This window comes from Myodes glareolus, chromosome 8 (genome assembly GCF_982192425.1).
Source record: "Myodes glareolus chromosome 8, mMyoGla1.1, whole genome shotgun sequence".
NCBI classification, from domain to species: domain Eukaryota; kingdom Metazoa; phylum Chordata; class Mammalia; order Rodentia; family Cricetidae; genus Myodes; species Myodes glareolus.
In genome coordinates, this window is record NC_142033.1 from 66,980,654 (window position 1) to 67,269,011 (window position 288,358).

The 288,358-nt window shown below is 44.2% G+C and overlaps 2 protein-coding genes, 2 long non-coding RNA genes and 2 pseudogenes across 11 annotated transcripts; 4 read left to right on the top strand and 2 right to left on the bottom strand.

Annotated features, from left to right (window-relative positions):
• Positions 1-2,534: 2,534 nt before the first annotated feature.
• On the top strand, positions 2,535-231,979 carry Clnk (cytokine dependent hematopoietic cell linker). 6 transcript variants are annotated; one of them, XM_085691946.2, is made up of 19 exons: positions 2,535-2,809; positions 79,043-79,095; positions 142,822-142,893; positions 152,533-152,561; positions 162,450-162,487; positions 166,891-167,035; positions 168,606-168,715; positions 172,286-172,340; positions 183,195-183,220; positions 183,431-183,450; positions 185,123-185,233; positions 194,182-194,209; positions 199,366-199,384; positions 201,319-201,400; positions 205,054-205,094; positions 212,558-212,691; positions 216,530-216,607; positions 221,303-221,458; positions 230,790-231,979. In XM_085691946.2, exons 1-19 carry the CDS (start codon positions 2,807-2,809, stop codon positions 230,958-230,960), a joined length of 1,371 nt encoding a protein of 456 aa, XP_085548072.2. In that variant the 5' UTR covers positions 2,535-2,806; the 3' UTR covers positions 230,961-231,979. The 6 variants fall into 6 exon arrangements, with proteins under 6 accessions (XP_085548072.2, XP_085548073.2, XP_048270909.3 ...); XM_048414952.3 differs by lacking the exon at positions 2,535-2,809 and adding an exon at positions 64,268-64,467; XM_048414951.3 differs by lacking the exon at positions 2,535-2,809 and adding an exon at positions 64,477-64,632.
• Positions 30,873-40,574, bottom strand: LOC125387549 (uncharacterized). Its single transcript, XR_007227898.3, has 2 exons — positions 40,192-40,574; positions 30,873-32,711 (listed from the first exon to the last, which is right to left on the bottom strand). It is a non-coding gene; the product is annotated as an uncharacterized LOC125387549 (long non-coding RNA).
• Positions 231,980-234,132: 2,153 nt separating the features above from the next.
• Positions 234,133-235,761, top strand: LOC125387388 (vesicle transport through interaction with t-SNAREs homolog 1B pseudogene; annotated as a pseudogene).
• A 2,083-nt stretch (positions 235,762-237,844) lies between these two features.
• Positions 237,845-237,942, top strand: LOC125387659 (U6 spliceosomal RNA; annotated as a pseudogene).
• Positions 237,943-246,875: 8,933 nt separating this feature from the next.
• Positions 246,876-266,571, top strand: Znf518b (zinc finger protein 518B). Of its 3 annotated transcripts, XM_085691948.2 has the most exons (3): positions 250,511-250,625; positions 252,502-252,803; positions 260,294-266,571. In XM_085691948.2, the coding sequence occupies exon 3, from the start codon at positions 260,455-260,457 to the stop codon at positions 263,743-263,745; it is 3,291 nt and encodes a 1,096-aa protein (XP_085548074.2). In that variant the 5' UTR covers positions 250,511-250,625; positions 252,502-252,803; positions 260,294-260,454; the 3' UTR covers positions 263,746-266,571. The 3 variants fall into 3 exon arrangements, with proteins under 3 accessions (XP_085548076.2, XP_085548074.2, XP_085548075.2); XM_085691950.2 differs by lacking the exons at positions 250,511-250,625; positions 252,502-252,803 and adding an exon at positions 246,876-247,011; XM_085691949.2 differs by lacking the exon at positions 252,502-252,803 and having other exon boundaries at positions 250,518-250,625.
• LOC146893877 (uncharacterized) lies at positions 247,846-250,454 on the bottom strand. Its single transcript, XR_015002744.2, has 2 exons — positions 249,899-250,454; positions 247,846-248,420 (listed from the first exon to the last, which is right to left on the bottom strand). It is a non-coding gene; the product is annotated as an uncharacterized LOC146893877 (long non-coding RNA).
• Positions 266,572-288,358: the final 21,787 nt, after the last annotated feature.

Here is a 288,358-nt window from a genome sequence, read left to right on the forward strand (position 1 = left end):
ACATCACATACACACACGCACACATCACACATATACACACACATCACATACACACACGTACGTGTACACACACACACACACACAAACCCTGATGTGTGAAATGCTACAGAACTGTAAAGAAATGGAGAGAAAACAAACACTACCAGGGAGAAGGTCATTTTAAGATGTTTTCAATTTACCATACCCAAAACATGATTTTATGACATGAAAATGATGGATCTTATTTTTAATTTTTCTCTGTTCTTGAGATTCTTACACATGCATACAATGAAACATGATCATTTATATCTCCCATTCCCTGCCCCCTTAGCTTCCTGTACATCCCCGCAACAGGTCCCCCTCCCAACTTTATGTCAGTATGAGAGAGAGTTTGGGCAAGATGAGTTCATTTGCATACTGTCTTCACATTATAATCATATAATTGCCTTTCTCCTGAAGCCACAAAGAGCCATTGAAAGTTTAAAATTAGAATTTATTTAATTGGTTTCTGCTTCTTTCTTCAGCTTTTCTTCCTGCTTGGCCCCACACTCTTGCATTTATCAGTGCCTTGCTTCCTCCCAAACCACACACACACACTCAACTCTCTGGAGCAAGTGCGGATGGTGGAGTCACTAAGGTATGACACCCAGGGAACCAGAGGTCATCTTACATCATAATCACCATCATCATCACCATGGAAACCACTCTAGTTCTTGAACACTTAGAGAAGGTTTTGGTGGGGGAAGGGGTAGCATAGTAGGTGTGTTTTACCAGTCCTTTGCGTAAAGCTTCACACCTAATGTATGAATTAGGAATGGTTCTATTTCACAGACAAACAGTGGAGCCCTCCAAGAATCCTGACAATCAAACAAGGTTGCCCAGTTGGATAACGCCTGTTTCTTCTGAAGACTGAAACAGAATCTCAGGACCAGAAGCTGAAGCTGGATGGAGCCAAACTGCATCAACTTACAGATGGTCTGATAGTAAGCCGACTGTGAGGTTCTAAAGAGCTAGATTCTTCCTTTCTGGCTCAATTCCCAATATCCCGACTGTAAGAGAAGGGAAACAGCAGGGGTGCTGCATGTGTTGAGTCCACATTAAAAAAAAAAAAAAAGCTGAAGTCTGATGCCAGCAGGGCAGAGCAGCAGCAGCAGCTCCCCTTTCTCGGAAAGAAACAAATAGCGAGACACATGCGGGCTGCTTTCTCTCAGACTTCTGTTTGGGCTGCTCATTGGAAGGTGAAATCAGCATTTGAGTTTTTCATTCCAGTTAATCCTCCCTGTCAAGACCCTGACAGATGTGCACAGCGCGTCTCCTAAGTGATTCTAAATAAAGTCAGGCCGGGGAAACCAACCATCAGATCCCCCTTTGTCTTGATCTTTTAAATACCCAGCCGCCCGCCTCTCTACACTCCTTTCTCACGGCATCCGCCAGGCTTGACATGAGAAGGCCTATCCGTTGGCACCTTCACGGACGTCCCAAGATGCTCAACCACTGCCTGTTGACATTTCAGGAACTATTCTCGTATTTCAAATAGAGTTTTTGACCTATAACTAATATGTAATGTGTGTTTAATATACACAAGTTGATGACTTTGTAGACCACACTACCAAGGTAACAGACTGGCATCACCTCTGAAAACTACTTTGTGCCTTTTATTTTTTGTTGAAGTTTTTAATGAGAGTATATAACATGTAAGTTGCCCTCGAACCTTTAGGTTCCTAACACCAAGTCGTCGTCTGGACATGACAGGCTGAGGGTAGAAATCTAGGCTACATTGACTTTGTATAACTAAAATCATATTTTTTTTTCTGCTTGCCAAAGTCATTCATTCGTCAGTCTAGAGAGCACCTCATCTTCACTAGAAAGGTAAACTTTTACCTTCTCCTTAAGGGATAGCGTGTGTCTTGCATCTCCTAATAGCCTCTATTATCTCTGCTCTTCCAGAACTTCTGTCCTGTCATTAGCTCATCCCCAGGCTTCTGTCCATTGAGAGCATGGGTAGAAATGTGCTCTGAAATCATTGTCTGGTTAGATAGCCTATTCCAGCACTGTGAATTGATGGACCTGGGGGCTCTCCTCGTTGTCAGAAGCCTCCAATAGATCATGGTGCTCATTCCTACTGAGCCAGCTCACGCTCAGATCTCTTTGTAAAGTGGCGCTCCAGGCAACCCTCGCCAATCAATACAGAATAGGATGTGAACTTCTTTTCATCCAAAGGCTCCATGAGAACAGCAAGAAGGCAAGCCATATCCTGGGAGAAGATTGTTTGCAACGTCTACAACAAAAGATCAGCATCAGACTATACACAGAACGCCCAGAAAGGAAGAAAATGAATGGGATAGCTGCTACCTTTGTTCTAGAAAGACCCAAAGAGGGGAGGCAGCCTATGTGTCCTGAGCTCAGGGACATAAAGAACAGGTACCGTTGGAATGTATACCTGTTTGATGTCAACACAACTGTGGGTGGGGCTGATGGCCCCTCCTGGGTTCTACCCTCCTGCTTTGTCCTTGAGCCACCAGAGCACCTGCTTCTAATAACTTCACGTCCCTGTGAGCAAGCCAGGGCTCCCACCTGCTGTGGCTTCTCCTTGGCCTCTGGGTTCATAAAATAGTCAAGGTCCTTACAAGTCCTGGAATGACCCAAGAGAGCCACAGAGGGATGATCCCCTGAACAAAACTCACTGATTCAGATGCCTGACATTCTGATAAGACAATCTTCTGGTTGTTTCTCACATCAGCTAGGATCTGGACCATAACATAGAAGACGTCTGGTGAACACAGCTGTGACCATTTAGCTGATTCTTTACTAAAGGGCTGTGACTTTGATGGTAAGTCCATTAAATTCTTGTTTGAACCTCAACAAGTAGGAAAGTGATGAATGTCAATAGACGGTATTCTCCAAGGAAAGAAGAAGTTTGGGTGGGGTGACATTAAAATTTTCTGTCTTGAACATACAATAACACTGATGTTGCCATCAGGCTTCAAGAAGTGATGGTGCTCTTCGCATCAGAGTCGGGAGGCTGAAAGACTGATCATAGATTTAATCTCATAGATGCCACAGAGTTCTTAGGGTTTAATGTCAGGCAAACCAGGTACAGGCTTTGCAAATTTTGGAACTGGAGGCCAGTTTCCTAATCTCTCTGGCTTTTGGTAAACTTTGTTACAGAACCAAGTGAAGGACACATTTTTCATGTGACTGTGTGTGGAAAAAATGAGATAATGACTCTAAAACCCAGCTGACTGCAAACATGCAGGAAATGTGCCTTCTTTGTAAGCATGCATGAATAATAAAGAACAAGATATATTTTCTAAAGGGGCAGTGGGTCACCTGATAACTTTGAAAATTCAGTTAAAGCAGTAAATACTAGCAATATACTTCCAGACTCAACACTTTGGGTGAACAACGCATGCACAAGGTAGACATGGAGGAATATCCCTTGCAGAGAGGGAGATCTCTGCAGAGTCTCTCCAGATAGCTAGCCTTTATCTCAGCAGCTATAAATGGTAGAACCATCCTTCAATAGCACAGCATGCACAGGGTGAATCAGCTATCAACTATGGCCAGAAAGAGAAAGCAGACATCGTGGTTGGCAGAGCAAAGTAGTGAACTTTGACAAGTATATAGATTCACGTTGGGCCATGAAGCAGTACAAGCAGCAATCTTAGAAAACACGGGGCTGTCATTAAATGCTTGTGTCAGGCACTGTGAAGCATTCACTTGCTTAACCTGGGAAAAAAGAACCCAAATATTCTAATCCTCATAATACGCATCAGGGAACAGAGGTCCGGAGAGCTTTGCTGCTTTACCAAGCACAGTATAGCTAGCACAGCATGGAATTTGAGCTTCACAAAGGGTCTTTTTCTTAAGACTAACTCAAACCAGGGTGATGCAGCAGGACCTGAGTGTCTGAAAGGAGAGTGGAGAAGACAATGTGGGCTACTGTCAGGGATGTCCAAGGTGAGCTGCGGCAGATGCAGGGCTGTTTGGAAGCAGGACTGTTACCATGGGGAAGATAGGAGGTGATGTTAGCAGATGCCCCTCAGAGGTAGGCAGCTGTGTAATCAGGAAGCTGTGCCTGAAATCTAGGAGGATAATGGAGCTTACCACTGCCACAGCACAATCACAGTCATAACTGCAGTAGAGACGGCTAGTGTCATTTCTCTCCTAACTGAAAGCATGTGCTGTTCTCCCTAATCTTGAATGATGGTCTCTGAAATCTCTTGGAAGGGTTTGCTTTTCCAGAGTGCAGTGCTGCGGGGTTTATTGTTCCATACTCTCCCAACAAAAGGGAGTGGCATAAATAATTACCATTTTCCTTCCCAGAATGATACTGGAAAATATATGTATTAACAGATATAATTGTCTGACACTTGGAGGAAGTGATGTTGTAAAAATAGGAACTCATGAAAAGGGAGGGAGAGGAAAAACACCTGCCTCCCTCTGCTTCCTGAGGCTCTTAATTTGAAGATAAGAGGGTTTTGGCCCTCAGCTGCCTGCTCTATTCACAAATGTATTTATAAATGTGCAAGACACCATTTCTAGGTTCCAGGTTGTTAATTCATCACTTCTCACCACTTCCTAATCTGCCTTCTACAACAAGTCTTCCTTTGACTGACAGTGGAACTTCAGAGTCACAAGAACTCTTGGGGCACCTGGCCCACTCAAACTCAACTTCTTCGTCATCGCATTTCAAACAAAACCCACACAGAGACCATGGGGGAAGAGCCTCCTCACCACGGTGGCACTTTTCCAAGTAGTCAGACCATTGCTCCTCTACCCGCAAACCAATCTCCTCCTCACCACAGGCCCCCGTGCATGCTCTGTGTACCACGCATGCCTTATTATATCCATGACTGCTGTCATTGCTCTGCTAGATACAGCATCATGGACAGACGGTTCCATTATCTAGAAATTATGCGACTGGTCATTAAATGGCACTGTTACTAAAAATAAAACACAGAGACTTGCAGATACGTTATATTTAAAAACCAAAGGGAACAAATGCTCAAAACTCATTATTCAGGACTGTTTTCACCAAGTTGCACCAAGTTTCATTTTTCTGGAATAGAATTGCATCATAATGGTGCTGACTGCACTTGTCATGCACCTCATGACTCTGCATGTAGACAGTCAGCATTGACAGTTTGAACTCAGCCATGCTGGGGACATTTCTACCATGGAAACTGGTAAATCCAACATACCAGGGTTGATGCTTCTCCCTGTCAGAATCCTTGTTCACCCAGAGCCACTCCATCTCACTCCCTTCCTTGTGGGTATCCTCTCAGATCCTACTCTAGGGTAGACTCGCATGTGATGTGACTTCATAGGCTTGAATTCCTTTAAATGGCTTCTCCTATAATTAATCATTAACAGTAAATGTCACTTATTAAATATGTGAGTCTCTAGTCAACGAAAGCAGAATTCTTCTTGGATTTCTCACTGCAGGCTCCTCAGTTTTTCTCAATAAATAATGGTATAGTTAATAACACACTTAAGTTATCAAAAAATTTTAACTTGAGTGGGAAACCTTAGTCCCATTTAAGAGAGAATGATAATATGCTCCTAACGGATACAGGACAGTTTTTAGAAAGACTCTGACTTTGTTGGCAAAGACACTGTTAAGCACTTTTAGAATTTTTATTGGTGTTTCTCCACTGCACACATGGACTTCACAATGACAATTCTTTCAGGTACATCATGCACTTTGACCATGTTCACTTCCCAGTGCTCTCTGTCTTCACTATTCCTCCACCTCCACATTCCTCTAGACTGTATCATGCCTGCTTTAATGTCATATGTATATACAAATAGATATGATTTTATGTATCTATGTACAGTCTAGAATCCACAAATGGAAGGAAACTTATATTTGTCTTTATAACCATAGCTTATTTTAATAATATAAAATGATCACCAGTTTCTTATATTTTCCAACAAATGTTGTAATTTCACTTTTCCTTATGTCTGGAGAGCATTCCTTTATGTATATACGTCCCATTATCTTTATCCAGTCATCTGTTGAAGACAACTACGCTGATTCCACAACTTAGCTGTTTTGGTAAAGCCAAGATGTGCAAGTATCTCTGTGTTGTGTTGACTGAGAGATAGCCTCAGGAGTGAGCTAGTGGGTCATATGAAAGTTTTATTTTTACATTTTTGGGGGAAAATTCATTCATACTTGTTTCCATATTGGTTGGAACAATTTATGTTCCCACCAGCAGTGCAGGTCTCTTTTTCCATTGTCTCACCAGCTGTGTGAGGCTGAAAGAGATGCTGAACCCAAGGCACAGAGACTGTAGCTAAAAATCAATAGGTAAGATAAGAGTAATGGGCACACAGGTAGTTGCTTAGAGGCCTGAGAATAAGGGATAGTGAACCATCTCAGGAGGAAGACCTTGTAAGTGTGTAGTCTAAGGAAAGCACTGTCTGATGGTCTTTTTTTTTCAGGTTTTTGTGATGAGATGTAAGTTACTTTCCTAACTAACCTGAGTAAAATGTATGTACATACAGATGCTCTGTGTATACAAGTGCGCATTGACAGAGATGCTGTGCTTCATATTTAGACACTATATGGGATAGAAACAGAAGACATGTCACAAAACCTTGTAAATGACAAGTAAAACATAAAAGAATTGTAAACTAACATTATATGAAACATGTATGACGTCTTAATGACCTGTATTTCTAGCTCATGAAGCATTTGAAACGTTGGTAGGTAGGTTAGTTGGTTGTTTGTTTTCTTTTTTCAAATCTTAAGGCACTTAGAGGCGAACAAATAGTTATTTCTGTGGTGGTTCTATTCCTAATTCTAGACAATAGAATGCACATCACTTGCAGCCCAAAAGCACTTTTGAAATCAAGAAAAAAGGAAAGTCAAACATGTGCTCAAATGCATGGCTAAGAATACGCTGCATGGTTGGTACCAAACGCTATCAGAGAGATAGGATGGGTTCTGGCGCTCTCCAGCACAGCAGGGTGGATATCATTCACAATGACCTATAGGATGGTTCATAAAAAACTAATAAGAGCCAGAAGAATTCATACATAGCCATGATAAGGAGAGGGCACATCAATCATCCTGATTTGATCAGTGTACATCACAGCCATGCACTGAAATGTCACACTGAACCTCATAAGTGTGTACATACCGCAAGTTAATCAAAACTACTTTCATACATTTGAGACAGGAATATCTTTGTTGAATCATTATATATCACATTCATTTAATGAATTATTACCTTATCCCATAAATGTGTACAATTTAGATAATAATTAATGAATTATATATAGCTATAAAAAATTAAAAATCAGTCATTTCAAGGTCATTATACTCAACTAACAAGAGCTGATACAATCTGAAGTGATTGAGAAGCCAGGCTGGGGAGGAGGCATATTTTGAAACACTTTGGTATGAAGAATGATTTTTAGATTGATCTGGAAGGTGGAGAAAATGGAAAAGTCCTCCAATGATTTCTGGGTAAAGAACCTAAGTGGTAGTGAAGACCCTTAGTGAAGCAGAAACAATTGCAGGGTGTCCAAGGGCAGAAGACTGTAGGCGGTGCAGTGACGTCAGGCAGCCTCAGATGGGGAATGTGCAGATCCCTCACACCGCAGGTGAGCTCCTGAAATGGGGAGAAGAACCACTAGCCCCACCAGGTGGTTTCTACCCTTAGGCTGTGCTACCCAACTTCCTGTTGGTTTGTTTGAACAAACCTAGGGGTTTGAGTCATATCAACATTTTCCTGTATTTCCAGTCTCTTTCTCTTGAAAATAGTAAATGCCAGTTAAATATAACAGCCTCAGACTACATATGCTTACTGGTCTATGGGAAGTTTTCCAGCACACATTTTTCATTTCTTCCTGACTTAACTCTTCCCTGTTTGTAAGAACTATACACTAAACATTGAATGTAATAAAATCAAGTGAATGTTATGGGGAAACAGGCAATGTAGACATTGCAACTATATAATATAGTATAATATAAAAATGCTATATCTATAATATATTATGGTAATTATAAATAAACTATCACTTTTCCAAAACAAGAAATAGCATGGCAATGCAGTTCAAAGGCTTAAGCAATATCGCAAGCAAATCATGACACTAGGCAAGCAAAACCGCATATGACCCCAGAGCCAGTACAGTGTAAGAAACTACTGTCAAGAGGGACACAGAAAGGCACATTCAGAATAAGGGGCAGTTGTCATCATTTAGCACTGATCTCAATATCTGAGTATAAACGTAAGATATGAACAGCAATCAGGTAGTCCTGGGAAACCAACAGAAATCACAAAGTACGACATGCGTGTGGTCTAAAGTTCATGGAAGAAAACATGCTTCCCACAGTAATTGGTTGCTGGATCTTATGACCAAAATGTGCATCCTTTTAGAATGCAACAAGGAGAAAGCGGCATCACCTGTCCATGTGTGCAGTACTGAGTCATAAAAGAACAAAGTGTGGACCAGTAATCACACTGGAGATGAAAACCCATCATTTCCTGCACATTGACACAGATCAAATCTGAGTATCATTTTAAAAATGAATTGGCCTGGGTTTCTTCTCAGCAGTGGGGCCAACATACTTTTTTTTTGCTCCCCCTAACTGAACAGTAGAACAACATGAAGACGCTGTGGCATGTGTGCATCTTGTAAATATAGCTAAGTTTAGGAGAGTCAAGAGAAGTTGGTGGAGGCACTGGACTGGGGCTCCTCCATGTCAGCTCCGTGGTCATTAAGGCTTTCTCAGTTCTAGGCTGTGCACTACTACCTTGTGAGTTATCAGTAGGAGCCCTGGATTGTATCACTAGTTGCCAGCATCCCTGCTTATGGTTGGACAATGAGACTTGTTATAGACATTGTCAGAGATTCACAGGGAAGCAAAATCTCCTTAGCTGTTTGTTTAACATCTACCCATATAAATGTCTAGTCTAGTAGCCTTCAAAATTGACCACCCACCAGAATCTTTTTAGAGATATTATTTTAAAAACAGATTCTGGGACCCAGCCCCAGCTCTTCCGACTCACCAGAATTGGGGTGGGGACCATGAATTTGATTGAGTTATCAGGCGTAATGTTGGTGACAGTGATTCTGCCATCACACGTTGACAGCCCTCTCCAGCTCATCCCTGCTGCCTTCTGTTCACAGCCTGAACTTTTCATTTTACCATTTCTCTAGTGACAGACAACTTGGCCCTCTCCATTTCTCTGTTTTCAGTCTGCATTACTTGACTATTCTAAAACACGTTAGGGGAAGGCTTTCCTAGGTCTATACCCTGGGTAGCATTTCGCATTCTTGGACTCCATGCATGCTTTATTTAGTAAGGCCAGCCTGACCACTCTGGAACTAACCTAGCTATGCCTGCACCAGTTGCCCACAAATAGCATATCCCCCTCAAAAAAAAAAAAAGTAGAAGCTGCAAATGAGGAAATTAATTCAGTTGACATTTCCTCCACCCCTTTCCACAAACACAGTGAGTAAGTGCAGAGTCAGGGTGCAAGTCCCTCCTTCCTTGTTATTTATGAAATGATCTTTCAGTAGCTTTGAGTCTGAACACAGAATTTTCCAGTGTCAAACTGACCTTTACAGACACCCTACCTGTAAAGCATTTGCTTACCCCACCAGGTTTTCATGCTCCTGAGCTGGAAAAACAATTATATTGCCAAGAATTTTGCCAGTGCAAACTGAGTAAAGGCATTTTCTCTCTAGGAATTATCCACATAGGTGGTTGACCGTCCTAAGTCTAATGCCGTTGTTCTATGGTCTGAAAATCAACTGTGCCCCTCTTTCCTTATTCATACTGTGAAAGCCTACGGTTTCTGCCATGGACTCTACAGAGAAGGGTAGCCATAACAGTTCTATGCATGAAGAAATAGCTGTGAACTTGATCTTGGGCTCCAAAGATAGCTACTGCTTGTTTGTCCAACGGCTAGTATGTGACCTACGGTGCTTTACACTCAATCCTTTCCTAGAATGTTTGAATGTCCTGACTTCTGTATCAGTTACTTGTTGTTGTTGTTGTTGTTGTTACAAAATATCTTACCAAAGCATCTTCAGGAAGGAAAGGTTATTTTGCCTCAGTGTTTGAGGGTACAGACCATCATAATGGGGAATGTGTGGCAACAGGAGCAGCCCTCGCTCTGAGGGCAAGCAAGGATAGACTGGTTTTATGGAGCCAAAGTCAAGAGACTGAAGCATGAATGCTGGTGCTCAACTTGAATTATTCCCTGTTTTTTTTTTCTTTTTTACTTAATCTGGGACCCTGTTCCATGAAACGGTGTCACCTACATTTAGTGTGGATTCTCACTCTTCAATAAAACTCTCTAAAGTGAGGCCATCACAGACTCACTCAGACATGTGTCTTCTGGGGGATTCTGTCAGATCCCTGTTTGGCAACACCAAGCATGCATTGTTATACCCCCATGAAAATCAAGGCTCATAGTGAGGGAGTCTAAGCCACATGGTTTAAAGAATGAAGGTAAAATTTTGTGCACATATTCTCAGCCCACCTTATTGTTGAACATCTCTGGGCTTCAGCTTTTACCTTTACATTGCTAGAAGATTGGAAGGGGTTGTATTGAACCTGTGGAGGTCATGAGTTTACAACCAAATTCTTAGTTGCATCATGTTAGGGTTCAGTTGTGTCTTCTGGAAATTCCCAAGATAGAGCCCTAACTCCAGCACTTCCAATGTGACCTTACTTGCAAATAAAGTTACCCTAGACATAGTCAAGATTAAGACATAAGGAAGTAGAGTGAGCATCAAATCCCATTAGAATTCATTTGTTTGTTTGTTTGTTTGTTTGTTGAGTAGGGTTTTTCTGTCTAGCTCTAGAGTTTGCTTTACAGACCAAACTCAGAGATCCTGCTGTCTCCTGAGTGCTGGGATTAAACATGTGTGCCACCACATCCAGCTAATCCCACGGGTGCAGAATTACTGACAGGAAATTTGAACCTAACACACAAATGGGAAAAGAGCAAGAAGATGAAAGGGGAACTCTGGAGAGGTGTAGTGGAATCCAAAGAATGACAAGGATGTCAAGAAACCTGCAGAAACAAGAAACTAAAACAGATTTCTCCTCAAGATGTTCCTCAGAAACCTAGTCTGCTCTTCTCTCCATCTGGACTTCTGCTCTCCCGAACTGGGACCTGTTAAATTTATGTTGTTCAATCGACTTGTTTTGTTGTACTTCAGGCTTAGAGTCCTAGATTTGTTGTGCTTCATCACTACAGCCCTAGGAAACTAAAGCACACCCTAATACATGCATATGATCCCACCTGTAAGCCCCTTCTTTGGAATCTTAGTTCCCTGGGCTGCACCTATTCTTGGCTTGGAGGATTTCCAAGCAAAGCTCTTGCTTCATCCTAAGAATCTTATTCCCAAATCCCCATCTGATTTATATATCTTCACACAATATTGAGCATGTCTCGGTGAGATGCCCTGCTCCGCACACAACATATGGCAAGGGACAAAACAGATACAGCCTCTGCAGTGGGCCTTCTGTCGAATAATGGAGACAGAAAGCAAGCTACACATGTGAGCATCAAGTCAAGTAATGTATATGTTATTGTAGAGGTGAGCTAACACAATAGGGAATAAGGAAGAAAGAGAACTCAGAGAGGAAGGCTATGAAATAAGGACAGTAGAGGCAAGAAGACAACACTTGAATAAAGACTTGAAGGATGCGCTAATGGAGTTTTCCAAATAGAAACGAGGCAGGATATTCCAAGGACATATACTAGTGAATGTAAAGATCAAAGTCATGTCCAAGGAGCAGCAAGAAGAACCAGTGGAACAGAGTGAGAGACAAAGAGCTACATGATCTATAGAACAATTTGTACTTCTACGTGTATTCATAGTGTTTTCTATAATAATATTATATACTATGCAAACCTCTGTACGGCTTCCATCTTGACCAAAAAAAAAATCCTAAGAACAATACCTTTCAACTCCATGTTTTCTGTTCTGAGATATCTCACAACGCAGCTTATACCATCAACAAGGAAGTTTTCCTTGCTCAGAGGACTAACTAAATCCTGAGGGGGAACTTCATCCAGACACAGTAGCCAAAGCACACTAACCTACCTCCTCCTCCTCTCCTCCTGATCCAAAGGAGATCCTCAGTCTATTGCAGAAAGTGCCAGAATTCAGTATTTATTACCTTGATCTAATCAGAAGAGATATAGGGATACAGGGTCTAGTAATTTCCAAACAAGCTACTTCAGCATACATCCAACACTTACTGGATACCAGAAAGCAGTATGTTGGTGGCAACCATGACTACTATTAAGTAGCACTATTGCTGTTTGAGGTCACAATAGGAATAGCTTCTACATCAAATATTGAATGAAGCAGAAGGAAATCCCCACCCCACCCCCCAAAAAAGACTTGCTATAATGAATAAGAGCTAGCACTTAAGCCTGACATAGCAGCTCTCACTTTTAATTTCAGCACTTGGGAGACAGAGGTTGGCTGACCTCTGAATTCAAGGCCAGCCTGGTCTATGGAGTGAGTTCCAGAACAGACAGGGCTACACAGTGAAACCCTGTCTCAATATAATAAATAAACAGATAAACAAATAAATAAATGAACAAAAGAGATAGCATTTCTTCAGTCTACCTACATTCCAAATAGATTTCTGAAATATACTGTTGTTTTTCTTAACATATATCAGTACTAAGACAAGAGCCAATTTGCATCTGTAGGTCAAAAGAAGAGAGATCTGAGGAACTAGTAAGCTTTCCAGAGTTTTCACAACCATTAGCTGGAAAAGAGAGAGATCAATCTGTATGCATTGACTCCCTGAATGTCCTAGGAGCTCTCTGCTGGCATGTGATCAGAACCTCAATATGTGTAGTTTGTTCGTTGGGAATGGAGTGCATTCTTCTGCATAGTAAATGGAAGTCATCAAAAGACAGAACAGCGACATGTTGAACTTTGCAGGAAAATGGATGGAGCTAGAAAACATCATTTTGAGTGAGGTAACCCAGACACAGAAAGACAATTATCACATGTACTCACTCAAGTGGTTTTTAAACATAAAGCACAAAAAAAAAACCCAGCCTACAAATCACGATCCCAGAGAACTTAGACAACAATGAGGACACTAAGAGAGACATACATAGATCTAATCTACATGGGAATCAGAAAAAGACAAGATCTTCTGAGTAAACTGGGAGCATGGGGACCTTGGAGGAGGGTTGAAGGGGAGGGGAGAGGTAGGGAGGGGAGCAGAGAAAAATGTAGAGCTCAATAAAAAATCAATAAAAAAAGACACAGAACAATGGGCCACTGACTTTACAAGTTGAGGAAGAATACAGATGAACCAACACGCAGGAATAATTAAATTACCATAAACCTGAGCTAATAGGGGACAGAAGAGAAGGACAGAGCCATGTTGGAGCCTGCGAGTTCATGATCATAAGCTTAAATTTTATGCTGTGAGTATTCAAAATCTAATCTTATTAAATACATGCTTTTACAGATCCTTTACACAGACTTAGCAAACTGCCCCCCTTTTCCTAGTCTATAGCCACCTTGTCTTTTGTAACCTGGCTCCACAAAGCTATTTACCTTCTGTGGCATGTATATTCTAGTCATGTCTATGGCAAAAAGTACAGTAGAATTTGCAACCATAATAGTCATCTATAACATTAGTTGGTTGGTTGGTTGATTGGTTGGTTGGTTGGTTGGTTGGTTGGTTGGTTGGTTGGTTGGTTGGTTGGTTGGTGTGTGGTTTGGTTGCTTTATTAGTTGAGTAGTTAGTTGGTTGACTGGTTGATTGGTTAGCTGACTGGTTAGTTTGTTGGCTGATCAGTTGGTGGGCTGGCTTGTTGGTGGGTTGATAGATTGGCTAGATGGTTGTTTGATTTGGCGGTTGATTTACTGATTGGTATATCTAGTTGGTTGTTCAACGGGTTGGTTAGCTGGTTGGTTAGCTAGTTGGTTGGTTGGCTGATTGGCGATTTGGTTGGTTGGTAGATTGAATAGCTAATTGGTTGACTGGTTGGTTGGTTGGTGGGTTGGATGGTTGACTGGCTGGCTAGCTGGGTAGCTGCCTGGTTGGTTGGCTGACTGGCAGGCAGGTTTAACTGGCTGGCTGGCTGGGTAGGTGGTTGACTGGATGATTATTTGACTGGCTGACTGGGTGATGGCTTGGTAGATTGACTAGCTTATTATTTGGTTGACTGGTTCATTGTTTAGGGGGTTTTCTCACTGCACAGTGTAGCTGGTTGATGAAATATATAAATGAATCCCTTTGATCTTTCTAACTCAAAGGCCATGTCATGCTGCCTCTTGATTCCACTGGTCTTGGTGTTTATTGTAATATCGTGAATAATTTCTATTTGAAGGAAAGAATAAATGAACAAATGAATTATTAGATTCACTAATGAGTAGTATATAAATGACTCACCTAATTGACCTCATGAACAAATAAATAAAATAACAAATTTCTTAATAGTCTATCCTATTCATTTATTCCATTTAGGAAAAACCAATTTTGCCTGCGTTTACTATACTAGTTCTATATTTCATTCCATTAGAAAAAATCTCATACGTTACGTTTATCTGTAAGGAAAGAATACTAATTTTTTCATTTTCCAATTTCATTTTTTATTCAGCTAAGTGGAAAGTCCCCTGTAGTTGTAACAGGCAAGACAGAGCACTCAGTGAGTTCTTCCACAGTATCCCCCAATGGTGATTCCTCACAAAGTCATAACACAATGTCATCACCGTGATGTGGACATAGAATCAAGACAAATAACCCTGCCATCATTACAGGATCCATTACAGTTGTCTTTTACTGGTCACACTCACTCCTTTCCAGTTCCCCTCTCCCTTTCCCATGGAAATAACTTGTCTCATATTCTCTACAGTTTTCTATTTGAGATTGTTTCATTAATGGAATCATAGAAAGGAAACTTTAAATTTTACTTTTTACTGTATACAATTATCTAAAAACTCAACTGTGCTATGTATGTATCAATAATTTATTCTTTTCATTGCTGAGTAACATTTGACAATATGAATACAATTTATTTATACTTTCAACTCAACAGGGGATATGTAAATCACTTCCTGTTTGAGGCTACTGTGAGCCAAATGTATGTAGGTCTTTGTAAGAACACTAGTGTTGCTACTGGCCATTAGAGTCATTTTGCAGAGTACCTGTTCTGTTTATATGCCCCTGAGCAATGTGTGCTTAATCCAGCTTCCCTATATCCTTGTCAGCATTTGGTGTTGTCACTAAGGTTTGTCTGTTTGTGTTGTTCAGTTCTTCATTTTCTTTTTACTTGTGATTTTCTGTACCTGATCACATTTTCATGATGTAGAAGAGAGAAAGTGTCCCAGGACAGAAGTGGCCAGTCTGGTAGCTGTGCAGTGATGACTCATTAGAATACGCACTGATCTCTCACGTGCCCTCCACATGCTACCATGCTGTCAGTTCATCCTCTGTGAAATGTCTCTTCACGGGATCATCCGTTTCTAAATGGATGTTTTTTTCCCATTGACTTTAGAGAGATCTTTACATCTAGACACTAGTTCTTTAGATATGTGCTATGTAGATGTTTCCTCCAAGTGTGTAGCTTGCTTCCCATTCCCTTAACTATACCATTCATAATTTTTTTAAAAAAAATCTTAATTTTTACCAAGTCCAACTGTCCCACTTTATTTTTGAATGTGATTTGGGTGTCACATTTTTTTTTCTTTTTTTTTATTAAATTATAAAAGTTTCCATTTCAGCCCCTCCTCCCAACACCCTCCCACTCCTCCCACTCCCTCTCCTCCTCCCTCTCCATCCCCTAGAGCAGTCAGGGTTTCCTGCCCTGTGGGAAGTTCAAGTTCCTCCCCCCTCTCTCCAGGTCCAGGGAGGGTGAGAGTCCAAACAGACTGGAGCGCCAAAATCCAGTATATGCAGAGGAAGCAAGTCCCAGTGTCATTGTCAATGGCTTTTCAAAAAGGCTCCCGGCCAGCCACATTCAGAGAATCTGGTTGGATCACGTCCTCGTTCAGTCCCAGTCCAACAGGCCTTGGTGAACTCTCATTATATCAGTCCCCTTGTATCAGTGGGTGCTCGCATCCCTCGCAGTCCTGATTACTTTTTTTATTTTCTTCATCCTTCTGCTCCTCATTTGGACCGTGGAGTGCTCAGTTCGGTGTTCCAATATGGGTCTCCATCTGTATCGCCATCCAACGTCGGATAAAGGTTTCCTCTGCCCTTGCCTTCTTTGCTCACGTTCTCTTTCCTTCTACCTCTCATTTGGACCTAGAGAGCTAGGTCCAGTGTTCCAACGTGGTTCTCCGCCTCCATCTCCATCCATCGCCAGATGAGGGTTCTATGGTGACATGCAAAATATTCATCAGTATGGTTGTGGGCCAAGGCCGGTTCAGGCACCCTCTCCTCTGTCCAGAGAACCATCTGGGGATCTCTCCTTGGACCGGGGATCCCCTTTATAATCAAGTCTCTTGTAAACCCTAAAATGATTCCCTTAGTTGAGGTATATACTTGCCTGATCCCATATCCATCCTTCCTCCCTCCCCCCCATCCCAGTCCCCTGATCTTTCCCCAATCCTCCCCTACTCCCTTCTCTCTAACCCTCTCCCTTTCCGACAACCCTCCCACCCCCCCATGCACCCGAGGTTACCTGGGACTCTTGTCTATTTCCTACCTCCTGGCAGATAGCTAAATAATCTTCATCAGGTTCATCTTCTTATTTAGCTTCTCTAGGATCACGAATAATCGGCTCAAAGACCTTTAATTATGGTTAGAATCCACTTATGAGTGAATACATACCGTGTTCCTCTTTTTGGGTCTAGCTTACCTCACTCAGTAAAGCGTTTTCTATTTCCATCCATTTACATGCAAAATTCAAGATGTCATTGTTTTTTACCGCTGAGTAAAACTCTAATGTGTATATGTTCCACACCTTTTTTAACCATTCTTCTATTGAGGGGCACCTAGGCTGTTTCCAGGTTCTGGCTATTACAAATAGTGCTGCTATGAACATAGTAGAACAAATGCTTTTGTAGTATGTTAGGGAATCTCTAGGGTATATTCCCAAGAGTGGAATTGCTGGGTCCTGGGGGAGGTTGACTCCCAGTTTCCTGAGAAACCGCCACACTGATTTCCACAGTGGCTGCACAAGTTTGCATTCCCACCAACAATGGATGAGTGTTCCCCTCACCCCACATCCTCTCCAGCATAGGCTATCATTGGTGTTTTTGAGTTTGGCTATTCTGACAGGTGTAAGATGATATCTCAAAGTGGTTTTGATTTGCATTTCCCTGATTGCTAAGGAGGTTGAGCATGACCTTAAGTGCTTTTTAGCCATTCGAAGTTCATCTGTTGTGAATTCTCTGTTAAGTTCAGTACCCCATTTTTTAATTGGGTTAATTAGAGTTTTAGTGCCTAGTTTCTTGAGTTCTTTGTATATTTTGGAGATCAGACCTTTATCTGTTGAAAGGTTTGTGAAGATCTTTTCCCAGTCAGAAGGTAGCCTTTTTGTCTTACTGACAGTGTCCTTTGCTTTACAGAAGCTTCTCAGTTTCAGTAGGTCCCATTTATTTATTGTTTCTCTTATTGTCTGCGCTCCTGGGGTTCTGCTTAGGAAGTGGTCTCCTGTGCCTATATCTTGTAGACTACTTCCCACTTTCTCTTCTATCAGGTTCAAAGTGGTCGGATTAATGTTGATGTCTTTTATCCATTTGGACCTGAGTTTTGTGCATGGTGATAGATATGGATCTATTTTCATTCTTCTACAGGTTGACATCCAGTTATGCCAGCACCATTTGTTAAAGATGCTATCTTTCTTTCATTGTATAGCTTTAGCTCCCTTGTCAAAAATCAGGTGTTCATAAGTTTGTGGGTTAATACCCAGATCTTCTATTCGATTCCATAGGTCGACTTCTCTGTTGTTATGCCAATACCAAGCTGTTTTCAATACTGTTGCTCTGTAATAGAGTTTGAAGTCAGGGATGGTAATGCCTCCAGAGGTTCCTTTATTGTATAAGATTGTTTTGGCTATCCTGGGTTTTTTGTTTTGCCATATAAACTTGATTATTGTTCTCTCAAGGTCTGTGAAGAAGTTTGATGGGATTTTGATGGGGATTGCATTGAATCTATAGATTGCTTTTGGTAGAATTGCCATTTTTACTATGTTGATTCTCCCAATCCAAGAGCAGGGAAGGTCTTTCCATTTTCTGGTATCCTCCTCAATTTCTTTCTTCAAAGACTTAAAGTTCTTGTCAAATAGGTCTTTCACTTCCTTGGTTAGAGTTACCCCAAGATATTTTATGCTATTTGTGGCTATCATGAAAGGTGATGTTTCTCTGATTTCCCTCTCTGCTTCTTTATCCTTTGTGTATAGGAGGGCTACCGATTTTTTGGAGTTGATCTTGTATCCTGCCACATTACTAAAGGTGTTTATCAACTGTAGGAGTTTTTTGGTAGAGTTTTTGGGGTCGCTGATGTACACTATCATATCGTCTGCAAATAACGAAAGTTTAACTTCATCTTTTCCAATTCGAATCCCCTTGATCCCCTTATGTTGTCTTATTGCTTTTGCTAGAACTTCAAGCACTATATTGAAGAGGAATGGTGAGAGTGGACAGCCTTGTCGTGTTCCTGATTTTAGTGGAAAGGCTTTGAATTTCTCTCCATTCAATTTGATGTTAGCTGACGGCTTGCTGTATATTGCTTTTATTATATTTAGGTATGATCCTTGCATCCCTAGTCTCTCCAACACCTTTATCATAAATGGGTGTTGAATTTTGTCAAATGCTTTTTCAGCATCCAATGCAATGATCATATGGTTTTTATCTTTCAGTTTATTTATGTGATGGATTACATTGATAGATTTGCGTATGTTGAACCAGCCCTGCATCTCTGGGATGAAGCCCACTTGATCATAATGGATAATTTTTCTAATGTATTCTTGGATTCGGTTTGCCAGTATTTTATTGAGTATTTTTGCGTCAATGTTCATGAGTGATATTCATCTGTAATTCTCTTTTCTGGTTGTGTCTTTGTGTGGTTTTGGTATCAGGGTAACTGTAGCTTCATAAAAAGAGTTTGGCAGTGATTCTTCTGTTTCTATATTGTGAAATACATTAAGGAGTATAGGTATTAGCTCTTCCTGGAAGTTCCGGTAGAATTCTGCATTGAAACCATCTGGTCCTGGGCTTTTTTTGGTAGGGAGATTTTTAATAACAGCTTCTAATTCTTCACGACTGACAGGTCTATTTAGATTGTTCACCTGTTCTTGGTTCAACTTTGGTATATGGTACTTATCTAAAAAAAATGTCCATTTCTTTTACATTTTCCAACTTTGTGGCATATAAATTTTCGTAGTAAGATCTAATGATTCTCTGAATTTCCTCTGTGTCTGTGGTTATGTCCCCCTTTTCATTTCTGATCTTATTAATTTGCATGTTCTCTCTCTGCCGTTTGATTAATTTGGATAGGGGTTTGTCGATCTTGTTGATTTTCTCCAAGAACCAGCTTTTTGATTCATTGATTCTTTGGATTGTTTTCTGTGTTTCTATTTTGTTGATTTCAGCCCTCAGTTTGATTATTTCCAGTCTTCTACTCCTCCTGGGTGAATCAGCTTCTTTTTTTTCGAGAGCTTTCAAGTGTGCTGTTAAGTCTCCAATGTGTGCTTTCTCCGTTTTCTTTAATTGGGCACTTAGTGCTATGAACTTTCCTCTTAGCACTGCTTTCATAGTGTCCCATAGGTTTGAGTATGTTGTGTCTTTATTTTCATTAAATTCAAGGAAGACTTTAATTTCTTTCTTTATTTCTTCCTTGACCCAGGGGTGATTCAGTAGTTGACTGTTCAACTTCCATGAATTTGTTGGCTTCCTGGGGGTAGCACTGTTCTTGAATTCTAACTTTAATCCATGGTGGTCTGACAAGACACAGGTGGTTACTAATATTTTTTTGTATCTGTGGAATTTTGCTTTGTTACCCAGTATGTGGTCAATTTTCGAGAAGGTTCCATGAGCTGCAGAGAAGAAGGTATATTCTTTCCTATTTGGGTGGAATGTTCTATAGATGTCTGTTAAGTCCATTTGATTCAATACCTCCAATAATTCTCTTAATTCTCTGTTAGGTTTCTGTCTGATTGACCTGTCCATTGGTGAGAGAGGAGTGTTGAAGTCTCCTACTATTAGTGTGTGTGGTTTGATGACTGCCTTGAGTTCTAGAAGTGTTTCTTTTACATAAGTAGGAGGCTTTATATTAGGGGCGTAGATATTCAGGATTGAGTCTTCCTCTTGATGAATTGTTCCTGTTATGAGTATAAAATGTCCATCTCCATCTCTTCTGATTGATTTTAATTTGAAGTCAATTTTGTTGGAGATTAGAATGGCCACACCTGCTTGTTTCTTAGGTCCGTTTGCTTGAAAAACCTTTTCCCAACCCTTTACTCTGAGTAAATGTTTGTCTTTGTGGTTGAGGTGTGTTTCTTGTAAACAGCAGAATGTTGGATCCTGTTTTCGTATCCAGTCTCTTAGTCTGTGCCTTTTTATAGGTGAATTGAGTCCATTAATATTAAGTGATATTAATGACCAGTGGTTGTTGACTCCGGTTATTATTATTTTTTGTTTGTTTGATTAATAGAGTTTGTATGTGTCCCTTCTTTGAGTTAAGCTCATGAAGGGTCGCTAGATGTCTGAGTTATTGTAAGCAGTGCTGGCAATGTTGGACTCCTTGGGTTGCGATTTTCCTTCTATTACTTTCTGTAAGGCTGGGTTTGTGGCTGCGAATTGTTTAAATTTGTTCTTATCCTGGAATATTTTGTTTTCTCCATTGATAGTGAATGATAGCTTGGCTGGGTATATTAGTCTGGGCTTGCATCCATGGTCTCTTAGTTTCTGCAGTACCTCTATCCAGGACCTTCTGGCTTTCATGGTTTCCATAGAGAAGTCCGGTGTAAGTCTGATAGGTTTACCTTTATAAGTTACTTGCCCTTTTTCCTTTGCAGCTCTTAATATTCTTTCTTTAATCTGTATGTTTTGTGTTTTGATTATTATATGGCGAGGGGATTTTTTTTTTTGATCAAGCCTATTCAGTGTTCTGTATGCTTCTTGAACCTTCATAGGAATATCATTCTTTAGATTGGGAAAGTTTTCTTCTATAATTTTGTTGAATATATTTTCTGGTCCTTTGATCTGCAGTTCTTCTCCTTCTTCAATCCCTATTATTCTTAGATTTGGTTTTTTTATTGTGTCCCAGATTTCTTGAATGTTTTGTGATGAGAATTTGTTGAATTTGCTGTTTTCTTTGATCAGAGCATTTATTTTCTCTATGGTATCTTCAGACTCTGAGATTCGTTCTTCCATCTCTTGTATCCTATTGGTTATGCTTGATTCTGTGGTCTCTGTTCGTTTACCTAGATTTTCCATATCCAGCCGGCCCTCGTGTTGTGTTTTCCTCACTGCCTCCATTTCAGTTTTCAATTCTTGAACTGTTTCCATTACCTGTTTGATTGTTTTTTCTTGGTTTCCCAGTATATCATTCATGGATTTACTCATTTCTTCGATGTTTTTTTTTTATATTTTTCATCCATTTCTTTACTCATTTCTTCAATCTTTTTGTTATACTTCTCATCCAGTTCTTTAAGGGAGTTATTCATATCCTGTTTAAGGGACTCTATTGCTTTCATAATGGCATTTTTTCCCGCTTCTTCTGAATTAAGAGGTTCAAGTCCTTCTATTGTAGGGTCATTGGGTTCTGGTGTTTTCATGTTGTTTTTTTAGATTGTTGGAGGAGTTCTTGCCTTGGCGTCTGCCCATCTCTTCCTTCAAATGCTCTCTACTGGATCTTCTAGTACCAGGTCAGGTTCCCTTGTTGGGCAGGGAATTCACTGACAGAAGGCCTACCTTTCCTCAGGCAATCTATTGAAACACAGGCACTCCCTACTACCGGGTTGCACTCACAACCCAGGCCCAGTGAGCAAGGGAGTTGCTCTGGGGAGATCTTGTGGCCCCAGTGGGAAGGGGGAAAGAGAGGAAGGTGTACCTGGATAAAGGCTGGGACGGGATGCAGGAGAGCTCCACAGGGAGGAGTCGCCTCTGCCTGGTGACCAGATTGTCGAGGGGGACAGGGAAAGACTGCATTCCTCCTAGCAGAAGCCCTCTGGCCAGGAGAAAACTCACCCCTCCTCCAATGGAAGTCTGCTAGAAGTTCACTCTCTCTTGCTGGCCAGGAATGTGATTGAGCTGAGACAGGGCTTGCCTGTCTTCAGGCAGGCTCTCAAAGCACCGGAACTGCCCCTGCTGGACTGAGCCCACAGTCCAGGCCCAGCGAGCAAGGGAGCAGCTCTGGGGAGATCTTGTGTCTCCAGAGGGGAGGGGAGGAAGAGAGGAAGGTGTACCTGGATAAAGGCTGGGACGGGATGCAGGAGAGCTCCACAGGGAGGAGTCGCCTCTGCCTGGTGACCAGATTGTCGAGGGGGGCGGGGAAAGGCTGAATTCCTCCTAGCAGAAGCCCTCTGGCCAGGAGAAAACTCACCCCTCCTCCAGTGGAAGTCTGCTAGAAGTTCACTCTCTCTTGCTGGCCAGGAATGTGATTGAGCTGAGACAGGGCTTGCCTGTCCTCAGGCAGGCTCTCAAAGCACCGGAGCTGCCCCTGCTGGACTGAGCCCACAGTCCAGGCCCAGCGTGCAAGGGAGCAGCTCTGGGGAGATCTTGTGTCTCCAGAGGGGAGGGGCTGGGTGTCACATTTATAAATTCTTATCATAACCTTTTATCTAAAAGATTTGTTCAACTTTTTTTCTAAAAAAAAGTTTTAGTTTAATGAGTTTTTAATCTAAGAATAAAATCTATTTCAGTTAAAATTTTTCATAAAATGGGGGAATTTGGTAAAAGTTCAATGTTTCTATCTAGGATTCTTTTGCCTCATCTCTGTGACCAAAACAGAGGAGCAGGTCTATGTGCACCTGTTTCTCTGTTCCAGTACTTGGTTTTGTCCCATGAGTCTAGGTATCTATCCTTCTCCCAACACAGTCTCAACTACTGTCTTACTGTCTTATGGTTAAGAAATCTGATTCCTACATTTTACTCTTTTTCTTTCTAAAATCACTATATTACAGTTTTGTTTGCCTTTCCATGCACAGGTATATCTATACCTTCAAATTTTAGTAGGATACTATTAAACCTATATGTGAGATTAGAGAGCACCAAGTTCTTGAATAGTTTGAGTCAGCTCATCCGTGAGCAGCTTGTATCCCCATTTATTTTAACGATAATAATGCTGTTAGACCTGTACATGAGATTACAGTACCTTGAGTTCTTGAATATGCTGACTCATCTCCTCTATGAACAGCTTGTCTACCCATTTACTTAATTCTTCTTTGATGCTTATATAAGTCCTATGCATGTTTTCTTAGATATACAGAAAAAATGTGTCTTTTTGTTTTATAATACTTTTGGGTTACATTTTATTTTTGCTCTGTTATCAACATGTTCAGTGCTAATGCATATAATGGAATTTTTAATGTATATCTTCTATGATCAGACCTTGGCAAACTTGTTCTGAGAAGATGTTCTGTAATTTGCTTAAATTGCTTTATTAAAAGTTATATATGCATATGTACAGATAATTTTATTTCTCCCTTCTCTGTGTGACTTTATTTTCATTTGCTGCCTCATTAAATTGGCTAGAACTTCCAACACTGTGTTTAATAGCATGGGTAGGCTCAGATACTCTCACTTTCTTCTTTCTTATTTTTGTTTCATAAATATTTTTCATACAATAAATTTTGATCATATTCTTTACTCTCCCGTGACTCCGCTCAGATCATTCCTACCTCCCATCAAACAACTTTACTCTTGTTTTCTGTCTTTGCATCTGCTGATGTCTCTCTCTGTCTCTCTCTGTCTCTGTCTCTCTCTCTCTCACACACACACACACACACACACACACACTTTCCAGTTGTGGGTTTCTGTGTTATTTTCCATCTACAACAATAAAGATGCTTCTCTGAAGGACTGATCAATGTTCTGCTAATGTATAGGTATAGTGATGTGTCATTAGGAGTCATTCTGTTGCTATAGTCCCTTAGCAGAACAAAAGTAGTAACTTTTCCCCTAGGCCTATGGTCTAACTAATCTCAGGTTCTTGGCCATTTTAGCAGTGTCGTGTATGGGTTCTATCCCATAGAGTGAGTCATCTCATCTCATCCAGTCAAAGGGTGGTTAGTTAGTCTCAAAACATTTGTGCCACAATTTCACCAGTATATTTTATAGGCAAGTTACTGTTGCATGTTGAAGAGTTTGTAGTTAGATGACATTGATCACTACCCTTCTCCTCTAGTCGTGTGTAAAGTATCAGCTAGCACCATGAATGTTAGTCGGTAGGGGTGACACTTCTAGTGGAGGACCAGCTTGATTTCTCCATGCCTCTCTTTGTTTTTGATCCGAGGGGAGGGCATGAAAGCTTTCATAATCAAGAATCGCAATAGCTGTTAGATTTTGTTTGTGTGTTGAGAAAGATCCTTCCTGCTTCCACTATTCAAGAAGTTTTTATCATAAGTACGTGTTGAACTTTGTCAAATGTGCAGTCTATATAAATTGATTTCATCACATGATCTTTCTTTTTCAGCGTGCTACTGGGGTTCAGTACATAGACTAAGTTTCTGTTGAACCGCCTTGCATCCCTGCAATAAATCCTAGTAGAACGTGGGAATAAAAGTTATTTTTATATATTGCTGGAGTGTTTTGAGACGGTTGTGATATGAATTTCTGCATGTGTGCTGCAGGGTGATCTCAGCTGGTAACTCTCTGGCAGTGCAGGTCTGATGATCAGAGTTCATACAGCCAAACATGGAAGTTAGTATCTGTAAATGCAGTGCTTCTACAGTGGGATAGGAGGTGGAGATGACAGAACCCCTGGAAACTCGCAGGTGACAGAGCAAAATACAAGAGACACTCTCTTAAACAAAGTACAAGGTAAGGACTACACCTGAGGTTTCCCTCTCACTGACACACATGTGCTGAGCCTCATGCATGCCAGAACTCTCACACATCACACACACCCACACACACACACACCCACACACACACACACACACACACACACAAAGTTTAAAAAATTGCACGTGTATTCCCAAAGGCTTTCCCCATTTTGTTTTTTGTTTTTCTGGGTTTTTGATTTTGTTTCGTCTTTTGTTTTTCATTTTGTTTTTTTTATTTATTTATTTATTTGCTTTTAGTGGTTTTTCATGCTGTTTTGGGCACCAGGGAAGTCCTTGCATCATAAAGTGGACTGCAGAGCTTTCCTTCCGTTTCTGTTTCCTGGAACAGATTGTGTAGATTTAGTGTTAATATTTTACAGCTTGATGGAGTTTGCAAGTGAAACCATCTGCACCTAGAGACTTGTGTTTTAAAATAACAGTTCAACAAATCTGAGTTCCTCCATGCTTATAGATGTGGCCAGATTATTTCATGGTGGACAAACATCGTGCCTTGTCCTTTTGAAGAGAAAGTTGCATTGCCAAGGTTACCCCATCTACATCAACACTGCATGCAATGGGCTCTTGTTCCCCTGGAGCCAAGGGCTGTTTCCCTCTCATTATAGCCAATAGTCATTTGCACAGTTTTCTTTCTTCCTTTCACTTGCTTAGGTTTTCTACAGTAATTCTTACATTCTGATGCTCTTTTAAATTGTTAAGTCTCATTCTTTTTATTAGCTATATTAATAATACAAAATATGACTTTGTCATGACAATCTCATGCCCTAGTATACGGTGCTTTGATGGCATTCAACTTCACTCCCTACACTTGTCCCCCCTTCTCTCTGGGTCTCCTTCCTGGTCCCTACCACTTCAGTTCCACAACTGAGAGGAAATAGAACAAAGGCCTTTTGGAATTTGGCTTATTTTACATGATGATCCCCAGTTCCATCCATGTTCCTAGAAATGACATGACTCTGTGTGTGTGTGTGTGTGTGTGTGTGTGTGTGTGTGTGTGTGTTCATGCATGCATGCTATTTCCTTTCCAGTTTATCTGATGACAACCACCCAGATTGATTCCTTGCCTCAGTTATTGTTCATAGTGTGTCATAACATATCTGTGTAGGAACTTCAGCTATATGTAATTCCTTTTGGTATTGCTGGATCATGCTATATTGCCTTTCCTAGTTTTTGAAGAAACTCTATATTGATTTCAATTATTTATTTTTTTTAAGATTATAAACTGATTGGCCCTTAGCTCTGGCTACTTATTAGCTCTTATATAACACATATTACCCCATTATCCTTATCTACGCTAGCCACATGGCTCAGTACGTTTCTCAGTGTGACAGCTCACATGCTGCCTCTTCGGTGGTCTGCACAGGATTGTTGGAGGAAGCTTCCTGTTTCCCAGAATTCTCCTGTTCTCGTTGCATCACCTCTACTTCCTGTCTGGTTGACCCGCCTATACTTCCTGCCTGGCCAATCAGTGATTTATTAAAATACATGATTGACAGAATACAGACAATTCTCCCGCACCATTTCCCTCTCTTAAAAAAAAAAAAAAAAAAAGGAAAATACCCATAGTCCATTTGTTGGGAATATGGGTGTGGGTGTAGTATTTCAGGCTACTTCCTGCTGGTTGGGGGCGCTGATGATCTTATGGGGACCTAAAGAAAATTTAGAGTTATAATCAAGTCCTGACTGGAGTATCCTGTGAGTCTTGATCATCTCCGGCAGCAGTCTTGAACCTGTTCTGGATGAAGAACTCTGTCATCTGGGCCATCTGTTCCTATCGGAGATTTCTCAGGTGGTCTTCCTTTATCGAACCTGATTTTTCTTAACTCAGAATGAATCCACAACCTCTCATTTTCTGTGGAAACAAAAGCAAAATCTCTTCTCCAAAGTAACATACCTTTTGACTTCAGTTTTGAAGCCAAGGTATTTCCAAAATACCTATCTTGGGTTAGTTCAGCAGCATTTATAAACAAAAGTCTTTTAGCAGCTGTTGCTCCTTCCTCAGCATTCAAACAATTCAAAGAGAGCATAATAGCACACAGTATTAAGATTCTCTCTCTATTTTCCATCTTTATTTGGCTTTACTTTAACCTCTATTTCTTTTATTTTTACTTTTACTTTTTGAGACAGGTTCTCTGTATATCTTTGTCCTGGAATAATTCTGTAGACCAGGCTGTCCTTGAACTCACAGAGTCCCACTGTCTCTGCCTCCCCAGTGCTGGGATTAAAGGCATGTGCTACCATACATTGAACTCACAGAGATCTGTCTGTCTCTTTGGGATTAAAGGTGTGTGCAACCACACCTTGAAGTCACAGAGGTCAGTCTACTTCTGCCTCCCAGGCATTGGGATTAAAGGTGTGTACCACCACACCCAACTACTCTCTTTCTTTCTTTTTAACTTTAAGAACTTTAACTTTTAGCCTGCTGATTTCAATTATATTTCCACCATAAATGTAAAAGGGTTTCTGTTTCTCTCAAATCCTTACCAGTGCTATATATACATATATATTATGCACATTGATGTTGTACCTGCTTGTATGTCTGTGTGAGGGTGTCAGATCTTGTAGTTACAGACATGTAACTCCATGTGGGTGCTGGGAACTAAACCTGGGTCCTCTGAAAGATCAATTAGTGCTCTAAACCATTGAGCCATCTCTCCAGCCTCCTATTAATAATTTTCTTAATGACAGCTACTCTGACTAGAGTGTATTAGAGTACCACTGTAGCTTGACCACAGTTGTTAGAAAACTTTACATGAACTTTTGGTACTACTAATTTATTCTTTTGAAACTGCCTTTTTGCTTCATTTATCTATTCTTTGAATTACTGTTTTTAACTTTTACTCTTTTGAGTGTTTATTTAACTTGGATGTTAATGGCCTGGTGGATGAACATCTAGCCACGATCATCTCCCTTCCTGGAAGATATGCATCCACTCTAATGGGTATTTTTTTTTGTTCCTTTGTTATTTGAATGGTTTTCAATTTGATGTTATTCCTGACTTACTGAAGTCATGGTCTGAAAGTCACTCCCTATGCCCATCGTTTAAGGTTCTTTTCCTATGTTTATTCCAGGACTTTCAGTATTTGAAATCCTGTTCAATTGTTTTTGTTTCATTTTGTTTTGTCTACTTTCTCTGTGATCTTCAAACAAAATTATTTCTGCTACTAAGTTCGTGGATCTTCACTGTGCTCCTTCCTTCTGTTCTGGAGCTCTCTGGCCTGGGGTGCTTGGGCAGTTTTGTTTTTAATTACCTTTACTTCATTTGATTCTTATTTAATCTTAGTTTTCTTTGCTGCTATTTCAACTTTACTTGTTAAGACTTCTTTAGTCTCCAGCCCAATCTGAATATCTCATTGAAGCTTTGTTGTAGTAGATCTTTAAATCTCTTGTGAGTCACATAACAACAGCACTAATGCCTCTTTCATCTTCATGCCATCTAGGGTTGGCATCTCTAGGTTATTTTTCTCATCCAGAGCTGTGTGGTTCCTGGTATGATGAATGATGTGAGAAAATTAAGAGTTGAATATTTGGACTGAGGACATAGGACATCTCCAGTCAGCACCCGCAAGAGATTTGACTTAGTTGGTTTTGATAATGTTATGGTTACTAAAGCAATATGAAGAATCATATCTTTCTATTGATACTCCAGGTATCCTAAGTTGACAATGTAAGTATAAAAAGAGGAAGAAGCAGGAGAAGGATGAAAAGAATGAAGAAAGGGATGCAGGGAAGGAAGAAGAGAAACAAGGAAGGGAATTCCTCTATTGGAAACAGGATTTTCAGAGTGTTGGAATGACCTGGTATCCAGAGTGCACTAGATCTATGAAAATTATGCTGGCTAGATTGAACCCAGGACACTCTTTCTTCCATATGATGAGGAAGGAGTGGAAGCCACAGGTCTGTATCTAAACACACACACCAGAAGCCAATTAGTAAATGTCATAGGCCTCTAACAGTGATTCCTAAACAGCAATAGCTTCTGAGTCAGTAGATTTAGAAAGGGACTCATAGTCTTTTATGGCCAATGCTTCCTTACATTACAGCTCCACAGCCCATATCTTAAGTAGCATGGTTCTGTACAATCACCCCTGCTAACATGTAAAAGGTGCTAACAATCTGTTGATCTCTGCTGGAAGCTATCTCGATCACATCATTTTTTTTTCTTTTAAAAATGTCATGTACTTCATTTCTGATGCTAAAACTGAATAGATGTTGATTTGAGGCAAGGAAAACATTTAAGATGTATAAATGCCTTGAAATCAGAATATATGACCAAAGACATAAAAAACATAACCCCTCCACTCTTATCAACATTTTTCAGTGCTCTCTAAATACCTTGATGACAATTACAAAGTCTGATACTGAAACATCTGATTTGACCATTTGTCAAAAGACAGAAAATTGAAATCAGGACTTTGGCAATTAGGGTTCATTTTACATTGAATTCTGAAATATTTTACTCATCTCGAAAATATGAAAAATAAATTTATGTATATAAATAAACATATAAACATTAAGTAAAATACTATAGACCATATGATGTAAAGACCAGAAGGATTTTATACAGCAAATGCTATTTGGATCAAAAGTCAAAATAATAATTCTCTTTATATTCATTTAAATATGTTTAAACAGTCAAACAACATGTGCCTAAAACATTCTAAAGCATTTGATTTTTAGTAACACATTAACTGACCATGTATGTAAAAATAAAGAATTTTGTAGGAAAGAAAGTTTAGAAAATCCAGGCAGTGATCAACTGCTATAGAGATTTGCATTGGCATGGATCTTGGTTTTATTAATACAAATTTAAAGTCAATCTTCTTAAATGTATATTTCTGCTCTTGATTAAGGTATTGTGGTTGTGTAGTTCATTTAAAAATGTAATGTATAATAAAGAAATACATGTTAATAAATAGTCATCTATAATAGTCAAACTTGTAGTAATGATATATATTTCAGTTAGATGGGTATTCTTCAAATCTTTCAGAGAACTACAGAATATGGCATAAAAATGTTTTAAGAACTTAGAACTTTTCATGACAGTGAGACACATCTGCTCCGGGCAGCACCAAGCTACTTCAAGAAGAATATGGGTGTCGAAGAGGCTCCTCATGGAGTTTGTTAGCCATTTGGGTAAGAAACTGCTCTTGCCTGGACTGCTTGACTGGACACGCAGGACCCACAGAGAAATGACTGCTAAACTTGCCTACAGGTGAGACAGTCCTTGGGGTTCCTGCTTCATGAAAGGACAGACAGAGTCTTCCAGACATTCTGCAGGATGCAAAAGAAAGTGACTGATTTCCTGCTTTATGGAAAAGACTACTGGATACTATATGCCTGAAAATGGATGCCTGTCACAATGGTTCAGAAGAACTTTGGGTGACTGTCCAGGCAGCAAGTTGTCTCTGTCAATTCTAAAGTTTTTGAAGGTGCTTACAATGCACTTTCTATTTACTTAGATAATATTATATCCTTCTGGAGTCTTTGATAGAGTTGAAGAATTTATAGTTATAGTTATAGTTTCCTTAGTTATGATAAAGATAAAGTAGATAAAACATTGTAACTGTAATCCTTGTATGATGGATGATTTTTTATAAACAATTTTACTATGTTAAAGTTAAAAGTTTCCTTTTCATTTAAACAGAAAAGGGTAGGTGATGTGGGATTTCCCACTGTATGCTGTGAATACCATTGGTTTATAAAGAAATTATTTTGGGCCTGTGCAGGGAATAGAGGTAGGCGGGGGAAAATAAGCTGAATGCTGGGAGAAAAGAGCAGAGTCAGAGAGACGCCATGGAGCCGCTGGAGACAGATATGCCAAAACTTTGCTGGTAGGCCACGACATCATGGTGATGCACAGATTAAAGGAGAAGGGTTAAATTAAGATGTAAGAGTTAGCCAATAAGAAGCTAGAGCTAATGGGTCAAGCAGTGATTTAATTAATACAGTTTTTGTGTGATTATTTTGGTTCTGGGAGCCGGGAGGAATAAGCGGCTCCTTACTACAGTCAGCAAATTTCTTTTTGAAGAAGTTTGCAGAACAGAAAATTCTAGATATAACCACAAACCAAATCCTCTCTCCCCCCTTCCACACACACTCTTTAACCTCATCCTGGGAACTAGTTTTCTTTCTGACTTAACTCTTTTCAGTAACAAAACATTTCACACAATTACTCAGTAGCACAGACATTTTGCTTTAAGTATACATAACAATGTTTAAAATGAAATTCTGATATTGACTTCAAGTCCTAGGCGTCCCACCCCAATTGGGTAGAAAGTGTATGGTACAGAGTCAGGAAAAGACTCAACTGGTTGGTTCTTTCCTCTCTGAGAGCTTTTTCACTCCCCTGCCCCACAGAGTGTCTGGGATTCTCTACATTGGCAGCACAAGCAGAATGAAAGAAAGGAGATCAATCAGCAAGCTTTCATTTAACTGTGGGTTAATCGTATCAACTTGACAAGATCTAGAATCATCTAGGTGACAGCCCTTTGGGCAAATTTGTCAGAGAGTTGCTCATTGAGGTGGGAAGAACCATCCTAACTCTGAGTGACACTATTCTTTTGACTCGGGTCCTTAGTAAACAGGAAAACGTCAACTGAACACTAGCGTTCATCTCTCTGCTTCTCCACTGAGGACACAGTGTGGTCAGCTTCCGCAAGTTCGTGCCACCAGGGCTTTCCCACCGCAATGGACTCTACCTTTGTAATGTGAGCCAATAAGAAGCCCTTTTGTGGGTTTCCCCGTCATTATCTTGACCCCTTTGCTCATATAATCTCCCCTCCCTCTCTTCAACTGGACTCCGGGAACTTGGCCCAGTGCTTAGCTGTGGATCTCTGCATCTGCTTCCATCAGTTACTGCATGAAGGGACTATGGTGACAATTAGGGTGGTCATCGATCTGATTACAGGAGAAGGCCAGGTCAGGCACCCTCTCCACGATTGCTAGCTGGGGTTATCCTTGTGGATTCTTGGGAGTTTCCCTAAGACCTGAGCTAGTGGGAGCTCACTGACTCTGACAGAATTAGGCCCTCTGAAGGTGGATTACAGTTGTGTGGCTTGGGAAGTCTGTAGACCCACTGGCAGTTGGACCACAATTTATCCCTAGTGCATGAACTGGCTTTTTAGGAGCCTATTTCCTAAGGAGGAATACCTTGCTCAGCCTCAATCCAGTGGGGAGGGGCTTGATCCTAACTCGATATGCCAGACATTGGTGATATCCCATGGGAGGCCTTACCCTTTCTGAGGAGTGTATGGGGGAGTGGAGAGGGGTAAAAGGGGGGCAGGAGAAGGAGGGGAGGGAGGGAGAACTGTGGTTGGCATATAAAATGAAAAAACAAACTTTTAAATAAAAAAATTTAAAAAGAAACGCTTTCTTCTTTAAATTGCATTTGTCAGGCATTTTGTCCCATCAGTGAGAAAAGTGAGATGAACAAAGTAGACTCTGTGTGAGTTGGTGACTTGGCTCCTCAGTTGCATTAATAACCAGACAAAAAAGTTCATCCCATGGAAAAGTCAGCATCTAAGACATGAGTGTTGAAAGAAGGGCTTGATTCAGTGAACATAAAATAAAGAAGAATCATTGCAAACAGGTTGAAGAGTTGCAGATACAGGGATTAGTAATGAGGGAGAGCTGGAGGCTGACGAAGGGGAGAACACTCTTGTGCTTTCTGGCAGTACATAGAGAGGTTAAGGGTATTTTCTCATTCCTCTCATGATCTGGTGTCTCTGAGTTGATGACTAGATGCCTCCAGATGCACTGGGGAAAAAGAGAAAGAGAGACGGGGTAAGTCTAGGTCAACATAACTCTGTATAATTGTTCCAGAGAGAGCATATCTCAAATGGTTACCATGTCTACATGCAGCGGTGAGAAAAATTATGACTTAGCTGTTAAGGCAGCAGAGGAAATTAACATGATATGAAGACAGGGATACTAAACTTTCTCATCTGTGCTAGTCACCCCAGATGTCCTCGGCCTAAATGGGGAGTTACTGTTTTCATCTAAAGCAACCTTTGAGTCTTGAAAAGTAATTCCAGTGGCTTTTAGCATTACCCACAAAGCAGTTACCTACTACACTAATAGGAAACTAAAAACCATGATTTGGTGAAGCTAGATGTTTTATTGGGTCTTTCTTTGATAACACCATGGCTGAAAAATTCTTTGTGAAGGGGCTGTGATTCTGCTTTTGATAGACATCTGACACACAACTCTATTCTAGAGTCTTACCGGGGGCATTCTTGGGAGAAGGATTCCCTTGGATACAGTTATAAGAAGACCCATAAAGTACCTAAAAGAAGCTAATCTTCAGAGACCCACTGAACCTGGCCCCATTATCTAAGGCATTTCTCTACTGCTCTGATGTAGGTGATGCCCTCAGTCTTCCAACTCCACATCCTCCTCTTGTTTGAGGCCTTTCCTCCCCCTCTCCTTTCCTGAATCCTTACCCTCTTGGTGCCATCTTGGAACAGAGCTAAGATTATTCCACTACAGCTTCTCTTTAGAACTTGCTTGGACCAAAAAGAAAAAGAAACAAACAAAAATTCCTCCTCACACATCCTTGACCAGAGAAACTCTAGAAGTACAAGAAACTCCCACCCAGTCCCAACTCCCCTCTGTTTCATCCATTTTCTGCTTGGTCACCTTGTCCTTTACTCTTTAATTAGTCAAAGAAGATTCAGATTCCAGAAAAAGAGGCCCCCACCACCACCCAGTCACTGACCTGCTTCTCACTACAGAGAACATCATAAATTCCTCTGGGTGGCCCTGCTATAGACTCTCAATCATCACTAGACTAGGGAGGAGAAGCAGACACCTTCTCGCCTAAGTCTTTGTGAGTGAAAGGGTCTCACAGTTCAACACTATATTTTCCAAAGAATACATATTCAAAATTTCTCTCTGCTCTCCACTGGTCCTTTTGATAGCTCACGTGTGGGTGAGACATCTAACCAGCTTTTGATCATCTTCTTTGAACTTCTTGGTATGGTCTATCTAGCACCTCCTTTGAAATGTGATATTCATTGTCTCCTAAAGCCTTGGCAAGTAGTTCTATATTCACATCCTGTTAAATATGCAAATGAATCTCTCCCAGAATCCTCAAGAGCAATGCTAAAATCGCTTCCCACTTCAAACCTTCTTTTCACCTTAGAGATCACAGGACTAGTTCAGGAATGTTCCTTGTAAATACTTCAGAAGAATGTTGGCATTAAAGGGACCTTAGAAAGCATCCGTTTCAATTTCTTCCCTTTGTGAAGAGGATGATCTAGATCCCAGAAAGTTTGATAAAGTCAAGTGCCCCAGTTCTCAGTGAAAGAGCTGGAAGACAAGAAATGGACTGTTCTGCCTCGCTGCCCCAACCACCACTCAGTGTCTTAGGAAAGAGACAGTTTCTGTACCAGGAATTTTGCAAAAAGCAGGGGAGAATAAAATATCCCTCATTTCTTTTAAAGGTGGAACAAAACTTATCTCTAAAAACAAAAACACTTAGTGAAGAAAGTATGAGCCGTATGCTTTCCCAAGATGCTTGGTGCCAGAATTCTCAGAGACACTTTGTTTTATGGACTCATATATGGTATTTTTTAATATTTCAAAATTACTTGGCAGTTATTTCTTGGAAGAGAATGTTCCATGACTCAGTAGCATTAGTTGGAAGGTCGTCCACGAGATTAAAGACTCAAGTGAGATAGCATGTGTTTTTGCTAAGAGAGATGGATTGTTCTGGGGCTCCTGTTAGCTACCACACCCCGCACTGCACAGAGGGAAGAGTTATGAGTTATGCTCCTGGGACCCATAACATCAGAGAGGATATGCAAGAAAGAGCAACGATACTAGTCCAAAGTCTCAGACTTGGGTTTGATTATCAACTCCATTTTGGCAGAGAGAAAAGTTTGTGGCCCAGGATTCCGAATCTGTATTGATCTACAGGTTTCCCTCTTTTCTGAGGGGCAATTCTAATTCTAAGAGTGGAGTCACTCATGAAACTAATTTAGGCCCTTTGGCTATGAATATTACTTATTTTTTACACAAGGTCACGACCTTAGTCCTAAAAGAACTCATTCAAATAGCAGTGAGCATCAGATTTAAGACATCAAATAGTCTCTCCTACCTTTCAGTTCTAAATTGTTCTCTTAGTGAATTTTTCACTGGGCTTTTCCAAAGCAGGTAATATGTGAAGTGGACCCAAGAACATGTAAGAAGTTGATAAGACAGAACCCTATCTTAAGGAGCAAATGTCAAGGGACATCATAATTAATACATCTATGGAAGTAGTTCTGGTGATAGTAAACTAGTTCCTTAAGTATCCGTGAGGCACAGGGCAGTTAGGGAAGAAGGAAAGTCCTGTCTTGGTTGCTGAAGTGGCCAAGTTCCATCATGAGCACCATGCTTTTTCCTCCAGAACCCTCGCCTCCAAAACCACAGTCTCCTCAGATGTGAAGAAGGCCCAGAAGATGTTGTGAGGATTAAATCCACTGATACTTTAATGTTAGGTCTGTCGCACTCCATGCAGCGAGGCCCTGGCTCTCATGAGCAGAGAGGACAGTGGTGGGATACGTGCTTGCAAATATGAGCCCCAAAGGTGCTCAAGCTTCTTTAGATCACTGGCCTCATCCCCCTCTCGTTTCAGTTATGATGCGCCTTATCTTCTCCTTCCTCTCGGGAGCCAGCTGGTCTCCCAGCTCTATCTGCCTGCCATAATCCTTGTCCATCCCAGCCACGCAGCAGATTTCTACACACAACACACAGACTGACCACGTCTCACTCCTCCACTCAGAGCTGTGTCGGCACCCTGAGCCCAGGGCTGGCATCAGGACCCCCAGGGAAAGTGCCTGTGGTAGTGCCCTTTTGCAGATTACCTTAGACTATTAATTATTATTGTTGGTGGTGTTTGTACCATTGTTGTTATTTTATTTCTTGTGGTCCTGGGAACTTAACTCTGAGCTTTGTTCTCGCTGAGTGAGCAGTCTTTCACTTAGCTACAACCCCAGCCAGTGAGACCTGACTAATATAGCCTTGCTTCAGAAGTCTTTCAGTCTGGATAATGAATCATCATATGGGCTATCGACAATCCTCCATAACAAACAGCCCTCAGCCAGAGACTTGAGATGATAACCATTTCCTAGCCTTAGGGATTTGAGGTCTGGATGGTAGTTCTTGTGGTTTGGTCCCGAACTGACTGGTTGGATGTCTAGATTTCCGATGTAACTGGACTGCCGATAGCTGGTCTGGAATGGCCTCACTCGCCTGCGGTTGGCATATGGGGTGACAGAGCTCCCTGGCCCTGTGTCTTTCATTCCCCTGTAGCCTGATGTTGTTTACTCGCTGAGGTACCTGGCAGGTCTGTGAGGCCTCTTCAGGTCTGGAATTGAAACTGGTAATAGCATCACTTTGGCAACATTTTCTGGCCAAACCAGGACACAAGGCAGTCCAGATTCAAAGAGTGGGGGAAGAATTCATTATTTAATAGGAAAATGTGTGAAATCCCATTTTAACGGCGTGGATACAGAGAGGTGGGAAAAATACAGTCATGTTTGCTATCCATCTTCCCGGGACCCAAAAATAGGAGTTTCACAAACTGATGAACACAAACTTGAAATTATCTGGAAAATTAAAAGATGACCTAAGCTTCCTGAAACTGTATCCTCACCCATGAGACGGGGGAGAGACATCACACCAACCTCATGTACTTGGTGATAGAAGGGTGTGTGCAAAGGCCTGGGCTTCCAGAGAACACTGAGTGGTTCCGTTGGACAAGGAGTGGCACATCAGGGGGAGCCCGTGCAGGGGACAGCACTCAGTGCTGAGATCTAAGGGAGCCACGGACACTCAACCTTCCAGAGCATCAGCTCGTGACAGCTGGAAAGACAAATGCAACTTTTGCCTCCAGAAGCTTTCATAAGAGCTGCACTGGAAAATAAGGCAAATAGCTAATTTAATGTTCTCACTTCTAGATACTATCACATGTGCTTTGTACTTACAGGATTACACAGTTCATGAGCAATAACACTGACTTCAGACCCCACACCTACTCTCATACTTGCACATTCATGTGGCCCTCCCTCAGTTCAAACAGTATGTTTTATTTTGCACAATGGGAAAATGAAAGGCAGGATAACAGTCTCTTAAAGTATATATGCTTACATACTAGCTCCTCAAGCCTATAAATATTCTTATAAGAAAAAGACAAAAGAAGATCTGACCCTAAGACAGGAAGCCTCTGTTACTCCTATAAAAGATGGGAGACAAATAGATTTAAAGGTGCTAAAAAGCTGGCTATAAAGTAGAAAAATTACTCTGGGTTTTCTGAGAGGATCAAGTGCAATCACAAGAGTCATTACATGTAAAATAGGGAGGGCAAAAAGATTGTAGATTCTGACCAGATGAAAGTTCACACCTCTAATCCCAACATTCAAAAGATTAAAGCAGAGGGATTGTAGCAAGTTCAAGACCAGCCTGAATTATAGAGTGAGCTCTAGGCCAGCTTGCACAACACAATAATGTCTTCTCTATCAATATATAAATAAATTTTCTACTGCTATATTTGAAGATGAAGAAACCAAGAACCTTGGCAGAAAGCAGTCTGTAGATGTCTGAGAGGGAAATAAAATCTATTGTTCCCATGAGCAAGGGAGCACAGCCCAGCCTACATCTGGCTTTAGCCTAGCAGGAACCGTTTCAGGTTTCTGATTCAGAACAGTAATATTTTCTTAAGAACTGTTTGTCACTAAATCTTTGGCAATTTCTTATTGCAGTGAATAGAAAATAATATAGTGCCTAAGTGACTAGTGTCTCCCAACATCCCTCCGTCTGAGAAGGAGCAAGGAAGGCGTTCCCACAGCATACTCTGTACTCTGTTCACTTGGTCCACTTACTACAGAAGGAATTCATCATCCACCACCCTACAGCTCCCGTCCTTCCGCACATTACCGGAAGATCCTCAGGAATGGTTTACATATGATTTTATGTAAATGTTATCACGGAGTTCCAAACACACTCTTCATACTGTCTTCCGTCCCTTTCCTGACACCTATTCCAGAGTCTGCCCCGCCTCCTTGGTCCCATGCAGGCAGCTGCCTTCTATCCCTCCTTATATTGGACTGAACCTCCCCAGCTCTCTGCACATGGGCGCTGCAGTGACACACTGACCCCACTAAGACTCCTGGTCCTTGACACACCCAAAGTAACTATTGTCCTCCTAAGCCTCATGCACACCAGAGCTCAGCTCCCCCGCATAAGCTTCCCATTCCCCATGGACTCGTGTCTAAGAGCCAAGCCTAACAGTGATCAGAATCTATAGTTAGGGCTCTGCTGCTTCCGTCTTGCCCCTGGGAACACTACTACAGAACACCCACAAGAAGCGTCCAACCCCAATTCCTCTAGAAGTGTTTACCAATTCCCTCCATCCTCCATGGACTCAGGGGTTCTCAAAACCAAAAGGACCTATTTAAGTGTGAGCTTTAAGACAGGAAGAGATAAAGCAAGTGAGGAGTGGGTCAATTTTGTCTTTTGTAACCTGGAAACTCACTGAGTATTGAATAGCTTACTAGACACTGTCTATGGTTGCTGTTTATTTCTCTAAGTTCAGAGATATGTCATGGGGTAGTTGACTCTCTTCCGACTCTACATGCAAAAGGCAGCCCATTAGGACATTCAGGGACATGGAAGGCTCCACCCTGCTGATGTGCAAACTCTGTGAGGACTAGTTGCCCCAGGCACAGGTGTCATGTTCTAAAACTATTATGCTGTCTGTCCCCGCAGCTCCACCCTTCCCAGTCTGGAGGGACACACATGGGCCTCCTCCAGCATATGGCTCATCATTGGAGGGAGGGCCTGAAGGCAGCACCATTCCCAGGGGCTTGGGGTTGGCAGCTGGCATCCGTCAGCAAGACAACATTCATTTCTAAAGCAGCATAAGAAAAATTAAACTTGGAATTCCATCATTTCATATAAAAAACAAGAATGAAAATAAAAGTGGTTCCAAGTTATTTTATTCTGAATTATTTTTAATGCCAATGACAACAAAAGAGCTTTTCCACATGAGTCATTTTACAAAACAGAAAACATGACTTCCTGAAATGGCATTTTAGAGAGTCTAAAGGAAACCAGAATTTGATGTGAGGAAAAAAAAATGGAACAAAGCTAGCACTGTTCACTAGGATGGGGAGATCTCTAACTTCCATCTTTTCTTCCCTCCTTCATTCTCTTCTTCTTTCCTTCCTTCTCTCCTTCCCTCCCTCCCTCCCTCCCTCCCTCCCTCCTTCCTTCTTTTCTTCCTTCCCCTTCCCTTTCCCTCTTCAGACCTCTCATCTCCCCTCTTCTCACAGTCTAGAATTTTCTCCTGCCTCTGTTCTCTAGCCCCTCCTTCTCTTTCTTAAGTCTCCTCCCATCTGCTCATCTCTTACTATTCTCCCCTGGCCACCCTATTTTCTGTAAGACCCCAGAGACCGCACCCTGTTGCACACTCTCAAAGAACATGTACCCAAAATGTGCACTTCCTGAAATGTGATGACTTGTCTGTGTTTCTACGCCACATGCTTAGGGTTGAGCAGCATAGACCCACAGGGCCCTGCCGTAAAGGAGCTCCCAGACTCCTCTCTGCCCATCTCGATGTTATACCAGAGAACAGAGTCACAGCAAACACAGCCTCTGGGTGAGAAGCATGAAGACGCAAGGCAGGCAAATCCTGCTCGGACACTGATGCAGCACCCGAATGAGTGTCCCTACTACAAAATAACCATACAGTTCGTCCCTGTCCCCTACCAGTGCCACCACTGACCATTTATTAGCTGCTCAATAAACAGTTACCGACTGTGGTGGTTAGTACTGATTATCAACACATCGTCACCCAGGAGACGAACATCTCAACACTTCTGTGAGAGACTTTCTAAACTGGTTAAAACTCAAGTGGGAAAACAACCGAAAAGTAGCAACACCAACACCATGCCACGGGCCATGTTTAGTACTTGAGTGAAAAGGAAAAAGCAGGAATTTGAAAGTTGAAAGACACCAGCCTCCAACTCTCCATGCTTCCCAACTGTGAACGGGATACGACCGCCCACCTCACACTGCTGCAGCCGGGACTCCTCTTCCATGATGGGCTGCCCCTCAGACCACGAGTCAAAGAAAAGTCTCCTTCTCTAAATTGTTTCTGCCAGTCATTTTGTCAGGGCAATAAGACAAGTAACTAGTACACTGCGCCACTCAATGGACCAAGACAATAGTTCATTTCTGGCACGTGGCTTACCTCCTCCAGTAAACTCTTTCCCAGGACAGGTTTAAAGTCGGATCTACGATGTCTGAAAGGCAGACATTCGGCTATTCTCACTACTGTTCCTGCCAGGCATTCGACAGCTTTCACCTTGGTCTGGATCCAAAGGTGACTCAGCATCTCTCACCCTCAGGTTCCACTCTGCCCTGTTGAATGACGGTCGATGCCCATCTCCTTGAAGAAATTCTCCCTTGGCTGCATGGGCTCTGCAAAGCCCCTCCATCCCACCAGACAGTCCTTTCTCACCGACTTCCTGGGCACTGGCCCTCTGGGCTTGATTCTCCACTCTTCTGCCCACTGACTGCCATGTCAAGTGAGAAAATACCACTCAACTGCCATCCAGATGGGGCTCATTTGTTTACTTATTTAACAAGTGCTTCTAAGTTCCAGCAACTATTTTGGATGCTTTATAAATAGTAATTCAGTTAGGGCTGCTGACTCACCCAGCTGGAGTGTCAAACCCAGCTGCAGCATCATTCCAGACACCTGCCCAGGAAATGGTGGTGTGAAATGCTGGTGTCCAGCTGCCCTGGCCACCTGGCAGTCTCTTCCAGAACCCCTTCCCTGAGGTGTAGCCATGGCTGTCAACACAGCTGAACTCTTAAAGCCAGAATACTATCTTCCAGAACCACTGTCTAGTCTAGAGACCCATTCTATCCATCCCATGTGGGTGGACCCTCCTTGGACCACCTGTCAACCTCCTTACCTGACCATATTCATTGTTACAACATGGCCCAGTCAACCTGTCTACTGTTGTTTCTCCCAATCCATCACAGTTTCTCTGTTCCTATGTCTATACTGTCTTTCTGTCCCTTAGCACATGAACAATGGTGAGGGCCGGCAGCTTGTCTCCTCCCTGGTTCCATGTCTTCACATATAAATCCTGTCCTTCAAATATCTCCTGAAAGGTGACATGGAAAATTAAAGCCACACCCTGTTTCTCTGGGTCAAAGTCAGTGGCTTCAAGGTCAGTCACTAAATTGTTCCCCGGGAGGCTAAGAAAATAGGTTGACCTGTCAGGCCCTACCCTGTGATGCTTGTGTCTCCACACCTATGTACTGTAGGCATTCCTGAAGACTTCCTTTAGGAACACTGAGACAGAAACTCAGGGATGGCAGAAAATTGATCACAGGGTGAGAGATTGTGTAGGGGGTGGTTGTCAAAGATAAAGATTTCTCCGTCATTCCGGATAGATTGGTTCCTTCACTTCTGCTGTGACAAAATGCCCTGTCAGTACAGTTTAAGGTAGAAAAGGCTCATGTTTACTACAGTTCCAGAAGGTTAGAGTCTGTCATGGCAAGGAAGGTATGGTGGCAGGAGCCTGAGAGCAACTTGCATTGAATCAAACACGAAGTGGAATGAGACCATGAAACATCAAAATCCCACCCCAAGTGGCATACTTCCTCCAGCAAAGTCCACCACCTAATGTGTCCATCACCTTCCCAAAGAGCAGGTTTGGACCAAGTTTTCAAACCTATGAGCCTATAGAGGACGTTTCACAGTTAAGACACAATACCATTCAAGTAGAATGTCAAAAGTAAGAGCCTACCTTGCCCTTCTTCCTCAGTCTACCATGAACGTCTGAGAACTAGCTCTTAGACTGTCATGCGTGTTACATCACCAAGAGAGCTCATTCAGAATACAAAGCTCTGCACTTAAGAGGTAGGTTCTAATCTTTGGTGTGGGTGGGGCCGTGGGGGATTGTTTCTAAAAGTATTTCAACTTGATATGGAAAAAATCTGTCAAACTCACACACAAGGAGGTTCACTGCCCTACCATCTCATTCTTTGGTTTCTGAAAATAGCCCTTGGACTGCACAGATTGTGTCTCCTTTCTCTTCTTATTGGCCAACCACCCGGGAGATGGTGTAAGCATCTAAAAGTGTGAGCAATGAATAGTCTTTGGGATTTTGAACCTACTGGGTGGATTCGCTTCGTTTTTCTATTTCTCAGTTCCCCCGTTTGTATAATGTAATGATGCCAAGTTGTATCACAGAGGTATCTGAAGGACAGATCAAATGAAACCCTTCTCCTGCTGGCCACATCAGGGATAGCCAATGTTGACTATGAGCAAGCACAAGGAGTTGATTGTGAACACCCTCCTGTAAGTCAGCTTCATCCCCTCAACCCCTTGTGTGCAACTCTGTGCTTTCATTTAGGAAACAAACTGTCCTTTTATTTTTCTCTCTCCCCTCGTAACAATTCCTTGAGAGCAGAGACCATGCTGTGCTTATCCTCCCAGCATCCAGCACTGGTCACAATAACTACAAGAAGATCAGAGAAGGTTTGCAATGACTGCTGGTATATTCCATTCACATCCTAGTACAGAGGGACCAGTGAATCACCGGAAGCCATTCAGCCCTCTGACTCAGGAGGGAGATAAGGAGCGGGGAGGGAGTTTAAGTATCTTGATTTATGTGCCCAAGCAATGAATGAAATCATGCTTGAAATAGTATCTGTAGCAAAATTTTAAGCATCTCTGTGTTTGAAAAAAAAAAAAAGAGGTAAAAGAAGATTGACAGCTAAATGAAATGAAAATACCATCCACTCAGGCAGAGGTGCTGAATGGCAAGTGCTCCATGAACAACATATTTATGGTGGAAATGGAAGAATTGGGAGTTTAGAACAATTTTGAGTAGGCAAATGTTGGAGAGAGGATTAAAAGCTTTCACAGGTGCAGAAGGTGATCAGCATCCCAGAGAGGAGGAATCATCCCTATCTGGTGAATTGTTCCAAAGAATAAAAGAGTTGAGTAAATTTATCCCCCAAGACAAAGCTTGCTATAATGATACACACATCATTATATGGATTCTACCATGACACTTGAGTATGACAGTTTGACATAGTTTGCACAGACCATGAAAGACAGGAATTGCAAGCAATTTCCCCCTTGGTCTTTACCAGCTCTCCAAGTAATCTGAAGCTGTAAACTCTGTTAAGAGCCACCTCCCTGGAATAAAGGACAAATCACATGGCTTGAAGTCAGGAGGTGTCAGCTCCAGCTGGAGCCCCCTGTTTGCTCTGCATACTAACAGATCACGTCTCTGCAGCTGGAGCTTGCTTATATGTAAAATTAAGAATAATGCCTATATCACAAGTCAGGTTTTGAGATTGAATGAGGTCATGAGTGTCAAGTTTTGGGGAAGCATGAAGCACTGTGAATCTGTAATGGGATCCTACCTCAGCCCTGAATGCAAAACAATGGTAGTCTCAGGGACTCTGTAAATTCAAGCTGGATGCTTACCTGGCCTTGGAGTGTGACCTAGATTTCAGTTAGGCTTCATCACTCCAGCTATTTTTTTTTTAGCTTCAGTGATGTTGGCTTCCTACAAAAGCTATCAACCCCATAGTGTTTGCTGCATATTACGATGGCAGGTGCATTATATAGACCATGTAATAACCATTTCAATTATCACTCACATTTTCTTTCTATCTCATTTCACATTAAATCCTGTAATGAGTCTTCCTTCCTTCTGCCAAACTTGTTTCTTCTCTGATCTCTACTAAAATGAAATTGTTGATGTTATTCCTTTGTGGTCACTTTAAGAACTAACCACGCCCACCCCAGCCACTTCGGACCTCCCTCGCCACCATCTTCTCTCTCTCTCTCTCTCTCTCTCTCTCTCTCTCTCTCCCTCTCTCTCTCTCTCTCTCGTGTGTTTGTCTCGTGTCGTGTGTACGTGTGTCTTTGTTCTCTCTATGTTTTTCTTATGTATCTCTGTTTTTCTCTTCATTAAGCAATAAATGTCTCCCTCTTTTTTAAATAATACTATGTCCTGTGAGCCTTTTATCCACCGTAACCACCCACCTGACTCCCCCGGCCGCATGGCGCTGCCACCCTGGAGATCTTGCAGGGACCCACAGCCATCCTTGTCGGACTAGAAGCTGCTTTGCGAGCCGCCCGGGACATCCCATCATCATAATATTTTTAAAAGAACAATAGTTGATACCATGAGGGCACTAAGGTCCTCCAGACAAAGGGAATCAAAAAGGAAGAGAGGATTTAAGGAACTGGTTCATTAAAAGGCTGGAAGTCAAAGGCCCCTGAGCTGTGCAGTCAGCCTAATAGGAAGAGCCCAAGGCACAGCTCCTGTCTGAATCCAAGGTCCTAAGTACCACCGGAGCTCATGGTAAAGGACGTCGGCAACTCAGAGACCAGAGAAGAGCTAATATGTCAATCCATCTCATCTCAGCCTGAAGGCTGAGACACACTGATATCCCAATTCAAGCAAGCAAGCAAAGCAAAAGCATTTCCTCCTACTCAGTCTTTCTGTTCTATTCGTGTGTGGAAATGATTGGATAAGCCCAATCAGCCAGACAATAAGTATAAATCTCACTAAGGAATGCCTTCACAGACACACAAGAATAGCTTTTGACCAAGTATCTGGGAACCCCATAATAGACCAAGATGACACATTAAACAGCAGTAAGGGTCCACAAGGGCCTGTCCCTCCGCATTTAAGTGCAATGGTGCTCCTCAATTTTCCCTTGAAGGATGTGGTTAAAGAGAGTAAATATCTGAGAACGATGATGGTTTGGGAGCTCTGTCAAGGGACAGAAGGCACAGGTGGATCTGAATACGAAAGAAGGAAAGCTAAGAATGCCAGGAACAAAATTAGCTTCCCAGACTTTCTGAGGTTTGACCAAATCTGTCTCTCACGCATGGCACATTTTATTTTTCCATTATCCATCTGATGCCTTACTTACATATTCACGTACCAGGCGGCATTGACTGAAGGGACTATACTGGGTACAGGGACCAAGGATCAACTCAAGGATGGACCTTATCCACAAGTACCCCTATAAACTTGTCCAGCTTCATAAACACCTTTGGTGCAATATATGCATGACATCCTATATTAGATGCTGCTAATTTGGAAGTTGTGTTGTTACCTGCTTCCAGACCACCACCATCAATGACTCTAAAATCACCACCATATCCCTGCACTGTGTAGCCACATAGACAGAAACTCGTGACTCATCCCCAGAGTTATCATGTCATTGTTGCATTGATAAGGATCAGAGCCAAGACCTAAAATCTGCCTCTCTCAGTTTGTAGCCCTAATCCAGCACAATAATGAAACCCATCTCACAGATACATACTGTATTAACTACACTTATATTCCTGTGGCCAGATAGAGGATAGGAGTGACTAAAGGAGGAAGAGTATATGTTGGTTCAAGGCATCAGGGAATATCAGTCCATCATGGTGGAGAAGGCATGTCAGAGATTACAGTGGTGGGGATGTACATTAGACTTCTACATATCTTGGTAGCTCAGGAAGCAGTGAGCTAGGATCAGAATTAGAAGCCAAGATTACTTTCAAGGCATGACCATAAAGACCCACTACCTTTTATTTGGTATGTATCTTAATAAAAATATAACCGTGTCACTTTCCTCCTTCCTCTTCCACTCCAAGCCTCCCCATGTGCCCCCCAACCTATTCCCATGGTCCCCTTCCTCCCTCTCAAATCAATGGCCTCCTTTCCTTTGATTATCATTGTTACCTATAAAGAGAGAAATACACAGATGTATAAATACAACCAGCTGAGTCTTATTGTTTCTGTGTATAGGGTTTCGGGGCTGATCTCCCTGTATTAGATAAGCAGCTAAGGGGCTCATCCCTGAGAGAGGCTAGTTCCCCTTCTCCCAGTAGTCGTTAGTTGCATATAGTTCTTTGTCTAGGGATAGGGCCCTGTGAGATTCTCTCCCTTCCACCTTAGCAGGTACATTATCCATGGAATATTATTATTCTTTGGATCATCTTCAGACAGCTGTTTCTGTAAGACATAGCCTCATAGCCAAACTTCCTGGTTCTGTGGGTCTTACAATCTTTCTCTCTCCTGTCCTGTGATATCCCATAAGCCTTATGTGCAGGAGTTGTATAAAATATGTATTCTTTGGGGGTGGGCTTCCCAAGATCTGTTGACCTCTACCCTGTGTACAATTGTGGTTTTATACAATGGTTTCTATTTGCTGTAATGAAAAACTTCTCTGACGAGGAGTGAGAGCTTCATGTATAGTTTTAGAATGTAGTTAAGACCTACATTGATCTAGCAAAGTGTTGATAATAGGTTCTCTTCTAAGGTCCAAGGCCTCACTAACCCTTGGATTTGGTCCAGGTTTCTAGTACTAGGCATCATTTCCCTCCTGTTGAGCAGGCTAAGTTTAAATAGGCCACTGCTGGTTAACTAATACTGAGATATGAGTAGCACTACTGAACCTTTAGGGCTATCTTACCATGCTGGTTAGGGCTGGGAGACTGGCTCTGCAGTTAAGAGCACTTGCATCTCCTGCAGGTCCCTGACATAACACTGGCATGGTAGCTCACAATCATACATAATTCCAGTTCCAAGAAGTCTGATACCTTCTTCTGACTGCCGCAAAGACTTATCTCTCAATTTCTGCTACACACATCCAGACGGCTCCACACCCTCCCCAATCAGTGCCACCAGCTAGCAAACAGGTGTTGCCAACATGAGCTGCTGGGAGACATTTTCGATCTAAACCATAGCACACACTCAATTCCTGTCTCCGGGATCTAGTCTGATGATCGCAAGGATATTTATTTGTAATACATTTAAATCATATCGCATGCTATGACTCTTGTATAATTAGTTTCATTTAATTACCACAACTCACGAAAAAAAGGAAACAAGAAACACTATTTCAAACTGAGAAAAACAAATTGAGAAAGAGTCTGTGGTTTGTTCAATGTTCCCAAGACAGTAAAAAGTCAGGGTGAGTTGTAAAGTCATTTCTGTCTAACTCACTAGTTCATTCTCTAGCTACCACATTTAGCTAGTTTTGCAAAAGAAAACGATGCAGAGAGAGAACAAAGTAAAAGACAAAGTTTCCTCTCCATACTCAGTGTCACCCCCCTGCCAACCACTTAAAGCATGTGCTCAGATATAAGAAGCCATTCTTGTGGGGCCCTTGAACGTAGGAGCCGATGATTTCAGGAAAGACGATGGAAGTCAGTTTCGGATTCTCACTCCTCTTCCACTCCATGCCGTAATTGTATTTTCATTGTGCTTTACCTGTAAGTACCATCAATGGCTGCTTTTGCTCACCAACAGAAATGAGGGAATAAACAGCATTTCTTAGACACCTGAAGAGCCCTGAGGCCCTCCTAAGTAGGTCATCCATGCAGAGCCTTACATCATCACAGTTGTCAAGGAGCCCGCGTCTGCTTGAGGACCAGCGATCCTGGATTCTGCCACAATTCTTCATTGGTAATTCTGGGGTGGAAGCAGACACGGGGCCAGCGTCCAGGTTTCTCATGGAAGCTATGGGGTCACTCATGGCAGTTCCAGCGAATGAACTCCCCTTGAAGTATTTCCCTCTACCGTGATTTTGGCTCACATGTGTCGGGAAACATTGATTCTGTGAGGGCAGAAAATGCATCAGAGGTTGAGGGATGGAAAGTGGGTTTTCTAGCCCCAACTAGAGATTTTTCTGTTGTTAGAGGCAAATAAAATGTTAGTTATTATTCATACATCACATCCTTCTTCCCCAGTCCACCCTATGCTAGGACATTGATTCTTAGGTTATCACTAGAAGGCGTTGTCCTACATTCAAAGCCCTGAACTTGACATGTTGATTGTCATCACCATTCTCAGGTATCCAGGAATGTGTAGTTTCAACAGGTGACCCAGTTAGCCTGGAACTGTCAGTCAGTGTGGCTTACAGGTAGGTTAAGACCATTAAGCCTGGATTTACCAGAAAATAGAGTCTAAAACAGTATGGCTGAGTATTTGATTAGCAATGAGCTCCTAGGAAGGCCAGACCGAGGAAAAACTGGGACGCTATAAAAAGATGACTCTGAGCTGTCTGTTTTGCATCTGACCTGAGTAATTGCTCCACTTCACAATCTCGTGGTGTCATCTCCCTAGGTCTTGATAAAACGCTGTGTCCCGAAGAGTCCTCCTAGAGGCTGAAAGGACAACAGCTCAAATCTCTCAATGTCAAATATATAGAACGCAACTCTCCCAGAATTAATTTTCTCATGTTGCTTACACATGTGGTGTGGGAGAATTGTCTGTATTCTGTCAATCATGTGTTTTAATAAAATGCTGATTGGCCAGGCAGGCAGTATAGGCGGGAAAGCCAGACAGGAAGTAGAGGTGGAGCAATGAGAACAGGAGAATTCTGGGAAGCAGGAAGCTTCCTCTGCCACTCCTGCGCAGATCACCGAAGAGGCAACATGTGAGCTGACAGCTGGAAAAGGTACCAAGCTGTATGGCTAACATAGATCAGAATAATGGGTTAAGATAAGTCATAAGAACTAGTAAGTAACCTGACCTAATCCTGTGTGTGATTTTCTTTGGTTCTTGCCGACTGTGGGGTACCGGGCAGGACAGAAACCCCAACAAGCCGGGCCCGTCATGCTACACACAAGGACTCTAAAGGGGTCCTGTGCTGCGTCAGACCTCAGTACTAGTTGGGTACTCAGTGGCGGTTGCTCAATGATCCAGCTGTGGACACTGTACTGTGAAGTAGGAATGGAGCAGGTGCAGCACAAAGACCATGCAGACTATGGCTGAAGTCAGAGCTATGTCTGTAGAGAGGGCCAAGACCAAACAACGCAAAGATAATTGGGCTCATGTTTTCTACAGACTCCAGAGTGACCAGCTCTCTTGGTCCATCTACTGTCCTCTTTTTCCAGTTTGATTCGTGATGGTTGATCTTCATGATTCCTTGACTGACTATAGAATCATGTAGGAGACACACAGATCTCTAGAAATACTTCTACAGAAGCATCTTTGAAGAGGTTTAACTAAAGAAAGAAGACCCACCCTGAACATGGGTGGAACTATCCCATAGGCTAGGGAAGGAGGTTGAATAAGCAAGAAGGAAGAAATTCTACTGAGCGCTGGCATTCCTTTCTTTCTGCTTCCTAAACTGCCCAAACATAAACAATTTCCCACCACAGCAGCTCCAAGTATCTCATGCTATTATGCTTCCCCCGCCATCATGCTATCGTGGTTTTCCCCAATTGAGAGCCGAGATACATCACTCATTCCTTACATTGATTTTTATTGGGTATTTGATCACAATGAAAGAAAAACCATTCATCTGCTTCACCTCTACTTTATATAAAATGGACTGGAGAATCTCATGACTGGAAAGTTGACCTGACTAGGCTGAGAATGTGGAGAGGAGAAGACTTCATTCGACTTCTCAACCCTAGCCTCAGTCACCAGAAGTCCCAAAGACACTTTGAGGCTAAGATTGGCTTGTAGAGAAATAGGCCCAAGGCAGGGCATTGAGTTCAGTCTGGGGAGTGATGTAGAGTAAATGAGGATCTGACTCTGCTATGACTGATTGCAAGGACACCCCAGGCCCTATCTGGGTTTATGGCTCAAGGACCCATATATCCAAACTCCTTTTGGAAAGAAACAGATAACACCTACTCTGAGATGTGGGGGTGACCTGCTGTCAACAGGTCAACAGCCCTCCCACCAGTGAAGGGGCTCTGATCCTAACCTCTGTCCAAAGGTGCTGTCTAAGGTTTAAGTCTAGAACTGAATGACTATGTTTAATCTCAAATGATGAGAAAAATATGAAATAGAATTTGGGAATCTATATGAATAAGCAAAAGTAAAAATCCATGTGCCTATTCTTTTTATTGCTGCTATCCTGCCTATCCCAACCTGTCATGAGTTGAATCGTAGGGTTCAGGCACACCAGTCTAGGACGGGGGCCTAGAAAGACTACACCTCTCCTCCACTGAGAGCAAACCTGAGGATGATGGTGAATATGCCAAGAAAATCAGGCAGGCTTTTGGTTGAGACTCTAGACTATCTCACTGTATTCTTCTGAGTGCTATCTAAACACATGATAGGTGCAAGCCATGGAAAGTCTGAGTACCACAGTTTCAAGAGGGTTCCACCTCAATCTTCCCGCTCCACAACACATGACCATGATCTATCTGTATTCCTCAGAAGCCTAAGATGATTAATTTAAAAGCGCATTTGAAGTAACAGTTGTTCCATGAGGATTAAAATGTGGGATGGAACTGGAGAGTTAGTCGTCGACATCAAAGCTCTTTCACTATAGGAATATCAAACTGCTATCTCAGAGTGGCAAGCCTACAGGTCTGTGTTAGTTTGTTGTGTCCCTGTGGATAGGTACCACAGATCACGTGGTTTTCATGAAGCGAAATGTATTCTAGAAGTAGGGGTCCAAAACGAAGATGTTGTCAAGGCCATGGGACTCCCAAGGTATCCAGAAAGGGTATTTTTTGGCCCCATCCATCATTCAGTAGATATTTGTGACAGCTTATCCCCAATCTCTGCCTCCATCTTCACAGCTTTATTCGACTCACATAGACTTGTCCGTCCTCACTTTATAAACCAAATTGCCTAAAAACCACTTAACTCCCCTCATCTCCTCTTTAATGATAGTTACAAAGACTTATTTTTGTAAGACCACATTTAATGTACTCGGCCTTAGGACTTGAGCACATCTCTTTGGAAGACACAATTCAATGCTTAACAGGCTCCAAAGCCAAACTGCCACCAGCAGATCCAGCCTTTAATTACACTCAACTTCTGTCACTCCCCCTTTGCTCCCATCAGCACCATCAGAATCTTTATCAAGCTGTTTTTACACATTCTCATCCCTATTGCTCCCATTGTTAGAATGTGCTAGACGTGAGCACAGCCAAATAAAACAGCAGTCTTGCAAGCCCCACATCCCACCTCCCCATTCTCCAGAATTGCTGATACTTTCCAGGTGAAATTCTGTTACCCATTTCCAACAGTCCCCAGCCGTGATTAGAGGAAATGCACCATCCATATTGAGCAATCTCTCAGGACAAGGGTTGTGCCTTCATCTGAGACCTAGCATCAGCCATATGACAGCTTAATAGTCAAACTATTTGGCAGAAATCGGAAAGTCTATTTAACTCTTTCTTCTTCTTTTTTCCATCTGCTAATTTGCATGGCTGGCTGGGAAAGTGAGCCGAACAGATTGTGAACAGCAGAGAGAGTCTCAGCCTGGCGGAACATTTCTTCTGTGCTAACTTGCCCTGAGCACCAGAGATGCACCCAGGGCTAATCTATAGGGCAGATTTGTGGAAAGACAATACCCCATATCCATGGAGCCCTTCATTCAAGAACATTTCCAGTTCTTTCCTTAAAGTGCCTACAATTCTTTCCACACTTTAATTCAAAAAACAAACAAACAAACAAACAACAACAGCAACAACAAAAACCCTTTCCTTGGAACCTATTTCCCTTTGTGTGCTATTTGATCTGTAATTTTTTTTTAATTATTTTTTATTTTTTATCGAGCATTAAAGTATTGGGTTTCATTGCATTTTCAAACATTTTGTTTGGTGAATCATAAATCATCTTCCTCTCCTTTTCTGCCCCTATTCATTCTCCTCCCCACTCTTATTCTTGTACCCCAGGAGGCTCCTTTCCAGCTTCGGGTCACATGAGCTCAATTGCAACTACCACCACCCCCAAGACAACCTTTCCCTCCCATGATACCCATTCTAGTCTTATGACCTATATTCACCCTAAGACACAAACACATACACATATTTCTCCCCTAGGCATGGGGACATGGCTTGGTCATAAAAATGCCTTCTATCATAAAGACCTGAGTTCAGAACCTAAGGAAGAGCCATGCATGTCAGCATGCATCTGTAACCCCAGCGCTGCGTAAGGGAGGAAGCTCAGCAGCTCCCTGGCAGTATAGTAGAACAGAGGAGCTCTAGGTTGACTAGGAGACTGTCTCAAATAATAAGATGAACAACCACCCAGAAAGAAGAAAGACAAGCAACACTGACTTCTGCCATCTACACACGTATATGACCTTGTATATACAACACACACAGAGACACACACAGACAGACACTGATCCAAACATGGACACATGGAGAGAGAGAATCCACATATGAGAGAAAAGATTCAGTATTTTCTTTCTGAGTCTGTATTACTTTGCAGATCCATCCATTCTCCTACAGATTTCAGAATTTAATTTCTCTTTATAGCTGAATAAAATCCCTTTGTGTATATATATCACATTATCATCATCTACTCATCTGTTGATGGACATCTAGACTAATTACAATTCCTGGCTGTTATGCATAGTGGAGCAATAAACATAGATGTGCAAATACATAATAGAATGTAACGTTCTTTGGGTATACACCCAGGAATGGCATAGGTAAGTCATATGGTCGTTCTCTTTTAATTTTTCACTGGAATTTCTTAGTGCGTTGTTATACTATATCTAACCCTTTATTGAGAATTTTACATATGTATACAAAATGCTTTGATAAAAACTACCTCCATTCCTTCTTCAGTTTTTTCCTATTCGCTATACCACTTTTCCTTCCAAAGCTCATATTCTTTCTCTTCTCTTTAAACCCGCTAGGTCCATTTATTGCTGCCCATATGTGCATTGGTATGGGACCATATACTGGAGCATGAGTTTTCTTTCTGGGTTACATCCCTGAAGAAAGCTGGCTTACCCCCTCCTGGCAACCATTCATTACCAACTGCTTCTTAACTGTGGGCAGAGCTTCATAAACCACCCGACACTACCACTGCCTTTCATGCTGGGATTTTGACTGGTTTGGTCTTATGTAGGTTGTGTGCTTGCAGTCACAGCAGCTCTGAGTTCATATGAGCAATGACGCTGTCATGTCCATCAAATAATGTTCTCTATAGATATCCACTACCCCTGATTTTTATGATCTCTTCCCCTCCTCTTCCATGATGACCCCTGAACCTTGGAGGGAAGGAATACAATACAGATGGCCCATTTACAGATAAGCACATCACAGTCTCCTATTATCTAAATGTTGACCAGCTGTGGATCTCTGTATTGATCACCATTCATTGTAAAAAGAAGTTTCTCTGATGAGGGTTGAGAGACTCACTGATTTATACATATAAAGGTAAGAATTTGGGGGAATGGTTTAATATTATGCGAGTTTAGCTGAACAACACTATTGGGTTCTCCCCTAGGACCTAATATTTATTTAGTCACAGGTTTTTGGCCCAGTTAACAGTGCCAGGCATGAGTAGAGCAGTTTTAAATCTAATAAGAAAGTGATCAGTCACTTCTATAACATCTGTGCCACTATTGGACCAGTAGCCTTATCTTATCAGACTAGTCATTACTACAGCTCACAGGACTCAAAAATGTGTAAGATTGTTGAATACCATATATCTATAATCCTTAGGTATTATTAAAGCTAATCAATAGGGATAAAGTTCCTGGTCAGTATCAGCTTGATTTCTACATGTCTTGACTCAAGCATGTAGTCCTCAGCCATAGGGTCTTACCATTAAGTTCAAGAGGGTAACCAAAAATAATGTCAATACCTGGGGGGGGGGTGGTTATGGGATCTTACTGATCAATGACAACTCTACAGTATTACCCATGCCTGGCACTGGGATTGTATTAAGATTGATTCATTTCTGTCCCGCGTTACCGTCTCGCCAGCAAGAACTACGCGGCACACTTAGGATCCTTCTGCAGAAAAGCTTTAATGTGTCTTGACAGAGAGAGCATAAGCTTACAAAGTGGAGACCCAGAATGAGGGAACCCATCCCTTATATAGGAAACAGTCCTCGCTTCGGACGTGTCACTCTTGGATTGGTCCGCTGCCCATCAACCCAGATGACGCCTCGGGAGTAGGCAGGGTCGCAGCAGTGGAAAGTTACCAAGCACATGCGCATTATAGTCCCACTGTCTCTGCTTCCCCAATGCTGGGATTAAAGGCGTGTGCTACAACACCTTGAACTCACAGAGATCTGCCTGTCTCTGCCTCCCAGGCATTGGGACCAAAGGCGTGTACTACCACACCTTGAGGTCACAGAGGTCAATCTGCCTCTGCCTCCCAGGCATTGGGACTAAAGGCGTGTACCACCACACCTTGAGATCACAGAGGTCAATCTCTACCTCTGTCCCTTGAAGCAATGGAGAATATGGTTGCGGCCCTCCACACATTTCATTTTTGAGTGCCTGCTTTTATGCATGAGCACCGCATGGGTCCAGGTGCCCATAGATGTCAAATGCATCAGATTCTCTGGAACTGGAGTTACAGACAGGTGTAAATCAATGTGCAGATGCTGGGTACTGAACCCATGTACTCTGCAAAAGCGGCAAATATTCTTAAGTGCTAAGCCATCTCTTCAACCCCAGACACCAGGCTTTTTATTTGAAACATCCACACTGATTTTATAATGGCTGTACCGATGTGTACACAAGGTCATTCGCTAAGGTGCCACTTTCCTGCTGTTTCTTAATGGACTCCAGTCTTGCAGAGGGCTCTCCTTATGTGGGATCCTCGTAAAGAACTGGAGGCTGAGCATCAGGTCTCAGGCCATCTGCTGACTAGCACTCAGCTCTGAGGCTTCGCTTTGTAGCATCTTCACTCCCTCTGTTCAAAGATGGAAACACGAGGTTAAAAATCCGAGTCCATTCTTGCTCAGTGCCCCGCCAGCTCAAGGGCCCAAATAAAATTCTTTAATGAGTGCCTTTGAGTCTCGAAAATGATATTAAGGGTGGGGGGTGTGCTGTAGCCTACAATGCAAATGAAGCAAAGCACACGGTGCAGGCGAGAGCTTAGAACGTGTGGCTGCTCTGCACACACCAGCTATCAATGCTCCCGACAGCCTTAAAGACAGGAAAGTACCTGGGCTTTCCTTCTGCTTTATACAGGAAGAGAAAAAAGAGAGGGAGGAGGAGGAGTGCTGTCCCTCTATCACACCACAGGTCCAGGTCCATCCTGGGTATCCAATGCAGCCTCCTTCCTCTCCTCCTTTCTCTATTCTGAGCCTGTCTCCATCCCACCCACAGCCTGTTCCCCACCAGTGCTAACCCTGAGAGCCTACCATGGGATTCCTCAGCAACATTCTGTGCTAGTTTTCTTTCCCTTAATCCAACTCTTCCTTCAAGACCTGAACACAGTCAATGTGAGGACAGATGGCGTGGGGCCCTTTGCCCTGCCAATTTAGCAATCTTGGCAAGAGCCGGGTCCCTGTGTGCAGAGGGAGTGATTTTTGCCTGCATAGTTTAAAAATACTACAGTGTTTTTAACCTCAGGGAAAACTGTTTGGCAAACAACCCACAGCAGAATTTTTTTTTTCTTCTTGGGGATGATGTCACATCCCTAGCCAGATTTGTCTAAACAAGGCTCTGCTCCAGAAAGACAGTTAGCTCCGGTGCCTTACCGTGTAGCATTAAGAGACACTGCTGTGCCCAGAAGAGACTTGGGTTGAGATGCCTGGATCGGGCCTCGGTCTCAGCTCTTCTCCAGTTCACCGTGAGGTTGTTCGCTCAACCTCACTAGCCCTCTGTATTCTCATGAATGAAAATCAGCAGGCTTCAACTCTGATCGGTTCGGTTCAGCTGCTCGGTGGTGTGTTGTAAGGGCATCTGACATGGGTCAGGAAAGACAGTCACCAACCAGGACTTTATCATCGACTGCGCACACACGCAAAGATTGGGGACCTCGCCCGATGTTCCCTTTGCTTAGCAATCTCTGTCTTCTGGAGTAATCCCTGCTTGGGTCCGTTTTGGAACCCAGATCTCACTCAATTCACCTGCCACCTCTGCGCAGATTCAAACTCAAGTCCCCTTAGCTAAATGTCCTGACCAACATCTTGCTTCACCCTGTTTTACTCTTTCGTTATACTGTGATGTATATTTTCTATATTATGATACTACATATGTATATGATATAAATTTTGTGTATTTTGTGTGCCACTGGCATTTCACAAGGTTCAACCATGGCCTGTCCCCATGCTGTGTAACAGGACCAAAGTACCTGTATCTTTCAGCCCTCACTCCAGACTTGGAGTTAAATGACTCTGTCACTCAGGTTGTGAGAACGTGGAACTTTTGAGTGTACTTCCTCAAATTCGTAGCAGAGATAAAGTGCCCATCTAGAGACTATATATATATATATATATATATATATATATATATATATATATATATAATCTATGTGAAGTGCCTAGAACAATTATCGACTCAACTGAAGTCTAGACACTAACCAATAAAGCCCTTCTGGAGAAGCTTGCTGTAAGCTCAGCCATGAACTTGTGAACACAGTGTGAGACAAAGGTTTTAGAGAAGTTTTCTGCCATGCTGGCTTATCCTCTCTACCCCTGGCAGCTTCAAAGGACTTCAATATTGGCGCAAGACAACCACTCTAGAAAGCATGTCTGAATTGTTTTGTGTATAAACTGCCCCTCATGGGGCCTGCAAGCTCCTGCCCTAAGCTCTTATGTTCTCTGTATGGATTCTTCTTGCTGTAGGATGCCTGGCCGTGGCAACTGAGCCAGCAACCAGGAACACCTGAAGCTGTGTGGGGACATACAGTATCCCCAAGACACGAAGCACATTTAAATTTGAGCTTTTCTCCTAGTAACTACTTAACAGTCATAAAAAGTATCCAGTGGCATCCCAGAGCCAGCCGAAGTTGAGCATGTCTGAATTCCAGCAGAGGGCAACACTTAAACTGAACTCAACCCCAAATGTCCAGTTTGGAAGACACTACTGTGTTATGAAAGAGAGTATTAGCTAATTGGGGTGGGCTGGGAGTTTACAACGTGCATCCCAGGAACACAGGATAGACGATAAGAGGCAAGTACAATCAGAGAGAGTTGAGCCCCTCTCTGACTTGCGCCCAGTGTCCAATTGCCTGAGGCGCCAGTAATGAGCAGATGCTAAGCTGTAATAAATCAGGAAAGCTCGTACTAATTAACCCAGGTTCCACACAGGACTTCTCGTATAATTTGTTTTAAAATATGTGGATTTCGATTCACTGCGGGAGACAGCACTCTCCAAAAAAAAAGCGAGCCTGTCAAATAAGCACAACCCTCTCCCCTGGTGGTGTAGAGGATTGTCTTGTGTTTGCGGGGTGTGAGTGTGTGTGAGTTGCACCACGCAAGTGCAGCCCTTGACAGCGGCCGGAGACCAGCTGTCTGACAGGAGCCTGGACATGGCAGGCAGCGCCAGCTGCAAGCAGGAAACTGAAAGCCAAGAGGTGTCAGGGTGTTTACTCAGAACTCTCTGCTTCGTTTAACACTTGAACTCATTTTATTCCCCCCCCCCCCAAAAAAAGAAAGAAAAGAAAGAAAGAAAGAAAGAACATTGGAAAACAAAACTAAGAGTAAGCTCCATCAGGAAGAAAGTGGAAGGTTAGGCAGGGCTCTGCATTTCTCTCTCCCTAGCACAGCACCCTGTTGTAGATAGAGGAACAGAATGTAGAATCAAGCTTGCATCTGCCCAGAGTACTTACACATGGGAAATCTGTTTCTAGAGATGCAGGGACCAGAGAAACATTCTGCAATCTATATAAGTTTGAGACTTATTTCCCCTTCTTATAATTCTGCAGAAATTTAAAAGATTAAAAACAATTTTTAAATATATATTGAAATGTCAGTTTTAATGGACACTGAACTCACAATAACAATTGAAGGGGAAAGTGGAAAGCTGGCCTCTTTGGATGGATTCTAGGTGGTTGACACACACACACGTCTAGCTACCTTTGAAGGTGAGCTTACAGTTCCATGCATTATGGTGCTAAATTCATAGCATCACACTCTGCCTTAAGAGATGAGACAGACAAGAGGTAGTTAAACTTAGTACTTGCCTGAGTTCATTCAGTGGGTGAGGCTGTGTAGAATTTGAACCAGCCAGTAACTGTGACTCCAAAGCTACCCAGCCTTTCACTTCAACATCCCAACCAGCTAAAAAGGAGCCTATTCTCTCCCAGTTTCTGGAATAACACTTCTGTTTCTTAAAGGGTGTTGTGCTTTGCCTGAATTATCTAGAAAGAAGTGAAAATGTAACCAACTCCCTAGCTCAAGCGATGGCACAGTCACCCTCCTCCATCCCACGTGAAGCTCTGCTGGACCACACATCCTCAGATGCAGAGAGGGCCAATTGTTTGTTCATCAGTTAGATGAACGGTAGTCCCCATCTTTTCATGATTTCAAGAGACCCAGGGACAAACCAAAGAAACAGATGTTCAGCGTAAGCCAGGCACAGTTCTGGAATCCACAGTCACCAGTTCAGCCATCACAGGCATGCCTCCAACCGCCTGCTGTCGTCCAGGCATTTGCTGCTGTTTTTAATTTTCTCATACATTCTATCCCGACCACAACTTCCTCTTCCTCCACTCCTCCCACTTCTGTCCCCCACCTGTCCTCTCCCCCAAATCCACTCCTCCTCCTTTTCCTTCTAGAAAGAGCCTTGTTATGAGGGTTTGTCCCGGGCTTCTGAAGGAAAGCAAAAGGATTATACTCCTGTCAAAGCCAAGCACCCCTCAGCGATACAGCGGAATATTCAGCATCTGCATATCCAAACCCAGCCTCTAGTGAGTTTTCTTTAAACCCCCTTTGGTGACTTATAATTTGTGGGCCTAACAGACCACGCAGGTGGGGAGGAGCATGGGGATCAAGAGACAAGAATTCATATGACAATTAGCACAAAATTAATCAACTGACAGCAAACTGAAGGGATTTGGGAGGAGTATCAAGATGTGCAGTATGAGGGACAGCAGCAAAGAGAAAATGTAAGCTGCAGCCCTCAGCCAAGTGAGTGTCACCTGGTTCTAGCTATGCCCATGCCACCGTCTCCCTGTTCCTTCTGTACTGCAGCAGTTTGCTGTTTTGTGGGCTCCTCAGGCGAGCTTGGTTATCCGCCTGGCATCCAGGTATCCAACCCTTGGGCATCTAATGTTTTTCCTCACACCATCCCTATTTCTCTGCCTTTCTTTCCTCTTTTCTCTCTCCCTTCCTCCTCTCCTTCCTTCCATCCTTCATTCCCCTTGTTCCCCTCATCGAGTCTAGCAAATTCTCCCTCTTCATGGAGACCTCAGCATTCCTCATCGCCTCCCCAAAGGAAGTAATGAACCCAAAGTATGGGATACCTAGCCTGTTACACATGTGAGAACTTCTGCCATCCTGTCCCAGAAAAGCCACCATGCTCAGTACTTCTTTTTCTTTAATTTAAAATAGAAAACAATCCTTTTTCATTATACATAACAACCCAAGTTCCCACTCCCTCCCCTCCTTCCATTTCCTTCACATACCCCCCCTCCACTCCACCCCAATTCAATCTTCCTAGAGGGTAAGGCACATTGCTCTGGGGAAGGTCCAAGGCTCTCCCTACTATATAAAGGCTGAGCAAGATATCATTCAAAGAGAATTGGTTCCCAAAAAGCCAGTACATGCAGTAGGGAGAAATCCTGGTGCTACTGCCAGTGGTCCCCCAGTCTGCCCCAGCCATGCAACTGTCAACCACATTCAGAGGGACTAGTTTGGTCCTATGCTGGAGTTGGTGAGCATCCATTAGCTCAGATAGACTGTTTCAGTGGGTGTACTCAACATGGTCTTTACCCCTTTGTTCATATTCTCACACCTCTCACTCTTCAACTGGTTTTTGGGAGTTGGGTTCAATGCTCCGATATGGGTCTCTGCCTCTGTTTCCTTCAGTTGCTACATAAAGTTTCTATGGTGATATTTAAGATATCCATCAGTCTGACTACAGGGCAAGTCAAGATTGGGCCCCCTTTCCTCTATTGCTTAAGGTCTTAACTGGGATCATCCTTGTGGATTCCTGGGAATTTCTCTAGAGCCAGGTTTCTTGCTAACCCTACAATGGCTCCCTCAACCAAGTTATCTCTTTCCTTGCTCTTCTCTCTGTCCTTCCTGGCTATCCCATCCCTCAAGTTCTCCTCAACCCTCCACTTTTCCCCTCCTTTTCCCCTTCTACCCTCCTGTTTCTCCCCACCTTCACACACGTAATTCTGTCAGGTGATCTTGTCTGTTTCTACTCTCCAGGTAGATCTATATATGTTTTTATTAGGGTTCACCTTATTACTTAACTTCTCTAGGATCGTGAATTATAGGCTCAATATCCTTTGTTTATAGCTAGTATCCACTTATGAGTCAGTACATGCCATATTCAACTTTTTGGACTGGGTTACCTCACTCAGGATAGTGTATTCTAATTCCATCTATTTGCAGGCAAAATTGAAAATGTCATTGTTTTTTACCACTGAGAAATACTCTAATGTGCAAATGTGCCACATTTTTTTTTCATCCATTCTTCAGCTGAGGGCCATCTAGGTTGTTTCCAGGTTCTGGTTATGACAAATAATGCTGCTATGAACATAGCTGGACAAAAGCCTTTGTGGTATGATTGAGCATCTTTGGGGAATATGACCAAGAGTGGTATTGCTGGATTCTGAGGTAGGTTGATTCCCAATTTGCTGAGAAACTGCCATACTGATTTCCAAAGTGGTTGTACAAGTTTGCATTCCCATCAGCAATGGATAAGTGCTCCCCTTATTCCATGTCCTCTCCAACATAAGCTATCATTAGTGTTTTTGATCTTAGCCATTTTGACAGATGTAAGATGGTATCTCGGAATTGTTTCGATTTGAATTTCCCTGATGGCTAAGGATGTTGGACATTTCCTTAACTATCTTTTCATCATTTGAGATTCTTGTGTTGAGAATTCTTTGTTTGGTTCTGTACTCCATATTTCAACTTGGTTGTTTAGAATTTTGATGGCTAATTTCTTCAGTTCTTTATATATTTTAGAGATCAGTTCTTTGTCGGATGTGGGGTTGGCAAAGATCTTTTTTCATTTAGTAAGCTGCCTTTTTGTCTTATTGACTGTGTCCTTTGCTTTACAGAAGCTTCTCAGTTTCAGGAGGTCCCATTTATTTATTGTTGTTCTCAGTGTTTGTGCTACTGAGGTTATACTTAGGAAGTGGTCTCCTAAACCCATGAATTGAAGACTACTTCTCACTTTCTTTTCTATCAGGTTCAGTGTGGTTAGATTTTTATTGAGGTCTTTGATCCATTTAGACTTGAGTTTTGTGCATGGGGATAGATACAGATCTATTTTCATTCTTCTACATGTTGATATCCAGTTATGCCAGCACAATTTGTTGAAGATACTTTCTTTTTTCCATTGTATAATTTTAGCTTCTTTATCAAAAATCAGGTGTGCCTAGGTGTGTGGATTAATATCTGGGTCTTTAATTCGATTCCATTGGCCAACCTCTCTGTTTTTATGCCAATACCAAGCTGTTTTCATTATTGTAGATTTGTAATAAAGTTTGATGTCAGGATGGTGGTGCCTCTGGAAGTTCCTTTATTGTACAGGATTGTTTTTGGCTATCCTGGGTTTTTTGTTTTTTCATATGAAGCTAATTATTGTTCTTGCAATGTCTGTGAAAAATTGTGTTGGGATTTTTATGGGGATTGCATTGAATCTATAGATTGCTTTTGGTATGGTTGCCATTTTTACTCTGTTGATCCAACCTATCCAAGAGCATGGGAGATCTTTCCATTTTCTGGTATATTCTTCAATTTCTTTTTTCAAAGATCTAAAGATTTTGTCACATAGGTTTTTCACTTCTTTGGTTAGTATTACCCCAAGCTCTTTCATGCTATTTGTGGCTATTGTGAAAGGTAATATTTCCCTCTCAGCTTCATTATCATTTGTATATAGGAGGGCTACTGATTTTTTTGAGTTGATCTTGTATCCTGCCACATCACTGAAGGTATTTATCAACTGTAGGAGTTCTCCAGTAGCGTTTTGGGGAACACTTATATATACTACCATATCATCTGCAAATAATGAAAGTTTGACTTCTTCTTTTACAATTTGAATCCCCTTGATCTCCTTATGTTGTCTTATTGCTATAGCCAAAACTTCAAGAACTCTGTTAAAGAGAAATGGAGAGAGTGGACAGCCTTGTCTTGTTCCTGATTTTAGTGGGATCACTTTGAGTTTCTCTCCATTTAATTTGATGTTGGCTGCCGGCTTGCTGTATATTGACTGCTTTTATTATATTTAGGTAAGTCCCCTCCGTATTGGAGCAAGCTGTGTTTCAGGGTTCCAGTGAGGTTGCAGGAGGATTAGCACTTCTTATTCAATGCTCTCTGCCCTACTGTCCCCATGAAGCAGCAATAATTTTTCTTTTTTCCTCTGGGTCTCTACACCTAGCCCAAGCTGGCCCAACTCGTTGTGCTGATTGCAATCAGCAATTCTATGTTTGTAAAATTTGTTCATGAAAATTATCTATGAAGGATAAAGAGCAGGTATATCTTTAACCCAATTGTGTATCAGCATCTCCTAGTGTGCTTGGTTAATAATAGTTTTCTGGGTTTTTTGAGGGTTTCATGTAACCAAGTATAGCTCAAACTCACATTGTAAAAATGATCTTGAACTTCTGATCCTGCTTCCTATCCAACCCCCAAAGTACTGCACATGTACCCTTGATAATAAATATTTAGTAGATAATGGATGAACTATTTTTCTATTTAAATAAAAAGGCAATGAACATTACATATAGCCACTTTCTCACTCTTTCAAATGATCTTTAATTCTTCCTTAGTAGAACATGGTGCTTTTATATTGGACTTGGCTTCTCAACATCCTAAGAACTAAATATGAACATGAGCTTTTTCATTATAACTTACTTTTCTACATCTGTGTCTTGAGAAAACGTTTCTCTACTCATTCTGGATGAAACACCAGGAGTCTTGCCTTGACAATGAGACCTAAACAAACAGAATGAGAACACAGACTTAAGAAAAACGTGTGTGTGTGTGTGTGTGTGTGTGTGTGTGTGTGTGTGTGTGTGTGGTCTCCTCTCTCTTGTACCCAAAGAGCCTCAAACCTTAGGACAATATGCCTTGAAGGGCCTGCAGAGTGATAAGGGGCAGTGTAGAGAACTGAGGGGTTGGGCTGATTTCCTTCACTTTAACAAATGCATGAATGTGATCATCTTTGGTCATCCGGGTACTCAACAACCATCCGTTCAGAAGACACAAGTAGTCCCTCTTATGGTTGAAACATCCTTTCAAATTTCATATGTAGCAGTCCTGAACCCCAAAATACCAAAATATGACCTATATGGAGAGAAGGTTGTCACAGACACACATTTCAAATGAGGTCATAGTGTAAGTCCTGAACCAGATTGACTGGTTCCTTCAAGAAGGGGAAATTTGAATAGATGTGGAGAGGATTGATGGGGAAGCTCAACCAACCAGCAGAGGATGCTGTGTGAAAAGAAAGATCCATCTACAAGCTTAGAAGATGCCAGATACACATTTCCCCCTCCACAGGCCCAGGAAGAAACCAAGGATGCTGGCACCTTGATCTTGAGATTCCAACTTCTGGAACTGGGAGACAATACATCTCTGTTACTATTTACACCACTACTCTACATGGGACTCAGGTTTGGGCAAACCCTAGCAGACCAAACTAACCAACTGACCTGACCCAAATGACAGTGAACCCATGAAACAGACCTTGTTTTAAGCCCCGGGTGTAATAAAGGCTCATTGATAAAGTGAATGAATTGTTTGTATCCCTTTAGGCTTGAGTTTTCACAATTGCAAAAAGATGAAATAAATATTATTCTCCTCGTGTGGTTATTGAGTAGACTGATAGCTAACCCTGCTTAGCGCAATTCTTGGCTTATAATTAACATTCCATGGGTGCTTATTTTAGGGCTTCCTTCATTAAGTTAAAACCAGAGTTATCCCTTCCAAAAATAAATAAAAATAAACTTTTTTGGATTTACTTTAAATAATTTAGGAATTTAATATAAAATTTAACATCAATAAAATCAATATAAATAACAGTAAATTTTCAAGGACCACCACAATGGCCACTCAACAAGGTCAGCTTTAATGGACTAAGGTTAAGGCAGAAAGAAATGAAAGCACATTGAGTATCTAATATGCGCTCCAAATGTGCTACATGACTTTGCATTCTGTTGCTCGTCTTTACAACAATTCTGAAAACGTAGTTATGAGAATTACCTATGAAATAAATGGCAAGGGGATGGAGGTCCTGTGGCCAAAAACAAGCACAGCAAGAATAGGAGCCAACCATTTCTCTTCTGAGTCTCAGTTGTTTCAGAAGAATCCGTCACGGGTTCCATGAGTACGGGGGGACTTTGGGCGTCATTGCAACACTCAGTCACAAGACAGTTCACGTCCACTAGGCAAAGCTCGCTTTTATGCTCCAAGTTGCTCAGCGATCTGCTGCCACGTGTTCTGATTCTTATGAAGGGCTGCACAAAGAATCTGTATGACTTAAGGTCAACTTTGAGTGGTGGGACCTCAGCCTCCACACCTTCAAGGCTAGCACCACAACTCATAAAGAGGAAGTCTGGCCTGCTGCGAGGCCAGACTGCCCAGCTCTGTGGCTTCATTTCTCAGGAAACCAAAACTAACAGGTACGTAAAGAGAAGTCTCTGCTGAAGGACTCCTCTGAGCAGATGGAAAATTTTCAACCCCTGGCTTACATGCTACCCTGAGTTCTCCAGGATGCAGCCGAGGACTCCCCTTCCAGGATCCAGCCATCTCAACGCTGAGTTCTTAACTGAACACAGACTGAGCAGGTAAACTCAACAGGACAGCCTTGTCTTAGCGTGTGTCTCATGGTACATTTGTCACAGTGGTTGTTAGAAAGAGCTTTGCACAGTTAGAGAAAAGGTTTTCCTGGCATGAATCTGGACCTTCCATATCCCAGCAAATGAGCCAAATGGAACCAGCTCCTTCAGCTCTGCTCCTTCATTCTACTAGGAAAGGATTTCAGATGTCTTCCCATTAATGCATGGAAAACGAAGGGTTTTTCAGTCTATCCTGGAGCTCGTACCCCTGCCCCAAGCCTATGTTGCTAAGGTCAGGAGACAGGGTCTGTTGCAGTTTTTATAGCCTCCATTAGAGCAACCCATACAAAGACAGCCTCAGAATAGGGAGTCATTCAAAGGAGAAGTCAACTCCTTCAGCCCTGAGGATAGATAGATAGATAGATAGATAGATAGATAGATAGATAGATAGATTGATAGATTGATAGATTGATAGATATAGATATATAGATAGATAGATAGATAGATAGATAGATAGATAGATAGATAGATAGATTTCTGAGTTAATACAGTTTTCTTTTAGCTTTGTTGTGAAAGATGTAGGCTTTAGGATAAGGCAGACACCCTCCTTTCCCAAGACAGAGGAGCCTGAGTTAGATAAAGCAGGGATGTAATGCTTACTCTCCAATGGCGCCTAGAGTCATCTCCTCCAGGTTTTACTCAGAAGGTAGTGACAGCAAACTCCAGTGGGGGAGGGGGGAATAAGAGTTGTCATCAAAGGGCAAACATAGGTTTAAGAAGATAAATAGGAGTAGAATTTATTGATGCTTACTTTATGGTTTTTATGAAGGTCACTTAGCCAATCCTTGTTTTCTAAATTTTAGCTCCAGCCCCCTTTCCCTCTGTAACAGCACCCTTTGATTTCCGGGGCTCAGACAAACTACAGGGAATAGTCATTTCTAGAGCCAGGAAGACAAGGGTGGCTCTGACTAATTGGAGGCACAGCGCAGAAAGTTTTAGAAATCCTCCCAGAGGCCTCGCATAAAATGCACCCTAGAGAGGCAAGAAAGGGAAAGGCATTGATTTAACACAGGCTCCAGCGAGCCATGCTTCCTGGGCTCACTCATTTAACTCCCCCGCCCAGTCTTGAGCCTTAGGGATCTTGTTCCCCCTGCTCACAGATGGAAGCTTGTGTGGTCCAAGGAGCATGGTCAAGGCTGTTCACACAGCAAGGAATTCAGTAAACAGAATTCAAACCTAAGCTGATTTTCACCCGAGCGGCTTTTGTGGGAAGTGAGCAGTGTCCGCTTGTAGCTTTGTTGACTGTGCCCTTGAATTTATAGCTAGAGTCTTTTCTGAGCTCAGGCGTCTTCACGGTGGTGCGTCTGTGCCCACCCCACCCCCACCACACAAGGTGCCCTCTCAGATGACTCCGTGAACAAGGCCACTGTAAAGCCAAGGGCTATTATTTTCAGTTCCATCTGGTCTAAAGACAGTGGCCATAAACCCATTTCTGGTCTGCTTTCATTGAGTCCAGTGTTACCTAGGACACACTGTAGGATTTGATGCTGACTGAGTCAGGGCCTAACTCCGCCATTCAGCCACTCTGCCACGTAGACTGGGTATGCTCTTTTATCGCTGATCCTCAAATCCTGAATTCTTAAAGAGTCTCTCTTCTCTCTCATGCGTGTAAACATGAGCATATGTGTGTAAGCAGCTCATAGCATTGTGTGGAGGTTAGAAGACAAACTTGAGTATATTGGTCCTCATCTTCCAACATCGGTTGAGGTGGTGTCTTGGTTGTTTGTTGCTGCTATGCATTGCTAACTGTCCCCGAAGTTTTAGAAGATTCTCTAGTCTCTGATATCATCACCTTACTGTCACTTCTCCAGGCTTAATATGAGTTCTGGGGATTTGAACAAAGGCCCAAATGTTTCCATGGCAATCCATTTTAGCCACTGAGCCATCTCTCCAGCCTAATTTTTCATTTTTATAATGGGGAGACATCAACAAAGACCCAGACTGAAAATTATTTGGTCTTGACAATATTTGTATTAAGTATTGTACATTCTTGACACTTTGTACATAGTCATAATTTTTAGTACATATTCAGCAAACATTTCCTTTTTTCTCTTTCACTTCATTTCCTGATCTCAAATCAGACCCAAATTCATTCATAAACATTCCACAACTACCACAGAATGTATTAACATGTATCAATGTATAAATATTTTATTTTAATATCTCATTAGAGAATAATACTATTTCAAAATTCCATAGCCTGGTATGGAGTCTTTGAGTACATGTGTTCTCATTTAGTGTTCTTAATGCATTATGAAATATGAATGCTGAATATTACAACAGCAAAAAAAATGGAACTGAAATTTCAAGAAGTTTATTTTGGTGAACAACAGGGTCAAAATGGAAAGAGAAAGGGCTTTGAGAGTCCCCCCAAACTAGGCATGACTCTAAGATGTGCTTATATGACTCTGGTCTTCACTTATCTGCTTTTGGTGGTTTGTCATTTTGTCACTGGGAGATTGCTATGAGGTTGAGAGCAAACAGCCATGGTGTCTGGCAAAGAAGAGAATAGATGCCCAGCAAGCGCATTAATGGCAGCCACACTGTGTCATGCCCACTTGTTTCAATAAAGAAAACATCAAGGGTCTGACATGTTCTTTGTACTGTCAATTTTATATATGAGTCAGAGATGATAACCCAAGTGCACCCAGGTTCCAGGTCCCTGTCTTATACCTAGTACTGAGGCCCCGCTGACTGCATCCAAGGACATAGTCAGCCATAACTTAAACATTTGTTTTAGCTTTTTAATTAGAAACTAACAGCAAAATATAGTCTCATATACTTATGCAGTAAAAAGCAACACTGTGGTTCATGAATACAATGTGGACAGGTTGGGGAGGTAGCTTAGTTTGTGTTTGCCACACAAGTGTGAAAAAACAGATCTCCAGCACCCATGTAAGAGCTGGTGACAAGCCAGATGTGGCAGGGCACACGGGAAGTCCCAGTACTGGAAAGGCAGAGACAGGAGTATCCCCAGGGCTTGTTGGCTACTACCTACCTGAATCTATGAGCTGCTGAGTTAGGGAGAGACCTTATCTCAAAAAAAAGAAAGTGAAGAGTAATTGAGGAAGATATATAAAATTAGCTTCTGACATCCACATACACATACTCAGAGAAAGAATATTTACTATAAAACAATAATAATTAAAACCACCTCTAGTCCTTGCTCTTGTGGCAATAGGAGTTGTTGGCGACTGTGAAGCACACAGGACATTGTATACCATATTCATGGTCCTATGTATACATGTCTAAGAAAAAAATCATTCTCTCCCCATCTGTTGAGATGGTGGGCCCTTATTATTACTTTCTGTCAAACTAAACAATGGTTTTTGGATTCCCAGTTATAGGGCCCACCCAAGAGGATGTTCAGCAGGTAAATTTGCTTGAAATCAAACCTGAAGACCTGAGCTTGATCCCTGGTGCCTACAAGGTGAAATCAGAGAACTGTCAACATGGGCAGGCATATATACATATGCTAACACACATACATAATAATATTTTTTTAATTGTAAAGAACCCTCAGATGTAGGCCAATAATATTTGCGAAGTATACATTTTAAATGTTCCTGGTAGTGATCATCAGAATTTTGCTTTCCAAATTCCTGAACACAAGAAGTGGTTTTCCACTGTGTTTGGGTGCCCTGTGAGCTGAGTTCAGCATAAAGGTGAAATTTCAATGCCATTTGTTTGTGATTGGTGTATGTTCTTTGATGGATTTACTTTCATATGGAGTTACGGCTAACTCCTGGTCCATGGCCATCTCTGAGAGTGTAAACCACCATGGACACCTTAGTGGCGGGCATCTTTCCATCAGCCCTGGGAGTCAGAGACTCACTTCCCCCAGTTCTAGGACATTCGGTACTGACAGAGCTCAAGCACTCTCACCACTCTGGCACTTTGACTTAAATGACCACCTGTGATGCTCGCATATGCCAAGTTGTTGTTTCCGATTGGTAGAGTGTTTATTCTCAGAAGTCATCCTTATAGGAAACCATGTTACTGCTCAGAAGTCACTAGGTGGGCACAGCATCAAAACTGCCATTGTAAGAGAGGGGTTCTGAGCCATTGATGGAATGATGCCCTGACAGGCACTGGGAGCCATCTGTCCCACAACCATTAGCAGATGCTTGGAGACCACGGGTGGTAAAGGTCCTGCTCACACATAAACAGGGCCTGGATCTCCTGATGAACCCATCTCTGAGCACTCCCCACAGAGCATCTCCCCATTCCCTCCTCCAGCCCATCCTCCATTTCTGTCTCCAGTTCCTACTCCACTACCCACCCACCTTTGGGAAAAGCAATGCCTGGATTTCAATCCAGACTCTGATTTCTCAGGAGTGAGATTTTAGGCTTGTTACTTAACCTCTCAAGACCTAAAATTTATACAATGGATTTGTTGAGTCTACCTTTTGGTTTTGTGGTGAGAATCAAAACATAATATTTAAAAATTCATTTCTGATGTTTAGCAATTATTAACACGGAGAGAATGATAATGGGTATTACTATTAGCTGATTTATTTTATATCTATATCCGTGCTTCTCAACCTTTGGGTCAAGATCCCTTTGGTGGGTCAAAAGACCCTTTCACAGGGCTTACCTAAAACAATCAGAAAACACAGATATTTACATTAAAATCCATAACAGTAGTAAAATTACAGTTATGCTGCAGCAATGAAAATAATTTTATGATTGGCAGTCACCACAAGATGAGGAACTGTATTAAGGAGCCACAGCATTAGGAAGGTTGAGAACCACTGCTCTGGACAATCCTTTATTTCTCTTGTTCAGAATTTTGACATAAAGAAGTTCTATAGATTTCAGTGGAGCCCAAGCCTCTGCAGGACACTATTTTAAGGTGATTTCTATAAAAAGCTAATCTCATCACATTCAGATTTATTTTTATCATTCATCTGTCAAAGACGTGGTGGTGTCTGAAAATTCCTCAGAGGTACTGACCCTCTTGAAAATTTTTAGACTGGGTGTACAGCATATGATTTCCTTTAGAATGTTTTCCATGCCTACTTCAAGGAACATCAAAATCCTTGCTTCACTAACTCAAAGAAGTGAGTCAATAATTATCGCTCACTACCCTTCCACAAAGACTACTCAAAGGGCTGGGGAGGTAGCTCAGTAGGCAAGGATACTTGCTGCTAAGGCATAAGAGCCTGAATTTGCATCCCTGCGTAAAAAAAGAAAACGGCTGAACATGGGTCTGAACCCTCACACTGTGGAGTTAGAGAGAGAAGAATCACTGGGGCTTGCGGGCTGACAGCATAGCTCCAGGTTCAGTGAAGACTCTGTCTCCAGGGGATGAAAGGGAGTAAGATAGAGCAAGATATTCAGTCTCTTCCTCTGGCATTTGCATACATACAAGCACATATTCCAGAGAAGGGCAAGATGGGGATTACTCTAACTTCCAGGCTTTTACTTGGTTTTCAGAATAACCCTGCTAGCAAAAAAGGGCAAGCGCTTGTGTCATTTTTCATGTTAGGGAAACTGAGACCCAAGATGTACAATGTGGCATCCCTGGGCTCAGAGATCTCCCTACATCTTGTTAGTTGGGTGAACCTGAATGAAAGAAGGGGCAGAAAAATAAGTTAATCATGCTCCAAGAAGTTGAATTCCAAAACTGGGTTTCAAATGTGCTTCAAGTCACAGATGAAGGGCTGAGCTCACCCGCACCCACACTGTGCAGTTTGTATACAAGGCAGATATGGTTCCAGAGGGCTCTCACTGAAAAGGAAAATGACAGAATCGCTCGGTGTTGCGAAATCTGGGTCACTTGGATTGCTGCCTACAATGGAATCTTACTTAAATAGAATGTCTTATACACATTTCTGGTATGCAGCAAATGGCACCGTTATTGTCATCTGTTATTATCATAAGCTGCATTATTCCTAGTCCATTACTGATTAGAGTCCCCGCACTTCTGTGCTGCTTTAGATTTTAAGCTTTATGCAAACGTCGTTCAGCTATTTCTTGTGAAGCAATGACGCAGAAGAACAACTAACAGACAGCAGGTGCTTAATAAATGACTTTGAAAAATGGCAGGCTGCTCCCCTTTGATGGTTAGCTATCACTGAGCGAGACAGCTTCTTCCCAAGACCTGCCTGAAAATTAGAGAGTATGAACAGCAATCTTTGTATCCTAGCTTCTCTTCTTGTCCAAAAACTATGCCTTTAGAATCACCAAATGAACTGATTAATTGATTAGTTAGTAGAAGAATAAGTCACAGATGGAAACATTCCCAGTTAATGGAGATCTAGCCGTTTCACCTCCAGTTGGTAGGGTTCTAGCATTGTTTATGAGAGTCAAATGAAAATGGAGAGAGATAGGATAAATCTTCAAAAATAGGTAACCGTTTCATTAAGATGGAGGTAGACTTATCAAGTATACTATGCAATAATCTATGAAAAAAATGAAAATGATAGGCATATGTCTGATAGTTGATTGATTGATTGATAATAGAGATAGATGGAAGAGATGGGCGACAAATACACAGATGATAGATAGCAAATATATAAGACAGACAGATGATAGAAAGTTATTGATAGATGATAGATAGATAGATAGATAGATAGATGATAAAGAAAGAGATTGATTGATAGATGATTCATAGGTATATAGACAGACAATATATAAAAACAGATGATAGATACATAGATAAGTAGATAGACAAATAGATAACTAAGGATAAATGTATAGCTCAATAAAAACATTAGTCTTTACCAGTAAACCTGCTACACACACAACACACACATTCATACACCCATACACACAACGCTCACACACAAAACACACGCAATACGTATACACGCATACACACACACACTCACCACAGAACATATCCTAAACAAGTAACAGAGGGTAGTTCTTATGTTTAAAAAAAAGATAATAGGTCAATATATGATAGACAGACAGACAGACAGGTAGATGAGAGAGATGGTGGTAGATAGATAGATGTATTGTATGCTTGCTACAGCTCGGTTCTCCTGAACAATAAAATAACTTAAATAACATAATAAAACAGAAGAATTATGAGAATAGGGTAGAAAGAAAAACTTGAAAAGAAGGAATGACAGAAAAAGAATCATAATGCAGATTAAGAGAATGAGGAGAAAACAAAGGGGCATGCCTACTGTACAATAAAGCAGAAGTGACCACTGCCATAGAGATCTTTCTACTGAATCAAACCACATAAAAGAAAATGGAAACGGCTTTGGAAATGAAGATACCCCAAGAGTGATAAATTCCAAACCAATTGTAGATCACGTCTGTGTGTTAGAGGCCTTCTCAAAACCTTTTTAAAAGAACAAATAGATGCCCTTCCACGCTTCCTTGAGATGCTTGGGGAAGTGACTTGTTATCAAGACAGCTGCAAAGTCATTTTACAAAATATTCTCGAGTTTAATAGCTGAAAAACTAGAAAAAAGAGAATTCTCTTAGATTTCTCAAAACAATCCATAATAATAATCCATTTGACTCTTAATACCGCCACTCATTGGAAATTCAATCAAATGAAACATTATATTTAATTAATTTTAGCTGATTGCCCTGGCCAGGGTTAGAATTAGAAACCCAATCAGCAATCATTCTCCTCTAAATATGAGCATCTCTAAATTGTGACTTCTTAATTTTTGATATGAAAATAGAAGAAAATTACACAGAATTCTGAATTGTGGGCAAATTAATTTCTCAGTGTCTGCATCTGAGAAATCCCAGTTTCGATATATTTACTTGAAAGTGCATGTATGGGTCTCTCCTTCTCCCTACTTCTTTTCTCTCTCTCCCTGCTCACTCAGTCACTCTCTCCTCTCTTCCTTCAAATATGCATGTACTGTTTCTCCCTCAGCTCCATCATCCTGACTGTGGAGAGGTGCCAGACGGCTCTCGTAGGTGCTTTTCACAGACCTTAGGCTTCAGCCTTGACCCAGTTTGTGATACACAGCTTCCCAGCTGATGCTCACATTGTCTCAGCAACTTGAGGTTTGCTGTTGGCTCTTTCCTGTATCTGATCAGGTACATTGTCATTAAAATGATGTTTCTTAAACTTTCAAAGAAGCAGAGGTTCGTATTTTTATAAGCTTTATCTTCTGGGAATAAATGAGAAATATTTGAAAGCAAAAAAAAATTTATGTACTGTAAAGCATGTTTTCCCTTCATGAAATATTAATTTTTACCAGGGAAAGTATAGGAGAACTGTCTGTGATAAAATGCATCTCTCTAGCTGCTTGGCAGCACGGGCACATTCCCAGAGGACAGCAAGAGTTCTCAAGGATGGCAAGGAAATGAAATTTTTGTTGGGCTACATATTTTCAGTTGTTTAAACTGCTCAGGATACCATAAGGGTATTAATTATTTCTGGATTAAGACCCACATCAAAACCCCATCTATTTATACACAAAATCTTTGCTTTCTAACCCATTCTCTGAGACATCAGGAAGGCTTCAAGTTCAGAAGCAGACATTCCCGTGTTAATACCCAGTTCTATAGCATAGCCTGGAAATCTTACTCATGCTTTTAGTATAGAACCAGATTTATAGCCATCAAATTCCTTGTGTTTCTAAAATGGCTTTCAGCCCATAAACTGACTGTGTAATGAGATAATGAGATACAATCACAGGGACCATCATATCCCAAACTGTAAGGTTAGCTGGCCTAACTGGTCATAGAGCCAGGCTTCCCTTCGCTCTCAAAAGTGAGTCCTCTGAACCTCTCTTTGCCATGACCTTGATCCTGCCTTGAGGACAAGGAAGTGACGGACCCCTTTCCTTAAATCCCTTCCTTTTTCTCACATAATCTTACTTCCATTTTTATGCATGCATATGTATAATATATTATATACATATATACGTATATATAATGCACTGGTTAGCTTTTCCGGGTGACTGGAGTCATCTGGAAAGTGGGAAACTCAGCTGAGGCAATGTCTCCATCAAATTGGCTTCTAGGCATGTCTATAGGGCATTTTCTTGATTGGCAATTGATGTGAGAGGGCCTGAACCTCTAGACAGGTGGTCCTGCGTGGTACATAAAAAGCGAGCTGAGCAAGCCATGTAGATCATGCCTCCTCCAGGGTCTCTGCTTCATTCAATTCCTACCTCCGGGTCCCTGCCTTGAGTTCTTGCCTTGACTTCTCTCAGTGATAAACCATAACCTGTAAACCAATAAACCTTTTTCTCCCCAAGTTTGTTTTGAGCCAGGCTTTCTCACATCAACAGGAAGGCAAAGTAGGGCAATATATTATTTTGTTCAACGCTATTGCTTTTGCTCAGAAGTACATGGGCTATTTGGAGTCGTCCGTGCTTTTGTATAAATTTCAGCATTGTTTTACCATTTCTCTGAATATAATTGGAACAATGGTAGAGATTTCAGGGAATCTGTGGATCATATTTGGGAATATTTTCACAATATTAATTTTTCTGACCTATGAGTACGGGTACTTTTAGTGTCTTCAGTTTCCTTCTTCAGTGTTTTGAAATCTTTATTAAAAGGCCTTTCACTTTTTTGGTTAGGTTTATTTCTAAGTAATTTTTAAGTAATTATAAATGGCACTGTTTTCCTTGTTCCTTCCTCAAACATGTTTGCACTGGTATATAGGAAATCTACTAGATTTTTATGCTGGCTTGTAACTTGTTTATCAGTTCTCAGAATTTTCTGGTGGAGTCTTTAGGGTGTCATAAGAACAGGAGGTAAATAAAAAAAATTAAAAAGTAAAAAAAAATAAAAAATAAAATCAAATAAATAACAAATAAATAATAAAAAACAGGAGGATGTAACTGTCAGAATTCCACTTCTTCCTATTTTGATTTTTGTTTTTGTTTGTTTGCCTATCTTATTGCTGTGCTAAAATTTCCAGTTCTGTGTGAGTAAGAGCGGAAAGAGCAGACACTTTGTTCTAACTCCTCGCTATAGATATCAGAAACACGTACTGGAGGAGAGGAAGCTAAAGGTACTCTACTACTGAAAGTGTGAAAATGAAACCATGGATTTGTAATCCAAAGCAAAGGGTGATCTGATTCTGGCTCCTCTGTACAGGCTTTAGACTTTCAGACATGTCCCACCGACCAGTCCCCGGGGCCATGTGTGGCTATGAATGTGTCCCAAGCAAAATCACAACTTAAGACATTTTGTGTGGCTTTGTTTTCTGTTCTTTTCTTTTTATTAGTTCTTTGAAAGATTCATACACTGTATTTTGATCATATTCCCTCTCCATATTTCTTCTAAATCTACTCCCCTTCACTACCCACTCAACTTGGTGTCCTCATTTTAAAAAAAAAACCCATCTACCCTAATTTGTGCTGCTCATATACCCCTGGGTGTGCGGCCATCCACTCAAGTGTGGTCAGCCTTCTTATTAGGATATCTGAGGTGGTCTACAGTCATGTCATCTGAGCATCCAGCGCTCAACTAAAGTATCTGGGGCATTTAGACTACAGTTATACATAGACTACCGCACAGAACAACCCAAGTGTACTTTTCAGGGCAGCTTACATTTTATAGTACAGGTAGATCCAAAGGGCTGGCAAAGGACCTGTGATTATGGAGCCAGTGTCTATGTGCATGGGTATATACTCCACATTTCTGGAGACTCAAACCTGGAAGCAATATAAGGAATTTAATTCGTCTTCAGGTTCAAGTGCTTGGTGTTTAGCACAGCTGTTAGTTTTTAGCTTTGCCCCCATTCTACCTTGTTCTTGTTTATTTTATGTGAGTCCTCTTGTTTTTTTTTTTATTGTTTGTCTTGCTGTTGTCTTCACTTGAATCAGTGCTCAGCGTAAAGCCAACGACAGTAGCAACTCTGGTGTCTTGATGCTAGACCCAGTGTGAGCTGCAAGAGAACACATTTGTGTGCTTCACTTCTATCACAGATGTCTCCCATCATCTTCACAAACACCCAAGCAGTCACTGGTGTACTGCCCCATGATACAGAAAAGTAAAGACTATATCCAAGCCAAGAGCCTCCCAAAAGTATAGCCAAAGTGTCAGGATCAAATGAGTTTCAAAGACCAGGTATGCGCATGCCCTGAAAAAACCAATTAACACATATGAATGTCAGTTTGTCTTTGTATCGACTAAAGATGATTATACAGACTTAGTGGTCACTGTGACATAGGATGTGAATAGCATCACAGTTTGTTCAGTTTTCTTTGCAAAACTACATGTCTTTTCTACTCTGTTTTATCTTCGTAAAACTGGCAGACGTGCGATTCTAACTGAATTACCACATCCTTTACGAAAAGGAAATCAGATAAGAGTATTGTGTTCTCAGAAGATCTCAGGACAATCTGGGTGGAGCTGAGAGCTGTGGCCATGTAGTGAGTACTTGTTCTCCCTACCAAGGCCCTGCAGCTTGGCTGTCTTGTGCTCCGCTGACTTGTTCAGACCCGAAATTTTACTTTTTTACAGAGCCAAATGAGTTTGGCTCATATAAAAATAAACACTTTAAAACACTCTTTGTACAATATACAGCTCACATCTCTCAAAAATCACTAATAGAACAACGTGAAATTTCCCTAATATTTAAAAATGAGACAGATCAAACAAATTACAGAGGTTTACATGTAAGCAACAAAGATTCCCTTCAGCCTCCCTGCTGTCCCCTGTGATAGCTATTTCATAGAGACCGCTGCAATTTAGTTCTACAAGAATCTCCACTGGAGAAGACAATAAAATGCAAGAAATATAATAACATACCTCTAACATTTTAAAGCCGTTGTTGTCATCAAGTTTGGATGGATTATAGTTTTTAAGGGAACTGCTTTGTGGCATCTTTGAGCTAAAAAGAGACTTGTTTGGCCCAATTGCTTCCTCCAGATGAAGAAAATGAGACCAAGTCAGCTCTAGCGCTTCATGCAGAGCGACACCGCAGAGGGCAGAAGCAGGGCCGGTCAACTTCCCACCGTACTGATGTGAGGGGTCTTGAAAAGAGCTGGCCTATGCCTCAGAGCTGTGAACCCCAGACCTGGCAAAGAGCCAGGCCTGCAGGGAGGCCTCTGCGGAGAGCTTGATTCCACTTCAGTACCACTAGTTATACATGAAGGAACAAAGCGATTGTATAAGAAAGTTCTTATGCTTCAGGGTAGACTATTTTTCCTATCTTACTGTAATCACATAATTTACATTCATTAGGTATTATTATCTTAAAATTGATATGAATACGCCTACATACTGAACTATGACATGATGGATCCGTTGTTGTAGCTTGCTAGCCTTATTCCATCAATACTGGAACATCCATACTCCATTGTATTTTGTACCTTATAAGACAACGTCCTGTACATTAGTTTAACATCTAACTCCATAGTGTAAACCAACAACATTGATGCCACCATTTCCAAGTGGTAAGAGACTAAGTTCTCCAACCAAGGGCATCTAGATGGTCACAGCTCCTTCTATTTCCTCGGCCTGGGACTTATAAATTGTTGGTGTCTCACTGATAGGGTTTTAATCTTCTCCACCACCATGCAGGAGATGACTGCTAGAGGAGACTGTGAACAAGACACAGCGCCTTGTTCAAAGAGCCATAAGAGAACAGAAGCTTAACAACAGCCCTTTTCCCTGCAGTCAGTGGCAGACCCGAGGCCTCAGAAGACAGGCGTGTCATGAAGCAATACACAGGGTGTCAGAGAACCTGAGCTCAGCTCAGGTTCCTCTGTAACTTTTCTTCAACGGTTACTCCAAGATCGCATAGGTCAAATATGAATCCCACTTTGGAGATGAGCTGTCCTTGCCATTCATAAAGAGTGATCTCCTCAAGTCCTCCATGCAGTGTCAAAATGAGCTCTGTGGTGGTCCACCGATCCATAGAAAACCCCTATGGCATGTCATTAAGTCCAAGGCCTGTGTACCTTGGCCTGAAGAATGCATTTTTATCTCTGAGCCTGGAAGAACCAGACTTCTTTGGCAAAACCGGCTCTAGCTCCAGCTTCACCTACCATGTGAAGAGCCATCTCCTTCCTTATGAGACAGTTGGCACCTGTTGTGCTCTGTCTTGGGTGTGTCTATGTTTACAATGCACTTTTAAGCACCGTCTGCATACAAAGATGAAGAAACTTCCCCAGCTTTAAAAGCCTCTTTCAGGCACGGATTGGACACTGGATATAGTATTTACACAAAGCCTTCAGTTCATGGTGGTTGGATACGAGGAATGTGAACAGATGGGTAGACACGCAGAAGAGTCAACTGACATATATGAGACTTGTTATGTGCAATATGATGACACATTTGGAACCAGAATTTCTGAAGTGGGCCCCTACTGCGATAGGTGTGCATGAGCACATAATTCAACCTCTGTGAGCTTCATTTCCAAGCTGTGAAATCCAGCTTCTGCCCTGTCCCACTTATCTGGAGCCCTGGTGGTCTGATGGGAGTGAGTCTTCACAACAGGACCTCACTCCTGGGATCTTCCTGACACTAGCCAGTGGGTGACAACGGCAGATGGTCCACGATAGGAGGATCTCAGGATGGCCATTTCCATCCTACCTTCCGCAGCTCCCTTGTGAAGCTGCCTCAGTTGAAGCCCTCAGTCAGTCTCCCACTCAGTCTCTGAACCCAGTCACCTCCCCTCCCTTCAGTCTTCCAGGTACAAATGACAGCACCCCCTTTCTAGCACTCCCAGGCACCCCAAGATATTTCGTGTCCTACCTGCCCACAACTTCCAAAAGATCACAATTCACTATTCTCAAATTATCTAATATGAGAACTCTGCTTCTGGATGGACCTCCAGGAAGTACGGTGAAATGTCCGCTATAATTCTCAGAGTCTTCGAACACATTAAACATGGTCCCTGATGTAAAGCGCTTACTGTATGCGCAGGCTCTCTGCTGCTAATGTATATGGTAAATGGAACTAATGACCCCTCCTCTGAGAGTGAACACTGGACTCAAATAAAATGTGGCGGCTGATGTAAAGCGGTATACAAATGAAACTTCCAGTAAATACTTTATGGAAAAGTCGCAGGGAAACGAAAAGCATCTTTTTTCCAGTCTGCTTCGGCAAGCCCGTGGACTCCTCGGAGCAGAGCCAATGGAACCTGCGCGGACGCTTCCTAGGTGCCCAGGGGAAGCGGACAATTGCACGCCAGGGAAAACCAGACTCCGTGCCTGTTTGCTCAGCTCCTCAGGGCAGATGGGATGAATGCTGACAGAAGGAGGACAGCCTGTCGGGGGAGGGGGACGTCCCCTCCCCCACCCTGTGCCAGAAATAAACCAGTGTTTGACCTACATTGATTTGCTTTTTATTGCTTCCTCTAGACCAGCACCTGCAGCTAATCCTACTAAGACTCAGGGGTAGCATGCTCAACAGAACTAAATGTGATGCGTAAGGTCCAGTAAAGAGCTTGTTTTTGTCTCCGCAGGCTGAGCTGAAGACCCCTCTCATTTGCCAGATGCCGAGGACAATGAATAACCAGTAAGTACCAGACAGCGCTTTGAACTCCAGCTCCTGTTTCTAGAGCCGTGGTTCTCAGTCTTTCTCGTCTTGCGACCCTTTAACACAGTTCCTCATGCTGTGGTGACCCCCACACACACACACCGTAAAATTATTTCATTCCTCATTCCTCACTATAATTTTGCTACTGTTATGAATCATCATGTAAATATCTGATAAGCAGGATATCTGATATGCAACCCCAGAAGGGTCTGGAACGGCAGACTGAGAACTGCTGTCCTAGAGGAAGCAGGAACCACAAGATGAACAACGCCTCAATAGTGCCGCCACGCCCCGGTGGAAAGGGGGTTTCCTGAGAGACGGGTTGCTGTGTGCTTCGGTGTCCAGCAGCAGAATTTTTGTGCACAGGCCACTTGTTCTGGCCCAGCATGGGTGTGCAGCTAGAACAGGACTGAGAAGTCCAGGACTGAGACACCGGACACTCGCGCAGAAATACCAAGAGTCGCGTGCAGCCACTGCGTGGAGGTACAAAGAAAAGCCCAGTGCCTCCCACGGGATAAAACCTTGAGCCCAGCTTTCTCTGTGCACAAAGTCAGAATATGTGATGTGATTAGGATAACCAAATGTGTATAGAAAAACTCAATCATGGATCATGCCTGTGAATATAGGAAAAAAACAACAGGAGTAGTTATGGAATATATATAATGCAAAAATCACACTTTCCATGAGAGAAATTTGATGTGCTCTGCTATTTGATTTGGGCCGTCAGTTGGGTTGAACTAAGAGCTGCGAAGGCATTAGTGAAGCCTGCCTTTGGCCATGTCTCTGATGCAGCCTCTAGAGACAGCTAGACCCTGAGGGCTCTGGCTTAACAAATCCATCAGTCCCTGGATGGATCCATAAATTAGGAGGTGGGGGCTAGTCAGAGGAAGTGGGTCCCTGCAGGAGTGTCTCTGGGAGCTATGTCTGCACTGGCCTTTTCCTACATTTCCTCCCTCTGTTTCCAAACTGCCGTGGTGTGGAGTCTGATGCCTCATCCACTCTCATGGTCTGGCATAAGTGAAGAAATGAGGAGAGTGAATTTTTCCTCTCTTTAATGGTTTCCATCACATTCGTTGCCACGGCCACGTGGAAAGTGATGAATACAGGCGCAAACTCCGACGTCTGCTTACTTAGGTATTTATTGACCTTATCTATTCCTTGACTTGGTTACACGTTGCTCTGGTGCAGACGGAGAAGCAGGGTGGTGGCACCAGAGAGAATGCGCTAAAGTTGGCTATGTGTCCGTCAAGTCCTTGCTCGTCACTTCAGAGCTGTGTGATCTTAACTGTGTGGATGGCCTCCGCAAGCAGGGTATGACTTAGAAGGGGAAGAACAGTTTGGTTTTTAGTGGCTCTGAGTGCCTAGAGGAGCCCTTGGGTGGCACACAGAAACAGGAAACGGTTCTATTTGGCAAATGGGGCCTGGGTTAGAGTGGGAACAGCTCTAAACCAAGGGAAAAGCTCTTGCAACTTGAGCACCCACAGACTTCCATGGAGAGCAGCAGCGGGCAGCCTAACCTCTGGTCCACAGGATGGGAAAACCGTCTCTCGATCCTGGGCTCTTATTCTCACTGCAGAGGAATGAGCAAGGACTCTGTTTCTCTCCATTTCTTTTGCCTTAGGGCTTTTTAACCTTCCTTCCTTCCTACCTTCCTTTCTTTCTCTATATCTTACTTTCCTGTTGTCTCCCTGACTGACTGGTGACTGGCTTCTGGCCCTGGTCTCAGCCCAATCTTTCTCCCTTGTTGTTCTCTCTCTCTCTCTCTCTCTCTCTCTCTCTCTCTCTCTCTCTCTCTCTCCCCCCTCGATTTCTCCTCCTACTTATTCTCTCTGCCGGCACCTCCTATCCCTCTCCTGTCAAGCTACTGGTTGTTCAGCTTTTTATTTGACCAATCAGGTCAGACAAGGTAAAACAGCAACATGTTTTTACACAGTTAAATACCATCCTTACATGGTTAAACAAATGCAACATAAACAAATGTAACACATCTTTACATAGTTAAATATTCCATAACAGAGAGGAGAGTTCGTCCCTCTCAAGTGGGATTTGGGCAGTCTGGTTTTGATGGGATGCCTATCATCTTGGCAATGACTTTTTTTTCTTTTTCTTTTCTTTTTTTCTTTTTTGAGACAAGGTTTCCCTATGTAACCTTGGCTGTCCTGAAACTCTCTCTCTGTAGACCAGGGAGGGCTAGAACTCACAGAAACCCACCTGCCTCTGCCTCCCAAGTGCTGGGCAATGGCTTTTTAAAATACTTTCTAAAGTGCATCTTAATGATTTCTGCTTTAAGTACCCTGGATATGAAGCTGACTATCGCCCCATGGGAGGATATGGTCACCACATTACATGCACTGTTTTTTTTCCTCTGGAGATGAGTGGACCTGGAACCACTCACTTTCCCATTCGCCTGTCCTACACCTCAGTAGTAGGAACCTGCTTTGCCAAGTTCCCAGAACCCAAAGGATATGTGTCTTCACCCATACAAACTTGTCTTTTGTCTGTTGTCTTCAGGACACTCAGATCAGCTAATCCATATAGAATTGCTGTAGGCCAGTGCTGAGACAGAAAGAGAACACTAAAAAAACAGTACGCGCGCACTCACGCGCACGCGCACACACACACACACACACACACACACACACACACACACACACACACGAGAAATATATACCCAAAATGAAATCTCATCTGTCTGGGCTCTGTGCTGTTCTCACCACCCGGGGTTTCCTAACTAGTGTTTCCTGGTGGGTCGGTACTCTGTCATTCCAACCACAGACTGTGTCAGCACTGTCATCACCCTGGAACCTAGAAGAAATATGGAATCCCAGGCCCCAGGCCAAGCATCCTGAATGGGAATCTGAGCTTTTCCAGACTCCAGAAAGGCTGTGCTAGTCCACAGTTCCCAGCCCCGTTTCCTTCTGGCACCCTGGAGAAGTGATCGTAGCTGTCACCAAAGTATAACCAGAGGAAGCAGCCACACCCTGTTCTGTGTCCCACACAGAGGACTGTGCTGTTCTGGTCTGTGGCTCCCCAGCCTCCACCCTGGGGGAAGCCCCTTCCTTAATCATTAACCTAGTTGACTCCAGATGGCAGATTCTAAACCCGAGGGACATTAGAATCACGAGACAAACTCCAGAAAATAATCTCCACGTCCTTTCTTCCAGCCAAAGAAACCAGGTGACCCATGTGTGTTTAGATTCATGATTCCTCACCTGAAATTTACCAATCTGTAACTGAAATTCTAAATGACCTTTGTGGCTGGGACCTGACTCCTGACGCTGTGTTGGGTTGCTACAAGGCAATGCCTCAGCTGGGTGACTCCTAAGCAGCAGAAACGATGCTGTACACAGTTCCGCACCCTGGAAAGCCCAGTCACGGTGCAGGCAAGGTTGATCTCCAGTAAGGAGCTGCTTTCTGTCTCATAGCAGCATCTCTTTGCGGTGTTCTTACACGGGAGGAAGGACAGGAAGAGTGTTCTGGGGTCTCTTGGGGAGGCACAAATGCTCCTTGGGAACTCTGCCACTGTGACTTGAGCGCTTCCGTAAAGTCCCATCCTTTATCACCATCACCTTGACGGTTAGGTTTTTAACCTATGGATTTGTAGGAACACAACAGTTAAATCACTATAGGATTTCTCATTGACACTTTGATAGTGAATGAATAAATGAATGAATGAATGAATGAATGAATACAAACAAATAGGTGGAAGAAAAATTAGACACTATTCACACACACAGGTAACTATGCTTATCGTCCTGCGTACTTCGCAGGCATGCACACTCACACATTTCACACAGGTGCAGAGAGATGCTACACAGGTGTCTGTCACATCTTTCTATATAATTCCATGAGTCTATTAGAAGCATTCGCTCACCGTGCTTTATCCCAGACACTGAGGTAGGCACATCACTTACGAAGATCAAGAAGGTTAGCGCTCATCTTCCAAGAGCATTCTCCTAGTGTTAAATAAATCATTGTGGCATTATCTAGAGAATGATGGGAAAAAAATTCTGCAAGAACTCAGAAAGTCCAGACGGCATGATTTTAAGGGGCTCCTGCAGTGATGGCTTCCTGATGGCTTCCCTGGAAATCCGTCCTATTACATGAAGCCTCGTTCCCTGCAGCACAGCAGTGCTTTCAGAGAGGAATACATGGGCCTGCTTCCTGCGCTGTAATAAATACAGCAGAGCTGGGAAAAGGAGACTCGTGGTTTGGTTTCTAGTGTCCCTTCATCCTGCGGATAGGCCTCAGAACCCTGATGCTGTGACTCCCCGTGTCTTGGAAGAGACAAAGTCACTTGAGTGCTTGCTTCTAGGCCTTTCCAACGAGCCACAGCCTGGCTGGGCCCCTCTGAAGACACAAGCAGAGGGCATGATCATGTGTCCCAGACTTGGGCATGCTGGAAGTACAAGCATCCCCAGTGCACACAGTGAAAGACACCAAAAGATACAAAAATAAATTGGGTTTGTTTGTTACTAAAATTCTTCCTAGTGTTGAAGGAAATTTAAGAAAAATATCCAAAATAAGAAATGGAAAATCGCCAATTATCCTTCCACCCAGACTCAACCACGACTCCGCTGCTGATTTCTGAAGTCAATTTTATAAATCTGTGTGGACGGTTTTTAAATGTTGGTATACTTTTAAAACCCGGCATTATTTCCAGCAACCTGCTCAAAACATTCTATTTTTATTCCTAGCATTGTGCCATATGATTAAACTTTCTTCCAAATCATGCTGGTGCAATACTGCTACTCAAATCAGGCTGTGGATTCCTCCTTCACATTTGCGAAGTCAGGGGACTTGGAAATACTGGCAGACATTTTGTAGCTAATTTTTCAGCATAGTCCATCCTGCATACCCCACCTTGTGACTCTATCCATGTTACTTACTGCAGAATAACCAGGTAGTAGTCCAGGTATCAGTGAGCACATTTAGAGAACACAGCACATGGACCATATGGGTTTTTCACTCACAACATTCTGAGTCCCAAGCCCCAGGGGCCTTGGTAACGAATGGTGGGCCCATCTTCTCAGCGGGTTATTTATCTAGCCCTTGGTGTTGCTGTTGCGTAGGTAAGTGCTACCTACAGAGCATTACCAGGCAGCTTTATTACCAGGATTCAGTTTGGCTCTGGGAGTATCAGGATGGGCTGGTGGATTGTGGCCGGCTGTCAGTTTTCTGTGTCTGCCATATGTAGCACTATTCCTCTCTGCAGTCTGCGGTTCCATGGGAACACAGGCGTGAGTCATTTGATAGCTTCATGCTTCTTTCTTTACATGAGGGAATGTATCTTTAACGTTTGCTTGTTTTAGAAAGTTTTTATGGCAAATTAACAAAGCAATAAAATAGAAATTCTAAAGAGAAAGAAGAAAGGAGCCTGAGGCATAAAATAGGAGTGTCACACGTGGCACTCAGCCACATCTCTGAGAGACACAATCAAAGTTCAGTTCAAATATTCTCAGGGTAAGGAGCTCACTACCTTCTAAGATGGCTCGGGCGGAAGCGTCCTGAAAATCCCTACCCGTTGATATTGACTTAGGCAACCCCGTGTGTGTGTAAATTAGTCATAGACCCCTAGGAATTTTGCTAAGCTAAATGACACCCCCTGGATAGTTCTCTCACTTAGTTAGGTACCTAACCATGAGAGTGAAAAGCCAAAGAGAATCCAAAGATCACTGGTCACCCCTGCAAGCCAGGAATTCTCGTCATCATTCTTTCCGGGATCCATGTCACACACTCTGGATGCTCAGCAATCAAATACCCTTCCCGTGTTACCACCCAAGAGTCCCGTTAGGGTAGTGCTGTTTCCAAAATCAGAGTCTACTGTTAAGGCCACATATATTGGACTCTAAACCCCATATGTGGTAGTTTGAATGAGAATGGTCCCCAAGGGCTTATATATGGGAATAGTTGGCCCTAATTGGTGGAACTGTTTAGCCCTGTTTGAGGACGCTTGTCAGTCAGTGGGGGGGGGGGGGGGACTTTAAGTGTCAAAAGCACATGCTATTTTCCATTAGTGATCTCTGCCCCATGCTTGTGGGTGAGATGTGAGCTCTCAGCCACTGCTCCAGCACCATGTTTGCCTACTTGCCGCCATGCTCCCCACCATGGTAGTCATGGACTCTACCCAATGGAATTGTGAGCCTCAAATTAAACTCTTTCTTTTGCAAGTTTCCTGGGTCATAGTGTTTTGTCAAGGCAATTTAAAAGCAACTAAGTCTCCATAATCATGTACCATATTAAACTGTTTCCAATGATTGCCTACAATGATTAAGAACAAACTCTTCATGTATTTCTCATCAGAGTTATATCACCAAACTGAATGACAGTTTTGCTTGTTAGAGAAAGACGTTCTCTGAAAAACCTTGTGTGATAAAATTCACCCAACCCCAAGTGGAGATGCTTATAAACTCTTCTCACAGAGGCTCATCACAATGTCTGACACCCAGGGAATGCTCGGTAACTATTTCCCTCTTCTGTGGGAATGATAAAGCGAAACCCCATGTAAACTCCAGATCATTATTTTCCTTCATCACACGTGTGAACGACCACTGTGTTCGGCCTCAGAGAGCAGCTTCATTTTGATTTGCAGGAATTAATAAGTGTAAACCCTACTGAATCTAGGGGAAATGAGGAGGAGGGATTTTGGCACCCTGAGATCAGAGTCCAACACCCAGCTGAGCAGTCAGGATGGCTGCCCTCCTAGTTTCCCAGAAGTAATTAGGAACCAACTCTGGGGCCAACTAGACCCATCCTGATGCCGAGGACGCTGCCTCTCTAGGAGTCAGTGGTGTGGTTCACTGGTAATTAAAAAGCCCCAAGCTGTGCACGGAGCACAGCTGAGATCCACAGAGAAAGTTTTCCAGAGGTTGCAGACAGGCCCAGAGATGCCACTGCAGGAGCAGCAGGCCTGATCAGTCATGAGAAAATGAAGATGGTCCATGATGGGGAAATGAAGCTTTCAAGGAAGCCTTTCTCTCCTCTAACAGCAAATGCACCGTGTGGGGGAGGAATAGGCAGACCTATCTTGCTTGCTTCTACTGGGGAACTCGCAGCTGTCTCGAGGGATTGCCCAGAAGTTTTGACTTTTCTAGGTTATGGCTTTTTAAAGTGTCACATGGAATAAAAGAACATTACAGCATGTTTTAATATTTAGGTTTACTGTGCTGGCCAGAGATGAGAGTCCTATACCTAGCTGAGCAGTCAGGATGGCTGCCCACTCCCCACTCCTCCAACTCACTAGAAGTAATTAGGAGACAACTCTCAGACCAGACTTTTCTTTAGTCTTTATTTTTATTTGGCAATTTTTTTCTCTCTTATTTATTACGTTCTGACTGCAATTACCCTTCCCTCCTTTTCTCCCAGTCCCTCCCATTTTCTCCACTCTCCCTCAATCCCACTCCTCCTCCATTTCCCTTAAAAAAAAAAAAAAGAAGTGAAGAAGAATAGACCTCAGCTCTCCCAAGGATATCCACCAAACACAGCACAGCAAGCTACAATAAGACTAGGCATAAACCCTCATGTCAAGCCTGGATGAGGCAACCCTGTAGGAGGAAAAGGATTCCAAGTGCAGGCAAAAGAGTCAGAGACAGTCCCACACTCCTTGTTGGGAGTCCCACGGAATATCAGGCTAACTTTTCATTGATTTGACACATGCAGAAAGGAACGACTTAAGAAATGAAGGATTTGGTTTTACTAGTTTCAGAAGATTCTGTTCCGGATGGAGTGGATGACTGCTTTAATCCTGAGCCAAAGCAGACTACTGAGGCATCAGGAGAGAGTAGCAGGGGCTGTGCAGTCTCACAGAGAGAGAATGGCTGTTACCAGGCTTCTTTGTTTTCCTATTTGAATTATCACCAGTATCCAGTCCATGGGATGGTGCTATTCATGTCCAGAGTGGGTCCCTCACTTCAAGTTGTTCTTTAATAATCATCCAGGAATTTCTCAGTGAAACAAAATAAAAATGAGCAATCAGTTATTACCACATATATTTTGAAATACAAAAATGTGTACATGAACAAAAAAAAACACTATTAAGACCATCAAAAGTGGTGAATATCACTGGGTCATTTTTTCAGAGTTTCTTTTTTGCTTTGTGAGCTGCCTGATGTGGGTATTGGAAACCAAATGTGGATCCTCTAGCAACAGTGTTCTCAACCTTCCTGATGTTGTGACCTTCAACACAGCTCCTCATGTTGTGGTGACCCCAACCGTAAAGTTATAGTTATAGAGTTATAGTCTCTACTGTTGTGAATTGTGGTGCAAATATTTTTGGAGAGACGAAGAGGTCATGACTCACATGTTGGGAACCACGGCTCTAGAAGATTAGCAAGGGCTCTTAACCTCTGAGCCACCTCCCCGGCCTTTCTAGTTCAACTATTTTTCAGTGTGGCTGGAGTCATGTTTTAAACTAAACAGTCTTCTGTGGTTTAGACATCCCATCGCTGACAGTCAATGTTAATTATCAACTTGACAAGACCTGGAGTCATCCAGGAGGCAAGCCTCCAGACACACCTGTGAGGGAGTGTTTGTCACGGGGCAAGCCTGTGCTGGATTTATGCTGCTTAGGATGACTGAGGTGAGAAGACCCACTTAAAAGTGGGCAGCACCATTCCTGAGACTTGGACTTGGATCCTGGACTTTGTTTAAAACAGAGAAAAGGGCTAAGCAGAGGTATTTGTCACACTTGTTCCCTGGCTGCGGATGCCGTGTGAGCACCTGCTCAGGCTCCTGCTGCTACTTTGGCACCCCACCATGATGTTCTGAACCCTTGAGCTGTGAGCTGAAACAAGCCCTTTCTCCCTTAAGTCGCTTTTGTCAGGTATTTCATCACAACCACAAAAGAAGAAATTAGGGCACTGTATTTAATATGCTTCTTTTACCAGAAAGTAAGAAAACTCATGATTAAATCTGACAAACTTAATAGAACCAGGCCAAAATATTAAGATAATATATGTTATTACTAGAAATAAGTGGGAAAACAACTGCCTTTGGGAATCTTATAGGGTAGGCCAGTGTTTGGGGAACTAGATCACACAGGGGTCATACTGAGTGCGTAGTATTTAACAAAGAGATATGTTGTAAACTTGGATTTATGTCAAGGTCTTCTTTATAAAGACTAGCAATCAGTCATTGGAATAGCTACATCTTGTCTATGCCCAGCTCTTCCCTGCAGTAAGATGTAGGAAAGCTAACTCCAGGGGAAAAGTAGTGTTCAAGTGAGATGTGGTAAAAGAGTTACGCTTCGTATGGGTAGGATGAGAAACCAGTGTCAACAGGATATCCCAGAAAGTGCACTGGTTGGAAAGGAGATGTTCTCACAGACTAAATAGCAAGCCACTGAGATGGAGCATCTTGGTTCTGCATTCTTGCTTTTCATCCTTCTCCATTCGTTTTTAAAGGATGATTTTTTTTTTCCTCAAAATTTACAAGTATGCAAGGAATTCTGCCAGGCTAATCCATGAAGGTAGATATTAAAGTTAAGCATTTGCTTAGTTGTGGAGCAACTAAATACTTCTGTGATTAAGAGTTGAAACTCTAGAACAATTTGGTAGTGGTGTTATCTGTGCTGCTCACTAGCAGTGACATTGTAGACATTTATTTGGGCTCCTTAGTGCTGTTTTTACTACTAAGTAAAAGTGATAGCAATGGTGACTATCTCAAAGCATTATCAAAAATATCAAACGGCAAGCCGGGTGGCGCACGCCTTTAATCCCAGCACTCGGGAGGCAGAGGCAGGCGGATCTCTGTGAGTTCGAGGCCAGCCTGGTCTACAAGAGCTAGTTCCAGGACAGGCTCCAAAGCCACAAAGAAACCCTGTCTCGAAAAACCAAAAAAAAAAAAAAAACCAAACAAACAAAAAAAAATGAAAAAAATATCAAACGGCTTAACATGTACAGTGTGCTTAGCACTGTGACCAGCACAGTTACATCCCATAGATGAAACCAATGATGCTTTCCAAACATCACAACTATTTCTACCCACTTGCTTTTTTCCTATAACTGGTATGATCATGTGATACTTTAATAACAGAATGTGACCGAAGAAACCCAGCACCAGGCTTAGGGTTTTCATTTAAATATCCATACAGTTCTACTTTCTACCTAGAAAGTCGGCAACCACTATGCCATGAGATCTCAAGCCGCTCAGAGAAACCCTGGGGAGATTATGAAGCATGAGCACTAGACATCAGGCATGAGGGTCAGCAGGCCAGCATTTGGCCTGCTCTAGCCTTGAGATTGTCATCAATCAGTCATCATCAGTAGACCAGCACCAAAGAGCCCAAGAGGAACCCAACCGGTTGTAACCAAAAGAGATGAAAATAAATCCCTTTGAGCTACTCCTTCAGTGTAGTATGTTAGACAGATCTCAATGCCTGGAACAGATAATGTGTTTATGTTAGCCATTACAATTATCGCTTGTGAAAGGCCTATGCTGTTAGATATTAAAAAATCAATTTTGAGTTTATATAACTTGATGGAGGAGCATTTATTCTAGATGAGAATGGCAATAAATGAACAAATACTAACAGACAAAACCATAAGCAAAGAAGTCCACTTGATATGTTCAGAGTGCCAGGAGAACAGAGGATCACATGGTTATCCTGTTGACTGACTCTTGCAAGAGCTCTCCAGGGGAGATATAAATAAATATCTATTTGTCCCAGATAGTGACACCAGGATGTCACTCTGAACTCACCTTAGCTTCCTGGTCCTTGTGATCACCACTAAAGGAATTCAGACAAGATGAAGACTGGGATGGACGAGAAACAAGTTCACTTCAGAGCAAAGAGAAGCCCTCTCAAGGAGTGAGCATGGGCAATGGCCAAAGGGTTTAGTGCAGAGCAGAGCTCACCCTCAAGGAGTGAGAATGGACATTGGTCAAAGAGATTGTGGGGCAGAACACATCCTCAAAGAGTGAGAGTAGAGAGTGACCAGAGAAACCATGGAGCTCACCAACATTTTAAGTAGGCTTTTATAGTATCTTTGACATCTCTAGAATCTCTGGTTTTCCTGAGAAGCTTTGTCCTGTCCAGCTGACTAACAGGCCCATTTGTGCCAACTCTCAAGTGGGGTGACAGAAGTATGTCTTTACTCTTTACTAGAAAGTTTCCAACTACATAATGATCTTATGACCAGGTAGTTCAGAATGCCATGTCCGCCAGCTCCAGAAATCTCCAGTCTTCTAACTAGTCATGGTATTTCAGTTCCTTGTCTTATTAGTTGATTGTAGGGGAGGAAATCACCCCCAATGACCTTTGATATTTAACCTACAAATATCTAACTATGCCCCAGCCATAAGGCACCAACAGGTCAAAGAAATGATTCCATCCAAGCTCAAATTGGTGAGCAAATGATCTTCTTGAGATTGCTTGTAGATAATTGTATTCCCAGAAATCCCACCCAAGCATGAACAATGACTCAAAGGCTTGGTCCTTAAAACAATGACTCCATTACTTGGTTCATGGTCTATCACCACACAAGACTATGTCTAGCCAAAAGTCATGACTGAATGGTGGATTGAGTGTTGGTTGAGGTTCTGTGGGATCTCTGCCAGCTCTGTTCCCATAGACTTAGCTATTACCATATAGTCTACTATTTCATTGTCATGATAGCAGGTCTAGGTACTGTGCTTCATGATGGCTGGTAGCTATGTTACAAGTGGAAGAAGTGGCTTCCCTGCAACAGGAATGAAACTTGAAGTCATTGTCTGCACTAGATGGGTCATCTTTAAAAGAGGTGCCATCTGAGTTGAGCCCATTAGCAAGTACAAAGGGAGAAGAAAGTAGGGATGTGTTCATTAGCAATGAGAGTAGCTGGGAAATATCAAGGTTGAATGGAAAGAGGAACATTAAATTGATTGGTATTTTGACTTTTGTTACTTAAAAACTGATTCTGAGTAGTTGGGGAGATAATTGCTTGACTATTTCTGGTGGATGGTGGAATTTACTTTCCTGTGTCTTTCTATTGATGGGTGCAGGGAGAAGTGGGGGAGAGGACCACAGAGCAAAATGAGAATAAAGGCCTGAACTGGGACAATGGATTTTAAAAGGCTCCATTGAAGAACTGGCTTTTGATGGCCTGCAACACTTTCTTTGTGACCTGCTGCAATTACAGGCATTTGTGCTACCATTGTCGATGTCATTGTTTGCTTGAACAAAAATTCTTTGCCTGTTGAAATTTCTATTTCCAGCCCAACTTGTATACAATTTCAAAGGGTTTTACCCACCAAGATGCAAAAATGCATGAAGAAGAAACATGAAGTGATTCTCTGTCCCCTTTCACAAGGTCTCGTTTTCTTCCTTTTTATTTTGTTTTCAAAAATTTTAAGTAGTAATCAGCTATAAAAGACTACTTATTGTTGATGAAAAAAACCACAGCTCCCACCTCAAGAGGAATATGAGATAGTTTGTTCTGAAGCTAAATGTGTGTGACTGTGGCCTAGGAACATAGACTTAGTCCTCCTCAAATGCAATATTCCAACATGATAGCAGTTTTCTGGAGTTTTTATAGTAACAGAACAAAGAAAGTTGTAAATCAAGGCAATTTTAAAATACCTTGGTGGAAACATTAGGCAGCAGTTACAACAAGTACCAGGACCTCAGCAGCAGACCTAGGATGCTATCTCATAGCACTGTTTGGCCTATTCTTTAGTAGAAAATAGGGCTTTGTGATGTTAATCACTCCAGAGGTTTTTATCTGTTTATCAGAATGTTAGGTGTGCTGAGGAGGTAGGCAAAGAATAGCCCCTTGCAGAGTAGAATCAACCCCAGAGAAATTGTAATTAGCCTATGAGAACAGCAGCATTCGAGACTCTGCACAGGCCTGGAATTCTTTATCAGTCAATCAGCCTCACAGCAACTTCTCTCCAGGAATTCTCGCTCACATTATCAAATATGCACACTCTAAAAAATATTGGAACAATTCAAAGATGTATGCCTGCTCTTGGTTTTAAAACACCACCCTTGTTTCGGATGTTTCCATGCCTCCTGTTCTATTTCCTTGTTATGGGAGCTAATTTTTGTTCTTGAGGCTTGATAAGGGTGTAGTATACATGAACATGCACACATGTGTACACACACATGTGTATTTTTCTGTTTTTTTCCGTACTTGTTTATTAATTTTGCTTTCTGTTTCTCTGTGTGTGTGCATATGTGTGCGAGTGCATGTATTTGACAGAAAGAGACAGAGAGTTGAGAGACAGACAGACGCGCACACGTGCACACACACACACAGAGAGAGAGAGAGAAAGAGAGAGAGAGAGAGAGAGAGAGAGAGAGAGATTTCCTCAGATCTTCCATACTCCATAATAAATATATTCTGTTTAGTTTTTATTGACAATTTATCACAATCTTGAGTCACCTGGAAGAGGGAACCTCAACAGGGAGACACCCAGATCATACTGACCTGTGGCCATTTTGTTTGTTGATTAATTTGCAAAGGCCCAGGCCACCAAGAGCAGGGCCACCACCCCCACCATACTCCCACCCCCATAACCCTACCTCACCATCCCACCTCACCACCACCCTACTAACCTACCAGCCAAACTCCACCACCCCCTCCAGCAAGCCATGGTTTCTGCCTCCATTCTTACTTAAATTCTTGCCCGGACTTCCCTCAAGGACGAATTGGGACCTGGCAGTTGTAAGACAAATCTTTCCTTCCCTGAGTTAGTGTTGGTCAGTGTTTAATCACAGCAACAGAGAAGCAAACTAGAACAAAACGATACACAGCCATTTCAACCCTTTCATTCTAATTACACACTTTATATGTCTCCACTGCCTTATATCTGATTCTTTCTTACATACTGCTTACTAAAGCTCTTATACTACTGGTCTCAACAGTCAAGGATGTTAAGTACTGTTAGGAATATTTCTTAGATGAGCCTCCCCGCTAATGCAAATAATTCCAATTAGACCAAATTAGACCAGATAAAAGATGCCCATGTTTGATGCAATGCTCCTGGGTGGCACCGGGAAAGCATGGGGCGGGGGAGAGGTGGGGAGACACTACGTGAAACCCGGAGATCATGTGTTCATTCTCTGGGGAGCAGTTTAAGTGGCCTGTGGGAGTGGTCTTGACCTTCCCTGGGGAAGGGTTACCATTTGGCAGACTTTCTTGACCCTCCCTGGGGAGGGGGTCACCATTTGGCAGACTTTCTTGAAGATGGAGTTTGGACTAAGGCAACTCCCAGGAGAGGAGGCTTGAAATGAAGCCTTCCACCCAACATTCCAAAGATGGGTGCCAGGGGCTGGGATGAGGCCCCCCGACTATAAGATTCCAGACTCTTTACATAAAGGGGTGTTAGGGAGCTGGGGTGATGCTTTCGACCAAACATGTACCTAAATAGCAACATAATCTTTGGTAATCCTTTTTTTATATCTCAAACTAACTACAAACATTATTTCTTTTCAACATGAAAATCACAATCTGCAATTGTCCTTATTGATGTCTATGGAAAAAATAATAAAAATCAAAATAAGACTTTTTGTTTGTTTGTTTGTTTGTTTGTTTTACATACTGACTGCAGTTTCCTCCCTTCTCCCAGACCCTTCCTCCACCTCCCCCTTGCCTCCCCACCCTGATCCACTTCTCTTCCTTTTCTATTCAGAAGAGGGCAGGTCTCCCATGGCATATCAAGTCGCAGTAAGACAAAGCGCCTTGCCTTGTGTACTGGTTTTATACAGTAAAGGTGGGCAAGGCAATCCAGCATAACGAGCAGGTTCCCAAAAGCCAGGAAAGAGTGAGAGACAATCCCTGCTCCCACTGTTAGGAGTCCCACGAGACCAAGCTACACAACTGTCACATATATGCAGAGGGCCTACATCAGTTCCGCACAGGCTCCCTGGTTGCCTGTTCAGTCTCTGTGAGCCCCTATGAGCCCAGGTTGGTTGATTCTGTGAGTTTTCTTGTGATGTCTTTGACCCCTCCAGCTTCTAGAATCCTTGCTTTGTGATCTAGTATATGGAGTATTTTAGAGAAGGTTCCATGAGGAGCTAAGAAGCAGGTATATTCTTTTGTTTGGGGGTGAAATGTTATGTAGACTTCTGTTAGGTCCATTTGAGTTATACCGTCTGTTAGTTCCATTTCTCTGTTCAGCTTCTGTCTGGACAACCTGTCCATTGGTGAGAGTGGTGTCTCCTTCTATCAATGTGTGGTGTCAGCTCAATGTAAGCTTCAGGAATGTTTCTTTTACAGATGTGGGTGCCCTTGCATATAGATCACAAATGTTCAGAATTGAGACATCACTTTGGTAGATTTTTCTTTTGATGAATATGAAATATCCTTCTCTATCTCTTTGGATAATTTTGGTTTGAAGTCTATTTTGTTAGATATAAAGAGAGTTGCACCCATTTACTTGTTATATCTGTTTGGTTGGAAAATCTTTTTCTAACCCTTTAGTCTACGGTAATGTCTATCTTTGATGTTGAGGTATGTTTTTTCTATTCAACAAAAGGATAGATTCTGTTTTCGCAACAATTCTGTTAGCTTGTGTCTTTTTATTGGCAAATTGAGTCCATTATTACTGAGAGATATTAATGACTAATTATTGCTAATTCCTGTTATTTTGGTGGTGGTGGTGGCAGTGTGTATGTGTGTATATATGTGTGTGTCCTTTCTTTGAGTTTTGTTGGTATGAGATTATCTATTACCTTTGTTTTTGGGGTGTCTTTAACTTTCTGGGATTGGAGTTTTCCTTCTAGTACCTTCCGTAGGACTGAATTTGTGGCCAGATATTGTTTAATTTTGATTTTGTCACGAAATATCTTTTTTCTCCATCTGCAGTATTTGACAGTTTTGCAGGATATAGAAATCTGGGCTGGCATCGATGATCTCTTAGATTCTGCAAGAGGTTTGTCCAAACCCTTCTGGATTGTAGGACCTCTGTTGAGAAGTCAGCTGTGAGTCTAATAGGCCCGCCTTGATATATTAGTTAGCCTTTTTCCTTGTCACTTTTAATATTTTTTCTTTATTCTGTATGTTTAGTGTTTTGATTATTACGTCATGAGGGAATTTCTTTTCGGATCTGTTGGTGTTTTATAAGTTTCTTGTACCTTTGTAGGCATGTCCCTTGTCTCTGGTCCAGCAGAAAGTTGCTGCCTAAGTTTAAGTTTGGGGCTGAAGTTCTGGCTAGGTATATGCGTGGCCTCTGATCTAGTCAGGGGTCCTATGGGGTTCAGATGCTAGCCTGGCTTCTGGTGCAATAGGAGGCTTCTGCCTGGTTTTCAGGGAGTTGGTCTGGCCTCTGAGGTTCAGGATTCTGTTCTGGTCTCTGGGGATTGGGATTCTGCCTTGGCCTTTGATGGGGTGAAAGGCTTCTGATAAAAGTATCGACTGGGATATTATCACGAGGAAAGGAGGAGCAGTTGGAGTTATGCTGTGTGAGAGCAGGCAGGGTGGGGGGCAGAATTACCAGAGGTTCAGGATGCTGACCTGGCCTCTGGGGAATGGAAGACTTCCTCCAGAGGTGTGGGACAGGATCCTTTAAACAACTTTAAATGATAGTTTTGGGGAAACATAGCCTCAGGATGACACTGTTTCTCTCAGAACTATTATTATTATTCCATGTATTCTGGCTGCTGATGAAAAATTCATTGTTGTAGTTGGTTATGTTTTCACTCTTTACTCTTGGGGGGGCCACCAATTAGTACATTCTTACTTAGGAACGCCCGGCCTTACTTAGGTTCTTACTTAGAACGGCCCGGCTTGTTTCTAGCCAGCTTTTAATAACTTAAATTATCCTGTTTACCTTTTGCTTCTGGGCTTTTATCTTTTTCTATTCTATATACCTCTCTTTACTTCTTACTCTGTATCTGGTTGTATGGCGGGGGGCAGGGGGTCCCATGTCCTCTCTTTCTCCTCTTCTCACTCCTCACCCCTCTTCTTTCCTTCTTTTTATTCTCTCTGCATGCCAACCCACCTGTCCTTTCTCCTGCCTTGCTATTGGTCATCCAGCTCTTTATTAGACTCATCAGATGTTTTAGGCAGGCAAAGTAACACAGCTTTACAAAGCTAAACAAATGCAACATAAAAGAAGGCAACATATCTTTGCATCATTAAACAAATATCCCACAGCATAAATGAATGTAATGCATATTAAGTCCACAACATGTTTTTAAGTAAGGTGATTCTTTTCCAACTCATTACTGATGAGATCTTCCCTGTGCGTTTGTTTTTTTTTAGCTCTATCACCAATGAACAGAGATGTGCACTGTTTGTCATTGACCTAGACTTTTATGCATAGGACATCTTGACTTCCTACTCTGAAGACTTTATCTTATTCCCTCTATTCATCTTGCCTCTCTCTCATCTCCTTCCAGAGCTCTAGTTAAATATTCAGTAACCTTTAACAATTAGCTTTCATATTGTTAATCATGAGATTCTCAAGAGAAAACCCGGTACCACAATTCCTAGTCAAATTTGAAGCAAGATTTAATTAAATACTGGCCAGGTAAAAGGACTCCAGCCAGGTATACCCCTGGGTTTCCAGAGAATGGCCATGAGTAACATTTTGAAGTGTCTTAAAAAGGCAAAACCCATAATAATCCACAGTGTTCTCCATTAGGCCCAATCAGGGTCATGCATACATCCTAGCATATTTCTTTTCCATGTACCTACCTCTCACACATAATTAAGCACATCTGGTACAGATGGGTCAGGCAAACTTGTTTAGGGGAATGAAAACATGTGGTTTGTTATTTCCCAAGAACTACAACTCCCAGCATTCCAGGAAGTTGTCTTGTCCTTGGACAAGTGAGTCTTACAGATTAACTTTGGCTTTTACAATAAGTCAGCTTTAGCTGTTTCTTAGAAATGCTTCATCATATCGGCCTGCAGTCCTACTGGGGTGATAGGAGGACACAGTGGGGAGGGGTTCTCAGAAGACGATTTTATTTGCTTTGCTCAAATTCTAAAGAAACTATAACAAGACTTCCTTACACAGCTCAAGTTTGTGATTTTCGGATAATCCAGGCAAGGGATCTGTGTGATTATAAATTTCTGGTGGAGAAATTTCTCTTTAACACTTGTATTTGAGAATGTAGAAGGCAAGCTTGTATATAGCCACACTTGAATGAGAAAAGCACTTTCAACTCTAGCCTTCCAAGAGTGCGCAGTCAGTTGTCAATCTATCAGACACTCCCATTTTTCATGAAGGTGAAGCCCCGATGGATGATATTTTCTATACCTTCTTTCCACACCCCTACACTACCCCATCAGATTGATGATCTGAGCTTTGTTTTAAGTTTTCATATTGTTTCATGGCTTGAAGTGAAGGGCCACCCACCCTCTACTAGCAAAGCTAAGGAGAAAGATGTTGCTATGCTTTACTTTCTGGGCTCTCTCTTTGATCTCACTTGCATTGGCATAGTGATCTCACTTTGACTAGCTCTTAATTGAAGCAGTTATTATTTAAAAGTAACTATTAATTGAAAAGTAGACCACTTCCACTGGCATAGTGATCTCACTTGTATTGGCATTTTGATCTTATTTTGACTAGTTGTTAATTGAAGAACTAGTTACTTAGTTGTTGTAATGTCCCACCCACCATTCAGTGCCAAATAAACACACAGAGGCTTATATTAATTATAAACTGTTTGATCTATTGCTTAGGCTTATTACAAACTAGCCCTTGCAACTTAAATTCACCCATAATTCTTGTCTAGGTTTAACCACATGACTTTGTACCGTTTCGCCGTAAGGCATTCTCGTCTTGCTTTCTCTGCATATGACTGGTGATTGATTTTCTGCCTTTCTTCTTCCCAGAATTCTCCTAGTCTGATCAACCCACCTCTACTTCCTGCCTGTCTACTTGTCAATTTTATTAAACCAATACGAGTGACAAATCTTTACAGTGTGCAAGAGCATTATCCCATAGCAAGTTATTAATTGAAAAGTAGGTTTTATTAAAAAAAACTATTTTCTATCACAGTTTCAGTCATGGTATCTATTTTAATATGAGCAAGAAATGAAGTGAAGACTATTAAAATTCAACTTTTAAAAAATTATTGCAATAAAATTTAAGGTTAAGTAGAAGAAAAGATGAACCATGCTCAGGTTCATTACTAGTGTTCTTAATTTTGCAAAATGAAAAGCAATACATAAATGCATCACTCAGTGGGATATATCAAGGTTTAGGAGTCTGTAGTGTGTGTCAGACCCCGGCTGTTCCTATAGGAATAGTTATCCTGGTAGATTTAACCTTCCCACATAAAGGATGCAGAGATGTCCCATACATAAAGGAGGAAGATAAAATTAAGTGCTTTAGCGTGGCACCTAAATACAACACAGCAAATTCCTTCATTCTCAGAAAAGCACGTCTCTCAGCTTTAGGTTGCTGAAGTTCCTAAAGTAAAGAAGAATCAGGAGGTCTCTTAGACATCATGAGAAAAATTTATCAGTTCCAATTTTGAGGGGGAATAAAAGTGGATAATGGGGAAGTCACTGACCCAGAGTCAGGAAACTGAGCCCATACTGGCTCTAGACACTCAGATAAGACCTTTAGTCTTGTCTCTCTCATCTAAAAACTATACAAAATGACTTTCAGTCGTTTCAGCAACCTTCTTGGGAATGATCTATTTTAAGCAGAAGAAGCTAGAAGACTTGAACAGGAAAATAGATGACTATAGCCACTATGGAAACAGATGATGAGAAAAGAGATTAAACTTTTGAGCCAATTGGCCCCATGACACCAATCTTCCACTACCATCTGCTAGATCAGAGGAACTTGTAACCAGTATCCTGTACCTCTTAGATAATTTTTTTTTCTTAAACTAAAGTATCTCCATCATCTGATGGCATTTGAGGCTCAGATAAACTGACCGCTTTCTTGGTCTATAGAGTAAAAATAAAAATATATGTCTCACAAGACTGGGATCCACTGGTGGCACTTCAGATAAGTCATGAAAAAGGGCCAGAAAGAGCTGGTATCTCCTCAACTGATCCTTTGTAAGCCAAGATAAGTAGACAAGAGCATCAACAAAATGTCCGTGTACCTTTCCCATTAAACCCAAGTGCAAGTGAGGTGAGCAGTGAGAGGCCATTCCTCTCCAGGTCCCAGGCCAGGCAGGAGGTGAGTCCTCCAGCACCTGATGCTGTCCAGAGAGAGGTCAGCGTGGGGACGATGAGCCTGGAATGCCCAGGTGTGGTGGGATGACTGCAATGTAGAATTCGGGAACCTGGATTTTGGCTAAGGAGCTAATGGTTTCTGCCTTTTGAGAATCAGAGGAAGAGCACTTCTGATAAGTATGTCTTCATATTCTTAGACCTTGGTCGCCTAGAATCCTGTCACCTAGGTCAGCTGGAGGGAGACATGAAGTGGGTTTTTTAGTTATCCTGCCCACTATGAAGGGATTATAATGACTCCATCTTGGAATTACCAGGAGAGGTGGGGAATGTCTCATGTCCTCAGTTAGGACACAAGAAGATGCGCAGTCTAGACTGCTTCTCTCTCTGAACTGCTAATACACAGTATACATCTTTTTCTTGGGTTGACCTTTTATGGCTTTTTCTATAAATCCCACCAGAGAAATTTTTTCTTTGTACTTTTGATTTCAGTATTTCTGCAATTTACAGTTGGTTTAATTTTTTAAAGTTTCTTTTTTAAATTTAATTTTTAAAGAACTTTACACATGAGTACAGTATTTACATCATTTCCATCTTATACTCTCTTGATTACAACTCCTTCCATGCCCCCCAACACACTCGCAACTTCGTGACCTCTTCTCCTTTCATTATTATTGTTACACACACACACTTTCCGTACATCTCCATCTCATACTCTTTTGACTCTAACTCCTCTCATGTGCCCCAACTCCCTCTCAGCTTAACTCTTCTCCTTTATTACTGCTACACACACACACACACACACACACACACACACACACACACACACACATAAATATAACCTATTGGGTCCATTTAGTGTTGCTCCTATGTGTATGTGTTCAGAGCTGACCACTTAGGATGAGATAATCTATCTGGGGTCTCGTCCCTAGAGAGAACTGGTTCTAGCTCCCAGAGTAGCCATCATTTGCCTGCAGCTCTTCAAAGGGGAGAGGCCTTGTGAGGTTTTTCCCACCCATGCTGGCCTGTCATCTCCATCAGAGAGCCTAACCATATGACCATAAATAATTGCCACTCCAGTTCCAAAAGGCCAAGTCCCAAATGTTCTTTTCTTCACTGTGTCTAAGGATGGAAAGCAAAAGAAAATAAACAACCACTGCCAACAGCTCAGACTCCAAAAGGGACTGATGTCCAGCTGTTTCTCAGCCCTGAGAGACTTCAGATTCATAATCCACCAGCATGGAAGGCCCAGGAAAAGTAAGCTGAACAGAGAAAGGAATGGGAGACGCTTAAGATCTCCCAACAGACTGGAGAGTCTGAGACTGCAGTTGTGAAGTGCCCACTTTTCACCAGAAACACAAGGGAAGAAAAAGAACAGCTCTCCAGATGGACAATACACTTTGGAGGTAACTTATGGGTCAGCTTGGAATGAGCTGGGTCTCCCTGTGTATCACACCCAACCTGGATCCACAAGCTGATGAAAGAAGGCAGCCTTTGCCTCTGAGGATCTCAGTCTCTGAAAGGCACACGCCCAATATTGCCACCTCAGGAGCTCTCATGGTGACATGTACCATGTTAAAGAGAACGAGAAGAGAATGGGACAAACTTACCCAAAGACGGGCAGTCTTCAGGTCATAACTCCTCAGTGTGGTCTTGGCAAGAGTTCACAAGGTTGTTTCATATTATCCAAACTGAAGCCTTCAAAATAATTCTAGGTGAACTCCATGGCTTCTGCTTAAAGTCAGCCCTAGCAGGTAGAAACGTAGAAGAGCTGGAAGCCATTGCTTGCTCTCCTGATGCTCAGCTTCATTTATCCATGAGCGAGTTCAAAGTTTCAATCCAAAGAGTACAGGTGACACCCATCACTCTGTGTGCCTTGCAAGAGGTAGTCTGGGGAATCGTGCTCTAGGAGGAGAAGGGCACAGCTCGGTGGCCCACTTCCGTCTTCTCCACTTCCATCTTTCTTGGGCCAATTTTGCAGTCATAAACGTTTGTTCTTGGCATAATGGATTTGCTTGGACATATCTGCTCCAAGCTGATAGGGTGTCCTAGAAAAGCTTCCGTCGGCCGTCGGGTCGCTTCACTTTGCACTTCAAGTCTTAGGCCTATTTCCTGAGCTGACAAGTCAGTGCCACGGAGTGTCCTTTCAAATATCAAAGCTCCCTGGGTTTAAAAATAAACCTTAACTTAGCAAGGTGCAAAGGCTTAAGACTGTTTGGGTTGTGTTTTGCCTAAAAGAATCTTTCAAATTGCCAGGGATGGAATTTAAAAACTGAAACTATCAAAGCCACTCTCTGTAGAAACAGCTATAATGTATAATGTGTGAGAAGGCATTATGTGTACTTAGAAATATACAAATGTATACGTATACAAATGGACGTGACATCGTTTAAATGCTCACTACATACCCAGCATCTGTACTGAGCCAAAGTTTATCCTGAGGACTGACTGAGGGCTACATGTGGTATTATCTCCAAAGCAGAAGATTAGGCAGGCAAGGATGTAAACTCAAGTCTGTCTCAGTTAAGCGTGTGTGTCATTGTTACTTTGCTATGAAAATTTATACAGTTCTCACCCTGAGAAAGGAGAGGAATGGATATTTCAAGAGACATAGAGCATCTTAGAACAATGGGGTTAAAAGTCTTCCTGGAAGCACATTTGCTCTCCTTCAGAGATTAGGTGAACTCTATTACAGGCTAGCATGGGACACTGACATGAGATGCCTCACTCTGTCAATCACCCACTCCTTTGTCTCCCGTCCACCTCACTAGCTGCTCGGGGCTAAGCACGCTGTGACAGAGGGCAGTAAGCGTCACTCCACATGAGTCGTGCACCCGCCCTCAGCTGGAGCAGAAACCCAGAGAGGCGGCAAGCAGAGAGAGATTCTAGAGAAAGCATTTCTGCCATGTAGCCTACACTCCTCAATGGCTTCTTTCAGCCCATAGATGTTCTTAAGGATTCCATTCAGGCCTCACAAGAGGAGCAAAGGGTGTGTGAAAATACACTGGGGAAGAGTGATAGAGAACTGGCTGTCCATAAGGATCCTCTGATCCTTGGAATATGGCTGGGATTGGCACTGGCTACTTACTTAGTATGTTTTATAAGAGGCTGTGGCTGTCTCTAAGAGCTGTAGGACGACTCAGTGAATCTTCTCGTGGCCAGTTCTCTTGGGAGAAGAACTGAGAGATGATTTAATGGAGCTTGGCATGTAGCTCTGTCACAGACTCCATATTTAGCACGTATGCGGTCATGTATTCCATTCCTAGGATCTAGGAATGAAGAAGTGAGAGCAGGAGAAGGGAGAGAAAAAAGAATTGGAGAAAGACTCTCCTCTCCTCAATATTTTGGCAAGCCATATTGGAGCCAGTAAGAAAAAGGAAATGAGATGTTAAATTATTTTTGTATCAATTGTAATACTTTAAAATACTGCACCAAAGCTGTAGCCATCTTGAGTACTTAGAGTTTTAAGAGCTTGTGACTGTCAACCTGTCAGACTCTAGAGTCATTTGAGAAATGGGCACGTGGGGAAGATATCTTGCTTGGGTTCATTGAGATGGGAAGAAAATCCAAGCACTATGGGTAGGATCATTCCCCAGCCGGGACCCTGCACTGCCTCAGCAGAGAAAGGCAACTGAGCTTCAGCCGACATTCATTATTCTCTGCTTCCTGACTGTGGAAGTGTTGTGACCAGCTGCTGTAGACTCTTGGAGCCTTAAATTCCCTGCTAGGTGGGACTGTAAATGTTGATCTGTGGGCTAAAAATAAACCTTTGCTTCTGCAAGTCACTTTGGTCAGGACAACAGGAAAAGAACCTAAGAGTGGCCCTTAACTGCTGCTAAAAAGGTAAATCACCACCTTTGTCCTCACTTGGGTCTCTTTCCTGAGTCTTTCCTACACTCAGGCTGCCCTTGCTTCCTGCTGGTAGAGAGAGCTCCCCCAAATGACCATGTCTCATGCTGTTGGAGTTTTCTCTGTAAAACAGAAAAACGAAAAGGCACCAAACTGGTTAGTCACGAGGTCTGGATGAGTTAACATGTGGGCTATTGAGAAGGCAGTCACGCACTCAGGAAATGAAGAAACAGGTTGTTATAACAGCGCATGAGTACGCAAGGAATTACCTTCTGAGGCTCAGAGTGACTTCTTTGGTTCCTACCTCCATCACCATAGCAATGACTATGATCCCACAAGCCCAGATTCCACTTGGAGACTCACCAGGAACATGGGATGGAAGCTTCATGCTATCCGAGCAACAACTACAGTCACATAATGGACACAGTCATTCCTTGTGACCATGTTCTGTGCTACCCGATGTCGCTGTTTCTCCTTGGACCATAGTGACCACCCCTCCCTCCTCAGCTACACATCCTCTTTGCCCCCTGTCCCCAGTCAGTCTCCATCCTGTGTGAGGTATGTGGCACTGCCCTAGCCAGGCTTCCTTCCTGCTGTAAAACCAACCCACCAAGGCTCACAACAGAGAAAGAGAAATGGGACTTCCATGGAACAGGACTTAGGGGACCACAGTTATAAACCATGTAAAAACAAGTCCAGGTGTGAGACCCTTCTCATGGGATGAAACCTGGAAACTTCATGCTATTTTTTTTTCTGGAACATTTGAACATTCCCTGGGGACATGGATTTTATACTTGTGTTGTTACTTTAGAATGTCATGAACTGATTTCAATATTTGTTGGGGGCATATAAGTAAGAGGAACGGAGGCCAGGTCTGCCTGTTCTCATATGTGCAAGGCAATGAGCTCTCTTCCTAGTGTGTTCTGCTGTCTCCCTCCTGAGCCAAATGTGCAGGAATCAGGCAATTATGAGATATTAGCAACAGCAGAGGAGGACCTCTACCCCCACTGGCTAGTCATGATTGGCTAGTTTCTTGTTCTTCACTGTAGGAACCGTTAGGACAAGGGCTATGTTTGTCTTGGTCTCTACTATATCCCATATATACAGCACAGGCCCTGAGGCATGATGACATATGCTGATCAATAAACTGCTAGTGTAATTGATTGACGAATAAGAGGAACCTGAAGGTAGGCGCTCACGACTGTAGAGTCACATGAGTTCCTCTGCCTGTAGTCACACCACGGTAAGAACATAAGAAGAGGTACTTGCAACTTTCAGAAATGTGTATTCTCCTTGTGACAGGAGTTGAAACAGTCACAAAAAAAAAAGACAAAATCAAGGATCGCCTAACAACTACAGTCCAAAATATGTGCATTGAAAAGCTAGATTGTGCAAGTGTAAGCATAATGTGTGCATATCTTTGTGTGTATGTGTACCTGTGTGTTTCTGCATACCTGCTTGTGAATGTCTCAGTGTGTGTGTGTGTGTGTGTGTGGCTTGTTTCATACTAAATATTTATCTGTCCTCCATCAATAAGAATTTACCAGACACCTCCTAACAATGGCAGCATACAGTTCTGTAGCACAGAACATTTTAGTTTTTAAAATTTTTATTTGTTTTTATTTTATTTCATTTTACATTCCAGCCACAGTTCTCCCTCTCACCTTTCCTCCTACCCCCTTCACCACCCCCTAGGCCCACTTCTCATCCACTTCTCCTAGCAGGTAAGGGCTCCTGTGGGGAGTCAACAAATCCTGGCACATTAAATTGGGGCAGTACCAAGCCCCCCTCCCCTGCATTAAGGCTGGACATGGCATTTCACCATAGGGAATGTCTCCAACAAGAAAGCTCATGCACCAGAGATAGAACCTGGTCCTACTGTCAGGGGCTCTTCAGATAGTCCAAGTTTCACCACTGTCTCCCACATATGGAGGGCCTCGTTGGCTCCCACGGATGCTCCACAGCTGTCGATCTAGAGTTCCTGAGTTTCCACGAGCTTGCTTAAACTGTCTCTGAAGATTCTCCATCACGATCTTAACCTCCCTTGCTCATATATTACCTCCTCCCACTCGCATAGAACACTTCAACTGCCCTTTCTTGTCTGCTGTTTGCTGGATCTTCCTCGGGGAACAACATAGCCATTCCCATGTTTGCTGTAAGATAACTGAGAGGTGAAGATGTTGAGCGACTTTCTGATCTACCCACGTCTTAAACGACAGTGCAGTCCCGTGAGGTGGAGAGGATGCTGTTTTGTTTTTATAGTTCTGTCTTGTTTCATTTATTCAGCTTTCTGTCAGAGAGTTGGGGAATGCCAATGCCTGAGATCTTGTGCCTTTGCAAGCATACACAGGCCTTGTGGGTAGTACACTCAGAACTCACAGGAGCATAGCAGGGCAACCTGGTTTTTCCCCTGATGCCTGTCTAGTGTTTCATCCAGATCCTTGTTTTTTTGCTTCTTGCCTCTGCTCTTAGGGTCCTATTTGTAATGTCCTCTCCTTTTCAAGTTGTCTGTCTTTAAGATACAAATTAAAAGATGGTCCAGAAAAAAAGAAAAACTGCATCTCTTGTCTTGGCAATCCTAGACCCTCCTCTCTGTGCCTGCTGACTCTCCGCCACTCAATGGGGATCTCGCTGAGGGCAAATGCAATGCTTTGACAATCTCTGCATGTGACAGAAAACTTCTAAACTCTCTGTCAGGCACATGACAGCAGAAAACTGATCTAGCATCAGAACGCACTTGTCAGTGAAAGCCCCAAATGATTGCTGTTTAGATGCCATGCTTCTTATTTAGTTTGTTCCTTGAGCTTTTTTCCAGACTTAGAGCTCACAAATTCTGCGCTTTGTGTGTGAGTGGCCACAGTTGCGTTGTTGAGAATGCTAAGCACTGAATTTGAATGGATGAGCTGCAGCCATTCATTCATTCCTTCTCTCAACTCATTCACTCAGATGAAGAGGGGTCAGTCAGAAAGCTGTCCACAAGTAACATTGCCAGAGGTTGGAGGAAAGCCCTTCCACTCCAGGGTAGAAGTGGGGCACATTGCACATCACCCTGTCCCCTGCAGAGAGACCTACTGCCCTGTTTGAACTATTTCCCAAGGACAGTGGGAACCTGCTAAGTGAAGGGTACCTGCAGCATACTCTGCCTCAAGAAAACTGCTTATGTCCTGTGTTCTTACGACAGAGCCAGCTTACCATAACCAACCACAGGAACCTCAAACCTGCCTCGATTTCCACAGTTTTCACCCAAGCATCATAGCCTTTCTATTGTCACAATGACCCTGTCCAGACAGACTAGCAGCTCCTGCTACATGCATCCAAATACCTCTATGGGTGATAACTTTTCCTTCTTGGTGGGGGGGGGAGGTCTGAATCACCCTCAAAAACACTATCCCATCTAATCCAAATGTTTTTCCAACTCCTATTTGACATATGCAGATAGAACCCTAGTAAGTGAAAATACCTTAAGTCAAAACACATTAAATCACTAACCTACCCAACATCACAGTATCTGAGATCAGCACACCCGCAGGTATGCCCAACCTGTTGACATTGGCATGCCACATTATCACATACAGATTTCATACTGTAGAAGTATGTGACTGGGTTACAAAATAAATCACAATGAACTCTCATTGTATTTTCAGGAAGTTTATGATTTTTGCACTGGGCTGTGTGCAGAGCCGTCCTTGGGTACGTGCTGCCCCTGGACAGGCTGGTATAACCGCTAGAGTTTCAGTTGATTTCCCCTCATGATCGTGTCGAAGAGATGCTTTTCACTGCCACCTCTCAACAGGAAATGGGATTGCAGATTCCCATTGCATACTGCCAACCCAGGAAAAAAATCCTAATTCAAGAATTGAAGTACGACATCTATCGGAGAGATATCTCTTTCATACCAACATCAAGCCAAAAAGTTGTAAACCTAACCATCATGAAGTTTGGAAATATCTGTAGCTTCAAGATACCCGAGGCAAAAATCGTACCAGTGCTTCTAAACTTTGATGATTTTTTTCCTATGAAAAAGAGCCCTCCTAAGCAGCTGCCCCTGCCCCTCCCTGTTCCTTCCCTTTCTGCTGCAACTTGAGTGCAAACTCCCAGGCGGGGACCCATGCTGGCTCCCAGCAGCTGCCTTTCATCTGCCTCCACCTAGGCTTCTGGCTGCTGTTTCTAGTTCTTGCTGCCAGGGCAGTTCTTGAGCAGGGAGGAAGAAGCCTTTGGTGTTTAAGAGAAGGCAGGGATGCGAAGGTGGGAGAGCTTGGAATGAAAGAAACAGCTCTGTGCAGTCTTGGGTCTGGGGACATGAACTGATAACTGATGGGTGTGACTCCATGTTTGGGAAGGGAGGGGAAGTGAATGCAACCTGTGCCTCTCTGCCTTAACAGCAGCTGGCAACAGAGGAAGAATTATCACGCGAGAAACGTGTAGGTGCATGTATAAACGTGAGCATATGTGAAGACGTGTGTGTGAAATTGAGTGAGCAAGAGAAAAGCCTTTAAATCCTCGTCAGATATCTCGGCTGAGCCCCCTGCCCAGGGCAGCAAGCCTGTGTCATCTCCTTGGATTTCCAGGCATCAGAAGGATGCTCACTGCCTTGGAAGCTACCTGCCTCATAGGTCTTTGTCTGGGCACCTTTCTCCTCACAAACCCTTTGCCTCTATATTGTGGTTGCCGGTTTTATTTTTATGGGTTTTTACTGTGTGCGTATCTCAGTGTCTTATGTGCTGCTTTTCCTTGAGATTTTGTTTTGTTTTGTTTTGTCCTAGTCTGGTTTGTTTATCTTTATTCTATCTTATTGTCTTTCATCACCAACACTCTCACAATCATCATCAGCATTTTGTTGTTTTTTTTTTGTCATTTATTATTATTTTAAACACCTACTGTATTCTAGCGACAGAAGAAAAGAAAGGGTATGGATTTGGGTGGGTGGGGAAGTGGAGAGGAGCTGGGAGGAGCTGGGGAGAGGACACCAGAATCAGAACAGACCGTATGAAACCAAGCTGTATTTTCAACAGAAACTAAAAAAGAACTTACACCGCAGTGGCGTCCCCAGGAACTAAAGAAAAACAGTCCACCAATCAGCCGGGCAAGGCACTTAGTTAAAAAGAGTTCAGACTTTATCTCTGAGCAGATCTGGAGCTAAGTCCAAGCGGCTACTTCGTGTGAGGCAGAGAAGAAGGAGCTCAGCCCAGACTTCAGGGCCTCCTGTCCTGCATGGTAATTGTTTCTCCCCTATAGAACCTTTCTGTGATGAAGAAAATGTTCACCAAGTTCAAAGTGTCTCTATAGGACACATGGCCATGAAAACTTCAAGTAAAATTGGTAAGGGACACCGAATTATAATCTTTAAAATGATTGTCTGTGAGTAGCCACCAGGGCCTGTGACTATTTTGGTTAGTGACATCTGAGGCACAGTCCATTCATGTTCTTTATCCTTCATGTGGTTTTGTGAGCTACGTAATAATCAAGGTCTTTTCTTGGGTTTTTTTTTTTCGTCTATTTTTTTTATGAAAAATAGATTCTTCTCTCATGCAGTATATCCCAACCACAGTTTCCCCTCTCTCTACTCCTCTCAGCTTCCTCCCACTTCCCATCTCCCCCAAATTCAACACTCCACCCCCCCCCCCTGACGCATAACACTTCAGAAAAGAACAGGCCTCCGAAAGACAACAGCCAAACACAACAAGACAAGACTCAATAAGACAAAGCAAAAGCCTTCATATCAAGGCTGGACAAGTCAACCCAATAAGAGGAAAGGAGTCCTAAGAGCAGGCAAAAGAGTCAGACACACCCACTTCCACTATAAGGAGCCCTGCAAAAACATTCAGCTAACAGTCATATACACAGAGAACCTGATGAAGATCCATGGAGGCCCCATTCTTGCCACTTGTCTCTGTGAGCCTTACTTAGTTGATTCAGTGGGCCATGTTCTCCTGGTGCCCTCCATCACCTCTGACTCTATAATCTTTCTTCCTCCTCCTTTTGGGGTTCCCTGATCTTTGAGGGGAGGGATCCAAGGGACCTCCACTTTTGACTCTTGTTGTTGGTCTTTGTACCCACTCCAACCTGTTTCCAGAGGAAGCCCTTCTGATGACAAGACACTGGCCTTTGAGTGTGGCAGAGTATAATTAGGAATCATTTTCTTGTTTTCTTATTCTATTGGTGAGGAAACACAGGCTCCAAAGAGATTTCCCTAGAATGTACTCCTTGCCTTTGGCTGGATCCTAAGCTGGGAAGTCAGGGCAAGCTCTTTCCCAGCCCATTTAATAGGTCTGACTCCAACCCTACGGCTGGTGGGCCACCTCCAGCTGAGACTGTTCACACAATGACCAAAGTCACCAAAGATGACTTGTTTGTGGTGTCAGTGGAAAGCATACTGTGCCAACCATTTTCCATCACTAGCAGGAAGGAGCTGGCTCGGCGAGACATTCACAGGACGGTGGCAGCTCCAGGCAGCTCACTAGGCAACGCATGAAGAGAAGAGAAATCTGATGTTAGGGTCTCATTTGTGTTGGCCATAAATGACTCCATTCACCTGATCAGAAATATTTTGTTTGTTTTTATTTATTGGTAATTTCATACATTCAAGTCTATCCCCAATTTCTTTCCTCCAATTCATCCCCTGTTCCTCAAACCACTTTTCCCTTTTGATTTCAAGTATTTTTGTTGTTTTGTTTTGCTTAAACATAAAGTTCACTTAGTGCTGCCTATATGAGCATGAGAGTAGGGACATCTACTGGACCGTGGGTAACTTCTCAGGGGCTACATTCTTGAAGAAAACTGACTTTGTCAGTAGGTGTCAGTTACCAATGGCTCCTCAGCTAGGGGCAGGACTTCCTGATCACCTCCCCATTCATGCTAGGATTTTGTCTGATATTATTTGATCTTGTTTGGGTCTGGTGCATGCAATCACCGTCTGTCAGTTCATCTGTGCAACTGTCTCTGTTGTGTCTGCCAGCTTTGCTGTCTCTGGCTCTAATAATCTTTCGGGCCCCTCTTCCCTGATGATCCCTGAACCATGGGAAGATGGGGGTGGGATACGGTTGTCCCGCCTAGAGCTGAGTACTCTGCAGTCTCATAGGTTAACCAGCTGTGGGTGTCTACTCAATTGCAATTAGAAGCCTCTCTGATGAGGGTTGAGAGATGAACTGTCCTTTTAACACAGTAGTTCAGGATCTTCAAGGCTACAGCATCAGGCAAGGATGAGAGATGTAGCCCTTAGTGTGCTTACATAACTTGCAGGAAACCCCAGATTTGATCCCCGGCCCCGCTTAAACCTCTAATGCCAGCATTTAAGATGTGGAAGCAGAAGGATCAGAAGTTCAAGGTCGTCCTCACTACATAGTGAGTGTGAGGCCAGCTTAAGTTATATGACACCCCTTTTCACCATGAAAAAAACATCAATTTAAAGCAGATAAGGGTAGCCATACTTTCCGTGATAAGAGGAAGGGCACCTGCTACAGGCTACATTGTGTCCCCTAAACTCACAATGGTGAAGTTCAAACTTACAGCACCAAGAATCTGTCCGTGTTCAGAGAGACAAGTAGAGACAGGACCTTCCCAGAGAGTGGTAATTTGAAATTAGTGTTTTGGTAGTCCTTAACCCAGGTGTCTACATTAAGAGAGGTGGCTCAGGCAGAGCTATACCGTGGGAGGCCAGGTGAAGACTCAGAGAGAGGTAGGTCAGCCATCTCTAAACTCACCTTGAACCTGACCTCCAAAATTAAGAGACAGTCCGTTCCTGCTAAAGGTTCTCTGCGTGGCATCCCAAACAAATGAATACAGCCTTTATTTGACAAATCTGCCCAGGTAATTCTAACACGAGGCATGCACAAAGACCCTCCGCTCCACTTTACAGAGGAACAGCCGCAGCAGCCGTCCCAGTGCCAAGGTCAGCGGTAACTGTAATAACAATAAATGCAGACAGCCCCGCTGTTTACAGCCAACACAGCCCTTGCACGTGCCTTCTCAGGTTAGCGTTGTGAGGCACGGTTATTGTTCTCTTTCAAAGACGAGCAACTGAAAACTCAGCAAGTGAAATGGGCTGATGGAGTAGACAAAAACAGTCATTAATAATGCCAGGCCACAAGCACCAGAGCCTTACTCACGCTGCACAAACCCCAGCCATCTTATCTGCTTTCACCTGCGCTGACCTCTGTCCCAGTTTTCCCAAAAGAGCTCAAGTTCACACTGATTCCCCTACAGGAATTTCTAAATAATGCCCCCACTTTCATTCCCCCAAATCATTTGGATTTATCCAAACTATGACCCGGTCTCCCTCCCTATTAACCACATTTAGTTGTAAAGGTTCTCTGCAGGTGTTTTCAGATTTACAGCAGGGCACGACAGCTGTGAATACGGTAAGGAAATATCCCTGCGCAGTCGCGTTCTCACAGGCAGGCTGGAGGGTGCAAACACAGCCTCAACGACAAGCTGCCTTGCAGGGAACAAGGCACAGTCAGGGCTCAGTTCAGGAGACCAGTGCCTTACCTAGGCCCTGCCACTGGCTTAGAGCGAGAGCTTAAGGTAAATGGGGAAAGTAAGCTAGGTAATCCCGAGATCACGCCAGCTTTAGTTCTCTTGCTAATTCAATAAGTGCTCGATATATTTATTTAAAGGATTGCATAAGAGAACAGCCAGGAAAGAGCAATGATCGGCATGCCCCAAGAACTTGAAGTCTTTTAGAGACAGGGGATATGTGTACTCCGGTGTGTTACCCCTCAAACATCCAGACTACGTACATAATTTGTTATGGTCATAAACAGACTCTGTAAACATCAGTTCCTTATCACATATAATACCATATACCACCTGCACATACAGGTTTAGTGTTTCATTTGCATACAGCGTGTTGTGGGTCCAGCAGTCCTCTAGGGGTAGATCATTTCTTCATGGTCGTGCAGAGATTTAACCCTGTGTCTTCAGCGCCACTAACCAGAACGGGTGTCTAAGCCTGGGAAAGAAAGCCAGTGGGGTAGGATATACTCCCTTCCATTCACATCCACTGTGTGGAACTAGTTTCATAGTCCTGCCCAACTTCAGAGAGGCTAGAAAATGCGGGCGAGCATATGGATCTTACCAGCAATGGATGTCTCTTCCAAAAGTGTGTGTTGTGATAGATGGCTATTAGAAAGAACATTTGCTTGAGAATGAGAAAGAGAGAGTCCAGGGAATGCTTTAAAGGTACTCGTGTGCCGTCTTCATTGCCTCTTGAGCAGCCCCTCTGGCCTGCCCTTGGTGGGCCCTGAGAGATCTTGATCTGTAACACCTGCCTGGATGGAGCCACTTTGTCTCTACTGCTCTGCCCAAAGTCGGACGCCATCTAAGCCATAAGAGGCTGCGAGTGTTAACACTAGGGAGTTCTATTTGTTTGATGATATGCCATTCTGAAAAACAGTTGAGTTGCCGATGGACTCCTGGGCTGAAGCCTTGATGTGGAGGACAAAGAGGCTAAGTGTACTGTGCAGTGCCTCTTTCTGATGATGCCCTTGTCACGAAATCCAGTTTTGCTCCAGTGTTTCCATGCAAGGCTGCAGTTGCCTGCCACACACCCAGAGCCCAGACATACTCCAACGACATGGTGAGTGAACTACCTCCAGGATTAACACACCCTAGTCCTTCTGTCGTGGCCGTCTTCCCCTACCCTGGTGCCCAGTGCCCCAAGTGCCCCACAGGGAAAGGGTTGACATTTGGGAATTTTCCACCTGTGTCATTTTTCTAAGATTACCATAGCAAATAACCACAAACCGAGTGGCTTAAAATAACAGAAAATTGATCTCTTGTGGTTTGGGGAATCAAAAGTCCAAAGCCAGAGTCCTCTACAACTGTGCCACCCCACTCTGTCACTGTCTTCTTAACTACTTTTCTATTGCTGTAATAAGACACCATAAACAGTGCAACTTGCAGAAGTCAGATTGTTTGGGGTCTACAGTGTCAGAGGGTGACAGCCCACCACCATCGTGGCAGGGAGCATGACAGAGGCAGGCAGGAAACCAGAGCCGTGACTGAGAGCTCGCATCTTGGGACGCAGCCCCAAGGAAGAGATAACCGGGAATGGCATGGGCTTTGGAAGCCTCAGATTCTGCCCCCAGTGGCACAGCTCTTCCAAGGTCCTTCTCAAACAATTCTACCAATTGGAGAACAAGTAGACAAACATCTGAGCCTATGGGGACCCTTCTCACACAACACGGTGTTCTCCTCTCCTCGTGTGTCTGGCGCATCGTCGCTGCTTAGAAAGACATGAGTCACGTTGGGTTAAAGGCCAGTGTGAAACCAACTGGTGTTGCTGTTACGTTGGCAAAGATCCTATTTCCAAATGAGGTTGCGTCCATAGGTCAGAGGGGTTCAGTGTATCCTTCCTGAGGACACGGTTCAACCTATGACAACAGAGTTTCCCAGAGCAAAATACTCCCACCCACCTCTGGGTTCTCATGAGTCAGGCACCATACTCCAAGATGGCAGCATCTGTCTCAGTGTAGAATACAGTTTGCACACCTCTCCTCCTCACTCTGAGACCTTGGAGGGACAATGTCTGATGTGCCTTTTGCCTCTCTCTAGTAGCGTCAGTAGATGCCCGTAGCCACAGTCAAAAGGAAAAAAATATACTATCTTCGAGTTCAGAGCACAGCCCATGACATGGCGACATGCCACTACCCACATTCAGAGTGGGTCCTCACTTCTGTTAGCATCATGTCAGTCCCTCATCAGCAACTTGATCTGACAATTCCTGGGCCTGTCATCCCAGATGTTCTAGACTCTGCTGAATCAACAGTTCAAACTGATTAGCACACACTCCCTCCTGTTCCCCAGCAGAGGAGCTATGTGAGAGGGTGAGGGACAAGGCTTTCTTCTCTCCAGACTGCAACGTCCCCTGTTAACACCCAGTCAGTCCTTTTGAAGAGGATGTGCTCAGATCCTTCTTCATCTCAGATGACTTTCACTGGTCTGAACCTGAAGGGAAGAGCCCAGTTGTTCTCCCTGGGGTCTGCACAGGAAGAAAGCACAAATGCCCCAGAGACAGCACAGTGACAGGTATTCCGCAGAAGCAGAACTTGGCTTTGGGACCGGGACATACAGAAGCGCCTTTTGCAAGTAGGCAAGTAGAAAGAACTAGAGTAATTAACATCACAACTTTCAGAAAGCCGCCGCAGCCAAATGTGGACTCTGGGCTGCAGGGTTATTTTCTCCTGAGATCGAGAGTGGAGAGGTAGAGAGCATGGAGCTTGAGATGCCAGGGAACTGACAGGCAATGCAGTAAATAGAGCTAATTAACGTCAGCTTCGTTCCCCCGGATGACAATGAGCTGAGTGAACACAGCAGGCTGGCCAGGAAGCAGTGGGGTCTCCTGGCCTGCCCACTGACCCAGTGCTAACACGTGGGACATCTCCCAAAGTGACCACTGAGAGTTTCATTTTATATCTGAAGCTTCCCGTGGACCACTTTTGGGGGGGCGGTAAAAATTCAGTTATCGTCTGTTAACTTTGCAATGTCCCCTCTCTTCCCGGGAGCCTTTTATTAACAATCCTGGTGGCCTCTGTTCTTCTCTGAGCTGTGACACCTTGAGAAACTAACAATAGCCAAGAAGACAAGTGGCATGTGAGGCTTAATGGCAGAGTTCAGGATGAGTCCATCAGTCGGGACCCTGCTTGGATGACCTTAGACAACTCTGGGTCTCACTGTCCTTCTCTGTAAAATGATAGTTCTGATTTTGACTTCGCTGGTAGTCATAGCTGTTAATGGGAGTTCTTCTGCTCATGGTCTAGATGAAAGGCAAAGATATCATGGTGAACAGGTGTCAGGTGAGTTGACAGGTCAGAAGATAGTTGGGGGGACCTGTCATTTGGATTCGCTTGGCCTCCAGAGATCCTGTGCTGGAAGCTTGATTTCCAGTATACAGATATTTGGAGGCAATGGGTCTTTAACAAGAAGACCTAGTGAAAAGTGATTCAAACATGGATCACCACCTTTGGAGAGATTAGTGTTGATCTCTCAGAGTGGATCAAGTTTCACGCAAGCATACCAGTCCACAATGGACAGTTTCCTTCCATTCTCTATTGTGTGTATGAGCTCTCTCTCTCTGTCTCTGTCTCTCTCTTCTATCCATGTCTCATGTGATGGCACCATCCACCATGCTATGACAGACAGACAGGAGACCCTCATCAGACAGTGGAATACTGCTTATATTTTTCCCAGACATTGCAGTCATTGGCCAAATAAATATCTTTTTCTTCATAAATTGCTTAGCCTCAAATACTCTTATATACAAATAAAGCAGACTAAGATAAGAGAAAAAAATGTCTAAACTTGTGAAGAATTAGACTCCTGAGTTTTTTATGCTGCAAAATGGATAAAAGAAGGTATCTCTTATGATATTTGAGGATCCTTGGAAGATGGAGATTCAAAGTATGAGTCTCGTTTTGGGTATTTTAATTTTCATGTGCTCATCAGACATCCAGTTAGAGACAGCAAGTGACCATTCTGTGCAAATCTTCCCAAGACTTCAATCACTGTTTAATATTGTAACTCAGCCCCTGAATCAGGTCATTCATAGATGGGTAGGCAGGTTGACAGACAAACAAATAGACAAATAGATCCTTCTATTCAGAACAAGAAGTTAGGAATTCAAACCAAAAGTCAGACCTCAGAAGATGACCATTTGGGTCCTTGCTTCATTGTCCATGGCTTCTGGTGGACAATTTCTAAAACGTTCTTTCCCATTAGAGCACACTGAACAATGTAATTCCTGCCTCACAGCAGGGCTTTGAGGATAACGGGAAACAACACTATGGTTCCGTCTTTCCATCCGTCTCTTGTCTCTCCTTTTCTGTCCTATGTTTGGTGATGGAACTGAATCAGTCATTAGTAAAAAACATCCAACCAAATACCACTAAAATTGTCACAGAATGTTAAAACTTTTTTTTGTTTTATACTTGACTTCTATGCTGGTTTGAATAGGAATGGCCCCCAATGGCTAATATAGTTGAATGTTTAATCCCTAGTTGGTGGAATGTTCGAGTAGGATTAGAGGTGTGACCTTCCTGGAGGAAATGTGTTGCTGGGGATGAACTTTGAGGTTTCAAAAGTTCACCTTAGGCCCAGATTCATTCATTTATTCATTCTCTCTCTCTCTCTCTCTCTCTCTCTCTCTCTCTCTCTCTCTCAATATATATATATCCCTATCTATTTATCTATCTATCTCTCACCTCTCTCTTCTGCTCTAGTGCCTGCCTGCATGCCTCCATGCTCCCCACTATGATGATAATGAACTAAGCCTCGGACACTGTAAGCATGGCCCCAATTAGATGTTCTATTTTATAAGAGTTGTCTTGATCATAGTGTTTCCTCATGGCAAGAGAGCAGAAACTGTGGCAGCACCTTCTATCAAATGTATCTATTTCAATTCACCTAAGTCTTTGCCTACTCCTTGTTAATTTATCTAACTACAAAGAAATCATATTTTCAGCTCACATAATGATCTGGGGAAAAAAATCTATAATTGTGATCTCTCCTCCTCAGTCATTACATTTCCTTTCTCTTCGTGTGAGCATCTGGGGCAGAAGCAATATCTCCTTTGCCACTTGTCTCTAGTTTCCAGCCTTCTGCTTATCGAGGGCTACCCAACCCAGCAGAGAACACAATTAAATGACTTCCTATAGAAGGCATCTGGAGTGCTTGGCCTTCGTGAGAGAGGATTCGGACCTTAGGCCGCTGGAAATGCTTTTCAATCAATACAGTCTGGGCAGGGGTCACTCAGACTCTGCTTATATCCTGGAGAGTTCTTCAGAGGCTGACCTCATCGTGTTGACCCAAAGACTGCCCGACATCAGGAGGAGCAGGGAGGGAGTGGAAGGGAAAGAGAGAGGCTTGCATTAACTTGTGCGAGTGGACCAGGAGGCACTGATTTCCTGAAGTGTCCGTGGCATCTGGCACCGTTGCTATTGTGCAAGCAGAAGGCAGTGCGAGTTAGGAAGCCTCGTATTCTGCTTCTCCTTCATTCTTTCTCTCAGCACTGTCCTTATTGCTGTCCTTATTCATTTGCTCGGCTATTTATTCATTCATTGAGCAATGAGCATGAAGATAAATGGCCTGGACTTAAAAGAGAAATATTAAAACAGAAAAATGCTGTTTACCTATTATCATGGGCTGTCTACTATGGCTTATGTAGGACGGTAGTGCCTAGCATAGTGCTTGGCCTGTGACTGATAGCCTATAAAACGTGGATTATTGGTGTAATTACTAAAAAAGAATGGGAATTTATGAATGAAAAAAGAGATTAATAAATACATGGAAGAATGAATGAATGCTTTCAAGTATAATAGAATGACTGAGAAAATTAGGCAATGAATGAATTAATATGAATGAAAGTGACAGATGTTCAAATTATATAAGTGGAGAATGAGAAGAGTATAGCTTTAAGCCAGAGACCTTAATCCTTCCCTCTTCCACTGTAATCAATGCTTTGGTTTCTTCCTTCCCAGAGTTTCATAGCCCATTTGTGGAGATAGTGACTCCATAATTCCCAAGTCCACAGAACAGGGCTCAGAGCTTGGCGTACAGTGAGAAGAAAGTTAGAAATAACCCCGGGCTTCTGGCTAAACAGATGTAGGCTGGATCCAGTACTGCCACTCGATAACTGTACAGCAGGGCTAGCCCCAGGAGGCCAGCAGTCTGCACTTGCTCCGCAGTGTGAGGAGGGGGAAAACACTCTCTCACTTGTCTTGGTGAATGATCCAAGGCCCAGCGAGGACCAAGCAGCTTATCAACCCGCAAGTGCAAAGCAAAGGCAGAGTTGTTGGAACAACGCCACCAGGCAGAGGAACCAGACCAAAGGCAAACCCAACCCCAAAGACAAGGTTTACTCAGTGTTCCCAGGCTGAGTAATTTCCATAAAAAGGAATCAAGTTTCCTGGTGCAGCAGCAGGGAGGGCTATTCTCTTCCCTGTCCCTCTATTCTCCGTCCTATCCCTTAATTACTATATTCCGATGTCTTTCTATGTCTCCCTCCCCAAGCTCTCAGGGATTCAACGGCGCACTCTTTCTCCTGCCATGGAGGAACTGTGGTTCTCTGGCAGCATGAGAAGCCCTGTTGGGGACTAAAGAAGAGGGTTGATTTCTACTCTGAGGCTTTGAGAAAAAAAAATGAGTATATTGTGGGAACTTCCTGTGGGAGCTTAGGTCTTGGGAGCGACGGTGGCCCTGCCTGTGAAACACTTTCCCCTGGAACAGTACCGTGATTACAGCCAGACTACTTCATGATGCTTTGCCCATACTCCGCAGGCTAGACACTGTTGCTTGGAAACCTACCCGGGTGGGCTGATGAAATACTAGCCCCTTCCCTGGGTAGGTGCGGAGGCAAACTCCCCAGAGGATTGCTGAGGCCTGACCCTTGTGCTAAGATTTTTCTCCCAGTCTGGTAGGTGCCAGAGTCTCCCCACCTTTCCCAAGGGTTCTGTGCTCACTCTCAGCTCTTGGGAATTGTTGGAATCATGCTGTTCTTAGGTGAGCACTCTCTTCCCCAGACCCTCATGTGTGTACAGAGGTGAATGTTCCCCTTCCTCCTGCTGGCCAGGTCAGCTCCAATAAGATGCATTCGTGACTGAGTAAGGTAGAAGCTAACACTTGAATCCATCTTCATCTCTCCGAAGTCCCTGGGCCACCCAAGCCTACACTGCCTGCTCTCAATGTTAGGAGAAGCATTCTAAGTGGTTGCTCCATTTTGGAAAACAAAAGGAAAAAAAATGACATTGCATTTTTACAGACTTTGAATTCATTCAGAAATAATTTCACAAATAACCGTTTGAAGCTCCAGAAAGTTCAGGGAAAACTCGTGAGAGGTAGCATTGATTTCACCTGAGTTAGTATATGACCTTGATTTGTAATCTAAAGGGCAACTAAAGCAAAGCAAAACATAAACAAATAAACAAAGGTCTGTAGTGTCTAAGGGAACCACAAGCAGGAAAGCCTTGATTCTGAAGGGAGCAGATGTTCTAAGGAGAATATTTCTTATAATCTGACTGTGTGACAGTCATCCAGTGAAAGGCTAGGTAGCTCAAAGACATTCCAGAACTTCAAACCTTCCATACCTACATCTGAAGGACTCAGACTTCCCATGGGAACATTTCTTTCCCCCTCCCAAAGTCCCCAGCCCCTGTCCCTAAGCAGCTATTGTTCTTACTGTTGTCACCTTGACTACACCTACCAAGTCCTGTTCTGCTCTAATAGAGTGATTTGAGAACGGTTTGCCCCCATGTATTTCTCAGCATCGCAATCACAGAAAGACTCATGCGGTGTGACACAGTACTGATCCAACCCAAAAATTTAAGTTTGGTTACTCTTAGAATCATTCCTTTCTCACCTGTGGTGCCCTAGCATCTAATCACAGAATAAGGAGCCACCATGCAGAAATTGATCACCAAGTACAAAGAAACTTCACCAGGTAGATTGTGCTCTTGACTTAAAGGGAACACCATTGGACCCTGGGGTGAAAAGGCCCTATTGCTAGATTTCTCAGACTGAGTTGCAGGCCCTGCAGTCATCTATTGGCAGAAAACATCTACCAGTACTGGCTGTCTCCCGGCAACCGTGCTTGGAGCTAGAAATTGGAAGCCTGAAGGTCCTTGCAGTGGTTTGCTGGTAGTTCACCCTCTCGAGGGGCATGCATGCTTCTGGGGCCTTATATTTACGTTGTTTTGTTTAGGGACACAGAGGCAAGCAATCCAGCAGACACAGTATGATGCAGCAAGCATTATAAAAGAAGTGAGTACAGAGCAGCCTGAAAGATCATGGCCATGGGACAGGGACGGGCATGAGCATCACCAGATAGAATTAGCTCAATGAAACAGGGTGGGAAAGCTCATGACCCAGGCGGACGCTTTGCTCATATGAGAGGCTACACACCATGGATAGAGTGAATGGTCTCTTATGGGAAAAAGTAAGGGTCAGGAAAATGAAGTTAGATGGAGTTCATGCACATTGCTGATAAAATCACCAATGATGCTTTCAGATTTCACTCAGTGTCTATGTGAGGTGACTTCAGGATAGGTGTACCTCTGGCATTGTGTTGACGTAGATAGTCCGGGAGCCCACCCCAGCAGAAAAAGATGGAGTGGTTGTCCTGATTGAAGGGAACCCTTGGGAAAATGATGTGGTTCCAGAATGGAGGGAGTTATGGTTACTGTCTAACTGAGTGGCCTGGGTCAGTGCCCCAAGCCTGGTACTCCTGTTTTTCATTAGCACGGTCCTGGTTGTCAGGCAGGGATGAGAAGATGTGACAGAAGCTTGGTCATTTTCTCTGTCTTTTGTGCAAAGGATCCCTCACTTGGCATGAAGACCAGGAGCAAGAAGAAGGGTCCAGTGTCAGGGGCTCACATTCTTAGCAAGACCTACCTGGGCCATTGTCGGAGCCTCCTCTTTCTGTCCAACACTGTAGGAAGAGTTCTCGGCTTGGAGACACCTAGAAATACAACTAGCTTGCAGCTGTCGAGATCACTGTGTGTCTGGGACCGAGTACCCTGTTTCATTTGCCTCAGTTTCCTCATTTAAAAATGCAAATAAGAAAGGCAGCTCTATAAGAGAAAGAGAGATGACTAAGATCCCATAGACTACGCAGAACACCACACGGATAGCTTTCTTATTTGCTGTTTTGTGTTGTGAGCACAATGGCGGTCTATTATAACCTCCTTGTGTTCCTGAAGGTCCCCTTTCCCTTCCCTTTCTGTCTTCTGTCCATGTCTCCCCAACTCCTAACCCCTTCCTACCACACTTGCCAATGCTTCTTACAGAAATAAAACTCACACTAATAAGCAATTAGTAAGGTCATTGTCACACAGAGAGCAGCCAAGGTGCTCTGAGAGGGACGGTAGCTCATAATGTTTAATTTCATTTCCAGCAAGGTATTGACCATCTCATTATTGCCAAACCCAGGCCCCCAGCTTCCATCTGTCTCCCACTGATGTCCACTGCTGATTTACTGGCAGCACTTCAAGGAGCCTGATTTGAAAACACAAAACTCCTGAAACCGGAACGAGTTTATTTTCCTAACGGTTGATAACGATGCTTAACTCTAATTTGGCGTGAAAGGACTCGGATGACTTCGGCGAGAGCTGTGCATTGTTAGCATGAATTACAGCTCATGGTCTGCAGGGTTCACCTCCTTGAGGCACAGCTATGGAAGGACTGATGCTGTCAGGTTCCAGTGGAGTGGTCGGTGGTGTCCAGACCACAGACACCAGGGACTTCCTGTTAGGGAAGGACCTGTTAGGGTATTCACAGGCAGCTCAAAGCTAAAGGGTAAGCTTCCTTGTAAAATAAACTGATTCAGAATATTTCACATGCCCACCAGGTTCAAAATATACAATTTGGTGGCCATTCAGCAAAGTTATAAGATTGTGTGACCACCAACACCACAAATCAGCTTTTAGAACATTCCCATCACCCCCCAAAAGATGCTTCATGTTCCTTTTGGGTCAGCTCCAGTACCACAACATCTCCATGTGCCCGCACTGTCATCTACCTTCCTAAGCAACCGTTTAGCTACATTCTCCACACCTTCCCAGGCAACTGCTTAGCTGCTTTAACCTTCCCTTGACACTGCATAGCAGTGTTGGCATGGCCTCTGTGCCTGGCTGCTTTCTTTCACTCGGTCTAATGTTTTGAGGTTGTTGACATGGCAGCATGTGTAAGAGTTCTTTTATTTTATTGCAAAATAGTATCCTGTTTCACGAGTGCACCCCAATGTGCTCTAACGCCAATTGGTAGACATTTAAGTCATTTCCTGATTGACTCTTGTAACTCTTATATAGCTATGAACACTGGGACACGGGTCTTTATGTAGACATTTGTATTTCTTTCAAGTGGACCTAAGGGTAGGATGTATGGGGTGCTTTAGTTGATTTGTGTTTCACTTTTTAAAAACCTGTCTCCAGCTCTTGATGCTTCCACCGGTGTTCATTTCCTCTTTGCTCCTTAACAAAAATGCCTGCAGCTTTGACACGAGAAGCATGCCGTTCACACCTCCCCTGCAGCCCACGGTGGGAAACACAAACATGAGTTGCTCCTCTCGCCCCACTGCACCCATCCTGCAACAGAGGTGAAGGCTTTGAGCCACCAAGCACCCCTTCCAGGAAAGGAATGAAGTCTATTTTTTCCTTTCTTCTCTGTCTAGGTTGTATGGCTTAGAGAAAACAAAATACTATTGAGTTATAGGAAGAATAGGGCATGCTGTCGCTTCCAGCAGCTCTTTTGGGTTATGAATCGGTGGTTAAATTTTGTAAAATTTGTTTGCACATTCTTTTCAATATTCTGAAGAAGGTTATCAATTATTTAGTCACAGTTCAATTAATGACGGAGCTTGGATACCTACTGAGTGCTGAGCACAGAGAGTTGTATGTGTGCAAGAAGTTCAAGTGAGTAGCTAGTGCCATCGATGGCAAGCCAATACCTTACAGCTACGCTGTATGCTGTGGTTCAGAAAAAAGAAGTTAGGTCTTTTCTATCTCTTTGCTCAATATCCATCCTGCTGACTAAAATTCTGACAGCAGAAATAGAAAAGGAAACTTGAACGTGGGTCTGCCCTGTATTACTGCTCCTCCGGATATGAACAATAGATAGATCCTGGTACACTGAACTTGGAGAAAAACCTACTGAAGACATTGTCACATCAGGACTGAGGAGGGAGTTCTGTGAGGTTGTGTTCCTCTTGGGTCCCTATAGTTGAAAGAGAAAGGAATTAACTTCCGCTGTACACCAACCCCACAATGCAAGCTTGAAAACATGAACATGATATTCACCTTCGAGTTATGAATTATGTGGCCAAGAGCAATGAAGTTTACACTAGCAATAACTGGTGCTGCCCTGAGCTCCTCCCACCATGGTGCTGTGCAAAGTGGGAGAGCCAGTGTTGTTGGCAAATGTCTGATGAACAATACAAGCATGCAAGTTTCCATACATTTTACTATGATGAAAGATTTACAGAATGTAACGTACAAATCATAAGGAAATATGCAGTGTTCTTTACTGTCAGTGCTATACAGCTAATTGATTCCCCCAGAGTGACTTCATTGATCCATGCTGAACTCATATTTTTCACAAATCTATGGTTACAACTGACAAACGAGTATAGATAGCTCTGGCATCAATATTTCCTTTCCAATACACAGGAAAGGAATTTTTCCTTTATGTTAATAAGTGAAACAGTAATGAGACAATGGACACATGTCAGACGTTCCCTTGTTCATTGCAGAATAAGCAAATCTTCCCTGAAATCGATAATAGTTTTGAATACTCTAAGATTGCCTTTCCAACGCTTGTGATCGTCACTACAGCTACAAACATGACACATTGGAAAATTAAGACCGCTTCATCAATGATTCCTCCACTATGTTCTTGGTGGGCAGTGTGAAGAAAATCAAACCCTGATTTGGAGCCTGTGCTGATGTTTGAAAATCTCCCACCCTGACCCATGTCGGACTAGCAAATTGATATCTCTAAATGCAAAGCTGTGGGGGAGGGGGTGCGCAGGAGCAAGACTCCACCCCTTGAGACGAGGTGTAAATATCGTTTATCCTGGGCTCCGTTCCTAGAATAACTGGGAATGGTTGTTACAGAGCGATGGATTCTGTGGGCGGATTTGGAAGGGGAAACACAGGAGAGTGTTGCAGAGCCTCCGAGAACACTCCCCTGCTCTGCCCTCGTCTCCGTTGCCACTACTGTCATCTCCTTGGGTTGTTGCAGTTGTCTCAAGACTTTATCACCTGGCTCATTGGCTTTCTGTTGCTGTAACAAAGACTTGAGGCCACAAAGTTTGCAAAGGAACGTTTTCTAAGCTCACAGGTCCGAAGGCTGTAAAAGTCCAAGAGAATGGTGTGGTATACAGTGAGAGCCTTCTTGCTGCCTCAGAACACTAGCAAGCCCACCACAGACCAAAACAGAGCAAACGTACTGGGTCTCTCTCCTCATAAGGCCGCTATGCCATCATGTAGTCTCAGAGTCATTGCCTGGGCTAATACTAATTCCATCCCAAAGAAAGCACCCTCAATGCCAATACCATGTAAGTCTAGAGGTTAACATTCCAATACAAGAACACTGGGGTGCATACTCACACAATAGCATCCCCCAATGACCATCTGCTCTCAGAAAGCAGTCACAGGGGTCCGATGAACACATAGTTGATGTTCTGTGCATTGGTCTGGACACTGCATGAACCGCTCATTTATTTGGGGCCGCACTCTGCAGTCTCTTGGGGACTGCAGAGCCTGTCACATGCTCTGATTGTTCTAGAAGCTCTCCACCTGCTCTGATTGTTCTAGAAGCTCTCACATTGTCTTTCCCAGTGCTTTACTGAACTCACTCTAGAACAGTCATGTGGACCTCCTGCCTGACTCCACTATTTAACCATATAGCTGCCTTGGGGATTTTGCTGCTGGGCCTAGATGCTCTTCCTGCACAAACATGGCTAAGACATAGAACCTTTCCCCATCCTCTGCCTCTCATTGAGGCCCACCATGGCCACATCGTGGAATATTCCCACTTTCCTTCCAACTCCGTCTTTGTTCTGCTCACTGCTATATTCTAGGCACTCATACTTCCTGCCTCACAGGAAGAGGGAGAAGGTTTTGGAATGAACCTTGATACAGATTGCAAGTCTAACTATTTATTGAAGACTTACTCTATTCCAAATGCTATTCTAAGCATTTTACATGCATTATCTCACTTAAAGTCAACAGTGTTCTCAAATATAGCAAAGGCTGAACACTCCCAGTACGAGATGATACTATTAAAAGCCCCAGAGAGGCACAAATGGGGGGGCACACTCTAGCGATCAGCTTCAACTCTGCCTTTCCAGGTTTGATTACCTTTTGATAATGCTTTGAAAGCTAGTGTCACCAGACACGTGATAAGATGGATCTGCTTGCAAAGCTCATCAGAACCAGCACAGGAAAGGAACTGATTCACAAAAAGATATACAAACTGTGAGGTGACTCTGGGATCCTGGCCACTGCATTTCCATGGAGTCCAGTATGATACAATTGAGAAAAATGATCTTTGAGACAGGCGGGTCTGAATTTAAATCCTGTAATGGCACATACAGCTGTGCAGCCATGCACATTATGTGTTGCCTCTCTGTGCTTCTTTTTCTCCATCTGCAAAGTAGGGATGTGGCTTAGCACGTAATGCTGTATGTAAGAATTGTAAACTAGCTCTAAAGGGTCAATGTACACCTTACCTTTATTGTAGGGATTCATTTTATTTTTATTTATTAATCAATTATTTTTTTCACAGTCAGATCACAGTTTTCCCTCCCTCTTTCCTCTTTTCTCAGTCCTTCCCTCCTTCAGAAAAGTGCAGACCTTTCATGTATATCAGAGCCAGCCATAGGATATTAAGTTGCAGCAAGACTAAGCACCTCCTCTCCTATTAAAGATGGTTGAGGCAACCCAGCAGGAGGGAAGGGTCCTCAGAGCAGGCAACAGAGTCAGAGACTACCCCTGCTCCTCTGTCAGAAGTCCCACAAGAAGACCAAGCCACACAACAGCATTACACATGAAGAGGGCCCAGGTCAGTCCCGTGCAAGCTCTCTGATTGGTGGTTCAGTCTCTGTGCTCCCCAATGAGCAGGTCAGTTGACTCTGTGTTCTCCCATGGTGTCTTTGGTCCCTCTGATTCCCATAATCCACACCTCTCCCCCTTCCACAGGATTAGGGACCCACTTTAAAGCTACACTTCTTCCTTTGAACTGATGTTGGACAGATTGTATTAAAGCTCAGACTAGTCACCTTAGACACTTTCTGTGGGTGAGTCCCCATCCTCAGAGCCGGGAACACGGGCATACATTAAATATTATCTTTTCACTAAAAGTAGAGGACAAGCGGCTTCAGATCCCTCGACACTCAGTTGCTGAGAGGCTCAAACAAGAAGTGCCTGGAACAAGAAAGCCTGTGTTAAATGATACTTCGTGGACCTCTTAGAAACTGTGGGAATACTCAGACTATGACTCAGACAGCTTTCTCCGCTTCTAGAAAGCCACTGAGAAAGCCAGATGCATCTCAGATAGACCAGTTGTTCACAGTGGCTGCCATGAAGGTGTGAAGTTCAGGCTAAGGAGTGTTGAGGTTCAGACTGTGGAAGGCCCACACTCTACGTGCAGATGCTCAGGTGGTGGAAATGCCAAGTTTTAAAGCAAGGACCCTGACAACCTCATGTTGGACGTACGGGGTCAAGTGAGATGAATTGTGGTGTGAAGGGGAGAGGATCCCACAGTGAGTGCCAGAGACCTCCAAGGGAAGAAGACAAACTGAGGCAAGCAGCTGTTGTTGGAACATCTCGTTTACCTCCCCCACCTTGGTTTCCTTCTTTTCCTTGGACCTTCTGAAGTCAGAAAGTGTTGTGTTAGGGGACAGAGGGAAAACCATTCTCTAGGAGGCTTTTTCTGGAAGTTCCTCACGTTCTCTTGGCATCCCCCAGTGCTCATATACACCACAGGTCAGTTGTGTCCTCACCAGGCACAAATCAAGGAGGTTTTCAGGGGTTGTTTTGAAGGCATGTACTGGTTTACCCATGTTTTCTATTACACACATGGGATCTTGGAAGGTTGACCGTCTACAAAGTAACTTCTACTCTGACCATATCTGCCGGCCTCTGAAAAGGGCAACCTGCAGCTGTGAGTGTGTGCACTCTTTCCCACACTGGGAGTCCATTTGCAACTCTGTCCCAAAAGTCAAGAGAGAAGAGAGAGAGGAGGAAGCGTTCCTAAGCATGAACCATAGACTGTTTTTTGTCTTATTTCATTTCTCTTTTTGCTGAATCAAAACTTGAACAAGAAGGGGAAAAGGAAGTGGAAATGGGTTCACAGGTTTCTTGAAACCTGCCGTGAAGGAAGGATTCAGCAGTCCTTCCTTATTTTCTAAGTTAGCTTTTTCTGCCTTGTGCTTCTTTTACTTTCTCAGGAGCTACAGTGAGGGACAGTCGCTTAAGAAACACCAAGGAGGCTTGGCTAGAACCGTAAGGAAATCAAGGCCAAATGAAGGGACTGTGGAAGATATGGGGCAGCCTTCTCTGTCCCCGGATTAGTCAACAGCTCATTTCCCTTCTCATTTGTAAGGTCAGACACCGGAAGGTGACACACACACCTTTCCCCAGTCTTAGGCTCTGAGAATCAGTCTTTTAGGGCCTGATTCTAGAAAGGGAAGAGTTAAGTTTAGGCCCCTCCTTCTGCTCTATCCCTGCATCCCAGAAGTAGAGCTGGTCCAGACTACAACATTATAGACCTACCCTTTGCCTTAGTGAACAAGAATTAGAAGTGGTTCCTATCCCTACAGGTTGATTTTCTACTGTCCAAGTATTTCCTCTACTGCTATTCTGTATGAGGGGACAACAGAGGCCCTAATATTTGGAGTCCCAGGGTTTAGGGTGGAAGACACATTTACAAAGGATGACTTCTGAAAGTGAAAACACAAAGAACTGGGGCCTGACTCATTTCAAAAGAGAACACAGGGATCTCTCTGAGTCAGGGAAGCTAGAGGAAGCATATTTGTGGGGAGGGAAGCCAGTCCAGAGAGGGAGAGAGAGAGTTACCTCCTGACTACAGATACACTTTAATGGAAGCTTCCTTGTTTTCAATCCATCCTATTTTACATCCTCAGCAACAAGTGTGGAAAGAGCTCAGATAGCCTAGCTCTGTTCTCTCCGTGAAAAGATGGCATCAACTTCATTTCATTGTTATCACAATAAGTGTTAAATGTTGAAGGCCCTAGGTTGATAGCTTGTTAGAGAAGCAAGAATGGGCTCAAACAAGAGATAATCCAATACTCATCTTAGTCACTAGTAAGAGAATATTTGGCTGGAAGAGGACAGTGAGGTTTGCTTTCCACTAAGTTCAGCTAAGGAAAACCTTCAAACTTAAAGGGTACTGGTCCCCCCACCCTTGACTCTGAGACAGAGGAGAGAGGTCCAGTCCATGCTGGGGTAGGCTCTTGGGGATCATAACAGTCATTTATACAAAGAGCAAGTACAAATTCAGTCAACAGACTAAGCATTGTACCTTCACCTATAGGGAAGGTTATTAAAAAGGCGAAATCACTGAGAAGACGCTGAAGAATCAGAGGTAGGCAAGGGGAGTGAAAGGAAAGGGATTTGCAGCCAGAGAAGTTACCAGAGAATGAGGAGGCTTCAACTCACCGTGTCTGGGGCCACCCAAAGTCTCCACTCCTCATGTGGGCTGTAAAATAAATATAAAGAGGTGAACTAATAATTGAGAAATTTGTAGAGGATGTTTGGGTAGAAAGGGATTGGTGTCAAGGTGAAAAAAAGAGTCTTTTAGTCTGAATGAAAGATCAAGGAAGCATTTATGAACTAGTGGCACTTGAACTAACTAAGGCTGCTGAGTTCTCAGCAGATTGCACATATACACCCCTCTTAGCACAGGGCATTGAGACTTTTCTACTCCATTCAGCAGCTCATGAGTTCGAACTCTTACTCTTCTCTATTTAGAGCAGAGCCAGGAGTATGAACACGATTGATAGTAATCCATAAAGGACACAATTAATGGAATTCCCTGATTTTGTTTTGTGTTTTTCTTGTTTGTTTTGTTTATTTGGTTTTTTGGGTTTTTTTGTTTGTTTTTTGTTTTTTGGTTTTTTTTTTTTTTTTGAGATAGAGTCTCTCTATGTGTCCCTGGTTGTCCTGGAGTCTGATGTGTAGACTAGGTTGGCCTTGAACTCGCAGAAATCCACCTGCCTCTGCCTCCCGAGTGTTTGGGTTAGAGGCGTGTGCCCCCACACCTGGCCCATCCCCTGGCTTTATAGGTAAGGTAATAGGGTCCAGAGTTCTTGAATAAATAAACAGAGATGATGCAGGTCAGTAGAATAGTTAGGGTTCTGAACTGTGTCACACAATTAATCTCTCACTCTCTTGTAGCTGGGTGTCTTTGGGATCATAGTCCAGACTGTGGAAGTAGACAGCACAGACGGGAGGTGCTGGACCACTGAGTCAGGCCCTCCCAAACCTAAAGCTTATAGTGGAGTTATTTACTTAATTTCTGCTCTAACTCTGTTCCCAGGCAGAGCAGGGACTGCTCCCATCATTGCTTGACTGTGATTTCCTGGTGTGCCAGGGCATAGGAAGATTCAACACCTTATTGTATTGAAGTCTCTGAAAGGGTTTGATAACACAAACTTATTGGTATCCATCTCGTAGCAAATGTAGCTTCCTTCGAGATATGGGGACATGGTCTCATTGCTACAACCATATCAGGAGATTGAATGTGTAGTAGATACTGGCACCCACGCTATCTACATTGACAGCCCCAATGCTGCTTCATGCCAGAAGGGAACAGAGCAGACCACAGTGGGGGTGTGCCTACCTGATGGTGGGACCAGTCCACTTGCTATGCTCTCCTTAGCCTATCTGGTCTGCCCACGCCTCAGATGCCTAGGGTTTGGTCTCTATGCAAGGGAGCCATGTATTTTAAGGGGAGCTGTATCTAACTACAGGACTTCAGTGATTAGAGCCCTGAGTCTTGGTTCCTACTTCTGCAAAATGGGGACAAGATGAATGTCTACTCTGAGGGCTTGTGAGGATGCAATCAGCTCGCAAAGGGCAGTTTTGCAAGAGGAGAGGCATTCTTTGTCTAATGATATATTTTCCACGCCTTCTCTCTGCCTGAATGCAGTTCCAAATGGATGAATCTTCAAGATGTAGACAGATAGATATATAGATAGATAGATAGATTTACATAACTACAGAAAGGTGGTGATGAGAATAGAGGTGGTGGTGGTGACGGTGGTAGTGGTGGTGGTGAAAGCATGTACACAAGAGAAACAGAAGGACATAGACAAAGATTGCTAAGGGTTGGCTCACAGGTTTGTGGACGCTGGCAAGTCAGAGTACCAACCACTCTTGTCTTGCATTTGGAGATTTAGGTTACAGTTGATTTTGTCATCTTGAATTGAAATTCCTCAAGGCATCAGGTTGGTGACTGACAGTTTTTTCCTGTGTCAGTTCTGATGAAAGATTCTTTCTTTAGCATTTCAATCATCTTTCTGTCATTGCAACAGTGTAACTGAGAGCAACTTACCAGGAAGAATGGCTTATGGGGGCTGATGGTTTCAGAACCAGTCGCTAGTCACCTGCCCCCACTGCTTGTACCTGTGACTGGACAGTAGACTATGGCAGGAGCACCCAACAGAAGGAGGTCTGTTCATCTCTTGGAGACTGAGAAGCAGAGAGAAACCGGAAGGAGTTAGGGGTCATAATAAGCACCTTGAAAGGCCCACTCCCAATGACCTAGCTTCCTCCCATGAGGTCCCACCTCCTAAGGATTCCCTTATCTCCCTTTAGGATCATAGAATAGTGGAGAAGCCTTTAGCACTTGGACCATTCCAGACCCAAACATAGTACTCGGGAAAACTATCTTTGCTTTTAGGGTCGGCAGGGTTTAAAGGATGGGACACATGATGTAAATTATCTGCTGGACTCAGAGTCTACTGAGGGCTTGGAAATAATAATTCGAGAAAGAAACACCTTCATATTTGTCACCTAGACATGACCAAGTTAAGCTGACACATAAAATTAAGCATCACATCACAGGACCAGGAAGTGGTAAATAGGAGAGGGGTAAAAACCACAGCCTGTCCGTGTGGTCAGTAGATTATCAAGTAGATTTTCCTCTCATGCTTCTCTGTTAAGGTTGCCAGACACATTTTTAGGGTCCAGTCCACTAGTAGAAAAACAGGAGATAGTAGGAAGTAGGGCTTTGTGAACCTGAGTGAACGCAATGTATAAGTATATGTGAGGGGATTAGAGAGAGAGCTCGGTAGTTACAAGTGTGTGCTGGCATTGCAGAGGATTCCAGCTCAGTTCCTGACATCCAGTCAGGCAGCTCACGTTTGTAATGTCAGCTCCAATAGATCCAACACCTCTGACCTCTGTATGTACCTGCCCTCATGTTCACCTACCTACATCCTTAATTTAAAATAAAACAAATATTTTTAAAAAATAAATACGTGCACTTAAATTCACACAAACACACAAGAAAAAAAATGGTGGGAAGAAGGCTACGTGGCTCTTCATTTTTTGAGCTGGACAGTGCGAGCATGTGGGTTGATGAGGCACATGGGGTGAACGCGTCCCAAAGCCCAAGATTAGCCTGGATGCTCAAGAGAGCACCAATCCCTTTCTGTTCTGAGATGGAGCTGTGTGCAGGAGTTTGTACTGGAAGGAAGTTCACACATACCTCTGTTACTGCCTAGGGACCCAAAGGAAAGAGCAGAAAAGCATCTGGCACTTGGAGGAGTTTCTAGCCACTACAGTGGAGACTGTTTCTAGGGACCCGGAAGCACAGGCACAGGCTACCACAGTAACCACACTGGCATCTCATAAGCAAGAGCTGGAGGCTAGAGAAATAGTCTGTGCTGATGTTTCCTGGGCCCTGCTGGAAATCTCAAGAGACTTGAACTCACAGGTAGAGAGGATGTAGGTGGTTGACAAGGGCGGCCAAAAGAGCCTGGCTGACGGTGGGCTTGTGGGCTTGTAAGACCCCAGCGTTGCTCAAGTGTCATTTTGACTCCTGTATCCTTGCAGTATAAGCACCATGTGGAGCAGATGGACTGAAATTCCCCTAGGGGTCTCCACGGCCTGGAACTTACTCTCGTTGTGCAATCCCTCTCTTCAGGTGTGAGCGAGGCAGAGGATAACACTCGCTCCTTCACACACTGTGCTCAGCACAATCCATGGGACTCCCCCAGGTGTGGGGTGCTGTTTCCACACCCGACATGTAATCAGCAGCTCCAGCTTTGCCGGAAGCCGTGCTCCAGGCTTTGTTCTGAGCTGGCCATCTGGAGGAAGCTTCTGGCCTGGTCAATTGAGTGTTCACTCCCAGAGGACGGCCTCACTTCACACGATAGCGCCAAGCTGCAGGTTGTGACCAACTAGAAACCGGGGTTCCCATGATACCTTCTCTGGGTTCAATTAAACCTGCTAAAACAGCTCGCAGAATTCAGGGAAGCACCTTACATACATGTTGTTGTAGGAGCTGCTTGTTCGTTTCCTGGCCACCCAGACTTCTGAAAATAATCACACAGAAACTATATTATGGAAATCACTGCTTGGTTCGTTAGCTCTAGCTTCTTATTGGTTAATTCTTATATCTTAATTTAGCCAATCTCCATTAATCTGTGTATCACCGCAAGGTCGTGGCCTACCAGCAAAGTTTCAGCAAGTCTGTCTCTGGCTTCTCTTTGACTCCACCCTTCTTTCCTCCCAACCTTTAGCTTAGTTTTTCCCACCTAAGTTCTGCCCTGCTCTACTATAAGCTCAAGACAGTTTCTTTTTTAACCAATGGTGTTCACAACAAACAGAGGGGAATCCCACATCGACATGTGCCCATTTTTTTTTAAGTGTTTTGTTTTTTTTCAAGACAGGATTTCTCTGTAGCTTTGGATTCTATCCTGGGACTTGTTCTGTAGACTAGGTTGGCCTTGAACTCATAGACATTCACCTGACTCTGCCTCCCAAGTGCTGGGATTAAAGGCGTGCAACCACCACTACCCGGCTCTCATGCCCACTCATTACAAATGATATTTTCAAGGCTACAAATGTGGAGTCTGATGAAAGAATGTGTAAGGTAGGGTGTAGAACAGTCTCATACACAGCAATTCCTGCTTTGTGGAGTTGGGTGTGCCACCCATTAGGCAACCTCCAGCCATCATCTGGTAAGAAAAGGAGATCCTTACTCTATCAGGTTGAAAGAAACTACATCTTAAGCATCAAGCGTGCGGAGAAGCAACCCCTTCCCAGATGAGCTTTCAGATGAGAAGGAGCCCAGTTCCAGCTCATACCTTGGCCATAGCCTCAAAGGGGAAACCCTGAGCTGCTGACTGCGTTCCTTATTCTCTCCCTTTGCCATCACACCTTTCTGTAGCCATCAGTGACTCATACAGGATGCAATTTCTAAGAAGGAAGCAAAATGTAATGCAGGCTCACTAATGCTCACAAACAGCAGTGGAAAAAAGTCTTGACAATGATACCCAGGAAGGGTTCCTTGCCTGACAAGCGCAGAAGCCAGGGCCCTTCACCAGGGTTCTGCAGAAAGCGAAAGCTTAATCATGTGGTCCGTGATGGAAAGAGGCCAGAAGTCAAGAAGAAGCTCTACTCTGCGTCCCCAGTGGTTTGGCGGCAGGGTACGTGGAAGGAAGAGAGCAGACACTGCTCCAAGAAAGGGGAGGAGCTGCTAGGAATCTATTACAGGGACCCAGATGGTCGCCAGGCCTTTGCAGAAGTCACATGCTTCCTTACAGCAGAGCTGTGCTCTGAGCTGGGAAGTGTGACTTTGTGTTGTCAAGAGTGTCTCACGCAAGAGTGAATGGAACTCTCTGAGTCCAAGACCAGCCTGATCTACAGAGCAAACTCTAGGACAGCCAGGGCTACACAGAAAGACCTCATATCAAAAGAAAAAGTAAATAAAATAAAATAAAATAAAATCAAAGGTCATTGGCCCAGTGAGCTGGCTTTTGTGCTGGATCCATCATGAAAAGCTGGATCACGTTGTCTTCGAGAAGATTCTAGATGCTTTCCTGAAAAAGATAGCTTCAAATCTTGAACTCAGAGAATTTTTGTCTGAGCTCATGCAATCCAAAGCCCATTTCGATAAAAGACTTGACACGTTGCCTAAGGAAGGGGAAACCCCTTAGGGAATTCCTAGAAAGAAAATCTCCTGGCCTGCCCAAGGGAGTAGAAAGGCTCCTGTGAGGTGGGGTATTTTGTCGGGTGGTGAAGACCAGAGTAAGAAACTGTACCATGTTACTCAGCACACTGTAAGGACAGTGGGTGGGGCAACAGCTGAAGATTGCCTACATACGACCATGGGCTGGAAGGGCGCTCCACCTTGGTGAGTCCTCTTTCTGTTAGGGCGAGCCACTGCGTGTGTAGTCCCCAAGAGTGCAAGGAGGGCAGTCCAGATTAGTCCACATTTAGCCCCAGGCGTGTGCGGTGGGAAGCGCACACTCTGTATGCAGTTCTGCTTCGTGCAATGAGAGCTTACAAGGAGCCACACTGCATGTCATTTTTCTTTTATTTTTAATTGATATTTATTGAGCTCTACATTTTTCTCTGCTCCCCTCCCCCCTCCAGCCCTCCCCCAAGGTCCACATGCTCCCAATTTACGCAGGAGATCTTGTCTTTTTCGACTTTCTACTTCCCATGTAGATTAGATCTATGTAGGTCTCAGTGTCCTCATTGTTGTCTAAGTTCTCTGGGATTGTGGTTTGTAGGCTGGTTTTCTTTGCTTTGTGTTCAAAAACCACCTATGAGTGAGTACGTGTGATAGTTGTCTTTCTGTGTCTGGGTTACCTCACTCAAAATAATGTTTTGTAGCTTCAACCATTTAGTGTGTGGGGTTTAATGTATGACTTACGCTTTAGAAGTGTTTCTTTTACATATGAGGTGCCCTTGTATTTGGGGCATAAATGTTCAGTATTGAAATTTCCTCTTGATGGATTCTTCCTGTGACTAATATGAAATGACCTTCTTTGTCTCTTTTGACTGATTTTAGCTTGAAGTCTATTTTGTTAGATATTAGGATAGCTATACCCACTTGTTTCTTAGGTCCGTTTGATTGGTATATTTTTTTCCCAACCCTTTACTCTGAGACAATGTCTGTCTTTGAGGTTGAGATGTGTTTCTTGTATGATGAAGAAGGATGGATTCTGTTTTCATATCCAATCTGTTAGCCTGTACCTTTTTATAGGTGAGTTGAGTCCATCTACATAAGGGATATTAATGACCAGTGATTGCTATCTACTGTTAATTTAGTTTTCATCGTTAGTGATGTTAATTTGCACATTTTTTTTCTTCTTTGGGAGCATGTCATTTTTCATTGTGCAGTTCCTGACTTGCAAATGGCAGCACCCTAGTGGTCGTGGGGGATGGCAGCTAGCTTGCTTGGCTCTGCCATTTTACTGTTCAACTCTTGGGGTAGAAGATGGCCATGGCTGTCCGACTTGGGAATGCTTTCTGAATGAGGCCAACATGGCAGACCCAGTTTTTTTCTGGTTGCTCCATGGGGGGCGTCCCTCCACATCATGGAGTATGCAGGAAAGGAGGAGACTTTCTACGTGGACAAAGAAAGTGAGTCCGGCGGTGGATGGTAGGATAAAGTTAGAGTGACAGGTGGTCAGACAGCTGCTGAAGTTCTGGGAGCCTTATACAGATGAATATGATATTTTACTGGCTAGGTGGGACTCAAACTGAGATCCTAAGAGGCATTGCTGCTCATGAGTAAATACCTTCCCCTGTGTTCAAATACATGGACCATTGATGAAGAGTTTTGTATCCAAAGCTTGACCTCAACAGTAGGTGCATGTAAGCATGGAAAGAAAGACTTTGATTTCTGCCGAGCCTAGTGTGTACCAAGGCTGTTGTCCCATGCTCACAGTTAACCACCAATATCCTAGTGCCAGCATTTTGTAGGTTATCATGAGGGGTAAGTGTTTAATACCTTAAAGAGTGGGGACAAAGAATTACTGGGCACATCAGGACATGGAAAGCTGTGTCCTGGTCTGCTGAAGCTGCACAGAGTTTTGCTGGAATGTTGGGAGTCATTTTTCCCCAGACACTGGGGAAAAAGTCCAAAGCTAAGGATGAAGGCATAAGCTTTTGCGTGGGTCTAACACTAGCTGGCAGGGCCATGGTTGCGGCTGTAAAGGATGCAATGGACTAGAGAATTCAGTTCACCTGCAGAAAGTATTGAGCAATTAACTGGCTAACAAGGATGCAGCCCCTGCGTTTGGGGAAAGTCAGATTCCCATGGGAAGACCTTGCTGAGCACAGCCCCAAGGAGAGAAAAGGCTGGAAGATGAAAACAATTCTACAGCGCAGTTTCACACCAGGAAAAGCCCACATTGGCCAAAGGTCTTCTCTTTCTTCGATGTTTCTTGGTCTCAAGATAAAAGATACTTTATTACATATTCTTTTCTTTATAAAATAATAAGGACATGAAGCTAAAAAAGCAAGAAATACAAATAGAAACAGCCATATAACTAAATAAACTATGTATGAGATCTGGAATGTGGCCTCATATCTGTGTAACTGATAAGCACGCTTCATACCTGGTTGAACAGTCTACTATGCTAATGCAAAAGGGTAACTTTTTACCTCAAAGGGGCAAACCAACACCATGGAGTTTAAAGGGAAAGCCTGCCTGACAGAGAAAGCAAGGAAGACCAAGAATGGGGGAGCTGGTGACATTAGGAAACAGAGAAGAGATAATGAATGGGAAGAGCCTAAGTAACCTCAAGACCCGTCTGCCACTACCCACTTTTTCCCACTGAGTCCCAGATGCCCTCACTCCTATCAGTTGTGCTCCAAGCATTCAGACATGAGAGCTGAACGGGGAAATTTCACATTTAGTCTACAGTAAGGTCATTAGTTTAATTACACCTTCACATAGCCCTTTTTCACTCATATACCCAGGCCCCAAGAACATTGTCATTGCAGTGTCTGCCACCCACATGACAATTGGCACCTACCAAATCCACTCTACAGAACTGGCTTCTACTAGAGCCATCTGACGGTAACAAGGACTGATACAACGAGGGACTGTAACATGAGGGCCGGCTTGTTGGGGTATCTGTCCCGCCCGGTACTCCACAGTCGGCAAACCCCAAAGAAAATCACACATAAGACTCCATAAGATTATAAACTGATTGGCCCAATAGGTCAGGCTTATTATTAGTCCTTGTAACTTATATTAATCCATTATCATTATCTATGTTAGCCATAATGGCTCAGTACCTTTTCCAGCTGGGCAGCTTACATGTTTCCTCTCCAGTGGTCTGCGCAGGAGTGGCTAAGGAGTGGCTAAGGGAGTTTCCTCCTCCCTAGCCTTATCCTATTCTCATTGCCCCGCCTCTACTTCCTGTCTGGTTGACCCACCTATACTTCCTGCCTGGTCAATCAGCGTTTTATTAAAATACATGATTGACAGAATACAGACAATTCTCCCGCACCAAGGGACTATGAGGAAAGAATGAAACATAAAGAAAGGTTGCATGTTTGTCAGCATTCTATAAAGAAACAGAACAGATAGAATGGATACATGTATGTACATATATACATATATATATATATATATATATATGGACAGGAAGGCACACATATGTGTATATATGTGTGTGTATAATATATACTATATATTATATATGTGTATATATGTATATATATAGATATAGAGAGAGAGAGAGAAAGGGAGTTTAATAAAATGGTTACAGGCTGTGGGCCAGCTGTTCCAAAATGGCTGTTTACCAACAAAAGGTCCAAGAATCCAGTAGTTGTTCAACCCATGAGGCTGAATGCCTAAGCCAGGCTTCAGTACACACTACAATCCTGAAGAAGTAGGCTCTAAAGTCAGTGAAGGAATGATCTTGCCAGTGAGAGAAAGAACAGGCAGGCAAAAAGAGGCAAAGAGAAAGAGAGAGAGAGAGAGTCAGACAGACAGACAGACAGACAGACAGAGTCGACTTTTGGAACCTTAAAACTCACCCATCCCAGTGACACACTTCCTCTGAAAGGCCACACCTTCTAATCCTTTCGAAGAGTTCCACTCCCTGGTGACTGAGCATTCAGATGTGTGCGTCTATGGGAGCTATTCACCACAGGTGATAAAGGAATATGAGATGGGCCCCAGTGCACAATGATGCAGGAGGAAGGCTCAAGGGGGGAAGAGGAAATCAAAGGTAGCTTAGCCAGACAGTGCTGGATCTGGAGTGAGCGCGGATAACCTGAAGGGAAGCTGAGCTGGGGAGGGTGGGAGTCAGGGGAGTTTCCACAGAGGGGCGGTGAATGCCATGAACTGCCTGTTTCCTTGCAAGTCCCTCCACTGGCTCCAATTTTTCTGGAGCAGGCAAAGTCCCATCTGGGTTCCTTCCCTGGGGACGCTTAAAGAGACAATGACAAGTCAATGGACCGCAGCTTAAGAATGCAGGAGTGATTTATTTTACGACTTAGGTGGGGTGCACCGGATGACTCCTGTGGGGTTCAGGTGGAGCCAAATGACTGAGGCTTTAACTCGGTGCAAGTCTACTCTTCCGACTGTTGTAAAAAGCACCAGCGCCCCCAGGTCCAGTGCCCACACCTGTCCAAGGTCACATTTCCACAGAATACAAAGCAAACAATTTTGAAATCCACATTTTCAGCGATAGCTGAGATGCTCTTTTTATAGCTGTTTTGTTTTTGTTGGCATTGGTTTTGTTTGGTGTATGTGTCTAAAATCTGAGCTCCGGGGAGTGATTTAAGGCAGCAAGAGACAGGGCAGGGAAGAAGCCTGTTAATGACCCCTGCTCTCTGAGATGAAACAGACTTTAACTTCTTGTCAAGCAGGAAGATAGCCTTTTGTTTTCCAGGTTTGTTATTCTCCGCCTTCAAAAAGGTTCCTCCTCCCCATTCTCCACTCTCCCTCCCCCAGTCCCTCTTCTATATGCTGTTGGATTTTGGCCTGGGCTAGCCTGCTCGCCCTGGCCCCTCCACAGCACTCTGACACCTGGGCAAGAGATGGGCCACTCACTGGACGTGTAGTACCTGCTCTGCCACCAATCCGCTTGCTCCCCTAGAACCAACTCTCCACTCTTTCAGCCTGCTGTTTCCTCTCCTTCATACAAAGCTAAGACGGAAATCTGCCCACACGGTGCCGAGTTGCGATAAACTTGAAATCCATCCATATTTCGGTTCAGTTCTCTTCTTAACGTTAAGATCAAAGCTGATTTTCCACAGAGGTCAGAGGGTGCATCTAGCCAGCTGAGTTCCTGAGGAACCTAAAAAGAAGCTGAGACAGTTCCCAGAATCCTCAGTTTCCTAAATGGACTGATGAAAATCAAGGCAAAGAGTGTTGTGTGGATTGTCAGAGTCAGAACCATGCTCATGTCCCAGAGAAGGGGTGAAACAGGGCACCCTGTTCAGTGCAGGGGCCAGTCAGTCTCCTAGTCATGGAGAAACAGAGGACTCTGGGCAGCAAAATCCTTCAGTAATGTGTATGAACACTGGCAGATGGTTTATATGTTATTTGTGGATATATTGGCAATCAATCAAGCATTTCCAAGTACAGACAGGGGTAACTCAGCCTGTGCTGTAGGAGAGATATCTAGGATATGCCACACCCTCAGTCCAGGACCTACTCAGTGAGAAAGTGAGCAGCCACAGACATACATAGGTCGCTCTGATAGGGTTGTTTGGTCAGTGAAGGCCTTGTTCTCCATCGACAGTGAAAGCCCCTGCTATCTTCTTCAGTTACTACCTTGGACCGATAAAGTCCAATAGCTATTTGCTGAGGGAATGAACAAATGAATGAATGAATTTACAAACAAATGAATGGCAAAAGATAAATGCGGAAGGAACTCATAGAGGAAGAAATAGCTGGAGGAACTCACAAGGAAGGTGTATTTGAACTTGGCCTAGAAGAGTGGCAAGTATTTCCAGATACTGAGGGAACACTGAGTGATCTAATCAAGAATGTGAAAGTGTGAGAAGGAACAGCTCATGGGCCACTGAATGGAACCTAGCAGAGGGATAGCTAGAGAACACAGTGATATTAGTGGTATTTGAGGACTCTGGGGCAGGAATCAGACTGTTGTGTGATGTGGGAGTCCCCTCTGTGTGCTGTGATTACCATTAATGAATAAAAAAACTGCTTTGGACCTATTACAAGGCAGAACTTATGTAGGCAGGGAAAGCTAGGTTGAATGCTGGGAAAAAGAAGAGCGGAGTCAGAGGGATGCCATGGAACCGCTGTGAGAGTCAGACATGTCGAAACTTTAGCTGGTAAGTCACTGTCATGTGACGATACACAGATTACTAGAGATGGGTTAAATTAATATATAAGAGATTAGCCAATAAGAAGCTAGAACTAATGGGTCAAGCAGTGATTTAATTAATACAGTTTCTGTGTGATTATTTCTGGGCTAAGCTAGCCAGGTGGCTGGGAAGAACAAGTGGTTCTCTCCTCTCTCCAACAGTTGTGGATGAAGATTTGGATTTTATCCTGCAGAAACAGTGATCTGGGGAGGATTCTTAATGTATATGAGCTGGGTATGTGATGGTGGTGTGGGAGAATTGTCTGTATTCTGTCAATCATATTTTAATAAAACGCTGATTGGCCAGGCAGGCAGTATAGGCGGGAAAGCCAGACAGGAAGTAAGGGTGGAGCAAAGAGACTGGGAGTATTCTGGGAAGCAGGAAGCTTGCATTCCTGCACAGACCACCGAAGAGGCAACAACATGTGAGCTGACAGCTGAAAGAGGTACCAAGCCATATGGCTAACATAGATAATGATAATAGATTAATATAAGTTACAAGGACTAATAAGAAGCCTGACCTAATGGGCCAATCAGCTTTATAACTTATAGAGATCTCTGTGTGGTTGATTTTCTTTGGGAGTTGCAGCCTGTGGGGTACCGGGCGGGACAGAAACCCCAACAAGCCAGCCCTCATGTTACATGATGGTGTTCTTGTTGAGGTTCTGAAGATGGGTGGAGCCCAGGAGACAAGGAAAGAAGATTCAAGGGGAGGTGAGAATGAAGATGGGAGTGGGGATGAGAGCAGAGATGTGGGGGAGATGAGTTGAGAGGGGAGATGCTAGAGGCTGAGCTGGGGATACAAAAAGTAGAATTAACACTGAGACTGGATTATGGAGTTCAGAGTTAAAAGACCATTGAGAACCTAAGTGTTAGGATCTGGTAACAGGTCTGCAAGATGGCAGTGACTGGAGGGGACACGCATGCTCAGTGCCCAGGATACTCATTTAAAAGTTAAGTTCCGCAGAGTGGCGCCTCCCAAGGATGAAGGCCTGGGTCTGTCAGAGGACACTCATAGAAAGATCTAGAAAACAGTTGGTCATTCATGATCAGAACTTAGAAGAAACACCAATGTGTGGGTTAGATTTATGAATCAGTTTTAACTCAGGAGGAAAAATAATGATGAAATAAAAAGATACAAGGAAAAATGTAATCATACAATCATTTTTAAATCAATAGAGAAGAAATGAAATGGGTAATTCAGAGTCGTGAACTATAGGGTCAAGTTCCATAGTAACAATCCCCTCCCTGCACAGCGTACTCACCATGTGGTATCCTGTGCTCTGCACACAAAATACCAGTTGAGGAGGGAACCTCAGGCAAACCTGAAGTTTGTCATAGAGGCCCAAAGTCCTCTGTGCATTCCCATACGCCCACATAGGTCCAGTGTAGGTCAGGTGCAAAGCCAGGCCCAGGAAGACAAATCTTCACGTCTCTGCAGTGGTGGAGATGGAAGCTCAACGGTTTTGTCAAGCAAGCTTTTATACCTTAAAACAAAGGGGGCTGGGGAGCTGGCTCAATGAATAAACTTTTCCTGTTTGCCAGGAAAGATTGAGGACCCGAGGCCCCAGAAGCCATATAAAAGCAGGGAATAGCTGCACATATTCATAACCTCATCAGTGGGAGGGGCAGGAAAAGGTGGATCTCTGGAACTCATTGACCCACCAATACAACTGAAATAATGAACCCCACATGCAGTGAGAGATCCTGCCCTGCCCCAAAAAGAGCTGAGTGAGACTAGCAAGATAGCTGAGCAGGTGTAAGTGCTTGATGCCCAATCTGACATCCCCAGAAGCTACGGTGGAAGGAGAATATCAACCCCCTCCAGCTGTCCCCTGACCTCAGGGCTTAGGCTGTGTGCATGATGAGCGCTTGAACACAGTAAATAAGACATGGACATCCACCTCCGGCCTCTGCATGTGCATATATGGACAAGCACGCTCTCTCTCTCACACACACACACATACATACACAGTAAACAAATGAGTAAATAGAAACGTGAAATAAAAACTCAGCCCAGAACCATGAAGGAGGAAGCCTGCAAGGTCAGGGTGGGGACAGGATGCTTGACTGTGGAAGCAGAAGCTGACGAGGGAAGACAAGACTCATCTCTGAACAGGCCTCCTGGCAGGGAGTAGACGGTGTTCAAGGTCCAAGGGACAAGTGAACCCAGGCAGAGAGAAGAGGAGGGTTGCGAAGTTAGGCTGGCTAACTAGCTAGTTGTCATGGAGCAATTGTGCAAGAAAAAAAAAAAACCCAGGAAGCATTTGATAAAGCCCAGGAAATGTCTGCAAAGAAAAGAGAATATGATGAACCCAACTAATTAGATGAGCTAAGGATGCATAACAATGATGGCTTGTGATAGCAAATGTATTTAATGAATTTTAACAAATTAACTCAATTTAAAATCATTTCATCTCTTTGTGGAAAGTGTCTTAGCAGAGTGCCTAAACATTACTTGAATCAGAGCTGTGCTTGCCAAACAGTCTGCTTTTCTACGCGGAACGATGCTTGCTAGACTTGTCTCAAATTCATCTGACACAGTGGAGCAGCTAGACTTGTGCCTGGCTCAAGTCGCTGCCCCCACAGTAGCTTAGCAGCCTTCTGTCAAGCTCGCAGCAGAGGTCCATGCTCTTCTCTTTATGGATGAGCAGAGAGATTCATGAAGCTTAAGGAAGACAACTGATGTGGGAAAGACAGCCTCATCTTCGCCTTGACCTGGCACTTCCTCCATCCCACATCCTGTCCTCTTAAATAGTTTGAAGTAATTAAGTTTCTTTAAACGTGCTTTTAGCCCCCATGGAAATGCAAAGAAAACGTCAGAAAGATATGTGAGGCATTAATTACTCAAATCCGACTGAGAGTGTGGGGAGGGGGCTGTTTCTATGAATGAATGCACTTCATTAATTCTTTCCTCCAGCTCCTTGCTGTTTCCCAGCTATAATCTATTTTTTCTCATCCCAGGGGCAATAAAAGGACAACAAAAGAAGGATTCAGTGATTTGAGATTCCAGAACTTCTCTCTGCTGAAAAATAGGTCAGAACGTTTACTTATTTATTATTAGAGAAGCGGAAGTTTTAGTTCTGTGACAGGTGAACTGACCATCAAACATACACAGAGATAGACACACATACGAAATAACACAGAGACACACATTCACACACAGTGCCACACAAAGAGAAACTCACACATACATACATACTCACACAGAAAGACTTATACACATATACTCACAGAGAGAGACTCAAATACACAGACTCATACACACAGACTCATACACACACACACACACACACACACAGAGCTACTCAAATACACACAGACTCATAAATACATACACATACTCACAGAGAGAGACTCATAAACACAGAGACTAATGCACACACACATATGCACAGATTCACACATACACACACACATACACACTGACTCATATACCCACATACTCACAGAGAGAGAGAGAGACTCAAATACACACAGACTCACACACACACACACACAGTCTCATGCACACACACATTACAATGTTCTTCTCATTGGCTTGCTTCACAAAGGTGAAGAAAGGATTTGAAGTAGGCTGACCAGACAACTAGTATGTGACACACACCTTGGCTGATGGGGCCCTGGTCTCCACAACTTTGCTGGCCGGGGTTCTTCTACAGTCCACCCAAGTCTCTAGACAGCCCAAGAGAGACACTTTAGGGATCATCTGTCCCTCTGCCCCTGAGTGACTGCAACAAGGGGTCATGCTGTCCCTCTGCCCTCAAGTGACTGAAATAATGGGTTGTGGACTCTAACACTGAAACCTGGTGCTTGGAACACGTAATTCACCCAAGTCCGCCAGAGGTGGTCTCTCTGCCCAGCAGTACCCAAGTCCTCCAGAGGTGGTCTCTCTGCCCACCAGCACCTAGGTCCTCCAGAGGTGGTCTCTCTGCCGAGCAGCATGCCAGGTCTCCTTATCTATCAAGTGTTGGCACCCCTCACCTAGTTCAAGTCAATCCCTGTGCCCTCCAGGTCCAACCATGTGCCACCCTGCCGCAGCTCTGAGACCCTAAGGCACCCTGAAGCACATGAACTTCCTCTGTACAGTGAACAAATGTCCTCAAGACAGAATAGACAAGTTGTTTTTCACAAACATTTTAAGAAAAGGGAAATTTGTAGCTGTGCTCAGACTTCTTTAATGTTTATATTACGCACATTTGAATAATGCATTTGAAGTCTGTTTTTCCTATTTCTTGACAAAAGCAAGAGCTGAGAAATGGAAGGGTTAGAAGCCTTCCTTCCAAGAGAGAGCGTTGAAGCGATTACATACATCAAAGTAATATTTACAGTTACATTTTGGGGGGAAAAGACAGAGGAGAGGAGTGTTGTTTTTTTTCTTTTTTTTTTCAGAAGCAAATTATTTCAGGATGTGTCATAGCACGCTCAAGATATATTAAAAAGAGCAACTGATGATGCTTCCGCAACCTGTTCCAGGCCATTTATAAACCAATTTTTTAAAATTCTCATATTCACACAAATCTCTGTATCACTGCATATTTTATAATGAAAGCATTATATGAATATAAATTAGTTTTTGAGATATATAAATCAAATTAAAATGTCTGAAAATGACATATTTTGGTCCACTCTCTTACTTTAGTATCTGTTAAACCAACATGTTCATTTCCCATAAAACGGCAATCACTGGCATTGAGCAGGGGAGGAGAGGGGAAGCTGCCGATGGGCAGGGTCACCGTGCATATAGAGTCGTCCGGGCCTGAGCTGAAATCTCAGCCAACTTGCTAACTGATGCTGCGGCTTCCAGCAGCTGTCTCCAGCTGTGGACTTTCGAAATGTTATCTGGGAAAAGTTGATTCTCCTTTGTGGATGAATCCCTTTCACTCAAGACTTTGTGATATTTGGAGAGTGAATCCATGGTCTCTGTACTATTCCTGGATCGTAGCAGATTCTCAATAAGTAATAGTCAGGGGGTATTCAATAAACGCTAGGTTGCACCTAAAGCACTTATTAAGTAGCTCTGAGCTCTGCCAATCATCTTCTCAGTCTGCCATTCAAGGGTGAGAAGACTGAAAAATCCTCCCTGAGGCTACCCAGCTAGTTGTAACATGATAAACGGCAGAGCCATCTGTATTAATAAGATAGAAAACAGCCCTGGTGCTCACCTCTTGCTGCTTGCACGTCGTTGAGCATGGGCATTAACTCTCCACCCTTCTTCAAGGTCTTGCTAAGGTACATTGTCTACCCACAGTGCTAAGGTAAGAGAGCCCTGCAACCTTTCCAAGTATTTACCTGGCTACATTGACAACAACCCTTTCTCTTGTGTGTAATTTCCTATGAACACAGATGCAGAAACACTGGTGAGTGCCACACTCCATCAGTATCTGGCACTAGCACGCACCAGATATCCCAAGAATGTGTGTAAATACAACATTCACAAGTTTGATCTGAAATAGATATCTTTATTACATGGCAGGAGAGAAGCAGACCCTATGGGGGCTCAGGGACTTAGGATCTGTTGGTCAACCAAAGGTCTAACCACATCCAGACTCCAACAAGAAGCAGGCCCAATATCCAATCCCTGCTTCATTTTCCACATTTGCATCCCCCTTTCCTACCCCAATCTTGTAGCAATAGTTCTCCAGGGGACAAGGTGCAAATGGCTGACTCCCAGTGCCTAGAAGGGGCAGTCCTCACCCGTAGGAAACAGGAGCCACTTCTATTCTATGCACTAGGATGCCCTCTGCTGGGCCCCTGAGACCATGTAGGAATGGGAGCCGGCTAGCACTGTTGTGGGTCTGCTCCCCCAGACTCTGGCTTTCTCTTGTGCTACACAGCTGCTCGAGGATGTCATAGCACTGAGAGATCCCAGGGCTCATCACTGCCACCACTCCACTGTACAGACATCAGGCAAGAGCTCTCGCTAGCAAAACCTTCACTGTACATCCAGTACACTCTCAGAATATGCAAACCCCCACTGGGGTCGGCTAGCTTTTCTCAGGGCCACAACAGGCTCTTAGTTGTTGTTGCCAGATAAACATCTGAGGAAAGGGACAAAGGAAATGTAGATAAAGCCAAGACCCATGGCGGCTTAATAGTGCTGATAACCCAGGGTGTTGGAGGCGTCACTGTGCCCAGAGTTTTCTACAGTGTCAAGTATCTACTGGATGCTTAAATGGGTGGCAAAAGGAACTCTGACTTGGGAACACAAATGGCAGGGAGGAATGTGGGAATGGAAGGCAGAGGCCAAGCAGGGAGGGCCAAAGAGAGGTGACAAGGATTCCTAGCTCTTCAGTTCACCGAAACAATGTCCCAGCTATAGTGGGTGTGACAAGCCATCCTGGTGGTCTGACTCGCCTGCTGTGGTATCCATCCAGGTGATTAGCTTCATCTTCAGCTTTCAGCCTTTGCTACAGACATTCTCTGCTTACCTGAAGAGGACTGTCACCCTCGAGGACATGCTCTGTCCTCAGAAGTTCATCAGTAGAATGAGCGTGTGACTAACCCCATGTAGCTTTCCAGCCCCTCAGAGAGGCATGGCTAGAGGAAGAAGTTGCCCAAGACCTGGAGGAGGGGTTGTCCAGATGCTTCCTAGGGGAAGGAAAGCTCACGGAGGTATGTGTGGTCCCGAACACGGGGACTTCTCTAGGCATTTGCCCCAAACTATGTTCACCAATGGACCAGATGAAAGATTCTGGAATCGAGTAGTGTTGAGTGTGTGAATGTATCAAAATAACCACAGAGACGTACAGTTGTTCCGTATAAGAGAGGAAGGTTCTGGAAACTCACCGGGGAAGTCTTTAAGATTTTATTAAATAGGAAACTGAGATGATTTCAACATGAACGAATTTAAATCGGCTTCCAAGTATCAGGAGATGGAAAGACTTCCCCAGTCTCTATTCCAGTGAAAATAGAGACCTCCCCTTCCAAAAGAATTCAGATGCTTTTTGTAAGGAAGGGTCCTGCTATGTTTGGATACTCAATTGGCCTTGTTAGGGTAGGATATGGCCTGCAAAGCATCCCTAGGCCTACATCTCATGAGGTGTTCATGATCCGTACTTCCCTGAACATGTGCATGTTGGATGCATTCTCTCACCCATCTCCTTCCTCTTGCTCATTCACCAACATGCTGGTGCATACGTGCCAAGCTCCAGGCACCATATGAAGTGCCCATCTCCTTTTAGGGTCCACTGTAGTTAGTCTGAGAATTCAAGATGGGATCTAGTCCGGATGTGTGGTTGAATTCAATCAAATAAGGGTAAGGTATATGTACAAGCAATAAAGGAGATTTTGTGGTCACTTGGCAAATAAGGAAGACACTCACATGCTCCCCCGACACGTTGCTGGAAAGCCCAGTTGGCCCCTTTTCAACCAATCCTGTGTGTTCCTTTATTACCTTCCTGAGACACAGTTCTGCACGTCTTCGTCATGCCCAATGCTCTGCTATACCTCAAGTCACGCCAGCCTGCTAGCGGAACCTTGCAGGTTCTCTACCCGCAGAGCACACTGCGTGTGTCCAAACCTCAGCCACACAATTTTCTAGTCACACCAGCCTGCTAACTGAGCCCTTCAGGTTCTCTACCCGCAGAGCACGCTGTGTGTGTCCAAACCTTAGCCCCCCAAAGTTCTCCAGTGGGAACTTTTCCTCTGAATGGAGAATCACCAGGCTGGGTGTGTGAAGCATCGTACCTTTGACTCCCAGGAAAACTACCCAGTCATCCACCAGTGAAATAAAAGGAATTGCAAATATCTTTACTGCCCCATTTGACACAGCGTTCTATAAGAGCCCAGGTGTGGGGACAAAGATACTGTTCCCCAGTGCAAGGTTTGTGTGAGATCCTTTTTGTAACATGCTCGGTTCCTACTGCAGTTATTCAAGTGAAGAGGGGGAGGTACCAAACTTAGAAACCCATGTTCTCCTTCACGTCTCTCTGCATTTAAAATGAGTTGAGTAACTCCTAAATATATCAATTGTCTTTCAAAAGCTACAGAATTTTATTCTGGAGTAACCTTCCAGTTTCGTGAATAGTGCTTGGATAAGTTGTAAAGTTCCAGTCGGTCACACTTGGAAGCTTGGGAAATGAAGAGGCCTGGTGACGTCAGATCACATGGATCATGTCCCTGGGTTTGCTGCCAAATTCCGGGGGATGATGAGTTATTAGTCTCTGTTCAGGAGCTCGACCCTGGAGGCAGGGCTGGGTCCTATAAAGATGGGACCCAGATAACACACCAGCGACACTGTGTTCCCGTGGATAGGAAGGACACAGCAACACACTGTCTACATCATCACATCCAGTGCGCTAGGCAGCAGGAGAAGTGGGGGAGGGGAGAGCTTGTTTCAGTATCCTTTAAAAATTAAAGCTCATTAAATGCATTAAATTATTTAAAAGAATTAAAACTTCAAAAATAATTCCAGATTTAAAATCTATCTACAGTGAGATTGCATATCAGAAAACCACAGACATGGGAGGGCCAACCTTGACCAGTCTATAGTTCGTGGATCTGTCTGTCATGGTGATGACACCTGCCACAGCCACAGCCACCGGAAATGCCAAGGAAGGAAACCCTGCTTCCTTCAGGCCCAGATGTGGAAGGGAGCCTGGAGTCTAAAGGCAGAGGATGCTGCCAATCTTGCGCTCTATCCAGCTGCGGCCCATTTGCACATGACTATGTTATTGATGCTGTCGACAAAAGGAAGCCAGGATGCATCTTGTGATTCCCTGGCAAGGGGCAGCTTGCTAACAGGCCGGCCTCACTGGAGCACCGGCAGAGCACATCAAATCCCCGTGAAGTCAGCTAGCGGCAGCTTTCATTCGTCACCATGGGCTGTCAGGCTGCAAAGAGCGTTAACACGGGAGCCTTTCCCGAGAGCTCGGCAGCTGCCAGTGTCAGGATGATGTCCACACTCCATCTAGACAAACCCACAGTGCCCAGCCTCCCTCTTCCTCCATCCCGGGCAACAGTGCCAGCCTCCCCACCCCCAAGTCATTTCTCCAGCTCTCTGGATCATAGCAGCAGACTCAGCTGGGATAACAGCCCTCTTCCCTGCTTTGCTGAGGCTTCCTTGGCTAGTTCACAGGCCTGCATTGACGCACAGAAAGCCCCTAGGGTGCAGAATCCCCGAGGACATGACATATGAACACCCGACCATCCTTTCGGGGCCCCGCCCAGAGAGAAGCAAAGAAGCCACCTTCAGACAGCCTTGGCAATAGGGAGGAGGCTTCCAGATGCACAGCCCTCTGCAAGCTGTGCCGCTGCTCTAGGCTTGTGAATAACAAGGAACTCAGAGGGGAAACCTGACTCTGGCAATCGCTTGTTGTGCCACTCTAGGCCGGTTAAGTTTTAGTTACATCTGCAGAGGGGAAGACAGAGATGCAGTTGGCTACAACGGATGCCAGAACCCGGGGTCTGGTGCCTACAAACAGCTCCTCTGCCCTTGTGTATTACTATTACTTGCGGATAGCATAAAAAACACATGACGTGTGATCAGCTCCCGAACCTCCAGCTGTGCACACGGTGCCGTTAACTATGGGCGCGCGGCGGCCACTCGATCATCTCAAAGACCTGTTTTCTCGTAAAAAGCCAAAACACTGTGCCCTTGAATGCCCCATCCTTCTCCTGTCCCTGGCAGCCTCCCTTCCACTCCGTGTCAGGGTAACAGCGATGCTGGAGAGTATCTGTCTCTTCGCGGCATCTATACAGTGACATCTATGGCTTTCTGTAAGTCAAAAATAAAAGTAGGAGCCGGGCTGTCACATAGCTCTAATGCCGGTACCCGGGAAGCGAAAACAGGAGGATTGTACAGAGTTCAAAGCAAGGCCAGCCTGGGCCATGGAGAGACCTTGTCTCAAAAAAAAAAAAAAAAAATCTGTTAAATAATCAATCCATAAATGTAAAATAAAACATTGCTTTTGCAGGGCACAGAAATTGAGTAGGTAAATGTAAATAGGTCAAACTCTGCTGGAAAGAGTGGAGCCAGGTCAGTGCCCAGACCTGTGTTCAATGGGGTTTTTTTTTATCATCTTTTGTTCAACTCACTGTGTGCCAAAGGGCCTCCGCCAAGGGTCTGAGGAGAGGGAAATCCCTACCCCAGTCCAGGCCTCAGCTTTCCTGTCCAACTAGCAAATCAGACTATGTGATCTCCAGTGTTGCATTCTAAAGGACTGGGGGGGGGGGGCAAGTCAGTGAAATCAAAAGTCAGAGTCCTCCCTAGGACCCGCAGAAACTTCTCGTGGGGGTCAGAAGACCAAGGTGCACACCTACATCTGACCCACTTTGGAATCCCTATGTGGAGTCCCTGGGATACTTGCTCATTCATAATGAGCTCACTGTACAGTCTCAGGATCTTGTCCTATTGCACACGTCGTAAGTTGCACGTCTGGGGGCCTTGTGAGGCCTAATGAAAGGCCAGGATGTCATGGAGACCATGTGTCCAGGGTGACAGAAGAGTGCTCACACACCCTCTCCCCGGTAGGATTTGCTTCTCACCACGTAATGTACTATTAGTTTCTGCTGGAGCTCAGGCAACTTGAAAGGGTACCAGCTGCTAACCACAGGGCTCCAGGCTGCAGATGCACTGTGGCTCCCAAGTGAGACTCACCACACCCCATCGGCCTGGGTAGGGAGAGCAGGCTGGAGAGAAAGCAGAGCTTGAGGTAATTCCCCTGCCTCCCAGTGACTGGCTGGATCGGGCTGTTTGCACAGCCCTGTGCCCTGCTCCTTGTGTGGGAAGACAACAGTTCCCCAAGGTCATTTGGACGATGAAGTTAGGGAAGGGATGGCATCAGAAAAGGCAGGAATCTGGACTCTTGAGCTCTGGTCTCCTGGTTACTGATGCTTCGTTGCTTAACTATTGTGTGCCCAGTGTCCCAGCCACCAGACAGGCCTCATAAATATTTACACGCAGTGTGTGTTGCGATGCTCAATTAGTTGCAGCTGTGACGCACTTCGAGCGCCTCGGAGGAAAGGTGTGCGTAGAGAGGCAGGGGTTATTAAATGCACAAACAAGTCAGCTTGCGGAAGCAGCAGTCTTTGGAGCTTTCCATTGCCCTGGGGCTTTTCAGACCAGAGCCCAAATCTAGGGAAAGGTTGCTCCCAAGGGGACGCTGTCCAAGGGTGACATTTGTGACTATGCCAAGAACTTTTCGTCAGAACATGAACAGTGACACGCACACGGGATTTACCAAGGAGGAAATGCGTGTAATGATTCAAACTCCTTAGCTGTCTCAGAAGTGAAACAGGTGCCCTGAGGATCGAGTGTCAAGTAGATAAAGCAGAGTTGGAAGGAGGATCCCAGTGGGGAGACACAGTGGGTGGCCGCTTCCCGTCCAGTGGCTAAGAATGTATGTTAATAGGAATCAATACAACGCATCCAGAAAGCATCAGAGAAAGGCGCCACCAGGGCCTGCGGATGCCCGCACTACTCGGCGCTTCCCTTTGCCGAGATTATTGTCTGTCCGTGAAGATATTCAGAGATGGCACTAAGATGCTAGAATGGATGGGTTTTGCAATCTTGTTTACAGTCATCAAAATTAGCAAGAGCCTAAATCTGCTCCAAAAGTGCCACACAGCCCCCAAATGTGTTTTTCAAAGACACTGCATAATGAAGTGTCACAGTGACATCCCCCACACGCTGATACAAAGACGTTTAAACACCTATGTATCTTAACGTGGGCCTGTGGGCCTGCAAGACTGTTCAGCGGGTAAGAGCGCCGATGCAATCCCAACGACTTGGGGTCCGTGTCTGTAAGCCACCAAAAAAGCCTAGTGCTGGGACAGGCATCTATAATCGCAGCCCTCCTAAGGGGAGTGAGATGAGAGGTGGAAACAGGGGCATTGCCTGGCAGCTCACAGGATGAGCTGTCATGGAATATGAAGTACAGAAATGAGAGGCCTTGCCTCAGCAGGGTGGGAGCAGAGAACCAAGCCCAAAGAGCTGTCTTCTGACCTCCACATGTGTGCCATGACACGAGAACAACCACGCACACACATACATGCGCGCACGCACTCACATATATGCGAGTGCATGCACACACGTACATGATGATACGTTGTTTTGATTTTTAATGCGTGCATGCGTCCTCATTGCACACACATACACATACGAACACAGTGATGACTCTTGTTGTCTATGTTCTATCTCCTATATTGCTGCTAACAAAGCATTACTTCAAGCCTGCAGTCATACAAGCACAAAGGATCTGCTTCCTGTTTGTATTCCACAGGCTAGGGCTTGGTGGGTAATTGCTCAGAAGGTAAAGAACTTACTTTGCAAGGATAGGACTTGAGTTCCATCCCACATAAAGATAGATAGATAGAGCACTGGGGAGGTGGAAACAAGACAACCCCCGGGGCTCACTAACCAGCCCAGCATCCATGGTGTGCTCTAGCCCAGTGACAGACCCTGTCTTGAAATGTCAAGGTGGACCACACCTGAAGAGCAAACTGAGCTGTCCTTTGACCTCGACATGCATGCTTACCCATGTGCACACATCCATACGCACGTGAAGTTATATATGCATGGACACTCACACCTGTGCATCTGCACAGATATGACTATGCACGTGCAGTATTCACAGGATGAATGGTGAAATGCATCTTGGGAGTGCCCTCTACTGTGGAGACAGTGAGGAATTCAGTAGCTGACACTCACGATTGTTCTCTTTTCTGCCCTAGGTCATGGCTGCGCCTCAGCAGTACCAAAGGTGAGTCATGGGTTCTGTGTCCTCTAAGTGATGAGCTAGCCTGGCCTATTGGACTTTCCTTTCTATTCCTTTCTGGCATTTTTTCTTTGTTGCACATGTGAAGGAGCAATGACTGCCTCTCTCTGCACAGCCCTGATGCCAGGGCCTCAGTGGAGAACACTCAGACAGCAGGGGTCCTTCACGCGGGTGGCTGATGTTTGGACCTGGACATCTGGAAGTCTAGACCCCTTGACATGGGCTGGGCTTGTCAAAAACAGATAGCAGGGTTTTAAGAGAGAATGCATTCCAGGAAGGAAAGCTCACAAAAGAGCAACTTGGGGAACCAGGACAAGAGCCTTCTTGTGGTCTAGCCTCAGACATCCAGAGCATCGTTCCCAGTGTAGCTCTGGATTAAGGCAAGTCATTAGCCTAGATTTCAGAAGGTGGATTCATCCAGGAATGCTGTGTTTCCATCACCCAGTATCATGCACCCAGCTTCTGCACCCCTTCCCTCCAGCTGCCCCAGAGCACAGCCGATTAGCCTGCCAGGCCCACAACTCTGCAGATATGTGGGGATCCTGGGGCCCCCCTCGTTAGTTGTGCAGCCTTGGGCAGAGAGCTGCACTGTGAGCCCGAGTTCCTCCTTCTGTGAAATGGGTAGAGACCTAAACAATTCGCTAGTGCCCAGTTCACTAAACTTTCTATGGTAGGTTTCTAGTGCGTGTGTGTGTGTGTGTGTGTGTGTGTGTGTGTGTGTGTGTGTGTGTATGTGTGTGTGTGTGTGTGTGTGTGTATGGCAGAAAATTGGAAGGTTCTGTAGAACCCCACTAGAAAATAGGACTTGATTGTGAGGATCCAAGCAAGAGAGACAATGAGCAGCGGGCTAGAAGCAGTGTGCAAAGAAGTGCAGGAATCTTGGAGAGTTCGGTGCCCAGCATGGAGAGGTTCCCTGTAGGGCAGCTTCTAGTGTGCACCCTGCACTCGACTTAACACAGGCTGCCATAGAGTAGAATAAAAGCCACAGCACGGCCCCAAAGTGAAGTGTGAGGCTGAACAGTAGCGGATACTCAGTGCTCACCCACCTCCCCTCAATCGCGCCCCCCCCCCGTAAGTTCCCCTCCAGGCCTGAGTTCTCCAAGGTGGATGCCTCCAACCTGTGGTCTCAAATATACTCTCTACTCTGCACCCTCTCATCTTCTCCCAGCCCCCACTGGAATCCTGGAGGAGATTGAAACACTCCAAGGGACTTTGTCCAGGACAATAAAGCTGGGGGGGTGGGGGGGGGGGAATGCATTCATTATGTGGTTATTTGGAAACCATGGGAGTTAAACAGCCTGTCAGTGTAGACAGTCGTATTACCTTCTCCATCTTGGGCTAGAAGCAGAGAAGAACGGAAGGTGAACGGAAGGTGAATAGTCCATCTCATTGAGAACCTTCTAGAAATACAAGGGAAAGAAAGAGTTTTAAAAAACCAACTCTGGTTTAAAATGTCCAGGCCTGCCAAGACACAGGTGCATCTACACCCTGCCAAAACTGTACAAAATCACAACATGCCTATCACAGACCACTCCAAGGCCGTCCAAGGCCGACGGAACCCTAACAGACTTGATGTCACTGAGGACATGTGTGAAGGTTGACATCAGAGAGGGGCCATCTCAGGATAGTAACACACTCCTAGGTTCTTTCTGGTGTGGGCGATTTTTCACCAACGGATTTATGGCAAAGGTGGTGGGTCATCCGGGAGACAGAATGCCTTGAGGCCACTTTAGCAGAGAGGAATGGGGAGCTTGCTCAGGCCCATGAAACTGTTGACTGCTTGTTGTGAAAGTGCAGGCAAGAAAACACGGGGCACAATACACACAGGTGTATTGACGCACATCTTGCGGTGTGTGTGTGTGTGTGTGTGTGTGTGTGTTTGTGTGTGTGTGTCACACTATGTGCGTAATAAGAGAAGATAAATTAATATACAGCTGTGTTGTATCTCTTGTGTCTCTTTGTATCTCTGTTTCTCTGTATGTTTATTTGTATCTGTCTCCTCTCCCCCTCCCCCTGCCGTGTGCGCGCGCGCGTGTGTGTGTGTGTGTGTGTGTGTGGTGTGTGTGTGTGTGTGTGTGTATCTGTAAGTCTATGTGGGTATGTCTATCTGTGCTTGTCAGTGTGGGAGTCTGTATGAATCTCTCTAATTGTATTTGTGCGTCTCAGTGAAGGGTTGTCTGCAATCAAATATTTATATTAGTTGTGTCAGTGAATCAACATTGCTCCTCTTTTGCATATCTGTATCTTATAATTTCTTCCGCAGAAACACACACTTTTATATAGTGGAAATAATCTATCAAAAAATGAATGTTTCACAAATCCTCCAGGCCTGGAAAAGACAGACACTTTCTGGAATGTAATCAATGGGCCAACGTAGCTGTCTCCTCCAGAGGCATGCATGGTGCTATATTATCCAACAATATGAACTTGTGAGTTACCTACTTCTGATGCCTAAGGAATAGACTCTCAGACAACTGACTGCCTTATTTAGAAAGTGTGTCCTCATAGGTTGGGGCGAAGAGGGGCATAAGAAATTAGCTAATTCTATTAAAGAGACAAGAAATTTCATTTCTCCAGAAGCATTTGGAATTTTTCCTTCTAGTTTCCTAAGGTAACAGGTATTAAAAGTTGTTACACACACACACACACTTTAAAAAGAAAAAGTAATAAAGATTTTAAGACTAGCAGGCAAACCAAGCTGGTACAAAATATGTGGGCCTCCAGCGACCCCTGCTGGCTAATTCTTGCCATTGCACTAACTGAACTAAATGAACAAGAGGCTGATTCTTCCCAAGGCTTCAGACAGGGACAAAGCAAAGCGGACAGCTGAACTGGAGCGAAACGCTCACCGCACTATTGGAAGCACGCCGCAGTTTTGGATCACCCCGATACTGGCAAACCCAAGGACTAACAATTGCCTTCAAACTGCAGTAGAAGCCCACAAAATTTACAGCCTACCCCAGGGCTTACCCTTTGGCTGACCTTTGCTGAAGCCAAGGAAGCATTCTTTTTAAGAAGATAATTCCAATGCAGGTAGTTCCAGAATGTTCTTTAGAGAGTCTCTTGCTGAGACAAATAAAGAGAGCTCCAAGTATCCAGACCATCCCCACCTGGAGGCTTCTGCTGGTGGTCTAGACAACCACTGTGTTAGTCTGGGGTTTCTGCTGAGCTCTGAGGAATGGAGGAGGGGCTGCCTCTCCTTCGCCACCTCTTGCCTCAGCTGTCATCCAGCCAGCCCGTTTACCCCCGGTTCCTAATGTGGCAGCCGTAATAACGGAGTAGTGAAACATTGAAGTCTGACAGACCCACTGAGCATGTGCATCACAGAGGAAGAGATGGAAACCTAGAAAAGGGGGTGACTTTCCAGGGGTCACTGGGTGAGGGCTTTAGGCCTGTGCTCTAGCTCCTCCTGAGCGTTGCCTCTCACTGTCTGAGACGGAATTGACAGCTCATGGCATCAAGGCGAGGAGCTGTGCGTCAGCAACCGAAACTGGGAGCCCCAGAAAGTCACAGGCCTCTCTCCTTGCCTTTCCCTAGTGTGTGCCAGACATCCTATAACCTTGTCTGGCTTACCTGTCGGGCTGGCTTTATTATTCTCATATATAAATAAGAATAACTGGGCCCAAGAGAAATTAGATACACTGGCAATAAGGCAGTAGAGTCGAGCTCAAATCCACTGTAATATGCTGTGAAGCAGACAACTTTGGCCTTGGTCCTTCGTCCGTTAAAAAAGGGATCACCAGATGTTAGCAGCTGCTAGGTCCCTGAGCATCCCAGCTGAGGAGGACCTTGCTTGAGGAATTTCCGTGGAAGATCAGCATTTGGATGTCAGTGGAACCGAACACTAGAAAAGCCACACCTAACTTTCAAATAAGCACTGGAGGGAGCGAGCTCCCACGCTGGAGCTGAAGGCAGAGCTGTAGGCTTGGACTGAGCAAAAAAAGGCAGGGCTATGAAGCTGTGAAAAGACAAACACATTACACATTGTTCGAGGGCACTGAGCCAAGAAATCACACACTCCCTGGAAGCTGTGATTTCTACCTTGAAAACGCAGACAGAAATTCCTCAGCGGCTATTTAGGATACATCCTGCCGAACCCTTCCAAAGAGTAACATCCATTAGCTAAGGTTCTAACTGAGGGCATTTGCCTGAGCCCATGAGGTCAGAAAGTGATAGGCCAGGATTTGAACCTAGAACATCCTGTTAGTCTCTAAGAAATGTGTTTGCCTCTCTCCCAGCTTTGGTTAGTGACGTTGCTGTGTCTGGCAAGCTCCAAAGCTCCCGTCTCCAAGGAGCAGAAACGTTAAAGGCTGCAAGGCAAGTAAAGACTTCACGGAGGCTCAACCAGGAGAAATACTTGCTATATATTTTTTTTTCTTACATAAGGCAAATCTAGAAATAACCTGCCTAAGGCCTGTAGCTTCTTGGCTTCTGAGAGATCCTCGAATACCCAAACATTTTCCCTGTCTTATTGCTCCCTCGATTGTGTTGGCCTCAATCTCATAGCCCACGGTAATGACGCCTGTGCACCACACAGCAGGAGGAAGACAGTCAAGTGAGTCACGACTAAGGAAAGGATCCTGGCAGCTGTGAGTTGATTCTCTGCCTAGATTCCACGGACCAGAACTTGGACTTGTGGTCACAGACAGCACTGCTTGGCCAGAAACCCAACAGACCTCGAGTGGTGCATGGATCCAGGAGAATGCCCAGATGTCTTTGCTGTGGCACATCCAGAGACTGACAACAGGCAACCTCTGAGCCTTCAGTTTTCAGTATGTATTTGGTGATGTCTAACTAGTAGTCTGTGGCTCTGGAGTCAAGCCGAAGCAGGACACCTCCGTCTCTGCTCCATTCCCCTGAGGCTCCTGTAACAGAAATGAAAATGGAAGCTGGTTTTGTACCGAGAACCTTCCTGAGACCTGGTAACTGGCCCTGCTTCCTGAGGGAAGGAACAGCTCTAAAACTCCATGGGTCTCCCGTTGTATTTGCCTTCTCACGTAACACAAGCATATCCTTGTCCTGTGACCTGCTCGTGATATCCTCAAAAGTAGCTATCTCCGTGGAAACCCACCAGGAAAACTTACAAGATGAGCCAGTCATGCACACTGGAGACCCGTGCTCCTAGGGTCTCAGTCTCTGTGTCCGGCTTGAAGGACCGTCTGACGTTATGAAAAGACAATAACTTCTCCATCTCTGATTCTCGAAGTTCAAATTGAATAGAAACTTATATAAAAAGTAGATAAAACTCCTCGAATTTATGGAGGGCCCCACCTTTGCTCAACCTCACCTCCTTTCTCTCCTCTCATATCTCATTGTTTAAGCAGGTGAGAGGAGTCAGGTGCCATGAGCAGGGGACCTGACCCTGAAAGATGTTGGCCATGTGGTGTCATCATCCTTGGCTCTGCTTCTGGAAGCAAGAGGACAGTCAAGGACATTGATGGCTGTAGGGCTGGAGTCTTTGCTGTCTATTGGCCCCAGAGAGCTAAGCTTTATATCACATAAGTCCATCTTCACATCTCTCTTAAGAGTAACTTACAAAGAAATGTTCTTTGTAAAAAAAAAAAAAAAGACATCTCCCTTGAACAACACACAGAAGCCAGGTGTTCCCTGGAGCCAATCAGGGTCTGTGGGTGATGAGTGACTCCCCAGATCCTCATGACGCACCTCACCATTTGGGAGTTGATATGGAAGATTATTAAGGAACTTACTTTCTCTGTTTTCCGCTCTTCTATAAGGCCAGGTATGTTAGTTTTTCACCACTGTGAAAAAAATACCTGAGACGATTAACATAAGAGGAGAAAGATTTGTTCAGGGTCATGGTTTCAGAGATTTCAATACATGGTCAGTTGTCTCTGTTGCTCTAGACCTGTGGTGAAAAGGGGTGATGGATGAGAAGGACCATCATGACAAGGATGATGGGTGAGAAGGACATGGCAGGGATGATGTCTCAGGAAGATTGTATCACCCCTCACTAGAACCATAGGCACTCCAGGGTCTACACCACAGCATCAGTCAATACTTGCGTTCCATGGAGAATGAACCATCGCAGTGGAAATGTGGGACCTGGCTAGGGAAAGGGTCAAGTTCAAGCTGATTTAGTGATGGAGGAGGCCATGATCTGTTGACTTGAGATCCTGGAAGTCTGTCGCTGGTCCCATTCTGGGGGTATTGCCACTGAGCCACATGTCGTAGATGAAATGATTCTTCTTGTGGTGCGTACTTACCACATACCACCAGTCTCTGTAACATGCTGAGCTATAGTGTTGTCAAAGGGCAGTCTCCATGGTCTGTGACTGTAAATGTATCCACAAGCTTGGATGTTACGGGGAAACATAAAACAATGTGTTAATTAGGCAGCACTCACATCAATAATGAATGGACCACAAATGCCAGGTGTGAGATAAAAACAAGGCAGCTCTCTTGCTGATTCTCCAATCTGATGTGAATGCACCTTTACACCTCTTCCAAGACACCTCAGGACCCTGGGGCCTTCTGCCCCTGTCTCTGCCACTAGCTGAGACAACACTGCTGTATGCGGGCCCAGCAGACCATAGCCAGTCTCGGTGACATCTGTCTCACTCTCCGAACCCCAGGGACACAACCCATAGCACGCCTGACCAGAGCCGAGACAGCTGGGAAGTGCACCCCAGTTGAGCACTGGAAATAGAAATGGGGCATGGTGAGTCTACAGAGTCACCCCACTGCCAGACAAGGTTCGGGGAGGGGGAGGGAATCAGAGTGGAACTATGCTCCTTGGCTCAACAGTTGAGGTTGGTGGCCAGAAATGTCACCAAGGGAGATAATATTCTAAGTGGGATCTGAGGACCAGAAAGGATATAGGCACAGGCAAAGCTGGGGGGACTATTCTAGAGAGACGAGATGCACAGTGTCTTGGAGGCAGAAGAGCATGGCGTGCTATAGGGACTCATAAATAGTTTGATGTGCGGAGTCTGGAGGGAAGAAAGCGAAAAAAGCTTTAGAGACATCTTTAAAGAAGCAATCGCTGACTGTTTCCACCATTAGGTCAGAAAGGGGGTGTGCAGTAGGGAGAGTGTGGCTCAGTCTGAATCCACCAAAGAAAAGTGGGAATTCACAGCCCAGGCTCAGGGTGGGACCATGGGTGGAAAATTACTAAGAAACATAGGGGATAAAAAGTGACCTAATGGAATTCTTACTGCAGGCAAGCCAGGGAAAGAGATGCTACCTGCGGGATGGGACAAGATGTGGATCCCAGCTAGGTATGATTGGTGATGAGACGGGAGGGGGTCTCTGCCTAAACAGACTTGGTAGGGTTTTTGCTAAAAAAAAATCAGACTATGAAGAGACAAGCAGGGAAGCCAAAAATGTGGGCCCAACCTGAGGCAGAGTTCTGAAGAGCTAACCTGGGCTTTCAGTCGGGAGAGAATTTTAGTGTTCTGGTTAGTTTCTTGTCAGCTTGACATAAACTAGAATCATCAGGGAGGAGGGAACCATGATGAGGAAATGCCTCCATCAGATTGGCCTGTAGGCAAGTCTGTAGTGCATTTTCTTGGTTAATGATTGGTGAGAGGTCAGCCCACTCTGGGCAATGCCGCCCCTAGGCAGCTAGTCCTGGAGGTGTAAGAAAGGTAGCTCAGCATGAGGCTAGCAGCAAGTCAGCAAGCCAGCCTCTGCTACAAATGCAGCCTTCTGGTTCTGACCTTGAGTTCCCTTCACAAGGGAATAGAAGCTGCCAAATGAACTAAAACATTTCCTCCCCCAAGTAGGTTTTGGTCAGTGTTTATCACAACAACAGAGTAACTAATATTTTTATCCAGAAAGAGCTGAATGGTATGAGAAGGAAAGCAAGGGGTGGGGCTCAAGGGTCTACTCATGGAATCTGAGCTGTCGGTTCAGGGTGACGGGTCATGGATGCATAAAACTATACTTAAAATTATGTATTCAAACTCTCCCTCGAAGGGAGCACAGAGAGAAAATCTGGGACATGGACACAAGTCCATCTTCCCCAGGTAAGACAGGCAGACTCACAACGAACAAGTCAGTGACTGCTGCATCTCTTTGTGTGCATCAGGAAGGAGACAGGGAATGAGTACCCAATGATGCAATGAAATAAATGTGGCCCGGATTGTCCAAGATGGAAGCTCCATGAAGCAGGGACATCAGATGGCAATAGATACTGAATACAAGAAGCTAAGGGTGTGTGAGGGTCCCAGGTGGTTCAGACCCAGGCAGACACAGAGGGGAATGTGGAACACATTTGGGAGACCCAGGAACCCTGGGCCTTGGTAGAAGTGAGACCCCCCCACAGTCCTCTCTGGGGACAGTGATGTGGTAGCCACACCCAAGAAGTTCTAACCTAGCAGCCAAGAGCAAAGGGAACCACATGCACTCTTAGAAGCAATGCTTGCCATCAAACGAAAGTGAACACATCGTTAAGAAGCTCGCAGTCTCTGGTCCTGAAGCCTAAAGGAAGCATCTCATATGTGTGCTGATAAAAACAGATGTGAGACAATTATTTTTCTGCCTTCCATTCTTCATCACAGACCAATAACTACAAAAACAGCACATAACTAAGGAACTCTCGGTCTACTAGGAGCCAAAGATTCGTCACTCCTGTGAGCAGTTCTTGGGTGGTTTCGCATAATCTGGAAGTAGATTTTAGAACAGAATACTGAGTGGGCTGCCTGATCTAAGCCGTTTTCATAAACGAGTCCAAATCGGGGAGATGAGAGAAGCCTCCGCTGAACTATACCGGTCTAACAAAAACTCGGTGGCTTGATTTCTAGATGTTGGGAGGTGTGTCTGGCCCTAGGGACAGATACCATGTAGAGACATGAGCTCTGCCCACAAGAGGTTGCAGGCACTGGAGGAGGCAGGTGTCCAGAGCTCTGTAAACGTGTTGTGCTGTGCTGTGTTCTGGTGCCGGGGGGGGGGGGGGGGGGGGGGGCTCTTCCTTAGCCACCCAGTCCTGCCTGACTGCAGGGCAGGGGCTGTGGAGCCTTCTCCCATCACTTCTCCCTTCTGTCCGTTTGTTTGTTGATGCTTGTTTTCTAGTTTGAGTGGGGGAGCATTCTTGTGTTTGTGTGCGCGCTCATGTGTGCCGTGGGGATTGCAGGAAGTACACTTGGCTCGTCTTTGCATATGTTCATGTCAAGTGTGTGTGGAGTCAGAGAACACCTCAGAATGCATCCACCACTTTTGCTTTGCTTTGCTTTGCTGAGACAGGGTCTCTCACTGGCCTGAAACTCACCAAGCAACCTAGGCTGACAGGCCAGCAAGTCCCGGAGATCAGCTTGTCTCCTGCCCCTGGCATCGGAATTACAAGCGGTCATCACCAAGCACATCTCTCTGTTATACTGATTCTGGGCTCTAAGTCAGCTCTTCAGGTCCGCAAGGGACACCATTTACCGACTGAGCCATCTCCTCAGCCTGGTTTTCTGTTGTTACCGTAATGGTGCAGACTAACCCAGGGCCTTGCCGGTTATGGGCATGCGCTCAATATCCCCAGCCCTTTCTTTCCCAAATCACAGTTTTGTTTCTTGTTACCTAGATTTGCTTTGAGTTCGTGATCCTCCTGCCTCCACCTCCAGCGGGCTAAGATTTCAGGGGTGGCAATTCACACCAGGTATTTCATTCTCTCTGAGAGAAAATGTTGACCTGCCATAGGAAGAGTTTCTTGCCTCCGTAGCCACCCTGGGTTGGGGTCTGATTTCTGTCTCCCATTCCCCACGCTCTGTTCTACCTAATCAATAGCTGGAATGGGAGGTATGAGAAGCACACGGGGGTTACAAAACTAACTTGAAATGAACACAAGATTTGCCCAAGGAAACAGGTTTTGGAGGCTGTGACCTGGCACTGGGCTTGCAGTGACACGTGATTTGTGTTTTCTGGCAGGACGATGTCGGGTGGTCCTCGAACCTCTTCCAGATCATGTGAGTCTGCCGTATTCCTTAGCTGTCAGTCTCTGGTCTTTCCAAAGTAAGTGCTGCTGTTTGGCCTTTCTTTTTCTGTCACCTAATGGAGGAAACATTTCTTCCCCGCGGCGTAATCTCCTGGCGAAAAAAATCACAGTTCGGCCCGCATTCCAATCCTCAAGGTCATTGCTAAAGCAGAGGTAAAAACAGTAATACTCAGTGCTGGTGAGTGTGTCCCAAGACAGGCGCTTTTCAATATTCATGGTGAAATCTTAAGTTGAAATGAACTTTTGGGAAGATAATTTCATGACAATGTTCTCTTAGTAATGTAAAAATATCCTGGTAGGGTTTTTTATTTTGTCTTTTTATGTGTGTGCTTCCTAGAGTTTCAAAGAAAGAAACAGCATTCATTTCAGACCGACATTTCACCAGACTCACTGATATTTTGTAACATGGTTTAAATAACAGCATGTGGAAATCACACTAAACATTTGATAATTTGAAAATTGTTAGATGCTTAAGCATTAGGTGAAGCTGCTAGAATCACTGGCCAGAATCTTTAACAACTGAAGGAAGAGGTTAAAATTTATAACATCAACCCAAATATTATAAAATTTATGTTAAATTATGTATTCAGATAATTTATTTATATAGCTATAGATGATATCTGAAAAACTGTCTTGCTGTTATTTAATGTAAGTCTTTAAATTTTTATTTAAAGCTATGGACTTTAACTCACAAGCACACATGCACGTACACACACACACACACACACACACACACACAAATTTGGTTTTACGTAAGTGACTCATGGGTGAAGAATATGAGACCTGAAGTGAGGGGCTCCTGAGAGTGACGTGTAGGGACAATAAGTAAGAAACAGGTGTGACTGGTTATATTTCAAACCCTAGCCCCCCTCAGTAAATAGAAAACCAAGTTGTTTGTAGTCACCCCTATGACCCGTGAGGTAGATGTCAGAGCACATGCTCTTTATTCCCGAATGACAACAACCATCATCCTCCTTCCTGTCACCCCGTACTCCCATGCACATTAGCCAAAGTACGAAATGGCAAAGTGATGTCAGCTCATGGGGTAGGTTCTTTGAGTGGGTAGCAGGGTCTCCCTGGAAAATGCTAGCCGTCACTGATAGGACACAAAAGGTGCCTTTTCTCAGTGTCCTTCTATACATTGCCCCCGCCATCTGTACCCCCCTCCCCAGACTCATTTCCAGGTGTGACTCTGGAGCCCATGCCCACCATTCCTGCACTCTCAGCTCAGATGCCCTCTGGTCTTCATGCCTGGTTTCACTAAGCTCAGAGCCCTTGGCTCTGTTTTACTCAAGGCATCAACCGGAGAGAGGTTATTTAATGTCCTGGGCCCCTGTCATGGGACAGATGCCAAGAGTCTTAGTGTGTTTACTCAGTCTCCCACCAAATGAGCCGGTTCAATCACCTCCACCTGCCATCAGGAAAATGAAGCATTCTCCCTGCGGTCTAGGACATAGTGGCAACACACCCATGCTGTCACCAATACTCTCCCAACAAAAATGTCCCATCTTCACCCAGTGTTTCTCTGAAGACCCGACAAGAAGGCCAATTTCAGGGTGCTGATGCCCAGACTCCGAAGGACAGCTCCAATGGCACCGTGCGGCTCTTTACCTGGTGGTTCAGCCCCCTCTCCTGTGAGTGAGCAGGCGCTGGTCTTCCACCCTGCTCTGGTTTCAGCATCACGGGATCTGTTAATCCCATCTTGATAACTGGCCCAAGTACTAAGTTCACACACAGCCTGTTGGGTGTTCTTTACAGAGAACTTGTTGGGTATGTGAACTAGCACACTGAAAGGTCAAACTGTTGACTCATCCTGTCTTTAGTTTTTCTGTGGAGAACACAGTTTACAAAACCATGCTCTGCACCCTTGCTCTGAGTCAGATGGGAGCCCAGTGACATCCCCAGATGGGCCTGGCAAGTCTCTTCTGTCCTGTTGCCTCCCTGAGCTCCCCTGAGAGTCCTCTCTACCTTTCCAGAGAGAAGAAAGTCTCTGCAGGCCAAGCTTGCTCCTCCCCTGTTCCCAGCATTCTCTGACATACCAGTCAGAGCAGCAGTGGGAACCTTGACTGACAGGGCGTTTGTGCACGAGTGGTCTTCCTTCCGCAACCCCATCTGATAAACACGTATAGCTGTAATTAATGGCTCTGCTCACCCATAGGAATATGCGTCTGGCCAGCTAACCCAAAAGAAAATTAAACTGAACCCTAACAACTAGACAAATTGCAACATAAATACTTTAAATCACACCCTTAGGAATAATTATGTCCTTGGTCTTATTAAAATCTATGATTTTATTTACCAATCATATATTAGTAATCTACTATAGAAACCACAAATACAGTCAAGGCCATAAAGCAACAACTTCAACTTTGTACTTTTTGTTTTAAACCCTTGACTATAAAACATCAAGAGTCCAAAAGGACTTCCTGGGCTGCCCCATCTGTGAAGCAGAAGTCCCTCTGCAGAGTAAGGATCCATGCGCAGGCTAACACTGTCTGTCACCACTGTGCTGAGTCCCCAGTTGTCCCCCTGTGGAATGCCCTGTACTCTCTGCCCTTCATCTCGAGATATAAAATCATTTATAATTCAGGTTCTGGGTCAGGTGGAGGTGTTGAAAGGAGTCAGCCCACCTACAACCTGTGTGGCTCTGGGGAGTTACCAACGTCAGTCTATATTTGTAATATATAGATACGATTTCCTTATTTTGAAACACTGCCTGAGGAATGTGCGTGAAAACACTGTGTCCTCTTGAGTTGCTGGCATCGCGTGGCTGTCCTTAGACCTTTCAGATCACCGTCATTCACAGATGTAATTCCATCCATCCACCTGGATCCCTCCCTTAGAGTCAAACGAAGACTACCATCAGTTGTAGGTAGAGCTGAGCATCCTGGGATCCAGGAAGTAAAAGTGACTCCTGGTAGTGCCCCATGATGGCTGCCAGGTCCCTGCTTACACAGAGCAGCTTCTGGCTGCAGACCCAACCCAAAGGCACTCAGGCCACTGTGTGCCACTCAGTCAGAATTTATCTGCTGTGCACTGGTTCCCCTTCCTGCCGTCTCCAGGTTTCAACCCAAGACCTAAGAGGAGGACACATGTAAACCCGCTTGGGCTACCCTAACAAAGGGCCATGGCCGAAGTGGCTTGGATCCAGACCATTGCCATTATTTTACCTCAGCCCTGGAAACCAAATCAAGGTGCCAAAGAGTTGCTAAGAACTGTCCCCTATGCAGGTGACTGGAGACATCTCCTGTGTCTTTGCCTGGGACACAGATGTGATGGGGAAGGAGGTTTCATAGAGCTGCTTGTCAAATTTTTTTAAAAGTTTATTTACCTTTATTTCACGTACATTGGTATAACGATGTCAGATTCTCTGGAACTGGAGTTACAGACAGCTGCAAGCTGCCATGTGGGTGCTGGGAATTGAACCCGGGTCCTCTGGAAGAGCAGTCAATGCTCTTAAATCACTGAACCATCTCACCAGCCCCCTGCTTGTCAATTTTTATAAAAATTTCAGTCAGTTTACTGAGGGACGCAGCTTAGATTTTTATAAGAATCCTACTAAATCTGTACCGCAATTTTAAAAGAATTCAATTTTAACAACGTTAAGTCCTCAATCCACAAAGAGTGAGCCTCTTCGCATTCATTAAGGTCCTTTTACATGATCTTCAGTAGCATGCCTTCAGTTAAGCGTAAGCTCCCCTTCTGTGGCCTGGTGTTCTCAAGGGTTTAATTCTTGATGTTTTGCTGTCATTGTTTTCCTTTTGTATTTTTAAATTGCTATCTACTGGTAACTTATAGAAAAACTAATTGTTATTACCATTGCATACAAACAAACTGAACTTTGAATGGGACCGACCATGTATCCTGAAACCTTGCTGAACTTTTCGTTAGCTCTAAGCGGTACTCATTTTGCAGGGATTCTTGACCTCAGCACGTAATAGCTCGGATACTGACACTCTCCCTTTTCACTTCCTGGGACTCATGAAAACATGGGGCCCGCCCAGATAACCCAGAATCCTCTGTTTTCAAGTCAGTTTATTAGCATCTTATACCTGCCCTGTCCCCTCCCAGCAGAGCAAGATGAGTCTTTGATTGAATGATCAAAGAGCTGTGGATAATTTGGAAGACATCTTTAGGATTCTCTCGATCACAATATCACATTTCCATGTAAGATTCTAATCCCAGAATCTTAACATCTCTGAGAAAGAGTCAGTGTCACTCCCTAAGCCAGCACGGAGACAGGCCCCTTTATCCAGCACGGAGACACGCCCCTTTATCCAGCACGGAGACACGCCCCTTTATCCAGCACGGAGACACGCCCCTTTATTCACATGGCCCCTCCCTCGGACTTACTCCCGTGTTCCACCCACTTAGAGAAGGAACTTGGCTGCAGCCATGGATGAAGGAAAATGCCACAGCGACGACGATGACTATGAAGACCCTGAGCTTCAGCTGCCCAAGGCATGGCCATCGATGAAAATTTTACCAGCCAGACCTATACAGGAATCGGAATATGCAGGTACCCTGGGGGTCTGAAGAGGCGTGTTTGTGTGCAGCATCACACAATGATTACAGGCGCACATTCCAAGACTCAGGTTTTTGTCTGAATCCAGGCTTCCTAGGAGAACTAATCCGAGAGCACCTCTGAGGTTATTATGAGTGACATATGGAGTCAAATTCTGTTCTCGCTTGCTGTCATTGTCAGGCAGGGTCTGCTTGAGTGTTAGGCCTGTCCCCGTGGTGGGAGCATGGGAGAAGTGGCCAGGCAGGAAGATGGGCCTGTGAGACATGAGGTTCGTCTGCATGATCAGGGAGGGGAGAAAGACAAGGTCGGTTCGCTCTGCAGGTTGCCAGCCTAGGAATGGACCCAGTAGTGACATCCCAGGCACCAGAATGGAGGGAGGTTGGCTTTGTACCCACCCCTGCCTTTTCCCACATAGGACTGAGTCAACGGGTTCTCTTGTCACTCTAAAGGGAAGGAGGAAGCACTCCTGATTTCTGAGGGCCTGGCTCACAGACATGAGTCTGTAGAAATCTCTTTAGGGAGAATTGTCCTAGAAGCTGTGGACAGGTAAGGTGACACACAGCCTTCCACCCTTCCACTTCAGAGGCTGTGGGAGGCCAATTCCAAGTTCGAGGCCTACTTGAGCTGCGTATGAGACCTTGACTCAAAACAGCAACAGCAATAGGGCAATGATCTCCGTGCAATCAGACCCTGTCTGAAACAAAACTAATAAGTGAACAAACAAATAAACAGAAAGAAAAAAAATAAAGTAGGTGGCATAGCATAAATCTTCAGTGGTGGCATCTCTCAGGAGGATAAAAACTGGAGGCTAGTCAAGGCCATCCTTGGTAGGATTACTCTGAACCAAAACGAGCAGGTCTACCTTCACATCCTCCTTGGGCAAGTGCAGGCAGGATCACTAGCATCTTTGAAAGTGGCTTGTCTTGTTTGCGTTGCTGTTGTTTTGGGGTTTTGTTTTTTCTTTCACACTGATCTTTCTGACCACTGGACACACTAGAGAATATCTTCTTCCACAATAGTCCCTTGGGTCATTGTTAATTCTTACTCATTTGTTTTTTGAGACACAGTTTCTCTGTAGAACAGCCCTAACTGTCCTGGAAGTGTAGACCAGGCTGGCCTTGAATTCTCAAAGATCCGCCTGGCCTCTGCCTTCAGAGTACTGGAATTAGAGGCATGCACCACCACCCAGCCCACTGTTAAAAAAAAAACTTTTTTTTTTTTGTTCTTTGAGACAGGGTTTTTCTGTAGCTTTGGAGCCCATCCTGGAACTAGCTCTTGTAGACCAGGTTGGCCTCAAGCTCACAGAGATCCGCCTGCCTCTGCCTCCCAAGTGTTGGAATTAAAGGTGTGTGTCACCACCACCGTAGCATGTAACATGCTGTAATTAACTTTGCATGTCTTCCATCCCCTCCCTGAACCCCGCCCCCCATAATGAATTGTTTGCCTAGTACCTGCACTGTGATGGCGCCATGAGTGTGAGCACGTGTGAACACGCCACAACCTGCAAAGTGCCGAATCCAGCCTGCTCATAAGGCACAAGCTTACCAGCTTCCTTTCCCCACAGACACACGCTATTTCAAGGATATGATGGAAGCCCCCCTTTTGTTACCCCCCAAGGCTTCTGTCCCCACTGGGAAGCAATCCTGGAATGCAGGGATGAGGCGACAGGAAGAGGTGAGTGAAGGGGGACCCTGGGGACCTGGCATGAAGAGGGTATTACTCAGATCTTCTTCCCTCAGAACCCATGACAGATGGTGAGCAGAGTAGGGCAGACTTGGGGCAGCTAAACAGTGTGACTTACGGGACCGTGGACCTTTGGAGGAGCCTAGAAGGAAAGAAAAGTTACACTTGCTAGAACACTGACTGTGAGCCAGGCATCAGGCTAAAGAAATTACGCCTTACCCAATTATCATTGCATTCTTCAGATCCTCAATTAGAACACGAATCTTTTTATAATAACACATCATTTTACCAAGATTCTCAGCCCAGCACTGTCAGCTGTTAAACTGGGCAGTGAGAAGTCTCATGGCCTTCTGAACCTCTGTAAGCTCTGTACAAACCAGACAGGAACATTCTATGTGTTGGCCAGAAAGGGTATTTAGAGGAACAGCAGACGATTTTATGGAAATAAATTTATGGAAATTAAACAAAAATGCTCTAGATACATATACAGACTTATTTTTAACAAAATGTATGATGACTAATACTCTTAATTTAGATGTCCATAAAATAAAGACCTACTCTGGATCTGTATGTCATTAGTGATAATATTCCGGTACATCCCAGGTCAGTATTCCCTGTAGAGACGGAATCATACAAGGAACCCTTGTCACATTAACATGCCCAGGCTCCTCTCTTTTCACGCTGAGTCCAGTCCGAAAGTGAGTCACTGTGGTGAGCGAGGGCTCGTCAGCCTAAGCTGCACAGCAATGCGGCTCTCCACTGCAGAATTTTGACTACTGTACTCAACACCTGATGACAATGGTTTTAAGGCGAAAGGCACACACAAAATCATGCCGAAGTGTGGTCTTCCAGAAGTTCTACAAAACCGTGTTCAGCTCAAGAAATCTCAGCAACACTGGAATTCACTGGTGTGGTCGCGGGTTTCTACGGAGGGGACATGGCACTGTCAGATTCTCTTTCCCTGACACCGGTCACCAGTGGACTGGAGTATGCTTCTGCGTGTCTGTCAGCTCTCCCGGGCAGCATGACCACGCTGCTCATTAACCTTGTAGCCACTTTTGTTCGTGACCACACATCAGCCTGTCTTGGGCCGACATGACAGACTATCCACGGGAAACAGGGTGGTTTGTAATGAACCAAATTTATCTCCCCATACTTCTGGAGTCTGGATGTCCAGGATCCAGGTGCCAAAATCAGCAAAGAATCTCTTTCTGCGGCATGACATGGCAGAAGGGGAAAAGATAAGGGAATTATGGGAAGAAAAGAGGGGGGCAGGAAGGAAAGGAGAAAAAAAGAAGCCAGAGTTGCCCTGTTATGAAAAATCCACCTTAGTGATAAAGGACCCTCCATTCGGGCCAGGCTTGGTAGTGCATGCCTTTAACCACAGAAAAGCCCTGGTCCAATTAGAAGGAATAGAAGGCACTTAGAAAATCGGAGATCTCCTTCCTCAAACTCCCTGGCATGCCTGTACATGCATGTCTTTGCTTGGAGAACATATTCCTAAGGAAAAATAACCTCATTTGGCTTTTTAAAAGCCATGGCAAGCTGGATACTGCACTACACTCCTGTAACGCCAACAGCCTAACAGGAGGACCAACAAGGCCATCCTGAACTCTATAACAAATTTGGGGCTAGCCTGGGTTACGTAAGACCCCCATCTCAAAACCCAACCATGGCAAGATCTGAGCTTCCTGTCTTAGAGTTCACACCTCCACATTGCCTCAGTTTCTTCTTTCTGACGGGTCTCTTCAAAAGCAGAACCACGATCCCACCAGGTAAATCAACTGAGACGCCTGAGAGGGCAGACAAGGACAAAAGGTCGCCTGGAGGGAAATTCCCTCATAAGTTATGCAAGGCCTTAGCCTCAGTTCAGACGATTTTACTTTAGCCATCAGTGATGTAGTAGGGATAGTTTCGTGGCGGGTAGATTATCTTTCTCATTAACAACTTCATTTCTAGAGGCCATTTCTTATTAGTTTTGAGATTAAACTATCTGTGGACTGGCTCTTCAATAACCCTTACAGAGGCTCTTCCCTGTCCCCATTCCTCTGGACTATTGCAGCTACTTTGCCCTACACTAGCACTCTACTCAGTGAGTGCTTGCTGGGTACCAAGCGCTGTACTCAGCATGGAAGCACCCAGAATCTAGGGGAGGAGGCAGTGACCCAAGCTGGCGGTCTCCATGTCTGGGAGAAGTATGCAGAGCAGTTGTTCACCCATACAACATGCCGCATTGGAACTGGTGGTTCTCAACAGGAGGATTTTGCCTCCCAGGTCCTTTGGTGCAAACTGGAGACATTTTGAGTTGTTACAGTGGGAGAGTGGATATTCCTTAGCATTGTGCAAGGGAAAATGCACCACACACACACACTTTCCACAAACATACCACACACACCATACCATGCACATAAACACACCAACACCTAATAATACACACACCACACACACACACCATACCACATCACACACACACACACACACACACACACACACACACACACACATCAACACACTGTACCACACACATCATCATCATCAGAAGTCACTGAAACCTCACATAAAATGCATTCTGTATGAATTCAAAGCAGAATATAACGGCCTAGGGGAAAGGAGCAGGGCCACTGAGGAAGCCCCACTCTGAAACCCTAAGTACGTGGGACCCATGTAAAGTGGAGAGAGCCTTGCCTGCTGCCCTAACCAAACTGGCAATGGGATGTGGGCAAGCATGGTGAGTGGCTGGCTCTAGGGAGACTGAATACCTGACTGCAGAGAGAGCATCCAAAAGCCCTCCAGGAGCTGGTCCCCAAGGCGCAACTGGAAGTGGATGGCTTTTTAAAGGAATGCAGGCTCTCAGAAAAATCCAACCAGCACCTACACCCCCAGTGATGACACTATTGTTACTCTGTGTCATAGTGATGCCTCACATTCTGGGAGCATTGCCACTGTGTCTCACATTGTCATATACACACATACACACACACACACACACACACACACACACACACACACACACACGCCATCCTCAAATGAAGCAGTATTTTTTCCTCCATTTCACAGAAAGGAAGCCTCCAAGCTGCGTGACTCCCTATGCCCTCACAACTGGCATGTGACAGAGATGAGGTGGAATCACCTGAACTGTCACTAAAGGTCACACGCCACTGTGCCTGCCCAGTGGCTTCCACAGCCCTGGCCATGGGCACTAGTCTCCATTATGATAGGATGGCACTCACTGGCTCCTTTCTCTATCATAAAGATGCAAAGCTGACACCATTAAGATCCTAGATGTCCTTCCCAGGCTCTCACGGCAGAAAGAGGTAATGTGGGATTTCAAACCTGAGATTTCACACCAAATAGCACCCAGGGCACCACAGTCTTCTCTGGTAGCAATCCACGTATTTATAGATAGTCCGCCAATGTCTACTGGCGGCACACAGCAGTCTCTATGAACAGTGGGGCCAAGGGACATACGCATTTAAGCTGAGGATTCTAGCCATAGAGTAGCCGGACACGTGGCTGTGGCATGATCAGTGTGGGCTGATGGTGCCACATTGTCTTTTACAGGTTTTTCACAGGGACAAGGCCATCTCTAAGGATGTCAGAAGCCAGCGCTTTAAAGGTAAGGTCCCAAGAGTTTAAAATCCCATGGAGTATCTCCCCTGCTCCCATGGTCCTGTGTTCTGCTTGTGGTCACAGGCCCCCGTACACCAGGAGCCATGATGATGCCGAGAAATGACTGTCCCATTCCGCCACCATGCACACCTCTCAACTCTTTTACAGCCTTACCTCATTGGCAAAGAAATTGATTGGGAAAACTCATATTCTGTTCTACATCATCTGAGAAAGGCATTGTTTCAAAAAAAAAAAAACCATATGGATTGCATTCAAATAAGTCATTTCTATAAGCACATGCCCTGAAAAAAAAATCACAAGATAGGAATCTAATTTTAAAATGTTGATTAATGAATATGAAAATGGGCTTTAGAGCTTGAGGCAAAACTACTCAATCTGACGACAGAAGTACAGGTACAAGCCTGAAAGGAAGTAATCAATTCCATCGATGCTGGAGGCACAAACCAAGGGCAGCAGGAGAAATTCCGCTGGATCGTATCTATTATGGGTCTCATCATTTTCCCCCTGGCCCCATTGTCTCTTACGACGTCCCATGAAAAAGATGTCCTATGATTTACAGTCCCCAATAACTGACGCCCACCAGCTTCACCATCCACGTGCTTAATGATGAATCCCAAAGTGTCTTAGACATATCACCTTTAATAAGAAACGGCACCACTACAGGTCCCAATAGGCGACAATGATGACCACAAAGCTGGGTAATTTAAGAAAGTTTACTTACCGAGGAAGTATTTACAGAACTGTGCCGAGTACAGAATCATAGTTTAGATCCAGGGCTGACGTGACCAGGGGGTGGGAGATCCCCACCCTAGGCCCAGAGAGATGGGGAGGAGCTGCTGAAAGTCACAAAGGCAAGCGCTATAGTGGGGAGACCTCCCAGGGAGGGACCTGTGTTAGTTTCCCATTGCTACAACAAAAATCTCTAAGAAAGCCACCTTCAAAGGAGCCAAAGTTGCTTTTGCTCACAGTTGCGGAGATCTCAGACCACAGCTGGGTGGCCGGTGCTTTAGGGCTGTGGTGAAGCAGAACATCAGGAGGACAGGGAATGTTAGAGAAAAATCTCATGATCTGAAGATGTCTTGGAAGCAGGGAGAGAGGAAGGGGCCGAGTACCAATATTCCCAGCAAAGGCAGGCCCCCATGACCTCTAACTTCCTCCCCTAACTCCTTTCTGCTTCCTAGGGTCCCCAGAACTCCCCAATAGTATCGCAGGCTGACAAAAGGCTCTACCCATGAGTCTTTGATGGACATTTAATATAAAAAGGATATAAAGCATGATAGGAACCAGGGAGGTAAATGCTCAGGCCCCTCTGAATCCCTGTCTGGCTTCCCAGCACAGCCTACTTGGGGCCACAATGTTGAGGAAGGATGAGAAGGATACTCAGAGCAAGAAGCAGGGTGTGCAGAGCAAGGGCAGCAGCCATGAACCAATCTCTGGCTGCCATGAGGCGGCCTATCATTCCTGAGGAGAGCAGACCTCTTCAAGATCAACAGCAGGCAGACCTAAAGCCAACTCGCTCCAGTATGGCAGTTTGGGAGACCCATCACACTTGGTCAGAAAGTGTTCTAATACCTCCAGCCCACAGCTCATCTGCAGCCAGCTTAGCCTCACAGGTTCCTGTCTGACTCCATCGCCCTCCTGAACCCTGATTTGACATCTTCTCAAAGCTTCTTAGGTCCTTTAAGGACAGCTTCTCTGTCTACTCGACTACAACTCATTCTATCAACTGATTTGCTTCCACTCTTTAAAACACTAAGGTGCATTGTGCAAAAGCCTTTTCACTTCTCCTGACAGAGACAGGGAACAGAAACCCAAACGACTCCCAAGCCATGGCCTGATCATTCAATAGGCACAAGTCTTCAGCAACAGTGGCACACTCTACTCTGTGATGAAAACTGAGTCCTGGGACAAGAAACAGCAGAGAGGTCTCAGTGGCTGCTGTCCATCTGTCTGGGCGTGTCATTTCCTTAATATTTCATCAGCTCCTAAGATCTGGAAAAGAAAAGAAAATCTTACACAGTAAAATAGAGAAAGGAAAAAAGCAAAACCCAAAGGAAAATAGGGATAATCTTAGTTTGCCTCTAAGGTTCTTGGTAGTTCTCCATGGAATATTAATTTCTCGTATCAAAATAGCAGACCAAGTCCTCAGGGAGAAGGCATGGGTTTACTTCTCATGGATGTGCTGGTACTGTCTGTTTCATAGAGGATGCTGGCTGATGTCATAGGGTGGTGGTTTGAATGGCTTGTCCCCCACGGTCTTGGACATTTGAGTATTAGGTCCCCAGGTGGAGGCTCTGTTTGAGTAGGCTCAGGAGATGTGGCTTTGTTGGAGAAAGTATGGCAGGCTTTGACAGTTTAAAGACTAAGAGCACTTCGAGTTTCTCTCTGGTGTAGGAGTATCTTTTGTTTGTGTGTTGCTTTCATTGGGTAATGAATAAAGAAACTGCCTTGGCCTAGTTGATAGGACAGAACTTAGGTAGGCGGAGTAGACAGAACTAAATGCTGGAAAGAAGGGCAGAGTGGCAGATGCCATGGATCTCCTGCCTGATTCGATGCTGGTTAGAATCTTGCCGGTAAGCCACAGTCACGTGGTGATACACAGATTAATTTAAATGGGTTAAATTAAGATGTAAGAATTAGTCAATAAGAAGTTAGAGCTAATGGGCCAGGCAGTGTTTAAATGAATACAGTTTCCATGTGATTATTTCAGGTGTAAGCTAGCTGGGCAGCCAGAACGACAAGCAGCCTGCTCCTCCTGTTACCTCTTTCTCTCTCTCTCTCTCTCTCTCTCTCTCTCTCTCTCTCTGTGTGTGTGTGTGTGTGTGTGTGTGTGTGTGTGTGTGTGTGTGTGCGTGTGTGTGTCCTTTGTGTTTGTGGCTCAAGATGTCACCTCTCAATTTGCTACTCCCTCACTCCTTCCCTGCCATGATGAACTCTTATCCCTCTGGAACATAAGCCCAAATGATCCCTTTCTTCAATATCATGGTGTTTTATCACAGCAATAGAAAAGCGACTGAGGCGAACGGCCACAAAGATCTAACTGCTTTTTCAAAGGGAGCCCCCAGTATCATCTCAGGCCATCACTGGAGACAGTAACTCAAGTAAAGCAAGGTTCAGTGAAGGCAGAGCAGGATTCTCGAAGCTTCTTCCGTGACTATAGTTCTTCCCCACACTTCTAGAACTGATGGATCTCTACCGTCACCCTGGACACTCAGGTACTACCGACAGGGGGGAGGAAATAAATACAGACCCTCCTGCTTTTAGGATCAGGCACCTGGTGGGAAAATACCAGGATGGTTTGTGTTCATCACAAAACTCTGTGTTTTTGATGCCAACACATATTCTCAGCTAATTTGTTCTCACAGAATGTCACAGGGAAAAGGAACCACACCCATTGATTCAGGAACAGAGGGATTTTATGGTGGTTTTTTCATCAAGTTAAGCAGCTACAGTTTTATGTAAATGTATGTCTCCTGTCATTTTTCCTCCTCTGGAAAGCATCATATTTCGAGACCCTGAAGGTGGAGGAGGGTTTTTTTTTTCTCCTAGAAATGAGCAAAAGTTTTAATTGGAGGTAAAGTTGTTACCATACAAGCTGTGTGTGATGACCCACCAGCAATAACCACCAGATCCAGAGGACACCTCATTTCCAAGGTTACTGTCCAATAGACAGGGCTTAGCTTCCTGGGAGCGGCGAAGCCGAGAACACACGCAGCCCCATATGTACATCTCCTTGCCTGGGATGTAAACTAAACTCAAACGCTAAACCAATTTTCTTTGAAGTGACACGCATACTCTATTCAGGAATCACTTTATAAAGAAATACAATAAACCATCCAAGAAAAAGAATTATGCTCAGCAGCTGAATAAGTAAATCCAGAAGCACAAGCATGGCTTGTGGAAAGCAGCAAACCAGTTTCCACACAGTGCCCTCCAGAGGGATCATGCGAATTTGCATCTAAAGGGACTAGGATGCTGAAACAATCAGAGGTCACTTCAGAGTCAATCTGGCTCAAGGCCCTGGTGGCCCGTGCTGAGGTGCAGCTCGGGGTTAGCCAGCAAGGAGTCAGAGCCTAGATCGTCAGCTGCAGATGTTCCCTGGGACACTGGCCAGTGTTGTCATTCAGTCACCTGCAGCTCCTGTACTGATGGCCCACTCCTCCAAACTGTTCCGTTCAAGGGAAGAACAGGTGGGTGGTACTGTGCCCTAGTGGCTGCAGGTGGCAACACAAAACGCAATGGAACTGGGTATCCCGTAAACTGCATACTTAATACTAAACCTTAGCTCACAGATTGATAAGAGAGAAATGAAAGGCTGACTTGTGTTTGTGTTGGATTTAAATTTATTTCAGTTACAACCCACGGTCCAAAATCAACACAAATATCAGTACCATGCTGGATTCAAAACTAATGCTTTAAACTAAACATCACACATTAATGAGACTTTTAAAAATCGATTTCTTAAGCTGGCATACAAAGAAATGGTTTTAATTATGACACTTTCATGTATGTGTCATGATAGTGGTTCGAATTATTCTCCATCCCCCAAAGCCCTTTCCCCCAATTCTGGCCTCCTTCTTCCCTGCAATGGCCCCTTCCGCATTCCTGCCACATGCTAGCAATTGCTCTTTCTCCCCCTAAAGATCTCTTCCTCCGCTTTCATGGTCTCCTTCTTAGTTCCATCATGTACTGGTTCATGCACACATGCACACTCACATGCACATCTGCACAGATATGCATGCACAAACACACATTCACACGTGCACTCATATACACACTTAAGTCTAGGTTCTGCCTGCCTTGTTTTGCTTCACATGGTGTCTTCCATTTCTATCCATTCACGCAAGTAACAGGATCCTGGTCTTTACAGCTGAGTACTGTTCCATTGTGTTTATATACCACAATGTCACTTAATCTGATTCCATAATTTGACTGTTGAAAAGGGACGCTGCCACAATGGATACAGGCATTGTTTAGGGCAGATGTTCTTCAATCTTTAAAAGAAGATTTTTGAACATAAATCCCTTCTGTCCTCCTCCTCCCCACCCCTGCCTCTCTCCTCTGTCCTCTTTTCTCCCGCAAGCCTCTGGGCAATTAGTGGAGGGTGAAGAATGGCAGCCATGCACTCTCTCCTTTCACTTAATTTTTCTAATTCACATTCTTTATCACAATTCGGAGGAAAGGCATACACAGCAAGTACACTAAAGTTCACTTGTGCATCAGTCCTCGAGTTCCACGCCAGTGTGTTTAGCCATCGGCTGTGAGCATGCTTGAACAATTGAGTCTATACTGAAAGCATACAAACTTTTCTCTGTCACTGTTTCCCTCAACAATATGGTAAGCCACTACAAAGAGAGTACTTGTTTTAGGTGTTATAAATAATCTAGAAATTAATTATAACAGAAGTTGGGCATAGGCATGCAGAAGCATTATGCTATTTTATATAAAAAGCTTGAGCATCCAAAAAAAAAATCAGTATCATGGGGGATCTGACATCAAACCATTACCTTAGAATTCCCTGGGAATGGCAATGGGGGATTAAAGCTGGGCAAGGGTTAGCTTGAAGTAGGCTGATCTCACAACCACTTAGCCACTAGCATTCAGCACCTGAAATGTGATCTGCTCGCAGACTGCTGAGTTGAGGCCCAAGTCCCACACTCCACCGTACACACGGCTCTCTCTCCATCCAGAGGATGGGTTTCTAAAAGAGAGGGGCTATCCACATTGATGACACCAGCTGTGCCAGGAGGGCTCTACTCCCAAACTTACTGCGTGCCAACGTTCCGCATGCCAGGGAGCTATAAAGACCACAGGAGACCAAAGTGTGTTGAGTTCTGTACTAGGAGTTGAGGTAACTAAAATAACCATACTACTTCCCACTGGGAGAAGCCATGTGTCTCCCAGAAGAGTCTCGAGCAAGGGACATGAAACTGAGATGTTGGACAATGGACTTGGGGAAGGAAAACAGCCTTTTTGATGCTTAAAAAGCCACAGTGTGGCTGGCTATACACTGGATTTTGGGAACGTTGATCCTGGATCCAAATCCTGACTGTGCTGATCTCAGCTAGAAGACCTGAAAGTAACTCGGGAACCCAAGTTGAAGTTCTCACATCAACAATACTACACGACAAGGTGTCTGAGGAAGGCATCAGAGGAAACCCAAAGCACTGTGATGATGGCGGCCCTCCAGTGCGGTTCCACACTGGTCGTCCTGGATCCCTGCCCCCTTGTTACAGTCCCCTTGACTCCTACTGCAGGCTAAAACCATCTTCTGTCTACCTAGTTTGGGTTTTAGCATGCAAGTTAATCTGTTGTGCTGAGTTGGTTAAAAAGTGAGCCAGAGGCTTCAGTCACAGAGAAGACAGTTCATGACGTCATTTCCACCCAGCAAACATGCGGCACCATGCTGGACACATGAGAAATATTTATGAGATTCCTTCTAGGACTTAGCCTGTGTTAGCAGTGTAGAGATAACCATCATCACCCTGGCTAATGTCACAGGACCACCCAGGGATGATGCCGTACTTCAGTCTCACTGGGTGGGGAGCAGCACAGGGACAATTCAAGAGACTCTGGGAATTTTGGGCCCATTTCTGCCTGTGCTTCCAAATTCAGTTGCATCTTGACTGGACCCTCACGTCTCAACTGTGGAAGCAGAAATCTGTGTTTGCTAGCATTTTGTGAATCCATACCACCCCTGCCTAGTCTTCATCCATCACTTTACCCTGCCTGCCCACTCTTCTTCATCCAAACACATCAAAGGCAGCCAAAACCCCCTCCCTCCTGGCTCGGCTGGAAGAATTGCTCCATCTCACTTTCCTCACTGGTCCCAGCATGAAAGCTGCTGAAAGGCTTGTTCCTAAATGTGGTGCCTTCTGATTTTATCCGAGGGGATGTGAGAGCCAGTAGGTTCCTGCAGCAACCTTGGCTTTGCCTAACATGATCCCTTCCCACTGCTTCCCTGAGGAGGGCTTCAATAATTTATTGCTGCAATTAATTTCTGAAGGCGATGATGGACTTGAAGATGCTTCTCTGGCAGGCTCTGCCAAGTGGACATTACCAGCCACTGGGATTATTTAAGTCGCTTCTTTGGACTCCTCCATAATTAATCATCAAGACACAAAATGCTAATGCTCATAGAAGTCTTAGACACAATAAATTTGGCGATTGAAGCCAAGTTTTATCTAATTTTCCTCCAAGTCCATGTTATCGGACACTACATGGATGCTCTATTTCTGGGAGTGTTTGCATGTGAACACTTCAGGGGGTAACCAGTACCACCTGTGCTCAGCACAAATTGGAGGGAAGCTTAGGTCAGTGGTCCTCAACCTTCCTAATGCTACAACCCTTGGATACAGGTACTCATGTTGTGATCAACCCCAACCACAAAATGATTGCATTACTGCTTCATAACTATAACCGTGCTACTGCCATGAATTGTAGTATAAGTATCTGATAAGCGGGGTATCTGATACGTGACCCCTGTGGAAGTCAAACCCGAAGGTTCGACACCCACAGGTTGAGAACTGCTGCCTGAGGTGAAAACAAAAGATTTTCACTCCTAAGACCCCAAAGAGTTAGATTTCATAATCTGCATTTTAACTTTTAAGTCACCAAGGCTGTTCAGTAAGTGACAGGCTTATACTCAACTTGAGTGACGTCTCAGGTCCCATTTGTGGCCGCCCTGCTTTGTGTCTTCTATTAAGAGACAAAATCTTGGCTCCTGTGATATGAGTCTCATTTTCTCATCTATTAAAAATCACAGATAAGGAGAGAAGTAGCCCAGAGAGACCAAACAATTTGTGTCAAGTTCACAGTTCCTTGATAGTAACAGCAAAGGCTCAATTCTCAACTATCAAGCTTTGGGAAATGCCAATCCGTCAGGGATCCAAAGAACAGAATTCAAACATGTATGCCAATGAGGTCATCGTGCTACTGATGGAGAGATACATAACATACACTTGGAAAGTAAGAGTGAGAGATAAACTGTCCCTTACCCCAAATTCATAGAGTCAGTTGTTTTCCATTTCACTGTTTGCAGGGTCTTGCTGTGGAGCCCAGCTGCCCCTGAACTCATTCTGCAGCCCTGGCTGGCCTCGAACTTAAGGTCCCCTTTCCTCCACCTCCTGAGTGCTGGGATTACAGACTTGAGCTACGACACCCAGTTCTGATTGACTTTTGCCAAGCTCTTGCATCCACAGCTAAATCACAGCTTCCAGGGTATGATGACATGTGTTTCCTTAGGCACACTCTTTAGAATATAGTGCCTATGAGCATTATCCAAGTAGAAGTAGGGTGTGCTCGCTTAACACTGTCTCTAAAACTTTCTTAAGTCTGGACAAGTGGCAAAACAATAAGTCCTCTGATTGTGTAACACTCTCCTTCGTGGAAATACTCCAAGCATGCCAGTCTTTAAGTACTGGAATGCTCAGGACCATGGAATTGGAAGAGATGTCATTTCATAGCATGGGAAATCACCTCAGTGGTACATACAATAACACACAGGAAGCAATGCATGCATTTGTGTTCCTTATCTTTGTTTCGACATGACTTAACTGTACAATTCTATAATCTATTTTTAATGATGTCTAGGCTTACAAAATCCTTGCCCATTTAACAATCAGGTCTTACAGTGTGGTACAAGCCGCTCCTGCACATCTCAAACAGACCTCTAAAACCTCCCCTTCTCCAAGAAGCAGGGCTTCAACTTCATGTCGCACTGTGTCCTCAGATTCTTCAGGGTTTGGCCCCAAAATAGTCAAGTCCAGGTCCGTTGGCTTCCACAACTGTGCTCTGCTCCTTTCCCCAATCGCCTCTCCAGACACAAGCACCCTGGCTAGAAGTGAGAGCCCTAAATACTGGAGAGGGAAGGACCAGTCTCTTTGCAGAGAATGCTGATTACAGCACTGGCCACCAGAGGGCAGACATGTCACCTCCCAATGAACCGCCTCATAATTGGAGGGGGAAATCCTCAAAGTAGGCCCGAGGGTCCTCTGGTCTGAAAGACAGTATTGGAGAACACCCGTGCTTTGTCAGGAGAATAGCCAAACATCCCCTCTCCAATCTCCCACTGCACAGCAGAAACAAAGTGTGCGCTAGAAGCTGTGCCTCGAAGGTTTTAATAAATAATTTTTAAAGACAGGAAGCGTGCCTTGACGGACTCTAATCCATTTGTCCCATACCCAGACTCTGACGGAGTATCAGAAATCACCCATTCCGCAGTCCAGCAGTTTGTTTCATTCCTGCTGGCTGAGCCTATGGTGAACCCCAGGAGCCAAGGCCAGGCTGGGGGTGTGGTTGGCTAAGTAGAATAGCAGAATGCTGCCTTAGCGCGGCCTAAGGTCCCGAGTTTGGTCTGTGCACGGCTAAGAAAAACCGATTTTAAAGGTCAGTCTGGAAAAAAAAAATTCCACTCCGAATCTTACCGTTTTTTTCATTATTGCAAATACCTGACCTGTTGGGTCTGTATTAAACAAGGTCCCCTGATGGAAAATAAAGAACCTTGCTGGATGTTAGTCCAACTACCACAAAAGCTGACAGCTATGTGGTGAGTTACTTCACCTGCATTTGCTTGCCAATAGGTCACCCAGACCACTTACCTCGTGAAATGTTGATAGCTAAACCAGCAGCGTGGGGAGGCCCCTGGCATGGGTGGTTTGTCAGCATGCATGCCTGCTGCAACTGACAGAGTGTAGGGGAGTTCAGGCCTTTGGTGTTTCTATGTCACATTGGGCAAAGAAAATTCCTTTGTCTAGAGCGTCACAGGAAAGCCGTGTTCCACCTGCAGCTGATGGCTGTGTGTGCATTCTTACATCTACACTGCCCACCACTGCAATACAACAAAGCCAGCCCAAGCCACAAGCCAAGGCCACAAGTTTGATACCTGTGATTTGTTGCTATTGTTGATAGAATTGCTACTACAGTCTTAAGGGAGGGGAGAGAATACTAAACCACGCTAGAGAAAGACCAACGTTTTAATAGAGACAGGATACACACTCAGAGTGTCAGAAAGATCTGCTGTGTTTACCACAAAAGACCCTCATCATCTTCCTGGAGTGAGAAATGATGTTGCAAGCTTGAGTACCCTATTAAAGCGGCATTACAAGGTATAGGGTGGTGCCCAATGTCAGTGAGAACCCGAGTCAGCACAGCCATCTGCGAAAACAGTATACTATTTCCTCTAGAATCTGAAATTAGAACCAGCCTGCGATTCAGGAATCCCACCTGTAGTATTCATCAAGGGCATTGAAATTAGGCTCTTGAAGAGCTGTCTCCACTCTGAGTCCCTGCAGCATAATCCACAAAGCAAACATGGAAGCAATCTGTCTGTGCCCGCAGCCTGGGTAAAGAGATGGTACACATATATAGTGGGGCTTTATTCAGCCCCACAAGAAGGAAAGCCTACCATTTGTGAGCACATGGATGGACCTGGGGACATTACGTTAGATGAAATGAGACACATTCAAATGAAACTCTACATGCTGTCACATAGACGAACCTGAAATAACAAAACACAAGGTAGCAGGAAGTGCAAGGTGGTTTCCAGGAGCCACAAGACAGATGATGAGAGAGTGATGTTCAGTGGTCCTTGAGAGTCACTCTACTCCCGGTGGTGTCTGTTTCCTAGCCTGTGAGATGCTGAATTTCCCCACATCTCAAACTCTTAAGCATGCAATAAGATCCCCAAACTAAACTGTGCAGCACCATGCTGGGCAACTGCTGGGATCCCAGTAAGTATCGTCAATGTCAATCAATACAGGAATAGTTTCCATGGAAGCATATGTAAGCGTATTTGACGATTTTCCACGGGGTTCACTGGTTTTTCCATCTTGTATTTTAGGGTTGAAATGCACAGAGGAGAACAAGGTGAGTGAAAACCTGTTAAAATGCACCTGTTACTCTTGAAAAGCTCAGGCGTGTGGGCACCGGGAAATAAATGCGGCTTAAATGTCACTTGAAAAGTGTGCCCTAGGGTTTCAGTTACCATTTTCACTTCCATTTGTAAACCAAAACATTCATAACCACTGCCTGCCCCAAAACAGTGAATTTAACTCCTGGTCCTCTTTCCTTTTGCAGACTCCTGTGCCGCCTCCACGGTAAGACATTTAAAATCATATTTGTGGTAGTGGGGGGATGGTTCAGAGGTTAAGAGCATCGACTGCTCTTACAGAGGAACCAGATTCTATTCCCAGCACCCACCTGGTGGCTCACAACAGCCTGTGACTTTAGTTCCAGGGGACACGTGATGCACAGACAACACATGGTCAAAACACCCAAATGCATAAAATAAATTTTTAAGATGTAAATTTTTTGACACAAACTTAAATGATTTGTGCAAGCTCTTGCAAAAGAGAAGCACAAACATTTGGTCTTGGAGAAGCTGGTCTGTGGACAACAGGCAGCAAGCCTCCATTCTTCCACACCACCAGACAGTCCTTCTGCTGTTGGCACACGCCCCCCCCCCTCCATTTATCTTTCTTTCTTAATATTGATGTTCAAAACAAGTCACTTCCCATTTTTGATACTTACTATTTGTGGTGGGTAATGTGACGTGCCATCGTGCACATGGGGAGGTCAGAGAAAAACGTATGGGAATTAATTCTCTACTTCAACTCTACGGGTCCTGAGAATCAAACATGGGTCCTCAGCTTTAACATCAAGGACCTTTACCTGCTGAGCCATCTCACCAGCTCGAGATCAAACTAATCAAGGTCACATATAGCAGGCAGGCAGTGTTAACCAGCCTAATGAAAGCCCACAACCTTCTAACTACCATGGCGTTATCCGTCCCCCAAATCCATTTCTAGCAGCAACGTCACTATCCTTGCTGTTCTTTCTTCCCAGAATCTTGCTCCCTAAATAGCAACATGGCATGTTCCTTTTTTAGCAAAAAATTTGGACAGAGCCTGTTGTAGGTACATCTAGCTGCCCAGACACATGAGATCAAGACAGGCCTGATGTAGAAATCAGTAGGTCAATAATCAGCCAGAAACTTGAATTTTCATAAGTAAATAGACATATAATCTAAGGACCTACAATGTATGAATATGAGTCCATCTAAGTCTATATGTTTATATATCACATATATTAATGCTGATTATTGCTATGTTTGTAGACACACAGAGGTGGGAGCTGCAGACTGGGCCACCGGGGCTCTGAGTGGGTTGACGAATGCCTTTGCTCTACATAGACCAATGTGTCCCTCAGCTAAGCATGTCAATCACTTCATCCTCATTCTTCCCTTGCGTGGAGTGGGGGCTTCTTGAGCCAAGGACTATGTCTATCTTATTTCCTTTTGCATCCCAGCCTACACCAAAATACATGATGCACTTTGTGAATCAGCACACAAATGGAGGAGAAAATGGGTAAAACAGGCTTTTATTGTCTTGCAAACATTTTTATGATTTTGGGGGGTAATTTTTGAAACTCAGGTCATCCAGTGTGGAATAAGCAGGGGGTCACTGTTCTCTTTTTCCCCAGGCCTCCTGTAATCCAAATAGGAGGTATATTGAAAAGCCTGTGACACCTGTAGGGATTTGTTGCACAAGCTACAGAATGCCAAGAATCAGAGCGTGGTACTCTGGAAGTGTGAGGATGCTAAGACTTGAAGACATCCAGAATGGTCCAGGCTACAGAAAGCATCCTTCACACTTGGGCTTCAAACCCACAGCAGGGGAGGGGAGTCAGGGGGCCTAGAGTGAACTCACTGTCTGAGAAAGGCATGACTGCTGACCTGCTCAATCCTTACCTGTGTGACTCTTCCCACAGGCCCACCATCACCCTCCCCAAGAAGTATCAACCCTTGCCTCCAGCACCACCAGAGATCAGTGCACACTTCTCTCCGAGACATGGCTTTCCAGAAGTCCAGAGGGGTCTCAGGTGAGACCCTTGTCACTGTTGTGGTGAAATGACCAGTAGAAGATAGTGAGGAGGTAATGAGAGATGAGAGAAACCAAACAGATTCCCTCTCTGAATTGCACACCACTGGGGGAGAGGGGAGCGGTGAGGGGGACATGCCTAGAGGGAAAATGGACTTAGGAACCTGTGTTTGACTCATCATCGCAAACACAGCTCCATGCGAAAAGATAAGTCATTGACAAAACTGCTCTCTTAAGGCCTGAACGATCATCACAGAGAACAGAAAATGCCAGGAGGAAATCAGGACTCAAAAAAAAAAAAGATACACAAACAAACCATAACGGGTCTAGAAAACTCCAGAAGCAATCTAGAACATCCCCCTTGTAGGAGAGCCGCTTGTTTGTTCCCAGCTGCTCAGTCCTGAAATAATCACACAGAAACCACATTATTTGCAATACTGTTTGGCCAATAGCATAAGCATATTTCTGACTAACTCATATCTTAAACTGATCCATCTCCATTAATCTGTGTATCTCCACAAGGCTGTGGCTTACCGGGTAAAGTTCCAGTGTCTGTCTCTGGTGGGGCTAAATGGCTTCTCACTGACTCCACCTTCTTTCTCCCAGCATTCAGTTTAGTTTTCCCCGCCTAGCTAAGTTTTGCCTTGCTAAAGGCCAAAGTAGTTTCTTTATTCAATGAAAGCAACACATAGACAGAAGGACCTCCCACACTACCCCCTTGCCAGTTTCCAGACACCAACCTGGAGGACATAACCAAGCTTAAACACACTTCTGTCAAAAACATCACTGCCTTGCTGACAAACAGATTTGCCAGTCCTCCACCAGCAAGGGGAATGTACCAGCTGACACTAACCACAAATGTATTGGAAATGTTCTTTCAAGATGATAGATTTTCAAAAGTCCCTTATTTTGGAAGGGAGGAAGGAGTATGCCTCTCCTTCCTCTGGCTCAGGAAGAATGAAGTTTTCTCATGGAAGGCTTGAGTCGTTAGGCTGCTAATGCTGGGACAACACTAGGTAGAACTGGTGTCTTGGGAAAACTGAAATTCAAACCATTTTGAGCAACTATGATAAAACCTTCTGTCTGATTCTAATAGGGACATTAGATGACTACAATTCTGATTCTCCCCCTTATCCTAAACTGTCCCCTCATCTTTTTTTTTCCTTTATAGACCCATAAAACTCCTCAGAGAAGTACCCTGTCTTCGTTAGGCTTTTTTTTCTTTTCCTCTGTTGTTGTTGTGTTTTTGTTTGTTTGTTTGCTTGCTGTGAAGAGACACCATAACCATGGAAACTCTTATAAAGTAAAACATTTAACTGGGGTGGCTCACTTACAGTTCAGAGGTTCAGTCCATTATCATCATGGCAGGGAGCATGACAGTGTGCAAGCAGACACAGTGCTGGGGCTGAGAATCCTACAGCTTGCAGACAATAAGAGGTTGACTGTCACACTGACTGAAGCTTGAGAAAAGAGACCTCAAAACCTACCCGCCACAGGGACACACACACTTCCTCCAACAAAACCACACCTCCTAATAGTGCCCCTCCCTCTGGGGGGCATTTTCTTTCAAACCAACACACCCTCTCTTATCTGGACAGTCTGTCCCCATGTCCCATAGTCTAGCACCTAGGAAAAAACACAGATCTCAGCTGTAACTCCAAAATCCATGGTAGAGATTCTGCTTCTTATGACCCGGCACTGTTTTTTTATAAGCTTGGGGTTTAGAGTCAGGTTGGAGAAAGTGGGGTGCTGGAAGGCAGGCATTGGGGGTCACAGGCTTAGGGCAGCTCTTCTCAACTGTAAGTGAGGTTCTCTTTGGGGCTGGAGAGATGGCTCAGTGGTTAAAAGTATTGCCTGCTCTTCCAAAGGTCCTGAGTTCAATTCCCAGCAACCACATGGTGGCTCACAACCATCTATAATGAGGTCTGGTGCCCTCTTCTGGCCTTCAGGCATACACACAGAAAGAATATTGTATACATAATAAAATAAATATTTTTTTTTAAAAAAAGTGAGGTTCTCTTTGCTCTGGATAGGGACAGTCCACAATACTTAGAGAAACTTGGAAGTAGAACCACTCAGAGGAGAGGCAGGGAGGCTGCAAGGCATCTTACAGTGGGCAGCAGAGCCCATCACAAAGGACAGTGGATCGTGCCTTAGGATGTCCAGCAACATACTGTGTAGACCTTTGTTAAAGCTGCAGATGGGAAAAGAAGGGTGCTGTGTGGCCTCCCACACCCCCACAGGCTAGGGTGAGAACTGACTCCATGAAGTGTTCAACAGCACAGATTAAAATTATGGCTGTGAGTCACAGCATGGAATAGGTTTTAGTTTTAATCTATCAGGCCTTGGCATTCTGTCTTCCTATAGTACTCCAAGAGTCTATCAAGGCACATCCGCTCCTAAAGGAAAGAGTAACCATTTTCAGGGTCCACGTTTCTTGGCACAGAACCTGACATGAACAGCGGTAGACGTTGACTAAGTAAGAAGTTTAGAAGTGGCAGCAGCTTCCAAACACACCCGTTGAGTTAGCAATTTTTCTGTCCTGTGGTGAAACATCAGGACCAGAAAAGACTTTTTTTCAGTTGTTTATGTTTTGAGATTATAATATTATTATGTGACTTATCATATTCCCCTTCCCTTTCCTCCTGCCAAACCCTCTCATGAGCCCCTCCTGGCTCTCTTTCAAATGCATGCTTTATTTTTTATTAGCTGTTGTTACATTCACATATGCATACATATGTAAAATATACTCTGCTAAGTCTGTATAATGTTACTTGCTTGTACATGTTTTTCTGAGCTGACCATTTGGTTTTGGACAATCAATTGCTGTGATCTTTCCAGAGGAAGGCTATTTCTCCCACTCAGAATTTCTTAGTTTCCTATAGTTCCTTGGGTAGGGTTGAAGCCACATGGTCTCCACTCATTAACTTTGTCATATCTATTGTTGCTGTCCTCATTTAGATTGTACTTAGGAAGTCATGTTGGTGGTACTTTATGGGTGTGACATTACTAGGAGACACAATCTCACAGCAAACTCCCTGGTCCTCTGGATCTTACTGTCTTTCCTATCCCTCTGCCTCATTCATTGTTCCCTGAGCCTTAGGTGTGGAGTTTTTCTGTAGATGTGTTATAGACTGGGCTCTACAACTCTCCTTTGGTTGTAATTTTCTGTAATCGTCTCTCTGTTGCAATGAGACATTTCCTTGGTAAAGGGTGAGGATTACAAGTATTTGTGGGCATAAGGACAAATGTTTGGAACGCAGTTAGGGATTGTGCTGATTTAGTAAAATGGCCGTAGCTGGGTTTCCTCCAAGACCCATTACTTCCCTAGTCCTGGGTAATTGACTGAGTTTCTTGTTTAGTGGGTCTTAAGTCCAATTATTTAACTGTTGGTTACCACCAAGATATGCGTGCCATTACCGCACCCTTAGGGTTATTATGCCATGGTGGTCATTGGTGTGGTGTATAGGCAGCATAGCTGGTTGGGACTGTTGGTTATTTCCCTCTTTTGGAAGCTGCTTACGTGGTCCTTTCTTACACCATGAAAGCTAGTCCTCACGGAGGAGCTATTCAGATCATCAGTTCCTGCTCAAGAGCCCCTGGGCTCTGCATCTGAAGTGCATGGTGTCTTCAGCAGCAGAAACTTCCCTTCCTACTCAGCCGGGTCAACCGAGGGCAATAGCAACAGCCTGTAGTATTTTGGGAACCTCTTCAACAACCCTGAGCAACAACTCAAAATACCACACCTGGTGTTGGGGCTTTTGTTAGATGGTCTTTGGCTCTTGGAGGGAACATTGTCATTCCAGATGAAAAATTTTTATTTAAACTATATGTGAATTTTTATATGCTGACTTACATGCATTATGGATTTTTTAGGTAGTTACTAGTATTAATCCTTATTACTTTTTTCAGATACCCTAATTGATATTTTTTACCTTTCTCTCTCCTTCATGCTCTGGTTTCCAATGCATGGGTAACACCCTTGATTTCTGCAGCTGAAATCAAGTCTTATCAGTCTCTGTGCTGAAGGACATTGGTCACAGAGCTTTTAGACAGTTTTAACATATTGGATTATTTCATCAAGAATTTTCTAGGGGCTAAAGAGATGGACTAGCAGTTAAGAGCTCATGTCTAAAAGCTTATACGGTTCTTACAGGGGATCCAAGTTCATTTCCCATCACTATATGGTGGCTAACAATCACCTGTAACTCCAGTTCTGGAGAACCTGATGCCATCTTCTGGCCTCTGGGGGCTTTCTGCACTCATGTGATAAACAGAAATTCATGCAGGCAAAACACAGACACATAAAACAATAATAATCTTTTAAAAAAGAATTTTCTAAATTGAAAATCTTGTGTTTCCAAGTCTGATATTGTCACTTTATTGGGTCCCGTGCCAACGCCTTTTATTTTGGGGGTCCTTGGGAACATAGTTTCTATTTACTTCTTCATTTTTAGATGTCATAAGAATCAGGCAAGATCTTTCCATCACAAACATCTCCAAAGAGCAATTGCATGTGATCTCATTGACTCCTCCCAGCAGAACTGAAAAGGAAGGTTTTCCAAGGCTGAGGAGAACAGGTGCCCAGGCCAGCAGACGGCACACAGTCTCAGTAAATGTCACACCCATAAATCACTGCAGTTCAGAAAGCAAACCAGGTGGGCGCCTTGATGCGGTGCACACAGGCAAAGTCCCAGAAGAGACTGGGGACATGGTCATGAACAAGAGGGTTTTATTACAGGAGAAAGCAATGCTCTCAAGTTCACTTCCGTTTGGACCCCTCCTGAGTAGCCAGGTCACAAGTAAACCACGTGGTCACCGAGTGTAAACAGAGCCCTGGAGCTCTGAGCATCAGTGGGGACTACACAGGATGCTGTGCCTCTCTTCTAACAGCTTCTTTGTAGGCACTTGGGGAAGAGGTACCCAAAGGAAGAGGCTGTGACTCCTGGCGCCTGGATACCAATTGCGGGCAATGAAGTGTGGTCTGCACCATTGCCTTTGCTCCCCCAGGACGGGAGGTGTGGTTCCAGCTATTGTCTTTCAGCCCCTTTTGTCTCTATCAGCTCTGCCCCTCTCTCTTTCACAGCTAAGCCTTGACTTCGGGGAAACAATGCTGGGTGGAAGCCCTCCAGCGAAGGATGCTGTCAGTTAGGGCACCTGTCAACAACCAAACACTAGAGGGGAACTTGGCATTGTGAGGACACTAGCTGGATATTTCCAACGGTTGCTATGAAACTGACAATATCCACACACATTTTTTTGCTTAACTTGTTTTTTTTCCAATTAAAATAATTTTTTCTCAGAAGAGATACTTACATCCCAACCATAAACAACTGCAATGCAAGCTATTTCAAACCAAAACTTTGGACCTGGAGAAAACTCTGTTACAAAGGAAGACAGCGCATGTTGAAGAGGCATCTGGGACTTTCTAATCCACTTAGGCAGACCCTTCCCTTGACATAACCTTAAAGAAAACTCAAAGAGGAATAACTTTGTGGCTATATTTTCACTCACCTATCCACACACCAAATGGCATCATCCTGAGTAGTAATCAACGTTTTCTGTGTTCTAACTGCACCCAGGCCCCTTGCGGAGTCTTTTTATGTGTGCTCTGGAGATTGAACCAAGCCTTTGTACATGCCCAGAAAGCAACTGTGTGTCTCCAGTCCCTTGGGGAAGCGTCTGTGTGTACGTATTCAGGCACACCATGTGGAAGGCACTATTATTGCATCTCATAACACTGAGGGCACAGAAATACAGAGCTTGTACCACGGTGTGTCGTTCAAGCTTCAGTGAACTCCATGGGTTGGGGTTTGGGGTGGAGCCAAAACATGATTTAAATGAAGCAGTTCATATTTAGGACATGAAACACCTGGGCGACTGGCTGGGACTTTCCCTTTTCTACTGGGATCACATCTGTTCAAGGAATACAGCTCACCAAAAAGTTTACTATGGTAATTTGGGAAGTGAAAGAAATCTTTATAAATATCAAAAAAGCATGGCTCTTTAAAGAAACAAAAGTGTGGGTTTCAGAGATATACCAACTTCATTTATGACTGGAAACTAAGGATATGAAAGCATAAATTGTTGTTATTATCACCATCATTATATGTGTTTCATTATGTATACATATCATTAATAAATATTACTATGATATGTATGATTACAGTGTTATACCACTATTAGGAGAAACTGGATGGAAAAACTCAGCATCTTTCTGAATCAAGTCAGACCGCACTGGGCATCCTATATCAATCTCAGGATAGACTGAAAACCAAGTGTGACCCTCAGAGTGTCCACAGACATTAAGTATTGTCTAAAAAAAATTCTAAACAGATTTATGCATTATTTTTTTTTCAGTAGAACTTTCAAAATCCCTCTTCCCTACTGTCTAAATTTGGGGTTCAGAAGGGAAACTTACTTTATCAAGTAGGATGGCAGAGCCCATTAAACGACACAAGAGAGATTCTAATCCAATCCATTCAAAGCCAAGGCAAAAACTACAAATCAAGAAAGCCCACCTTTGTAGAAAACAGAAGTATCTTTAAAGTTATACTAAGCACCTGTTATATCAGGGAGACAAATGTGAGAACTTTTTTGTTTAGTTTGGGGCCACTTTCTAATGGACCGGCTCTGGCAACTAGAGCATGGGGAAGTATGTATCCAGATATCAGCGTACCCCACCAGCTCTACACAGAAAGGACTTAGAAAGTTCTGGTGTTCTGCCTGAAAATTCAGTTTACTAACATAAAAGATCCCAAAGCCGACCCATGTCCTGGAGCCCCATTCAACTTGTGAGGTGCATCAGGAATTTATACAGAGAGGACTTTATCTAACCGGAGGACAGTCGCTCCACCTGTCCTACAAATATAGCGGAAGTCAAGCAAGGAAGCATATGGAATCTTAAAGAGCAAGCTTTGCTTATACATTCAGTGAAATCCTCTTAAATATTTGAAAGGCCTTTGTAAATTGAGCATATTTGATTTTCGAATACTGCTCATGCTGACAGTGCAGGTTCAAATCCCAACTTCCCTTCACCCTTTTTGTAGATCTAATAAAGTCAGTATGTAAATATAAAAAAGCCAGGCCTTCTCACACAGTTCACACTCTTCCCAGAGCTGAATGCCATGAGTACTGTGATGTAAATTCTAGAATCACCTCTATAATTTAAGATGGATTTTCTGGGTCTGTGTGTGCACGCACACACGTGCATGCATGCACACACAACACTTGGATTCAGATTCCTGCAGAAGCCAGAAGAGAGCATCAGATGAGAACTCCTGGAACTGGAGTTACAGGCAGCTGTGAGCCCCGCAAGGCTTGTGGGTGCTGGGAACTGAACTTGAGAGCAGCAAATGCTTTCATTTATTGACTATTGTAGATAATGTAGCTCTGAACTACTATATGCAAGTGTTTGTGCGTGGCTTTAATTTTTTTGGACATAACCCAAGCACACCCCATATTCCAAAGCCAAGGAGTGGCTTAGATTTGAGACCAGCAGTGAGGTCAGTTGGGCTGCCCGGTGGAGTCAACTCCAAAGGTCTGGATGCACAGCTTCTGTCTGAGATTGGCAAAGCCATCTTAACCTCCCAGCATGCTCTTCTTGTCACTCATACACCCAAGCAGGTGGACAGTACACCTCACCCCACTTCCTCACGTGGCTGGCTCACCAGTCTGGCCACAATGTGTCATTCTTACCCACTGGCTGCCACCGATTCTTATTTTCATCTCTTGTTGTTTCATCTAATAATCTTCCAAGAGAAATGCCCTTGTTATTCTGTGAGAACAAATAAAAGTCGGAGGTTTGGAGCCCCGTTCAATTTGTGAGATACATCAGTGATTTATCCTTTGAGGGCTTTATCTAACAGGACAGCCACTTCACCTGTCCTATAAATATAGATGAAATCAAGCAAGAGAGCATATAGAATTTTAGAGAGCAAGATTTGCTTACATGCTCAGAGAAATCCACTTAAATATTTGAAATGCTTTTGTAAAGCAAACATACTTGATTTCCGAGTACCGCTCATGCTGGCCATGCAGGTTTGAATCCCAGAAAGCTGAACTTCCGTCGTGCTCAGGAGGTAAAGCGTTTGCAGCCCAGCATGAGGATCTGAGTTCAGATCCCAGTCCCCACCTACAAAGCCAGCCTGCTGTGTCTGCAGGCAAGCAGATTCCCTGTAATCCACAAGCGATCAACCTAGCAGAACCAGTGAGAGACCTGGTTTCAAAAGATAAGGTAAGAGAGTAATGGAGAAAAACACCAGGCTCTGGCCACCACATGTGCAAGCACACACACACACACACACGCACACACATACACGCACATGTACATACTCATACCCATACACAAATGAGTACTGGAGGGCTTGTCCACGTATGAAATGTTTGATGTTTGCTCATCCAATAGCCACGCAGTCAGATGTCGTATTGAATTTCCTCCTTCCCATTCAGTTTCACGACTTTTCTTCTGTCTTATTCTCTCTTCGTCACCTGCATTCTTTCTTTAGCCTTCCTAGGATCTTGGTTCCCCTGACAGCTTTGTATTTAAAGCTCCCTTTCTCAGAGTGAAAACCCGAGAACTTGCTAAGCAGAGGGCTGAGTGAGCTAATGCAACCTGGCGTGGGAGTTCAGGTGTCAGGAAGAAGAGGGGGTGACTTGAGCCCCCCTAAAGTGAGAAACGAGTAGTATATCCATGTGCCTCCTCTTACCAGCTTCCGCACTGGCTTAGTGTTTCTCCTTTCCCTTAGAAAACTACAAGAAGAATAGCCTGGTTTCGTTTTATAGGACAGTGATGAATTCACACTGGACTACAGGCTGTTAATTTGGCCGTGAAAATGTAATCAGAGGTTTATAAGGTTCAGAATGATTTTATCTTGCTCATGATAAATTACTTTTTATTTAACACTGTATTTCTTTCTTTCTTACTTTCTTTTTTTTTTTTCCTTGCAGGCAGATCAGCTCTAAAGACGTCTGTGAGGTAAGTAGCTGTTTTGTCTAACAAAGGGGGAATTTTGTGCATTATCTCTGTAAGAAGCAAGATTCTGCTCACTTCAGGCAGCGGGGAGCACAGGGGCTGCCTACTTGCGCTGTCCTTTCTTACTTGTATTTATTTTGCCTTCCACTAGAACTTGGCATCACCCTAACAACCAGGATTAGCTGAAACACACATTCTTACATTTTGCCAAGATCTTTTCCTGTTTTTGTCTGACCCACCGGGAAGGGTCAAGGCCATGCTGTGGGCACACTAAGCCCCCACCTGGCTGGGTGATGTAGAGAAGGATCTAGTCCAGTAAGTTACCTGCTCTGACTCAAACTTACACGGACCTTCTTGCTCTCCAAGTTGGTGCTTATTGGGTCCCATGTGATCTTCACAAAGCCATGAACCAGTGGTTTCCAACCTTCCTAATGTTGCAAACCTTTAATACATTCCTTATGTTATGGTGACTCCCCCAATCATAAAATTATTTTTGTTGCTACTTCCTAACTATAACTTTGCTACTATTATAAATCGTAATATAAATATCTGATATGGAACCACAGGGGGTCAAGACCCACACATTGAGAACCACTGCCTAATCAGAGAAAGCATGGGAAGGAGCTGGCTGAGAGAGATTCCCCATTTGACAGAAGATGGGGCATGGATCCCATCATTCTGATCTTCTTCCTATATCTGTGTCTCTGCCTGCAAAAAAAAAAAAAAAAAAAAAAAAAAAAAAAAAAAAAAAAAAAAAAAAGAGAGACAGTGAAAATAAGTTTTTTAAAGGTAAAAAAGGAAAAGAAGAAGGGGAGAGGGACATTTGTAGCTCGTTCCACTCTGTTAGCTAACAGAGAAAATAAGCAAGTAGAACAAGCTAGAGAGATTCCACTGTGCTTTTCTATTATTTGATTGGAATTGGAGCCCTCAAGCACAACAGTCAGCTGGGATCCAGTAAGATAAAGCAACAGCCGTCCCTGCAGCAGGCTCTCACGGTGTGTACGGGCCTCCTTCCCCTTGCCTTTGACAAGCCTAAGAACTCCTGCCGTGTCAGACCCAGTACTTTGAACTGCTGGAGAATACTCAGTGGGGAAACTTTCAAACCGCTCGTCTAAAATGGACTCATTACCCTTTATACCTGGCCTATGGATTAGCTTTGATTTGCTATCCACAATACACATACCCTCATCCCAGAACCCCAGAGATGCTAAGGTCTTTAAAACAAAAAGGCCTTCAGTTAGCTTCAAACAAGATGTAGGATGCCTCTCTAAGCAACTTGCTGCTAAGGGTTTCTTGTCTCCAAAACCAGCATGAATCAAGAGAGCTGGGCTCAAGGTCAGTTACTCTCAGAGTAACTCTGGGAACCTTGTCACAGGCACCACCTTGTAACTTATCTAAAACAGTGATTCTTAATATTTCTAGATTTCACAGACCTTTGAATTTTTGATAAAATGTGTAATAAACTTTCATTATGCCTACAAAAAATATGATTTTATTTATAATCAGATAATTTCTACTTCATAAGTTTCCTAAGCCATATCATGACATTTCCATCCCCCAGGTTAATGAGCATCTTGTCTAGCTGATTCCTTGTGACTTCCTAGAAGAGGCAATGTCTAGAATAGACTTTGGAAGTTATTTGAAGTGAAGTGCTAAGCCCACTATAAAACTCTCTGCTTCTTCAGGGTTTGAGGGTAGAGCCAGGCACAGTGGTATATATCCGCAATCATCCCATCACATAGGGGGCCAAGGCAGGAGGATTTTAAGCTGAGACATAAAATACATACTAGGATCCTGTCTCAAAATTGTGTGTGTGTGTGTGTGTGTGTGTGTGTGTGTGTGTGTTCAGAATGCAAGCCCGCCCAATAAGCACGTAGATTCTTCATGACATTCATGTTGATGGAAGTTTCTGTCCCAACCAGTCCCACAAGCATTCAGTCCCAAAGAAACACAAAGAGATTTATAACAATTATAAACTGTTGGATCTATTAGCTCAGGCTTATTATTAACAAGCTCCTACATCTTAAATTAACCTATAATTATCTATGTTTAGCCACGTGACTTGGTACCTTTTCTCTGTGAGGCATCATGCTTCCTCTACATCTGGCTGATGACTACAGACTGAACCTTTCCTCTTCCCAGAATTCTCCTACTCTGGTAGCCCTGCCTATGCTTCCTGCCTAGCTTACTGACCAAGTAGCACTTTATTAAACCAATATGAGTGACAAATCTTACAGGGTACAAGAACATTATCCCACAGCACTTTTCCTTTTTTCTCTTCACAATAAGAACTCTAAATCTAATATCCTTTATCTTTTTTCTGACCATTATCAATAACAACTTGTAACCAACATTCTAAACAAAGACAAACATCCATAATCCATTTATTTTGGAAACATGGGCATAGTTTTCTAGGATACTAGGCTGCTGACTGGGAGCACTGATAATATTATGAAGACGCAAAAAAAAATGTAGGATTGTAGCCAAGTCCTGACTGGAGTATTGTGTGAGATTTGATTAGCTCGATCAGCAGTCTTGAAGCTGTTCTGGATATAAAACTTGGAGGAAACTTCAACAGAGAAACTCTGAAACATTGGATCATCTGAGCCAATCATTCCCATTGAAACCTTACTTTTCTTAACCAAGAATGAATCCACAGCCTCTCATTTTCTGTAGAAACTAAATCAAAACCTCTTCTCCAAAGTAACATATCTTTTGACTTAAATTTTGAAGTCAATGCATTTTCAAAATATATGTTGGATTAATCCTGTAGCATTTATAATCAAATGTCTTTTAGCAGCTGCTATCCTTCACCAGCAGTCAAACAATTCAAAGACATGATAGCATACAGTTTTCAGACTCTCTGTGTATTTTTCATCTTTATGTGGCTTTTTAAAAATTCTATTTCTTTTATTTTTATTTTTAATTTTTGTTCTTTTGAGACAAGATTTCGCTGTTTTCTTTGGCTATCCTGGATCTCACTCTGTAGACCATGCTGGCCTGAAACTGACGGAGATTCACCTGCCTCTGCCTCCCAAGTGCTGGAATTAAAGGCATGTGCCAACACACCTGACTATATTTCTTTTTTTAAGGAATTTATCCTTTTTTCTTTTCTCTTCTAAACCTATGTATATTTTTAAACACACTGTTAATCATTTAGATTTTTTTCTTTTTTTTGAATTTGTCTTTGCTGTATATCTCTATCTTTTTCTGATCATGAGTCTTTAGTTTGCTAAGGGACATGACAAGGATTAAAGTCACAGCTTTGGTGATTGGATCCATACCACTCCCTAGCTTTCTGAGAGTCTAGCTTTGTGGCAGAGGTACTGGCAGGAGCCATGCTTTTACCACAGTTCTGTGCAGTTTTTAGGTCCATGCCACCACCAAGAAGTCTGATGCTGGCTATTCATCTGTTTGGTGGCAGAGCCTCTTAAAAGAGTTGTGAGGTTTTTGCTGCTAACACTGGGTCAGGAAGCCTCTCTTAAAGGAGCTGTGCCTCTGCTTGCCTCTAGCAAACAGAGCCCACCTGAGAAAATGCTTCTACCAAGAAGTCATGCTTAACTCTGTTCTTTTATGTCTAGAATTCCTTCCCAATCTCTTTCATGTTTTATGTGGATGCAGTTGTCCCACATTGGTACCATTTGAAAGTTTCTGTTCCACCTGGTTCTGCAGCCATTCAGTCATGAAGAAACACACAGAGGCTTATAACAATTATAAATAAACTGTTTGACCTATTAGCTCAAACTTTTTATTAACTACCTCTTACATATTAAATTAACCTATAATTATTATCTATGTTTAGCCATGTGACTTGGTACCTTTTTTCAGTGAGGCATCTTGCTTTCTCTGCATCTGGCTGATTACTGTAGACTGAGCCTTTCCTCTTCCCAGAATTTTCCTACACTGGTCACCTTGTCTATACTTCCTGCCTGGATACTGGCTAGTCGGTGTTTTATTAAACCAATATGAGTGACAAATCTTTACAGGGTACAAGAACATTATCCCATAGCACATTCAGGAAGTCGACCACTTTTAATCAGAGAAAGAGAAAGGAAACGTTTGGAAAGAGGAATAGCTGCATCTAGAAACAATAACATATTTCCTGTTCACTTTTTAAAATGAAAATGTCAAAAATGTAAAGTAATTACAACCTCATACGATCTTTCTTATTTCATAGTCTTTCTTCAAACCTGTTTTGTGTGTGTGCATGTGCACACATGTATATGTTTAAAACAAGCCCTAATGCAACCTGTGTATTGTGTATTCTTATTCCAATTTTACATAGATATCTGTTATGTCTGCATAATATTTCAGTAGCCAAGTATAACACCAAAATAAACAATTTCAATGTGTATGTGTGTGTGTGCATGTACGTGTACATACATGTGTGTGTGGTGTATATGTGTATGCCTGCAAGTCCATGTATGAGTGTTTAGGACCACGTGTGTACATGTGAATACCAGAAAAAGACATCAGATGTCTTCCTCTGTTGCTCTCTGTCTTCGTCCCTTAATATCCCTCTCAAACCCTGAAGTCTGGCTACATTGACTTGCCAAGGCTCCCAGAATTCTCCTATCTCAGATGCCACCTCCTGAATCACTACAGTTACAGGCACGTGTGGCCATGCTCCACTTTTACATAAGTGATAGGGACTGAAACTCAGGTCCTCACACTTGGACAGGAAGCATTCTTAGCCCAAAAGTGGCTCCCCCTGGCCCCTAAATGAGCACTTCTTACTCATCTGAACCTGTAGACTATTTCCAATGTTCTGGTACTGTAAGGAACAATATCATGAACATCCTTGTGTATGTAATGTAGCCAGATTTGGTTTCTTAAAAAATGAGTCTCACCAATCCAGTTGTTGGGATAAGAATATTTTAAAGACTTTGATAACTATGAGTATACAGTTCTCCAGTAGTTAAATGAACTTTTAACACCATTGGCCAACTATATATTTGTTATATCATATACAGAAGATAAACCTTGGTTTTTATGTAATCTTCTTATTTGCAGATCTCCTTAGAAGTCTGTACTAACAAAAATTTTTCCCCAAACTCTAACAAAATTCCCAATACACACAGTTACTTTTCTGTTAAATTTTAAGTTAAATTTTCTATTACCTGAAGTTATTCACCATTATCTTTTTTAATTCAATGTAGGTCCTTGGAGCAGAAGAAGGTAACTGTTTACATTGGTTTTCTTATCCCAAGCTACCACACAAGGTCCTAAGTCTAGGTCTACAAGGTTAGCACTGTGTGGAAAGTAAGGTTTGAAGCCTGGGACCTATAGGGGGCTTGTGTGATGTCATCCAAGATGAATATAGGACTTTGTAGGCTATTCCAACATCCTATTCTTGCAAGTGTTTTATCTTCTTCAATGTAAGAGGGACCTACCCAGGTCTGGGAATTCCAAGTTCCCTGAGAGAAAACTTGTTAGCAACTGACATAACTGTGATACCAAATGAAATCTACATGAATCTTAATGTACTAAGACATCCAGATAACCTTGCAACCAGCTTTGATGTAGTGATGCAACAATGTGGCATTTTTAAGCTCCAGAGGAGCAGATGTTCCGAGTGGCTATTGATGATAAGAAGTGATTTTTATGGATGTGTGATCAATGGGCCTATCACTGACTCAAATGCTATTGCAAGTAATCACAGTCCATTCAATCAGGGGTGTTCAGTCTGTGGTCAACCTTGGGCAGAACACAGAGCAACAAGCCAAATTAAGGCAAGATGGCCAGGGTGTGTGCATGCTTCCATGGCTGTATGTATGGCTCACCATAACTGAAACAGTGGTTTGTGAGTCTCACATCAGAGTAGAATCAAGGTCCCTCATAAGTATCAATGGCTGGTTAAAAATCCATCCATGATGAAAAGCAGGAACAGTAATGCCATGCTAAGGAGGCATGACTGAACTTGGTTATTTTTTTCTAGAGATTTCTCTTGCCAAACATTCTCGCCAAAACCAGCTTGGGGGATCGGGGATTTAGTTCACACTTTAAGGCACAGTCTCTCATTGAGGGAAATCAGGGTAGGAAATCAAGGCAGAACCCTGGAGTTGGGAACCAGGAAGAATGCTTCTTGATGGTCCCCTCCTAGGCTTATGCTTAGCTAGTTTTTTCAGACAGCCCAGGGACACCTACCCGGTGGTGGCACTGCCCACAGTGGATTGCACTCACCTACATTAATTAATAATCAAGATAATCCCCAAATAGCATGAATATAGTTTAATCTGATCTAGGCAATTCCTCGATTGAGGCTCTTCCCTTCAGGTTACTGAAAGATGTGCAAAATTGACAGTTAAATTTATCTAAGACAATTATCAAAAAGGAAGCATTGAGAAAACAGATCCCTGTTGGTTACCTGCTGATAACTGCTGGCCCACATCAGAACCTTGGGAAATCACCTGCTCTATCACAAGAGGGAATGGGAACGCAGTGGCTTGTGCAGATAGTAGGCTTCCCTAGACATTACAGCCCCCACAGCAGTTCCTTGGCTTAACGCTCTCCACATCAGGATGTCATTCACCAGTGAACCCTCAGAAGGCCCTCATTAACCACACAAGGTCAACCCTGTATCCTAAAGCATACTTTATTTTCTTTATGTCAATCATTCTGTCTAAAACGTTCTTCCTGCTCTACTTGCTTGCCATCTCCTTTAATTTAAAAATTGCATCTCTCTCCCTGACAGTAACTCCATATTCTAGCAGAGAACCTACTCCATAAATGTTCTACAGTCTCACTGAACTGTGTGAATCAACCAACAAATGAATGAGTGTATGGACGTATGAGAAAGCCAAAGTTTTTCTTAAAACTAATTCATCTGTAATAACCCCTGAAATGCCTTCTGATGAAATAGTCTGTATGACTGAAAAAATCCAGTCATATGTTCTCTAGGCTGTAAACAATCCATGCAATTTTATAGCCTCCAGAAGGTAGTGCTCCTGGGGGGGGAGGGGGCGGCAGGACTGTAGACTATATGAGTTTATGGTTTCTAAAAGCTCCCTAATGATAATGTGAGGACTTAAATTATAGCCATCCCAGTGTTCTCCTGGAAGCCCTCAATTATATTCACTGTGTAGTCTAACCCAGTATGTCATACTTTCCAGGATCTTATCACCAGGAAAAGCCAGGACCTTCTCATCCATCACAAAACCAAACCACAGAGAAGAGCCCACCAGCCATCACCAGGTAAGGAGGCAGGAATATCTGTTAGTCTCATGTCAGCAGACATGCGTCCTCTTAGATCTTACACAGTGACTCACAAGACTTCCGAGAACAGGAAATGTTAGCCTTTCTACTCTGCAGCCCGGTGACAGACAGGTCTCAAGGAAAACAGGGACATCTCCATCTGCCACAGAATCTAATAATGTCTGCCTGCTATTTATAAATGATTGGCTAGATATTCAAAGCTAGGACATTTGGTACTTTTGCAACTCTCAGGAATCTATGATACTAAGACTCCTAGCTGAGAAAAACACAAGGCCCAGGCTGAGGGGAGAGGCTCTTCCTCAAAGGACTGGAGAAGAGTGAACCTGGATGGGATGGATGCTCATCAATTTTGCAGGAAAAACGGGTCATCTCCAGCTGATCTCAGTTCACAACTGCATCAAAGTCCACAGACACATTTGATCAGCGCTGTGTAGGTGAGCAGGTGTTGAGAATGTTACTTCTGATGATGTAATCATGATCAATTGATTGTGACATCAGCACCTTCACTAAGGAGTTGGAGAATCGAGGGTGATTCCTTGATCAAGGTCACTTGATAAAAATTAGCAGTGGCTTTCTCAAAATTAGCGCTAACTTTTGTGAAGTTCAGACTCTGAGTTGCCTCTGTGAGACTCTGGCTAATGGCTGTGACCTCAGTTCCTGACCTTACACACTAGATCCTAAGCAGATACTCCCTGGCCCCCACACTATCCCTCTCAGAAAGGACATATGCACGTCTATTCTTCTGACTACTTCCCCCACAGTTACTTCTCTCCTATGTGAAAACACCTCCATCCATTACACCCAAGGTTAGAGCCACACTGAATCTAGGACATTGTTTCATTCATTCCTCAGATGGCAAAAATGAAGTCCAGGGAGACTGGCTTCCTTGACCTCTGAAGTTAAGGGCAACTCCAGAGCCCCTGCTGCCATAGCAACTTGATTCTAACAACGCTGACCAATAGTCTTTGCTCTCCTTGCGCATGCCCATAGTTGAGATGCTGCCTTGATTAATAATGTTTACTGGAAATGTCCACATTAGTGAATGAAGGGAAAGGCTGTGAAGTAGGAGCGACTGGATTCAGACCTGACAGATGTCACCACCGGTGAGCAATGAATTTGGATGGTGTTGGTGTCCAAGCTTAAAACAGAGTCAGGAACATAGCAAGAGCCTAGTAAATGACTGTTCTCTGTATGATTGCCAGGCTGTGAACCTCGGAGCACCATAAGCCCCCAATTCCCTTCTCCTGCCTCATTTTCTTAATGTGTCCTGTTTTGTACCTTCAGTAAGCTCTCATTCTTTGACCTACAGAGATTAGGACCATTGCTTTGTAGCTCTTAGGAGGCTGTGTGCTACATAAGTCTCTATCTGACCAAATAGCCTTTCTTACACCAATTTTCTAATAGGAGGGTAAATCACCCCTGAGAGAAGAGAATGAGCTATTCCATCTGGCCTGTACCTGTGGTAGTTCTTTGATGTGGTTTCAGCTTATTTGTTTGTTTGATTTGTTACACAAAGTCTAATTTTAATTGTTCTCTTAATTAGCTACCTCTCCTAAGTCTCTTTCTTGGACTTATCTCCCAGAATAGTCCTAAATGAGGGTGGTACCTGAGTTCATCTTACCAGCCCCTTCCTGCCACTGAAGGCAGGAATCTCATTCATCTCAGGGTCAAGTGTCCTCCCCATGTCAATGATTCCCAAGTCCCTTTCTCCTGACCAAACCCCTCTCCTTGACTCCAGACCTGTGCATCCAATTGTTCAATAGGCCCTTCCCTTAGAGAGGTTCCAGACACCACAAAACAATTGTGTTGAAATCTGCTCTTATTTCCAATACCACTCCCAAACTTTCCCACTCGTGCTGAGGGGAACCCTTTTCTAACCCAAAATTCTATCTTCAAAACTTGTCTTGAATATACCCATTTCTCCTCCCAGCTCTTTGCATAGACCAGCCCCTATAACTCTTGCCTGGATTACTGCAATTACCTTCTATTGACATCAAGAGCATCCATCCCACCCCATCCCATCCCTACGAGATTTCTTCTGGGCTCTTGCAGAATAAACCACGGTTTCTCCTCTTTGAGCCTTCCCACCTCTCTGGAACATGCTTCCCCATCCTTTACAATCTGAGCAATTCCTCATGTGTGATCTCTCACACCACAGCAGCTGACACTGTATACTTCCCTGAGATATCTCTGTCAGGTCCACTAGGATTCTCCACAGCCACGTCTTCCCTGCATAAACTGCTCCCCACTAAAGCAGGAACCAGGTCTCTCCTTCATTTCATAGTCCCCCAAATACATGCTCCTTCCAAAGTGCTCGACATCCTTGTTGGCTTTAGTTGTTTTAGAATTTCGTGTCTATCCTTACGAACGATGCCCTTGGCACCTAAAAGGTTCTGGAAGGGCACTCCATCTCGTTTAGCATTCCCCACAAATTCTTTAAAACCTGAGAGAAGGTTTGTGACTCTTTTTCCTCAGTCATTTAACAGAAACGATACATTGGCTCCTTGTGAGGGGACACCAGTTTTAACAGTCAAGAGCTTGGATGTCAGAAGTGTAATCAGAACCACTGTCTGGTTCTCAGATGACCTGCAAGCATTTTCAATTATAAAGCCAGCTGTAAGGTCCTTGGGCTTTTGTGGGGGCAACAAAAAGCAGACACGCCCTCAGTTGATCTCACTGGTGCTAGGAAAAGGTCAGGTTGCTTTTAATTAGACTAGAGGCTTCCGCCCATAGCACAGTCCTTGAGATACAGCATGGCTCATGTAATTAGATGGCATTCTGTTAGCACCTGGAGCTTACACTGACGTTGACGGGAACACAAAGTGAAATAGAAAGCTGGAGTAAGGTGCAAAGTGCAGATGTGAGAGAGCGGTCCTGGCCACACCACTTTTGTGGATAGAAGCGCATATTGCTGTTTTGATTGCCTTGTGTTATATCTTCATAATCCCCTTTCGTGTCGAATTCCTTGGGATCCCCAGCATTAGTTTCTCATCCAGCTCACATTTTCAAATGGTGGGAATTTCTATGCTTCTCTTCCTAGCTATAGCTGACTCTCGCTGGTAGACAGTCTATAGAATTTGAGCCCCACAAAGGGAGGAGCTTAGTCCTGCTGCAACTTGATATGCCATGCTTTGTTTATCATCCATGGGAGGCCTGCCCCTTTCTGAACAGGAACAGAGAAGTGGATGGGGAAGGGGCAGAGGGGAGGCAGGGGGAGGAAATGGGAGGAAAGGAGGGAAGAGAAACTGGTCAAGATGTAAAATAAATTAAAAATAATTAATAAAAAAATTAAAAAAGAAAGAATATGAGCCCCAAACACATGGATGTTAGTAGCTACAAGACAAGGTCAAACTTAACAAAGCCAAGAGTGATCACATGGTCTCATAGAGATGACAAAGGAAAACAGTATTCCACAAGTCCCTTAGTTCCATGTCTAACACTTGCCAGACTTGAGAGAGGAGAGGAAAAGTCAACCACTGCTGTTTTAGAAAACTGGCAATTCTTTAAGCGGGTTCAGTAAAATATGCTTGCTTTATAAATGTCACCTTGAGACGTTGTCATTAACTTTGCCCGTACGTGGGATTTTGTCTGTCACATGAATGCTAACACACCAATTCTGACATTTTCTTTAGCTCTTCCTACGTGCCAGCGAAGCACAGTGTACACGTCAGAGGTAAGGGCACTGTCAGTAAGAACCGTGATATAAATAGGTAAGCCAGCACTCTTCGAGAGTCAAGCACAGGGACTCGATGCTTGGGACCTGGAGCCCCTGGGCTGATGTGTACAGTCGGGATTGTCTCATTCTCACTGATTATTAGTGTTCCATTTGTGTTAAAGCCATATAATAACTAATTGTTCTTTGACGTCATAATGAAATAATCCTCTTATAAGCGTTATGGTTGGAAACCTTAGTAGTGACATCGTTCCAGAAGTGCTATAGGCGCAACTCTTTCTGGGAGAGAAATCTCCGGCTCTCAATCCGTGTATCTGTGTGTGTCGTTGCAAAGTAGTCATAGCGGTTAGTTATTAAACTGATAAGAACACACTGCAGCAGTCTTCTGACGGGGGATGGATTCATCCATCAGTCACCAATGGTTCATGAGCACAGTGTGCTCTCCATCGTCTCTAATAGCTGTAGACAATTTTCCCCCAACACACTGGGTGCAATGGAGATTTATCTTAAGAAATGCGGGTCTGTAAAACGAAAGAAAACTGACACTGATAACTTGAATGACCCCTCTTACTGATCATGACATAAAGCTTGAAAAGCTAGCATATCTCCGCATGAAGCAGAGGAGGAACACAGCCCTGTGCCTGCCAGGGGGCTCAGCATTGCCATTGCCACTTGTCTCAGCTACTTCTGCCAAGTGCATTCTCCCTCGTGATTACTCTGCGAGCCAGGGAAGTACTGCGTTCATGTCTCTCAGCTGAGCCATGAAAGGGTATCTGGGGCTGCGAGCAGACTCTATAGGGTACAATGAAGGAGGGGAGAGCTTCTCTACCCTGGACCCAGCTCTGCCTCTTCAGCAGGGCCAGTTAGATCCAGTTAATCCTTTGAACTTCACCCTTCCACTGACAGAATGTGAATAAAAACTCATATGTGAATATTAGTACAATATTCACACAGGCGCACTCAGTCTTCTACTTGACACTCGCCTGTTTTAATATCCTTCCTTCTTTACATTTTTTTATTTATTTATTGGGCATTGGTGTTTTGCCTGTGTAAGAATGTTAGGTCCCCTGGAACTGTAGTTACAAGACAGTTGTGAGCTGCCATATAAGTGCTGGGAACTGAACCTGGGTCCTCTGGGAGAGCAGTCAGTGCTCTTAACCACTGAGCCATCTCTCCAGCCCCACTTCGTTCTTTTCTTTGTTCCCCCTTTTCCTCTTCCCCAAATGACATCAGCCAGCCTCAGAGACATCTGACTGATTCCATCATGCCTCAGTTCTTTTTTGCCCTACAGTGAAACAGTTAAGGACCATATGAAAAGTTTATTTTTTTTCAATGCATACCATGATAATGGGACTCTCTCCAAACAGGGATTTTCCCCTACATACACCTCCTTCAAAGCAGGGGTCTTAGGTAGCACAGGATGGCCTTGAATTCACTTTGTAGCCTAAAATTACCTTGAACTCCTGATCTTCCTGTCTCTACCTCCCAAATGTTGGTAGTACAGTTAAGCAGCAGGGCTGGCTTGAGTAGTGGAAGACAGCTGTGATTAACTCATGATCTCCTTCCATCCTGAGGGCTCAAATGCTAGCCACAGGAGTACTGAAGGTCAGGTTTAGGCAGGTAAAGATAGGATGGCTTGGAGTATCCATCTGGAGAGTATGTGGGATGAACAGAGCCAGAAGAGGCTTGACTTGTGGGTTTTGAAAGTGTGCTTCGAGGTTAGAGAGAATTATAACTCAGGGCAGACTGGCGAGCCTCTATCTTAAAGATAAAAGCACATTCGGATATAAGCAAAGCAAGTACAGTCTGGAACCACAGTGTTAAGGGAATGGCCACCACCACCAGAAGTCAGTCCATCTTTTGTGTTCTGAACCCATCACAGAGGAAGCTAGACTTCTTAAGAAAGCCTAGAGGGGGCAGAATAGATATTTTGCCTCCATTACTTCCTCCTTCCATCAACAAGCACACATCAAATGCATGGTCAGGACTCGAAATGTTGCCATGTTTAAAGACACAGAGTAGAGACAACCCTATTCCTCCTCCACTGACCAATGCTTCCCCATCAGCTTACTTGACAAATACTCATTCTACTGAGGGGAAGTTTACTTCTGATCCATCAGACGTAGTCATGCGTCATGTGAGAAGATGATGGGCCATCCGCACTCATAGATTGACAGTTTAGTCAGCCCTGCACTGGGATCTATACAGATGCCTTCAGGGCGGGCAGTCATAAAGGGCAGTGAGCTCCACATCTCTGAATGCTGATGTCAGTATTGTTACCTAACAGATGGAAAAGGAATCTTGGATAGGTTTAGTTTGTTTCTGGGTAGTTCTGTTACAGATAAACACAATGGGCCCAATGTATTGATACATTAATTCAAACTAAACTATAGAGAAGCCCGGTAAATAAGATCATATGTGTGTGTGTTATACATATAAAAGAAAGAAGATTCAGAAATGTCTTATGATACACCAAGACAGTAACAATATTTCTCTTCAGAGTTGGAAGTGTGGATGGTTTTTTTTTTTTTTTTTGCATGCTTGTATTTAGTCTTGTTTTGCTCTGTTTTCTTTTGGAAAACATACATACGGCTTTTTCCCTGTAAAGTTAATTTTTAATTATGTACAAATATAAATTAAAATCTTCTGATAAGTACTAACATAATGCCTGGTTTTAAATGGGGTACTGAAAGTGGCAACAGAGGAATGTAAGGTTGTCTCTCTGGTAATACTAACCACGCTCACAAGTTAGCATCCATGGGCTGACGGCAAGGCTCAGAGTTTGGGCTGAGACACATAGCTCCATAAGAATTTTAAAACATTAGAAAGTGTTCACAGCAGTTCACTTTTACCCCAAAACCATTTTTATCAGGCTGTTTTGCCTCTTGGGGTGTCAACTATCCACCCCCAAAACTTTTCTGCTGACCTTCCGCCAGTCTTTTCATTGCTGTTACCCTTCCTCTTCCAGGCTCCGTAAGAGTGATCAGCCTCAAATATGAAGCTTCGTGTAGGAAGCTCTAGGGGCTTAGCTGCTTTCACTTGGCGGGAGGAAAACCACGATGTGATGGGATCCAGACAGCATGCTCAGAGCTGCTCATTTATCCATTCATCATCCCACACGGAGCCGAGCCAGCGGTACTCAGAAGAAAATAGTGTGGCAATTTTGCTGTTTCATTTCACTAGATCTGTGAACAGACTACAAATGCATAATTATTTCCAAATGCTCTTTTTAAAAATAGGACCTTTTAAATATTTAAGCAAGGCATATGGGTTGAACGATAATGAATCAGTTGCCATAATATCATAAAAATTTCATAGTCTCTGAATTCTATAGGGCACAAAGCACAAGCTGAGTAATAAGAAATGCTGATAATGCTGATTTTCCCTCTCAAGTTTGTTCTTCCTGCTTCAAGCCATGAAATAAAGATGGCCGCTGCCATTTAAATAATACGCCCCCTGCATTCTGCTCTAGGATAACTTATAAGAAAGTTTTTAAGTCAATGTTTTTCTCACAAATACAGGTCTGTAGGCTTGCCTTGAGGACTGCAGGGCACGTGGTCCCCATCTTTTACATGTGATTCCTTGGTGCCCGTAGACTGTGTCTATGTGATCACATACCGCTAGGTTTTTAAGTCAGCTTAGGTCTGACTTTTAAGTGTTTGTTCTGTTTCCATGCTTGTCTCCCTCCATGTTTGATGCTTGCTATGACTGTTGAAATTTAGGGCTGCTTTTGTATTATTTTGTGACTCTTGGCTGCTCAACTTTTCACTAACATTTTGGTTTTCTTCCTGCTTGTGCTAGATTCATCTCTGCTTTAATTCCCATGTTTCCTCGTTGTCTGGGCGGTATATTTTTCAAAATTATTCTGCTCTTGGTTACTCAACATTTTAAATAAAGAGATCTTTAAAATAGCAGAAAGTCACATTTTCTTTCCAAACAGCACCAAAAAGTAAAACTAGTTTAGCAGTATATATTCTATATCATTTCAAGGGTAAGTTTTGTTATTTATCAACTGAAATTTTAGGAAGGAAACCTTTAGCTTTCTTCTTGTTCTTAAGATCATAAATTAGTAGGTGAAATTAACTTAGTATTATAAATGCATTTAGATTCTAGGTGATCAATCTTCTTCTTAGAACTTGGTAGTCCGAGCTTCTCAGTAGGAGAACTGCAAATGCAAGGCTTTCCTGGATTACAGAGTGAGTTCATGGCCAACCTATGCAACTCAATAAGGCCCTGTTTCAGAAAAAGAAAAAGTAAGGGAACTAAAGAGTGTTCTATAATATTCTAGGGACATTTTCTAGAGATTAATCATTTGCTTAGCATGCACAAAGCCCTGGGTACAAGTCCCATTTAAAACACACACACACACACACACACACACACACACACATTCTTAGGCTCAATAAAAACCATCATCACTGGCACAATTAAAATAAAACTTTCAAGATATCAGGAATATGTTTTGTTCTTAGTAAATATTTGCCAAAACTTCATTTCATCTAAACAAAGTTTTGGGTCAAAAGCAGCTCACACTCCTGAAGTTCTTGTTCAGCTGCTTGTCAGGATACATCTGATACTGAGGCAGGTTATATGCTTATAATGCTGACCTGACTTCCAGATTATATGTGTTCTCTCTCTGGTAGCCTGGAGCTCTTTATGTAGACCAGGCTGACCTCAAATTCAAGGAGAAATCCACCTCGCTCATCAGTGTTGGAATTAAAGGTGTGTGCCACCACACCTGGTTTATTTGTTACTTTTGCTGGTATTTTATTTACATAGTATTTGTATACTTTCATGATTTTATATTTTTTTTAGGTATTCCAATCTTTAAATCTAACATAGTCACAAATGTCTTGGCTGTGCTTGGCTTACCTCCTGACACCACACACTATTCTTCTGACCTAAATGTCAAAAACTCCACCCTTGACTTCTGTTTACAAGAGTAACATGCAGTGGAAATGTTTCATTTTGGCTACAGTATATAGAGAAAACACCATATCAGAATTTGACAAATGGTGGTTTCTTAATGATGATGCCAGGTGAAACAATAACTTTCTATATTCTATAAAAAGGATGAGTTTATTTTACATCTCAGTTCACTTCTTATCTGGGCATGGCAAATTGTAGCATCAACATATTGGTCAGTTAGAAATAATGCTTCACAGACATGATCCAGACTTCCAGTGTTAACATATGTATGAGTCACCCTTTTCCCTCTGGGAAAATTCTTGCAAAACAAAAAAAAACAAAAACAAAAAAACAAAAATAAAAACAAAAACAAAACTACGGAAACTAAGATTTCCTTTGACTTGAAACTTCAAGTCCATGATTGCTGGACTCCACCACTCTTGGGGCATATCATACAGTATGTGATGGAGCAAAGCTGCTCATGGGTACCAGGAAGCAGACAGAGTGAGAAGTAGAGTCCAGGGGTAAGGCAATCCCCTCAAAGGCGTGCTCCCTGTGATCCAGTCCCTTCAAGAAGGACCCACATCATCACAATCTATGAACTCATCAGTAGATTAACCCATGAAGAGGTCAGAGCCCTCAGGAACCAATCACCTCTCGACAGTACTACCATCTGGGGATCAATCCTGCAAGACACACCCTTGACATAGATAGCACAACAACAGGTTTGTGTCAGTCAGACGTGCCGCATTGTGACAATACATTTGTGTTCATGTTTTTAGTCTCTATCCATGGTTTGCCCAGCCCTGTTGCTTTGGGCGAGCATCATGGGAGGAAGTGTGTGATAGAACAAGTCTACTCATTTCCAGTCTGGGGCCTCAATATCCCATTCAAGAGCACAAACCACTGATTGAATATCCTCCATCTAAGGTTCATCTCCTGAAATATCTACCACCTCTCAAGAGTATCTCATGCTGTGGATCAAAGCTTCAACACACATGCTTTGGCGATCCAGTTACCATCCCAACTACACAGTGTGTCATTACATAATATATTTATATTATATTTGCAAGTAGTACTACCAATCTCAGGAGAAAAGTCTATCAGGATACTATTGTGTTAGATGCAAATTTCCCAGCTTCCAAATTGTACCTTCAATGTTTAAATTTATGATTGGCGGCAAATACTATCCCTTTATTTTCTATGAAATGACAGATTTGCTTTATTCATTTTAAATAAAGTATCTGCCAAATATCCAAGTCTACATTACCATAGTTTCTCTATCAGCTGCTGTTCCAGGTTAAAAGAAAAGATATTGTAGCTTTCTTAGATTATGCTTGGAGTTTCTTAATGGTATTTCCCAAGCTAGGAATGGTCATGGTAGGCTTAAGGAACTGAACAGAGTTCATTATGGCCTGGGTGGAGTGGGTAAAGTGGGAAGGATGAGGCGAGGATAAAGAAATAAGAAGAGAAGGAATTTGAAGCCTTAAATAGAAGAGAAGGGACTGGAGAGGTGGTTCAATGGTTAAGAGGACTGGCTGCTCTTCCAGAGGACCCAGGTTCAATTCCCAGCACCCACATGATAGCTCATAACTATCTGTAACTCCAGTTCCAGGGACTCTAACACCGTCACAGACAATTCACCTAAAGTAAAAATAAATTATCATCATCATCATTATTACTATTGGTAGTGTTTTTCCAGACAGTGTTTCTCTGTACCCTTGTCTGTTCTGGAACTCACTCCGTGGACCAGGCTGGCCTCAAACTCACAGAGATCTGCCTGCCTCTGCCTCCCAAGTGCTAGGATCAAAGGCATGCACCACTACACCCAGATAAATAAATTATTTAAGCAATAAAAACAGATGAGAGACTATTTTATTTGGGGGTGGGTAATCATGGAAGGATTTTTAAACAGGCTGAGTAACTAAATCACAGCTACATTTCTCCTTCTCTTTCTCACTCTCTCTATCGCCCGTGTGTATGTGTGTGTGTGTGTGTGTGTGTGTGTGTGTGTGTGTGTGTGTGTGTGTGTGTGTGTAGGCCCATACAGAGGTCAAAGGACAACCTTGGGTTTTGGTCCTCACCTTCCACCTTATTTGAGACAGAGTCTTTGAGGGTTGGATTTTTTTTTCTAGTGTACTCTGCCAGGTTAGTTGGCCTGCAAACTTCTGGAGATTCTCCTGTCTCTGTCTACCATTCCCCTGTAGGAACGCTGGGATTGCAGCTGCTCACTAACATCTGGCCTTTTCATGGGTTCTGAGGATTTGAACTCAGCTCGTCACACTTGTGAGGCCAACACTTCTTACCCACTGAGTCATCTCCCCAACCACACAATTACAATTTTAGAAAATTACTCCCAGTTCCCAGTAGAAAAAGAGTGGGCAAGGTGAGTATAGAAGCAGGGAGTAATTCAGAAGACCTTGCAGCTCACGGTGATAGGGTGTTGTCTAGACCACAAAGATGGCCAAAGACAGAAGTGGTGGGCCCAGCTTCCGGTTGGAAGAAGACAGGCTGCAACAGCAATGTGATTTCATTGAAGTGCAATCTCTTCCCAGGCCATCCAGACACCACGCAACGCTGTCTGCCTCAGAGACGCCAAACTGCAGCCAGGCACGGCCCCCATAATCAAGTGTTGCCCTATGAAAACACAAACCCAGGAAAACCTGTCCCCGCCAAGCCTGATGAAAAGGTAAGGTGGGAGCTTCTCCACAAGCCTTTCTAACTGTCCTTGGCATCCAGTGACAGCTTGCTGGGAAGAACCACAGCAAATCACTGTGATTGTCATTAATTATTTTCCCATATAATGACAAATCAGTGGGTTTTAATGTTTCTAAAATGTTTTGTTGACTCATAAGTCATTACTCTTTCCCTAGATTTTTAACCTGTGTGTTTTGCTGATTCTCAGAACATTCTGTTCATTAATTGTAGGGGTTGGGAGGGCAGGGCTGAGAAAGTCTTAGATTTGTATTCGTTAAGTTTCATGGATGATTAACTGGAATTTGAGTACTAGAATTCATTTCCCATCCAAAGATTTACAGGTCACATTTCAACTTCAGTTGAGCCTGGCAGCCATTTCCTGAGCATTGATGGTATGCGTCAGCATGAGGAGTCCAGATCCCGGACACAGAGGAGAGCTAGAAATGACTAATAAGTGGCTTCATTTGTCTTCATCTGTTTCATGGTCTCTCCCTAAAGCCAGCTCTGTTCGCACAGTCGCTTCTCAGTTCACCTTGCACTTGTAGTTCCCTCTAAGGAGAGGGAGCTCTTCCTGTCCTATCTGCTCTACCCTCCATTACCTATGACACTACTTACCACAGACAGCACAAAGGAAGATGGCATTGCCCTCATTCAGTACCCCTAGCTCATGGGTGCCCCCAGAGCTTCTCATGGCTCGTAAGTGAAGCATCTGGGATCTCTGATCAATTTCTTGTAAGTCCTATAGGATCTCAAGTTTCTCTGCTTGGCCTTATAATTAATCCCTACCTGATTCTCTAGAGGCTTCCCAATCTCCCTATGGACCCTGGAATTCTCTCTCATTTTCCCTTCGCATGGACCTGAGTCTTTGTCACTCTGCCGCTCTTGTACACCTTAGGATTCCTTGGCTATAACTCAATGTCTACATAAGACCAAACTCCTCCCAGAGCCGGAGTTCCAGGGCATGAGAGGGGCCTGGACTAGATCAGGATGTTCCTATTTTCAACAGCTCAACAAATCTTATGACTTGTGACAGATCTAAATCCTCTCAATAAAGATATCTGTGTAATATTCGGCAACTTGGCTGATTTCACTTTCCATTGCTGTGTTAATGTTTTGTTTTTTCCAAGCAGTATTCCAGAGCACAGACAAAAAGTAAACTGGAGGTCCATTACCGCATTCTACTACAGGGCACATCTCCAGGAGAACTGGAAGCAGAGCCCAACGGGATTTGAGCGTTCACATTTATAACATTATTTATGATAGTCAAACGGCAGGAAGAGAACACAGGTGTCCATTCACAGGCAGAGAGATAAACAAAACATCACATACACACACACACACACACACACACAGTCTCAAACATAAAAAAGTCTGGCATGTTATACATGAATATACTTCAAAAGCATTACCCTAGGTGAAGTAAGACAGACACTAAGAGAAGCAAATCCCTTCTGCTGTTCATGGTTCCTAGAGCGGCGAACTCTACAGAGACATCCATTAGCAAGGTGACTCCCCAGGACTGGGAAGGAGAAGGCAGTAATGGGGAGCTGGCGTTTAGTGGGCACATAGTTTCAGCTTGGGAGGATAGAAAAATTCTTGGAAATGGATAATGGCGATGGTTTTAAAAACAATATAAAGGCGCTTCATGTGATAGGTTGAGCACGCAAAGTGGCTAAAATAGTGACTCCTTACACTGTGTAGATTTTATTATTGTGCTTTTTAAAAAGGTATAGCAGGATCCCACAGCGTACTACAGGGTCCCAGAGTGGGGGTCTCGTGTCTTCTGTTGAGGGGTGTCTAGAAATGCCAGCACTGGTAAGCTTGCGCTAATACCAAGCCTAATGCTCTGCAGTCCCTCAGAGGACAAGCACAGACTGAAGATAGGCTTGGCTGCTCCTCGTTGTCATTCAGAAGCCACCAAGGCTTTGACGAGCACCAGTCTACACCCTACGGCCCTCATAACCACATCTGGAAATAGTCCAAGATGCCCCAAGCTGCAATGTCTAAGGCAGTTCTCAACCTGTGGGTCACAGCCCCTTTGGGGGATCAGATAGCCTGCACATCAGTTATTTACATTACAGTTCATAACAGTAGCAAAGTTATAGTTATGAAATAGCAATAAAATAATTTTCTGGTCAGAGGTCACCACAACATGAGGAACTGTATTAAAGGATCACGGGATTAGGAAGGCTGAGGACCACTGATCTAAGGCATAAAGGAACTAATCAGAGTAAATGAAACTCACCATAGTTGAGTCCGCCCAAGCTCTGAGACCAGCCGGGAGCCCCAGAGCCACCACCACAAGGATCACAGTGACCACAGGGACCACTGTGATCACAGGGATGGGAAGACTCACACTCTAGCAGGGAGCTGAGGTCTCAGTCACTTTCTTACTGGGATCCTGCCTGGGGTTTGCCTAGAGCGGCGTCTTGACCCTCCCAGCACTGGTTAACCCTCAAGTAGAGAAGCTTACTACAAAAGAAGCTTACTACTCAAACAAGAGAAGAGTTTTAGTTTCAGTTTTATCTGTGTTTACAAAACCAAAGAACTACTTAAGATATTGCTTACATGCAATAAATATCAGAAATTGAAAGTATTATGCACAGTCCCATGACTTTTGACAAATGAAAATACCAGGCTAGCCACTGTCCTGATTCAAGAAATACTTTTCTACTATATCCCAATATCCTTCCTGCTCCTGTGAAACCTGTCTTCCTCTGGTTCCAGACAGCAACTCTCCAGTTCCTACCACTGCCCCGTGTCCTTCCCAGAAACCTGTCTAAACAGAACAAGAGAGTGGCATTTTTTTTTTGTTCCTGGCTTTGTTTCCCTGAGCATAATGCTTTTGAGATTCACTCCTGTGGTTGACTGTGTCCTGTTTCCCTTTAATTTTGTATTGCACTCTTAATGGGGGTGAGTGTCTGAATGGCAGAAACAGGAGGACTATAAGACTATATATTAGCTCAGGATAGTTGGTGTGTGTGTGTGTGTGTGTGTGTGTGTGTGTGTGTGTGTGTGTGTGTGTGTATGATATTGGAATAGTAGACATGTCTGGTTGGCAGGCCCATGATCTGAGGGCATGAAAGGAAATGCATCTGCAGTTAGGTAGGAGCAATGCATGCTGTCCAGATGGCATACACCTGTGCCCATCACTGGATGGCTCATGTTGGTGCTGGAAAGACCAGACACTTCACAGGAGACTAAAGACTTGATGTCATGTGTCTGATTCTTGCCAACCATATGGCAGATTTTGACTCCCCGAGTCTCTGCTCCCCATCTATAACTAGAAAGAGCACTGTCCATTGTGCATAGTTCAGAGAAATGATGTAGGGAGTTTTGAGATACTGAATAAGGAAGAGTCCTGGAGAAGGATGATGCAACATTGTGACCCTGGGAACTCAGTGAAGAGATTGCAGGACCATGTTGTCATGGGTACACATGCAATGCCAGAGCATAGATGAGAACACTTGCATCTTTCTGCAATATCAGAACTCACTGAGTAACATTGACAGTTGGGAGGCTTATGCTTCCTGAGACTCAAATGATGGACTTTTCCTAACTGATGGGCAATTTCTGGCCACTCCCAGTGACCACTCTCTTTCTGTCCCTATCAGTCAGAATCCCCAGCTACGGTTGCCTTTGTTGTGTCCCTCTTCTTCCAGCATCAGTAGGCATTTCCAGGCTCCACATCAAAATGTTCTATGCTGAATATCTATCAGTTCGTCTGTGATTGGACACTGGTGGAACAAAAGTAAAATCTGAATTAATCAGTCCATAATGAATACCTTCCCTTTGATCCTAAAATATTCCTCATTGGACTTGTGCCATAGGATGTCCAGCAGAATGAATGGTACATCGGAGAATACAGTCGCCAGGCAGTAGAAGAGGCGCTGATGAAGGAGAAGAAGGTAATGGCCCTACATTGTTCCTGTGGCCCTCACATGTATTTCTACATGCACACACACACAAAAGTAGGAAGGGGACTTGGGAAGGGGAGGCTCTATAGAAGAGGAAAGGGGTGAGAAAGGACAAGGGGGTACAATTTCTAGTTACTTCAGGGAAAACTCTGATGAAAGAACACTAAATATACAGACAAAATCGTGACATAATTTTCTTAGAATGCAGAGATATTTAAAATGGCCTCAGACCTAAGACTTGGTTTTGTCACTTATCAAAGATGTGACTTTCTCAAGTTTATAAACAAGCTAGCTGTTGATTGTTTATTTATAAAATGAAAATCAGTTTGTAAAAAATAGGAGCCACTGAGAAACCACAGATGGTATCTGGGGTGCAGGAGTCACAATGGGCAGTGCCTCCTGCTCGCCTCAAATTTCATGCCCTCACGAAATGTGCACCTATGGCACAGCTGGGTCTCCCTGTCTCACTCCCTCAGGAAAGGAGCAGGGGTCATGAATCTTGCGATCCAGTATATGGCAGGTCATGCTGCAGTAACAGATACCCCCAAGATGTCTGTCATTTACCACGTGATACTATTTCTTCACCGCTCACCAGATTCCAGATAAATATTTATTTGGTCTGCGTGAGGCCCTGTGTCCACAGTGTGCTTCTACCTTCCCACTCTGGCTCTCCACACATCTCCCCAGGAGTAATATACTTCACCTTTTCCCTGAGCAAATTCCAAGACCAAAGCTAATTTCAAAGGGAATAGGGAGGTGCCCGCCTACCATGTAACCCAAAGGACAGAAAACCTTGAATAACTACCCATTCTTCATCACAATGCGAGTGACGCTGGGTTACTTAGAAATAACAAATAGCTGCTGTGTTTCTCAAACAGATTCTCAAACAGATTTACTGCTGAATGTGAAAACACAACGTGAATGAATCCGTTAATTAGTGAATAAATCACAGGTCTCCAACCCATCTAAGAAAACATACAATTGATGTAAAAAGTAAATTACTCATCAGTTGCTAAGATAGACAGAATCGTGGCCATTCCCCACCCCACATACCATGTCCTAAATCCTAGAATCTGTGAACAAATCACTTTATATAGAAAAGGGAACCTAGCAGATTTAAGTTGGAGTTAAGATGTGAAGGTCATCCTGAGCTGAATGACCCCATGTGATCCCCGATAAGCAGGGATGTCATAGAAAATACATGATTATTTAAGTAGAGGTCAGACTGATGGGGGCACCATGAGCAAGAAATTCTGGTTACCTCTAGGGACAATGAGAGCCACAGCCACAGACTCCATACCCCCACACTAGCTCTAGCTCAGAGACCCACATTGGACTTCTAACCGCCAAAACTATGCAAGAATGGCTTTACTTTTAAGTCACTAATCTCATGTTAGTTTGTTTACACTAGCAGTAGAGGCAAAGAACATTGCCCGCAAACCTTAATGACCCTATCAGGAATAAGTGGAACTATCCCGTTCCATAGGTGGGGAAGCTGAAGACAGGGTCTCAGTCACAACAAAGAGATTGGTACCCATTTCACCAAGTCTCGGCTGCTTCCAGCTACCATGACAGTTCTCTGCAGTGGGATGGAGCTTGAGGTTGACTGGTCCCCTATCCTAGAACCTCTAACCCCTCCCTCTGTCATGGCCTCAGATGTGTCTGGCCTCTGCCATCATAGGATGGGGCGCAGTGATGGTAGACCCCAGCCAAGGCTTCCTTTCTTGGGTAACCATTACCCACTACACTACTACAGTCACACAGCTGGACTTTCACCAGAAATCAATCTTAGAGGACCCAGACGCCGAAGCCCACATGTGAACTGTCAGGAGAGCAACGTTCAGGCCATCTGGCACTGCTGTGGCCGGGCTTGGTGCTCCTCAAATGCTCCCTTCCTCCATGTGGCCTATGCCGCCTCCTCCTAAGACACAGAATGGCACTGTCTGCGCCGAATGACGGCGTTTCCCTTTTCTGTTTGCATCGTCTTGTCAGGAAGCGTTTCCCCATTATGAGAGATAATTTAATTGAAATGAAAGATCTCCCAGTTTTATTTTGACAAGTGCCTTGCAGAGTTTAAGAAGAAAAGCTCAAGTTTGGCCCCAGTTCTTGGCCCCCATCCGCCTTCCTGATCTCTGGCAGTGTTCCGTGCTGGAGCCGTAAGCCTCTGCTTCCGAATGAACGCTTTCTGCAGAGAGACCCGCAGATGGTTCCTCATCGCCCTTGATGGAGCAGAAGTCACCAGGCTTACATTGCTGGGCTTCAAGCTTGGCTTTCAGGTTGATCATCTGCTAGCTGTCTGACCACTAGCCACGCGTGACCAAGAACAGCTCTGAATGCAGGCCAACATACAATTGTTCATTTACTAAAATCATTATGAGACTTTTTTTGTAACTTTTTTAAAAGCTTTATTTGAGCTGAGCAGTGCTGGTGCACGCCTTTCATCCCAGCACTCAGGGAGGCAGAGGCAGGCGGATCTCTGTGAATTCAAGGTGTGGTAGCATACACCTTTAATCCCAGTACCTGGGAGGCAGAGGCTGGCAGATCTCTGTGAGTTCATGGACAACCTGGCCTACAGAGTGGGTTCCAGGACAATCAGAGATACACAGAGAATCCTGTCTCAAAAAAATGGAAAAAAAAGCTTTATTTGTATTAGTTTTTTTCAAGTGTGTGGTTGTACGCACATGTGTGTGGGGGGTGCTCACAGAGGCCAGAAGGACATGTTTGATCCCTCAGAGATAGGCATGATTTTGTGTGCTGTCTGATCTGGGCACTGGGAAATTAACTAGGTTCTCATGACAGAGCTGCAAGAGCTCTTAATGGCTGAGCCATCTTTCCAGACTTTCTTTTTCTCTTTGAAATGTTGACTGCTCATTTCTTAAACATGAATTTTGTAGATGGCAACCTCATGTCCGGTCTCAATGTTAGACACACCTGCTAAGCCTGGGATATTTTTCTTAGGCTCAAAAGCCAAATCCAAGTGTCAGAAAATGGAGATAAAAGTTTTCCCTCAAGATTTAGGTAAAGACCAAATGAAACAATGCATGTAAGATGCTGCTCACCTTAAGGGCAGCTCTCGGTAGGCTTCTGCTGCTTACCTCATTATAACATAAACACAAAATAATAGTGCCATTCTTAAATTTAGTGTTTGTTAGAGAAACATATTGTATGGCATAGTGTTTTATATATTGATATGTTATAGATTATCTATATTATAGATTACTTATCAATATTCCATGCACTCTGTACAGATGACTATATAAAGATTAGAAATACAAATCATCATATATACTGTCTATCCCTATGCTATTTTATGACATTTACCATTTATGACATTTCCAGTTGGGACATTCAGTGCCCTCCAGCACGTGGACGACACAGCAGAACCCTGACAAGCCCTGCAGTGTGTTCACCTTTCAACCTCACACTTTCACCTCGAGTGATTCTCTCCAGTGTGTCTGGTTATTTCTGTCCCAGGCCCTGTTCTCAGCCCTTGATCTCTTCGGTCCTATTGATCCTTTGCCTACCTTTGCTAGCCACCCCTTGGCCTTAGATTAGACACTAAAGATTCTTGTACGTTTCCAATCTCCTCTTCCTGGTGCTGCCCTTGCCTTGACCACACTTCAGGCTGTATTTCCTGCTTCCTTCTCTCTACTCTGGCATCAGTCTCTGCAAACCCCCACCCCACTTTTGGGAACCCTGATCCTGCACTGGAATCTTCCTCACACAGGGGGCCAATTCCTTGGGCTAAGATCTTTGCATTGTCTGTGAAGGCTTCCTCCTCTCTCTAGAATAAGATTTGACCTCCAAGATGAACAGGAGACATATGAGCAGTGGGCAAGGGCAGAGAAACACACCAGAGAGGGACAAAGGAGAACCTCCCTGTGCAGAAAGGGGGCAGTGTGCAACAGATAGGAAACCCAGAGCAAATGTCCATTCAGAAAACGGTAGCCTAACTGGAGCCAGGAGCTGGGGACAGAAGATCAAACAAAGGACTGGCTGGTAAATCTAATATGAAAGCCTCATTAAGGATGTAAGAATTATGCAGAGAGTAGAGGGAGATTTTTTAAGAAGGAATCACCACTGTGTATGTGGTACACTCTCAGGAGGCAGAAAAAGAAATCTCATTCATATAGACACTGTGTCAGCCATTTCTGTGCAAAAGACCTGGGAAACTTTGAGAAGGAAGGGGGAGGGTCCTTGTTTCAACCCCTAGTAGGCTGATCCCATTGTTTTTAGATCTGTTGCAAAGCAGAAGTACTATGCGTGAAGGGCTGCCCACCTCACAGTAACCAGGAAGCAAAGAAGATGAGGCCGAGATACCTTTTTCAGAGGCAACAACCCCCTCCCCTGTTCCCCGCCGCACCTCCCCACAATGGCCAACTTCCTATGACTAGGCCCTACCTAGGCCCATTCAGCTTTGAACTCACCAATGGCTTAGCCTCGGAATGTTAGCACCTTCATAAACCAATTGTCTCCCTGTAACACCACCAGTTAACACACAAGTCTTTTTAGTGGACACTTCATATTCAAACCCCAACAGGAACTCAAGAAAAGCTCACTGAGTTAAATGGAAGGTGCAGTTGTGTTGCCACGAACCTCACAAAAGCATCATTGTTGACATCACCTTAAGACCAGGGCCATAGGCACCTGAGAAGATAACCATAACTCCTTTTTTCTTTTCTTCAGGATGGTACCTTTTTGGTCCGAGATTGTTCCACAAAATCCAAGGCAGAACCCTATGTTTTGGTGGTGTTTTATGGGAACAAAGTCTACAATGTGAAAATTCGCTTTCTAGAGAGCAATCAGCAGTTTGCCCTGGGGACAGGACTCAGAGGAAATGAGGTGGGTGCAATCCAACGACTTCTCTTTCCTTGGCCAGAAGTAGAAAAGAAATATTAAGTTTGAGAGGTGCTAAATCCTTGCCTATCTACCCCAGTGAGCACAGGACAGGATTGAAAAGACGCTGCAATGATACCCTTCTAGACCCTTTCATGAACACCCTGTCGTGCTGTTCAGCTCACCAGGCCAGCAGTCCTCAAGGCCACAGAATGTCCCCTGTCGTCCTAAACCTATCAGAGAAACCTATTCAGAAAGCAGCAGCTACATTCTGACTGGTGGAGAGCTTCTCTCAGCCCATGCTCCACTCTCTTCTCCCACCTCCCCAAGTTCACTGCAGGCATTTCTGAAGTCAAGCATCTTTCACTTATCCACAAGATTCGGTCCTCAAAGTGAGTGTGTGTTCAACAGTAGAATTTGGTGCTAAGCTGAGGTCCCACTCTCAGCACAGGTGTGCTGATGGGAGGCCATCTACTGGCAAATCTACCCATTGCTGGGCCTAGTAGCAGAGAACAATAGCCCCACGTAGGTAAGAGTCTGAGGCAGGAAGATTGCCAAGGCTAGCCTAGGCAACTGAGTGTGACCCTATCTTCAAAGGTACAAATAGGGTTGAGGGTGTGGCTTACTGGTCGAGGGTTCACCTCGCACATGTGAGACCCTAGGTTCTACATTGCTACAAAAAAAAAATCAACTAAACATCAATTAGTAACTATATAAATCAACTGATCAAGAGGAGATGCTTTAGTTGAATACATATTCCAGGTCTGTTCTATGTGCATCATCCTATTTCAATCCTCAACAATTTTTTTGATGTGATTGTTCCTATCTCAGAATTACAGAGGCTGAGCCCTAGAAAATTAAGTAAATGGTCAAAGGTGGAAGCAATAAGCAGGACAGTAAGCAAAGGCTGTACCCCCCAGCCTTTCTTTGATGAAAAAAATAAGAGAGAAAATGGGGAAGAAGGAAGTCAGCTGCACATCACCTTCTACTAAGGATGTGAATATGGGCACATCCCTCCACTTTTCTGGGCTTTAATCTCAAGTGCAAACTCTTAGGATCCGCATCCCTGTGATTCAGTGCTGGTCATTCTTTGTACTGTGGAAGTCAAGGCTCCAGACTTTGACTTCATCCACTGGAGGGGTCATGGTGTGGAGTGTGTGTCTCCCGTTCCCAAATTTACAAGATGATATCTGAAGTACAAAGACTTCACAGTAGTATTACACTTGGAAATAAGGCCTTTACAAAGGGACTTAAGATTCAATGACAGAGGTAACCTCTAATCCAACAGGACTGACTTCTTTAAAATAAACAAGTATTTTTCAAAGAGAAATCACAGGGCTGGGGAGGTGGTCACAGGTAGATCCCTGAGGCTCAATGACAGCCGGACTAGCCCACTTGGTAAACTTCAGTTCTTCAGTGAAAGAATTTGTCTCAAAAAATAATAAGGTGAGTTGGGCAGTGGTGGCGCACACCTTTAATCCCAGCACTTGGGAAACAGAGGTAGGCAGATCTCTGTGAGTTCAAGGCCAGCCTGGTCTACAGAGCAAGTGTCAGGACAGGCTCCAAAGCTATACAGAGAAACCCTGTCTCAGAAAACCAAACAAAAAATAAGGTGAACAACATCTGAAAATGACTCCTGAACTTGTTCTCTGCCCTCCTGAACACACATGTATCGACATCTAAGTACACACAAGCATATATACATGTGCATACACATACAAGTGAGAAGCACTAGGAAGTCAGAGAGTCAGAGATACAGTGACAGTTAGAAGCTCTCATCAGGACTCTTGGCCTGTGTTCCATCCATGCTTCATTTTTTCTGGAAAGGGGAAATGGTATCTGTGTCTCCTGGGACTCTCTGGTACTGCTGCAGTCCAAGCTTGAAGTTGCAAAGACTTTTCTTGAATATTCTTACTGAGGCTCAAGTGTTGGTCTTAACTCCTCAGCTGAGTGGCCCAGCTTCTGCCTTGAAACAAGGGAAGGGATCTGCCAGGAAGCAATACCTACTGTACAATAAGCGTAGCAGCCAGGAAGAACACATGCCATCTAGAAACCAAGTGTACAATTGATGGAGAAGCTGAAGGCCGTCTGCAGAGAGTGATGTAATAGTCTAACTCAGTCTAGAAACGCTAGTAAGAAGGAGGAGCAGCTTAACAGATGCCACGGATCTTGATGCACAGATGGAAATAGGTCACTAGCAGAAAGAAACACTGGGATGTGGGTCGGTGGATAGAGTACTATCTTGGCAAGCATGAAGCCCTGTGTTCCATCTACATAAAACAGGTATGGCGGTGCACATCTGTAATCCCAGCACTTGGGAGGTAGAGGCAAGAGGATCAAGTTAATCCCCAGTTATATAGTAACTTCTAGGCTAGCATGAGACCCTATCTCAAAAAAAAGGGGTGGAGGAGGGAGCTGGGTTATGATTTGTCAGTGACTGCATGGCAGCCATATTGAACCAGAGAAGAACAAACATTTTCCAAATGATCCCAGATTGCAATTGCTGTGTCTCATGACCTCAATAAGAACACACTAGAGGAAAAAATATCAAGCCACTGTCACTAAGTATCCTTTCCAAAGCCTTTGAGCCACCTTGTTTCCACTCTCTTTTATTCTTAAAATACATAAACAAGGGCATTTCAGATACTTGAAACACAGGCCTAACACGAAATACTAATGTCTAACTTGAGACACTAATGTCTGGTCTAACCTGAGACACTAATGTTTGGTCCAACATGAGACACTAATGTCTGCATTTTGCTGTATTCACAAACAGTGGTCAACTGTTCTGAAACAAATTTACTTGAGGTTTTACTCATGAAAATCATCAGCTGATGCAGCAGTATATCCACTTGGTTTGTTTTGTGCCACGTGCACTGTAAAGATAGTTGTAGGGTCACTTTCACAGTTGTACTTGAGTGTGATTATTCTCTAACTAAGATCCTTTAAATTTTATTTATTTATGTGTATGTGTGTGTGCCTGAGTACATTATGCATACCACATGTATGCAACTGCACATAGAGACCAGAAGAGGACACTGGATCACTTGGAACTAGAGTTGTAAGTCAGTAGATGTGGGAGCTGGGAACAGAACCCAGGGCCTCTTCAAGAATAGCAATTGCTCTTACCCATTGAGCCACCTCTCGGGCCCCTGAGTATCTTTTAAATGATCCCATTTAAGTTTATATTTGGGGAATAGTAAAGGAGTCAACTTTTTCTAATTTCTATCGAGGAAAAACAAGTGTTGTGGCTCTATAGATTTACCTGTAGGGAATCAGATTAAAAGCATCTAGTTAAAATATGCCAGGGCCAAAAACAAGATAGACATTTGAAAGTTAAAAATGAAACATCCAAGCCAACACATTAATGTATACCAAAAGAGCATACAGCTTGTTCTTAATAGTTCCATCTTCCCAAGGCACACAGGAGAGAATGTTGAAAGGGCACATGGGCTCATCAGAATAGGATACAATACTGAGACCCAGTGATCTTATTTCTTAAGTGTAGTAAATAGGCATCTGCCAACAGTTATACTAAAGTCTTTTATAATATTCATTTTATTTTTAATTATATGTCTATGTGGGTATCTGTGTTTGTGCACATAAGCGCAGGTGCCCAAGAACACCAGAAAGGGGCATCAGATACCCAGGAACTGGAGAATAGGTGTTTACGAGCCACCATGTGAATTTTGGGACTAGAACTTGGGTCCCCTACAAAATCATTAAATGCTTCTAACCATTGATCCATCTCTCCAGCCTCTGTCCATTCCCCATTTTCATTTAACTGAAATAGTTTTGATGACCATTTAATAGCTTTCAGTAGACGTTTCTGAGATCTGGCATTCAACAGCTATTCTTATCTGACCCCAGGGCATTGGGGCAAAGCCTGCTTAGAGCAGACAGTTGAGGAATGTCCAATCTCTAAGTACCTACAGAAGAAAGAGCCAGGGTGATACATGTAATTCTTGAAGCATATTAACTTTACCCTGGAAAATAAAAGGAACCAGACTATTTTAGTATAAGTTCTAATATAACTTGAATGTAAAAACATGTTTTCTTCACTGTAGTCTCATTGTGTGTGTCCTGTTTGTTCTATAAGTTTACCATGGGACTAGACTACCAGTGTACCTCTGTTATAAATGACTTGATTTCAAACTATATTTCAAAGTAAATCCTAGTATGATTTTAACAAAGATAAAAGAAAAGCTAACATGGAGAGGGAAGAAGATGTGAGCAAAAACATCAGGTGAAGTCAGCCATCTGCCACCAAAGGAGACAGGCTCAGGGAGAGTCACCACGTAGATGCCTGGGACCTCTGGCCCGCTGAACTGTGGGGAGATAGATTTCTGTTGTTGCTTTCAGTCTGTTATGACCGACATTATTTCTTCCCCTCTTATGACAGAACTTGCAAACTTACACAGTGCCATCCAGATCATCCATAAATACCAGTAGTTCATCAGTAGATGCTGAAATAATGTCACCAGGGCTTAGATAGTGAGCACATGTGTGGCAAGCCTGTCATCTGCCTGTATGAAGAGTCCTGATTGCATCTAGTCTCTGATACAGAGTACTTTTCTGAGAATCTCATGTGACCTGAGGAGAGGTAGCCAGCACTGGGGAGGGGACAGTAAGATGGGTAATACTGTCAACTTGATATATCTAGAATCTTCTAAGAAACACTCCCCCGAGAATTTGATTCCATTAATTGAGGTGTAAAGACCCACCATAAAAGCACTGTGCACCACATATAAAGGAGAGGAAGTTGAGACTCAGAATTCATGGTTCTCTGCCTCCTGACCGTGGATATAGTATGACCAGCTGCCGCAGGCTCCCGCTACCAGGATGTCCCCAGCACTATGGACTGCACTGAATCTTAACCTACTCCCAGAATCCTTTCTCCTCAAGCCGCTTTTGCCAGGGTGTTTTATCAGGGCAATGCAATGACAACTAAGATAGACAAGGAGATCAGTTCTCCAGCCTTTCCTCCCACGATGCACGAACTGAGCTGGTAAACAGGGTAACACAAAAATGGCCAAATGCAGCCACACTCAGAGGCATTGTCTAAAAACTCAAGAGCCAAGTGGCCAGTTCATTGGTGTGAGGACTAGCAAGCCAGTGAACAGAGGTGACACAGGGTAGGATAGGTCCCGCCATAATTATTAGTTACAATTTTCTTGTGATTATTGGTGCATCCTTTTGTTAACAACCCCATGCAGATAGAAAACTATGGTGAACAGACCAGCCAGCTCCAGTTCACTGCATCCGTCAACATCTTCTTCTAGCTCACAGAATTTTTCATCTTAACAATAATAAAAACATTGTATGATTTTTTTTAAATGCTTGGAATTCATGGTTTCTTTCCCTTATAGAACTAAGAAATGGCTACTCTAGGGCCCTCTCTCCTCCAGGAGATTTGTAACTTGCTCCCTCACATGGTCCTTGAAGCACTTCTAGGAAGGCCACATGGTTGAGTCCCACTCACTGGGGAGAAGCAGAGCCTTTACTAAGGACTCAGCTTTGTTCCCAGCACACCATGCTTTACCTGCTAATGAAAGAGAGGATGCAGTGTAACAGTGTACTTACATTCTAACAGCATCTTATCGGATCACAAGCTATCCACGGGCTGCCTTGGAGGTAAGGAACTGTCATCTGAGGCCACCTGTACACCCCACCATAAGCGCCTGACAAGCTGTTCCAATTACAGGATCCTAGCACCTGCTTTTGAAATCCTCTTTCTATATTAGTCCATAATTCTCTCTTCTTTGCACCCCTGGGACATGAGTTTCCCTTTCATTCATCTGTAGAGCATGTAAATACATGCATTCTACACAGGCACATGGATGCACTGAGGACTCAGAGTCACCCTGGGAGGCAGGCGCTGCTCTCATTTTCTAGATGGTGAAAGTGAAGCCCAGAAAGAGGAAGTAAAGAGCAGTGCTGGGATTTACTCTCCTTGGCAAACAACTCGGCCTTCTCACACAATCTCACCCAGCTGATGACAGCCCCAGGCACTGCAAGTTGAGAATAAGCAATGCCTACTTGGAGCTTATGTGTGCCGAGCATCTTGAGAGAAACCGCAATCTACAGAGATTCTTCTCACTGTTGTTGGGAAGCGCTGAGGCCTGCTGTCAGAGTGAGATGGGCCCATGTGCCTTCAAACCTGACCCCTCTGTCTTACTGAAGAACTTCTCATCGTTAAGAGAATTGGAAGAAATCAGATTCAGAAATCTCTGCTCAAATGCAAGACCTCCCAGATCTTCCATCTGTGCTCAGACAAAGAGCATCATCGGCCACTTCAGCAGGAAACACATGATGAGGAAGAGGCTTGTGGGGACAATATTCACTTCATTTCATTTTCATCTACCTTGTGGGCTTCGTAATGGCACAGGAAGACAGTAGCTCCTGGCTCACAGCAGCCATCCGTGTGAGAGATGGCTCGGTATAAATACCACGGCAGGTACACAAAGGCAGGTGCTGCGAAGGAGCCAGTCTCTTCTGAGCTGACCCCGGAAAGTCCTTTCCTTGAGTCCCTGTACCTCAGGCAAAGGGGGAACGCCATACCACAAGGCCTCTAAGAAGCACCCGGGCCAGACCCAGGTCAGGCTCTTGCAGTCTGCCATCCTCATCAACACAGAAGGCAAGCAAGGTCATGTATCCCCAGAACAAAAACCTGGGAGGTTATTCCACAGGTCAGGAAGACAGATCTCTGGTTTCAGATCCAGGAGTACCCATTGCTTTAGTGTTCTGTCTTTCCATAACTTTCTACAACCTGGAAGGCTTAGGACAGGAGAAACTCATCAATGCTGGAGAGCAGAAGTCTGACATCCAACCCTTCCCCACCCCAAGGAGACACTCTGCCACCCTTGGTGCCCCTGGCTCTTGGCTCCAGTGCTTGCCTCCCGGGAAACATCTTCTCTGATTAAAATCTCACTGCCACAGGACTCCATCTAGGACCTGTGTCTTCCTAGGGATAACCTAGGGTGAACTCCATTCAAGAGTGTAATTTGCCAAATAAAATGCTATTAATACTTTCAAAACATAGAGTAATGAGCATAGATTCTAGGTCACAGATATGGATGTGCTGAAGGTACAATATTTAGCTCACGATGCCTAATTATTCACTGACTGGACCAGCAACCATTTCATGGCTACCCAGGGTTACAAGACTTGTCCATACCTCTTTGTGCGGACACCTGGGCAGCAGTGGGTTTCTAAAAATGATGATATTACTTGACAACTTAAGCTTTTTGTTTGTTTGCTTGCTTTTAAGCTTTTTGTCTGTTTGTTTGTTTTCAAGACAAGGTTTCTGGAACTTCCTTTGTAAACAAGCCGGCCTTGAGCTCACAGAGATCCACCTGCCTCTGCCTCCCAAGTACTGGGATTAAAGGCATGTGCCTCCAATCACCTGGTTTGGCAATTTAAGCTTTTAAGACTAAAAGACAGATTAACAATAGCCCATGTCTTTCTTTCTCATCTCCCTGACTTCTTCCTTATCCTCCTCTGCAGAGCTCCTCTCTCACACCTCTCTCTCTCTCTCTCTCTCTCTCTCTCTCTCTCTCTCTCCCTTCCTTCCTCCCTCCCTCCTCTCTTTCTGCTTTCCTGACAAGGGGGGGGGGGGACTGTCTACCACTTGCATATAGGACAGACACAAAGGATTTAAACAGGCTTTAGTATCTAATATTAGGACATTTGACATTCTCTGTTGTCCTTGGAGGGGGGAATCAAAGACAAAAATAGAAGCTTAATTACAGCCTTTTCTCCCAGCCTTTGCAGGCAGCCTTGCAGCTGTGGGTACAGCACTGGATCCACTAAGAAGGGACAGGAGCGTGGTTTATTGCACCTGCCTTGCTCCCTAATAGTGTGATCTCATAGAAATTATCCATGGAGTCAAATGGTGAGGCGACTCTTATCAGAGTGATTATCTGCCCTTAACTGTCTGTGAACACATTCACTGGACAAGCGCTGCACAAAAAGGTTCTCTGTATTGACCACTTTGTTGAGTGTAAAGGAAGAAAAGCCCATCCTTGGTTTGAAATTGGAAGTGAAATTCCAAAAGTTCCCTGTCTTCCTGAGGCTTGTGAAGAGAGTCTAGAATGCATCCCATGCTCTCATATTTATTGACCCTCACTGTGTGCGGAAATATAGGGAAGGCTTTCTTCCAGATGCTGTCCTTGCCTAAGTTCCACTGATGCTCACAACACAGAGGCAAGTCCCATTGTCACCAGCACTCTTTGTAGACAGAGAAACTGAGTTTAAGAAGTTGGCCTTGGGTCACCCAGCTTATAGCTGGCAGAACACCCAGACATTGAACTCAAGCCTTCATTTGTGATGACCTCATAAATAATTCATTCAGGTCATGGGCTGGGAAGGCTGTGATGGAGCTGGGAGGATCTTTGAGGTAAGTGGTCTGACTGGGAAAATTCTGTACACAGGAAACTTCAGAGCTACCATTAGGTCCACAAGCACTTTCATTCCCCCTTGTGCAGCGCACAAGGCCCGTCTGCGCTCTATGCGCTACCATACAGTTTGTGAGCTTCCGGGCTTCAGGCAAGGAGCTGGAAGTTGAAACACACAAACAGACAGATACACGGACCTCTAGTCACTGGTAAGAAGCCCTTTATTCAATAACACCATGGAGGCTTATATACCCAACAATCAAGTGGACCAACAGGTGAAAACCTTATCCTCTGATCCTCAAGGCTGAGGGCAACACGTGCTCGTGAAGCAGAGCTGGTAAACAACTGTGACACAGCTTTAGTAACTCAAATCAGAAGGAAAGTAAAGATCTCTCGCAGGGAAGAGCAGCTGGAGGCCAGGACTCCAAATGGTCCCAACACCCTTGTCCTCTCCTTGTGTTTGTCAGTCATCCTTCAATTGCTTGTTTGCTACATCCTCAAAGAAAGAAAGGAGGAGGGAGGGAGGGAGAGAGGGAGGAATGAAGGAAGAAAGGAAGGAAAGGAGAGAGAGAAAGAAAAGAAGGAAGGAAAGGAAGGAAGGAAGGAAGGAAGGAAGGAAGAAAAGAGTGAGTCAGACATAGAAAGGGTAAGTCAGACATGGTGGCTGACCCGTGTAATGCTATCCTCCTGAGGAGGCAGAGGTACAATGTTTGCTGCAGGTTCAAGGCCCATCTGGGCTCCAGAATGAGCTCTAGGCTAGGCTGAGCTTCAGTGTGAGACCCTATCTCAGAGCACCACCACCAATATCACTTTCTAACACGTCTCACTACAAAGTCAAAAGTATGAAATCGGTCACCTTCCCTGAGTAGCATGCAACAGCTGAGCTGCACTACAGGCACCAGATGCGTTCAAACATGTTCACTTTGCTTTCTGTGTTTCAGATGTTTGATTCTGTGGAAGACATCATTGAATACTACAAGCGTTTCCCCATCATACTAATCGATGGAAAAGACAAGGCCGGTGTGCACAGGCAGCAGTGCTATCTCACCCAGCCCCTGCCTCTCGGCAGGCTTCCACTGACTCCGTACTCCAGCCAGGCACTTCATGAGTAAGCAGCCTAGCCAGGTATTTCCACATCAGCCGCCTGGACCGTGGCTCATCCTCAGCTCAAAGGATTCAACGCTTCTACCATCTGCATTTATCACAAATTATATTGTCTGTGCCTTCAAACGATGGCTTTCTTGACTCTGTAAAAAAAAATCTGTAATAGAACTTGAGAGCTCAATTATGGCTTGAAAGCTTGAGTCATAGAAGAAATATGTGCAATCTGCAAAAAAGAAAAATCAAACCTAGGTTTTAAAAAGAATTTTCTAAATGGGAAACTGTAGACATGGTTATCATACATTAGCGATGAGTAGCTAATGCAACAAGATCTGACAATTTCGATGTTTGTAGCAGGTGTGAGATCCCCAAACTGCTACTCAGTGGAGGACATCAGGCTGACCTCAGTTCAGAACGTCTTGCCCTAGAATGCTATTTTTTGGATGCTGAGGATGACAATGAATGTTATTTAGTTCTATTTATCTGTAATCCTTGAAATTCAAATACTGGAAAGAGATGTGGTATGAGAGAAAAAAAAAAAGCCATTGTGAATATCAGCCTGCAGACAGAGAGAAGAAATAAGGGGACCATGATGTGAAATGGCCAGAGGCCCAGATGTCAGCCTACTTTCTGAACGGTGACGTTCATGGAACTAGCAGATCCATAGCGAGGAACACAGAGCTCACCCCAATCATAAAGCAAGCATTCATTTGAGTTACAGCGACAATGTTTTGAGCAGTTTAATGATACGTTTCCATTACAGGAAGGGAAGAACTGTCCTCAGAAGAGTACTGATAGTTACAACAGCAAAGCACATCATGGCATTGTCTCTTCTCAGGCAGTGTATTCCTACTTTATAACACAGATGAGGCAGGGGCATTCAAAGATCTCATTTAGTGTAAGAAGAGAGCCTGGATCATAACCCAGTTTGTCTGTTCCATGTCTCTGCGTCATCCCAGATATATTCTCTACTCTATGGGCTTTTATAATTGAGCTATGAGCTCTTATAATTAAAGTTGTACTTTAACAATACATATTTATCCACCTTAAATGCTTATAGTACACTTAGTTCACCAAAATAAGGTGTCATTGAATAAATAGGTATACCATACGCCATGGCTTCAATTATTACCAAATACCACATGTAAAATTCATGGAGCATTTATGAAATTTGAGTTTTCATGAAGAAATAAAACTAGCTAGAGGACAGGAGAATGTAGTTAAGTTGGCAGAAAGCACACCCAGCCCTAGGTTAAATTCCCAGCACTGTATAAAACCGAGTGTGGTGGTACAGACCTGTAAGCTCAGCACCTGGGAAGTAGAGGCAGTGTGTGTGGGGGGGGTCAGAATCTCAAGGTCATCCATGACTATACAGCAAATTCAAGGCCATCCAGGATTACATAAGACAGTGCCTCCAAAAGAGAGAGAGTGAAAAGGTAAGAGAATCAAATGCAAACAGAACAAGCAATTTCTAGCATTGTTTTGTAAAATGGTGGCAGGCAAGATGCTCTCTGTAGGAAGATCCAGACCAGAGTTTGCCCATAGACTAGAGCATCATGCTTAGCAGAAAGGGCTGGGTCCTGGTGCCTCATCATGTCAACTCACTGGCTGGAGATCTGAGCTTTGAACTCTGTAACAGACACAGAAATTACTTGCCAGGGACTTGTCCACTGAATTGCTGGGCAACATTCCTGTGTTTACTATTTCCAGTGTCTGTTACAATGAGGTGTTCTGTTGCAATTGATGACTAAGGGATAGCATATGAAAAACTGAGTGTACTTCATTCTTACAATAGATACTAACACCTTGGCTTGATCTTAAGGCGGCATATTTGTGACTAAAGCTGGGAAGTACAGTTCTTCTGTTCTCCACTTACTGGTTTTATTGGATCCCTAGCTGAAAAAGCCAGTGATGGGTAGCATGCTAAGATGTTTCGGTCTTTCTAACTAGTATCTCATTTTCCATTTTAAAAATGTCACTTGGCACCTAGCCTCAGTAGGACAATGGAATTTCAGTTCCTCTGGTAATGGCACTTGTGAATTCCAGAGATTTCTCTTGGACGACATCTGTGTCTCCTCCAGTTATCAGGCAGCACCGTCACAGCCCTGGCTGTACGCTGCATGTCCTTGCTAGGGGCTGTTGGAGATGTTGAGAACACTGGAGTGAGCAAGAGAGACAGACACAGAAGTGCACACATAAACCGATAATCCAAGTTAGTTTCCTGTTACTCTCTGTATCTCTATTTGAATACACCACTGAGATCTTTAGGGGAAGGAAAATGTTAGATTTGTTTGTTCGTTTGTTTTTCAAGACAGGGTTTCTTTGTGTAACAGCCCTAGCTGTCCTGGAACTCTCTCTATAGACCAAGCTGACCTTGAACTCACAGAAATCCGCCTGTCTCTGCCTCCTGAGTGCTGGGATTAAAGGTGTGCGCCACCACTGCCCAGTTTGATTAACTATATTATATCTTCAAGCAATTTAATTAATTCATTCTAATTAATATGAAAAAGTCAAGCTTGACTCTATCAGATATAGTTATTATTATGTGTGTGAGCACATGTTTTAAAGAAGGCCTTAACTATGTATGATTCACATTACACTTGTACATCTATTGGTTTAGTCTTAATAATATGTATTCAAGCTAAGCACATCTGCCTTACAATACTTGAAGTTTGTGGATTGTTAATTTAAAAGAAAGCAAGTATGTAACTCGATATTGTAATACTCTTGTCACTGAGGGTGGAGAGGAATTCAAAGCATAATTTTAATCTTCTTTGTTTCTTGTGCTATTGCCCCTAAAGCACTTTGGAAATCACACTTAGGGCAATGTTAAGAAATATTCCTATATGAGTACTATGCTAGATTCTAGGGATAAAGATGGAGACACAGCCATGTGACTCACAGCTCAAAGCAGACAAATTGCTGTCAAATTAGCCGAAAGGGGAAAAAAATTAAAACACAAGAATTAGCAATGGACATGGGTCAGCTGGGAACTTGACCTGATAATAGAAGTATCAGATGGTTCAGTCACTATAGAAGACAGTAGAGTCTCGATAAAAATTAAGAAGGGTCGCGACGATGGCTTTGGGACGGGGCAGCTGATTGCTGAGGAGGGAGTGGGCCCTGCGCCCGGAGTTTCAGAGGCCGATGCTCACGTGCAACTTGCGCCTTGGCCACCTCGGCGCCTGCTCCAAGCATTTCGAGAAGCTGCACGAGATCTCCCGCGGCCTTCTGGAAGACCTACAAGGGGTTCCCGAGTGGCTGCTGGGGACTGCGGGAACCGAAGAGAAGAAGAAGCTGGTCAGAGATTTTGATGAAAAGCCAACAGGAAGCTAATGAAACGTTGGCAGAAATGGAGGAAGAACTACGGTATGCACCCCTGACTTCCGTAATCCCATGATGTCGAAACTTCAAAACTACCAGAAGGACCTTGTTAAACTCCATCGCCAGGTGAGAAGCACTCCTTTGACAGCCACACCTGGAGGCCGAGGAGATGTGAAGTACGGCGCATGTGCTTTAGAGAATGAGCGTTTGAATCGGCTACAGTCTCAAAGAGCATTGCTACTACAGGGCACAGAGAGCCTGAACCGGGCCACCCAAAGCCCTGAGCGTTCTCATTGGATTGCCACAGAAACTGACCAGCTTGGTAGAGAAATCATAGAAGAGTTGGGGGTACAACGAGAACAGTTGGGACATCCCAAGAATAAACTGGTAAACCCAAATGAAAACTTGAGCAAATGCCGAAAGATTCTCCACTCAATGTCCAGAAAAGCGACAACCAACAAGCTTCTGCTGTCCATCGTCATCTTTTGGAGCTAGCCATCCTGATCGGTCTTGTGTAGTACAAATTCTTTCGACACCATTGAACCTCCTGGAGGGAAGGGATTGTGGACCAGAATCTTGACTCTGAAGGAACGGTGTTAAGCATATATATTGCTACTGTGGGCTAACAGTTCAAGAATGCATTGTGTAGCCAGACTATGGGAGGGAGGGCGATGGAAAATCACATGAATTATGAAGGAACAGCAACAAGATCAGGATGATATACCAAGGTAATAAATGTTGTTTATGACTCCTTCCGAAGAAGAAGAAGAAGAAGAAGAAGAAGAAGAAGAAGAAGAAGAAGAAGAAGAAGAAGAAGAAGAAGAAGAAGAAGAAGAAGAAGAAATATCATTAGAGTCAGCAGGTCAACTCTCATGCGCCGATCAGCAAATACTGAGGGGCACACTTGAAGAGCTGTCTACATTTCTGTCTGTTGTATGTAGAATTGTTTACAACAGCCAAGATTAAAAAAGAATAAGGTCAGCCTAAACATTCATCACGGGATAAAGAAAACACATGTCCTAAAACCTTCACAAGAAAGTACTCTACAGCCATCATAAAGAAATGTGGCCATTAGTGGAAACGTGGGATGTAATGGCCAGGCGATGTACACATTAAAGTGTGTAAAGCTTCGGTTGTACTTGTCAAATAACTATAGAGATGTGCTTTATAACACCATGCCTCTGGTCAACAGTAATGAATTGCACACCAAAAATTTGGATTAAGAATGGGTCTCATACTAAATATTTTTACCACAGAAGAAGGGGGTGGGCAAGTTGGGGAGGCACTGATATGTTTATTACCTTCACTGTTGTCATGGTTTCAGAAATGCGTGCATATCTTCAAGTGTATCCAGATGTACACATTAAATGTACCAATGTTGGTTTGTTCCCCTCCCCACATCAGTTAACTTCTCCATTGCTATCTGTTAAGATGAAGTATACGAGTTCACAAATGCATGCAAGACAAAATAATAGATTTGTAAGTTCCTTCCTTGTCTGTTGCTGCACACGTGGTCGGGAAAGCAGAGTCATGGGGCAGTATGGACAGGGAAGACTTTGCGGAGATGGTCAGGGACTTTAAGGGTAACCCCAGGAGACAGTATTTGGAATGTCCTTAGTCCACATGGAGACCTTGTGTCCCCACAGCGCAATTCTAGACTTCGGGGAGTCAAGCAGTGACCACATGTTGGAGGGTTGAATGAAGACAATAGAAGTAACGTCCTCAGGGAAAGGACAGGTGATTCATTAAGTATTTCTAGGGAAACTGGCTCTCTGGCTAGGAAAAGAAAAAATCCTGTAATTATTTCTCTTCTTCAAGTCATAACAAAATATGTTCTATATAAATCAAATAGCTGCAAGCAAAATCAGAATTGAGTCCCGCATTCTCGTCTAATAACTTTTATGACTTTGGGATACAGAAGGTGCTCTTAAGCAAGATGAAAACATAAATCATAAAGGGAAAGATTGATAGATTCATTGCATCAAAATTGCAAATGTTTGCACAAGTCAGGCAAAGCCAAGAGGCAATTAAACACCATGGCACGCGCATGCAAAGAGCATAAACAAGTCGGAAAACACTCCAGGCCTGAAAGTTAAGACAGTTGCCTTGCTGAGCGTGGGGTTCTCTGAACTGGGCAGATGGAGTTATCAGTGTTAGCCTAGAACAGTGGTTCTCAACCTTCCTAACGCTGTGACTTTAATACAGTTCCTCACGTTGGGAAGCCCCCCCACACACACACCGATCATTTAAATTATTTTCCTTGCTATTTCATAACTGTAATTCTGCTACTGTTATGAATCAGAATGTAAATATCAATGCTTTTCGATGGTCTTAGGTGACCCATGTGCAAGAGTCATGATCCCAAAGGGGTCATGACCCACAGATTGAGAAATACTTGCCTAAAAGGAGTAAATGCGAGAAAAATACAAGCTAATTTCCAAAACAAAAATCTGGACAGACTGGGAAGTTTGACATAATGACTTGCCATGAAGTGTAGGTAAAGGGTGAGGGTAAAGAGATTTTATCCACGATCCTGAGAACCCATTAGAACCAACACTTCCTTGATCTGAATCAGTGTTTTACTCAGCCAGCCTAGCTGTGGTGGCCACTGAGAGAAAACACATCTGGGGAACAACCCAAATTAGGCCTGTAAGGTTTAGGGCCACTGTGGGGTGAGAGCTATGCTGGACAATGGGGGGCCCAGGGGCCCCAAGCCCGAGTAAACAGCAGGCTCAGCTGGCCACAGGGGCCTCCTGCTGGGCGACAGGAAACCCCACCCAAGCAGACGTCCTTCGGTCTACTTCCCTGAGCCTTTTCTTCAAATGCGAATGGTCACACACTTGGGGGAAGCTTCCACTATGAAAGAAAAACCACAAACCAAAAAAAAAAAAAAAAAAAAAAATTAAAGAGCATAAGGGATAGATCCAGGGTGGTAGCGGAAAGGACACAGAAATCTAAACTGAATGTTCCCAGAGGGAAGACATGCCACAGAAAGTCAGAATGCTGCTTAAGTCAGCGCACATCCTGAATGAAGCATTGATAACACCCATTGATAACACCGAAAGGAACAAGATAGGCAAAATGTGAACGACCATTGGAAACATTAACACGCAAGACAACTAACTAGGTGAGAAAATGAAAACAAGTAAGGACATAGAGACTGTTACATCACTATCAACCAGTGAGGTCTAATTCCATCTACCAACTCATTCGTGAAACAGATACAGAGTACATATACTCTCCTTCTCCCACACACCAGTCACCAAGAAGGATCAACTCCTGGCACATAAAACATTCTCTGTAAATTTTAAAATACTTCAAAAAAAACTCACAAATTATTCTCTCAGAAGTTAAAAATAAACAATCTTAAATTAGAAGTTAATAACAATGTATCTAGAAAATTCTTCCACTGTTAATAAAGCCATACATTTCTGTATTTCTTAAAGGCAAAGGAAAACAAACAAACAAAGAACTTTAAAAATATGTCCCAGTGATAGCAAAGGGTACGCTTAAAAATTTAAAGGACATGTCAACCTTTTTGCTTAAAGATGTAATATAAGAATTTGTAGCTGTATTCACTTGGGAGCACGTAGGCCAGAACTGGAATGAAGATTAGCATGGCCCCTACACAAGGAGGACACGCAAATTGGGGAAGCATCCCACATTTAAAAAAACAAAAGAAGGAAGAATGCAAAGCAGAGAATTTATAGCTTTAACTGCACACATTAGCGAGGAGTACTCTATCATTAAGCACCATACTTCCTAGCACGAGCTATAAAGGAAGCATAAATTAAGCTCAAAGGAAAGAAATAATAAGGAGCAGAATTAAATAAATTTAAAAATAATGAGGCCAATAGAGTTTTATTGCCCTAAATGCTGGTAATCCTTTCAAAATAAATAAGCAACCAAACACAAAGACTACTAACAGAACACAGAAGAAACAAGTCCACAGATTCCATGGACGCTGGTGATAGAGGAGAGTCGTATCAGGAACACAGTTAGACTAATGAAGTGGAAAACTGTAACCTCACAGGCAGAACAAATAGAAGAAGAAATGTAGACATTTAAAGTGGAAAAAAATAGAACCTTTGTACACAAAAGCTGTTACGTCTAAACCAAGAGAGACCCTATCAATTTTCTTTATAACAATACCAAATAGAAAAGGGAACCAGGTCTGCACTCTTTTTATGAGACTAATATAATAGCCATCATACCTGGGTGAACAAATAAACCAGAGCCCCTCCAGTCCCACTGTCTCTAGGAATCAGGGACAGCCTGGACTATCCATCAACTACCTGGCATACAACCTTCCCCAGAGACCTCTACAAAGGAAGCCCCACTGCCTCCTGGGCCTGAGCTCTGCTCAGAGCCCGTGTGCTACCATCTGTCTGTCTACTGCATTAATAACTTCTGATAATCTCTCACCCAGAAGGACAACCTGCCTCGGTGTCCCCCTTCAACACCAAACCTAAGAGCTTCCTCCAGGCCCATGAGAACATGTCACCAACAGCTGCAAAGCATGTGTCCTGCCCCCAAGCATGTGTGCAGTGTCCTCTAAGGTAGGTCACACATGAGGCCACCAAACAAGTTCAAATTTAAGGTTAAAATCATATGGCATTTCCTCTCTGACTGCAAGGGAACGAGTCTAGAAATCAATGCAAAAGACAAAACAAGGGAATCTACAGAGGTGTCACAGTTAAGCAACTTGTTTTGTAAAGCAAGTTTATGTCATTTTCAATTTACTGACTTTTATTTCTTTAAAGGTATTGTGCAATGAGCATATCCCACCCCAACTCTGTCCCTCCACCTTCCCTTTTTCACCCTTCTGCCCCCAGTTAGCACCCTTGTTCTAGCACTTTCTTTTCTGCTTTCATTAACACACAAACACATGATTTTATATTACCGTTTAAGATCTAGAATCTACGAATGGAATGGAACTTAATGGCTTTTGCCTTTCTGAGACTGGCTTAATTTGCTTAATATGATTGTCCCCAGCGGCATTCATTTTCCTGTAAATGGCATGAGGTCATTCTCCCTGTGACTGGGAAGAACCCCATTGTGTGCACAGAGCGTATTTCCCTGACCCATTCTTCTACCAGGCACCTAAGTCAGCTTAATTGCTTAACTATGAGTCAAAGAAGTGAATCATAAGAGAACTGGAAAACTAATCTGAAAGCAGATGAAAACAGAGATGCATGCACTCAAATGACAGACTGTGTCCAAGGCAGGGGTTATTAAGAGGGAAGTGTATAAGAAGAAACCTCAGCATTCAAGAAAAAAATCAACACTGAACAACTTAAGAACCTAGGAAGGAAAAAAAAAAAAAGAACTTAGAAAGAGGACAAAGTAAACTAAAGACAACAGAAGACTCGGCCAGAAATAGAAACTTGGAAACAGAAAATGAACAAAACTCACAACTGTTTCTAGTAACAAAATCGATGAACTTTTGGCTGCATAAATGAAGACAACGGGAGAGCTCTGAACTAAAAGCAAAAGAGCAATGGCAAGTGGTGTGACCGAAACAGGCATCTTGAGAGAGCCAGCATTTTGATTTCTCTCCCTCTTATGAAGCCACCAGGATGCAGTCATGGTGACACACCTGTATTAGTTTGGGTTCTCTAGAGTCGTGTTTCTCAATCTTCCTAATGGTTTGATCCTTTAATACAGAACTTCATGTTGTGGTGACCTCAACCATAAAATTATTTTGTTGCTCTCCCATAACTTTGATTTTTCTATGGATAAGAATCATAATGTAAATATCTGATATGCAGGATATCTGGTATGTAATCCCTGGGAAAGGGTTGACCCCCCTCCCCAAAAGAGTCACAACCCACAGGTTGAAAACCACTGCTTTAGAGGAGCAGAGCTGATAGAATGAAGCTACGTATGTTGTAAGCCACACGTTGAGGTGTCCAGCCTCGATAGGTTCTTAGATTCCAGGGTAGGGGCAAGGAGATTAGAAAAATTAGGTAGGAAGAACAGAGATAGGAAAGAAATGCAGAGACATAGGATAGTACCAGGAGGGCAACTCAGTGACTACTGAACCACCAGCATTTATTTTTCAAATTCTTATATACTTCAGTCCAAAAAGGTGTGTGTTTGGTGGGGGGGGGGGAGACAACAGAAGTCATTAAAGTCATTAACATGATGTAGGGAATAGATCACATGTCCTGCAGGCAGCTCCTCCCTGGAACTTCCTGCCAATCTCCTTTGAAGGAGCCGGAATAGCAAAATGGATTAGAACGGATCCACCTCTCTCTCTCTCTTTCTCTCTTTCTCTCTCTCTCTCTCTCCTCAAAATACTAATTAACCACACCCTAGGTCAGGATCTCTTGTTTGTAGCCACACCTGTTACCAACAACTTTGAAAGAGAAAAAAAGCTCAAACTCTGACCTTTAGTCAAGGTGGAACAGGCTCACAACTGTGAGCCCCCACATACACAGATAGAGATTTATTAGAATAGTTTATAAGTTGTGATCCAGCTAGTCCAGCAATGGCCGTCTACCAACAGAAGCTCCGAGAATCTAGTTTTTTCAGGCTGATGTCTTGAATACACACCAGAATCCTGGAAAAGTAAGCTCTAATGCCAGAAAAGAAATGGACTTGCTCACGAAACTGAGAGCAAGCAGGCAAAGAGAGCAAGTTTCCTTCTTCCCTGTCCTTTACAAAGGCTGCCAGTGGAAGGTGTGGCCCAGATTAAAGGTGGATCTTTCAACCTCAAAAGACCCAGATTAAAGGTGCGTCTTCCCACCCCAAGTGTGTAAAAGGAGTCAGAGTTTTTCTGTCCCAACAATCCTATCCCGCATAATCACACAAAATCTTATGTTAATTATAAAATGTTCGGCCTATAGCTCAGGTTTATAACTAATTAGCTCTTACAACTTAAATTATCCCATTTCTATTCACATGGCTATATTTTGTCACATGGCTCATGACTTTACTTGTCCTCCAGCATCTTGCTTCCCCAGTGGCCGATTTGTCTCTCTCTCCTGACCTGGACCTTCTTCCTCTCTGTATTTTCTGTTTGGCTTTCCCACCTAGCCTTATTCTGCCTCTCTTAGGCCAAATCAGCTTTATTATCAACCAATGAGAATAATATATATTCACAGTGCACAGAAGGATTATTCCACAGCACATGTGATTTAATTAAGAAAAAAATTCCCTCATAGGTGTACTCAGCCACATGATTTTTAGGTAATTCCACATGTAGTCAAGCCCACAACCAAGACTGGCCATCACAGCACCCTAATAACCCCATCGATTTCTCATCACCTCTCCAGCATTGCCACTTTTAAACACCATAAATAAGTGTCTGTTGTCTTAACACCTCACAGCGAGTACTGAATTCCAGCACACAGCCACTGCATGTCATACTGAAGCCACACCCAGCTATAGCAGGGGCATTTCTCAGGACCTGCAGATAGAGAAGACATCAGACACGTGACTCCTAAGAGCAAGAACAGTGCAGTCAGAGACAACAGCGAAGGTGAGGGTTTTAATAGCCTGAGGCAGATACACACCAAACAAGCTTTCATACCAGTCTGGAGAACAGGATATGAGCCTTCCTTCACCAGTCTAGAACGTTCCACCTGTATCTCTATCTTCCCCTTGCCCTCACACACACATGCACACGCAAACACATACACAAATTTGCATACGTCTGCACAGCCCCTTTCCCTTCCCTCCTTTTTCTTTCTCGGTGACACCTACGCCTTTTCTAGGACGACTCACTTATCCCAGCTTGTCGAAGATGTTCCCAGTTTCAGCACTGGAAATCTAGTCTCTGCATTCCAGGCAGCCAGATGCAGGGGTCCCCGACTTCCAAAACTATTAACTCTTTGTCTATTGTATATTCCCTGGCTTTCCTATACAGAAAGCAAGTTTGAGGAGGATAATGATGATTGTTCTTTTATCGGCTAAAGTAGTCTAAGGGTCCAATGGGGCCTTGGCACACCGTAGGCACTCTATAGACATCTACTGAATGATGGGATGGCGGGTGGGAGAGTGAAAGATCAGAGAGGTGACGTGAACCAGATCACATGGAGTTTGGGAGCCACTGTGAAGAACTTGATTTGAGTAGGATGGGAGACTGCTAGCAGAATGGGAAATGCAGACACAATCAGACAGCAGCTTTTCAAAGACTAGGCTGCAGAGAAGTCACTCAGGCTGCTGAATAAGCTAACCGGTGATGTTTCCTCAGACTAGGCTTCAGTAGCAAAGAGGAGAAGAGACCACATTTCCAAAGTGAGGTCTGCTAAGGGCAACACCAAAAACATCGCTAAGACTGGCTATGGGATTTATTCCCAGAAGGCAGAGTCTGCAAGGAACTCTGGCATCTAAGCAGAGGGTTGCTGAGAGATGAAAGGATTGCGCTGGCCATGTCACACCTTGTAGCTTTATTGACAGGCGGATTCTCTGCTGCCCTGCAGCCCCCTTACCCTGACACTTGCAAACAAGGCAGGGAACAAGGCAAAGGCAAACAAAGAAATCCTTGACTGAGCGAATATTTGAAATTCACCTTGAGAGATAATAAGCAAAGTCTGAAGACAAAGAACAGACTGTAGGCAATCCGTGAAGCATCAATGTGAGGTGGGTGACTTCTGTACCCCACTCACGGGTGGCTTCTGTAAAGAACCCCAGTGATGCAAGTCCCCCTGATAAAAGCGAGTCAAAGGGTAAGAATCACCAGGAGAGGAAAGCCTGCTGTACCAGACAGATGAAGCAAGTTTAGGTTCCGCGTGATCAGGGACACACCTGTTACAATGGCAATGGCCCTACTGGTCTCCACTCAACAAGTGTCAAATTCAGGAGATGGAGGGTCAGGGCTGGGTGAGATGGTAGGCTGTATAAATTTGTCCTAACAGTGGACATTAGAATTACTGCAAAGTAATCTGACAGGTCTACTAAAATTAAAATATATGTATCCTCTTACAATTTCTACTTTTGAAAATTTAGTCCATAAAATTCAACTGCCTAAAATTGAAACCGTAGTTCCTGAAGCAGGAAGACTACAAAGAGTGATAACTTGGTTACTTACCTCGTCATGGAGATCACATATGAGACTGAAAGCAACTTCCAGAAGAAAGGTTTGGACTTGCATTTCCAGGAGTAAAGTCCATTGTGGCAGAGAAGTCAGGGGGTTGGGGGACATGGGAAGGCTGGTCATATTGTGTCCAGTCAGGAAACAAAGAGACCTAAAGTACTCCTTTGACTTCCTCTCTTCTCACCTTTATTCATTCTGGGCCTCCAGCCTATAAGATGATGCCCCACACATCTAGGGTAGGCTTTCCCTCCTATGTCAAACCTCTCTGGAAACACCCACATGGAAATACCTAGAAATATATCTCCTGGTGTAGGAGGCCCTTCTGTCTATGTGTTGCTTTTATTGGTTAATAAAAAACTGTTTTGAGCCTATGGCAGGGAAGAACAGAACTAGGCAGGGAAAGCCAGGCTGAGAAGCCATGGATCCTCTACCTGAGATAGACGCCAGTTAGAATCTTGCCAGTAAACCACAGCCACATGGCGATCCACAGATTAATGGAGATTGGTTGAATTGGCATGTAGGAGTTAGCTGGTGGGAAGTTGGAGCTAATGGGCCAAGTAGTGATTTGATTAATACAGTTTCTGTGCGGTTATTTCGGGGCTAAGCTAGCCAGGCAGCCAGGACAAACAAGCAGCCCCCGCTACCTACTATAATCTCCCAGGTAATTCTAAATCCAATCAGGTTGATGATGAAGATTGACCATCACAGGTGTTCATTAAAGTGCTATCTGTCTATGGAAACATATAAATAAAATCTATTAAGAAAAGATTAAGGACCAGGTGTTCTGGTGCTTTCATCTCAGTGCTCAGGAGGCAGAGGCAGATTGATCTCTGTGAGTTCAAGGCCAGCCTGGTCTACAGAAGGAGTTCCAAGACTATGTAAAGAGATCTTGTCTCAAAAACAAACAAACAAACAAACAACAACAATAAAAGACTGGTTAAATTAACTGAACTATACCCCAATGTTATAGAATCGTGTGGTTATTTAATAGGATTTTGGGGGTTGTACCCCTGTTTCTAGAGCTATATTAGTATGCTAAGTAATGAGAGCACCTTGCAGAAGTGTATCAAATTATCCCATGATTATAGAACAGAAATTATCCTTTGCTTATAGAACTATGTATATCTAGCTAATTTTATTTTAGGACAACATAGGAATATACTAGATTTTTATGCACAAAAATGAGTTCAAAGTGAGTATCCTATGGACTGGATAAGTCCTTTAGGGGAAGTCTTAGTTAGAGTTTCTTTTGCTTTGGCAAAATGCCATGACTATAAAACAGCTGAGGCGTCTCCCACTCCGATGACTCCAGCTTGTGTCAAGGTGACACACAAACCAGTCAGTACAGGGGGCTTCCAATAAATGGAAAAAAATGAATTCTGGGAGCTCTGAGTGTTATATTTGTGCCATAAAATATATTTTCAGGACAGTACACAGAGGATTCAGTAAATAACACACTGGCAACTGTACTGAGAATTTAGTATATGAAAGTTGAGTAAGATAAATGTGATGTTTTGTCTTGAGTCTCCTCCTATCCAGTACTACCCAGTACCGCGCAGATACTGTTTGAAGAGAAGAAGGAAATGCCAAAACTGTTCACCAACACATACAATCTGCAGTCGTAGAGCAGAAGAATTGGGCCACACCCAAGAGGAGGAAGAAAACTTTAGGTCTGCGCAAGTTCAGCTTCCCTGAGTTTTGCACCTGTTTGTGCATCTCGCAGTATTCACAGAGACCCTGCAGGAGTGCTCAACACAAGGAGCTAAAATCCTCCACCCTTTAGAGATTAGTGCTATCATGTGACTGGCTGTGGCCAATTGAATATGAGAAAGCATTTGTAGTTAGTGGAAGATTCTGAAATACTTGGGAAATGCAACTTTGTCCCTCTGCCGCAGCAGCTGCCACACATCAACCAGTGGTTGCTTTGTCAGCCCTGTCGCTGGACAAAAGATTAACAAACAGCATCTTCAGCCAATTCGTGGTGGACAGAGTGTAAGAGGAAAATTACACCTTCGTCTTCTTAAACAACTCTGGGAAGTGTTGGTTCCTGCAGTCGGGCAATATGGAGGCCATGTTCAGCTTTCAATGTGAGCTCCCTTGCAAGTTTCCTACAAAAGTTTCCCCATCTCATCCTCATGGCAATCTGATGGAGAGAAATTCTATCGTTTTCCCCTCCACCTCCTCAGACAAGAAACTCTAGAGAGGACAGAATCCTCTCTCGGTGTTCAGATTCTGACCGGGAACTCCAAGCATGCACCTGCTTTAGTGCCTCAAGCTGCATTTTTTTTTTTCCCAGTTTATAAAGGGTGACTCCATTTGGCGGGAATCCTTGTTTTATGATAACCCTTCCTACTCAGGCACTGGACCTCTAAGGGGAAACCAAACCAGTGTTGGCTTATTTTGTAGAAGAGGACGAAAAACAGCGAAGTCGGCAGTTACAACCATGAGTAGCATAGAACACAGGATGTGATGGTGGACACAGGGCAGGATGAAGTTCTAGAAAAGTCTCTGAGGAAGAGACTTTAGGAAGATCAAAGGTGAAGCATGTCAGAGGCCCTACTGTGGGGCGCGCACGCGGTGGGGGGGGGGGCAATAACTGAAGTGCAAGTCTGGCGCCCAGTGGTGCAGAAGGGAGCTAGCAGGAAAACTAACTTGGGAGGCTCGCTGGTGCCTGGGACCATTCCTAAAACTGCAGGGTCCTTGAAAGACCAGTAGGCAGAAGAATGGCTAAGCAAGACAATTTCTGAATGCAGGACGGATGACCGGTGAGAGGATGAACCTAGGATGAACCTAGACCTTCCTGCAGCCAAGGCCCAGGCCTCCCCCAGTTCCTGCTCCTCTACAACCCTAACCACAAGTAACTATGCTGACAATACTAAAACCCATGGTGGGGGCAGATTTCACTGAGTTTTTACAAACACCACGGCTACGACCACCCCTGTGCGAACTCTCCTTGCCTTCTGAACCTACACTTCAGCACCAATCTGAGGACGGCCCTTGTCACCCACCACGTTTCAGGTAGCCTTGATCTAAGTAATTACTGATGGCTCTGGCATTCCCGCTCTGGAAGCCTGGAAAACTGGGTGTCAGGCACTGTGCTAGATCCTGTGACTTCTGGGAACAAAACAGCCCTAGACTTCGCGGAGCTGACAGCCTAGAGGCAGCAGCTTAGGTCTATTTGAGTGAACTGCCTACCTGGGTATGGAGAGCACCGCGGGAGCCTTTCCAAGGGAGCCCCGGAGTTATCCCCAAGTGAAGCATGCTCAGTTCCTAAAGCTTTAAAAAAGAAATAAAACAAAACAAACAACAACCACAACAATAAAAGCAAAAAACTAAAGCCATTCAACTCATCCCAGGCTTGGCGCGACAGGTGGCAGCGAGGCAGCTCGGTGAGCAGTGGCTGGAGCTCTATAGCTCGGAGCCGGGATCGCCGGCCCCGCAGCGACGCATCAGGCCACCGGCAGTATTGCAGCGCCCGCGCCGCCCGATCTACCAGTTGCGCATGCCTAGTATGACCGTCACTGCACGCTCCAGCAGTTCCAGCAACTGCAGGAGTTACGCCTTTGGGCGCTCCAAAAGAGATAGGATCCCCACGGTCCAGCGAGAGAGGGCTGCAGGAAAGTGGTCCACAGACCCGGCGCCTGGACATCCCTAAGGGAAGATTGCTCCTAGGAACAGCATCTCAGAGACCCGAGGTAATCTGCGCAGGGTCACACAGCTGAGAACAGATTCTACAGCTTCTATTGCCCGCGGCTTGCGTCTTGGTCTTCAGAAAAGCCGCATCATTGAGGACTAGGTTTTAAAAGAACTGGAGCACGCTGTACCTGTACGTCTTTCAGTTTATACTGTCTTAAAGTGCCTGAGATTTGTAGTGGGCATGGGAACGTTGGTGTGAACACTCTGACCTCTGTGCAAGAGACCATCTCTTTTCCAAGGGGCACTCACCGGGAAGTAGTCATATAGTATTTGGGAGTGCTAGACGCTACTAGAGAAAATATAACCGACTGGTGTGGTGTGTAGTAAAGAACAGAGCTATGGCGAGGTTGATAGGACGCAAAGGCTCATGGATTCCCTCCTTTGGTCCACCTGTTCTTGGCAGAGTTTGAAAAGAACGACACCTGAAGGCGCCACTTTCAAGTGCCCGGGGAGATCCAATTCCCCCGCTGCTCTTCCTTTCTTCCCCAAGCATCCCCAACTCCTGCCCTCCTTTAGGTCTTTGTGCATGCTCCCACTGCAGCCGGTAGCTCTTTTCATCTACACAGCACCAGACTACCATTCCTGGGAGCCTTCCACTGTCCCGCCGTCATCCCTTCTTCCGCTTTGCATTCTTCCCAATTTGACTGCCCAGTTTCATTTCCCTTTGGCGAAAGCATTACTGTACAGGTTTGTGCCACCACAACCCTGTCCAAAGTGACTGTCCCCTGAGGGAAAGCCAACCCTTCTGGCTGAGCCTTTCAGCTCCCATCATCCAAAGACTGGTACAGTCACGCCTCTCCTACAGCTGGCAATTACGACAAGGAGGGAGGTGGTTTCTGAAGACTGTGACGTAGATTTGTTTAGCATTTCTGGAAGTTAGAAGTAGGAGGGTGTGGTGGCATTCATCTCTAATCCCAGCATGTGAGGTTCACCTGAGTTGGAAGCCAGCCTGGTCTACACACTGGATTCCATGCTAGCTAGGGGTACATAGACACTTTGTCTCAAACAAAACAAATAAGTCTGATGGGTCAAGCTGTCTGCAGGGTCATGTTCCCTCCAAAGCTTTCAAGAGAAGTGGATCCTTTCTTAGCTCTTGCAGCATCTGACCACTCCTGCTGGTTTTGATTGACAATGCAAACATAATCCCAGTTTCTGCCCGTTTTCCATGTTGTCTTCGGTGTATCTATGCCTTTCCTGGACTCTCGGTTTCTTTTGTCCTCTTCTTCCAAGGACACTTGCCATACTGGGCAAGGACCCACCCTAATGACTTCATTTTAATAATATAGTTTCATGCATAAAGACCTTTTCCCAATAAGGCCCCGTTCACAGGAACCATGACAGAGGACTTCAGAATCTTTCTGCAGAGCACAATTCAATCCACATTGGAAGGGATCTCGGGCAAATTATTCTAGAGGATGAGGAAGATGGAGAGAAAGAAGTCGTGAGTGGCAGGAACAGAGTGTGCAGCTTAGAATTTCTGATTAACTCACCCCCTGCCTCCCCGTCAAGAGACTCTGGAGGAGCAACACTTGAACTTTCGTGATCTCATGAAACCCAGTCTGTACCTTGGCTGGCCCTTTTCCCAGACTGCAGATACCCCATCTCCAAACCCCTTGCAAAAAGGCTTTATCTCACCACACTGGAACCTCTGAGAATTGCGAGACTTTTCAGACCCTTCTCATCTGCCAGGGGCTGTGATAGTCTAGACCAGCGCTTCCTAATGCTGTGACCTTTTAATACAGTTCCTCGTGCCATGGTGACCCCGAAACCATAAAATTGTTTTGCTGTTTCTTCACAACCGCAATTTTGTTACTGTTATGGATCATGAGGTAAATATCTGATATTCAGGATACCCGATGTGCAACTCCAAAGCAGGGGAGGGCCAGAGTCGCAGATTTGAGAAGCACTGGGCAAGACTCTGTCTAGTTAAACACTGATAGTTGCCTGTGGGAGCAGTCCCAATGTTGACTGAATTCTACATGAGAAACCAAGGTTCTGACAGGCTAGGGAACAGGCCTATAGGAACTAATTCCAGAGAAGCTTCCAGACAACCCAAAGGCAGCCTTCTGTCAATTCCATGTGACTGAAGAAGATGAGACTGTGATATCTGGGTAGGAATGACAAGGGGGATGCAATGCTTTGAGCTGAAAAATTCTCTAACCCTTGGACTTCTGGTTCTCCAATACATAACTGATTTTCCTCAGTGTGGTTCCTTGTGTCCCTAGGGGTTCTCAGGCATGACCAGGATAGGCTCTCAACGTTCTTCTCATCATTAGCCTACTCTTGAGGGAGACTTTGAACTCTGGACCCATTTGTTTTTCCTTTAGCTTAACAGGAGGAAGAGGGAGAGAGAAAACAGGAGAAGCTTCCTTATCAGGGTGTGGTCAAAGGCATTGCCTCACCGACTTGCTCTCTGCCCACATTTTCTATGTCCAGCATCTACTCTTTCAGGGACTGGGGGCCTGCCCAGCAGTTGGTATTGTGACTGCCTGCTCTTCCTAAACTTCATTCACCCATTAGATTTTGCAAAAGCCCTGCATCTTCTCCCAGCTTACTACCGATGTCTTGGAGCTGACCTCCACCGCCCAGGGGAAGGAACAGGAAACCAGTCTTGGCTTTCTTTCCTTTCTACAGCTTTGAAGAGAACGTCTGCCTCTTGTCCACGGAGGATCTGTACTTCACAGCGACACTGCCCCCTTGTTACTTTCTGTTCTTGCTGGAGTGGAGGCAGTTTTATTTTGTGGGGAGCGGCATCGGGGGAGTCACTGATTGCGGGAGGGAGGGGCCTGGCCATGATTCCCTTCCTCCCTTAGAGTGGGAGTATTTGGGGCAGTCTCTTGTCCAGTAGACTGTAGGTGCGCACCTCAGTGAAAGGGGGTCGTTTACCTGCTTACATGATTGGAACGCAGGAGGTAAGTGCAAACTCCCGCACTAAAAGCTCGTAGCATCTGCTTACTGTTCTCCCATCAATCATGTCCCTGCTCGGACTGTCACAACGTGCACTAGATGAGGCCTTATTAAGTCAAATACAATCTTCTCAGCTTTAGAAATGTCTTGAGTCCGCGCTTCCATATCTCAGGCCCAGCAGCAAGCTGTATCCAAATCTAGGGCTGCGGGCCCATCTCCTTCACTAGGACGATCCAGGAAGCTATGATGACTGAGGCTTGTCAACGGTTTCACTTACTTGCTGGAGAACTTCAAGCTCCTTGAGGGTAAGCACCAAATATACCTTCAGCAGGCAGGACCCAGGACAGGACAGGCGCCCATGCATGTTCTACTAGACCCAAAGGGAAGAGGATTCAGTTCTTTGCAGAGGAGGCTGCGGAGCGTGCAGGGCTGAGCGATGCAGACACTACACTCTTTGGGTGCAAATGACTTGATTCAAGCCCCAAGCTCAGAGCCCACAGCCCAGGGCAGGGAAGGGGCAACCTCGGGAGCCCGCCTCTCCGCTGCAGTCGCGCCGCACTGCGCACGCGCGTCGCCGGCCCGGCTCCGCCCCCCCGGGTAGGGACCTACAGCGGGCGCGGCGGCGGCGGTCTGCGGGCGGTAGCCGGCGGTGTAGATTCCTGTCCGTCCGCGGGGATCTGGGACCGTGCGGTGCCGCGGCGTCCGGGTGAGTGGCGGTGCGGGACCTGGGCGGGCGCGGTCGGGTGTGGTTCCACGGTCCCACGAGCTCGCCTCCGGGCCGAGGCGCCTCCCGTCGGGCTAGGCGGGTCGGGTCGGAGACCCACGGCCCATCCTGCGGCCTTTGTGCAGCTCCGGCTCAGCCCGGCGACTCTGCGCGCCTGGCTGAGCCGGCTTTTTAAATGATGCCTCAGACCCGAGCAGGAAGTGTCGTCAGGAGGCCATTTTTAAAGCCTCTTGGCCTCAGAGGCTGGCTTGAGGCGGCTTTAGCTTTCGGCTTTTGGAAGACACCCTATCTGCTTCTGGCCGACCCTCAGGGGACGCGACGGTGCGGGCTCTCTCGTATCCGCGCCTCGCTCAGCGCCGTGCGGCGCCCTGGCCTCGCCCGGGAGAGCGTGCATCCCTGCGAGCGCGCCAACAATAAACTTGAGGACCACGCTGGCATTGTCTTTGGAGCGGGTGTCGGGGTGGGCCTGTCCACAGAGGACCTAATCGTGGGTGGGATGAGGCTGGTGTCACCTTTTGTGGGACAGCTCCATCACAGCTTTTCAGATTTATCTTGTTGCTTGGGGTTGAGGTGGGTGCAGATGAAGGCTAGGGAAAGGGTGCAGAAGAGGGGAAAGAACCAGTGCAAAGTTTATGACCCGAAAAAGGAAAACCAAAAGATAGAAGAAGATATCGAACTCCCCTTATGATTGTTGGGCATTTGACATATCCCTTTAAACTACTTCTGCTCTTAAAGCATAGAATACCAACGATATTTATCATAAAAACGTGAAACATCAGCACATTGTCCTATTGAAAAGTAGCCTACCAACCCAACTCAACGTTGTGCTTGAGGCCTTACAACACTACCTTAAGTTTAGAATTGAAATCGCCTTATAAGAAAATGCCCTGGGTGCCAATAACTTGCAGCACTTGGCTACAGAAGAGAAGCCAGCTCGCTTGGAAAGGTGTCTCTGTCCCTCTAAATTGCACAAAATTAAGCCCAATCCAGGACTGTACAGGAGAGCATGCCCTTGCCGAGGATTTCTTGAAGCCCAGTAAGTATTTGTATGTTTGAAGCGTCATATTCAGCTTTTTAAATTGTAGGCATTGCCTTTATCCAATACAAGCATTTATTAAAAAATTTTTTTCTTGTCTTGGATCTGGTAGTGAGCCCTGATAAGGCTAACACATGACATACCCAGCCATGTTATAGTGGTGGCTATTGAAGAGTAAAGGAGAGCCTTGCCTTGTCTCTTGTCCTCCTGAGTCGCTCATTTTCACACTCATTTAAAGAAACCTATATATTCTTTCTTATCTATCTGCCTTTAAGTAAGAGGGTCTGGGACAGTGTTTGTGCGAGAGGCAGAACAAAGAGCAGGTTAATAATTGTCACTGCGAAGGCTGCCATTTTCTTCGCTCCCTCCCTTTTATCCTCTGAGCCAGTCCAACGATGGGCTCTTCCTGTCCAAGCCTGCTGTTGCTGTGGTAAGTAGGGTCCTTCCCCAGTGATGATTTTCCCTGCCTTGATTGTTCCTAAACTGCCTTTGATCTCCTTTGCTACCCTGCAAATCCAACTGCCTGCAGAGAAGTGGCTGGAACCTTCTAATCCAGACCACTCCTTCACAGGTGGGAGTGGGAGACACAGGATAACCTGGGACGGTTTCTGAACCCATAGTGTGCCCTTCCCCAGGAAGGGCGCCATCCATTGCGATTAGGTCACAAAGTTCCTGGGAACCCTTTCTTTTTAAGCTTGGATTGGCTACCGTTGAGAAGCACTTTGAAGGTTTATTCGTTTTGTCTTTCCTACAATAAATGTCTCCAGGAGACCACAGCTTGCAGATCCCAGACTTATACCCGAGTGTCTGACTCTGTTGCAGGCCAATTGGCACAGCCCTGGCTTCTGTGCCTACATGAAAAAAAAACCAGGGCCTGACGTCCTGAGACCTATGGTCCTCAGTGTCTGAGAAGGCCTGAAAAAGAAGGAAGAGCCTCCGAGACTTGCTACACTCTTGACTTCTGGGCCTGGAAGAACAGTGCCCAAGAAATCAGGGATCCTGGCTGCGACCTCAGCTCACAAGACCAGAGTTTGGACCGAATGCTGGCTGCTATCACTTCCCACGTCATTGTGACCTAGAAAAGCCACATACCACCTCCAGGCCTATCGTTTTGAAAGAAGCAGGTAATTAAGTTTTGCTTCAAAGCATGTCCAGTCACACAGAGTCTGTCCCTACAGGCACCGTTCCTAACCAGGGCCAAAGGGCTGTGGCGTGGGCCAGTGGCCAGCCACTGAGAGTGCCCTGCTCAGCTTCCTGATAACAGGATCCACATTGAATTTGCTCATTTACTTCCGAATCCAGTCAGACAGACTCCTTAGGGACAGCAGCCTGTACAGAGGTGGGGCTAGTATGGTCCTCGTCTATGCTTTTTGTACATGGTCATGCCCAAATACTGTGGAGGGAGAGGGCGGTATTTAGATTACTGAGGTCTTCACACCTCATGAGCTCCTTGGTGTTTCCAAGGTTGTGTTGCTGGGTGGGGCAAAGCCTTGAGTCTTGTGTGTTTAGGCCCCGTCACTACTCTAAAGGCTGTGAGGTCTACAGAGTGACAAGTTTTCCTTGCCTTCCCTACTATCCTGCACCTGTAATACGGGTGGTCCCCAACCCGGGTTGCATATTAGAACCATTTTCTTTCTTTCTTTTTGTTTTTTTTTGTTTTGTTTGTTTTGTTTTTCGAGACAGGGTTTCTCTGTAGCTTTGGAGCCCATCCTGAAACTAGCTCTTGTAGACCAGGCTGGCCTTGAACTCACAGAGATCCTCCTGCCTCTGCCTCCCAAGTGCTGGGATTAAAGGCGTGTGCCACCACCGCCTGGCTAGAACCCTTTTCAAAGCCTTGTAGACATGTATCTGGATTCTGCCCTGCTCCTACCAGTATCTCAATTACAACCCTGTCTGAGGAATGGGACCTGGGCAGCAGCAATTCTCGAATCCTCCCCAGTAACTTCCTTTACATTGTGGCCTTATCCAGACCATATTTGCTTTAGTGTAGGCAAAGCCCGTGATTCCCCTATGTAGAAGGAAAGATTTCTTCTCTCTTATTAAAACTATCTGTTCTACAAATTTAGGGGCTTTTGAGGCAAATGAAGGGAAACGAGGGAACTACAAAAATGCTGTTTCTACTAAATATCTTTAGTGAATATTTAAAGGCTTCAGATCTGAAATTTGTACCTATTCCTTGTAATACCACTTGGTCGTGTGTGTGTGTGCGTGAGCGCATGTGTGTGCATGCGTATGTGTGATCTGATGCTAATAAACATATTTGCTCATTAACGCTTTCCATTTCACATTTAAGCTACAAGTCTTGAACTCAAAGGATTCCAACCCTATTCTTACTCTTAAACTGTCGGGAGAAGTAACGCATAACATCCCCTTTGTTCTCTGCTGTAGAGTTGGCTGATGCTCTCTGCAGAGCCAGTTCCTCCTCTAGTCCTGGGGAGCGGTACCTGAGAGCTCCTCACCCCTAGCAAGTCCTCTGTGTGTGGACCTTTCCCTCGGCCGCCGCTTTTGTTCATTTTTACAGTTTCTGCTCCTCGGAGCTTTACTGGACTCTTTGACTTAAAGGAGTCTTGCCAAACAAAATGTTGACCTTTCCTGACAAGAAAGGTTCTTTGGTATTAGCTGCTTGCATTCAGTTTTTGTCTGTTCATCCTCCCAGCCATGTGGTCAATTGTCCCGCTTTGACAACCGCAGAAACTGTTAAGCTAGGTTAAAAGTCTAAAAAAATCACACAGCTGGCTAGCTAGCAAGCCGGAGACCCACCTGCCTTTTGACCCTTGACCTTGGTTTCTCAAGATCCTGTGCTCTGCATTCTTAGAACTGTCCAGCACTGGGAAAGCAGGCAGGCTGTCACAGCCTTCTGGCTCCGTTCTGTTGCCCCAGCAATACACCCGCTTTCCTAAGACAGTGGGATCCCCGGGGGCGATGAGTTGTCTGTGACATTTGCACATGCTTTTTGTCATCCAGTCTTAATCATTCCTGAGTGCAAAGCGCTTCAGCACGAAATTGTGTGATTTTCATAGCCTGTTCAGGCTGCTTTCCCACCTGCCCAGTTCTGATGGGTGGTCACTGAAGTACTCACTCAGGCGGTGCTTATGTAAAGGTCTCAGAGATGACACGCTTTTTATAAGTCTAATACTGAGATCTTCGCCATCTACACGCCACTAGGCATTATGGGCTCAAATAGTGCTAAAGGGGTCACTGAGAGGGACAGGCGAGACAAGTCATAAGCAGAAGGAATGCATAGGTACAGCTTGTGAGCGGCGCCCTGTCCCTTGCCTGGCAGTGGAGAGAAAGAAATCGCTTCTCAAAGGACCCAGCCAATAAGGGCTGAAGAGTTAAACATCCAGCAGATCCTTTGTTCTTCCTGTTCAGAGCACAGTCCCTGCCCTAGTGATGGATGTGGGCAGAGCCACAGTAAGGAATAGAAAGCTACTAGAGTTTGTTTCCCGGTCAAAACAGATATAGCCAGTCATCCATCCTGTGCACCAGTGGGTGTGATCCAGTATCCAGCTACATTCTTTCCTCATTGATATCTGGATGGGACATTTGCTGCTGACCTGTGTCAAGAGGGTAGGGAAAGGTCACCTGGTTGAGTAACTTAGACCATTGCCAAAGGTGGTGTGCATCCAGCAGTGTCTTTTGTCCCATCCTGAAAACTGTCCTATTACCACTGAAGCTGACAAATAGTCTCTACCAGGATCAGCTTAGGCTGTGCAACCAAATAGAATTAAAATGTAAAGTGACTCAGCTATGTTCTGGAGAGAGCCATCGTCAGGCCGCTGAGAAACCAATGCTTGGCATAAGTTCTTCATTAAAAATGGAGAGTAACATTGAATGAGACCAGGTGAGTCAAGGGCTCTCCCAACACTTCGCACCTGCATTGTGGTAGCTCCTCTTACTGCCGAACTTGTGGTGTCGGCCTGGGAGCAGCGTGCCCAGTTCACACACACACACACACTGCCCTTTAACACCCTGCTTTGTTTCTCCAAGGATAATGTGGGACCTACGCTTACACGCTCGCTCTCTCTGATCTGTCGGACACTAGTAAGCATTGGGGTGCCATACGCTTCCTTCTGAGTGATGAGCACAAACTTTGCCTTTGACTAGCTTTTGTGTCACTGAACTGGAGCTTCAAGGTAAATTTTTTACACTTGTGTTCCTCTAATAAGTGTGTAAGGAATCAATACAACTGAGTTCAAAAGAATTCTATTAAAAATGCAGGGAAAAAAAAACCTCACCCTTAGTGCATGCAAGTAAACTCCCACCCCTGCCTCAATGCAGGGACTGAGTTTATGGTACATAGAACTATTCCTATGCTGTGGTATATGACAGTTGCTATAGATAATTGTGTTATTTAAAAGCTTCTTATATCCTGCTAAGTCATTTACTATGGGAAACAGACAATGTTAAATGGATCTCCTACTGCGCCATTAACATTAAGTTCATAATACTGAGCTCTTCTGAGTTATCTGGGAAAAAAAATGGAGTTTTGCCCTGGGAGCTGTGCCTTTGGAGGTCAGTGGACTCTGCTACTGACATGTGGGGCGCCTTCAGCACTATGTGCATCCATGTACAGTCCTCTGTCTGCAGTGGCTTATGTCATCCAGTCCGTGGACAGTAACTCGCCAAAAGGATTCAGCTTTCCAGGTAGTTGGGTGTGAATCAAACGAAGGACTCTGTGTGCAAGGAAGGAGGTATTATGTCCATTGCAGCCACCGTCCTTCTCCCATTCACTGCCTCTGCTTCCCCTTTCCTTGAGGCATTAAGACTGGAACTGAGTTCTCTCCTGAACTTCTACATACAAGTTGCAAAGGTTCAGCTAGAACGTTTTAAAGAAACCTCGCTCTTTCCCACTCCGAGGGGGAGAAATGGTGGTATTGTTCTAAGGACTGTTTAAAAGTGTAGAAGACACTGTGAAATGGTTCCCAGCCCAGACGTCTGCTTTCTCTGTACAAGGATGTGTGTGGTGATCAGTCTTGTATGTCCCATTTGAGAATACTTGTTCTCAAGGATTCTTAATTTCAAATACAGGTTGTCCCCAACTTATGATAGTTCCACCTAGCACGCTGTGACTTCACACAGTGTAGGTGCAGCGCGCACTTAGCAGGAATCCTACTTCCGAGTTTGTTTTTTTACCTAGTATCAGGCTAGCCATGTGCATCACAGCACTATTGTGATGTCGGGTGGCAGCAGGGATCTGGAGCTCATGGTCACCTACGCTGTCATAAGTGTAAGCAATCAATACTGTACCGTGAACTGTATCCAAAAGTGAAATGACCTACTCATTATAAACTGTCTAACTGTCTGCTATGCTGTGCTGTAGCCCTGGTGTATTAAATTCATGTGTCACTTAGGATATTTTCAATTTGTGGTGGGTCGTAAACCCCTTGGAGACTGGGGAGCATATAGAACAGCTTAGATGGTTTTGCAGAGATGGTACGACAGGACCTTGCTGTTTCTCAGCCACTTGGTGCTGGCCTGATTATTTAGAGACACTTCTTCAGGATGCTCTCTGCTTCTCACGAACGGTCACGGACATGCTGGCTAAATCCACTTCAAGTCTTGTTAGGACTCGAGGAGAACATCACTGCTTCCCTACATGACTCTTTGAGGCTGTGAAGGTGTGAAAACCTGGATGTGGACAAATGGAATCCTGGCTGGTGGTGGTTCTTCCCCTGCAGGAAGCTTTGCAGGTGGGCTTCTCTGAGACCACTTACCGTTAATGTTTGCCTAGGGGGGGTGCTTGTTGAAAGCATCAACAAGCGAGCCGTGGGGGGCCAGGGCTTCAGTTAGTGCCCCCATCAGCACCACTGCCACCTAATCAGCAGTTTATCAGGCTGGTTAGATAAGAGCATTGGATCGGGACCAGGTGCAGATCTTTGGAACAGAACTGAGAACCAAGGACTGCCTGGCAAGAGATGGGCTGTACAGGTTACTAACTGGCCCATCAAGAGTCCTTTGTTTCCCCGCAAGTCAGTTGAAGATGAGTTACAGGGAAGCGTCTTCATTTTTATTTCAGGGTACACTGTTGACAATGAGAACTGAATTCCACCTGAAGAGGGAAGGATGTGGAAGCTTAGAGGAACCTGTGTGTCCAAGGTGGAGATGTTCGGAGGGCTTGAACAGGTCTGGGAGCTGGCAATTTCAGTCGCAGCTTTTGTCAGGGTTACTCGGTGCTTTAGCTGATGCTGCTTTACCAGCCGCATCTCCTGAGAGGGAATACATCCCAGGAATGTCGGTGTTTGCATGACTCGTAGGCTCCTCCAGCTACAGGACCACTGGACACGAGCCCTATTCCCTGACTTCAGCCTCTGCATTCTATGGCTCTGTGGTTTTCCAGGCTCTGCTTGCAGTTGTGGTGTCTGCACAGAGTTGCTGGCGAGAGCATCTTGAAGATGCTCGATGCTCGTGTTTTAAATTATAAACTCTGGTTTCAGAGACCAGCAGCCTCAGGCTTAGGAACCTAGTCCAGGCTTGTGCCCTAGAGATGCGCAAACAGGTGCACATAGGTCACTGTGGAGGTGGCTTTGTGTATGGCAGGAGTACTAGGGGTCACCCTGTCTCCTTTCACCCGTGCCATCTACAGATCTAGAAAGTAAAGCGTGTGTCTGCTTCCCCTATTGATGCTCCTGAAAGGCCTCTCTATGTCTACACAAGGGTACAGCAGAGTAGAAAGGCTGGTCTCTGCTGCTAGTTGGCAACGTTTGTGTGTCCTGTGCAGTCACGGTCCTCTGGCTTATGTATATGCCTGAACGTGGAGCCGTCAGACAGCACTTGCAGCCCCCAAGGCTTCTGTCTACTTGATGCTGAGCCTAGTATTGGGGCTTGGCTGCATGCTTATAGTTTTGGACGAAGGTAGCCATCATTCAGCAGAGCTAGACAGGAAAGAGACTAATACCGCAGAAGAAATCACAGCTTGCCATTAGCTAGGGTCTCCATTGTTTTTCAGAGCTACATTTAAAGGGTTTTATGCTGGAAATGAATGTGGCTGCCCTGAGCTGGGCTTTCAGACTGGCATTGTGTAGCTCTTGGCTTAACCATCCTGTGCCAAAAGGAGCTGCTGGTTCTCCCTCATTTTCTTGCCCATCACCCAACACTTGAGTGTGTGCTTACTGTCCTGTGGAGAGGCTACATGAAGTGCCCATGGTCCTCATTGCCAGATGACAATGAGGAAATTTGTTCAGATGATGCGGGTTTGGTTTGTTTGTCTAAGATCATGAAAGACCAGCAGATTCCAAACAAGTATTGTTGGGCTTCGAGTTTGTATCTTCCAAGTAAAGTGTCTATACGTTGTATATTCCCAATCACCATTTAGCACGTGCGTGAGCATGGTAAATCTTACTTGTTCTAGAAGATACGTGTTTCCGTTCCTGTTCTAATCCAAGGCATCGTGGTTCACGGCCGCCGTTTAGTCCTTTGTAGGCTCTGGTCCTCCCACATCACTGCATGCTGTTGATGTAAATCTGAGTGTTGTTCCGCTGGCCCAGTCTCTCCCTCTCAGCTCTGTCCCATATACAGGAGGAACTGCCATCCTGTGAGGCTGTGTCCCATTCTGATCATCCCACAGCCCCCACCTCAACCCCTTGCTAAGTCGCTAAGTCTCCAAGTCTCCGGCCCGCTTCCTACAGATCTTGGCCCTCTCTGCTTGACACATCCTTTTGTTTTCTGGACTCCCACAGAACCCAATCCCTGGCTGCCACAGGTCTGTATACAGATGTGGCTTCCCATCTTCAGTCATTTCCTGGATGCCCTCCTTCCACCTGGCCCCTCTGCCTCCTTGTCCTCTTCACCTTGCTTTTTGATATTTCTTCACTAGTTTTGGTTTGTTTCTTTTTCTTAAACTGTCATTTGACAACCAAATGTATGAACCACTCTCCCAAATGTGGGCTTCATAAGTGTAAAATAGTGGTACATCCATTTTTAAACATTTTTAAATTCTTTGCGTGCATACACATGCCACAGAACAAGTGTGGTAGTCAGGGAGCAGCTTTCAAGAACCTACCATGTGGGTTCTGAGAGTGGAACCCAGGCCATCAGTGTTGGCACCAAGTGTATTTACCCATTGAATCATCTCTGGATCACTGCCCTTCAGCTTACGGGCAGAGCCTCACACCTGATGGAGGCCCCTGAAGATGGTAAATAAATCGCTGTGTTTGAGACGGTGTTGCTGGCTTCACCACTTGTGCAAGCCGAGTGGGTGTGTGAATGAGAGTTGCTATAATGTAGGTGCATCTAGAACAACTGACCATAAGCCCTTTCTCCACCACTGGGTGACTCACGCATCAAGGCCGAGCTGGCAGTGTCTTTATGATGTTTTGTGAGGATCATCTGAAGCTACCTGTGGTCACTGTCGATTAAACAAAGCATTCCCTTGTCAGAGGTGATCCGGAGCTACTGGTGAGGATCCTCCAGGTAGCTCTGGCTCCCAGTTGATGTGGGCTAGAGAATGTTCTTAGTTTAGCCTGGCCAACATGCTTGTGTTTGTGTTTGTCCTTTAGCCTCTGGGGACTCCCTGTGACGTTCCCGCAGCGTCATTCCGGCACAGTGGAATTGTGGTAGCTTAGCTAAGCTATGAGCCTCTGTACTAATCATGCTTTATGGTCTTTTCCTGTAGTGTTGCCTGGAAACAGAATTGAAAGCATGCTGTGGTTCATGTATTTCCTGTGAAAGGACACGAAACGTGATTGATTGATTGTTACATATTTACCAAGAAGTGTCTGCGGCTCCACCAGTCACTGGGTCTGCGGGAAGGATGTCTACAGAGGATTTTATCAAATGACATCTTCGATTTCAGCTGGCTATGTGGGTATGCAGATAAAGAAGATGAAGGACATCGGAGAACAGCTGTATACCACACAAGTGAATGGTGGACCAAGTTCTTTGACCATGTCCCCCAAACAGCCTAGTTGTAATAGAGCAACCCGGCCAGACAGACAGGAAGCACAGACCTTGTTGTACCAAGGCTCAGAGGCAGAGACTGCCACAATGACCATTGCTACCTGTGTACAGTGCAAAAGTGTCCACAAGGTCCCGCCTCAAGACTTAAGGAAGGGCCCCGGGCAGAGCCAGAAGGAAGATGCGTATGTCTGCTTCAAATGCAGCCTTCGCACGATACCTACCCAGCTGCATTTTGTGAGCAGTAACCCTGCTGCTGTTCTTGTCCGAAATGAGACCGAAACCATCTCAAGCCCTGTAAATAACAAATTTAAGGTTAGGAACTTCAAGCCGGGCAAATACTACTGTGATAAATGTCGCTTCTCCACCAAGGACCCACTGCAGTACAGAAAGCACACACTGCAGCATGAGGAGATCAAGTTCATCTGCTCCCACTGTAGCTACATCTCCTACACGAAGGGGGAGTTCCAGAGGCACCTGGTGAAGCACACAGGCGTCTTCCCTTACCGCTGTGAGTACTGCGACTATGGCGCTATCCGCAATGACTACATTGTCAAGCACAGGAGAAGGGTCCATGAGAGGGCCGGTGCCAAACGACCGCTCAAAACCGTTGCCAAGCTGGAGCCCAAGAGAACCAACATTGCAAAGCAGAGCCCAGAACTCTTGAAGGCCCCCAGTCCCAGGGCTACCTTCCAGAACAAGTTATCAGAGCAGTTATCTCGATTCTCTCTCCACACAAACAAAGACAAGACACACAGCGTGATGTTGTTACCTGAACTAAAGAAGTACCAAAAAGATGTAGTGTGTATTCCCAACAAAATGGCCCTGTCAGAGCAAAGCGAGGTGAACCTGTTGGGGAATAAGAACGTTGAGGTGGAAATCCTGTCCCCCTCCAAGGAGCCTGTGCAGCCGGGTTTGCCGCTGACGGTCATGGCGCCCTCGGAGCTGGTGGTCCCCACCAACTGTCTAGCCCAGTTGATCGATGTGAAGGTTGTCAATGGTACACAGCAGCTTGTGCTTAAACTGTTTCCGTTAGAAGAAAACACCCGCCTTGACCCAGGCAGAGGAGATGGAGGGACCTCCATGTGTACTATCATGGAGAAGGGCTCAGGGGGACAGAAAAAGATGCTCTCGACGGAAGCAGCAAGGTCGCTAGCAATGGAAGGGAATGCTGGAGAGTTTGTGGGCCTTGATCGGCTGCACTCTTTGGTTCAGAAACAACTTAAAAATGTGAAGTGGGTCAAGTCTTGCAATTTCTTCATGCCCAGTTCTGGTGTGCACAGTCAGCAGGACTCTTTTCTCAGCTCCGAGACAATTAAAGATTTGCAGAAAACTCACAGTTTGTGTCCACCTAGAGCCCTTCCCTCTGCTGCCTTAAAAGGTCATTCTCCAGCCTCTGTACAAAGCAGTGTGTCCTGCAGTCCTGGAGCCACGGTGAACCCTTTCTTGAGTAAATCAGCAGTTCCTTTGGCTGAAGAAGGAAGGGGTTCCCGCGGTGACTCCCAGCAGCTCCTTCCCCTCACCTCGTTGCCTGCAAAGGTTCCCTTCTCTGCAGAGAAGGGCCTTCTGCCTATAGGTGAGAGTGACTTAGAAGCCAGGAGTCGGGCTAGTCGTCCTGAGACAGTGGTTCCCCCTGACAGGAAGCTGGAAGACAAACAGGTAGCAAACAAGGCAGTGGGAAATACAGGCCAGGCTTCCTCCGCACAGAAAAAAGAGTATTTACACATAAACATTACTGCAGAAGATAAACTGAGGCCCCAACAGCCTGGGGGTCAGCCTGAGCAGCCGAAGAATTCTGAAAAGACCGGTAACACCTTTGAGGGGCCCATCATCTCGTCAGTATTTTCCTTGAGCTCTGGAACTGAAAATGTGCCAGAGGGCATTAAGTGGAATAGTTCAACAAGCAAAATAAAGTCCATCGAGCTGCTTCGCAGGAAGATCGCACAGTTGATTGAGTCGTGCGGCAAGCCTTCCTCGTTGTCTGCCAATAGTGCTCAGCGGCGTTCCGTAGGGCAGGCACCCAAGCTGACTTCAAAAGCAGCTCCCAAGGGTATTCAGGAAATGAGTGTGTCTCTTACTGGCCCTGGCCCTAGTTCCGGCCCTTCCGTAGGTCCTCTCCAAAAACCTGAGAGTGAAGGCAGCATGGCTGGCAGCGGGCAGCTTGCTCCGCAGCAGATCGGCCCCAAGTTTGTCAGTGGTGACGATGGGAAAATGGAGAGCAGAGTGACCAGAAAGACTCCTGTTGCGACTCCAGTGCTGATCCCCAAAGGGGCTGTGTTGAGGGTCCTTAACTCCTCTGAAGATGCCCACATCATCGAGGCCACCTGTGACACGCCTGTCAGCATACCCTGCAGTGAAGCCCAGTTAGAACCGCTTCCGTTCTGCCCTGTGAAACAGACCAGCTCAGGCTCCCAGCCTTTGACGTGCAGACGCGGGTCGGCAGACGTGTCCCCCAATCTGGAGACATCTCTTCGGCCCAAATCTAGAAAGGAGGACTCTATCTGCAGTAGTACCCCTAAGAAAATCATCCCTGTGTACAGCACACAGACAGGAAACAATGACTCCAGCAGGCAAGGGAGGCCCATTTCTAGGAACCTAACCCTAAGCAAGACCAAAACCAAGCAAGTGAGCTCAGCCAAGAAAAAAAGCAAGCTGCAGGCGGATCCCAGCCGTGGCCTCAGAGACCCTTCCTCTTTTCAGGTTGCCAGGCAGCTGCGACTCATAGCTGCCAGGCCAGATCAGCTGATCAAATGCCCCCGTCGGAACCAGCCGGTCATCGTGCTAAACCATCCCGACGTGGACTCCCCCGAAGTGAGCAACGTGATGAAGGTCATAAACAAGTACCGAGGCAATGTTCTCAAGGTTGTGCTGTCCGAGAGGACTCGGTGTCAGCTGGGCGTCCGGCGGCACCACGCGCGCCTCACCTACCAGAGCGCAGATGAGGCGAGCCACATGAAGAGGCAGATGATGCTGAAAATGAAGCTGAAGAAGGTTCACAAGAACAACTACCAGGTGGTGGGCTCCCTGCCGGACGACCATGCCCAGTGCGTGTTTAAGTGCTGGTTCTGTGGGCGGCTCTACGAAGACCAGGAAGAGTGGATGAGTCACGGCCAGCGGCATCTGATCGAGGCCACCAGAGACTGGGATATTCTTTCTTCAAAGGGCAAATGAGTCAGAATTGGTCTTTGAAGCAAATTGGTTTTCTTCTAGTATTCGTGGCTTAGGGTTGCACCCTAGACTCTCGATGCAGTAGAAGGGGTTTGCTTTTTTCCCAGAGTCACCATAGATTGAAAGCCCCTTACCTGAGCTCTGTGGCTGGGCTAGGAGAGGTGAGAGACCCCTGAAATTCTATTGTTTTCTGTTGAAAGGAAATAATACTCTCCACAGGTTTTCGGTGGGATCTGAGGCCTTCCTTACTTAGTGTTTATTTTTTTTCTGAGTAGACACTTCTTTCATAAACCATTTAGAGGGGCAGGTTTATGATTGACAGGCTTCTTGGATAAATGCTACTGAAGAGAGAAGCCTGTGTTTTGGTGCACACCTCCACTTTGATTTTGTTTTGACTCTTTCAGAATATTTGGTACATAATAGAAATTTTCTACTTGATGGGCCATTTTCAATTTGGTTAGAAAATACACTGTGCTTGCCCCTCCCACTCCAAGGACTAACAGTGTTCTGCAAAGCCACGAGCTTCGCTGTTCCTGGTCATGTGTCAGCAGCAGGTGTTAGAAGAAGAAAAGACAAAATTTTCAGTATTTAGTTTTTGCCTGCTTATTGGTAATAGTTGGGTAGGGGATGTGTAATTGTTCTTTGTTGTTGTTGTTGTTGTTAGGTAAAGAAGGAAAGATACATAAAATTTAATCTGCTCCACCAAACATAAAGGGCCACTTTAAAATGTGAAGGAGCAGATCCATTGAAACACAAGCCTCGGCGGTGCCATTCCAAGTGTACTTGAAAGCAGGCTGTGAAGGGCCTGCTGTGGCTAGCTTCTCACCCGGGGATCCTGCAGAGCCCCAGGGGAGGCCACCGCTCTTAAGTATAGGATCATAGGGCTGTTCCCCAGGCCAGCGCGGTTCTCCCTTTGGCCCTTTCTGAGCAGGTTCTCCTGGGGACGAGCACAGCCTCTGTCTGAGATCCAGAACATTTTTCCTCATGAACGTGAACACTAGCGACTAAGGGAATCAACCACATGGAAAGAGAAGCCCTCTGTCTGCAGAGGCGTTAGGAACACTACCCATTCTCAGTGCAAGGAACACACCACTCCTAGTCTAGCCACAGATGCTCTCTTCTTGCTCACCTCGACTCCACTAAGAGGTGTCAAGACCAGCCAGTCCACAAGGCACTCGTGCGCACTGGGGGAAAGCCTATCTCCTGCATGGGTAGGGCTTCCTGGGCCAGGGCAGCTCAGGGGGAAGGGTCACAGGCCACCCCTCTTGAGACTGTCCATCCTTAAGGACTTAGAGGTGCTGAGTGGGACTGGGGTGAGGGCTGGGTAGATAGGAAATGGTTGGGTGACTTCTAGTCTACTGGGTAAGCAGAATTCCTGCCTCTGCCTTAGCACACGGCAAGCGTACCCTCTCACAGTTGGGATTGTACTCCTTTCAGGTTTGTTTTCAGTATAAATACTTGGATTTTCTTAGGTATGAGTCAATACCTGATCATTTTAATTGATAATTTTAATTTAAAAGTTGCATTTTTATATATGTGTATATATGTGTACACATATAAATATTTTTTACCATATGCAAATTGCAACAGCTAATTTTCTGATTTCCTATTTTATAATGATACATGAGCTGGGAAAATATAAAGCTTTTATATTCTAGAAATAATTTATTTTGAAAGAACATTTTTACAATGGTTTCATCTCATTTTTAGAAAATGAAAGCACAGTAAAGTGGTGGGAGCTGATTCCTATGAGCAAACGGGAGTAGACAACCCCTGTGGGTCATTGTATTGTGGCATATAGTCATGCTTGGTGCTCGGTGGCTCTGTAGTGCAGAGCGTTCTGAGGTCTGATCTGCGGTGCAGCCTGGCACCCTCCAGCTCCGATGTCTCATGTGATGTGGCAGGAGGGGCTGTGGGATCCACTCCTTCTCCACCTCACTGCTGCACAGTTTTGTCCCCCGAATGGTGGGGCCAAGAGCTGCCGAAGATCAGCGCCAACAGAATGGTCACACTCTGCTGCAGCCGCTGTTTTCAAGTATTACCTAAAGCAACTAGTACCTTTGTGGAGCTGGAGTCAGTGAGCAGAAGACGTAGTGCGTCTTTGGGGGATTTTTGGAACTGTGATCCTTGTTGAACCCAGAGGGCTCCTGGAAGTCCGTAGCTTGGGAGAAACGAAAGAGACTAACTTTCCAAACACAGATCTTTAGAACTAGCTTATCGTGTAGGCGAGTGTGTGGAGGGAGAAGGACAGGAATGTGGTACTTCCATAGTCTTACCTTGACTTTGAAGGATCTAGTCACTACATTTTGTTGATAGTACTTATAAAATTATTTTAAACTTATTTTTTAAGCTAGTCTTTCTTACTTTGGGGGACCAGAAATGAAAGGATCTTCTTATATTTATGATATAGACAAGTAGAATGAAAAAAATTTAAGCCTCTGACTCTTAAGTGTCCTCTCAATAAATTATATTTTATTCAAAGTTTTATCTCCAGCCCAAAACATTTGTGAGTCCCGTCATGGGCCGTACACTGTTGTACTAAACTAAACGTGGTGTATTGACCCTCCAAAGTTCCATCCCCCTTTATTTAGAATTTACATAAGCCACCCCGGAAGATGAAGGTATAGTGTTGTTTAGCCTTCGGAATGACTTTTGAGTCTGTGAATGTCTTTATGAGCAGAAAACAAAACTTTGTCTTAACATGTCAAGCATTACAGTTCCTGTGTGAACAGTCTGTTTGTCTGCTGCTCTGGTTCTGAAACATGTTTGTATATAGATAGAAAAGTTGGCATCAATTTTGTTTAAATAAAGCAACTTTTAAGATCGTCACTGCTCTCTCACTTCAGACATTAAAACAGGGTGGCTGCAAAACACAGAATCTTGTGTGCACTACTGATGTGTGTAAGGGTAGTGCTACACACAGAACAGGCATTGATTCTACCAGGGTGTTAAGACACCTTCCCAGACATGCAAACCCTGCTGTGAATCCACACAGCCCTTCTCTTTGGCTTTGCTCGAAGAGCATCTTGAGTTTCCTGCCGTGCCCAGTGGCCCAGGTGGCCTCTCAGGGAAGGGGATTTAGGTGAGCATGGTCTGCCTCTCAGGCAGTTTCAGAGGCAGTAGCTGCACTACTGCCATCTTTGGTCCAAATTAGCAGCCCCTGTACCAGATTCCACGTATAATTGGGAAGAAGGACCATGATGTTTTAAAAAGGATTCCTAATCTCATTGCTCCCTTGTCCCAGGGAGAACTGAGCTTGCGGTAAACAATGGCCACACGAGTGAGGGCAGGGGGACATAGGTTACTTCCACTTAGCAATTTGACTAGCCAGTTCACTACCTGACTGAAATGAGCTGTGGAGGGTTCCTATGTTTTGACAGTTCCCACATCAGACATCTTCGGAAGAGATGGCCTGCCTGGGAAGTAGATTTAGTCATCTGCAGCACTATCCAGTGGAAATATAACACAAGTCACCTGTCCGTAACAAGAAAACGTAATGTCAGTTATGATTGCTTTGCCAGCGCCTTTAAAATACTTAAGTATTTTCAGTATGCTCAGATTCGGTGCTTTTTTTAAAAAAAATATAATTTAGGAATCTGGCATGTGTTTTCATATTTCAATTTTGATGTTAAAATGTTCAGCTATAGCCAGAAGCAATTTTACCAGAACACTGAAATGCTTGACAGAGAGTTGTTCCGCACTGCTTCCCTCTTGTGTCACTGTAGCCACATCTCAAAACTGAAGCTTCAAGGATCTGGTACCCTCCTTCCCCATGCACACAGATGGGCATCCTCAGATTGGCATTTATACTTATACACTTCTTTTAAAAGCCGGTTAAGACACGGAGAAGAGAGAACCTCAACATAATGTCTAACAGTACCAAAGCTGAAAGTCTGTATTGCCTTCTTCTGCATTCCCCTGGTACTAATGAAATGACGTATCATGCTAGTGTTTGTTAGACTTCTGGGTTTTCTGTAAATAACCAGATATTTTGACCATTTTACTAATGAACTGTTGACAAGCTTCTAAAACAAACTAGACTCCATAAAAAGAAATCCATAAAGAAAAGGAAATTCTCTTTAGTTTTCTGCCTAAATGGTTCAAACCCTGATGTGAGCCCATGCTACTGTTGTGTGGTTTCAGTTCACCAGAGGGGCTCCTCTGAACGCTAGTGGCAGCTCCTGTGGTGCCCCGTGGCCTTGGTGGAGATGCCCGTGAGTGCTTCACCCGCCTGCATGTCTGACCTCTCGAGAAGGTTGTTTCATTTTGTATCTTATTTTAAAAATACTTCCCTACCTTGAAGTCGAGTCCTTAGTGTTAAATTTTTAAAAGTAAATTTCCATACCACAGTGGGCCCAAGTAGAAGAACCCCTCAGTCTCAAAGGGAGCAAGCTCAGATTGTTTCCTCTATGAAAAGTATTTGAATCCTAACAGGTGGAAATTCTCACTAAAGGCCATTCCAAGTAGATTTTTCAGCCAGTGCTAGAGTTCAGGATTCAATATGAACCGTCATCCTATGTTTGCAGTTCATATCTGTAATGATCTGTAATGGATCATTTCGGAGTTAAGAACAAGTCAGCTCACACTGACCCAGGAGTATAGAAGTAGGGTGCCGCTCCGTAAGAACCCCTCCATAGCATTGTGAAGCTGTCATGAGAGTCAGTATTTCTAGGCTATTTGATCCTCCCTAACCACATGTAAATCCCTTGGTCAAAACACCCTGAGATTGTGATTGGAAGAACATCAGCATTGGACACATTCAAGGAAAATTGGCATTAATGTGAACCTGTCATCCCCATTTACTCTGGCGATTTGTTTGAAAATATAGTTAGGATTAAACAGTGCCAGGCCAATGACATTTTATGACTGATTTCCTTTATTTGGACTATAATTAAAAAATGGTAGACTACAAAATAAAAACTGAAAAAGAAAGAAAATCACTTGCAAACAATGTACAAAAAAGCTGCTAGCTTCAAATTTAACATTTTTAAAAGTCATGTTACTCCCCCTGCATCCAAATGAAATGACTGGCAGGAATGTCCCTGTCACCCCTTCTCAATGGATGGCTAATCAGTTTAATCTGAAATGAGAGTGCTTTATATTTACCCTAAAAGTACACACAAGTAGTGAGTGCCTTTATGACATTTTCACATACGTGTGGCATTGCACTTTGTTCACACCCGCCCCACCTTTCACCAGCCCACCTCTTTTTAGTCCTGCTCCTCCCACGTGAGTCCTTCCGCCTTCGTGTCATATGCATACACAAACACTCATATGTAATAGATTCCTCCTCTAGTAGAAAATGGAACAGTTGAGTCTGGTTTCATTCATTTTTCCTTTGGGTGACATACCGTCATTCTTCCCGGCTGAGTGAGACTTCTCTGTACATAACCTTCCACATTTTCTTTATCAGCTCATCTCTTGGTTCCGTGCCTTGGTTGTCGAGAAGAATGCAGCAGTACGTGAGCAGGGTTGCCTGGTGTGTGCTGACCTAGATTCCCTAGGGCATATGCTCAAGAGGAGCAGCTGGATCTCATGGTCGCTTAAATATCTCAGGAGCCTCCACGCTGAGTTCCGCGTTGCCTACACCAGTTTGTCGGGGCTTTTTCCCCAACACCGTTGCCACCAGCATTTTCATCTTTCCTTGGTGATCTCCATCCTGACAGGAGGTGGAATCTCAGTGTCGTTTTAGTTTGCATTCATTAAATGGATGAGAGTGATGAGCGGGATTTAAAATGTTTACTGCCCGTTTGTAGTTCTGTTGGGAACTGTCTGAATCATCAGTTTGTTTATTGGTCGATGGATTTATTTTTAGTTCTTCATAGACTAATCTTGGTCTCCTGCCAGGGGATGCAGATTTTATCTTCCTTCTGCTGTGCAGAAGCTTTTTTGGGTTTTTATGTCATGTGATCCAGTCAGGCAGTTTTGGGGATGGGGTTTCCTACGATGGTGAAATCCTTTTCAGAAAGCCCTGGCCTATGTCTTTAGAGTGGAGTGTTTTCCTTCAGCGGTTTCAAAGTTTTCGGTCTTACATTATGGTCTTTGATCTACTTTGAATAGATTTTGGGGCAAGGTGAACAGTACGGGTTTAGTTTCAGTCTTCTAAATACAGATACCTAGTTTCCCTGGTTTAATGAAGAGGCTGCCTTTTCTCAAATACATTTATTGTTTTGATTTGTTTGTTTGTTTCTGTTGTTTTGTTTTGTTTTGTTTTGAAGACAGGGTTTCTCTGGGAAATAGCCCTGGCTGTACTGGAACATCATTTTGTAGACCAGGTTGGCCTCGAACTCACCCAGATCCCCCTGCTGCTGCCTGGAAGGTGCTGGGATTAAAGGTGTGCACCGTCACACCCGGCTTCAAATACTTGAACATCTTGCTGAAAAGCTTTATCAAAAGGCTGCAGCTGGGTGGACTTACTTCCCAGTCCTCTGTCCCATTCCACTGTCTTGCAATACCATGTCCTGTTAATGTGGCTCTAATATAATTTGAGGTTAGGTATCATAAGGCCTTCAGCTCTGGTCTTTCTTCTAGGGATTTCTTTGGCTATTTGAGGCTAATGAGGACTGACTTGCATGTGCAGATCACTTTTTGTAACAGATTCTGCCAGGTCGTTGGCATGGAAGATCTTTTCATCTTCTAGTATGGTAAACCTCTTTCTTCAAGGCTTTCAAGTTCTTAGGGAAGAAGTCTTTCACATCCTCTGGCTTATTCCTAAGTGTTTTTCAAAGTCTTTGTGAGTGGGACTTCTTTTTCCCAATTTCTCACTGGAAAGTTCATCACTGTCTTTTAGGAAAGTTGGTTTTTGTGTCCTGCTAGTTTGGGAAAGTGTTTATGATGTCTAAGAGTTTTCTGGTGGAATCGTGTCTGGATGATGGCTTTAATTTGCTTTCCTTTCCTATTTGTATGCTTTGTATGTCTCTTGTCCTACTAACTGCAACATGAAACATCACATTGCATACCCTGCACAAGATGGAAGGAGTGAACACAGCCTAGAGGGAAGCTTGGCCTTTCTTTCCAGTCAGGATACTGTAGTCATACAGAGACTTGTCATATAGAGCCTTTATTGTACTGAGCTGTGTTCTTTCTACTCCTGGCATCTGGATGTTGGACTTTGTCAAAGGTTTTATACAGCTATTGAGATGATCATGTGATTTCTATCCTAAAGTGTGCTTTGCTACATTTAACTTGTATATGTTGAATCATCATGGTATCCCTGGAATGACCTGCCCACCCACCATGGGTATGGTGCATGATCCTCTTAATATGTTCCTCAGTTGATTTAGAAGTATTTTAATGAAGAATTTTTGTGTCTGTGTTCATCATGGAAATCTGTGTGTGTGTGTGTGTGTGTGTGTTCCAGTTTTGATACTGGGGTGGTGTTGGCTTCGTAGAATAAGTGTGCTTGTGTTTCTTCTTTCTATTTTGTGATTGTGTCAGATCTGACATAATTCTGATGTGCCTGCCTGTGTGCTAACATTTTATAGCTTGCTTATTATTACTTCAAGCCTCTCAACTGTAGTAAGTGATGGAGAGGTCCTTGTCTAGTCTGGTCATGTCTGTCAGAGTTCAAAATACCTCTAGTACTCATATGCCTTTTTATAAAACAAGATTTAGGAAATTCCATCTTACAACTTCATTGAATAAAAATCTGTGCCATTGGTTTTTTTCTGAGTTCCTCTTTCTATTCCGTGGATCCTCAATTTGTTCTCTTGATTATATTCCAGAGTTCTTAGAAGTTATGACCACACTCATTTACATATTTCCTCTTAATGACTGACCATGATCTTTCCTCAGCCTCATCCTCTGTGACACTTCCCACTATGGTTTTTGTGTGTTTGTTTCCTTCCCAGTGTTTCTGTTTGTCTTTTTCCAACGATTCATTTCCTCACCCTTTTCCTCGCTGTCTCATTCGTGTTGCTAAGCTTCTCCATCTTGCTCCCCTTCTCATCAAACTTGATAGCTTTCTTCTCTAGTTCATGATTTCTTTACTTCATCTACTCAGGATTTTTATCCTCTTTGAAGTCATTGATCATTTTTACAAGAGAACTGTTGGTGTCATGTCTAAAGTGTCTCCGAATTCAGTTAATTAAGGAGTTTATCTTCTGCAGGTGTCCTGGTGCCTTGCTTTGGGGGACGGGGTTCTTTAGTTTGTGTGTTGGCATTTGCATATGTGTCAGCTTGGGTCTCTCTTCTGGTTTTATTTGAGGATTTTCTTTGGAGTAGTCTCACTCTTAAGGGCTCACTCCCTAACACCACTCAGGAAAAAAATACTGCAATGACTAAACTAATAAGATTGAAAAATACCCTGAAATTACACTAGAGCCCATGATTACATCACCAGTGACCGAGGAACAGAAATTGATAGAGATAACATGAATGCAGACTGGTAATCAGTGCAGTAACAGACTGTAGGAGGCAGAGGAGCAACATCTGTTTAAACCAGATGAGAAGGGTGGAGGAGGGTGGGGGGGGGAGAAAGAGCGGGAGATAAAGAGGGGAGAGAAATTCCCCCCAAATGACAAATTGCATTTACAAATTTACACGTTAGATAAACTTAAGAAGCAAAATAAAACCATAAAACCCATTCTTTTACAGGTAGATAAAGACAAAGTTATACTAAAAGTGTAATTAAAAAAATATATACTAAAAGTATAATTAAAAATATACTAAAAGTATAATTTAAAAAAAAAACAGGGAACCAGTAGAGGTAAAATAAGACATAACCAATTATGAAAAAAATGTATGCATAAGATCAAATACACAAAAGGAAATAAAAATTTAAAAAGTTATTTTTGTTGTTTGCTTGTTTGTTTGTTTGTTTGGTTGGTTGGTTGGTTTGGTTTTTTCAGAACAAGATTTCTCTGTTTATGCCTGGCTGTCCTGGAACTCACTCTGTAGACCAGGCTGACCTTGAACTCAGAGATCCACCGGCCTCTGCCTCCTGATTGCTGGGATTAAAGGCGTGTGCCACCACCACCAGGCTAAATCTTTTATAAAACATAAGATAAAGTTAAAATACTTTTACAAGTATTATAAAGAAAAGAGGAAACGCGAGAGAAAATGTGTTGAACAACTTTGCGTGTCATCTAAAATGTAAATCTCTCAGTGGATGCAGAGGTTTGGGGTTGGGTTTGTGACCCCTCATATTTCTGTGATTTCCAGGGACACCAAGCCTCTACTAGACAGAACTGTGCTCACTTTAGGACCTTCCCTTCTTGTCCAAGAGACCTGGGGAGGCCAGATCAGTTCTTCCAGCACTCAGAGAGTCCAGCTACCCTACCCTGGGCAGGTTAACTTCTTGGGGAAAGTTTCCAGATGCTTCAGCTGGGGAAAGCACAATAGCCCTGGGATCTGCACGTTCTTGCCTGCTCTCCTCCAGGGAAGATAAGGACACCAGGCTCGTCAGAACTTCAGAGTGCTCAGTCGCTGGCAGAGAAGTAGCCCCCAAGGCTGACCTGCACTCTGACGTCAGGCTTGGGATTATCAAACTCCAAAGATAGTCTCAGCTCCTACCCACTGCAGGTGAGGGTGCCTCACTGGCGCAGGTCACTTGCACAGCCATGCCTCCTGTCACTGCATGGGAAGAGGGTGGAAATTAGTGGTGTCAGACCCTCCTACTTTCCCTGAAGCTACGGCTGAGTGACTTCAGGTTCTCCGGCTTGTCATAGGTCAGTATTCAACAAGTTTCCTCTCAAGATGGCCCCTGGCCATAGCCCAGGGTTATGATAAAATGGCCCTTCCCATGCTGACCCTCCATGACTCCTTCCCTTGCTTGTGAGAACTGGGGTTGGCTCTGTAGCATGAGAGTTCTCCTCATCCTTGTGGCCTGCTTATCCTTTGGGATGAGGCTTTTTCCCCTCTAAGATTTATTTTGTTGTTTATGTATCTGTGGATGGGCTAAGTGTGAAATACATGCAAGAATCCTTGGACGTGAGAAGAGGGCGTCAGATCCCTTGGAGCTGGAGTTACAGGCAGGTATTGAGCCAGCTGAGAGGGATACTGGGATCCATATTCCAGTCCCTAGATATGGCCACTGCCCCCTGCCCACCTGGAGTCGCATGGCCTTCCTTTCTCTGCCCTCCTGAGCCGTCCTATCACTGTGTGATTCTCCAGATCTCTTCACTCAGCAGATTAAAATCTGTCTGCATTACCTGGGTTCCCTTCCATGCATCATGGAGTTAGCTCCAAATCCACCACCTCACCCAGAAATCTTATCTGTATTATACAGATAAGCGCATTTAAAAGAATTTTGAATTGGGGGATGATTACAGGTCTAGGTGTTGATTCCTGTGTTTGTCATTGTTGGATGGGTGTTTTGTTCCTTGGTTTCTGTTTCTGAACCAACAACCAAAATGCCTGCATGGGACTGACCCAGGCTCTCTACATGTGTTACAGTTGTGCAGCTTGGTCTACTTGTGAGACTCCTAACAATGAGAGCAGGGACTGTCTCTAATGCTTTGGCTGACTTGTGGGAATCTATTCCTCATATTTGCTCAGCCTGAATACAAGAGGAGTCTTACTGCAACTTGATATGCCATGCTTTGTTGACACCCATGGGAGGCCTGCCCCTTTCTCAACAGAAACAGAAGAGGAGCTGATTGAGGGGGTGAGGCAGAGGAGAGGTGGAGGGAGGGAACAAGAGGAGAGACGGAAGGGGGAACTGCTGTGGTCAGGTTGTATAAGAGAGAGAATGAATATGGGAAGAGACTAATATTATACTTCATCTTCAACTGAGGAGAAACACATATAAAAACAAGGGTAGGGAGGGGTAGGGTTGGGAGGTCACAATATGAACTTAATTTCTAGGATAACCGTATGCTTTTTCAGGTTTGCCTTTTGGTTTTTTGTTTGTTTGCTTTTGTCATTTTGCTTTGCTATTCTGTTCAACATCCCTCGAAAAGTAACAGTCATTTAGGTTCTCCTATGGACGTACATGCGCAGTTTGCAGGATATAGGTAAGGCTGCCAGGACAGAGCATACTTCTTCCCCTAAGCCTATGGGGACTCACATTCTGGGAACAGAGGGCCAAAGGGGCCAGTTTATATTTGGTCAACAGAATGCTAATATGGGTCTGATGAGAGACGCCCAAAGTGTGGCTGATAGCCTTGGGGAAAGTGGGGTATAAGTCATCACAAATGACTTATCTGATATCTCAGGAACCCCAGAAAATAATTATGTAACAGATGACGTGGCTATTTTGGGCAGAGATCCACTTTTGTGTAATTCTGTCTAAATATGACATGGAGGTAAAGGGCCTTCATCAGAACCTTGGCCTTCACCTCCAAGTAGCCTGTGTGCCAGGGTCTGAGTGTGCCAGGGTGCTTGCCTAATGGTCTGTGTGAAGGCCTTCAGGCTTCACCTGAAGTGAATAAAGCCCTTCTTGTCTTTGTTCTGAGTTCTCTTCAAACTTGCGGTCTTCCACAACTCTGCTTTCCTGGCATCAAAGAACGAACCTCACAGAAGGACCAACAGATTTGGTGTCACTGAGAGCCCATTTCCTGGATCAAAGACTGTCCCTTCTTACTGTGCCCTCTCATGGTGGGAAAAGCAAGCTGGCTCCCTGTGACCCGTAAGGACTCCCCATCAGTCATCGAAACACCCTCCAGGGGCTTAATTCTACGGCAGTAAAGATTAGATTTCAAAACCTGGAGGAGAGGCCACCAACATGCAGACCGCAGCGGTAATTACATGCAGAAACTGTTTCCCACTGCCTGAATCAATAGACGTTGAAAAGCACGCTTTTATTTGAGATTGCACTGATAGTCTATGGTGTGTGAATGTAACCCATAAACCCTCCAGAAGTGTCATTTTCTCAGTCTAAACGTATTCGAAAGACGATCATGCAGAGGAGAGGCGGCAGTGGGATGGACCTTGACCTACTGGTAAGGGGCTGCTGCTGCCACTGTCCCTTTAAAAGTTGCCATGTCTTCAGATGCCTCTCAAGGACCTGCCCATGCGCTTTGCATAGCCCCGGTACATCAGGACTCAGCCCACTGGTATATGTAAACATGACTAGCCGCAACTGAGCTAATGGTGTGTGTGTGTGTGTGTGTGTGTGTGTGTGTGTGTGTGTGTGTGTGGCGTGTGTATACACATACATACATACATACATTTAGGGGACCTCAGGTCCTCAAAAAACTAGGTACATAAATACATGCCTTCTGTCAACCAACGTTGAGCCCAGACTATTCAGGGTAACCTGACACCAACATGAAAATCTGTAGTGGGTTGGATACAGCAAGACTGCTGCACCTTCTGTGAAGCTGGTTTCAACTTAAACAGTATTCTTGCCGGGTGGGGCTTGAGGGGAACCTAGAGGAAATGCCTCATCCAGGAGATCATATTCACCATGTCCCTCGTAGCCCATTGGCTGCAATGAGTTCGACCGTTTTAACTAATTTTTGTTTTGTTTTGTTTTGTTTTGTTTTTAAAAAGTTGGGAGCTTGGTGGTGGTAGCATGTGCTTTTAATTCTTCACTCAGGCAGCAGAAGCTGGTCAATCTCTGAGTTCAAGGCAAGTCTGGTCTACAGACTGAGTTCCAGAAAAGCCAGGGCTACACAAAGAAACCCTGTCAAAAAAAAAAAAAAAATCGGGGAAATGCCGGGGAGCCTGTGGAGGTTTGCCAGATGACAAACTGTGGAACCCTGAGCAAGTAACTCTACCTCGCTAGGCATGTGCCTCTAGACGTGGTGGATTGGTCCCAATTTTGCATCCAAAATTAACACAAATTTAACATCTTGCAGAATTATGATGAATCCAAGCATTCAACATGCTGTATCAGATGGTATTAAACGTAGTAAATATTTACTCATCTATTAGCATCTTGTCTGTGGTGAACACATGTGATCGCCACAACAGCCCTGAACAGAAAGAACATGCCGTAGAGCTGCAGAGAATCTGCTACAGAAAGTGTGCCCCTTTCTGAGTGGTCTCAACATTGTTGGCTGTCTCATAAGGCATGTGATGCTGGCCCTATGCTGATCACCTGAGTTCCAGTCTGCTGCTCTCTGGGTGACTTGACACTTGGGGCTGCTAAATCCCTCACCCCAATGTCACCCCTGAGGGTTTGGGTCCTTGAACACCTAACGAGGTAATTCGAAACTTGGCCATTAAGGTATGTGGAACAATAATTTAACACCCCTGACGCCTTTATTTACCAAACTTTTAAAAGCAAATGGAATACCCTCTGCCTTGCAAGTCGTTTTATTTAAAAAGGACTGTCTAGTTACAAGCAGCATTGCAGTATCATGTATGAAGGATGTTGCAGAGAAATAAACTGTGCTGCTAACATTTGCAGATTTGCTAATTATCACTGTCAGGAGGAGATGGCACACATTACAACTGGAGTCCGTTTCTAGGGTAGACTTACGGTGACCAGGAAGTCTTCCGACATGTACTCTAGTCCAGACATTTATTCTGCATGGTTAAATATTTCCATTTCTTTTGGCAGTGTGTGAAACAGATTGCGAAGATTCAAAAAAGTAAACATGCGGCTCAGGTAATTAGTTGTGTTACGTGAGTAAAATATATATTGCATATATACTAAATTTTTATGTATGTAAATATAGGTTGCATTTTGTTATTTTGCACTGTCTCGATTATTTGTAAATTTGTAACAACTATGAAAGCAAAATCTTTGTCTCTTCATTTGCTATAAAATGACCTTACAGATTTGTTATCTTCGGACTTTAATGAAATTGATGTGCATGTACAAGAAACTCCATTCTAGCTTCAATTTAATTTGTTTTGAATAATAGTTTGTAATAAACTCCTAGAAGCAGCCATTGTGAGGTGGGTCCCTGGAGGTCTCGAAATTGGTCCCACGATTGGTTTTTTTTTTAACACCCACCAGGGAGTCTGGGCAGGTGCTTCTGGGTTCAGCAGGTGGCACAAGGACCCGTCCACATCCCAACCCCAACAGTCCTTGCCTGTTACCTTTAATTTGTCTCCATGAGACTTGATCAGAACAATAAGCAACTTTGGAGAACTATTTACCCCTCATTCTTTCTCTTAGGAGTCATGGAGCTGAGTGACTTGTTCCTTTTCTTCCAGCCTCAGCCTTACACAATTCCTGGTCATATACTCAGAAGGAGATGGCTCCTTCCTAGTCATTCTTCATTTGGGTAGAAATTTCACCAAGAAAGTCAAAAACTATCCTTTATAACACAGAAATTTCTCTAGTCAATGAAAAACTTGTCATTGCCAATTGATTGTGTCTCTTAAATACAACCGAAAATGAGATTTGTAAGAAAGTTAAAAATACATAACAGTTTAACATGATAAACAAATTAGGGCTGGCAAGATGGCTCAGGGCTTCAGGCCCTGGACCCCATATGTATTACTTACTTTCCTGTGGCTGTGATAAAATATTATGACCCAAAATGACCTTTTCCTTTTTTAATTTAGCTTCTTTATTGACTCTGGGAGTTCCACATTATGCACCCAATTCTGCTCACCTCCTGGTCCCCCCATATCTTCCTCTCATCCCTGCCATAGCAAATAGAAGGGGAAAACACCAAAAGCTGAGACAAAACAAAACCACAACAGAAAAATCTCTTTGCTTTTCCTTCTTTCCTCTTCTCCAACACCTCTTCATTCTTCCTGGTGGCATTGGAGGCTTCACTGTGCCATATAGCATACTTCTTTGTCCCATCAGTTTTACAGGCAAATGTTCATTGCAATAAGTCACTGACCTGGTTCAAGGCCTTGGGTTTCTGGTACATCATCCTCACTGTGTCCCACCAGAACTCCTCTGGGATACCCCGTGGCCGCCAGCAGCAGTATGGCCTTGAGACACCAACAGGGCCCTTGACCTCGGTGCCTGCACAGCCTTTAATGGTAACAGGAGCATTGGATATCACCACAGACCCTGGCTGCAGCAGGGCCACAGACCCTGACAACTGCAGCTCTGACCCAGACGTCGCCATGACATTGAGTAGCAGCACAGGCCACTCAGATCTGCATGCATCCTCGCCTTCAGACACCAACCTGGATGCAGGTGGCAGTTCTGACCCCGGGCATCCTCTTGGCTCTCGGTGGCAATAGGAGCCATATTTGTCAATCTAGACCCTAGCAGCTTTAGGGCCACAGACCCAGACCTGCCCCTCGGCAGCAACCTGGGCCTAGATGACATCATGGCTCTGGTAGCAGCACAGGCCACCCATATCTGTATGGCCCCTGCTGTGATATGGCCCCCAGACTCCAGGTCCCGGGCCTCTGTATGGGCCACGGAGTTCAACACAGACCCCAAATGTAGATGGACCATGGACCCAGACATGGCCCCAGGCAACAGTTCAGCCTGGTCAACATCCTAGCTCCAAGTGGTAGCCCTGGCCTCTCAGATCAGGATGACTCTGTCAGCAGTGTGGTTCCTGGACACCAACAAGGCCATGGGTTGCAGCCCAGACCCAAGGATTCATGTGGCCTTTGGTGGCAACATGGGACATGGGCATCAACATAGACCTCAGCTGCAGTAGGACCACGGACCCAGAGATGGGGTCCTTGGGAACAGCCTGGGTCTGGTGGTCACCATGGCCCCGGGTGATCTGTAAGGCACCAGCAGCAGCATGGCTTATGGATGCCAACACTGCCCCCAGGAGGCAGCCCAGCCCATGGGAATCATCATGGCACTTGACGACAACAGGAGCCATGGACATCAACACAGGCACTGGCTTCTGTAGGACCAGAGACCCAGACATGGCCCTTGGTAGCAGCCCAGCCCAGACATCACCATGGCCCCAGGAGGCAAACAGGTTCCAACATCTGCCCACTCCTCACCCTCTCCGTTTATTCCTGCATCTTTCCACAGCGCATGAACCATTCGCTTCTCTCATTCCCATTTTGCCACCATACATTTTCTTATCATAATAAGACCCATAGGCCCATCACTGATGGCTGTCTTCCTGCTAACCTTGAGGACCCCAGACCAAAAATAAAGGGTTTGGCTTATGTTTCCAGAGGGCTAGATACTCAAAACGGCAGGAAAGGTGTGACAACAGAAATAGGAAGCGGAGAGATCACATCTCAGCGCCCACCCCAGTGACATACTTCCTCCACCAAGGCCTCACATCCCAAAGGTTCCATAACCTCCCCAAACTGCACTACCAACTAGGGACCAAGTATTCCAATACATAAGCCGGTGGGGGACATTCTCCTTCAAACCACACCATGACATGAAGGTGGAAGGAGAGAACCGACACCATAAAGCTGACCTCTGACCTCCACATGTGCATGTTATGCCCACACACGCTAATCAAATAAAATTCTAAAACCTTTTTAAAAATAAGCATTTTAAAATAAGGGCAATTATCTTAAAACAAATTTTAATGTGTAAGGAAGGTACAGGGATTAAACCTTATCACAATAATGGGATCTATTAGTACAATCATTATCTGCTCAAGAGTAGAAACCTCCTTTTAGTGCATCTGAAAGTTTCTTCCTAGGTTGATCCTGATTGTACCCATTTACCAGCATAGTCAGATGACTGAGCAATGTGCTGTCAAAATAGAGATACCACCCTGCACGTAGGCTGGTTCAGTGAGAGAGACCTAAAGCTTCCGATCCCACTATGCTGAGTTCCTTCCTCTGAGCTTACCAAGGCTCAGCTCAATTCATGTCCAAGGGAAGAGTGAGGGTGGGGCTTACATTATTCTAGAAGAAAATTTACATGACACGTCCACTGTGCTGGGTTTGTCCCATTGATCTTCTTGCCCCTCTGCCTTGTGCCCAGAGGCCAGTCCTCCTTGCACAGACACTTGGCTTCCACTGGGGTTTAGATAAAAATGGCTATATATATATATATATATATGGAAGCTTATATATTTCTTCAACTTCCTTGGTGCCATATTCCATTTGTGTTTCCTTATATATTTGGTTTAAATTTTTATTTATTTATCATTATGTACACAAAGATAGGAACACACGGATCATTTCTAGCATGTGTGGAAGGTCAGAGGACAACTTTCAGGAGTCAGTCCCGCGCCCCCCCCCCCTTAGTAGACAGAGTCTCACAGTGCCAGAGGCACCGGCCCCTCCCCCATTCTCTCAAGCCTACACTTCCCAATCCCCCTCCTGCGGAGCAACATTCTTTCCCAAGTCGAAGGTTCAAGGTCAACTTCCACCTCCCCCCCCCTCTCCCCCCCTCCTACCTCACTGCTCCACTCCTGGACCCCTCTGAGCTGGGTAAGCCCCTCCCAAGCTCCCTTTTCTTTTCCAAATCTCTCCCAGGTAGAAAAGCTGCTAGGTTCCTTTTCTACCAATCATTCTGCTTCCTCAGTCAGTACCAGATATTAGGAAAGAGTTTAAAAAAATAAAAAAGATTGAGGATGGTCTCTAAACTCCTATACGGGAATTGGTGAAAATGGCTTTTAAGATTTTAATGCCCGAGAGGAGTCAGCTGAGTCTTCCCGACAGACAAAGCTACAACAATCTACAGGCCCAGGCCTTACCAGCTGCCCTAAGGTCACGGGAAGGGGAACAAGGGAAGCTCTATCAAGTGTGGCCTAAATGATCACGTGACACGATATTACACTACACCTGCTCTGAGGTTGTGTCCTATCTGCCAGCAACCTGGACACTGAAAATCACAATGCCCCCGTGCAGGCTTGTCCTCTATACCTAGCCACGAAGGTCTGGCCTCATCACCATCGGCAAGTGAAACTGTGCCAGCCTTCAAACGTCTCAGCCTTGCAGAAGATTGACGCTGCCCATAACCCTCTCCGAGGGTCGTGCTACAAGTGGGGGGTAAGTCCATTACTTCTATTCTCACTCTGGCCTTAAGTTTCCCTCACCAATTTCAGCTATGGGGGTAGACGGGACCCATTCCTCCCCACTTAAAACTTTACTACTGCCCTACCATCTTGCAGAACATTTTTTTCTCATTCTTTCTTAGCAATACCAACTTGCCCAGCACATTTACTAGGTGGAGATATCCTTAGTTGCTTCCCCAAAGCTTTGTTCCACTTCTTGGAGTCCCTTTTAACCCTGCCCATCTCCAAGATTCTATTTCACAGGTTCACTCCTCCTGCCAGACATGTGCCCAGGCCAACCCACAAGGAGCTCTCCATATACACCAGTCTCTATACCTGCTTCATGGACACCAACCGGGCAAAGATTGACAGGATGGATAGAAGTGTTTCCGGTCTCCAGGGAAACAGCAGATGTGGTAGCTCAGGTACTCCTAGACCACATCATTCCTCAGTTTGGTGTCCCACGAACCATCCAGCAGACAATGAGCCAGCCTTCACTTCCAGGGTCATGGAGCTCGTGTCAGAGGCTCTCAACATCTCCTGGAAATTCCACACCCCCTACCATCTACAATCCTCAGGAACGGTGAAGAGGGCCAATGGACCCATCAAGCAACAGCTAACAAAGCTCTCTATTGAACTTAGGTTGTCTTGGCCCTCCCTTCTCCCCATTGCCCTGACTTGTCTAAGGGCCACCCCACGTTCCCCTATGGGCCTGAGCCCTTTTGAGTTGCTTTATGGCAGGCCCTTTCTCCTTAACCATCACCTCCCAGTTCAAACTCCTCCGCTGGCTGGGTACCTACCCTACCTCTCCCTCTTAAGGTCCCTTCTCCGTTCACACGCTGGCAGTTGTCTCCCTGCCCCCACACCAGTGGACCCTAATGCCCCTAAACCTGCCCCGCTCGCCCCAGGGCACAGGGTACTCCTCAAACAGTTAACTCCCAGGTCTCTTGAACCTCGATGGACAGGACCTCACATGGTAATCCTCACCACCACCTCGGCTGCCAAGCTCTTGGGACACCCATGCTGGTACCATCTCTCCAGCACCTACTCAAGACACTTGGTCTGTCCAGCAGACAGGACCTTCCACCCTTGGGTTTTTTAGGATGCCGCAATGAAGGGCCTATCTGCTCCTCATTCTGGCACACTCATCTTTAATGATAACATTTTTTCCTAGACACCTGCCTTCTCATTTCCCCCAAGGAACAGATGCCTGCCTTCTCTGGGATGCCAGTTCATGGGATGCCTTTCCAGCCATACCTCTTGCTAAATGTGGACACCTGGCTCTCCCCTTCCCCACTCCACCGCGTGCCCATAGGAAGCAGTCAGATTTGAGTCTACACCCTTTGTTCCAAAAGAGAGCCTAAATATTTGTCATAATTACCATTCCAACTTTCTGTCACAGCTAAATCCAAAGAGTCCGGAATGTCAAGTTGGGAGCGTAGGTCCCAGTCCCTCACATCTATCCCAGCCCCCAGGCCTGGTCTGGACTTCAAATCCCAGCAGGCCAGATCCTGACCCCTCCCTGGGGTCAGGGTCCTGACCCCACGGTATTTAAGTGATCCCCTAAAAGAGGAACACGTGGTCTCCCTTTCTTCCTCCCTGGGGATGCTTTTCTGTGGTTTCCCAGGTCCCCCTCGGGGCCATCCAAGAGCTCAGATCTCCCACTAAACCTGGATATTTCTTAATTTGGCTTGTTTTGATTAGGCTTGATTGGGAATTTTTGCATCGGCAGGGAGCTAATATTAAGAAATATTCCTAACAGTCCCCTCTTCCACCATGACCTGTGAATTGAACTCAGTTTGCCAGGCTTGGTGGCAAGCACCTTCTCCTGCTGAGCTGTAAATGTGAAATACATGTCTGCCCATGTGTTTGGTTTTTAGTTGTTGTTTACCTAACATTATGAATAAGGGCAGAGGGCGTTTTGTAGAAAACTTCACATAAATTTTGGACTTTTCTTTAAAAGAAATACATAACACAAAGTTGCAAGAATTAAATTAGGTACGAAGATGAAAATCCAGCTAGAAGAGAAATTTTAGCTTTTAAAATGAAGAGCTGCTAAGTAGCATTAGGCACAGAGGCCAATCAATAGCGAGCTTGCTGTACAGACATGAGGATCTGTGGTTGGAATCCCCAGTGCCCCATAAAAGGCTGCCATGGAGGGATGTATACCTGTAGTCCTAGTGATGGGAGGGCCTAGAGCTCACTGGCCAGCCAGTCCTGCAAAACTGGGGAATTCCGGGGTCAGTGAGAGATCCTGCTTCAAAAACAATAAGGTGAAGAGCAATTGAGGATGATAATTGATATTATTAACCTCTGGCCTCCAGACTACACATACATTCACCTGTGCACACACAGCTTACAGACACACACACCTCACAAAAGTTCTTCATCAGTAGCCCCCTTCCTGTGCATTTGACCTTTTCTTCATAACCACACAAAATTTTTTGATGAGCTTTGTCAGATTTTCAGTAGAGGAACGAGAGAAGCAGTTTGCCGATCTGAACCCCTTGCTCACTAACCGATGTGTGAGATACGTCGAAGGTCTGGGAAGTTCTGTGAAGCTGGACCCCTGATTGTTTCGGTGTTGACTGGAGTGGTGGGGGTAGCAGCAAGAGAATTGCTGACAGCGATCCATGCCTGAGTGAACCTGCAGACTAACTGGTGGCTTTCTATATTCCAGATCCCTTCTTTCTCCTTCACGAACATACTTCTGGTAGCCCTGCTTTGTGAGACCCGTTTACATAATAATGCCGTTTTGGTTCTATAGTGTGATGTCACAGGCCTTGGGTGAGTTACTTTAGAAGGTAACAGGAGAGCCCCCAGACACCAAACCTAAGAAATCGTAGACGCGGGTGAGACGGTCACGGTGTTCAGAGTAAAACCCATCCATCTGCTGCCCGAGCCTTGGAGAGCTCCAGCAGGACAGAGCTAGGGAAAGCATACATGAAGGAGAGGAAGAGACCTTACTTAATTGAAACTATTCCACTTTGGAGAAGTTTATAAGCGCATACAGCTGTGTGGACTTATTGCTAGGTGTTTTTAATCTCTGTTTGCTTGAATAGTCTCCCAGAAAGTGACCCTTGTCTCTGCATTCTGGGAGTCACCTCCACCCACTGGTGCTTTAACCCGAGCCTCCTGGTTACACTCCCAAATGTGCCCTTTGGTTTCTGCTAGGATCCCTTTGGCACCAACTACACACTCCTGAACTGTGATGACAAAAACATTCCCCAGTCTCTGCTGAGCTCTTGATCCCTGTGGCTCCCACTGGTGCAAGACAATGCTATGGACACTGTCAGGATTTGACTAAACCAGCCACTTCCTAAGTTTTGTGACTTGAAGCCTGGGGCCAAGTGCTTGGACCAGTTTTCTTGCATGTCAGAAGGGAAGTTGGTGCATATTTTCAAATCAGAGTGTGTGAAGGACTTACCTCAGCGATGAAGCTCCACATCTGGAGATAGGTAAGGAGTGCAGAGCCAGAAAAACAGACTGAAAAACAGCAGTCAGAGTACTATGGGGTCGGGGGGGTAGGACACAGAGGAGGACAGCATCAAAGGCAAGACACAAAGACAGTGAAATGTACCACACTGCAGTGCACACCCGACACACTACTGATTCAAGTTTCAATCCAACCGTCAACTTTCCCTTTCTTTCCCGAACTTTTCGTGATGCTGGTGTTGGCACTCGCCAATAGAAGTGGTTGTGAAGGGTGAGGAGAGATGGCGGTGTGTCGCTGGAAGGTAGGCTTTGAGATTTCAAAAGCCCATGCCTTTCCAGTTCTTGTTCTTGCTCCATCATCATCCTACTTTGTTGGTACGTTGCAAGCTCTCAGCTATTACTCCAGTTCCCTGTTTGTCTGCCGGCTGCCATGCTCCCTGCCAAGATGGTGCTGGGGTGGTGCTGGCCGCCTCCAGAACCATGATCCCCCAGTTAAATGTTTTCTTCTTAAGTTGCCTTAGTTGCATCTTTTCACAGCAATAGAACAGTAACTAAGACACCAACCATAGCTCAAGCGCAGGCGAGTGTTAAGAACACAAATATGTCCATCCCATCATGGGACTTCTTCTATAGTTGAGGTAGACAATAAGGCATTTGTCTTTTTTTTTTTTTCATAGATTTCCATGTAAGGTAAGAACTGAATTGTGTTTGCCGGTTGTTCAAGAGAGGGATGCCGAATTCCTTTATATATGATGTTCAGAGCCTCTTTGGGAAGGATGACATTTGAGCAAAGGTCTGAGAAAGATAAGAGAATGTAACATATACGCCTAGAATGCTCTTAACTGGGAAGCACAAAGGTAAGACTTTTAAGTCTATTCTTTTATATCCTGTTGATTCTTCCTGCATACAGGAAAACTTTATACAGAGAAATGATCCCTTACTTATTCCTGTGTCCCTCCAGTGTCCAGCCCATGTGGCATATCTTCTATTGTGAGGAACCACCTACCAGAAGAATGACAACTGAGCCAGGAGCCGGGAAACCCAGACTGGGATTGACGATGTGGTTAGAAGAGAGCCCACTACTCTCTGAGTACACGAAAGCTTGGCGATCCACATTTCCTGGCTTCAGAGGCAGACATCAAAGTTTGAGAATCATTAGTGGCATGTCACCTGAGAATGCTAGCAGATGGCAGAGTTGAGCTGGGGAGGATGGGCTTCCTTCTCCTTTAGGGCATGCTGCATTGTCTTGCCAAGGGTCCCGAGTCCTATTCTTCCTCCTGCTCTAGTTCCAGGAGGAGATTCCAGGGACTCGCTTCTGGGTTTGCTCTTTGGACAACAAAGAAATCTTTCACCACATGGGCCAGCCTTGATTCAGACACCAGCTCGGCTACACCTTGCTCCAGAGTTCACTGTAATGAATGCGTAAACGCGAAGACCCCCAGGGTCAGTCCGCCAAGAGTACTCCTAAGAGGTCTTCCTTTCAAAACACTGCACTATGCTAATCTCATGAGTTCCATCATTACCCAGGCTTGTTACTGAGTCTGCTTTTCTACCCATGGAGAACTGTTTGAGACAATTATGTCCTCTATTTAGTTTGCCTATTATGCTGGAGTTCATTCCACCCTCATGAGAACATTGTGACTTCTTCCGAGATTATTTGCCATCCCGCTCTCTAATATCCCATCAGCAAAACTGGAGGTCAAGAGGAGTCAGCTTGTCCCAAGGCCTTTGCCACAGCCTAATTGCTCTTTTAATTTATATTTCCTAATTTCTTGAGCTTCTTAGATGTGGTTCTGCTGTGAGATTTGACGTCCATTTATTCTCTTAGTCTTTATTCTTGTCCCATGTTTAAATCCACAATGATGAATGGACTCAGAAGCACCTAGGTTCTCTATAATTATTATTCTCAGAGCATTGAGAATGGTAACTAGAGTCATTCTTTGTGTTAATCCCTCTGACACCTCATTATGCATTTCTAGAAGACATTAAATCACTTTGGTTCCCTTTCACTTTCTTTATCAGACCTAGATTTATGCAGCAACCGTGTACCCACACAAGGAGTCCATTGTTGTGACTGCAGACTCTCAGACCCTTGACTTTTTGTGACCCTTTGCCTGCCAGAGTGAACGCAGTAAACAACTTGCTTTCCTGTACCTGCAGCTGCTCTGAGCATGAGATTCCATGAGGTCGTGACGGCAGGGGACTGGTTTCTGGTGAGTTTACAGGAGAAAATCCCAAGATCTAGGGCGTGGCTATCAGTTAAGGATCCCTATATAAGCTTCCCTGGAGCACAATAAAGTCAGCATTTTTGTTTCAAGGATGACCTGTGTCTCTCTGTGTGTGTGTATATGTGTTCCCATCTCCAGCCCCTTGCCTGGCTCACAAACAATCCTGTAGTGCAGACACTACAGGTGGAGGCCCCAGTGAGATCAGGAACTAGGGCTTCCCGAGAGATCACCCTCAGAAGGCTGGCCAGCAAGTAAGAAAATGATGGTGAGAGTAGATTGAAGATGGATGCCAGTAATTCTGTTCAAGTGTTGACTGATCAATTGATAGTTCTTTTAGAGAAGCAGGGCACCGCTATTAAAACTGAGACAGCACAAGAGTTTATTAAGACAGTTTTAGAATTTAGTCCCTGGTTTTCACAGGCAGGGGGTTTTAATATTCCTGATTTGGAGCAGGTAAAAGAGGATATTCAAAAAGCTTTAAAAGAGTGAGGGTCAGAAGAATTTCCCATGGCAATATTTTCACTATGACATTTAGTCAAAGACACTCTTCGTAACAAGAATGAAAAAGTGAAGGAACAATTAGATAATTTAGCCAAAACCTTTGAGGAAATTTAGGATGAAGAATTTGAAGTCTATTAAGAACTTTGAGGAGGGGGAAGTTAAAAGTACTAAAAGGGATATGGAGGAGGAGGAAGAAGAAAGGAGGCAAGCAAACAGAGATGTCTCTATAAGACCTTCATGGCCGAATCCATTCCTTGTTACTTCTGCCTCCACCCCTATTGACTGAGAGGCAGAAATCCAATAAATCCAAGATAGATTAAGTAATCTAAGTGAAGAGAGGTAATTTTATCCTGTTGTGGAGGTTCTCGATCTATAAGGACAGTTGATCAGGCAGCATAATCCTTTGGCCTTTAGAGACATTAAACAACTAAAGGAAGCAGTTATGGTCTATGGGACCCATGCCCCTGTAACTGTGACTTTAATGGAATCTTTTTGTGGAACCGAACCTTATGCCCAGTGATTGGAAGCAGCTTTGCTGGGCCTGTCTTTCAGGAGTAGATTGTTATGGAGATGCAAAATGTAAGGAAAATTGCAGATACCACACAGTGTAACACTGCTGTGGGTTTCCCTCAGTGTAACCTTGACATATTAACTAGTACAGGACAGTATGTAGGCTTAGCAGCACAGATTACCTATGACCCCATT

What these genes read in the sequence shown, in the direction of transcription:
- Clnk (XM_085691946.2), top strand. An exon ending in CCGAGGACAATGAATAACCA is followed by an intron (nt 79,096 to 142,821) that starts GTAAGTACCAGA and finishes TTCTCATCCCAG; the next exon opens with GGGCAATAAAAGGACAACAA. An exon ending in GGATGAGGCGACAGGAAGAG is followed by an intron (nt 168,716 to 172,285) that starts GTGAGTGAAGGG and finishes TGTCTTTTACAG; the next exon opens with GTTTTTCACAGGGACAAGGC.
- Znf518b (XM_085691950.2), top strand. Translation starts at nt 260,455, where the DNA reads ATGACATCTTCGATTTCAGCTGGCTATGTGGGTATGCAGATAAAGAAG.